This window comes from Sus scrofa, chromosome 4 (genome assembly GCF_000003025.6).
Source record: "Sus scrofa isolate TJ Tabasco breed Duroc chromosome 4, Sscrofa11.1, whole genome shotgun sequence".
Taxonomy (NCBI): domain Eukaryota; kingdom Metazoa; phylum Chordata; class Mammalia; order Artiodactyla; family Suidae; genus Sus; species Sus scrofa.
This window is the reverse complement of record NC_010446.5, coordinates 50,267,811-50,556,168: the sequence shown is the minus strand read 5'-3', so window position 1 is coordinate 50,556,168 and position 288,358 is coordinate 50,267,811. Positions and strand designations below refer to the sequence as shown.

At 37.8% G+C, this 288,358-nt stretch overlaps 3 protein-coding genes, 1 long non-coding RNA gene and 3 pseudogenes across 30 annotated transcripts; 3 read left to right on the top strand and 4 right to left on the bottom strand.

Annotated features, from left to right (window-relative positions):
• On the top strand, window positions 34,013-35,230 carry LOC100524020 (annotated as a pseudogene).
• Window positions 46,855-186,097, top strand: WWP1 (WW domain containing E3 ubiquitin protein ligase 1). 12 transcript variants are annotated; one of them, XM_013996632.2, is made up of 26 exons: window positions 46,855-47,270; window positions 69,706-69,800; window positions 79,019-79,094; window positions 82,839-82,929; window positions 93,376-93,514; window positions 94,164-94,288; window positions 104,482-104,619; window positions 104,714-104,780; window positions 108,284-108,468; window positions 122,396-122,735; window positions 133,363-133,458; window positions 134,796-134,970; window positions 137,048-137,102; window positions 137,467-137,551; window positions 137,684-137,812; window positions 139,298-139,373; window positions 139,476-139,547; window positions 142,976-143,064; window positions 147,700-147,859; window positions 152,648-152,781; window positions 152,870-153,010; window positions 153,599-153,719; window positions 157,951-158,055; window positions 160,442-160,538; window positions 160,948-161,020; window positions 166,751-168,069. In XM_013996632.2, the coding sequence occupies exons 4-26, from the start codon at window positions 82,860-82,862 to the stop codon at window positions 166,848-166,850; spliced, it is 2,772 nt and encodes a 923-aa protein (XP_013852086.1). In that variant the 5' UTR covers window positions 46,855-47,270; window positions 69,706-69,800; window positions 79,019-79,094; window positions 82,839-82,859; the 3' UTR covers window positions 166,851-168,069. The 12 variants fall into 12 exon arrangements, with proteins under 12 accessions (XP_013852086.1, XP_020944800.1, XP_013852087.1 ...); XM_021089141.1 differs by having other exon boundaries at window positions 46,926-47,270; window positions 122,378-122,735; window positions 166,751-168,022; XM_013996633.2 differs by lacking the exon at window positions 166,751-168,069 and adding an exon at window positions 185,661-186,097 and having other exon boundaries at window positions 46,939-47,270; window positions 122,378-122,735.
• On the bottom strand, window positions 78,796-82,093 carry LOC102164107 (annotated as a pseudogene).
• Window positions 169,982-211,283, bottom strand: RMDN1 (regulator of microtubule dynamics 1). Of its 7 annotated transcripts, none has more exons than XM_013996637.2 (10): window positions 211,044-211,281; window positions 199,127-199,244; window positions 193,872-193,968; window positions 191,930-192,089; window positions 185,200-185,289; window positions 180,399-180,454; window positions 178,956-179,043; window positions 177,528-177,558; window positions 173,871-174,004; window positions 169,982-170,524 (listed from the first exon to the last, which is right to left on the bottom strand). In XM_013996637.2, exons 1-10 carry the CDS (start codon window positions 211,170-211,172, stop codon window positions 170,471-170,473), a joined length of 957 nt encoding a protein of 318 aa, XP_013852091.1. In that variant the 5' UTR covers window positions 211,173-211,281; the 3' UTR covers window positions 169,982-170,470. The 7 variants fall into 7 exon arrangements, 5 of the variants coding, with proteins under 5 accessions (XP_013852091.1, XP_005663049.1, XP_013852092.1 ...); XM_005662992.3 differs by having other exon boundaries at window positions 169,982-173,445; window positions 211,044-211,280; XM_013996638.2 differs by lacking the exon at window positions 211,044-211,281 and adding an exon at window positions 210,743-210,876.
• LOC102163988 lies at window positions 194,414-198,038 on the bottom strand (annotated as a pseudogene).
• CPNE3 (copine 3) lies at window positions 210,769-279,839 on the top strand. 10 transcript variants are annotated; one of them, XM_021089154.1, is made up of 18 exons: window positions 220,682-220,965; window positions 230,274-230,384; window positions 232,138-232,225; window positions 238,954-239,091; window positions 239,356-239,535; window positions 241,341-241,415; window positions 242,916-242,987; window positions 246,664-246,747; window positions 249,006-249,095; window positions 254,155-254,253; window positions 257,711-257,797; window positions 259,278-259,337; window positions 259,881-260,014; window positions 266,948-267,002; window positions 267,084-267,135; window positions 271,043-271,176; window positions 272,685-272,921; window positions 276,092-279,839. In XM_021089154.1, exons 4-18 carry the CDS (start codon window positions 238,960-238,962, stop codon window positions 276,200-276,202), a joined length of 1,602 nt encoding a protein of 533 aa, XP_020944813.1. In that variant the 5' UTR covers window positions 220,682-220,965; window positions 230,274-230,384; window positions 232,138-232,225; window positions 238,954-238,959; the 3' UTR covers window positions 276,203-279,839. The 10 variants fall into 10 exon arrangements, with proteins under 10 accessions (XP_020944815.1, XP_020944816.1, XP_020944809.1 ...); XM_021089157.1 differs by lacking the exons at window positions 220,682-220,965; window positions 230,274-230,384 and adding an exon at window positions 210,854-210,952; XM_021089151.1 differs by lacking the exons at window positions 230,274-230,384; window positions 232,138-232,225 and adding an exon at window positions 236,819-237,058.
• Window positions 220,673-223,694, bottom strand: LOC102163680. The gene is made up of 2 exons (XR_302924.3): window positions 221,292-223,694; window positions 220,673-221,029 (listed from the first exon to the last, which is right to left on the bottom strand). It is a non-coding gene; the product is annotated as an uncharacterized LOC102163680 (long non-coding RNA).

Below are 288,358 nucleotides of genomic sequence, written 5' to 3'. Positions count from 1 at the left end.
TGGTCTTATATCTAGGTCTTTAATCCATTGTGAGTTTATTTTTGTGTGTGGTGTGAGGGAGTGTTCTAATTTCATTCTTTTCCATGTGGCTGTCCAGTTTTCCCAGCACCACTTATTGAACAAGCTGTCCTTTCTCCATTGTATATTCTTGCCTTCTTTGTCATAGATGAGTTGGCTGTAGGTGCGTGGGTTGGATTCTGGGCTTTCTATCCTGTTCCACCGATCTATATGTCTGTCTTTGTGCCAGTACCATGCAGTTTTGATGATTGTTGCTTTGTAGTATAGTCTGAAGTCCAGGAGCCTGATTCCTCCAGCTCCATTTTTCTTTTTCAGGATGTTTTTATCTAGTCTGGGTCTTTCGTGCTTCCAAACAAACTTTAAAATATTTTGTTTGAGTTCTGTAAAAAATGTCCTAGGTAATTTGAAAGTGATTTCATTGAATCTGTAGATTGCCTTGGGTAGTATAGTCATTTTGATAATATTAACTCTTCCAATCCACGAGCATGGTATGTCTTTCCATCTGTTTGTGCCATCTTTGATTTCTTTCATCAGTGTCTTATAGTTTTCAGAGTATAGGTCTTTTGTCTCTTTAGGTAGGTTTACTCCTAGGTATTTTATTTTTTTGGATGCAATGGTAAATGGGATTGCTTTCCTTTTCTTTCTGCTCTTTCATTGTTAGTGCATAGAAATGCCATTGATTTCTGTGTATTAATTTTGTATCCTGCAACTTTTCCAAATTCATGGATAAGCTCTAACAGGTTTTTGGTAGAGTCTTTAGGATTCTCTAGGTATAGTAGCATGTCATCTGCAAATAGTGATAGTTTTACTTCTTCCTTTCCAGTTTGGACTCTTTTATTTCTTTTACTTCTCTGATTGCCATGGCTAGGACTTCCAAAATTATGTTGAAGCGTAGTGGTGAGAGCAGATATCCTTGTCTTGTTCCTGACTCAGCAGGAATTCTTTCAGCTTTTCACCATTGAGAATGATGTTAGCTGTGGTTTTGTTATATATGGCCTTTATTATGTTGATATAGGTTCCCACTCTGCCACTTTCTGAAGGGTTTTGATCAGAAATGGGTGTTGGATTTTGTCAAAGGCTTTTTCTTCATCTATCGAGAGTATCATATGGTTTTTATTCTTCAGTTTGTTAATGTGGTGTATCACACTGATGGATTTGTGGATATTGAAGAACCTTTGCATCCCTGGGATAAATCCCACTTGATCATGATATACAATCCTTTTCATGTATTGTTGGATGTGGTTTGCTAGTATTTTGTTGAGGATTTTTGCATCGATGTTCATCCATGAAATTGGCCTATTGTTTTCTTTTTTTTGTGGTATCTTCGTCTGGTTTTGGTATCAGGGTGATGGTGGCCTCATAGAATTAGTTTGGGAGTACCCCTTCCTCTGCAATTTTTTGAAATAGTTTCAGAAGGAGAGGTGTTTAGCTCTTCTCTAAATGTTTGATAAAATTTAAGCCATCTGGTCCTGGACTTTTGTTTGTTGGAAGTTTGTTAATCACAGTTTCAATTTCAGTTCTTGTGATTGGTCCATTCATCTTTTCTATTTCATCTTGGTTTAGTCATGGAAGATTCTATTTTTCTAAGAATTTGTCCATTTCTTCTAGGTTTTCCATTGTATTGGTGTATAGTTGCATATAGTAGTCTCTTATGATCCTTTGTATTTCTGTGATGTCTGTTGTTACTTCTCCTTTTTCATTTCTAATGTTATTGATTTGAGACCTCTCTTTTTCTTGATTAGTCTGGCTATGGGTTTATCAATTTTGTTGATCTTTTCAAAGAACCAGCTTTTCATTTCATTGATCTTTTCTATGGTTTTCTTCAGTTCTATTTCATTGATTTCTGCTGTGATCTTTATGATTTCTTTCCTTCTACTAACTTTAGGTCTTGTCTGTTCTCTCTTGAGCTGCTTTAGATGTAAAGTTAGCTTGTTTATTTGAGCTTTTTCTTGTTTCCTGAGGTGGGCTTGTATTGCTATAAACTTTCCTCTTAGAATGGCTTTTGCTGCATCCCATAGGTTTTGGAGTGTTGTATCTTCATTGTCATTTGCTTCTAGGTATTTTTTAATTTCCTCTTTGATTTCTTCAGTGATCCCATTGGTTGTTTAGCGGCATGTTGTTGTGTCTCCACCTGTTTGTGTTTTTTGCAGTTTTTTTCTTGTTGATGATTTCCAGTCTTATAATGTTGTGGTCGGAAAAGATGCTTGATATGATTTCAATTTTCTTAAAGTTACCTAGGTTGGATTTGTAGCCCAGGATGTGATCAGTCTTGGGGAATATTCCTTGTGCACTTGAGAAGAATATGTATTCTGTCGCATTTGGATGGAATGTCCTATATATATATACCTATTAAGTTCATCTGGTTTAATGCTTCATTCAGGGCCTGTGTTTCCTTATTGATTTTCTGTCTGGTTTATCTGTCCATTGATGTAAGTGGGGTGTTAAAATCCCCACTATGATTGTGTTATTGTCGATTTCTCCTTTTAAGATTGTTAGCAGTTGCCTTATATATTGTGGTGAACCTATGTTGGGTGCATAGATATTTAAAATTGTTATATCTTCTTCTTGGATTGATCCTTTGATCATTATGTAATGAGCTTCTTTGTCCCTTAAAATAGTCTTCATTTTAAAGTCTATTTTGTCTGTTATGAGTATTGCTATTCCAGCTTTCCTTTGATCCCTGTTTGCATGAAACGTTTTCTTCCATCAATTTGTATGTGTCCCTAGAAGTGAAGGCAGCATATATATGGGTCTTGTTTTTGTATCTATTCAGCCAGTCTATGTCTTTTGGTTGGGGCGTTTAGTCCATTAACATTTAAGGTAATTATTGATATGTATGTTATTATTGCCATTTTATTACTTGCTTTGGATTTGTTTTTATTGCTCATTTTTCTTCCCTTCTCTTGTTCTCTCCTCTTCTGGTTTGATGACTGTCTTTAGTGTTGTATTTGACTTGATTTTTCTTTGTTTGTGTATCAATTGTAGATTTTTGGTTTGCAGCTATTCTGAAGTTTCGATGTAAGAGTCTACATGTATATGAGATTGTTTTAAGTTGTTGTTCTCTTAATTGCAAGTGCATCTCCAGTGTCCTGCATTGTGCCCACCCCTTCTCATGATTTCTGATTTTGGTGGTATAATTGTGCATGGATGGTTTCATATCTTTACTGTATATATGCCTTTACTGGTGAGTCTTATATTTGTGGAATTTTTGTCTCCTCTTGCTGTCTTTTCTTTTCTGCCTAGAGAAGCTCCTTTAGCATTTGTTGCAAGGCTGATTTAGTGTTGCTGAATTCTCTTAGCTTTTGCTTATGTGTGAAGCTTTTGATTTCTCCTTCAAATCAGAATGAGAGCCTTGCTGGGTAAGATAATCTTGGGTGGAGGTTTTTTCCTTTCATCACGTTAAGTATATCATGCCACTCCCTTCTGGCCTGCAGAGTTTCTGCTGAAAAATCTGCCAATAACCTTGTTGGGGTTCCCTCATATGTTACTTGTTTCTTTTCCCTAGCTGCTTTCAAGATTTTCTCTTTGTCTTTAATTTTGGTCAGTTTGACTAATATGTATCTTGGTGTATTCCTCCTTGGGTTTATTTTATATGGTACTCGTTGCAATTCCTAGATTTGTTTGAGTAGTTCCTTTCCTGTGTTAGGGAAGTTATTTCAGTTATTGTATTTTGCATCTCTTCTTGTTTAAGTTCTATATCTTGTATCTCTTTGCTCAGTGTTTCCTGTAAGTTACCCATCTTTTCTTCCAGTTTATTTCCAATGTCTTGCATCATCTTCAGCATCAACTGTCTCATTTCTTTTTCCTGGAGGCTGAGAATCTCCTCGTCACTTAGCTGGTTTTCTGGGGTTTTTCCTTTCTCCTTCATCTGAGTTATAGTTCTCTGTCTTTTCATTTTTATAGGTTTTTGGTGTGGGGGCCTTTTTACAGATAATAGAGTTGTAGCCTCTCTTACTTCTGTGGCTGCCCCCCTTGTGCTGTGGTGTCAGCTGTAACTTCTCTTTTTTCATTTCTAATTTTATTGATTTGAACCCTCTGCCTTTTTTTCTTGATGAATTTGGCTAAAGGCCTAGCAATTTTGTTGATCTTTTCAAAGAACCAACTTTGGGTTTCATTGATCTTCTCTATTATTTTCTTTGTCACTATGTTATCAATTTCTGCTTTAATCTTCATTATTTCTTTCCTTTTACTAATTTTGGTGTTTGTCTCCTCTTTTTCTAGATATTTATGTTGTTAAGATTATGTTGTTTATTTGTGGTTTTTCTTCTTTCCTGAGATGAGATTGTACTCTATAAACTTTCCTCTTAGAACTTCTTCTGCTGTGTCCCATAGGTTTTTGATTGTTGTTTCTTCATTGTATTTTGTCTCTAAGTATCTTTTAATTTCCTCTTTGATTTCTTCAATGATCCATTAGTTATTTAGTAGCATATTGTTTGTATTCCAGGGGGTTGTGTTTTGTATTTGCCATTTTTTCTTATAGTTGATTTCTAGTCTCATTGTGGTCAGAGAAAATGCCTTAAATAATTTTAAGCTTTAAAAAATAAACCAAGGCTTTATCTGTGGCCCAAGTTGTGATCTATCCTGGAGAATGTTCAATGTGTCCCTTGCTGCATTGGGATATAAGTTCTATAGATAATTAGTGTTGATTATCACTTAAGGCCAGTGTTTCCTTGTTTATTTCTTTTTTTTTTTTTTTTTTTTGTCTTTTGTTGTTGTTGCTATTTCTTGGGCCGCTCCTGCGGCATATGGAGGTTCCCAGGCTAGGGGTCGAATCGGAGCTGTAGCCACCGGCCTACGCCAGAGCCACAACAACGCGGGATCCGAGCCGCGTCTGCAACCTACACCACAGCTCACGGCAACGCCGGATCGTTAACCCACTGAGCAAGGGCAGGGACCGAACCCGCAACCTCATGGTTCCTAGTCGGATTCGTTAACCACTGCGCCACGACGGGAACTCCCTCCTTGTTTATTTCCTGTCTAAATGATGTGCCCATTGCTGTAAGTATGGTGTTAAAGTCCCCACTATTATTTTTTTACTGTCAGTTTCTCTTTTTATTTACCTTAGTAGTTGCCTTATATATTGTGGTGCTCCTATGTTGGGTGCATATATATTTATAACCATTATATCTTCCTCTTGGTTTGATCCTTTAATCAATATGTAATGTCTTTCCTTGTCTAAGGAAATCTATTTTATTACTAAAATCTATTTTATTCTTATATTGCTTCTCCTGCTTTTCTATAATTTCCATTGCATGTAATATTTTCTTCCATCCCCTCACTTTAAGTCTGTATGTGTCTTTAGATCTGTAGTGGATCTCTTTGTAAGCAGCATATACACAGGTCTTGTCTCTGTATCCATTGGGCTAGTCTATTTCTTTTAGTTGGAGCATTTAATCCATTTATATTCCATATAATTAAGGGATAAGCATGTACTTATTGCCTTTTTCTTAAACATATGTATGTGTGCAGAATTGTTTGTGGTTGCTGGTCTCTTAATTTCAAATGCATTTTTAATGTTCCACATTTGTCCTCTCCCCTCTTCATGCTTGCTAGTTTTGATATTACATTTGTCAGTGGGTGATTTCCTACTTTTATATTTTCTTGCCTTTACCAGTGAGCTTTTTCATTTGTAATATTTTTGTTTCTAATTGTGGGTTTTCCCTTTCTGATTAGAGAAGTTCCTTTAGTAGTTGATGTAGAACTGGTTTGGAGGTGTTGAATTCTCTTAGCTTTTGCTTGTCTGTAAAGCTTTTGATCTCTTTATCAAATCTGAAGGAGAGCTTGGCTGGTTAGAATATTCCTGCTTCTAGGTTCCTCCTCTTCATCACCTCAAATATATCTTGCCACTCACTTCTGGCTTGTAGAGTTTCTGCTGAAAAACAAACTGTTCTCTTTATGGGGGTTCCCTTATATGTGACTAGTTGCTTTTTCCTTGTGGCTTTTAATATTTTTTGCATTTAATTTTTGTCAGTTTGATTAATATGTGTCTTGCTGTGTTTCTTCTTGTGTTTGTTTTGTATGGAATCCTCTGAGCTTCCTCAACTTGAGTGAGTATTTCCTTCCCCATATTATCGAAATTTTTAGCTATAATCTCTTCAGCTATTTTCTCTGGCCCTTTCTCTCTCTCTTCTCCTTCTGGAACCCCTATGATGCCAATGTTGGTATGTTTAATGTTGTCCCAGAGGTCTCTTAGACTCTCCTAAATTTTTTTAATTCTTTTTTCTTTATTCTTTTCTGTGACAGTGATTTCTGCCACTCTGTCTTCCACCTTACTTCTTTGTTCTTCTGCCTCCATTAACCTACTATTGTTTCCTTCTAGAGTGTTTTTCATTTCAGATATTGTGTTATTCATCTTTCTCTTTAAATCCTCTAGCTCATTGTTAAATGTTTCTTTTAAGTTCTCAATCTGTGTCTCCATTCTTTTCCAAGATATTGGATCATATTTACTATCATCATTCTGAATTTTTTCAGGCAGACTGCCTATCTCCTCATCATTTAGTGGGTTTTGTGTGTTTTCGTCTTGTTCCTTTGTCTGAAAGCTACTTCTTTGTTGTCTCAAAATGTCTATGTTTCTGTTTATAGTCTTCTTGACAGTAGGAATGTAGATGCAATAGTAGGTTCCCAGTCCTGGAGTTCTCAGGGGTGTTAGTTCTTCATGTGTACCCAGAGCACATGTTGGGAGCAGTGGTATCACACCTCCTGGAGTTGGCTGGCTTCTGAGATGGGGTCTGTGAGGCAGGTGTCAGTGAGTCACAGTTCACAGGATTACTTTTATAGCACACAGGGGTAACAGTGTCTCCTACAACCCCACCTGCTACCAGGCAGCTTTCAGGACTATTTCCTGTAGCTTGCAATGACAGCAGTGCTTCTGCCACCCCTCCATTTGCCAGGACATTTCTAGAGACTGCTCTCTGTAGCTGTAGGGGCAGGTACCACCATTCTGCTATCATTCTCATTGCTTGGCCACTTTAGGGATCTCTCTCTAAAGCCCAAGTTCTGGGGGATTCTCCCTAACTGTTACTAGCAGACTCTCTGTAGCTGCAAGACATGTGCTTCTGGTGGTTCCCCCCCCGACCTGGCTGCTGGTAGGGGTGCTCTCTGTAGCCTCTGTGGATTGGAATGTGGATTAATGGGACTCTCACAGGTCCTTGGTGTGCAACAAGTGGTGGTGAATGTGGGCCTTCACAGGGCCACTGCCAGTGGCCCTGTGGCTTGTGCTTTTCTCCAGCTAGGCAGCCGATAGCTCTGGTAGAGAGTGTGCACAAGCAGCCTTCTCTTGGCTCTTTTTGGTGCAGATCAGGTGTCACTAGTGTGAGCCTCTTAAGGAGCTTGTGCTTTTCTTGATCAGGCTGTTTACAGCTCCCAAGGGGAATGGTTGCCAGTGGTCCTCTCTCAGCTCTTTTGAAACCAGCACAGCCAGCATAAGACCCTGCAGAGCCACTGGGCAAGCCACTGAGCTTGTGTTTTCCCAGGCAGATTACTGCTCTCATGGGGAATGGGTGCTGCTGGCAGCAGCTATTTTGGCACAGGTCGGGCACCACCGGCAAGCATGGGGGCACCAGCAGGAGTTGGGAGCTCGAGCTATTCCCCTAGGCGGTTACTCCACCTGCTCCAAGGACTCAGCAACTCTGAGGGTGGGGCTGCTTTGCAGCTGTTTCCAGGCAGCCGCTGCAGCCAAGTGGCTCCCCAAGCTAAAGCAGACAGTGTCCTTAGAAAAGTGAGCACAAGAAGGAGGCTATAGAGGTGGATCCCACCCCTTCCTTTCAGCACCCTCCAACAATGGCATCTAGCAGCCCCTAAGCCTGACTGGGTTGCCTCCATTTATACATCCTCAATTGTTGTCACCATATACTCTAGTCCCTCCATGTGGCCACCTGATTTTTTCCCACATAGCCAGCCCTGGCTCCCTTTTTGAGTCTGATCTCTAAGGCCAGAGTTTTAGTTCCTGACACCCACTGGCACCCACATACATTTGCCTGGAGCACTGGCCATTTGTGGAGGACTGTTTCCACTTTAACCGCTTCTCGCTGATTGTCTAGAGTTCCTCCTCCATTTTGGCTGATCTCCTTGCTTGTGGGGGAAATTCCCAGGGTGCAGGATCTTTTCCTCATTCCAGCTCCCTCCTAGGGGTACAGGTCCCATATCGCTTCCCTTTGTATCTTTTTTTTCTTTCCTCTTAATTTTGCCCAATCTAGTTTCATGAAGTTTTTCTTGCTCTATCACAATCCTGAGGTCTTCTGTCAGTTTTTAGAAAATTTGCTGTGTGAATAATTCCACATGTAGATGTATTTTCAGTGTATTTGTGGGTGAACCTCACATCCTACTACTCCACCATCTTCCCTACATCCCCCAGATACTTCAGATATTAAAGGAAGTAAATTCAGAAGGTAATATCAGTCAGTGAGAGACTCTCAACTTCCCTTTTCTCTCACCTTGTCCATCCAGTGAGGGCGTGAGGAAGATGACAGTGGGAGATGAGGGATGATTTCAGTATCCTGACATAGGATCCCACCCCAGTGTCTCCCTCTGGTCCTCAAGACCTCCACTGAGGCAAAGCTTCATTAGTTTCCTCTTCAGGCTTTCAAATTATTGTCTATATTTTACAGTTCACTGCTATTTATCCACAATTAACTGGAAAAGGCTTTTAAATATTCCTTTGTTTTCTAACTCCATATCTGTGTGAGGCTGATTTTTCTTCATAGACTTCAACTAAAATAATATACCATAAAAGATTGAGTGCAGAGTAGATACGAGAATTCATCTCACTATCAAGTCAAACATTAAAGGTATTTGCAAAAATACAAAACAAGAGCATTTCCTTATACTATTTTTTCCTTTGGAAAAAAACAAATACAACATAGATAGCATCTATCTACATTAACATGTGATGAGTTTATTGTTGATATTTTTAAATAAATTAATAACTGGGAATTCCTGCTGTGACACAGTGGGTTAAGGATCCAGCATTACCGCAGCTGTGGCATAGGTCATAGCTGCAGCTTGGATTCCACCCTTGGCCTAGGAACTTTCATATGCCATAGGTGCAGCTGAAAAAGAAATTAATTAATTAATGTTTTTAAATGACTCACTTTTAGCTTATAATACAATAAATGTACATGGATATAACCCACATTAACAAAAGCTCTTTGGAGTCCTCAATAATCTTTAAGAGTTCTTGAGACTAAAAAATCTTAGGAAACACTGATTTGGAGGATAGTAATCAGGATCTCACCCCTTCCATAAAAAAACTGAAGCAAACAGAAGCTTGAGCAGAGGATCCTAGACTTTGAAAATAGTTAGAACGCATCCAGTTGGGTCAGTAGCATCATGACAAGACAGTTTCATGAGCTTGTTGCTGTGTCACCTCAGGACTTTTTCAGTTCTTGCTCATCTCAAGCCCAGTTCTCCAGAATAAAATACTTTATCTTTTCCATAAATTTAACTCTTCTTATGGTTAGTTGGGTTTAATTTCTGTTGACTGCAATCAAATCAGGCTAACAGACACAATGTCTGACAATACTCCTTGATTAGATCCGAGTCTGAAATTATTCACTGATAGTGAAAACTCCATTGTGTCAATGAGTTCCTGCCTACAGAGACAAGCATCTGTGACATCAGGGGATTCACAATAAATAAGGATTTAATTGAAAAATGTTGAAAACTCAGTTCTGTTCTCCCTGGGCTGTTTTAAACAGGAAGCTCACAAGACACCACCACCTCCTTCCTTGATTACATGTGAACAAACCAGTCATTAACAATCTATTTAGCCCTTTACCCCAGAGTTAGGGTGGCTATTACATTTTGTCTTCAAAGTGTGGTACACACATCAGTGGAATAATCTATACAACAAATATGGGTATTTCTGGACATGTCATCAGCCCCTTACAGAGAAATTTAAAATGATTAGCCTAGAGAAATATGGATTAAAAGGCATGACAATTGTTGTCTTCAATTACTTCAATGAAAGATTTATTAGACACCACTAATTTATCACTAATTTGTGAAAGCTACAGACTGTCACAATTTTCTGAAGGTGGAGAATTCCCCATCACTGGGGACATACAAGCTAAGCATGCTATAGACACATAAGCATCCTCCTATTTTTGAGATGCTTTTATTCTAGAACTTTTCTTGTTTGTTATTTAAACAGCTTCCGTGTCTGAATTTGAAACAGATTTTGAGTTACTGCAAGTAATTACGCAACCTACATCATACAAAATAAGTTGAGGCTTAAAGTAAGTAAGTTAATAATAATAATAAAAAAACTCTAAGTATGTATATTATTCGTAGTTGCATAAAAACATAGTAATGCTTTCCCAGGCTTTTAAGAATACCAGGAATTGTTCATAGAATGAAATAAATTATTATAAAATGAAGGTAGTACAAATTTAAAAAGCAGACAGAGCAAATAATCCTCTTAACTTGAAACCAAAACAAGTATTAGGAAAAAGAAGATTTTATTTTCAGTAACTTTTATGAAGAGTGTCATATAGATTTAATAGAGGAAGAAAAGAGGACAAAAAGAATGAATGAGTGGGAGAGGCAGGTTGTAATATATCAAGATATGAAAATGGAATGTCTCCCACACAAAAGGACACCATTTCTGGGTAGATACAGCCTCCACTTGTGGGTAGCAAAGTAAACATGTATTACAGCCCCCGCTAACCTGCAGGTTCTTCAGAAGCAGCCATGTGAATAAAGGCCCTTGATTTTCACTTTTTTAAAAAAAAGTTCAAAGTTCCCTTCATGGCTCAGTGGTTAATAAACCCGACTAGGATCCATGGGGATGCAGGTTGGATCCCTGGCCTCACTCAGTGGGTTAGGGATCTGGCGTTGCCATGAATTGTGATGTAGGTCACAGACATGGCTGGGATCCCTCTGTGCAGTGGCTGTGGCATAGGCCGGCAGCTGTAACTCCGATTTGACCGCTAGCTTGGGAATTTCCATATGCTGCAGGTGTGGCCCTAAAAAAGGAAAAAAAAAAAGTGCTTTTAAAGTATAAGTTCTGTGCAGTTTTAAAAATATACCTGTTACCATATGCTAGACACTATATATCTAGGAATATGTAGACACATGATCTCACTCTTTTAAAAAAAAAAAGTGTATAGAAATTTCACACTGATGGTTTTACAAAGATTTATCTTTATGTAGAATTTGGAGAGAATCTATTTCCAGATGCTTCAGAGAGGGAAGTATTCAGTGGTAATTTTAAATATTAAGTGATTTTTCTTTCAAACTCAATGGAATAAACTGAAAGCACATTCAAGTTAATTATAATAAAAATTATCACAGATAAAAAAGAAAAACATAGATTAAAATATATCTATGAAGGTTTGGTCAAAGCTCAGCAGAAATTTAAGGCTTTCTGGCCAATAGAATAAAAATAGTTTTTTTTAAATGCTATCTCTAGGAGTTCCTGTGGTGGCTCAGTGGTTAACGAATCCGACTAGGAACCATGAGGTTGCAGGTTCGATCCCTGGCCTTGCTCAGTGGGTTAAGGATCCAGCATTGCCATGAGCTGTGGTGCAGGTTGCAGACTCGGCTTGGATCCCGCGTTTCTGTGGCTCTGGCATAGTCTGGCGGGTACAGCTCCAATTCGACCCTTAGCCTGGGAACCTCCATATGCCGCAGGAGCGGCCCCAGAAAAAGACAAAAAGACCAAAACAAATAAATAAATAAATAAAATGCTATCTCTAAAAATCCAGATACAAGAGTTCCCATTGTGGCACAAGAGGATCAGCGACGTCTCTGGAGCATTGAGACACAGGTTCCTCCCCCAGCCTGTCACAGTGGGTTAAGGATCCAGTGTTGCCACAGCTGTGGCTCTGGCATAGGTCGCAACTGTGGCTCAGATCTGATCCCTGGCACGGGAACACCAACCATATGCTGAGGGTGGCCAAAGAGGGGGAAAAAAATTAAAAGAAATCCAGATACATGTTTATGTATCTTCCCATAAAGATATAGGAAACAGAAGATGATTTGGGGGGGGTAAGCTAAAATAAAGTTGTAGCCAGAACTGATTTTCAAAAGTTGTTATAAGTTATTTTTTAAAAGATATTGGTCCAGAAATTAACATTTAAGAGGTAGATTAATTAAGCAATGTCCCTCTTTTGTACCAATGGTAGGAAGGTTAAGCATTCTGCTGATCAAAGTAGAACAAATTTATGAGGGTCTGGTCACTGCAGAGGTTCAGGTTCAATCCCTGGCCTGACACAATGGGTTTAAGGCTCCAGCCTTTCCACTGCTGTGGCTAGGGTTGCAGCTGTGCCTCAGAGTCAGTCCTGGGAATTTCTATGTGCCGCAGGTGCAGCCACAAAAAGAAAAAAAAAAAAAGTAATATCTTCATGTTTATTGTTAATTAGAGTCAGAAAAGATTGACATCAAATGGTATAATTTCAAGCCTGTGAAGGGGTAGGGAATGAAGAGGGAGTTTGGAAACTTGGCCAAAATAATTCTCTTTAAAGTCTGCCAGGAGAAACATAAATCTCTACTCTCACTCTCTACTTGGATTTAGCACTTTGAGGATCCTGCACCAAACTGTGCAGCTTGGAAAAGAAAGTAGGCAGACACTTCTGACGTATAAGTTGAGAAAAGCAAGTGTTCTCCTCAACCCCAAAATATCTCCACCACCAGTCTCAAATGTTGCACCCCATAATTAGATGTGCATTCTTTCTGGGCCTTGAAGGGCTTTTGCATTCTCCTGTCTTTTCCAACTAAAAAATATTCCTGGGCAGAGTAAATCCATCAATTAACACTTTAGAGAGAATTAGTTATTAAATAGGGGAGTGGAAGATCTTAAGCAACACAAAAGAAGAAAAGCACTAAGCAGGGTACACCTGAGACAGATTTCAAACACTTCTCAATTGTCCTGAAGGCTTTGTAAATTTAGGTGCATAACACTGTTAGTAATAATAAATAATGCTAATTGAATACCTTCTAAGTGGCAATGTGCCCACCCCCCTCTCAAGGGTGGCAGATTTGAAATGAACAGTCAAAAATTCTCAGATTCTCCAAAAATGCTTCATTCATTTTGCTTTATTTGCATATGAATTTATCCATAAGAACCTATGTCCACCAATGGAGGAAAAGAATATAAACTTGTTCAATCATAGTAATTCCAGGCACTCCTGATTTTAAAAGAAGTAAATTCAGAATTTAACCTCAGTGGAGATTTTCTATCTCCTCCTTGCTCTCATCATTTTACATCTTATGTGATGTGACTTAAGGATGGACACAACCCAACACCTTCCTGTGGTACACAAGAACTCCACTACAAAAGTAGTTTCTCTACCCTGGTCTTCAGTCTCTCAAGTTATTATAGACATTAGTTTTCCACTTGGAAAGTTAATATAAGCAATACTTTAAAATTCTAGGCTGAGGCCTCCATCTGATATTGCCTTTACTAATGGAAGCCCAGAACAAGCAGGTAAATTCCAGGAAATACCAGCAAGGAAGGAGGTCTCTGTCTATACTGCTCAAGGATTGTTCCATTACACATGCATGATTGCTCTTAAATGTGTCCAAGGTTAAGGGACTAGTGAGTCTGTATCCATGAATCCTTTGTATCTGTACATTTACACAACTGTGGACCATGTGGTATTGAAAAATATCCACGTTTAAGTGGAACCTGCACAGTTCAAACCCATGTAGTACAAGGGTCAACTGTATAATGTTACTCTATTTTGTCCTATGAATATCTACTACAGGTTATCAGCTGTTTGAGAATAGTGTATAAGGAGTTCCCACTATGGAGCAATGGGATCATCTGTGTCTCTGGAGTGCTAGGACACAGGTTTGATCCCTGACCTGGCACAGTGGGTTTAAGGATCTGTCCCAGCTGTGGCTTGGATCTGATGCCTGGCCAGGGAACTCCATATGCTGGGGGCCAGCCAAAAAAAAAAAAAAAAAAAAAAAAAAAAAGAGGGAGAGAGAAAATAGTGTGTCAGACAACTGAGGCTAAGTTGTGGTGTGGCAATGAACAATCTCAACTATTAGTGACTTTAAACATTGGAATACTGGTATCCTGGTGGTCTAGCAGTTAAGGATCCAGCATTTGTCACTGCTGTGGCTCAGATTTGATCCCTGCATGCCTTGGGCATGGCCAAAAATAGATAAATATACATTGGAATTCTAATAAACACTTTACAAGCATCTCTCTGGGAATAAAAGTCTTGATTTGTAGTGCTTGTCAATTTTACTCCACTTTGGCCAATGTGAAGCTACTAACAGGGCATCACCTAATGCAGAATGGGGAGGAGATGAGTACAATCATTTCCCCAAGCCAGTACACACCAACCCTAACACACTACTGGCTGTACAAGAGCAAAATGTATTTCTTGCTTGAGGTATATACCTCCTTGCAGTTCAGCTTTGACTCTGCCTAAGGCTGTCTTCATTCCAGGTTATAGACTTAAAGGGCACCCTCTATTTGGGACAGACTAGTTTGTGGCAGAAGGAAAAGAGAAAGAACGAAGCCATAGGATGACTCCTCTTGGTTCCATTCAGAATTGATGTTAGTCACGACTACTCCCATTTTCTTGGCCACAACAGATCACCGATCAAGACAGACCCATGAAAGAGGGATAGCAAGTATTTTGACACTAATATAATCTACAATAAAGTGGATTGTGTCTTATTTCTCCTTGAATCCACATTGCCCAAGACTGTATTTTGCACAGTGCTATGTCAAACAAAAGTTGGCTAGAGTCTTAATGGTAACATCAGGAGGGTAGGCTGAAATGTTTGTTATAAGTCCAGCTACTATTGATTTGAACTTCATTTTCCCTTTCCCAATTGTTTCCCAGAGGTTTATACAGATTTTCTGTGGAGTGCAGTAGGTTTGACAGTTAAGGCTATGAATGTCTTAGAATTCTAGATTCAAAAAGACACTTGTCAAACACATTCTTTTTGTCTGGCCTTGCTTTAGAATTGTGAATAGATAGAAATATGAAGAAAACAAAGTTCTTGGTCTTATTAAATTTAAAATCTATCAGGAAGACAGTTCCTGTGGTGGCACAGTGGAAACAAATCTGACTAGGAACCATGAGGTTGTGGGTTCACTACCTGGCCTCGTTCAGTGGGTTAAGGATCTGGCGTTGCCATGAGTTGTGGTATAAGTCATATATGCGGCTCAGATCTGGTATTGCTGTGGCTGTGGCATAGGCCAGCAGCTATAGCTCTGATTAAACCCCTAGCCTGGGAACGTCCATATGCCAAGGGTGCAGCCCTAAAAAGCAAAAGAAAAAAATCTATCAGGAGACCTACCATAAATAAATAGACATATAATGAGCCATTCCATGATCACTTTTATAAATAAAAACAGATATTTAAATAATATTTATGAACCCATTTTTATGAACATTTATGATCCCATACCAAGAGTACAAAGGAAGGCTTACCTGTATAATCTTTGTTTAAATTGGTAAAGACTCCATTTAGCAAAGAATAAGAAGTTGCTCAGGTTTCATGACGTATAAATTGTGAATTTGATTATAATAATCTTCCTGCTTATTTTTACTGCTTTGATCACTAATAAACCTTCATTAAATAATATGTAATGTGTTTTCATGAATTTCATGTAGGTTGTGCGTAACTCACATTGTTTCTAGCTTTTAAAATCTGATTCTGCTTTTTTGAAGATTTTCTATTTAACTTTTCTTTTAGATCTTTTTATTTGATGGCTCTATCTTATATTTTTAAATTTCTATCATGCTTTTGGAGTTCCTGTCATGGCGCAGTGCAAACAAATCTGACTAGGAACCATGAGGTTGCGGGTTCAATCCCTGGCCTTTCTCAGTGGATTAAGGATCCTGTGTTGCTGTGGCTGTGGTGTAGGCTGGCAGCGATAGCTCCGATTAGACCCTTAGCCTGGGAACCTCCATATGCCTCAGGTGAGGTCCTAAAAAGCAAAAAAAAAAAATTTCTGTCATGCTTTCAACTTGTCCTTATTCTTAATGATTTAAAGAAATATGTATGTATATGTATATGAAATTGTACTCAATGTACTCATAATTTTAATATATTTTATACCCAAATTAATATAATTATATTATATTATATTATAGTTATAAAATTAGATTTTTCATTCATGTTTTCAAAAGTGTTCTATTTTTTCTAAAATGTTTAGAACCTTCTATTAAATTAAAGGGTAAAATTCATTTATTTAATTTGTTTTTGGTCCTTTTGTCTTTTTAGGGCTGCACCCACAGTATACGGAGGTTTCCAGGCAAGGGGTCAAATCCGAGCTGTACCGCCAGCCTATGCCACAGCCGCAGCAACTCAGGATCTGAGCCACATTTGTGACCTACACCACAGCTCAGAGCAATGCCAGATTAAAGGGTAAAATTCAAATTGTGACTGATGAACATCAAAATTTTAAATTAATATTTTATAAATAAAGCAAACATTTGAATGTTATTTTTAAAAGTTTTAATTAAATCTTATTAAATTTTTGCCAAAGAAAGAAATCTATTTGCAATTTCACATTTTTACCTAATTGCCAATGTAAAGAATTGGTACTCTTTCATATGTTATGTTTAGATCTACTTATATGCAAATTTAAGAGTAAATATAAGTTGTTTAAAAATGTTCCTCATGGAGATCCTACTGTGGCGCAGTTGGTTAAGTATCAGGCATTGCCACAGCTGTGGTGTAGGTCTTGGCTCGGGCTTGGGTTTTATCCCTGGCCCAGGAACTTCCATATGCCACAGGTGCGGCAGAAAAAAAAAACAAAAAAATATTCCTCAGACCCTCTCTGCAATTATTCTTCCTCAGGTCCCACACAATTTTTCTGAACCATGATTCAGAATGGAAAAAAGATTCAGGGCACTACTGGGAAATAGCAATTCATTATGCAAGAATTTTTGGTATTCATGCTATCTGAAAGGATTTGAAGAAGTTAATTGGTTCATCTTTTCTCTTAAGTTCTTCCACTGCCTTTTGAAGTCATGTCATTCTCAGATGTTGGCAACAGCACAATCCACAAATATTCACAGCATTTTAAAGACGCAGGTTAAAAAAAAAAGTGAAAAGACATTTCCCTGGGGCCTGAACAATGTTAGTCACAAAAGTGTATGTTTAGGATGGAGCTGTGCTGTGCCAGTGCTTGAGAAATGGCTCCTGAGTAACAAAAGTTACCTGTGTGTCTTCTAATAAATCTATTTTTGTGCTTTTTGTAATATGCGGGCACCTCTAAAGCATAGAACCATGTAGGGTCTCGTAGGCCACGGTAAAGTGTTTAGGTTTTATTTTAGAAAGTCTTTGGGGAGTTTTGAGCAAAGGTGACCTGATTTTACATCAATTTTAAAATTGTTTTTCTGCATGCAAGGTGAAGAAGGAATTGTAGGAGAGCAAAAATAGAACAGTTTCAAGGCTATTGCAATGGTCAAGTGGAAAATAATGTTTTAGACAACAGGGATAGAATATGTTGACTCCTACCTCCATGTTTCTAAGATTAATTTTCTTCACTTTAAATTGGGGCCGTATTAAAATTGGACTTATATGAAGATTAAATATGGTAATCTATGTAACATTATTCTCATGATAGATAATAAGCATATAATAAATATCAGCCATTAAATTACTTTTAAGACATTGCCTGATAAAATCGCTTTTCCAAAACATCCTCTTACATGCCTCTAAATTTTCACACATTCATATTTTTATTAATTAAAAGCCGATTCAATCCTATTATTTCCCTGTCAAGATCTTCCTATCTTTCGAGACTTTGAAAACCAAAAACCTTTTCAGTCTCAAAGGAATAAAGAAAAAAATGCTGAAAATGGTGGGGGAATGGGTTGGTGTTTGGAGGACAGATCTTACTCTTCACAAGAGATTGCCTGGAGCTCCTACTGTGGCGCAGTGGAAATGAATCTGGCTAGTATCCATGAGGATGCGGGTTCGATCCCTGGCCTCGCTCAGTGGGTTAGGGATCCGGCTTTGCTGTAGCTGTGGTATATAGGTCACAGACCAGCTGCAGCTCAGATCCTATGTTGCTGTGGCACAGACCAGCAGCTATAGCTCTAATTCAATTCCTATGCCTCGAGTGTAACCCTAAAAAGCAAAAAAAAAAAAAAAAAGGTGGCCTATTCCACTGATTACCTGCCAAATCAGAAACTTTTGAGTACTACAGAATACTACTTTACTAGCAATTCATTAATGCATTTTTTTCTTTTCACCTGTACACATGAATAAATTCATAAAAATAAAACTAAAAAAATCTTCTTGCCAAGGGACTAGTGATGATCTTTGCCCAACTGTTTTGTGAACCATGTCACCTCTCTAATGAGAAAATATTTCGCACTGAACTACAGAGACCTCATACTGAATTGGGCTTGTCTATGATACACACCAATAGACTGGAAAATTAGACATAGCCTACAGTATCATTATATGTTTTACAATTAGTTGATTTGTAAATAATTCTCTGTATTGAAAAACTAAATATATTGTTTCACTATCATAGGGCTAAAATTGTCTTTTCAACCAGATGACAAATTATAAAGCCCATGAAATTCTAAAACTCGTCCTTCAGTTCTAACACTTCTATCTTTAATTATGCAGTCCAAATGGGATTGGCCAAATGAAGAGAGTTTATCAAAGAAATTAAACTGAAAGGATAATCAAAATGGTTGCCACAATAGTCATCACTGCTACAGCCATGGCTGAAGAAGAAGGAACTTTTAACTTTGTGAATAATAAAGCAGCTGGCCTTTTTTGGCTAGAAGCTCAATTCAGTTTTGTACGGAAAATACATGAGTCAGAAAGGCACTGAATTCTCAGGCAGAAACACCAAAAAAGTGACCCAGGTGACTGAGAGGATAACTCAGCCTGTAAGATAGACACGTTATCTGCAGAGATGAAAGAAGATACATTTGAAAAGAATTTCCCAGTGGCTTATATTGTTTTATATTGGAATATTTTCAATTTACAATGTTGTGTTAGTTTCAGGTGTACAGTAAAGTGATTCGGTTACACATGCACATCTATCTATTCTTTTCCCATATAGGTTATTACAGAAAATATAGTATAGTTTCCTGCGCTATACAGGAGGTCCTTGTTGATTACCTATTTTATATATAGTGATGTATATATGTTAATCCCAATGCTTTATTCTCTTGTTAAAAGAGATCAGGAAATTCTCTGATAATGAAGACTATTGATCTGTGTTCCATTGCATTTAGTTGCATTAAATGACCCCCCCTTAAAGATATATATATTGTGCCTAACTCTATTTATGCACTAATATTTTTTCATAGATGTCGGTTTTTGTATTTCTTCTACCAGATTGTTAATACTTATTAAAATAAGGAACACCAAGAAAAGTCCTAATAGGGATATGTTTCCATCCTGAACATGTTACATTTGGGAATGCCTATGAGGTAGCAGCCTGCCTTACCACAGGAATAAATATCTGTCGATTGACTCAGCCACTAATAAAAATCTCATTACTGGATTTTAAAGCTAATTATTTCATTCTGCAACTTTACAAAATTCATGATCACTTGTTGCTTTCAAAGGAAGAGATTGTGTTTAAAGCCATCATACAAAGTAGATATCTTCTTAGACTACAAAACTTAACTTTTGTTAACACAATGCTATTTTCACTTGATTACACCCCCTAAGGAAATACGTATTTCCAGAGCGGCAGTGTTCAAGCTAATAAATGCAGTCCCACTACATGTTGAGAAATGCCGGGCCAAGTTTGGACTCATTCAAACAGTCTTCTAAGAATGGAAAAGGAAATTGGGAGGAAGAGAGGCTGAGTCAGCAGGAGGCTCTTTGTTAAAGTAAACACGTGCTGCACTCACACTGAGCCACGTGGCTGCTTTTCAAAAGGCAAAGTAATGAAGAAATTTCAGCTGTTTCCTGAAAATATGGTCACTTACATTTCCCTGGTGGAGAGATGTTTTATTAACTATGAGAACTGAGTTTGTTTATTGGGAAGAAAGGAACAAAATAAGGGGAAAGTGGGAGGTGCTAGATTGTCATGTTGGAATCAGGCTGAAAGAAGAAAATATTTGTGGCTGAGGGCTTGTTCCATGGGAACAAGTAGATACATATTCTTCTCACCAGAAGGGCACAGTCACATTTTTTCATCTTAGAACATTTGCTAAATCAGTTGAAAAGAGAATTTGTGTGTGGATGGGCTGGGAAATCAGTGTCAGTAGTTGACAGCCTATCAGGTTTTCTAGGTATAATAAAAATGCAGACATGTTGGAGTTCCCATTGTGGCTCATTGAGTTAAAAACCTGACTGTATCCAGGAGGATGCAGGTTTAATCCCTGGTCTCACTCAGTAGGTTAAGGATTCAGCATTGGCACAAGCTGTGGCATAGGTCGCAGACGTGTCTTAGATGTGGAGTCGCTGTGGCTGTGGCACAGGCCAGCAGCGGCAGTTCTGATTCGATCTCTAACCTGGGAATTTCCATATGCTACAAGTGTGGCCCTAAAAAGAAAAAGAAAAAAAATGCAGACATTTTAATCCAGGACTGTCAGGATCACCAACACAAGTCCAGGACTATTGTGCAGGCCCTTGGCCCTTGACTGTGTCACTGAGTTCATGGGCTTCTGTTTATTTGTTCAGTAAATATTTACTAAGAACATGCTAACAGCCAAACATTGTTTAAGGTGCTAAGAACACAGTAATGGGGAAAACAAAACCAAAATGAGATTAATGTTTCTGTCCTAAAGGAATTTACATTTCACTGGGGGGAGATAGAAGGTAAGCAAATAAATAAGATCTCCATGAGTACCATGAAGAATCTAAACTAAGGTTATATGATGGAGAGTGACCTTGACACCTCCATCACTGGGGTGTAACCCATCAGAGCCCTTATGGTGATCATGGATTATTCAAATTCCAAGTCTGTGCAGAAGAAGGAACATTCACTCCTCTTGGACAACAGCTCTGAAGGTTCCTGACTGGTCCTTACTTTAGCCGCAGAAGGCTCTTTATATCTAGAAGCAGGAATGATGTCTAGTGGCTCTGAGCTGCTCTGAAATTATAGCCCTCTTTCAGCAGATCCTCTTGACTGAAACAATGACTCCCTCCAAGTGTGCCCAGATTTATGACCTCTTTGGTTATTTTTCTTGACTGACTTAATGTTATTTGCTCTCAGATTCTGTTTAACCTTGAGCCTCACCTCCTTTCTCTACTGCTGTACCTGGACTATCCTGCTTGCTTTCTGCAACAAAGCAAGCTTGCTTAATTCTCTCAGGAGCTGAACACTAGTTGTAACTTGGATGGAACATGCTGCTGACTTGCCCCATGGTGATGACATCCTGGCAGAAACTGGTCTTTGTTTTCCCTGTGCCAGCATCAGGACCTTTGCCAACTGATCCATTCTTACAAATGCTCCAGCAATGCTTTTTAAATTTATACTACCTAGAATATTTTGCCAACTGAAGTTAAGATTTTACACTTTGAGCACTTGATAGTAAAGGATCTGAATGAGATATCAAAGCTTTAATATTGCCAATTTCCCGAGAAAAACTCTACCCATCAGTACCAAAAATGTCAGCTATCTGAAATGTTAGAACCTGGGCACAAGAATTCAAAATAAGGGACAAGAGTTTGACTTTGTAAGCAGTAGTGGTTACTTAGAGCTGTAACATCCAATCTGTGCCCAAATGACTCCAGAGCAAGGCAGAGGGCATGTTCAACTGAAGTTCCTCAGGAGCAGAAACTAAGAGACTTATGAAGTAAGCCCAGCTGAATGAAGGAGAATGAAAAGGAGATAAAGATAGAGAAATGCAGGGAAGGGAAAAGAAGTGCCTGAAGGAAAAATAAAATAAAGTGGTTTGTCTGAAGATCTTTTCAGCATTTATGAGGCAGAGTGGTACTGTCTGCAGTTGGATTATGTGAGATTCCTACCTAGCCTTCAAATAAACTCCTTATTCACCTGGTCTGTTGGAAAAATCTCTCTCTAATCCCCATGTGAATGACTTTATGGTGAGTATCTACATAACTGTTTCCAGGTACCCCAAACTCTTTGGTAGAGCAACCTGACCCCTGGCCTAATAATTCTTGAGTAGGTATTCTCACACTGCCCTTGCTTCATCTACCTGTGTCAATAGGTATACCTCACAGAGTGTTAGCACTTTTGATATTGATGGATAGAGTTTTTCTCTGCCAACCACCAGGCCTATGGTTTAGATATCTTATTCAGGTCACTTTACCACCAAGTGTTCAAAGCATGGTATCTTAATGTTAGATTTTCAGAAAGAGAGTCTCATTGGCCCAACTGAGTTTTGGGTTGTTTTAATATGGATTATCTGTTTAGTTAGCTGTGGTGAACCCCTGGGGTTGAGGACCTTCAGATTCAGTGCTATAAACACGGTAGCCATGGGTGTGGCCAGATGAAAGATTTTCTTAGATAAAGGGCAGGGTAAAGGAGGCAATGATTAATATACAGGACCAGAGAAGCTGTAAAATCCAGTCACCACTCACACCTACCAATGAGGCCATAGTTTCTAGGCCAACAACGATAAAGAATATGGTGTCTCCAACTTATACAAATGTTTGAATTATCCACTGTTAGTGTAGAATGTAGTTCTAAATTTGAGCACTTTGCAAAGGCAAATCAGATTGTAGACATGCTGAAGACAGACATTTTGTAAATCCTGATCTGATACAACTTGTCCAGCTAAGCAAGAACCTAGGAGGTAATGGTGAGAAAGAATGTGAACAAAAAATAATTTATAAGGGGCTAGAAAATGGCAGCAGGCTTCCTTGTACTTGCATATGCTGTTCTTCTCCCTAGAATGACTTTCCTTCCACCATCTCCTTGGCAAAGTCTTATTCATTCTTTAAGATCTAGATCAACCATCATTTTTAGGAAGGCTTTTCCAACATGGTCCACTTTCAGAAAGAAATAGTCTCTTTTTGATCAACCCTGCAACATACACCTTATTTCAACCTTCATTGCAGCAATTCTTACACTAACCTACATGCACTGCTTTACCATACTGTGTCTGCAAGGAGACTTTAATCTCTTGAGGGCAGAAAAAGTGTCTTATTTGACTATATATTTCTGGCATCTAGCTCAGTGCCTGAAACAAAGTTGGTGTTCAAGATGTCTTGACTGAATGAAAGGAAAGGAAGGTATGTTGTTGATCAGGCATGAGTGTAGTCTGAGGATGATTCCAGATAATTGAAGTTTATACTTTCAGCAATCAAAACTTTTTAAAATTTTTTATGAAGACAGAAATCTTTAGAAATTGTCCTACATATTTTTCTGCCTCATTAAACAAAATGAAAACTTACAGGATACTTTCTAATTTATTCATATTCCTTTTTATTAATTTATTATATTAATTTATAACATGATCTTAGGAAAGGTTAGTTCAGGCTCCACCTCTTCCATGAAGCCTTCTCCAACCCTATCCCATCAGACGACAATAGATACCATCTTAACTGCAATCAGAAAAACAAAAGAAATAAAAGGTATCCAAATTGGAAGAGAAGTGGTAAAATTATCTCTCCATGCAGATGTCATGATATTATATATAGAAAATCCTAAGGACTCCACACAAAAACTACTCAAACTGACCAATGAATTCAGCAAAGTAGTAGGATACAAGATTAACATTCAGAAATCAGTTGCATTTATGTATACTAACAATAAAATATTAGAAAAGGAATGTAAAAATACAGTACCTTTTAAAATTGTGCCCCCCAAAATTAAATACCTAGGAATAAACCTGATCAAGGAGGAGAAAGACTTATATACTGAGAACTAAGGAAATTAAAGAGGATTCAAAGAAATGAAAAGATACTCCATGCTCCTGGATTGGAAGAATTAATATCATTAAAATGGCAATATTACCCATAGTAATCTACAGATTCAATGCAATCTCTATTAAATTACCCATGACCTTTTTCACAGAACTACAACAAACAATCCAAAAATTTATATGGAACCATAAAAGACCCAGAATTTCCAAAGCAATCCTGAGGAAAAAACCAAGCAGGAGGCATAACTCTCCCAGACATCAGGCAATATTACAAAGCTACGGTAATCAAGACAGTGTAGTACTGGTTCCAAAAGAGACATACAGACCAATGGAACAGAATAGAGAACCCAGAAATAAACCCATACACCTACAGTCAACTAATCTTTGACAAAGAAGGCAAGAATATAACATAGGAAAAAGACAGTCTCTTCAGCAAGTGATTCTGGGAAAACTGGACAGCCACATATAAATCAATGAAACTGGAAGATACCCTGACACCATGCACAAAAATAAACTCTAAATGGCTTAAAGATTTAAATGTAAGATAAGACACCATAAAACCCTTAGAAGAGAACATAAGCAAAACATTCTCTGGCATCAACCATACAAAAGTTTTCTTAGGTCAATCTCCCAAGGCAACATAAATAAAAGCAAAAATATACAAATGAGACCTAATCAAACAGACAAGCTTTTGAACAGCAAAGGAAACCATAAAAAAAAACCAAAAAGGCGACTTATGGAATGGGAGAAAATAGTTTCAAAAAATGCAACTGACAAGGGTTTAATCTCTAAAATATACAAACAACTTATACAACTGAACAGCAAAAGAACCAACACCCAGTTGAAAAAATGGGCAAAAGACCTGAATAGACATTTCTCCAAAGAATATATACAGATGGCCAACAAGCACATGAAAAAATGCTCAACATCACTAATGATTAAAGAAATGCAAATCATAACAACAATGAGGTACCACCTCACATCAGAGTGGCCATCATTAACAAGTCAACAAACAACAAATGCTGGAGAGGATGTGGAGAAAAGGGATCACTCCTTCACCGTTGGTAGGAATGTAAATTGGTACAAACACTCTGGAAAAATTTGGAGGTACCTCAGAAAACTAAATATAGAACTACCATGTGACATAGCAATCCCACTCTTGGGCATATATCAGGAAAAAAAACTTTCCTTGGAAAAGATACATGCACTCATATGTTCATTGCAGCACTATTCACAATAGCCAAGTCATGGAAACAGATGTCCATCAACAGATGAATGGATTAAGAAGACGTGATATATATACACAATGGAATACTACTCAGCCACAAAAAGAACAAAATAATGGCATTTGCAGCAACATGGATGGAACTAGAGACTCTCATAGTAAGTGAAGTCAAGGCAGAAAAAGAAAGACAAATACCATATGAAATCATTTATATGTAGAATCTAATATATGGCACAAAGAAACTTTCCACAGAAAAGAAACACACGGACTGGAAGAACAGACTTGTGGTTGCCAAGGTGGATGGGAACAAAGTGAGATGACTGAGAGTTTGGGATTAATAGATGCAAACTACTGCATTTGGAGTGGGTAAGCAATTAGATCTTGCTGTATAGCACAGGGAACTATATCTAGTCACTTGTAATGGAACATGATGGAGGATAATGTGAGAAAAAGAATATGTATATATATGTATGACTGGGCCACTTTGCTGTACAGTAGAAATTGTCAGAACACTGTAAACCAACTAATGGAAAAAATAAAAATATTAAAAAAGAATATATATTGAACAGAACATTATAAATCAACTATAATACAAACTTTTTTAAAAAAAAATAGATTTCTATCTTAGAATCCCTTCATATGTTCGTAGAGCCCCTTGTATACTACTTACAAAATGTTATGGAAATTATCTGTCTTGTCACATGATTCTACTCCTTCATCCAGTCACACATGCCCTGTTTTCCCTATTAGACAGTGGCTGGCTCTAGACTGGAGAACACATCATATTTTCACGGCTAGGGCCAAACAGAGAACAATAGGTACCCAACAAATGTTGAACCAAAATGAATAATATATTGTATAAAGAGAGTTTAAAAATGTGTGGAATTGTTGGTCTCCACACTAAATTTTTCCCAGTTTTTTCTGTTTTATAGTATTAAAAGGATTTTACATTGCTTCTTCTTTCTTCCAATATATCACATTACTTTATCAGATTAACTATCTTGAAAAAGCCATCTCTGTCCCTTCCACCAATTCGATGACTTCCAAACTTTTTTTTTTAGAGCCACACCCATAGCATATGAAAGTTCCCAGGCTAGGGGTCAAATGGGAGCTGCAGCCACAGCAACATGGATAAAAGCCATATGTGGGACCTACACTGCAACTCATGGCAATGCCGGCTCCTTAACTCTCTGAGCAAGGCCAGGGGTCGTCGAACTTGGATCCTCACAGACAGTAGTCAGGTCTGATGACCCAATGAACCACAACAGGAAGCTTCCGACTTCCAAACTTTTGATCACCTATCTTGATCAATAGAAAATATTTGAATCCATATCCCTACTAAATGAGGAAGAGTAAATTGTGTATAAATTTTCACACATTTAAAAAATAAATTGCATAATGTATCATTGTACTAATATTTTGTATACATTCATAACCAAAAGCAAAAAATAAAAATTGGAAGAAAGGCTAGATAGCAATGAAATAAATTTTTAAAAACCAATGTGATATTTTATTGAATTTATCAGTAATATAAACTTTTTTGTTCTTACTTGGTGAGATCACCTTAATTTTGGCATATATAATATTTAGTGGTATAATATTTTGAGGGCTTGGGTTCTAAGTTCAACTGATTCAATGTTTAATTTCAACAGCTATCATAGATGAAAAAGATACTTCAAGAACATGTTGATACACAGATATATTCAGAGGAAGACAATGCGAAAAGACACAGGAAGAACACAGGAAGACAAGACAAGCCAAGGAATGACTTCAGCTCCAAGAATCTAGAAGAGAAGCCTGAAACAGATCATTACCCAGCACCTTTAGAGGAAGCAGGGCCTTGCCAACAAATTCTGCCCTCCGGAACTGAAAGACAGTAACTTTATATTGTTCTAAGCCACCCAGGTTGTGGTACTTTGTTATGGCAACCCCAAGAAATAAATACAATATCTTTCAAAATAAGAATATGTTGATACAAATGAACTAAGTATATAATTGTCCTTGGTTATTAAAATGTTATATTCATGTTTCATTTCCAGACACCAATTACGCCAAACTTTTTGTTGAAATTCAGACAGGCAGTTCAGTTCAACTTGATGTAGGCATTGGGTTTAAAAAAAAAAAAGAGAGAGAGAGAGAAAGAATTTAAGGAAAGGATTTAAACTCTTCATTTTGAAGCTATTAAATGGGGTAGAAAATTCTCTTTGAAAAATTTTAAAGTTTGCAAAGATAAGCAATCTTACAGTTGACACACTTGTATCATTTTCAGCCATATTATTACATATTAAAGGAAACATTTCCAAACATCTGTTTTCCAAATATTCTCCAGAATATCAGTTTTCTCCCAGTTTGTTTACTTTCTCAGTCACTGTAAAAATAGTCCCTTTAACTGATATGTAAAAGATAAGTGTGACTGTCTTTAAATGTCTGCTAAATAGCACTCTATTGATAGCCTTTTGTCATCAGTGAAAGGGCAACACCTTTCAGCACTTACATTTTCATATATGAAATACTGTCTTTAAATTCAACAGCTCCTTTAAGTACTTTTCAATGAAATAACCAATGAACTTCTCCTTAATTGCAAACACTATCATTGTTATTCCCTATCTCATTACAAAGTTATATAAATATCTGACATCATTTTAAAGGGTTGTGTTCTTATGAAATTACAGACATCCATACTGATACACTCCTGACTTTGATTCCTCTGATGAAAAACTTGCCTATTGGGAGTTCCCGTTCTGGATCAGAAGTAACAAATCTGACTAGTATCCATGAGGATGTGAGTTCTATCCCTGGCCTCACTCAGTGGGTTAAGGATTCAGCATTGCTGTGAGCTGTGGTGGTTACCGACACAGCTTGGATCCCACATTGCTGTGGCTGTGGTGAGGCCAGCAGCTACAGCTCTGATTTGACCCCTAGCCTGGGAACTTCCATATGCAGCAGGTACAGCCCTAAAAAGCTAAAAAAAATCCTTGCCTATCATTGATGCAGTTAAGAATTCACATAGCAAAAAGTTACTTTAGAATCATTAAAAAAAATTAATTCCATCAAAGCAGTACAACATATTCTTCTCATAAAACATTTTTTTTTTAAATCAACAAGGATTTTCTTACTGCTGAAAATTTATCTTCAGTACATTCTTCCTTTAGTGGCACAAAATTGTGATCCATCATGAATTTTCTTTTTGAAATGCAATCTAGCAAATATAATAAAATGAAAAACAGTAGAAATGCTGATAGAGCCACTCAATTCTAACGCTGCATAAATTTTAATGCTACTTTCTAATACTTTTTTAAGTCTTTAGAAGATGTTTTACGTAACTACCAACACTGCTGAAAAAGGACGACATGTGAGTTTGTGATTTATTGCTTCATGTATTATTTCAGTCTTACTCATGCTGGAAAGAAAATGGCTTTCCAAGGGGTCTTTTTTTTAATAAGTAAACTTCTAAACATTTGTAAAGTTTAGTGAAATTTCATTAAATGCCATATTGAGTAACTCTTGACTTTGAAATCTTCCGAAAAATTTGTAAAATATTGTCCTTATGTTGACATGCTTGATTTTTTAATACCTTGCTAAGCACAAATCTTATAAGGGTCTTTGTTAACAATAATAACAAATTCACATTTCAGATGGTTTCATCATAACTTTGAATCTGGGGGGAGGTGACATTTTGTTAGATCTGATTTAATAATTTGGCTGCCAAAAACCTTATTCACAAAGTGCCACAGCTAAGATTTTCTTTTGTGTCCAACTGTGCTTACATTATTAATTTTATACTCTATCTCTTTCTGAGAACAAACATCCATGGGCTACAGACTGATGGTTCATTGTCAATCCCTTTCATTAAATGTTAGGACTCTTTTCTTTCTTTCTTTCTTTCTTCTTTTTTTTTTTTTTTTTTTTTTTTTTTTTTCCGTCTCTCTTTATGGCTGCACCTGCAACGTATGGAAATTCCTGGGCCAGAGGTTAAATCAGAGCTGCAGCTTCTGGGCTATGCCACAGTCACAGCAACACCAGATCTGAGCTACATCTGAGACCTACGCTGCAGCTTGTGGCAATGCCGCACCCACTGAGTGAGGCCAGGGATCAAACCTGCATCCTCACAGAGAAAACATCAGGTCCTTAACCTGCTGAGTCACAATGGGAACTAATCTTTTCTTTTCTTAAAGTATTTTTTAATTTGAACCTTAGGCATCTTATTATTTCCTCTATTTTAACAGAGTATAATTGACTCACAGTATTGTGTTAGTTTCAGGTGTATAGCAAAGTGAATTTGTTATACAGATATCCATTCTTTTTCAGATTCTTTTCCCATATAAATTATTACAGAATATTGAGTATTAAATTATTTTTAAATAAGTAGAAGTTTCAATATTTTCTTCCCAAACAACTACTATTACCACTACTGAATTGTCTTGTGCTCCCTTGAAATACACACACATCACTTTGGAGCAACTGTTTTACTGTTTGGTTGAAAAAGAAAACCTGCCAAACCTTAGAGAGATTTCCATCCATTTACATCCCAAGACTAGTATGTGCCTACTTTGTACCATCACTTATTTTTTGATGTTAAGCAAATTGAAGGCGTGGCATACTTCTTACTATTCTCTCCTGCTCCTCCTACTACCTAGCACCACACTTTGTCTAGATGTGTATACATATGTTTTCTTGGGCTAAGTTTCTTCAAACATCCCATATGTTATTGTCTTGTCCTGGATTGCAGTTTCTATAAGGAACCAGTTGTTTGGTTCCCCACATCTGCTGCATGACTTATATGAATTTTTAATAAATATTTGTTGACTAAAACTAGATAACCAATCATATTTGGCCAATAGCCTCATATTGTACAGAAACTAAGCCAATAAACTGTGGATCAGGTCTCTAATGGAATGCTGAACAAATGAACTTTAGATGGTACAAATTACCTATACTATTCTCATGAATATTTCATTCAATTAAAAGATGTGTCACCAAGAAAAAAACATGTACAGATTCTCACAAAGAGTACATGTGCTTTTGAGCAACAGGACCAAAATAATAATTAAACAATAAAAGACAAGTTCTTTGAGGAAATATTCATTTATTCTTTCATTTATTCAAGTAATGTTTATAGTGTGCTTTCCATGTGCTACCTATTAATTATAAATGTGGTAGAATAAAACAGAAAGCAGAGAACACAAAGTAAAAACATGAAAAAGTAAACACATTATATAATCATCATACAATAACCTCTATTGAATAGAGGCTTAAAGAAGCTATTACACACTCACACAGAATGATTCACTTTGTTTGTAAACTCAATGTGCTTGTAAATGATTTGTTCAATGTTGGCCTGTTTACTTCCCTGGACTATAAGCTCCAGTGGGGCCCAGGGCAGGTCTGAACTATTACTACTGTTCCCCTTATGTGTATTACAATGCTGGCATGTAATCAAGTATTCAATAAACATGTTGAATGATTAGACAGATGGATATATAGGGAGAAAACACCAAGAGTTGCATATATTATAAAATCCAAAATCAGGATTTGTACTTTAATCTTAGATGGTGCTGTATGCCAACTAGTATCTCAATAATTGAAAGAAGAAATGTAGGGAGAATTATAAAACTGAAGACAAGGGAGTCCCCTGTGATCTAATGGTTAAGAATTGGCGCTTTCACTCTTGTGACCCCAGTTTGATCCTTGATCTGGGAATTGAGATTCAACCCCAAGCCACTGCACTCCATGGCCAAAAAAACTGAAAATGAAGCTATCCTTATGGAAGACAATTTGAGAAAGATAAATTATTCTAGAAAATAAATCTCTATTATGAGTAAATTTAATAGAATACTTTAGCCACTCTCCTGCCATGTTGGGCCGAGTAAGTTCTTTTCCGGTCTGTGTCCTGCGTCCCTTCCTTGCTGTCTCAGAAGAAGAGCAGAACATGGATCCTCCTCTTTTCTGAGTAACCTGCCTGCAGAACATCCCATCACTCCTGCTCTCTGTGCCACGCTTCCTGGGAGGACCCAATATTAGAAAAATTTGCCAACTCTTGGGACTCAGTCAAAAAACACTATGCAGGGAGAAGGGATTAAGATGGCAGAATAGAAGGTCTGGAGCTCAACTTCTCTCCTAAAAACAACAAAATTCACAACTAAAGTCTGAGCAATCTTCACCCAAATGGAGTGGAAACCTTAAAAAAGATAGCCTACTCCAGAAGAAAAAGAGGAGGCCACATCAAGAGGTAGGAGGCATGATTTTGTGATATAAACAACCCCATACCTCCCAGGTGGGAAGCTCCACAGACGGGAAACTAACTGGTTCACAGATACTCACCTACAGGAGTGAGAGTTCTGAGCCACACATCAAACTCTTACGTGTGGGGATCTGACATTGGGAGAAAGACCCCTGGAGCATCTGGCATTGAAGGCCAGTGGGGCTTGTGTGCAGGGAGAAATTCCTGGCTGTAGGTTGGCTTTTTGAAAGCATGGAGTTTCTAAAGACCTTCTGTTGTTTGCACTGCTGCATGCAAATCACCTTAGTCTGCTTCTAACTGTCAGTAAGAATGCTACTTATAAAGAGCAACTTTTCTGATTGAGAATTTTTTTTTGAAAGGCTGGGATGTTGAGAAGGAATCTAAGAAATCTAAGAAAAATCTAAGAAAACCTAAGAAAAAGTTGAGATTCATGTCTAATGTCAAGGAAGAGACCAGCACATGGAATGAGACATGTAAACACAATAGTCCCGAGAGACAATTAAACATATTCTCTTGAAAATTCAGAGGAGCCGTAGGAGGAAGGGAAGGAGATTTGATTTAGTCAGATCCTGATTGGGTGGTTAGAGTCAGTTTTTCTTTAAGTATCAAAAAGTAGACCAACCTCAGCTAGCAACTGAGTTAACTAGTACATGGAGTAATTCAGCCCATGGTTTTTTTGTTTTGCTTTGTTTTGTTTTTAAAGGGGCATTATTAATCAACAGGAAAGGGAACTTATATGAAAGAAAGAGACCACCTTTTCTTGGAGGTTCATCTAGGGAAGAATGGAGTCTTATCTGAGTTTAATCAAGCAGTAATTTGTATGGTCAAAGGATTATCCATTAAGAGTTATACAGCTGGATTTCCTGTTGTGGTGCAGTAGGATAAGAATGTGACTACAACGGCTCTGGTTTCTGTGGAGGCCCAAGTTCGATCTCTGGCCTAGGAACTCCCATGTGCTGTGGGTTCAGTTATTTAAAAAAAAAGTTGGGGAGTTCCCACTGTGGCTCAGCAGGTTAAGAGCCCAACTAGTGTCCATAAAGATGTGGGTTAAATCCCTGCTCTCATTCCAAGTCAAAGATCCGGTATTGCTTCAAGCTGCGGCATAGGTCACAGATATGACTCAGATCTGGCATTGCTGTGGCTATGGAATAGGCCAGCAGCTGCAGCTCTGATTCCACTCCTAGCCTAGGAACTTCCCTATGTCATGGGTAAAGCTCTAAAATAAAGACAAAAAAAAAAAAAAATGTTAACCAGCTTAACACCTACTTTGTGCCAGGCCCTGTCTTAGGCACTGGGGGTATAGCTGTGAACACAATAGACAAATACCTGCTCTCAAAAACTTTGCATTCTAGAAGATAGAGACAGAAATTTTAAAACTGAGTTTTATACCTATACCTCTTAATGATGGGCTATTTTTGGTATGCTGAAAAGTATACTTTGAAAGCAGAGGATATGAATGAAGAGAATTTTCATAGTCAGCAAAATGACATGGAAAACTACCTCAAGGTGACAAAGGAGATTGCCTTGAAAATTATTAAGTAATTAATTCATGTGTTAGAGCAAGGGCTAGCAAACTCATTCTCTAAAGGGAGTAATAATAAATATTTTAGGCTACCATATAGCCTATGTTGCAACAACGCAACCCTGCCACTGTAGTTCCAAAGAAGCCACACATAGTACAAAAACAAATGTGTTTGGCTGCCTTGAGAGAAAACTTTTTTTACAAAAACAGGTGGCAGTCTGCAAGCCATAGTTTACTGATTCTCCCTCTAGAGTCAGGCTGGTTGTATTCAAACCTGGCTTCATCTGTTACTGAACATATGACCTTATACAAATTACCCCAATTCTCTAAGCTTCATATTTCAAAAGAGGAAAATGAAACAATGTGTATGAAAGTATTTTGTCACATTTCCTGGTTCAAAATATCGTAGCCATATTACTAATTTGTATTATGTATTTATAGCCTCTGATAATAAACTTTGTACTTTATAAGTATGTGTGTGTATACATGTGTTTTTATGTGTACATACACAAAAGCATATCCCTGAGACTCATCTAATATCCACTTTCTATATTATTAAAAGAGTATACAAATAATATTGGTTAATGACCACCAAAATGAAGGTGTTAGAGTTTTCATGGTAAAGGGGCTTTGAGCACTAAAATCACTCCACCTTTTGGGATAATTCTACCGGATATGGAGGACCAAAAACTAACATAGATAAAACTACTGGGGCCCCAAAGCATTATTTTAGACAGAATAAATTATGCTTGAGAATTCTGTTGCTGCTGGGGTGGCAATAGAGGAAGATACAATGATACTAAGGTGAAATTAACCGCTTTAGTTGATGAGACAGAAAACAATTTGGGAGGATCACTGGACTTTGTAGAGCAAAGAACTGGAAAGGAGAAAGCAACATGAAGAATGAGATCCTGAATCCTGCATAGGGGTCGCCATGAGACTGATATTGAATATTAAGCAACACGTGCGTAGGGTGAAACTCTTCAAGACTAGACCAAAAAAAGGATCAGGAAGCTATCAAGTGGATGATTCTCAAAGTTCACAAAGAACTTGGAGATGTTTGAGTTCTGGCCAGCCATTTTCTAGGAGCCATATTGAATAATTTACTCTAAATCAGCCTACCAAAACAAGCTTAAAAACAAGACTTAAGAGAATCTAGTTGAGACAAGTATTGAAGTTATCTGCACAGTTCCCAGTCATGCCAACAGTTTTTTTAAGGTTTTTTTCACAAAGGCCTTGAAAGCAGAAGGCCCTCGACTACAAATTCTGAACCAATCAGAGTCCTTGTGACTGGAGCAACTGGTTAAATTGCATATTCATTGCTGTAGTGTATTGGAAATGGATCTGTCTTTGGTAAACACCAGCCTATAATTCTTGAGCTGGTGGATTTCATGCCCATGATGGGCATCCTGGATGGTGTCCTAATGGAACAGCAAGACTGTACCCACCCCCTCCTGAAAGATATCATCACAACAGATAGAAAAGAGATTGCCTTCAAAAGCCTTGATGTGATCATTCTTATGAGCTTCATGCCATAAACGTATTGGATGCAAACAAAAGATTACTCAAAGCAAATATGAAAATCTTCAAGTGCCAGGGTGCAACCTTGGAGAAATATGCGAAGAAGTCAGTTTAAGGTTATTGCGGTGGTCTGATTGTTCCATGTCCATCCCCAAGGAGATTTCCAGTTGTTTGACTCTTTTCGAATCACAGTTGAGCTAAATTTCTTGGTTAAATTTGGTGTTAAACTTGATGTGACTTCTGATGATGTAAAGAGTATCATCATCTGGGAAAACCATTCCTCAACTCAGTATTCATATGTCAACCATGCAGAGGTGAAACCACAAGGAAAGGAAGCTGATATTTATGGAGCTTGAGAATGACAGCTGGCTCAAGGGAGAATTCATCATGGCTGTTCAGCAGCATGGTACTGCTGTCATAAAGGCTTGAAACCTATGCAGTGTCATGTCAGCTGAAAAAGTCATCTGTGACCACATCAGGGACATCTGGTTTTGAATCCTGGAGGGACTGTGTCCATGAGTGTTATCTCTTATGGCAACTTCTACAGTATTCCCAAAGATCAGCAGATAACCTCTTATTCCCAACTCATTCATTCCCTGTTATAATCAAAAACAAGACCTGGAAGGCTGTTTGTTTTATTTGTTTTGTTTTTGGCTTCACTTGGGGCATGTGGAAGTTACCAGGCCAGGGGTCAAACCTGTGCCTCAGCAGTGACCAAAGCCACAGCAGCAGTGACAATGCTGGATCCTTAACCCGCTGAGCCACCAGGGAATTCAAAGACGAGAATGGTTATTGAAGTTCCCCTTATTAATGATTTCTCAGGTGAGAAGATGGATCTTACTGCAAGGAAAATGCCAGAAAGAAAAGAAACTGTGTTTGAATTTCTTTCCTGTGCCAGCCTATACAATAATTTCGATGTTACTAAGTGCCCCAAAGCTGAAGAATATAAATGTCATCTTTTTATTTAGCAAATAATAGTAATGCTATACTTAAATTACTGGTGAAACAACACATTTTAAAGACTGTGTGCTTCTTGGTACAAGTTTGTGACTGTAATATCACCATGCTGTTAGTGATATATTCTAAATAAGATATGTATTCAAATAAAAAAAAAAAAGAATCTAGCCCATTATCAAGTAACTTAGCTAACAGAACAAAGTTAAACAGTTGGCATTCTTTTTTTTTTTTTTTTTTTTTTTTTTTGCCTTTTTGCCTTTTTGCCTTTTCTGGAGCCACTTCCGCGGTATATGGAGGTTCCCAGGTTAGGGATCTAATCCAAGCTGTAGCCACAGGCCTATGCCAGAGCCATAGCAACTCAGGATCCAAGCCGTATCTGCGACCTACACCACAGCTCACGGCAATGCCGGATCCTTAACCCACTGAGCAAGGCCAGGGATCGAACCCGTAACCTCAAGGTTTCTAGTTGGATTCTTTAACCATTGCACTACGACGGGAACTCCCAGTTTGGCATTCTTAAAAAAAAAGATACACAAAATCCAGAACTCAGCCATCTCATAATTAACCATATCCAGCATGCAGAGAGGCATGAACATTTTTTTCCATACCAGCTAAATAATCTGTCAATAGAAACAACCTGGGAAATGATAAAAATGGTGGAGTTAGCAGACAAGAATGAATAAAGAGCTATTATAAATATGTATCAAGTATGTAAAGGAAAATATGAAGATAATGAAGAGGAAAAGAGAAATTTCTTCAAAACACTGAATGTACTTTTCTCTTTCTTTTTTTGTCTTTTTAGGGCCACACCATGACATATGGAGGTTCCCAGGCTAAGGGTCCAATCAGAGCTACAGCTGCCGGCCTATGCCAGAGCCACAGCAATGCAAGATTTGAGCTGCATCTGCTACCTACACCACAGCTCATTGCAACGCTAGATCCTTAACCCACTGAGCGAGGCCAGGGATCGAACCCGCAACCTCATGTTTCCTAGTCAGATTCGTTAGCCACTGAGCCATGACAGGAATACCCCAAATGTATTTTCTAGGGTTGAAAAATGTAATATTTGAAATAGGAAAATTTTTTTTGGCCTATAGAAGTTCCTGGGCCAGGGATTGAATCCGAGCCACAGCTCTAACCTGTGCCACAGCTTTGTCAATGCCAGATCCTTAACCCTCTGAGCAGGAACTCCTGAAATAGGAATTTTACTGGATGGTTATAACAGTAGATTAGATACTACAAATGAAAAAAAGAATCAGTGAAATCAAGATATAACAGCCAAGACTATCCAAAATAAAATGCAGACAGAAAAAAAAAAAAAAAAAACTCTAGAAACAAACTAAAATATCACCACTAACAAAAACAGAGCCTCAGTGGCTTACGGGAAAAATTAAGTAGTAATTATTTAATATATGTTATATATGTTTCATTACAATATGTGTAATTGGAGTCCCAGGAGGAGAGAGTAAGAAGAGGTAGAAAAAAATTTGGAATAAATAACACCCAAAACTTTTCTAAATAAAATAAAACATAAACCCACAATTCAAGAAGTTTATCATATCTTATGCAAAGTAAACACATAGCAAATTACACAAAGATACATAATAATCAAGTTGCTCAAAACCACTGATACAGAAAATACTTTATAAAAAACAATAACATCAAAAGATGTATTATTACAAAAAGTGAAAATAAAAATTATTTCAGTCTTTTCATCAGAAACTATCCAAGCCAGAAGACAAGGCATGACATCTTTAAAGAACTGAAGGAAAAAAGTGGTCAAACTAGAAATTGTTTTCTCTTTTTCCTTTTAAGGCCACACCCACGGCATATAGAGATTCCCAGGCTAGGGGCTGAGTTGGAACTGTAGCTGCAGGCCTACTCCATAGCCACAGCAATGCCAGATCTGTGCCACGTGTGAGACCTGCACCTCAGCTCATTAAAGGAAGCCAGATCCTTTAACCCATTGAGGGAGTCATGGATGCTAAGTCAGATTCATTTCTGCTGAGCCACGATGGGAACTCCCAACTAGAATTTTTTATTCAGCAAAAAAACAAAACAAAACAAAACAAAAAAACGAAGGAGTTCCCACTGTGGAACATTGGGATCAAGCAGTGTCACTGTAGTGCCAGGACACATGTTCAATCCTTGGCCCAGCACAGTGGGTTAAATCTACACTACGGCTGCAGTATAGGTTGCTATTGCAGCTCAGATCTGATCCCTGGCCCCAGAACTCCATGTTCCATGGGGCAGCCAAAAAAGGAAAAAATGAAAAGTTGGAGTTCCCTGATGGCTCATTGGGTTAGGGATCTGGCATTGTCACAGCTGTGGCTCCAGTTACAGCTGTGGCAAGGGTTTGATCCCTGGCCCAGGAACTTCCACATGCTGTGGGTGCAACCAAAAAAGAAATAGAAGGAAAGAAAAAAGAAGTCAGAAGCTTTTGGGGCAAAGAAAATATGAGATACTTACTGCCAGTAGAATTTTACTACAAGAAATATTAAAGGAATTTCTTCAGAATGAAGGAAATTGGAATCAGTTTGTGATTTAGATTCACAAAAAGCAACTAATATCTTTGGAAGTGGTATATAAAAAACTTTATTTTTAAAAATGGTGATTGATCATTTAACACAAAATGCTAATAATATAATATAGAGTCTATGATAGGTACAGAACCTAAAATTATTATGACAAAAATAGCACTACAAAGATGGAGGGAGAAATGGAAGCATACTGCTGTAAATTTCTTTCATGAAACACAAAGTGGTATAATATTATTTGGAGTTAGATTATGTAAATTAAAGATGCATAATATAGACCCTAAGACAACCACTCAAAAACTACTAAGACCTATAGCTAATAAGTCAATAGTGGAGATAAAATGGAACATTAAAAGCTACTTGTCTAATTGAAAGTAAGGAGGAAGAGAGGAAAAAGAAACATGAAGAGATGGTACAAATAGAAAAGAAACTTTAAAAGGTAAATGTAAATCTAATCATGTCAATAATCATTTAATTATTTACTTAAAGGGCAGAGACTGTCCAGACCAGCCAAAACATCAAGGCTCAACTAATGTTGCCTATAAGAAAACTACCTTAAATATGAAGATATTGAATCATTAAAGGAAAAAGATGAAAAAAGGTACCACATAAACACTTATGAATCATAAGAAATCTGAAGCAGATATAGCAACATCAGGAAAAGTCAATTTTAGAAAAAGTAACCCTTAGAGAGATTAAGAGGGAAATTTTGTAATGATGAAGAATACATAACAATCTTAATGTGTAAACACCTAATAACTGACCTACAAAATATATGGATTGACATATGACAATATTGAAAAGATAAAAAGATGCATCCAGATTTATAGATGGAGATTTCTTTACTCCTCTCAGTAACTGATAAAATAAAGTCAGTAAAACTATAGGACTGAACAATACTGTCATTCAGTTTGACCTCGGCATTTACAGAATAATCTTCACTCTCCCAAACAAGAAAATATAAACTACTCCTGCGAAAATGAAAAATTCACCAAGAATGCTAAGGAATAAAACAAGTTTCAATAATTTAAAAAGATAAAAATGATACTCTGACCATAATGGAGTTAAATGAGAAAACAATAACAAAAAGATATCTGGGAAATTCCCAAATATTTGGAAAATGTACAACATATTTCCTAACAACTTATGAGTCAAAGAAAAAAATTACAAAGAACATCAGAAAATATTTAGAACTAAATGAAAATTAGATAAAATAAATCTAAATTTTGGGGATGCAGCTAAATCAGTGCTCAGAAAAAAACTGTGCTCTAAATGTACATACTAGAAAGAAATAAGGTCCTGAGTGAGTGATGTAAGCTTTCGCCTTAATGAGCTTGGAAAAGAAGAGTAAAGTCTCAAATAAGTAGAAATGTGGTAATAATAAAGATAAAAACTGAAATAAGTGAAACAGAGGATGAACGGAAAATAAAATTAATGAAACCAAAGCTTCTTTTTGAAGACACCAATCAACCTTTAACTAAGCTGAACAAACAAAAGAGAAAACATAAAACACTAACTTTAGGAATAAAAAAATGAGACATCAAATGTTAAATGATAATACGGGAATATTATAAATAACTTTAGGCCAATAAATCTTGACAATTTAAATAAAATGGAAAAAAATTTTAACAGACACAAATTTCTCAAAATAGCACAAAAAGAAATGGAAAATTAAATTGTCTTTTATCTATGAACAAAATTAAATTCATAATTTAAACGTTCTCAGAAGATGCCTGCCCTAGATAGCCTCACTCATGAAAGCTTTCATGTAAATCAACACTTCAATAAAAAATAAATTCTAAAAAATTTTAAAAGCTTTCAAATATTTAAGAAATAAATAATAAAAACCTTACACAATTTCTTTCAGAAAATAAAGAGATTCCAAGCTCATTTTATTGGGTCAGATTTAACCTGAAAACAAACCTAGAAAAAGACATTACAAAAAACTACATACCAATATTCCCAATGAACTTGAATTCCTTAATATATTTAAAATTTAGCAAGAAGAATCTAGCAATATATAAACAATATCAAAACAAAGTTGAGTTTATCTCAGGAAGGTAAGGTTGGTTTAATATTTGAAAATTAATCAATTTAATCCATTATCTCAACAATTTAAAATGGAAAAACAAAATAAAACACAAGATTATCTCAATAGATTCCCCTTAAAAGCATTTGACAAATTTTAACATTCATTTGTGATAAAAACTCAGCAAACTAGGAAAGGAAGATGACTTTCTCAATCTGGTAAAGGACATATGCAAAAAGTCTAGGGATAACATATTTGATGGTAAAACACTGAACGATTTCCCTTAAAATCAAGACCAAGGCAAGAAGGTCCTTTCTTACCACTTCTGTTCAGCATTATACTGTGTTTTAACCAGTGGAATAAAATGAGAAAAGTAAATGAAAGCATGCAGAATGTAAAGGAAAAAAATAAACCTCTCTTTATTTACTATTGCAGAAGTATCATTGTGTACATGAAAACTCCCAAGAAATCTACAAATACTACTAGAAGTAATAAATTATTTTGCAAAGTTTCAGCATCCTAGGCAAATATTAAAAAATTAAATGTATTTAAATATACTATCAATGAACCTTTAGAAAATGAAATTAAGAATCCATTTATAGGGGTTTCCGCTGTAGCACAACAGGATCAGTGGCATCTTGGCAGCACCAGGACACAGGTTGGATCCCTGGGTGGCCAGGCACAGTGGGTTAAAAGATCCAGCATAGGTAGCAATTGTGGCTCATATCTGATCCCTTATGATGGTATTAAAACCATTAAATACTTACAGATAAGTATATTTAATATCAGTACTATCAAAATATAAAACATTGCTAGGAGAAATCAGAAGAGACCTAAATAAACTGAGATCCAGACCATATTCACCGATTAGAAGACAACGTTGTTAATGTGTCAATTCTTCCTAAATTGACCTACATATTAAAAATCCCAAACCCCTAGAAGTATTTTTGAAAAAATAAAGATTAAATAGCTAATTCTAAAATTATATGGAAATACAAAGAACCTGAGAGAGTCAAAACCATCTTAAGAAAAATAATAAATTGGTAAGATTTACACTTTAGAAAGTGGTTTCAGCACTTTCTAAAGTTAATCAACAGTGTAATAAAGATAGATTTATGATTAAATGGAATGGATTAAAGAATCTAAAAACAGACATCAAATTTTCACCAAAGTTGACAAAATTAGTTTAGTGGGAAAGAATTTTCTTTTCAATAAGTGGTGTTGAAACAATAGTATATCCATTTAGAAAAAAACAGATATTGACCCTATTCTCATACCTTATGCAAAAATTAATCTGAAATATACTATACACCCAAACTTAAAAGTTAAAACTATAAATTTCAGGAAGAAAATATATAAAAGAAACTTTTTTAGGAGTAGGTAAACTTTCTTAACTATGTCATAAAAAGCTGAGTCACAAAACAAACAGTTGATGATAGACTGAACTTCATAAAAACACAAACTGTTCTTCAAAAAACATTGTTTTAAAAAAGTGAAATGCAAGTTTAACTATTGCTGTGTAAGAAATTTCTCCAAAACCTAGTGACTGAAAACAATAAACAACTATAATTTCTCACAGTTTTTATAGATTAGGAGTATATGAATTGCTCAGCTGGCTGGTTCTGGCTTGGAGTGTCATGTGAGACTGCAGTCATCTGAAGGCTTGACAGAAGCTGGAGGATTCATTTCTAAGAAGACCCACATGGCTATCAAGTTGCTGACAAATGTTTATCAATCCTCTCTGCATGGATTTTTCCAAAGACTTTCTCTAGAGCAAGCAATCCAACAAGGCAGAATTGGAGCTGTGATGTCCTTTATGACCCAGTCTCAGAAGTCACATAACCATCACTTTCACAATTTTCTCTTGGAGAATCTGACACAGGTCACAGGGCAGCTCAGAAGGTGAGGAAACTGTAGCAGAGTATAGACACAAGGAGGCCAGGATCTATAGGATCTATCTTGGAGGCTGACCACCACAGCAAGCCACAATCTGAGAGAAAAGATTCACAACAGATGTATCTGACAAGGGATTGGTATATAGAAAATACAAAATAAACAAAAACAATTCAAAATGGACCAGAAATTTGAGCATGCACTTCACCAAAGAAAACACACAAATGATCCATAATTGCATAAGAAAATGCTCAACCTTATTAGTTATCAGGGAAATAGAAATTAAAACACAAGGATTTACTGCTACACATCCACTAGAATAGCTAAAATCAGAAAGGACTGACATTAACAAGTGTTGGAGAGGAAACAGAACAACTGGAACTCCCATACATTGCTGGTGAAAGTAAAATGGTACAACCACTTTGGAGAGAGTTTGACAATTTCTTATAAAGTTAAATATATACTTACCAAATGACCTAAGAATTCCACTTCTAGGCATTATTTATGCCGAAAAAAAAAATGAAAACATGTCATCACAAAGAACTTAAACACAGTGTTAAATGTTCACCAATAGGACAAATATAAAAAAAGTTTTGACAAATCTATATGATAAAATAATAGCAATTCTAAAAGAAGCGACTAATGGTTTACAAAAGAAGAGAACTGAATTTTTAAAATATGCTGAGCTGAAGAAGCTAGACGCAGAAAGTACTCACTGTTTGATTCCATTTATACCAAATTCTTGAAAGAGTAAAATTATTCTCTAATGACAGAAAGCAGACTAGTGGATACCTAGGACCAGGGTAAAGCAGCCCCCAGCCTGAGCAAAGGATAGGAAACAAGTACATTTGAAAGAGAAATTTTAAGGTGCAGGGAAAACAGACAGCTTAGTACAGGTTTTCTCATCTCCAGCACTATTGCCATTTTGGATCTGAAAATTCTTTGCTGTTGTGGTGTGTGTGTGACTGTGTACACACATGCACACACTGTCCTATGCACTGAAAGATGTTCAGCATTCACTGGATCCACTCACAAGCTGCCAATGGAAACCGCCCCCAGCTCCCTAGTTGTGACAATCGAAAATGTCTCACAACGTTTACAGGTGTTCCCTGGGATACAAGGTAGTCCCCAGGTGAGAACCACTGGGTTAGTGTATTTATTATCCATTGCTGTGTAACAAAATTATCCCTCCCCCGAATGTAGTGGCTTAAAACAATGCACATTTATTATCTCACAGTTACTAGGGTCAGGTATTTGAGAGTGACTTAGTTGGGAGGCCCTCGTTCAAGGTCCCTAATGACGTTGCAGTCAAGATGTCTGCATCATATAAAGTCTAGTTGGGGCTAGCAGATCCACTTCCAAGACGGTGCCATATATATTTGGAGATTGGCAGGATCCTCATATCATTGCTGGTTGTTGACAGGATATTCAGTTTCCTACCATTTGGGCTTCTCTCTCTCTCTCTCTCTTTTTCTTTCTGGCTGCATCCAGGCATGCAGAAGTTCCTGGGGGCCAGGGATCAAACCCATGCCACAGCAGCAACCCAAGTCACAGCAGTGATGATGCCAGATCCTTAACCTGCTGCACCTCCCAGGGAAACTCCCCATTGGGCTTCTAATAAGGCTGCTTGATATGCTTCACAACATGGTAACTGCCTTCCCCAGAGTAGGAGATCTGACAGTATAAAGGAGCCACGATAGCTTTTTAAGACCTACTTTTGGAACCTACACACTGTTACTTCTGCTCTATTTCATCCATTTTGAAATAAGTCACTAACTACAACCCAAATTCATCTGAAAGGGAATTAGACTCCATTTTTTGAAGGGAGGAGTATTGATGAATTTGAGATCGTAGTTTAAAAACATCAAAGTTGGAGAAAAATTCTTTAACAAATGAGCTGGGGGAATATGATAAGCTATTTAGAGAAATAAAAGGTGAATCATCACACAAAAATAAATCTGAAAGAATAAATTATAAAGTGAAATTACCCAGCATGTAGAAAAAAGTAAAAGCAGATAAATGATATATCAGGATGGGAAAGGAATTGTGAAGCAAAAAATAATAGAAGAAAACAAAAATGGAAAAGACCACAATTCTATCTAGGATCAATATCCACATTACATAAAGTGACTTTTTTGTGAATCCCCTAGCAAGAAAATGGACAACAGACCAAACAATAAGATACCATATTTGTCTGAGATGAAAATATACCACGATGACTTCGGCAAAAAGAAGGACAATCACACACTCCCATATGGTGCTGTGGGAAAATTGAGAATAAAAATTGCAAAATCAATAATTTATTGATTTGGAATTCCTGTTGTAGCTAGTGAGTTAAGAACCCAACATAGTGTTTATAATACAGCTGGTTGAATCCCTGGCCTCACTGAAAGCTTTAAGGATCCAGTGTTGCTGCAGTGTGGCTTGGATCCAGCATCGTCATGGCTGCAGTGTAGGCTGACTCCTGCAGGTCCAATTTGACCCCTACCCCTGGAACTTCCATGTGCCACAGATGGGCCATAAAAAGAAAATAAGTAAATAAATAAATAAATAAACAAATACATAAATAAAAATTTAAAAACTTTAAAAAAGTAATTTATTGATGACATGCATGGCATCTTTTTTTTTTCATTTTTCTTTTTCTTTTTTTTTTTTCTTGTTGACTGCACTTGTGGCATGTGGAAGTTCCAGGGCCAGGGATAAAACCGAAGCCTCAACAGCGGCTGAAGCCACTGCACTGACAACATTGGATCCTTAACCCACTGCACCACAAGAGAACTCCCACTTTCTTTTTACTACATCATATGGTAGAATTATACCAATTTTCTGGTTGAAACACAGTTAGATTAAGGCTTTTGGCCAGACCTCATAGTGTGTAGGTGGCAGCCAGATTGATTTATCCAATTGACACAATAGGCACAAGGCCTCAGGCTCGCCATACACTTTGAAGCCTACCAAATGTTTTAATTTCTTTCAAAATCAGAAAGAAAAAAACATGAATGTTTAGGTGGAAGAAAATGTTTTAATGTATAATATAGTATGTTGTCTTTATATCAGTGCAGTAATAAATATAATTTTAAATATTATTTTATGGAGGAAGAGGCCCACGAAAGTAAAAGCTACTAATGGTCCAAGAAAATCTGAATGTGGCCCTGGGTGGCAGAGCTGTATTTTGATCCCAGGCAATTTGACACCTAAGCTTAAGTTCTTCCTAGAAGCTAACTTGTCTACTAGGTTTCAAAAGGGCTAAAACTGCTCACATCTTCGATAATTTTAAGGATATAAATTCAGGTGGTGAGTAAGGACATGGGCAATTGTTATGAAAAGATATTTGTAATAGTGATCATTTGAAACAACAAATATTTAATAATGAAAGCCTGGTGCAACTTAGGGGCCTAGGTCCAAATAGTAGCTTCTGAATGGAACTCAACTTAGAGGGAAACTGAGGATTCAGGAGAGCTAGAAGTGAAAAGAGGCCTGCATGCATTATACATATAGACTGCAGACCTCTGCTGTGTATGAGTAGCTCATGTTTGAGAGTGTACTTGTGAGCATGTTCCTTTTTAAAGATTTTTCATTGTTTCTATAGTTGATTTACAATGTTCTTCAATTTCTGCTGTACAGTAAAATGACCCAGTCATACAAATATACATGTATAGTTTTCTCACATTATCCTCCATCATGTTCCATCACAAGTGATTGGATATAGTTCCCTGTGCTATGCAACAGGATCTCATTGCTTATCCACCCCAAATGCAAAATTTGCATATGTGAGCATGTTCTGGAATTTATTTTTAAAGGAGCCGTGGTGGCTCCGCAGTTAACGAACCTGACTAGCATCCATGAGGCCGAGGGTTTGATCACTGGCCTTGCTCAGTGGGTTAAGGATCTGGTGTTGGTCACAGATGTGGCTCAGATCTGATGTTACTGTGGCTCTGGTGTAGGCCTGCAGCTACACCTCTGACTGGACCCCTAGCCTGGGAACCTCCATATGCCAAAAAAGACCAAAAAAATAAATAAAAATGAAGTTATAAAAAAATTAAAGGAGCTGGACAATAAAAAATGTGAGGGAAAAGTTAGAGGAAACAGTACTCTTCAAAGTAGACAAGATTGAACACAATCGGGACACTCCGAAGAGTTCATCATAAGAGAAGAGACAGAGCATGTGAGCATGAAAGAAGCCTTGAAGATCATGTTAATCTTTGTCTTGAAAGCTCTGATGAGAGGAAGATAAGTCAAGAGAGATTTCTTAGTACACAACTCTTTCAGAGGCTTAGAGAGAGAACTAGAAAGAAGTTTTAAAATGAAGGGAAAGTTTAAGACAGAAAAGAGCTGAAGAGCTGTACCCAACAGGAGGGATGAAGTTAAAGATATGTCAAGGAGGGCCTCACAGGAGGGAGCAAGCAGTAGAGAGCATCTTTTGGAGGGGAGCAGGAACACCCAGTCTCTGAGATAGAGGGAAACTAGTCAGCTTGGTTGTGGATGTAGGTAATTTGGGTGGTTTGGGTGAGGCGGCTGGGCAAAGAATTGTAGAAATCCATGTTGGATGACCTTTATTATATCTCTGAAGTAGAAGACCAGGTCATCTGGTGAGTGATAGGGTCACTACTTATTTTGATTTGCAGGGTGGCCTTTCTTCTAAAAGCCACGCACAGAACCTGGAGCACTTCTCTTCACTCACTGTATATACGGGGATAAAAGACTTTTCTTCATGGGATTGTTGTATGTATGCACTGACACATGTACTTTTTCAGTATTATCACTATACTCTTGTGGGGTTGGGAGAGTGGACGTTTTGGTTACTAGTAAAAGTAGACTGGAAGCCTTCTGGTTGACCGTCTGCTAAATCGAATTGTTCACTCTTAATGACTTTCTAAGTCAAACACTCAGGTAGGTGAAGGAGTATTCATTAACAGTCTCCTTTCGCCGTAAAGCGTTCAAGAAAAGAACGCCAGTGCCCCGAGGACCTTACTGGAAGTCCTGCACAGTTTCGGCCCACGAACCGGAAAGTCAAGTCAGCAGTACACACCTGCGGTTTAGAGAAGCAACTGCCCCAATCTCGGCGGTGGCCCCTCCCCTTCCACAGGTTCAGGCCCTGCCCCTCTCTCCCATTGGCTGGCCCTCCCCCTCCCTCGACCACTCCGAAGACCCGGAGGAGCGGAGTTTTCCAAAGGCATCGTGGGGCGTCCTTGCTGCGCATGCTCGCGGGAAGCCGGATTCTGGGTCCGGAGTTAGAGGCTTTGGGCGGCCGCGGCAGAGCGCGCGGAGCCGGGGCGGCGGGGGAAGCGCGCGCTTAAAGCGTGGCGCCGGCGACGCGAGCACGCGGCGCGCTCCTGAGGAGGGAGGCGTGGGGTCGGCCGGGGGTGGTGCGTGGCCGGGGTGGGGGTGGGGGGAGGGTCGGGTGGCGGCGAGCGCGGCGAGCGGGTTCCAAGTGGCTGCAGGCGGCCTGGGCTGCCGGGGCCAACGCCTGGGTGGCTGCTGCCGCCGCCGCCGCCGCGCTTGCTGCGAGATGGCGATCTTGGGCGCGGAAGGGTGAGGGCGCCGCCGCTGCCGTGGCCGCTGGACCGCCGGGAGCCGACGGCTCCGCGCCGGGTAAGGACGCCGCGGTGCGGCGGGGGCCGGGGGGTGCAGGCGGGGCGGGGCAGGGGCCGGGGGGCGCGGGCCGGGAGCCCCCGCGGCTGTGCCGGCAGCCCCGCACCGGCCGCCCCGGGGCGGGACCCTCCGCGGGGCAGGCTGGGCCCGTCGCGCCGTCTGGGCTGCTGGCTCCAGCCCCGGGGGCCGAGACTTTTCTGGGGTGGGGTCGCCGGTCCTGCCCTGACTTGGTCCTGGCACAGGCCTGAGCTAATGATACTGGAGCGGAGAGAAGTGTTTCCGTGACTCGGCAGCCGCAGTTCTTAGGCTTCCTTCGCCCTCTACCTTCTCTTCCTTTCCCTAACAGCTCTCCAAAAACCTCCGAATATGTGGACTTAACTGCCGGTGCCCTGACTTTCACCGCAATTCCACCGTCCCAAACCAAGGACTCCCCGCCTTAGAACGTCTTTTTCTGATGTGTGTGTGTGTGTGTGTGTGTGTGTGTGTTTAAATCTCTCCGGGTTCTTCACTGACTCTGTAGCTCCCCCAGCACAACCCCCACCTCTACCTTTGTGACCTGGTAGGTCCCAGTGACCTTGCAGTTTTTACTAGTCCTTATCTTATCTGTGACTTGGACCTTTTTTCATCCTTTAAACTTTTTTTTAAAATAAATTTTGTAATTTGCCCCTTGCTTTTAAAACCTTTAAATGACCAGTCTTGTGCATAGCCCTTTCTTTGCTCCATCTGTTCGGAGTTGAGCTTCCTTTGCTCCCGTGATTATATGAAACCTTTATTACCAAAGAAGAGGAGTATCTGTCAATTTGACACTTTTACTCTTCCAGGATAAAGTATTTTCCAGGTTCTTGATGTGCCTTTCTTTTTCTGTTCGACGGGTTTTTATCTTTTTGTGTAGCAAATAAGCTTTAAAAGATGTGTTTCTGCTTTAAAATGCTATTGGTAATAAGCAGTGTAAAAGAACAACATCCAAAGTTATCTTCCCCCACTTTGGTGTTTTTGCCTGAAATACCTAGTGTGCAGTTGTATGCAGGTTTCTGGAAGAGTTCATGCTTAAGTATAAATCCACTTTGCGGGTCCCATTAGGTCTCTGTGTACTATGCAAGCAAAATGGACCTTTTAAAAAGAAAGGCGTTCTTTTATTTAGGTGACTTGTTTTTAGCCATAAGGTAGGTAATAGTTAATATTTTTTAAATTGAAAACTTACTGGCCAAGTGGTGGGAGCTCTTCAAATTGAGAAGTGTAAAGTATATGGGGGAGCAGTTCTGATGTAGTTTATTAACATTTTTAAATGCAAAACTCTTTATATGACCTACAACATAGGGCTTTGAAAAGCGGTAACTAAGGGTTATGTTTTTTGGAAGCTTGCCACGATAGAGGATGTTGCATATAAGGTCTCTGCCCTCAAGAGATAGTAATCTGCCTACCTTCCGAAGGCTGAAATTTCTTCTGCTTTCTTACACGGTTATTAAGCATCTACTGCATGACTGTGATGTATTGGGAATATAAAGATGAGGATGATGACAGTTTCTGCCTTCACAGACTCGTTAGGCAGGTAGGACTATACACAAATGCCTCATTTGTCTTTTAGTATATAGCTGTGTTTCATATGGAATTCAGCTTCAGAGAGGATAGACCTCACATCTCACTCAGCGGGGTGGGATTAGGGTTATCTCATAGCGCTTCTGGTTCCTAAAATCTTTGTTTTGAAGGGTGACTTTAGACTTGATTGGCTAGGAAAGGTAATCCAGGCAGAAAGGAGGGACTAAGAGAGCACAGACTTCATACATTTGAGGAGAGGCAAGTATTTTTTGTATGACGAGTTTGTATCAGTGTAACGGGTGATAAAGCTTGAAGCAAAAATTTGGACCAGTTTATGGATTTCTATTAATGCCAGACTTTTGACCTTGACTGTAGTAAGCAGTGGGGGTTTTACAGATGATTTTTGAGTTGGGAATGAGGACTGATCTGGCAGCAGTGTGTAGTATGATTTGAAGTAGAGAGAACCTGGAGGTAGAAAGACTTCTTGATTGCTGTGGTCATAGCTGTGGGGGGTCTGAACTGTGGCAGTAATAATAGGAATGGAAAGGAGGAGGATAGAGTATACAGAGTTTGATGATGAGAGAGAGAATGAAGGCGGTAAAAATAACTAAGATGCTGCATGACTGTGATGTATTGGGGGGAATATAAAGATGAGAATGATGACAGTTTCTGCCTTCACAGACTTGTTAGGTAGGTAGGGAGTATAGTCATTGGTTGGGAGTATAGTCTTTTTGAGCAACATCCAAGAAGCTTTATTTTCAGCATATGTGTGTTACTTTACAGTAGTACTTCTGAGCCTTTGGGGGAATAGTAATTCTGGGTGAAACTTGATGAAATCTGTGACTTGAAAAATTTCCGTATATGTTTGTGCTTCATGGCTATAATTTTAGGGGAGTCAGTGGACCACCTAAAGCTCATCTGTGGAACCCATGGGCCAGTGGGTTGGGATCAGTGCTCGGAATTACTAGGGGCCTTTTAAAACAATTGAATCTAGGTCGCAGACGCGGCTCGGATCCCGAGTTGCTGTGGCTCTGGCATAGGCCGGTGGCTACAGCTCCGATTCGACCCCTAGCCTGGGAACCTCCATATGCCGCGGGAGCGGCTCAAGAAATGGCAAAAAGACAAAAAATAAATAAATAAATAGAACAATTGAATCTTTAAATGCTTTCATTTACCAATAAGAAGCTCTGCTTGTAGAGACATATTGTGTGTACATCTACAGAAGCTATCTCCTTAGTCGTGTGTTGTGGTTTATAGCTTACAGAGATTTTTGACCAGCTTTTCTCATTTGCTATTGTATTACAGAACAGACTAGCTCAAGAGGTTAAATGATTTGTCCCAAGCATTTCAATTAGCAAGTGGATAAAGTGGAATCAGGAATTGATTGACAATGATGGTTTTCTTCGGTGTGTGAAGGTGCGCAACTGATTTATCAATTAGACGTAGCACTGCCTTTAAGTGACCTCATCTGTAAGGACGGATGATCCCGGGAGGTTCCTTCCAATTCTTAACATTTTGTGATTCTTGGGTTTTAGGTTTTTACTGAACTTTGTATGTTTCTTGTTTTCCATGTGCAGGAGAGCTGGTGAAGCTGAGGGTAAATTGGGCGCAAGGAGAGAAGATGGCAATATTAGAACTATCCAGTTCTCCCTTATTTCCTTTGTATCTCTTTTTGGGTTTGAGGGGTGGAGTTGGAGGAGAAGTGAAATAAACTTTTAAAAACTTTTCTCTATTCTGTCTTGTCTATTCAGGTATTCCCTGCTCAAAAATAGTCCATCTTCATTCAGGAACCCTTTATCAAGGAAAAATTAAAACTTTTGAGAATGATGAAATACAGGAACCTACCTAGTCAGTGAATTTTTTCATTGTATAAAATAGCTGACTCTCCCTATTGTGGTTAAAGCATAATTTAATTAGTAAACACTTGACTTTTTTGCATCTGTAGGATTGTCTTCCTGGTAGGGAATCAGAACAAGCTATTACTTAGTATCTAGAAACTTTGATTCCATTATTATTAGAAAGGCTAGGATCTTTTTTACTTTCTGTAAAAATATGATGTAATTATAACAAGCAGTGGAAAAAACAATAAATTAGCCATAAAAGTGGTTATCGAAGTAACTAGTTACTAATACACCACAGCTTAAGGCAACACCACATCGCCAACCCACTAAGTGAGGCCAGGGATCAAACCCTTTGGATAGTAGTCAGATTCATTTCTACCAAGCCACAGTGGGAACTCCTGAGTTAAACTTCTTTACTGTGGAGGTCTGAACTTGTCTGTTTCCTCATTTGTGTTGAAATGGTGACCTCATTGTAGTGGCCATTGGTAGGTAAATTTGAAATTTTAAAGTATTTATTAGTATTAAAATAATTATTTTCCCATTAAGGAAAAAGCAGAAGGTGATTTCTTATCTGAAAAAATACATTGGTGAAATGTAGGTAATTATTTCCTTTTGAAAATTTGTTGCTTTTAATTTAGCGGTTCTTATAGGTGAGAAACTCCAATAAACTTATAGGTGAAGTTTATTTTCCTTTTATAAAAGCCTTGTTTTATGAAAATTTGTGCTTTTGTAGCATATAAGCCAGTATCTGATTTTCAGAAATGTGTATCATATTTCGTGATTTTTACCAGTACCTAAGAAGCCTTATCGTTTAAAAAAAAAAAAAAAATTATCCTAAAAAGTTTTTAGTGTACATTTTAAATTCACTTTTTTTTTGGAGTATATTTTGTAAAACCATTTGTCAGTTAATTCCTAAGTTATAAGAAAGATCAACATTTATCTTGACATTCCATAAATCCATCACTTGTTCTCAACACTTCCGGGTGCCTCTGCTGCCTGACATACACTGTACTCAGTGCTGGACTAACAGTGCAGTGATGACTGACATGGAACCTGCCCTCTGGGAATGTGTCATTTGGGAGATCCACTAACCTCAGGAAGGGCATAGACTTTATCTTCTGGGATTATAATGAATTTTAATTATTATAATTTTATAACCCTTTTTTTTCTGGGTTTTAAACAAATTAGTCAAAAAGACAGGGAACCGAACGAGCATTGTTTTGGGTTATTGCTGTGTAACAAACCGAAAACTAAGTGACTTAAAACAACCAGGTTTTGTTTTCTTTTCTTCCTCACAGTTTTGCTATCTTATCCTGGGCTGGGCTCATTTGAGCAATTCTGCTGGGGTTGCTGGTGGTCTTGCGGATGAATGGCATTCAGCTGGCAGTTTAGCCAGGTGCTGGTCTTCTCTCTTTCTCTTACTCTTTCTCTTTTATCACATAGTCTTGTTTCAGGGTCACATATCTCCGTGTGGCCATTCCAGAAGGATTGCTGGCTTTACGTGGTGTTAGGGCTTCCAGGAGTGCAAAAACAGAAGCAACCAGGCCTTAAGTCATGTGCTTGGAATCAGCATAGCCTCATTTCTGCTGCATTCTATTGGTTAAAGTAAGTCACAGGTCCTGCCCATATTCAAGAGAAAGGGACTACTGTTAAGTACTAAATTACAGCATTACACCAGATAGCTGTATTACCCCCAAAAGGGGGCTTTGGGAATACTGTTTTGGAAGCTGAGACTTAAGCTGCCTGGTACTTTTAGTACTTTGAGTCTATCTAAAGGAAAGCTGAGTCTAAAGGGCAAATGATAAGCATGTTTGGCTTCTTAATCTGATAGGAATAACCAGCACTGCTTGGGTAGAAAAGAAGAGAAAGTGATGGACCCCTGGGGTTTGAGTCCTGGGATTTGCTGCCATAATGGGGCAGGATTAACTTGATATATTTAAGAGCAAGAAAGTGCAGGACCCAGAGCCCAGGCTGGTCCAAAACAGTGATTTACTCAGTTTCATAAATTGGACCAGACCAGCATCCCAGTCTGTACCTCATGCAGAGAATGAGGAGCTATCGATGAGCTTTTGTGATTAGATATGAGACCTAGGGTGGCAGAGCTTCTTGGCCAGTCACTCTGGCCTTGACTAGTCTTGAGCAGCCTGGTGCCTTACAAGTAGTATTTTCTGTTTGCAGTGTCTGGGAAAAGTTTGGGATAAGCCACCCTTCCTTGAGGAGGAGGAGTCATAATGGAGAGAATATTCTTTGTGGAGATTGGAATGGAAGTTCTGTCGCTTAGGGAAATGCAAAGAATCAGGTAATGCTCATCTTTCCCAGTGACAGGCAGGTTCACTGATTGCTAGCTGGGGTTTTCTCACCTTATCTTCATCACTTATCTTTATCTCACTGTCACTTGATCTTAATTTCAGTGGTATCTTTCTTTTTTTTAAGTTCAAGTTGTATGCTAAGTAATGTTATGGCTAACTATGAAATGAAGAAAGTGCGTATTTCATTGTTACTATATTTAGCTGCTGAGTGGAATAATGAATCTGTGTATTTCATGTAAAGAATTTAGGTGTAGATTTGGAACATTTTTGAATTTTGAATAGACTCAAAAATGGGCCCCTGCCTCCTAGTGCAGATCTCCGCCAATTTCTGAATATAGTAGTTCATTGGCTGTTGTGGGTAGGACTTGATGATTGAATGTACTGAGAGACATGATTTATCTAAATAGGAAAAGCTAGGCCACAAAAAAAGATGTAGATAGAATAATTACCTTAAGGCATTTCTTTATGGCTCTCCTCCCTGCCCTACTTTACACGGATAGTTTAAAAATCTACGAGCATTAACTGAATCATAGGTGTGATAGCTTTTTATTTAAATAAGGAAAATAAGTTCTTTTGATAGCTGTTTAATATACCCATAATAATTGAGTCCTGACTTGAAGTAAGATACCCCTGTTATACATTAGCCCCAACTTGCCAAGAAGAACTACTCTTCTTGTTTAATGTGGGGAGGAGAATTACTCAAATTAATTTGCTCTGTATAAATTGTCATACTTTACCTTAGAAGTAAATAAACTAGATTGTTCTGCTCTTAAGGTTGAAGAATTAGAGGCATTCTGGCATGTGGGTTAAGAGTTGTAGCTTTAAATTCAGGCAGAGCTGATTTTCATTCGTGATGCTTAATAGTAGTGTTGCCTAAGTTTCTTCTTCTGTAAAAGGTAAAGAATATCTTCCTTACTGGATTTTTGTTATGGTTCATTAAAGTAATGTCTGTGAAGCAGAAAGTGTGGTCCCTGGGACATTAGCAGCTCTTACATCATTTTTATTGCTCTTAATTTATTATTATTAACAAGTTGACAATTTAAACAGGTAGTGGGTCCACTTTTCTGGGAGCCAGTCATTTCTCAAGGACAGATGTAATTTAGTTTGGCATGAGCAGAGCTGCATAGCAAGTGTCACCTCTTAACTTGAAAAATAAGTTGCTAAAAGGTTAAGAATGAATCTGAGAAAGATTCTGACTCAACATGACTGACTGGCAGTGTATCAGCTGGTGATGGTTTGACTGTGCAGTCTGAGAACAAGAAATTGTTAACACTGTCACTGGATGAAGTTCAGGGCAGATCAGTGTTTGCTAAAGTGTGGTCCCTGCATCACAGTCATCTGGGATATTGGTTAAACATGTAGATTCTTGAGTCCCTTCCTTGATAGTGGAGTTCAGGCATCTTCCTTTTGAGTAAATACTTCAGATGATTTTGTATTCATTAATTTTAGAACTGCTGGTATAAACTGAACCAGTAATTCGGGGTTCTAGTGTTCTCTGAGGCCATTTTTTAAGCTACAGGGTTCAATAAATACACACTTAAAATGTAAATACAAAGAGAGCTTAGTATCTGAACCTTTCAGTTATTTCAAGAGGCTTAAGATAATTGTTAAGGACTTGACCCAAACAAACTATAGAAACCTGATACATGATGATTACAGCAAGATGCAGACTAGAAAAGTAACTGCAAAAGGCATCCATCAGAATTCCTTGTTCAAAAAATTTCCCACATACATCTTCTCTCTTTTTTTTTTTTTTTTTTTGGCTTTTTTTAGGGTGGCCCCCACAGCATATGGAGGTTCCCAGGCCAGGGGTTGAATCCGAGCAGTTGCTGCTGGGCTATGCCACAGCCACAGCCATGCCAGAACTGAGCTGCGTCTGCAGCCTACATCACAGCTGAAGGCAACACTGGATCCTTAAACCACTGAACAAGGCCAGGGATTGAACCCGCAACCTCATGGTTCCTAGTCGGATCCGTTTCTGCTGTGCCACAACAGGAACTCCTGTATTTCTTTTTAAAAAATGCCTACTGAGGAGTTCCTGTTGTGGTTCAGCAGAAACAAATCTAGCATCCATCGAGGATGCAGGTTTGATTCCTGGCCTCACTCAATGGGTTAAGGATCTGGCAGTGCCTTGAGCTGTGGTGTAGGTAGGTCGCAGATGCTGCTCTGATTTGGCGTTGCTGTGGCTGTGGCATAGGCCAGCGGTTGCAGTTCAGATTCGACCCCTAGCCTGGGAACCTCCATATGCTGGGATGTGGTCCTAAAAAAAAAAAAAGGATAAAAAATTCCTACTGAAATAGTTAGATATTGTGGTTATTTATCTGTTAATCTTACTGCTTTTCAGTTAATTAAAATAAGCTACACTGAAATTGTGATTTTGACTGAAGTGTGTCTTAATTTGGAATTTGTTCTTTTGGGTAGAAGATAGGTTGGATGGCAGCCATAATCTGTCTTTTGTGGGAAAGGCCATTGCTTACTCTAAGCATATTGATTTCAGAAGAAAGTCATGAGGGTTTAAATTTTAAGTCAATCAATCAATCAAAAAAAAAAAAAAAAAACCTCAAAGGTTATTTTCTTTAATTTTTCCTTTGGGCAGTGGTGGGTGGTGACATCCTGCATCTGTGTCATTTTAACCCTCCTCAGTCCCATATCTTGTCATTGGAACAGCAGATCTGTAAGTTGGGGCGGTTCCTGGAAAAAACTTAACCTATGTTTATATCAACCTTATTTTTATCATGTTAGTACATTTTGTGGTAAAAAAAATTCATTCTAAACCCACGATTCTTCCTAAATTTAATTGGAAAGGATTAGTTCACATTTGTTGAGGAGCCTACTGGGTTTTTTTGTCTTCAATGACTACGGCCAGTTCTTTGGGGAGAAAAGCAACAATAAACTCATCTCCTTGTCCTTTGAGCTATGAAATACCTTGTCGATGTTTAGATGTGAATACTGGGAATGGAAAGTATACATCACACTCAGGAATCATTGTTCCATGTTGAATGTTTTGGTAATCATCATTTGTTTGAAACTTCTTTGTGATTTAATTTTCCTGTGAAGCATTGGCTGTTTAAGAGCTTAGACCTTGAAGTAAGACAAACCTAGACTGAGTTCTGGCACTTAATTACTGGCTGAGTGATCTTGGTCAAGGTGACCTTCGATTAAGCCTTAGTTTTATCATATGTAAACTAGGTGTTCATATGTAAAATGGTGATAGTACCTATTCATAGATTTATTACTTGGCTTAAATCTGACACTTAGTATTCAGTAAATATTCAGTAGAATGCATCTATAATACCTTGTTTTTGGTGTCAGATGTGTTTCGGAGTTAATATTTTTCTTTTAATTTTAGGAAGGTAATACACTCAATACTCTGTTATATAAAACCCCAATGGGATGGCACCCTGTACTTTCCTTGGCCAATATTTGATTACGGGTAAATGAGGACAAAAAATAGCCACACATCTGGTCAGATTTTGCTGCGAAATGAGTTCAGTTTTTGCCACTAAATGAATTATGAAGAAACTTTTAAGTTTTTATAGCTTTGGGGGTTTTGGATTTGTGGATTGTGTCCCTGTATTTTAAACTTAAAAAGAATTACGTTATTCTAGGAGTAAATTTTAGCTGTTTATCTCATTTTGGAAAGTTTCTGTGTATTTTGTTCTGTTTTGATTTTTTTTTTTTTTTTGGCCGTGCCCATGGCATGTGGAAATTTCCTATCCAGGGACTGAACCTGTGCCACAGCAGTGACCTGACCCACAGCAGTGACAACAGATCCTTAACCTGCTGCAGCACAGGTGAACTCCTCTGTATTTTGGATTCTAATATTTTCCTCTAAGAATGGGGATATCTAAAAGTTCATACTTAGCAGGCTGCTTTAAAATTCTTGGGAAGAGTATTTATAAATAGTAAATTAACATTGTGTTCTGTTACTTGAATAGCTTTAAAATATTTTAAAATTGTGTATTTACAACAAAGAATTTAGTAGTACTCTACTCCTCTTGAGTGTGCTTAAGTGTAATTTTGATCTGATTCTTACTGCAGATGTGGGGAGTTCGCTTTGTATGATTTTGCAGCATGGCCATGTAATGGAAGTGCCTTTCTTAACCTACTGTTCTCTGTACTGTTGTGGAGTATGGTAGAAAAATATTGGAGTTTCTCTGCCTCAGAGTAATTGAGAGTGTGACTGGAGTGGTGGTGGTGATGGGAAGGTGTTGTTAGGAGATTGGTCACCTTCTATATTCTACTCTAGAAACAATTCTCATTTCCTAGAATTGATTTTAACATTTCTTTTCCCCTTCACAAAACTATGTTGGTGTCTTCATTTTACAGATAAGAAAACTGAGACTTAGGTTAAATATACCCAAATAGTAAAATTGAAGTTTGAACCTTGGTCTCCAACTCTGAAAGCTGTTCTATTACATCACCCAGCATGCTCTTCTCACACTAGAAAATGACACTTTGGAACTGAAGAGTTAGCAAATCTCCATGACTACTTAAATACTGGAAAATTAGAATCCTTTATATATTTGGAAATAAAGGTATATTCTGGGGTGAACATCTGTCTGGGGTGTGATATCCTAGTGACCAATGCAGGGCAGGAGAGTACTGCCCTGGGCAGCAGGCCTGGGTTTGGCCTGACATTAAGAAGCTTTGTGTCCCTGAGTGAGCCTTTTGATCACCTCTCAGCTTTAGCTGTAAGCTTTCATGACTCTGCTTTCTGCTGCTTCATGAGAAACAGCAAATACCATGTATTTGAAAAATACCAAACCTTTAAGATTTTTTTAGTTTGAAGGTAAAAGTCCGATAAGCAAGTATTATTTTATTAAAATACTACACTGTGAGACAAATGACAGATTATTTATGAAAATATTTGTGTCATTTTGAAATGTGAGATGTTACATGACATAGTTAGACATGAAATTTGATCTTTGCAAAATAAGACTGTTATGTTGCCCCGGATGTTTTTCCCAGAATACATGGAAATGATTTATTAAACACAGTCCCAACAGCTTACCTCCTCATTGTTAATGTGCTTATGTTTTTACACACACTGTTTCAGATTATTCGTTCTTTTTCAACCTTCAGGAAAAGCATTTGCAATGACTAGCTTAAAAGCCTCACAAAACCACCTCACCGTGAAGTTGCTTAAGTGATAATAAGAGAATAGGAACATCAGATTGATGCATCATGCTACTTATTTTAAGGCTTGGATTTAGCTCAACATTTCTATTTTCTGTTTTTGTAGTGAAAAGAGTGTAGGCTTTGAGGCCAGACTTGGGTTCAAAATCCTTACTTTCACTAGTTTTGTGACCCTGGGCAATTTACTTAAATTCCTGAAACCTCATTTTACTTACCTGTTAGAAATAATAAGGACTCTGAAGGGTGATTGATAACATTAGAGATAGTTTTTTATTTTATTTTTTTGCAACATGACTGACAAATAATAGGAGCCTAATAAATATATGGTCACTGTGATTCTTACTATTTTTGGAGTCAGAGACCTGACTCAGATTCCAGGTTTAAGATTGACCGAGTTTCTGCGTCACTTAGGCTCCCCATCTAAATGTCGCCAGTCCCAGATAGTTATGCTGTGTCATCTTATCCTTCTGCCCAGGGAGTATTAACACAGTTCTTTTTTCATTTTAACTTCAGTGGATTCTATAAGTTTGGTGCTCAGGTTTTGAGATGCTGTTATTTGAATTCTTTTCCTTAATTGACATTATTCAGCACAAGACTAGGAAACCTGTGTTCCACTGATACTAAGGCTTGGGGGGAATTACCAAATGCAAACATTTTCTACTTGAAAAATTTAGATAATTTGCCACTATAAATATAATATTGTGTATTATAAAAAATTGAGAAGTTATAGCAAATTATAAATGGTTTCATTCTCATTTTGGTGTAGTTTACTTTTGTTGATAGAAATAAATTTTAGTATCAAAATTCTTTTAAAACAGAGAAATAGGAATTATTTTCCTAAATGAAGAATAAAATTAGTCAATGCATGAGTAAAAATGTATTTCTTTTTTTTTTAAATTATTATAACCTGAGGAGAGAAGGGGATGGAGAAGGGAGAGAAGGAAAGATTAGTGTGATTAAAAGACACACTAATTGTGCCAGAGGCCTGTGTTTTTGATTTGTTTTTAAGGGCTATAATTGTTAAGCTTGAAAATTAGAATAGTTGCTGCTAAATTTGTTGAAATATTTTCTTTCTCATTAATGTTTCCTAGCAAATGGAGTACAAACATTTTCGATATTCCTTAGTGGAGGGAAACTATTTCATTTTTTGCAAAATTGGTATAAGGTATTTGATTATATTTTTAAAAGGTGCATTTTATGGAGCAACATCACCATCTTGTGGCCTTGTAGAAAATTGTTGCCAAAGTTATGTTTTTGAAACTACAAGCATAAATTAAGTTGTTCTCTGATAGCTCAATCAGGTTTGTGTTTGGCAGTTCTTACTGTAAATGGGGAATGAGGAGTAGAAAATAAAATGATTTGTACGTTAGGATTGTAACTTTGTAAAATAAATCTGTACTGGAGGAAAATAATGGTATAAAAATGAAAATAGTTGCAAGTTAAGTTGGTGCAAAGACTGGATGGTTGCTTCTCTTTCATGTTTTCATGAACTGTGCAGTATTTTAGGTCAGGCATTTTTAAGCTAGAAAATCTCTATATGTTCTGTCCTCCATTTTTTTATTAATATGATTACCAAGGCCCAGAGAAATGTAGATGCCCTGTCTTACTCAGCCATTTAGTGAGTGAGACTGTTACCTAGAGCAGTGTTTTCTAAGCTGGTGACTCTTATTAGAGGAGTATTTCTTATGTGAAGTTGTATACTTTTTTCATCTTGATGATAATTTCATCAAAATTTCTTTTCTTTCTTTCTTTCTTTCTTTCTTTCTTTCTTTCCTTCTTTCCTTCTTCCTTCCTTCTTTCCTTCCTTCCTTCCTTCCTTCCTTCCTTCCTTCTGCACCCAGGGCATATGGATATTCCTGGGCTGGGGCTTGAACCCTTGCCTCCACAGAGACAATGCTGAATCCTTAATCCACTGTGCCACAGCGGGAGCTCCAAAAGTAAATTTTAAATTTCATTTAAAAGAGCACTGAAAAACTAAATTAGCCTATTTGGTTTTAAGCCTGTGTTTACTCAGTTGTTTTTGAGATTCAAATCATTGATAATAATTATTCATATGTAATAATCTTAATAGTATTAAACATTCCCCTGTGATAGGCTTTTAGGAGGGTGTATTGGATACAGTAGTCATTGGCCAGGATTTGTCCTGTACTGGTGGAATTTACAAGTTTAGAATGTAGTGAGAAAAATAAAGCTATTTTGAAGAACACAAGAGTTTGATATCAGAGTTTCTGGGAAAAGAAAAGACAGCTATAGCTTATTGAGTGTTTCCAGTGTGTTGTCAGGCACCATGCAAAGTGCTTTTGGTACTTTTTCTCAGTGTCAGCCATTTATTTTCGAATTTTGCTTTCAGTTTTGCATATGCACACAAATACGTATTTGTGGAAGTTCTGAAACATTTCTGTGGACACTACAAGTGGTTTGACTCTTATGGGTCTGGTAGGATTTTGTGGCTTGGTCTTGGTGTTATACCACCATTTATAACATTTCTGATGGGAAAATTTATACTGTCTTCTAAGCTGTCATCTTTCCTTCAGACTTTTAGAATCTGATTAATGTATAGTTTGGGAATTAGCTTATGACTTCTAAATGATTTTGAATATTTAGTTAGGGACCGAAAGTGTCCAAGTTTAATGTGTTTTTTTTCTGTTGTTCATATACTTTTGGACATTTGAGTATTTAATAAGACAAATTAATATTTTGAGTAACATATCCTTTACCTTTGTTTTGGACATTTTTGTATTGAGCCATTATTGTGGGCTGTGGAGAAAAAAATCACATTGAAAGGTGGACTTGTACCTGATGCTCAGAATTATCAGAGCGAAGATAGGAAAGGGTAGTGGTTTATCATCCCCACCTGTGTAGGATTTTCTATATAATATTTTAAATTTTCAGTTCTGTGCTATTTAAGTACTCTATTTTTATTTATTTTATTTTATTTGTCTTTTTGTCTTTTTAGGGGTGCACCTGCAGCATATGGAGGTTCCCAGACTAGGGGGGTCTAACCAGAGCTACAGCTGCTGGCCTACACCACAGTCACAGCAAGGCTGGATCTGAGCCGCGTCTGCAACCTACACCACAGCTCGTGGCAATGCTGGATCCTTAACCCACTGAACAAGGCCAAGGATTGAACCTGCAACCTCATGGTTCCTAGTCGGATTTGTTTCCTCTGTGCCACGACGGGAACTCCAAAGTACTCTTTTTTAAAATCTAAACATTCTAACTAGTCTATAGGTTAAATGTATTAATTGTTAATCTTCATTTAACACATTTTTTGTGTGTATAGTAAGGGCTGAGCACTGAGCTAGGGGCTGGAATTATAAAGATGAGTAGTAATAAAGAAATTTATGGTGTAGTGGAAAAGATAAAGAAAAACTTGGTTATAGCTGTGTATGCTTGAACTGAATCTTGAGGGATAGTTAGAAATTAGATAGATGGGCGTGGGAATAACATGTAGGTTGTCACTGGTGCACACATGTGTCTGTGGGAGTCCATCGTCGTCATCCCCCCCCCCCCGCCCCCTCCCGGTGCAGCCAGGTTAAGGAAAACTGGTAGTGGATTGGAAATATTTGTCATTGGTGAGCTTTGGGCAAAGAGCTTTTCTGGAGAATAACAATTATTTTACTTTTTCTGGCATAATTTTAATGAACGAAGATGTCAAGAGAGAATGAATTTGAATGACAAATTTGATGGTAGCTAGGGTATGCCTTTTTCTTTTCTGTAACCTATGCTCTAAACAGCCAGCTCTAACGTGTTTTTGCTTCTAAACCTGAACTATAAAAAATGTGTTGAGGAAAAAAAAAAACAAAACCATACATCTGTGAGGATTGGTGCAGCTTCTCACCTGGGCCCAAGTCTCTGCCCTACCTGCCTCAAATTCCTTACCTACCACATCCCTGCTGAAAGAGGGAGATTTATCTGTGTTTACTGACCATTGTATTCCCAGTGCCTCAAAGAGTACCTCCTCCACTGAGGGAATTGGCAGGTAAAATTCCCTTCACTTTCTTTCCGGACAGTTCAGAGATATCTGCATTCTCATCCACTCTTTTCTCTTTCTAGTCTCAGTGTACGAGTAATTGTCTCTTGCCCTCTGTGTTAAACTTCAACCAATCTCCTGTCTTCTCAGAGGTCTTGTCTTAGTAATCATTGTCCCTTCTGTTAATGTCAGCTTCTTCCTTCCTGAAAGCATGTTCTATTCTCTTCTGTCTTCAAAAACAAACCTAGGTACATCTCCCTTTATGCCTCTATCTCTTTTCCTTCACAGTCAAACATCTGAATCGAGGTTTCTGGCTGTTTATTTATCTTTGAAGCCACTGCCCTCTGGTCCTGCCACTCCATTAAAAATGTTCTTGTTAAAGGCCTGGTAACATGCATGCGGTCCAGTAAACAGTTTTCTCTTTTTATTGATCTTACTGGGGCACTTGGTGAGGTTAGTTAATCCTGTTCTCCTTGAAATTCTTTCTTCAAGTTTTCTTTTGGTTTTCTTCAACCCTGTGCATATAGTCCTTGTCTGCTATTCAGCCTTTCAGGATTGGTGTTCCCTGGCTGCTATCTGACCTTCTGCTAATTGTAGGCTGTATACCTCTCCTGGGTGATTGCATGTACATCCACAGAGCACCTGTCACAGCAGGTGGCTCAGTTCATTCTTAAGCTCTGCTTATGGGATGTTGTGCATACCTTTACCTCCAGCATCTGTCTCTTGACTGAGTTCTGTCTCAGTCCGTCGGTAAATGTTTGGGGAGGGTGAGCCTTGCCTCATTCAGGCTATAGCCTGGATTCTGGGAATAGAATAAGACAGAGTCCCTGTACTTGGAGGTAAGGGGTGGGGTGGGGTTGGAGATGGAAGTAAGAGGATCAAATAAATAAATATTAAAAATTGGGAATTATTAGGAAAGGTAAAAAGGGTGAGGTGGTAGTTGAAGGAGTGAGGCTTTTGCTATGTCTAGGCTGACAGGAGATTCTTTCTGAATGGATCACATTTGAGTTGAGCCCTAAGACTGAGAAGGTAGCCAGGAAGTATCAGATGAAGCAGTAAGCACAGAGGCACAGAGGTCCTTCTGCAGTGCAAGTTGAGCAGGTTGGGGTGGCAGGAATGCCTGTGAGAGAGAAAAGGGAGAGGAGAGAAGTAGGAGAGGTAGGGGCTGCAGATCACATGGGGACATGAGTTTAGATCGATTATAATTAAAATGAGAGAACATTGGAGTGCAAAACAGAGTTATTGGGATGCATCCTGTTTTGGAAAGCTCACTGGACACTGGATGAGGGTGGATGTGGTATTGGGAGTAAGAGTTGGGCTGGGGGGCAGGGCTACCATGTGTTTGTGGTTTAGATGAGAAATCACGAAGCTTGGGGGGTTCCTGTTGTGACTCAGTAGTTAATGAATCCTGCTAGGAACCATGAGGTTTTGGGTTTGATCCCTGGCCTAGCTCAGATCCCACGTTGCTGTGGCTCTGGCATAGGCCAGCGGCTACAGCTTTGATTAGACCCCTAGCCTGGGAAGCTCCATATGCTGCGGGTGCGGCCCTAGAAAAGACAAAAGAAAAAGAAAAAAAGAAATTATGAAGCTTGGAAAAGAGAGTATGTTGGAGATGGTAAAAAGTAACCTCCCTTTCATTTATTCCTGAATCTGATAATCCGCCAGTTATCATAGATTCTGGTATCTCTGCTTCTTTCTCTATTTCAGGCTATTTCTAGTCTAGCCCACTTTCGCGTTACTCTCATAACAACACTGTTAGAGCAGTTTTTCCAAAACAAGTGTGTTCCTTCCCTGCTGAAAATGCACCGTCTCTCCGGCTTTCTTAATGGGTGCAGTTTTTTTTTCTCTTCTACCTTACGATTTCATCTCTTGCAACTCTTTCTCCACACAACTCTTTGAGCAAAACTACTTGTGTATTTGCTGCCCATATTGGTGGTCTCAATTCTCTGAATGCAGAAGGTCTCCACAGTACTTCATTCCTCTCAGTAGGCATCCTCACAATTCTTGTTACCATTCTCTCACAAGCCTTTCCTGACACCTCTTCACCTGTCTCACAAAATCTAATTTAGACGCTTCTCTTCTGTGCTTCTGTAGTATTCTCTGCACATCCCTGTCTGTGAGCTTGAAGTGGCTGATTTCCTTGTCTGTTTGCACTGCTAAATTATAAACTCACTGAGGGCAAAGAACGTATCTTAGATAATTTCGTAATCCTAGCGTTTTAGAAACATGCCTAGTGTATGTACATATATACACTAGGTGATTTAATTCAGAAAAAGTGTTAAAAGAAGTGCCTGATAGTCTAGTTGTTTATTGATCAGCTCTTCTTTGCCCCATAGTAAGTTAATTTTCTTTTACTGGAAGATTAGAGGCTTGAGGATTTCATAGGGAGAACATGGAGACCCAGTCACTGTTTTTTTTTTTTTTTTTTTTAATATTTTATTTATTTATTTATTTATTTATTTTTTTTTGTCTTTTGTCTTTGTTGTTGTTGTTGTTGTTATTGTTGCTATTTCTTGGGCCGCTCCTGCGGCATATGGAGGTTCCCAGGCTAGGGGTTGAATCGGAGCTGTAGCCACCGGCCTACGCCAGAGCCACAGCAACGCGGGATCCGAGCCGCGTCTGCAACCTACACCACAGCTCACGGCAACGCCGGATCATTAACCCACTGAGCAAGGGCAGGGACCGAACCCGCAACCTCATGGTTCCTAGTCGGATTCGTTAACCACTGCGCCATGACGGGAACTCCACCAGTCACTGTTTTTTAAGTGAAATCTTGTCTGACAGTGTAGGGGGTCCAAGAGGGAGTGGGTATGAAGCGGCAAATATTTGATCATGGAAGAGAATGGGAAATATGTCAGTAGAGTGATAGGGGGACGGCAACCAGATTCCACAGGTGGAACTGTGAGTGGGGGGTGACAAAGAAGTTAATTGGTCAAGGCATTTTTTTTTTCTTTTTTTTAAATTGTTCTTGTTTTGTCTTTTTTAAAAAATAATACACAGTCTGTAAAAAAGAAGATGGTATAAATGAGGGGAGGGTGTGTATCTTAGGAGGTGAAAGTTGTGAAGGTACTTGGTCACTTGGGAAAGTAGGAGGGGGTACTTCATTTTTAAAGATTTAATACTAGGTCAGGATTATGTGTAGTCTATTTTTATAAGACTCTCCATCAGAAATTATTTAAAATAAAGTAGGTGGCGTGAGTGTCTCAAAAGGCCTAAGCGTTACATTTTAGAAAGAACCCCAGGAGTTCCCTGGTGGCCTAGGGGTTAAGGAGTCACCATTGTTCCTGCTGTGCTTAAGTTTGATCCCTGGCCCAGGAACCTCTGCATGGCAGGGGCACAACCAAAAAATAAAAAAATAAAAATGAACCTCAGTATTGAGAAAAATTAACTGATAACATTACAATAAATATAGCAAGGCTATATGTATTTTTCTATAAATGGTTTACTTTTCATTGTCTCATATTTAATATTGTTTTTTGTTATATGCTTAATAATTTAGCATTTATATAGTACTTTGTAATTCACAAAGTGCTTATATAATATTAACCTCTCCTAAGATATCTGTTGTTTAGAGAGAGGTTAAGTTACTAGTTCAAGGTCATGTCGATTTATTTATTAAGCATTTGTGTACCAGATAGTTTTCTTAGCAGTTTGTCAATATTAACTCATTCATTTATTCTCCTAATAACCCTCCAGTGTAAGTACTGTTATCTTTCTTATTTTATAGATAGGAAAACTGAGGCACTCTAGGGTAAAGGAGCTTGCTAGTGGTGGAACCAGGATCTGAACCTAGGCAGTCTGGCTACAGAATTTACTCTCTTAACCACTATTATGTTGCCTCTTAGTAAACGTGAGAGCAGAAAATCAAATCCAAATTCAAACTAGACCCTGGTAGATTGTGTTGTTGGAAAAGAAGAGGTAAAAAAAAATTGGAAGATGAGAGAAAACAGAACCAAAAGGCTTGGGGGAAATTAATATATTTACCTCCTCTGGTTGAAAATATGAAATTGGGTGGAGATAGCAGGAGTTGGATATTAATACTGACTTAGGATATTTGGCATTTTGAAGATAAATACATTTTCCTCATTAAAAGCACTTCCTGTGTTCTCCCATAAAGTGGCATGTATTGTGCACTAAAAAGAAGTTTGGATTCACTGAAAGTACAGAAAGATGGAGGAGAGAGAGTTGTGGTTATTAGATACTATGATTAGACAGGCATTTTTGGATGAAAATAACACCGAGACTTCAGTCAGAAGATAAAAAGTACCTGTGGATGCCCATCTTTATTTGTCCTTTGTCTGGTGGATATTGCAGGTGATCTTCAAGTCACTGTTATTATTCCTTTGCACCCAGTAAATTTTCAAGGAGGGTGAAGTTCCTGTTTTGCGTTTAAGCAGATTAATCAGTGAAATTTATACGGACAGATTAGTATGGGCAAGTAAACTTTTAAAGAAATCAGCTAGCTTCTATCCCAGACAATTAAAAGAAGTGTATATCGCATGCTTAGTACCAAGTTTATTTTAAGGGAGAGGAAGACACATAGTGGTTGAGGAAGAAAAGCCCCATGGGAGATAGAATAGGAATTAAAAATCATGTTGAATTGTTAAAATTTGAGATGGTTGTACATAGCCTATTTTCTTGAGACAGGAATGTGAAAGTTTGAAACTTTGAGGTGCTGTGCAGACATAAAGTGTTGCTACTGGGTGCTACTAGGACAAGGAGAGGTTGGGGGCATGAGGGCCCTGAGCTTAAGTGGACAAGTCCGAAGAGAGTGCAGTGGTGGAGATGGCAAGCAGAGTGGTGCCTTCAAGCCCGGGGTGGGGGTGGGGGGTCCTCCTTGCTAATCAGGGGAATGAGAGTGGGCAAGACACAGGCCAGGGAGTTGTTGGCACAGATGTGGAGGGAGCCTGGAGTGAGGGTGATGGTGTGGGGTGGGGGAACAGCAGTTGGATTAAGTGTTCAGAAGCTACTCAGGGAGTTGGAAATGTCTTCAGATCCTTAGGAGACCACAGGGGTAATTATATGGGGAGTTTGGTAAAAGTAAAAAATTCTGAGGAGTTCCTGTTGTGGCTCAGTGGTAATGAACCTTACTGGTATCCATGAGGATGTGGGTTTGATCCTTGGCCTCGCTCAGTGGGTTAAGGATCAGGCGTTGCCGTGAGCTGTGACATAGGTCGCAGATGCGGCTAGGATCTGGCATTGCTGTGGCTGTGGTGTAGGCCGGCAGCTGTAGTTCTGATTTGACCCCTAGCCTGGGACCTTCCATATGCCTCAGGTGCAGCCCTAAAAAGACCAAAAAAACAAAACAAAAAAAAAATCTGAGGTTTGAAAAGCACTGGGTATTGACTAAGTTTTTGCTCCTTGGTTTTCCCCTCTGCCCACGTGTAGTCCCAGTGGTGTGAGATTGAGGCCTAGTGATGAATAGTCCCTATTGAAAGGAAATTGATTTTTTTTTTCCTCTCTGGATATTTAGGTCATATAGAAATTAAAAAATCTGACAGAATTATGCTTTATTGTAACAGGATTCCACTAGGAAAATATCTTTCAGATAACATCAAAAAAGCTGCCTATGCAATCAGAGCCATTATACTATTTACTGAGTTTACCCTTAGTAAAGGATCCCAGCCTGCCCAGGACTGAGAGGTTCCCAAGAAGCAGGGCTCAAAACTTGGATGGTCCTGGGCAAACTCTTGTTTATTGTCCTATTTATAAATTCACACTCTTTGTTTACTGTCCTATTTTATAAATTCACACTCTTGTTTACTGTCCTATTTTATAAATTCATTGAAATGATCAATGATATATTTTCATAAATGATCTCTGTATACAAGTAATATTCCTGTATTGTTTAAAATTAAATCCCTTATTTTGTAGTTTTTGCCTTTATGAAATACTTTTTTTCTGCTTTAGAGTTACTGAATTTTGCATATTTTAGGCAGAGGGAAACTTTGTTCATCTATCTTAATCTTTGCCACATTCATTTCTGTGCTTTGCGCTGTCCTCTAAATGGAGGTTTTCTAACTTTTCACCTTCCACCTTCATTGCACTAAACTTCTCTAGCAACTGGTATACACCATCCTATCTTGTTATTGAGATGTTTCCTGTTAAAACTAAACTGCCAGTATAGAAATGGGGACTTTTTGTGTCCTTGCTATATTCACTTTACAGACAAGGCAATCAATAAGTATGTTTTTTAATTGATCCAGACAGATAGGTGATGATATTTTGCTGGCTTTTCCAATCCTTAATGCTCTGCATAGTATACAAAATGCATAAGATCAATTTTTTTTTTTAATTTTGCTTCTGACTTAAGAGTGACATCTTGAAGTAAGCAGGCAATTAAGATATACTTTGTGCAGTTCCCGTCGTGGCACAGTGGTTAACGAATCCGACTAGGAACCATGAGGTTGCGGGTTCGATCCTGCCCTTGCTCAGTGGGTTAAGGCTCCAGTGTTGCCGTGAGCTGTGGTAGGTTGTAGACGCAGCTCGGATCCTGCGTTGCTGTGGCTCTGGTGTAGGTCGGCAGCAACAGCTCCGATTCGACCCTAGCCTGGGAACCTCCATATGCTGTAGGAGCAGCCCTAGAAAAGGCAAAAAGACAAAAATAATAATAATAATAATAATAATAATAATAAAAATACACCTTGTAAGTGAGGCCTTGATAGGTTTGTAACTTTGGAGGATTGGAAATGTATTTATTATCTCCATTTAGGACTCTCACTCTGTTATTTGCAGTTGAATAATAATGAGCCCTATTCAGCTCTGTGGCTTTGTAAAGGGTTGAACTGAACATAACCAGCTTACATATAACTGGCCATATCTTCTGGACATAGGTTATGACCTAAATTCATTTAGATGAGTAACTAGATCACTTGAAAGTTTTTTAAGACTCAGACTTTGTTTTTTCTTTGCCACACTTGGTTACACAGCTGTTAAGTGGTAGAATTGGAAGGGAAATAAATCCAAGTAGTATGACTGCAGAATTGGCTTTTGAAAACTTTGTGCCATATTGTCTTCCCACAATTTGCTCCTTGTCTTCTGTTCCCTATCCTAGTTATGGCTCCATCATCCACCCAGAGAGTGAAGTGGAAAATTTTAGTTCAGATTGCTTCTTCTTTCCAACCCTCAGCTATCCTGTAATCATCTGCTCAGAGATCTCATATATACGCTGAGCTTTTTTCACCACACTACTAGTGTTCTGGTTCAGATAAACTCATTATTTTAAATCTGGACTCATTGCTGCCAAAGTTATTCTTCTAAAATGCAGTTCTTGTTATTAAAAGCTATCAGTGTCTGTCAGTTACCTTCAGGATAAGCTTTAAACTACTGTTCTTGGTATACTTTGAATGCCATATGAACTGTCCCATAGAGCCCTATACAGTTTAGATTACCCTGTTTGCCTGTTGGCCTCATCACTTTGCATCAGCCTTATAGTCAGTGCTTCATTACTTTCCATAAATCCCTCTTGAAGAATTGCACTTCAAGACAGTTCATTCAAAGGTTGCATTTTCTGTGCACCTTTTCCTAATTCCTGTAGGTTGGATTATCCATGTCTATTTGTGTGTCCCAGATCAGCTATTTGACATTTCACATCTGTTTTAGTAACTGTCACACTGAAACAATTTGTTTGTTTATAGGTTGTCTCCTCACTAGACTATGAGCGCCTTGAAAGAAGGAATCGTGTCTTGCTCATCTTTATATCCCCAGTGTCTAGAACAGTTCCTGGTACAAAGTAAGTGGTTAACAACTTTTTTAAAAACTAAGACTGTATTTAACAGTTAAACTCCATATATGCTGATAGTTAATTACACCTATGCAGACTGAGAAATCTGTTGTCATGAAAAATAATGGCTATAGACTTTTAATACTTTTGGGGGGACAGTGTCCTCATCTATAAGATAGGAATAATACTTCACCTAGTGTTACTGTAATGTACAGATTAAGGACTATATAGATACGGAAGCATTAGCAGATAAATGGATAAAGAAGATGTGCAAATGTACAATAGAATACTACTCAGTCATAGAAAGAATGAAATTTTATTTGCTACAACATGGATGGACTTGAAAGGTATTAGGCTAAGTGAAATAAGTCAGAAAAACAAATACTGTGATAAATATACCACTTATATGTGGAATCTAAAAAATACAAACTAGTGAATATAACTAGAAGAGGACTCACATATATAGAGAATAATCTAGTGGATGGTTACCAGTGGGGAAAGGGGAGGGGGGGCAATATAAGGTTAGGGATTAATTCATGCTATTACCTGTAAAATGAGCTACAGAGATATATTGTGCAATATTTGGAATATAGCCAATATTTTATAATAACTATAAATGCAGTACAACCTTTAAGAATTGCAAATCACTACACTCTACACCTCTTATATAATATTGTACATCAACTATACTTCAATTAAAAAATTATCTCATAAAAAAGAATATATATACTAGTACATTATATGTATTTTAAGGGCCACACAACTTTGCTATTAAATGAAATATGGAAACTAATCATATATTGAAATAGATGATTTTGTTTGCTATGTATCTTCCCTCTTAGGCAAAGTAGTATCATTTTTGAAAGCTCTCTATCATTTGCAGTTTAAATTTGCAGTACTGGTGACTGGAGGCAGGCACTCTTAAGTCTGAGGATTGTTTTATATAGAACAAAGGGAGATATAGTTTAAGGGTGGGAATCCCAGTTTTTAAGCAGTTAGAGTGAACAATCTTTTGCCTAGTTGGCAGTTTCCCAGCCTGCACAGAATTTTACAGTTCTTTTCAAATAACTTATCCTATGCCTTTATTCTCAGCATATTACCTTTCTGTCTAATTGACTAATAAAACCCCTCAATTTTCTTCTAATCTGCCTCCAAATGCATTCATGTCTTCACTTATCCTTAGGTCCCTCATTTACTGTTCAACAGAAGAAGTGTCTTTTTCTTGGAAGACTAATTACATCTGTGTGAGAGCTGTGCCTTTACCATTTCCTTCTCAAGCTACAGACACACTCTCCTAACACTACATTTCATGAATTAGTGATCTGTACTTTTCCTGTATGTACTTCCATGCCTGTTATAATTCTTTACATTTTTAAAAATTCTGTGATTTGAACATTTTAATGCCAAATTATATGTAACATATGGAAGTTAATAATAAAAAGTATTTGGGAACCAACCACTTGACCTAAGAACTAAGACATACAGACACAGTTAAAGAGCTACCTTGAGCACCTCTGTAACCCCATGAAATATCTTTGCCCAACCTTTGAAGTAACTGCTATTCTGAATTTGTTTATGTTTTTTAGATAGTGTTACCACAAATGTATTTCTTTGAGTTTAATAATTGTTATGTTTAAAATCTTTTTAAAGGTTGCATAAATAGTATTTTATTATAGAGAAAAGTCTAATTTACAAATCCTCATACATTTCAAAAAACATGTAATTATCACAAAAGAATAATGGAAAAATCTCAGAATGCATGTTCAAATTTATAACAAAATAATTCATGAAGACAATTTTGGACTGTGTGGATTTTGCTGTAGCACATATAAAATAAAGTTCTTTATTCAGAGTGTAGAAATATAGCAGATATATTTCCATACACTAATGCAGAAGTGTTTCAATTAGACTCATAGCCTTGTCATTTGGTTGCCCTTTGGACGTCAGCAGTTCTTCAGTGGGCTCCATTCACTTTTGTTGATTGTATAAGCTTTTGGGACTCAGGATCCACAGTACCCTCATATTTCTGGATTTCTTTTTCAATCTTGGAATTGTGGCATTTTCAGAAGAAGTGCATAGAAAAAGATGGGATCATGATAACCACCAAAAGAATTCATTTGTCATTAGGAGTTGGAAGCATTTCTTGATGACCTCCGTGTAGAATGTTAAGGCAGGACTTAGGGAAAGGAAGATGTTAATAATCAGAACTCCTGTTTTTTTTTTTTTCATTTACTGTTATGTTTCTAAGATCCATTCATGTTGCTGCCTAAGGCTGTAATTCATTCATTCTCACTACTGTTTAATGTTCCATTATGTGTTAGCCTAATTCCTTTAACCATTTTTCTTCCAGTGGACATTTGAATATTTTTTTTCTTGCTGGGCCGAGAGAATGTGGAAGCTCCTGGGCTGGGGATCGAACCCACGCCATGGCAGCAGTCCAAGCCACTTCAGTGATAATGTCAGATCTTTAACTTGCTGCACCACAAGGAAACTCTTTGTCATTATTGTTGTTGTTATGAAGAATGCTTCTTTTTTTTTTAAACTTCATTGTAATTTATTTGTCCACTCTAATGTTAAGGAACTTTGGGTTGTTTCTAGGTTTTATTATTATTATTATTACTCTTATTTTTATAATGATTTTTTATTTTTTCTATTATAGTTGGTTTAGTGTTTTGTCAGTTTTCTACTGAACAGCAAAGTGACCCAGTCACACATATGTATAATAATAATTTTCCTCAAATTATCCTCCATCATGCTCCATCACAAGTGACTAGATATAGCTCCCAGTGCTATACAGCAGGATCTCATCGCTTATCCATTCCAAAGACAATAGTTTGCATCTCTTAATTCCAGATTCCCAGTCCATCCTACTCCCTCCCCCTCCCAAGAATGCTTCTACTTGGCTCACAAGAACACAAATTTTTGTTATGTGTCTAGAATTGCTTATTGAAGGATATGAAAATGTTCAACTTTTCATAATAATGCCAAATTGTTTTCCAACACTTTTACCAATTTTAACACCTACCAGCAGGATTTTACCAATTTAAACAGCTAATAACTGTGAAAGAGCCACCACTGTTTTACCATTTTTTTTGCCAATATATATGGCACTGTCAAAATTTTTATTTTTTACCATTCTAGTGACTTCAAAAACATTATCTCATGTGCTCTTAACTTGTATTTCTCTGGTGAATAATGAAATTCTACATCTTTTAAAATACTTACTGGCTGAACAAGTTTCCTTGTTTATAAAACTAATATTTAGGATTTTTGCCCATTTGCCTACTGTGTTGTGTTTTTAAAATTTGTTGTAGTTCTTAATATAGTTTAAATATTAATTTTTAATCAGTTTTATGTTTTGTAATTACCTCCCAGTCTGTGGCTTGTCTTTTGGTTTCTTTATGATATTTTATGATAAACAGAAGTTCTCAGTTGCCACATAGTCAAAGTAGATCTTTTTTGTTTGTTTTATTAGTATGCTTGTTTAAGTCTTTCCATTGTGGGAGGACACAAAACAGTAGTTTTCTGCTATGCTATAGTTTCTTTTAAAAGTTTTAAACTTTGCCTTTCACATTAACATCACTAGTCTGTCTTGAATTGATTCTGATTCTGCATATGATGTGAGGTAAAGATTCAGTTTAGTTCTTTCCCAATTGATGATATTAGGACCATTGAATTATCCCTCCTTTCCCACAGAGCTGCATTGCTACATCTGCTACATGAGTATGTCCTTAGATATGTTGATCTGTAAATGGGATGGTTTCTCTAATTTCTCATTCTTATCTGTCATTATTAGTAGATAGAAATGCAGTTTATTTTTGTGTATTCATTTTGTGTCTTGCAACTTTGCAAATTCATTGATGAGCTCTAACAGTTTCTGGTGCTGTCTTTAGGATTTTCTAAGTATAGTATGTCATCCGCAAACAGTGATAGTTTTACTTCTAGTTTTACTTCTTCTTTTCCAACTTGGATTCCTTTTATTTCCTTTTTTTCTCTGATTGCTGTGGCTAGGACTTCCAAAACTATGTTGAATAATAGCAGTGAAAGTGGATATCCCTGCCTTGTTGCTGATCTTAGTAGAAATGTTTTTAGTTTCTCACCACTGAGAATGATGGTAGCTGTAGGTTTTTCATATAAGGTTTTAATTGTGTTGAGGTAGGTTCCCTTTATCCTCATTCTCTGGAGAGTTTTTATCAGAAATTTTATTTGAATTTTGTCAAAAGCCGTTTCTGCATTTTTTTGAGATGATCATGTGGTTTTTATTCTTCAGTTTGTTGATGTGGTGTATCACATTGATAAATTTATGGGTATTGAAGAATCCTTGCATCCCTGGGAGAAATCCTACTTGATTATGGTATATGACCCTTTTAATATATATTTGGATTCAGTTTGCTAGTATTTTGTTGAGGATTTTTGCATATTTGTTCATCAATGATACTGGCCTATAATTTTCTTTTTTTGTGTGCTGTCCTTGTCTGGTTTTGGTATCAAGGTAATGGTGGCCTCATAGAATGAGCTTCGGAGTGTTCTTTTCTCCACTATTTTTTGAAAGAGTTTCAGAAGAATAGGTTTTAACACTTATCTGAATATTTGATAGAATTCACTGTGTAGCCATCAGGTCCTGGACTTTTGTTTTTTGGGAGGTTTTTAATCACATTTTCAATTTTGGTACTTGTGATTGGTCTCTTCATATTTTCAATTTCTTCCTGGTTTAGTCTTGGTAGGTTGTACCTTTGTAAGAATCTGTCCATTTCTTCTAGGTTGTCCATTTTATTGGCATATAGTTGCTTATAATAGTATCTTATGATCCTTCATATTTCTGTCTCTTATGAGCCTTTGTATTTCAGTTGTAAATTCTCCTTTTTCATTTCCATTTTTATTGATTTGAGCCCTCTCCCTTTTTTTCTTGATTAGTCTGGCTAAAGGTTTATCAATTTTGTTGGTCTTTTCAAAGAACTAATTTTGGGTTTCATTGATCATCTCTATTCTTTCTATTTCATTTATTTCTGTCCTGATCTTTATGATTTCTTTCCTCCTGTTAATTTTGGGCTTTGTCTGTTCTTCCTTCTCTAATTGTTTTAGGTATAAAGTCATGTTATTTATTCGAGCTTTTTCTTCTTTCTTGAGGTAAGATTGTATTGGTATAAATTTTCCTATCAGAATTGCTTTTTCTGTGTCCCATAGGTTTTGGGTTGTTGTATCTTCATCATCATTTGTCTCTAGGTATCTTTTGATTTCCTCTTTGATTTCTTCAGTGATCCATTGGTTATTCTGTAGCATATTGTTTAGCTTCCAGAAGTTTGTGTTTTTTGCTGTTTTTTCTCGTAGTTGATTTCTAGTCTCATAGCATTGTGGTCAGAGAAAATATATGGGATAATTTCAACTTTTTAAAAATTTACCAAGGCTTGGTCTGTGGCCCAAATGTGATCTATCCTAGAGAATGTTCCATGTGCACTTGAGAAGAATGTATATTTTGTTGCTTTGGGATGGAATGTTCTATAAATATCAGTTAAATCTATTTAGTCTAGAGTTTGATTTAAGGCCTGTGTTTCCTTGTTGAATCTCTGTCTAGGTGATCTGTCTCTTGATGTAAGTGGGGTGTTAAAGTCGCCCACTACTACTGGGTTGCTTTCAATTTCTCCTTTTATGGCTATCACCAGTTGGCTTATAGATTGAGGTGCTCCTATGTTTGGTGCATATATATTTACAATTCTTAGTTCTTCTTCTTGGATTGATCATTTGATTATTAGGTAGTGTCCTTTGTCTCTTATGATTTTCCTTATCTTAAAGTCTATTTTGTCTGATATGAGTATTGCTACTCCTGCTTTCCTTTGATTAACATTTGCATGTAGTATCTTCTTCCATACTCTCACTTTCAGTCTGTATGTGTCCTGGGGTCTGAAGTGGGTCTCTTGTAAACAACGCATATATGGGTCTTGTTTTTGTATCCATTCAGCCAGTCTGTGTCTTTTGGTTGGAGCATTTAATTCATTTACATTCAGTGTAATTATGGATAAGTATGTATTTATTGCCATTTAGTTAATTGCTTTCAATTGTTGCTTTGGGTATTTTTTTTTTTTTTTCTCCCCTACTTTTGTTGTCTTCTCTTGTTATTTGCTGACTAGATTTAGTGTTGTGTTTGGATTGGTTTTTCTTTTTTATGTGTGTGTCTGTTGTACTTATTATTTTGGTTTGTGGTTCTCTTTTTTTCGAATGCATTAGAGAATAAAATACCTAGGAATATATCTACTTAAAGAGACAAAAGACCTATACTCTGAAAACTAAAATGTTGATGAAAGAAATCAAAGACAACACAGAAAGATGGAAAGATATACCATGCTCTTGGATTGTCAAAATGAGTACACTAAGCAAGGCAATCTACAGATTCAGCTCAACCCCTATCAAATTACCGAAGATATTCTTCACAGAACTAGGACAGAATATTTTAAAATTTGTATGGAATCACAGGAAACCCCGAATAGCCAAAGCAATATTGAAAAAGAAAAACAAAAATGGAGGAATCAAGCTCCTGGATTTTAGACAATACTACAAAGCTTCAGTCATCAAAACAATATTGTACTGACACAAAAACAGGAATATAGAAGTTCCCGTCATGGCTCAGTGGTTAATGAATCTGACTAGGAACCATGAGGTTGCGGGTTCGATCCCTGGCCTTGCTCAGTGGGTTAAGGATCCGGCATCACTGTGAGCTGTGGTGCAAGTCGCAGATGCGGCTCGGATCTGGCATTGCTGTGGCTGTGGTGTAGGCTGACAGCAGCAGCTCCGATTTGACCCCTAGCCTGGCAACCTCCATATGCCGCAGGAGTGGCCCTAGAAAAGGCAAAAAAAAAAAAAAAAAAAAAACCCAAAACAAACAAACAACAAAAAAACAGATATATAGACCAATGGAACAGGGTAGAAAGCCCAGAAATAAACCTGAGTACCTATGGTCAACTAATGGATGACAAAGGACAGAACATACAGTGGAAGAAAGGTAGTCTCTTCAATAAATGGTGTTGGGAAAACTGGAAAGCAACATGTAAAAGAATGAAAGTAGAACACTATCTAACACCATATACAAAAATAAACTCAAAATGGTTTAAAGACCTAAATATAAGGCCAGATACTATAAAACTCCTAGAGGAAAACATAGGCAGAATGCTCTTCGCCATTAATCACAGCAACATCTGGTTTGACCCACCTCCTAGAATAAGGTCAATAAAAACAAAAATAAGCCAAGGGACCTGATCAAACTCAAAAGCTTTTGCACGGCAAAGGAAACCATTAAAGAAAAAAAAACAAAAAGACAAACCACAGAATGGGAGAAAAATCTTTGCCAACAATGCAACAAAAAAGGGCCTAATGTCTAAAATATACAAAGAACTCATGCAGCTCTACAACAAAAAAACAAACAACCCAACTGAAAAATGGGTAGAAGACCTAAATAGACATTTCTCCAAAGAAGACGTACAGATGGTCAACAGGCATGAAAAATGCTCAATGTCACTAATTACTAGAGAAATGAAAATCAAAACTACAATCAGGTACCACCTCACACCAGCCAGAATGGCCTTCATTAACAAGTCAACAAATAATCAATGCTAGAGAGGATGTGGAGAAAAGGCACCCTCCTCCACTGTTGGTGGAAATGTAAATTGGTACAATCACTATGGAAAACAGTATGGAGGTACCTCAGAAAACTAAATATAGAGCTATCATGATCCAGCAGTTCCACTGCTAGGCATATATCCAGACAAAACTTTCATTGAAAAAGATACATACACCCCTGTGTTCATAGCAGCACTATTCACAATAGCCAGGACATGGAAACAACCTAAATGTCCATCAAACAGATGAATGGATTAAGAAGATGTGCATATATACATTGGTGTATTACTCAGCCATAAAAAAAGACAGACTAATGCCATTTGCAGCAACATGGATGGAACTAGAAATTCTCATACTAAGTGAAGTAAGCCAGAATTAAAAAGACAAATAACATATGATATCACTTATTTGTGGAATCTAAAATATGAAACAAGTGATCCTATCTTAAAAAAAAACCCCAAAAAACACAGAAACAGATCGTGGTCAAGGAGAGCCAACTTGGGGTTCCTAGGAGGGAGGCGGGGAGGGAGTGTGATGGATGGGCATTTTGGGGTTTTTTTGTATGCAAACTGTTATATTTGGAATGGATGGGCAATGGGGCCCTATTGTACAGTACAGGGAAATGTGTGTGATTGGGTCACTTTGCTATACAACAGAACTTGACAAAACTTTGTAAATCAACTGTACTTTAATAATAATAAAAAGATGATATGTTGGTCTGTTTGGGGCTCTTTATGTCATTTTATTTACCCTTCATCAGTCTTGCCATGCATTTATTTGTTTTAATGTTTTCTAAGAGCTCTGAATTTCTTAATCCTGTTACATTTTCTTCATTAGTTTCCTTTTTTTTTTTTTTTTTTTTGGCCACACCCATGGCATGTGGAAGTTCCCAGGTCAGGGATCAAACCTGAGCCACAGCAGTGACCATGCTGAATCTTTGACTGCTATGCCACCATAGAATTCCCTGCTTCATCAGTTTCTGTTCTTTATTCTTTCCTTGGAGGCTTTTTTCCTCCCAGGAGATGGCAAGTTTTATTTGTCTTGTCTGGATAGAGATTTGATTTGCTTAGAAATGTTCCAGGGTAGGGAAAAATGAGAAAGTGCAGGTCTATTTTGTGTAATCTTCCCTTCATTTTAATTGTCACTATCGAAATCGACTGGGAGAGCTGCATGTGTATAGCTGGATTCTTCAGGTTTCTTTGGCTTAGATTCACATTTGGAGTCCTTAATCCCTTTTACCATGTTTCCCTTAGCCTTTTTTTTTTTTTTTTTTTTTTTTGTCTTTTTGTCTTTTGTTGTTGTTGTTGCTATTTCTTGGGCCGCTCCCGCGGCATATGGAGGTTCCCAGGCTAGGGGTCAAATCGGAGCTGTAGCCACCGCGTCTACAACCTACACCACGGCTCACGGCAACGCCGGATCGTCAACTCACTGAGCAAGGGCAGGGACTGAACCCGCAACCTCATGGTTCCTAGTCGGATTCGTCAACCACTGCGCCACGACGGGAACTCCCCCTTAGCCTTTTTCAATTAGTCTTTGTTCCCTTCATCTGGGTCATGCTGGAGTTCTCACTTTTGTCTTTTGGGATACTCATCTCATCTGTTTTATTTTCATCTTTCCAGGTTCATCCTTCCTGAGATGGTTGAGCTGGAGTGACTTCCCCCATCACTTGTAGAGGATTGCTGCTCTGTGTTTAAGGTCTGAGATGAAGCAAAAGGATTAGTGCTTGACTTCACCCAAGCATTCTCTTTTGATGGAGGGGCCGGCATTACCATTAGCAGTTGAACAAGTTTGGGAGGCTTAGAAGTTGGAGAGTGACATGACAGTCTTTTGCTTTACCAAGTATTTCATTTTACAGAGACTTCTCACTCTCCTTTACATTCTAGTCTTATTTCTGACAGATGTGGCAAGGTCCCTGTCTGAGATGACTCATTTCCTGTCCTTGACCATCAGTGTTCTTGCAATTCTTTGCTTGGCCAGTTTGGGTGTCTCTTCTGAGGCTGTTTTTCTAGTTTGGTTCATCTAGCTAATACTGTGGTTTCTCCTGTTCCTTCTGTAACTGGTCTTCTACTTGTTCTTTCACTGCTGGGTCAGCAGGCTTTGCTGCTCCAAAGATAGAAGTTGCTTAACTGGACTGGGAGGTACCAGCAGAGGAATCATCTTCCTAAGGAGTGCTCTGAGGCTTTAGATTCATTTGGGGTCTCTGGGAGGGTCCTCTGTCATCACACCTGTAATCATCCTAAAAGCAGTCATCTTTGAAGCTCCATGACGGGGTGTCCTGTTGGTTGGTCTTCAGAGTGGTCCCATTTCCTCTGGGGCCGTCATCTCTGTAGTACCCACTATGACATGCATTTCTGCCACTGTTTATCCTGAAGTCAGAGCTTCTGTCACAGTCCCTGCTACCTTAGTCATGATAGCATTCCTGGCCTCCATAATGATCACGATATTTGCCTTCAAAGCTTTCTTCACCTCTTCTAGGCAGATAGTCAAAATCAAAGCTGTCTGGCAGCACAGTTCCTCCAATCAGGATCTATTTTGTGAAAATTTCTGGTTTTTCTCAGCCAAAAGGATGATTATCCTTGTCTTTATCCTGTGTTAGATAAGCAGTGTCTCCTGGAATTCTCTTACCTAGAGACTCTTTATTGAGGCTCAGGACACTGAGCAGTGACTCCAGGTTTTCAAACTCAGCATAATCAATCAAAACCTTTCAACCTCTCTGGATTACTAGATTCACATGGTAAATGCACTGTACCAGTGTTTAATCCTCTAAAGAATCCTTAATGAAGATTTCTGTCCATTACAGGTTGGGTTCCCAGCAGTGTAGGATGGCAGTTGGGGAAATGACTGTAGTTGATATTGGGGTCCCAAGCAGCCTGTGGAGCAGTGAGCAGGATGCAGTGGTCAGTTGCAGGTGCCTTAAACATTTTGCCGTCATAACTGCACCACGTGGTTGAAACATTCTCCAGACTCTGTCGGTTTTATCAGTCCAGCTAACTGGTCTGGGGACATAGGTGCTTCCTCCACCAGTGTGACCTTCCTCAGCCTGGAAGTCTGTTAAGAAGATAGTCTTCCCAGTTCTTTTTGGCTAAGGTCACTGTGTTGGGCTGGGGAGAAGAACCAAAACTAGACTGTTTTGTTGTTGTTGTTGTTGTTGTTTTAGTAAGCACGCTCGTTTGGAGTTTAATATCTACCTACTAGATTGGATTTGTATCATTTTCTTTGTTATCCTTAATAGTGCACTTTTTCTGCTCTTGTAACTAATTCCACCTTTCTTTTTGTTTATATTTACCTAATATGTCCTTTTCCATATTTTTGCTTTTATACTATCAGTATCTTTATTTTGCAGGTGTTTTCTACCTTACTTTTGAATTTGTTCATATACATTTATTGTGATTACTTCTCTATTTGGATTCTCTTTATGCTTTCTGATAGTCCTGTTTGTTTATGCTTTTTTTTCTTCTTTCTTTCCTCAATCCACCTTTTTTGCAGATTGACTTAGGGTTTTGTTCTTGTTTTTTGGTATTCTCTTCTACTCTTCTAGTTTGGAAAATATTCTCACTTACTTCTAATCTTTTATGATTACCCTTGAAATTCTTCTGGGATACTATATATTTTGAAATTAGAAAGAGAGTTCTTCAACTGTGTTCTTATTTTTCAGAATTATTCTGGCTGTTTTATGTGTTTTGTATTTTCACATAAGTTTTAGAATTTGTTTGTCAATTTCTGTTTTAAAATGGGTTAAGGATCCGGCATTGCCATGAGCTGTGGTATAGGTTGCAGATGCGGCTCGGATCTGGTGTTGCTCTGGCTAAGGCATAGGCTGGCTGCTACTGCTCCAATTAGACCTCTAGCCTGGGAACCTCTATATGCCGTGGGTGTGGCCCTAAAAAAAAAAAATAATAATAATATATTGATAACGGTTCATTAATTATAACAAATGTAGCATACTAATATAAGAAATTAATAGTAGGGGAAACTGAGTGTCAGTTATATGAAGATTTATCTTCACAACTTTTCTGTAAATCTGAAACTATTCTAAAGAGTTTTAACAAGTTCTTTGCAGTTCTTTTTCACATACACAATGCCATTTTCATAGTCTCTTTGCTTGGCCATGTTTTATTTTATCTTTTATTGCTAAAACTAATTTTTAAAAATTTATATTTAGCAATAATATGTAAAATCCATAAAGGGTAAGAAACTTACTTATTAATATTTCTCAATCTTGCCCAGAAAGTTCCACTTTATCTTAATAGATTAGAAGTTTAATCTTAAAATATTTGTCACACATAAGAAAACTGAAGTAGCACTGCTTTGTATTTTATTTAAAAAGTAAAAATTGGGGAGTTCCCGTCATGGCTCAGCAGGTAACCAACCCGCTAGTATCCATGAGGACATGGCCTTGCTCAGTGGGTTGAGGATCCGGCATTGCCATGAGCTGTGGTGTAGGGTCACAGATGTGGCTCAGATCTCGCATTGCCGTGGCTGTGGTGTAGGCTGGCGGCTGTAGCTCTGATTCCACCCCTAGCCTGGGACCCTCCATATGCCACGGTTGCGGCCCTAAAAAAACAGAAGACCAAAAAAAAAATTGAAGGAGAACTTGAAAAATTATAAAAAGAAACATGCAGGATTTACTCTGGAGAGGTCTGAGGAAGGGCTGCAGGCCACAGCCCCAGCTGACGAATGTCAACGGCCACCATGCATTGATTTTCACCTCTTAACATCCAGTATGACAGTGTCCCAGGCACAGCAGCTCTGTACTTTCCTTCTCAGATGGAGCTTGATTCTTTGGAAGGAGTTCTTCAAAGTCTGGATGGAATCCTGACTGCTCAAGGTGTCTTTCCATCTCCATTTTCATTCTTTTCATTCTGTCACCACAGTGTACTGATTGTACACCCAGGTGACAATGTGCTTGATTCCAGGGAAGTAAAGCACAGATGGGGACTGCCCAGGTACTATGTTTAAAAACATGATAAAGCACCAGGTACTATATTTAAAAACGTGATAAAGGGCATTGTAGGGACAGTTGATGAAATTATGGAATGTGGACTATATATTAGATAATACTAGTGTACTAGCTGAGTTCCTGAACTCTATCATTGTGTTGTTATTTAAGAGAATATTTTTATTCTTAGGAGATACACCCTAAAGTATTAAAGGGTAAAGGGCAGCTTACTTAGGTGGTTCAGGTAATAAATAGTGGTTAAATTACATTATACGTAATAATAAACATATATAAAATTATGTATTTGTGTGATCTATAAGTCAAAACATGACCCTGGATTCTTAGTATTGTCATTTATTTGTTGCTCAAGTTGGCCCAGATATGGCCATATTCTCCTGTAATTCTTGTAGTAGTACTAAGTCTTAATTTTAAATGGAGGATAGCTTTGATTATATCAACATGTGATATGTTGAAAATGTTGTTATTAACTTTTTTTGTAGGTTTAAGCTGAATTTTGGGACATGGCCACTGCTTCACCAAGATCTGATACTAGTGATAATCACAGTGGAAGGTTACAGTTACAGGTAACTGGTAAGTTATTTTTATAACAATTTGAGATAGTGGTTCCCTGATGAAACTTTTGTTTTCTTTTTTTTTCTTTATGGCTGCACTCACAGCATATGCAGGTTCCTGGGCCAGGGATTGAATCTGAGCTGCAGCTGCTACCTGTTCCACAGCTGTGGCATTGTGGGATCCTTTAACCCACTGTGCTGAGCCAGGCATTGAATCTCTGCCTCCACAGCAACCTGAGCTGCTGCAGTCAGTTTCTTAACCCACTTCTCCGCAGTGGGAACTCCAAAACTTTCTTTTTAATACCCAGTTCAGCAGATGTGTTTCATAAGTATCTTTTCTTTTAAATTCATACCGTGATGTATTTGTTTCAGTAGGCCTCAAAGTTAGAAATATTCCAAAAGTATTTTATTTTTTTAGTAAGTATTTATTGAACCTGTGCTGGATGCAGAACAGTTATATCTTCTTTAGGGGTAGGAGAATTTGAGTATCAGAATAAACGTTATTGAATTGGTCTTTAAATGATTTTTAGGATGGAGAAGGCTGCTAAAGTACTCTTTTCACTCATTTAAGCCATTTATTCAATCATCGGGCAAATATTTGTTAAGCGGAATTTTAGTTCTCCAGGAATTTACTGTATAGTGTTGAGGCAGGTTTGTTTTGCTTGGATGGTTACTGTCCAAAGTGATCATTAACCAGATGCAGTGAGAACTTAGAGGAAGGTGTCTTAGGTCTGCTTGGGATTGAAGATGCTTATAGATCTAGGAGAACAGGGTAAGAGAAGGACTCACAGAGGGTAACATCAACTCTTGCAGGAGGGATCAGAGTTCATCTCAGATTAGATTGGCAGCTAAAAAGCATTAGAGGGAGAGGGAACAGCATACATAGAAGCATGACAGAGCTTTGGTTAGAGGGCTTCTGATAATTTATTCTCACTAAGTTGGAGTACATGGGCGTAGTCTTTTTGGGTTTGTTTATTTGTTTTTTTCTGACTGTGCCTCAGCAAAAATTTTGATCCAGGAATTGAACATACACCACAGCAGTGACAATGCTGGATCCTTAACCTACTAAGCCACCAGGGAGCTCCATCAAGGAGTGGTCATTAAGCCAGCAGTTTTACTTGTAGTAATTTATCTTGCAGGCATTTATATTATTTATATGTGCATATAAATAATGTCCATATGTAATGTTTATATATAGTTTATATATATAAACATCTGCAAGATAAATTACTAGAAGAGTTTTTAATAGCAAAAAACTTATGGTGGATTTCCAGATAAACAGTGAAATGAAATAATTGAATATGTGTACCAATATGAGCCAAGTTCTAAGATAATATTGTTAAGTGAAAGAGCAAGGTGTAAAATAGTGTGTATAGAACGCAGCCATATGAATGTAAGAAAGGCAGGGTGGTTATATGCAGCTCTATGCTTAGAACATAGAAACAGTACTTGCCTCGAGGCAGGATTGAGGTTAGGATAAAAAGGAGATATACTGTAATTCCCATGGTACTCATTACTGTGAGCTGAGTTGTTTCTAGAAATTTTCAGTGAACAGAGCTAGGAAATATTTATTATCTTAGAAAGCAGGAAACAAATGTTGAGTTCATCCTGATATTTCCCACTCAAAATAATAGCTGTAGTCCCTAAATAACCATTTTCCACTAAAAGGAGAAAAAAAGTTATTTTTACTTTATTTTACTTTGTATCTCTTTTCTCTTAACCTCAGAATTTTAATTCCAAATGACAGTTAACACAGTTCTATCCGTTTTATCCTAACACATGCATACAGAATAGCACTGTTAAAATTAGCAAAAATAACAAGCCCGCTCATTACAGTTTAAGATTTCTTTGTGAGCTTCCCCTCTTTAGGATTTATAGTCAGAATGCCGTGTTTCCAAGTAACTTGAAGTAATTTTCCATTTGTTTATTCCACCAACTGGGTAATCAATTACATTCACTACTTTCAGTTTGTTTTTTATTTAATTTTGTTCTTTTACCATGTAAAGTATTTATACTGTTCTGGAGTCATAAATATTCAATCAAGTTGTTTTTGGAGAAGTCTGGCTACTCTATCCCATCCCTCCCCCTTTTCCCTTGCCCTTTAGGTAAAATTTTTCTTGTTTTGTTTGGTCTTCTTAGGGCCACAATGGGGACTCCCAGGTTAGGGGTCGAATCAGAACTATAGCTGCCAGCCTTCACCACAACCACAGCAACGCCAGATCTGAGCTGCATCTGTGACCGACACCACAGCTGACAGCAACACAGGATCCTTAACCCAGCTGAGGGAGGCCAAGGGTTGATCCTGTGTCCTCATGGATAGTTAGATTTGTTTCCATTGAGCCACTATGGGAAATCCTAGGTAAACATTTTTGTTAGCTTTGGTTTATGCTTCCATTGCTTCTTCCTGAAAATATATGCACAGTATAAGTATTCACATTACTCTTCCTAAAATCCTAGGTATGTTTCTGCACCTTGCTTTTCTTCATTTAATAGTAATATCCTGGAGTTAGCACCATAGCGAGGTATCCATACACCTTTTTATCACTGCACAGTAGTCTATAGACTAGATCCATGAAAGTTAATTCATCTAGCCCTTATTGATGGACATTGGGGTTCCACTCTTGCTATTGCAAATAGTGCTACAATAAAGAGCTTCATGCAAATGTCATTACTTATTTTTGCTCATGTGTCGTTAGGATAGAATCCTAGATTGAGATTGCCGGGTCAGAGAGTAAACACATGTAATAATATAATTTACAGTTGATCCCTGAACCACAGAGGTTAGAAGTGCTTATTCCCGTGCAGTTGAAAATGTGTATAACTTTACAGTCAACTCTTGGTATCCATGGTTCCACATTTGTGGATTCAGCCAACCACTGATCACGTAGTACTGCAGTATGTATTTATTTTAAAAAGTCTGCATTGAAATGGATGCGTGTTGTTGAAACCCCTTTTGTTCAGATGCCAACCGTGTTGCCAAGTTCTCTCCATGGTATCTCTACCATTTCCCTGCTCCCACCAGCTGTCTGAGAGTGCCTGTTTCCTATAGCCTCCTCATAAGATACGTTGTCAGGCATGTTGACAGTTGGTTAAGAAGTGGTATCTTAAGTGTCATTTTAATATCATTTCTCTCATTGTGAGTGAGGTTGAGCCATGTTTAAGGGATATTTGTATTTAGTTTTCTATGAACCATGAACTTTTATATTTTGAACCAATTCTCTGGTGATTCTGATGTGTACTCCACTTAAGAACCACTTCTGGAGTTCCCATCGTGGCGCAGTGGTTAACGAATCCGACTAGGAACCATGAGGTCGCGGGTTCGGTCCCTGCCCTTGCTCAGTGGGTTAACGATCCGGCGTTGCCGTGAGCTGTGGTGTAGGTTGCAGACTTGGCTCGGATCCCGCGTTGCTGTGGCTCTGGCGTAGGCCGGTGGCTACGGCTCCGATTAGACCCCTAGCCTCGGAATCTCCATATGCCGTGGAAGCGGCCCTAGAAAAGGCAAAAAAGACAAAAAAAAAAAAAAAAAGAAAGAAAAAGAAGACCTGAAAAAAAAAAAAAAAAAGAACCACTTCTAAGTGTAATTCCTAATGCTTTTGCTTTTGCTCTGCATAAGTTTACAGCCACATATTTCATTTTCTGTGTTACTTGTGCAGAACCTGTGACCAACATATCTGAGGTGTAATTTTCTTCCTGTTTTCCTGGTCTTTACTACCTATTTATGAGTTTTTAGTTGAAGTAACAAAAAACTGATCTGGCTGATTTGAGCCAAAAGGGAACTTACTGAAAAGCTATCAGGTAGCTAGTAGAATCACCAGAAGTCTAGAAAACTAATTGGAAAATAGATACAGACCAAAGGAGTAGCCAAAATTGTGCCTCCACAGTATTTATGATTTTGAGTATCGGTTACTGTTCTCCTTTGGAATGTAGTGATGTTCTTTGAAAACCGAACTTGCACCTGTGGTAAATGACACCAGCTTTTAGTGCCTTCCTGTTCTCTCTTCTCTTGTCCTTGTCTTTGTCTTCCTTTCATTTTGTTGATCTAGTTTTTTAAATTAAAAAGTGCCATAAAATCCACAATCTTATTGATCTAATAATACTCTGTGGAATAAATATGTATTCCTCTGTTTTACCAGTGAAGAAACTGAGGATCAGATTAAGTGCCTTCCACTAGTAAAAGAAAGCAGCAAAGGTCTCAGGAGTCCAAGTTGCTGCCCTTTTATTAGATAACAGTGACTTCTGTATTGATTTTTCTTTATTTTAAAAATAAAGGTCCTTTCTGCTCTTGCAGTCTGGCAGGTCATGGTCTGTAAGTGAGACAGTACTAGCTTATTATACATTTTTATTATTTCTGTTCTTAACGTATCTCACTCTAATATCTGATTGGCAGCAATAAGTAAGAATAAGAACATTGGTCATGGAAAGCAGGAAAAGTATAAACAAAAATCAAAGAGAAAATGGCCTACTGTAACATAGTACAGCGTTTGCTGTGGAGTAGGGCATGTACTTAAATGTTAATAGCACACAAAGTGCATCATCTTCATTAGTCTAGATTTCAGGCTTTCTACAAGGAAGTGATAGATACAAAGTGTACAAGATGAATAAGATGAAACTTGAGACTGAAAAGCTAATGGGCTGTTATATTCATATTTATAACTTTGTATCTATTGTGTCTTATAATAAACCTTAATAGTTTACTTTTTAAATTAAAAAATGTAATCGAGTATTTCCTTTTTGTGTATGTGTTATATGGGTTTAAATGTATCCTTTTCAAATGCTTCAACATTTATGGAATAGTCTGTCTTTTCCCATTGATTTAAAGTGCCACTGTTAGCATATACCAATTTTTTTTTTTTTTTTTTTTTTTTTTGTCTTTTTGCCATTTCTTGGGCTGCTTCCAAGGCATGTGGAGGTTCCCAGGCTAGGGATCGAATGGGAGCCGTGGCCACCGGCCTACACCAGAGCCATAGCAACGCAGGATCCGAGCCGCGTCTGTAACTTACACCACAGCTCATGCAACACTGGATCCTTAACCCACTGAGCAAGGCCAGGGATCAAACCCGCAACCTCACAGTTCCTAGTCAGATTTGTTAACCACTGAGCCACGACGGGAACTCCTATACTAATATCTTATTTGTTCTTTTCACCTCGCCCTTATATTCACAGTCAGACTATTTAAATTATTTTCATATTACAGTACTTTTTAAAAAATACATTGGGAGGAGTTCCTGTCATGGCTCAGTGGTTAGCGAGTCCAACTAGGAACCACGAGGTTGCGGGTTCGATCCCTGGCCTTGCTCAGTGGGTTAAGGATCTCGCGTTGCCATGAGCTGTGGTATAGGTTGCAGACACGGCTCAGATCCCGAGTTGCTCTTGCTCTGGTGTAGGCCAGTGGCTACGGCTCTGATTCGACCCCTAGCCTGGGAACCTCCATATGCCGCGGGAGTGGCCCAAGGAATGGCAAAAAGACCAAAAAAAAAAAAAATACATTGGGAGAAATCTCTTATTACTTTGCATCCTAAAATATGCTTCACTATTCCTTAATTTTCTTTACATTTATTTGAATTTTAGAGTCTCTCTTCCTTTTCCTCTATCCCCTCCCCCAAATTCCCTTAAAAACCAGTAGTAGTGCTTCTATTTAGATCATTTAAAAATAATTATTAAATTGGAGATAATTTCAGTGTTAAAATGTCCAAATCCAGGAATAATTGTATCATTCGCTTCAAGTCTTATGTTCATCAGTAAAGTTTTATAGTTATTTTTACGTATATGCATTTCTTACAATTATTACTAGATTTTTTGGGGGTGATCCAATTGGGAGTAGGATTGTTAAATTCTCACACACACACATGCAAAGAAGACTCTTTTCTTCTGATAGATTTCCCACATTTATATAATCCTACAGTAAAGGATATTCTGGTATGACACCAAAGAAAACTCATGAAACAGGAAAATAAAATCTATCCTATGCTATTCCACTAATGAGAATTCCAGTTTGAATTTATAAAGTTATCTTTTGATTATTTACAATCAGTATTTTTGTTATTTATATGTACATTTTTGCCAGCATATTATGAATTCCTTGTGAGTTTAAAAATTATCTTTTAAAAATCACTTTCCTTACCCTGACAGCATCAGATATTATTGAAGACTTTGCCAATTAAAAGTACACAATGTATATATTTTTAATATCTCTTCAATTAACTCAGAAGAGTTGATACTATAAAGTTAATAATGATAGTGATAGAGTTATAGTCACTGTTGTTGGGTGCCACACATTCATTGATGATAATAGTACTTGCATGCCTTCACTCACCAATCCTAAGAATCAGATAGTATTTATTCCCCTATTTTTCAGATGAGATGCTTGAGAGTCAGAGAGGTTAATTGACTTAAAGTCAGACATCTAGTAAGGGGCAGAGTTAAAATATAAACCCAGATATTCCAACCCAGTGCTTTTTTTTTTTTTTTAGGATAATTTTTTTAGAGCAGCTTTAGATTCACAGCACAATTGAGAAGACAATTAAGAGATTCCAGATGCCCTATGCCGACACATGCACAGCCTCACCCATTATCAACATCCTCACCAGAGTGCTACGTTCATCACAAGTGATGAACCTACCCATAGTTCAAAGTTTACGTTAGGGTTTATTCTTGGTGTTATGCATTCTGTGGGTTTGGACAGACGTACATGTAGCCAATGTTGTAGTGTTATACAGGGTATTTTCACTGCCCTAAAAGTCCTTTGTGCTCCATCTATTCATCCCTCACCCATCCCATCAATCCCTGGCAAGCTCTGATCTTTTTACTGTCTTCATAGTTTTGCTTTCTCCAAAATGTTACAAGTTGGAATCATGCAAGATATGTAGTTTTTTTTAGATCGGCTTTGTTTTTTTCACTTAGTATTATGTATTTAAATTTTAAATGATTTTTGTACATCACTGTTAATCAACTATACTTCAGTTAAAAAAAGGAAATACTGCATCAGGATGAGGATATAATGTTTCAAATATATGCTTTTCTGTATGTTCATCTTTTATTGCTTATTTTCTTTTAACTCTGTATTTGAAAACTTATAATGAAATTCTGCTGAAGAATTAATATGTGAAGGGAATTTATACTCGATATTATAGAAAAATATTACAATATTGGAAAAGAAAACCATAATATTCTTAAAAACAAGTATTTGTTGGGTGTGTCCTTTGGGCAAGGCCCTGTTGCAGGAGTTAAAAACAAAGATATTCAAAAATATGCCTATGCCTTACTAGACTAACATTCTACAAAGAAGTGAAACATAAAACATATAAAGTGAGATGACAAAAATGAAGTTGCTAATAATATAAAACAAATAAATCTATTGACAAGTAAATTGTCTAACTTAACTAAGTTGAGGACAGATTTTACTTTATTTCAGCTTCTAGGAAATCTCTTCCTTTGTATCGGAACTCTATAGAGGTCTAAAATGGTTTGCACACTACGGACATCTTTTTTTGGGGTAAAACATATTTCCTGAGCAACAGTGTATCAAGGAAAGCTCTATAAGGTTTTAAACTATGTTGAAATGATATTACGCTTTGTGATTTATCAGTCTCCAATTTTTTTTAATCTTAATGTCTCACCTTTTAACCCTCTTTGAAAATCTAAACTTTTAGGAGTATCTCTCCCATTCTTGTATAGTAATTAATATTTATTTGGTGCTTACTATAAACCACACAGTGCTTTAAGTACTTAATTACCTTTAATCCTTTTGTGTGATCACACTAAAAGGATGGGTGCAGTTGGGAATTTAATCACTGAAGTTTACTGTACTGTCTTGACAATTCAGTTAATAGTTCAGTCAGCTAGTAACAGCTATTTTTGATTTTTTGATTGATTATCTGTTGATTGAGTCAGAATAGTAAAGATGGCTGTGTAGTTAGTAAATATTGTATCATTTTGAGTATACTTTCATGTAATCATTCATGTAAGTCATGGGCTTCTCATTAAACTCTTAATAACTCTGATCCTAAAAAAATTTTTTTTTCTCCATGACTTGATAGCTTATTTCTTTTTAGTGCTGAATATTATTTCATTGTTTGGGTATACCACCGTTGTTTATCCACTCACCTACTGAAAGACATCTTCGTTATATTCAAATTTGACAGTTATGTGAATCAAGCTGCTCTGAATATCCAGATGCAGGTTTTTGTGTGGACATAAGTTTTCAACTCCTTTGGGTAAATACCAAGGAGTGCAATTATTGGTAACATTGAAACATATATTGTGCATGTATTACTGGTAAGCCTATGTTCCATTTGTAAGAAATGGTCAAATTGTCTTCCAAAGTGACTGAACCATTTTACATCCCCACCAGCAATGAATGAGAGAGTTCCTGTTGCTCCACATCCTCCCCAACATTTGGTGTGGCCAGTATTCCAAATTTTGACCATTCTAATATGTGTGTGGTAGTATCTTATTGTTGTTTTAGTTTGTCATTTCCCTGATGACAAATAATGTTGAGCTTTTCATTCGTTTACTTGCTATCCATATATCATCTTTGATGAGGTGCTGTTAAGGTCTTTGGCCCATCAGGTTGTTTGTTTTCTTATTGCTGGCTTTTAAGAGTTCTTTGTGTATTTTGGGCAATAGTTCTTTATCAGATGTGTCTTTTGCAAATATTTTCTTCCAGTCTGCGTCTTGACTTTTCATTCTCTTGACATCTTCTTTCACAGTGCAGAAGTTTTGAGTTTTAATGAAGTGCAACTTATTTATTTCATGGACCATGCCTTTGGTGTTGTATCTAAAAAGGCATCCATTGCCATACCCCAAGTCATCTAAGTTTTCTCCTGTGTTATCTTTTAAAAGCTTTATTAGTTTTGTGTTTTGCACTTAGGTCTATGATACATGTTCAGTTAATGTGGAGGTTGTAAGGTCTCTGTTTAGATTTTTCTTTTTTCTTTTTTTTCTTTTTTTTTTTCGCATGTGGATGTCCAGTTGTTTCAGCACTATTTATTGAAAAGACATTGTATGCTTTTGAAACCATCTGATACTACCTTCCCCTTCCTCCAGTATATAAATAAGACCTGCATATACTGAGGAAGTGACTCTTATTTGGAATGAAGAATTTTGTGTAGGAGATCTAAAATCTAATTCTTATGATTAACCCCTATCATCAGGTTTTGATTTTAAAGTTTTTATTTGAAACGGCATATATCTTGTTTTTTTTTGAAACAAGTTTTCCAGAGAAAGCGTTTTGAAAATTGCCAAAGTTTTTATAATTTCAGTTAGGTAGGTTATCAATACTACTTAACAGAGAGGTTAAGAGAGAGGTATTTTGAATCTGAAGACATACCTTTCTCTTGATGCTTGATACAGTTCATTATTAAGTTTAATGGTTGGCAAGGATGAGAAATCAGAACTCTTATGCTCTGCTGGTGAAAATGGTACAGCCACTGTGGAAAATTGTCTGGCAGTCATTCAACAGAGTTACCATGTGACCCTACAATTCCACTCCTAGGTATATGCCATGAGAAGTGAAAACATAGATTCACACAGAAACTTGTGCATGAATGTTTATAGCAGTATTGTACACAATAGCCAAAAAGTGGAAACTACCCAGTGTCTTATCAACTGCCGAATGGATAAATAAAAAGTGGTATGCCCACACAGTGGAATATTATGTGTCAATAAAATGAGTGAAAATACTGATAGATGCTACAACATGGATGAACTTTGAAGGAATGCTAAGTAAAAGAAGCTAGTCACAAAAGCTCATATGTTGTATGAATCCATTTATATGACATGTCCAGAATAGGCAAATCTGTAAAGACAAAGATCAGTAGTAGCCTTGGTCTGGTGGAGAGGAGGTGGAATGGAATACAAGGGTGACTGCTTAATGGTGTGGGGATTCCTGGGAGTTCCCGTCGTGGCGCAGTGGTTAACGAATCCGACTAGGAACCATGAGGTTGCGGGTTCGGTCCCTGCCCTTGCTCAGTGGGTTAACGATCCGGCGTTGCTGTGAGCTGTGGTGTAGATTGCAGACGCGGCTCGGATCCCGCGTTGCTGTGGCTCTGACGTAGGCCGGTGGCTACAGCTCCAATTGGACCCCTAACCTGGGAACCTCCATATGCCGCAGGAGTGACCCAAGAAATGGCAAAAAGACCAAAAAAAAAAAAATGGTGTGGGGATTCCTTTTGGGATAATGAATACGTTTTGAAATTGATTGTGGTAATAGTTGCACAACTCTGTTAATATATTGAAACTATTGAATTGTGCAGTGTAAATGGGTGATTTATATGCTGTGTGAATTATATCTCATTGAAACTTGAAAAAAGTCAAATGGTTCTCAGGCATTAACAATAACCCTTTTGTATTGTTTCTTCGTCTATCAGTGAGAAGAGTTTGAGTTGCACAAGAAGCACAACTCTGTTTTTATTGATTTATACTACTTGTTAAGTATATTCACTAGTGATTATCATGTTTCTGTTAGTTTCTAGTGCCAAACTAAAAAGAAAAAAGAACTGGTTTGGAACAGCAATATATACAGAAGTAGTTGTAGATGGAGAAAGTAAGAAAACAGCAAAATCCAGTAGTTCTTCTAATCCAAAATGGGATGAACAGCTAACTGTGTAAGTATCTGGTTTAAAGAATGTAAAATTTTCCAGAGAGTGTGCTTCTGGGAATGTTTTTCTGGTGGTGGTAGTGTTTTTTGTTTCTTTGTGGGTTTTTTTGGTAGGATGACCTCAAAGTAAGGAATGCTATTTTTTGGTGTGACTAGACAATTTTAAGTGTGAAAAAAATTGGTTGATTTTATTTGCTTTAGAGATGAAGCATAATAATCCTTGCTTTCACTTTATAAACCAATATTTTCCATATAGCCATATTTTCTCTTACTGTCTCATAAAAAGAAATAGAGTGGAAAATTATTTTGCATTTCTGAAGTATAATTTTATAAATTTGTTTATAGTAAAAGTATTATAAAAATGCAGTCAATTGTCTTAAATCTTTAGATATTTGTTGAGGTAGAAATAGTTTATGATGAAGTCTTTTGATGTGAAGACTTTTGATGAATTGCTGGCTTTGGTTTGTTAATTATTTAAAAAATTAATCTGATTATTAAAGTCCTAATGTACTTGAAAGTAAATATTGTTTTCATTTATAATTCAGATAGTTTAATATTTCATATAATATTTTCTCCTCAAACTGAATTCATGGCTTTTTAAAATTATTGAAGTAAATGTACGCACCTATATTTTTGTTACAATTTTACTCTTGCAGAAATGTGACCCCACAGACTACTTTGGAATTTCGAGTTTGGAGTCATCACACTTTAAAAGCAGATGCATTATTAGGAAGAGCAACAATAGATTTGAAACAAGCTCTATTAATACACAATAGAAAATGTAAGTTTTTTGTTATAATCTTTTCTTTAAAAGTTTATTTTAGACACATTGAAAAAATATCCTGAAGCAAAAATAATAGTTTTGTGTTTATAAAGGAGAACTTCATTTATTGCCTGTGATTGCTTTTAAGTTTATAACATAAGGAAATATTAATCCTGGCATTTCTGTATCCAACAAATTTATACAAAATAATCCCAGTCATCTATGAGTATACCCTGTTATCAGTGATCATCTACTTGAAAATCTGAAAAAAAAAATTATTATCTGAATCTACTCTACTCTGTTTTTTGGCCAATAACAATTTTGATTGTACAAAATAAATTATAACTCTTAAATTTCCTTGTTTATTATGTAACGAGCTCATTATTTAAAAATATGGATAATATAGAAAATCATAGAGGAATATAAAAACTATAATGTTTACTGTCCAAGGATAACCACTCCTAATAATTTGATCTCCTTTTCTTGTTCATAGAAAACAAACCAATGCTTTTTTCTTTTTTGTAGCTATAGGTTTATCCTCTTTTTTTTTTTTTTTTTTTCATTTAAGGATATAATATGAGCATAACCATTCTACGGTATTAAATTTTTTAGCCTAGGGATTCTTAAAGTAGTCTAAGTAAGCTTCAGTTATTTCTAAACTTCTGATCATTCATTGTATGCAAAAATTTGGGGGTATATATAGAAATATTTCTAATCCTGACTAGAGAGTTCATTGCTCTTATCAAATTCTCAGAATATTGTGTGATCCAAAGAATATTAAAATCTGGAGTTCTAGTTTATGGATTAACTGATCTCTTGTTATTTGCTATTTAGGCAGTTTCAAATAGTTCATTCAAACCAATACTACTGTAAATCTTTATGTTCATCTTATTTCCTTAGAAATTTTCTTATTTCTAAAAGATGTATTAGGTTAAGAATTAAAAAGCTTATTTTTAAACTAAATCAATTTTTTATAAGTGTTTTGTTTTGTTTTTTGTTTTTTATGCTTTTTAGGGCTATATCTGCAGCATATAGAGGTTCCCAAGCTAGGGGTGTAGTTGGAGCTGCAGCTGCTGGCCTATGCCACAGCCATAGCAGCTCAGAATCCCAGCTGCATTTGCAACCTACACCACCACAACTCATGGCAACACTGGATCCTTAGCCCACTGTGTGAAGCTAGGGATAGAACCCACATCCTCATTGATACTAGTTTGGTTCATTGCTGCTGAGCCACAACAGGAACTCCTGTTTTGTTTTTAACAAAAAAAAATTCCACATATAACTGAAAAATCTGTTTTTGGTGTAATTTTTGGCCATAAGAAGGTATGAGTCAAGAAAATGTAAAAGCCATACTAATTTTTATGTATACTGATTTTTTTTTTAATTTTCTCTTAGGAATTGAAAGTTTAATTCTTTGCTTTGTCATGGCTTTTGGTCATTCATTTCATCTTGGTTACAGAAATAAATAGTAGATCTTAAAAGCGTGTAATACCTTGTTGGGTCTGATGGGACTGGGTTTTTTACTTTTTTCTGGGCTCTATGGCATTATTTCTGTAAAAATATAATAACTCAGTTAACCTATGTTATTTCAGAATTGAATATTTGGTTTCACCTGTTTATCTGCTATTTCTGCCCTGGATTAAGCATATGCATGGGGCCTCTTTTAGTACAATTATCATTTCTCATACTCTCACAACCCAGAGGTGATAATTGCTAATATTTTGATGAATTTTGTCTACATGTATATTTATATAATAATTGGAATCATATTCTGCTTTTTTCTCTTAATGTTCTATCATATGCCTTTCCCGGTATATTTTGGTGGTATTCTTTGAAAGCTAATTTTAGTAGTTTCATAATGTTTTAGCACTTACTGTGTTTTTTAAACCATCCTCCTACTGTTGCCATTTAGATTGTTTCCAATTCTGTTGTATTAGATTGTGCTGAACCTTCATATGAAGATTATAATTGCTTTCTATACAAAGATTATAATATTTATCTGCCAAAATGATCTTGTAGGAAGATTGTAATACTTGGAAATGAAACTCTTTTAAATTGTATAAACTTAAAGTTATTGCTTATGATTTAATTGAGCAGAATATGCTCTGTGGAAAAATAAAGTTTTATAAACATTCACATATAGCTGAAGTGAGTGGCTTCAGAAATTGTAGCAATAGCAGCATCCTGTATACTCTAGGCATTATTTCAACTTGTATCTTCACAAGGTCTTCCCTGTGTGTGTTTCTGTGTCCAAATTTCCTCTTCTTAAAAGGACACTTGTCATATTGGATTAGGGCCACTTAATTACTTTTTTTTTTTTGTCTTTTGTCTTTTTAGGCCACACCCATGGCATATGGAAGTTCCCAGGCTAGGGGTTGAATCAGAGCTGTAGCCACCAGCATACACCACAGCCACAGCAATGTGGGATCCTAGCTGTGTCTGTGACCTACACCACAGCTCACAGCAATGCTGGATTGCTGACCCACTGAGCAAGGCCGGGGATCAAACCCTCATCCTCATAGATGCTAGTCGGGTTTGCCAACCGCAGAGCCACAACTGGAACACCTTAATTACCTTTTTTTTTTTTGTCTTTTGTCTTTTGTTGTTGTTGTTGCTATTTCTTGGGCCGTTCCCGCGGCATATGGAGGTTCCCAGGCTAGGGGTTGAATCGGAGCTGTAGCCACCGGCCTACGCCAGAGCCACAGCAACGCAGGATCCGAGCCAAGTCTGCAACCTACACCACAGCTCACAGCAACGCCGGATCGTTAACCCACTGAGCAAGGGCAGGGACCGAACCCGCAACCTCATGGTTCCTAGTCGGATTCGTTAACCACTGCGCCACGACGGGAACTCCCTTAATTACCTTTTTAAAGATCCTGTTTCCAAATATAGACAGCTTCTGGGGTCCCAGAGGTTAGGACTTAAAATGTATGACAGTGGGATAGGTGTGAGGTGGTGGGGGGAACACAATTCAGCCTACAACAAAAGGAAAGTAAATTAATTTCAAGAAATTAAATCCATGATGATAGAATCATAGTACTTTAAAGGCAGAAGAAACCTTTGAGCATAGATCCCAGGCACTCATTGAGTAAATAACTTAATCTAAATGACTTGCTGAAGAACAGAAGTAATTACAGAGTTTTGGCTAGAGCACAGGTTTTCTTATTCTTAGTTGCTTAATATTGAGTAAAAGTAATAGAAAATTAATATGGTTCTAAAAATACACTCATACTTGGTAAAATCCTTGGGGGCCTTTGATTCAGCCTCTTGGTTTGGCACTTGGACATTGTCTGTCTTCAAATTTATGAGGCTAATTCTTCCTATACTAAGAGGCCTTGACATTTTCTTCTCATAAATTCATGTTTTTATGTATTGCTTATCCTGATATTTTTAGGGTAAGAGCGGAGGATTAATTCATTTGAATAGGTATTTCTTCTGTATTTGAGGATAGTTACTTATTTAGCTTTCGTGGTGAAATATGAGTTGTTACCAGCCATCCATCGCCTTAAATAAAGCCCACACCTAAACTAACATGAAACCATTTTATTATCCCAGTAAAAATCCAACTGCAGCTTACTAGAGAAATGCTTTCACTTTTTCATAAATAAATCCTAGTGATTCTGCAAGTCCTTAGCCTTCATTTGTTTCCTGTAATAAGCCTAGTTGGATGGCATCAAAACCCATGTAGTCCTCTAATACATTGTCTCAGAATGTTGTGGATTTAAGCCTTCATTTGCACCTGAGCCTTTAGTTATGTGTTCAGATCACTTGAACACCATTCTAAATTATGGAAATTATTTAATTGGCTCTGCAGAGATATGTGCTGTCTTTGGCTCTTTTTCTTTATGTCACTAGCACTAGATAGTGTTATCTGAAGTCTTCCGCTCAAACCTACTGTTCTAAAATTGCAGAGGAAAAATCCCTCTATTGTTAAGGATAAACAAAACCAGACACTAACTAAAGTGATAATCACAGATTTTAATCAGTAATATACTCTTGCAATAAGGAAGAGGGTCCAGGTTGGTCTGATCTCAAAACTTAAATTATACAGAGGTAACTGGGCCTTTCAAAGGGAGATCAAGGGAGTAGAGGGGGTGGTGAATGGAAGCCAGATAAATCAGGCCAGGGTCGATCAGTGTAAATGCAAGTAGGCCAGCTTCTCTGCTGGTTTAGAATTCTGTTCTCCTGCAGAGACTGAGACCAAGGCCCTGTCCTTCCTGATAATATTTTGGAGGAACGGCTTTCAGGTCCTTGACACTCCTGAGTAGAAGACACATGTACATCTCAGAGGGAAAGAGGAAGGATCCACCATTAATAATCCACCCTTCTTAATAAATGCTCTTAGAAATGGTGGTTGGGGACATATCAGTGATGTTGTAACAACCAGCAAATTCTTTCAGGGTAGACTAGGGTCATCCTTGAATTGTTAGAACTATATTAGTGTTTACTAAAGTCTCTTAATATTGGAAGGAGTGGGGTAGATGAAATCTTCTGTGCTGAGAGTTTGCAGTTTTTATTTATTTATTTTTGTCTTTTTTAGGGCCACATCTACAGCATATGGAGGTTCCCAGGTTAGGGGTCTAATCAGAGCTCTAGCAGCCGGCCTATACCATAGTGAGAGCAACGTGGGATCCAAGCTGCATCTGTGACCTACACTCACGGCAACTCCAGATCATTAACCCACTGAGCAAGGCCAGGGATCGAACCCACAACTTCATGGTTCCTAATTGGATTCATTTCCGCTGTTCCATGATGGGAGCTCCAGTTTGCAGATTTTAAGGCCAAGTTTGAGGCCTAGTTGAGAAAGATGCCTGAGAGGAGCCTGACTAGAGTTTGGTCAAGGAAAAGATCTTTTTCATTGTATTCTTGGTGAAAAGTCTAAAGGTAGTGCAGCTAATTCCAAGGTTGGCATGAATACAGAACTTTATATTTCAGTTTTGAAACTGACAGAGTCGCTTTAGACACTCCAAAGAGGAGTCACATGGCTGTCTTTCAAATACTGGAAATTACACTGAGGATTTTTCTTTTTTTTTTTTTCTTTTTTTTTTTTTTGATGTAGGTAGCTTTTGTCAAAAAATATATTTTGCAATCCATTAAGATCAAATTGAATTATGTCAAAAATGATTTACAGTGAAAAATTATCTCTTTAAATCACATGGTAGGAAAACACAGTAGTGAAATGTGTTATTTATGATAGAAGACAGAGCATAGTCAAATAATATTAGAAATTTTGCTTTTGGTCTTGTTTACTTAACTAATACGAGTTATTTGTTTAGTTTATTACTAAGTCTTAAGTTCTCTTTTTACAATTCACTTAGTATCAACACAAACTAAGATATTTTAAAGCCAAGTTTTGAACAAGTAATATTTTCAGAACTGGTGGTATAAATGCAGTTCTATCTTTAGAAAGGTTTTTAGCATTGAAATTATTAGGGCAGAGAGAATGACCAGGTTTAAGCCTCTAGCTATGCATAGCTGTCTAGTTGCCTTCCTAAAAAGTTATATGATTTGTACACAAAATGTAGCATATGAGAGTGCCAATTTGGAAATATTTGCCACACTGGTAGATAAATATTTTTCTTATCAAAATATTTCTTTAATTATTAGTAACATCAGATATTGATTGTATTTTATCATTTGTGATTTTCTATAATCTGTGCATTTTTAAAAATTAGGTTGTTCCTTTTTTCCCCTCATTGATTTATAAAAGCACTTACTATTTTTTCCCAGTTAATCATTTCCCTCTTTATTTTTTTATCCTGTTTTGATTTATAGAACTATAACATTATTTCAGTCATTACAGTTTATTCGTTTTTCATTGTTATTATTCTCAAAGAATCCTTTCCAGTCTTTAGTTATCTAATTTTCACCCACATTTACTACTTTATTTTTACTTTAATTTCTTATATAAATTCTGAAATTTATTTTGTTGCATGACAGGAAGTGGGAACTTTGTGAGTTATTACGTATTGACTCATGATGTAATGGAAAGACCTAAGATTCAGAAAACCCGGTTTTTCTTGGGACTGTTACTCACAAGCATTTGTAACCTAATGCACTTGTTGCTTTCTAAATTTCTGTTACAAGCATATCTGTGTGCATGTTGGCCAGCCTCCACAGTGGCCCTTATGCATCCCTACCTTTTGCTGTTTCATACATTTGTGAATTCCCTTCCCACATTGAAGCTTAGATGGCCCGTGTTACAGGTAGGACATGCAGAAGTGATGGTGTATGACCTCTAAGACTTGCTCAGTGAAGATACTTCAACATTTGCCCTGGAAGCTTAGAAACCAGTCACCATTGTGAAGACTTGACAAGCCCTGCAGGTCTCAGGTGGAGAGGAACTGAGGCTTGTTCTCAGCAGACAGCACCTGCTTGTCAGCTGTGTGTAAGAGCTACCTTTTAGGCAGATTTCCCACCCCTCCCAAATTCTTGGCCAACAGAAACCATGACCAATAAGGAGTGGTTATTGTTATTTTAAGTGACTAAATTTTAGGATAGTATGTTACTTAGCAATAGATAATACAGTGTGCAAGCAGTGTTCAAAAATAGCTTCAGAATGCAATTCTGAGCTAAATCTAATTTTGTAAAGTGCCATGAAAACCAAGATTTTTGAAGATCTTTTGTTTTTTGTAGGGACAGAATATGTTTTTAACAAGTCCATGAAGAAAGGATAAATTATCTAGTCATATATGTAGCTTCTTAGAGACTCAGGTTCAGATTGTTCTGTGGTCCAATTAAAACTACGGGGGAATGTCTAGGAGGTAGAGAAAAATCAGCTGCTGCCTTGTAAGCTTCCTCAGGATAACCCTATCTTTATTTTAAATGTTAAGTACCTTCCTTCTGTCAGAGACTGAGAATACATCACTGAATTAGATGAGCAGGATCTCTGCTCTGTTGGAGGCTTCAGTTTAGTTGGGAAGGTGGACCCTCCTCCCCCCAAATTCTGGTGTAAGTCCATTGAAGGAAATCAGTGAAGTAGAGATAGAAAAGAGGTCTACTTTAGGTTGCTCAGACTTTATCCTACTTTGCCAGAGTGCAGTATCTGGCACAGATTAGGCATTCACATATTGAATGGATGAATATGTCTGCTTATACTGAAATAGAATAATACCCTCATATTCTGCCTCCTCACACCCTTCCACACACAGATGATAATTATTTATGTGATAGTCCTCCCAATTGTATGACTCAGAAATGTTATATCCCAGTCTTCCATGTTTAAGATTGTGAAAGGCTAGAGGTTATAAATAACCTTCCATTGCAGAAAAATTAGGTCCTGGATGGGACAAGTTTTTGTGGCATTGATGATTTTGCAAAGAGATAAGGATGGTCTCCAAAGGCTTCCCTTCTTCCAAAAAAAAAAAAAAAAAAAAAAAGTAAAGAAAACCTCATGAACAGAATAGAATAGTGGCTGGTACTAAGCTCAATTTTCAGGATACTGAGCTTTTGGCTGACAGCCAGAGAGGGGAGCTGAGCTTGGACTTCTGTAGTCTAGACTACAGAATTAGAAATAGACCCTGCCCATGCTAAAGCCTTAGTTTATTAACCCTTAGGTTATTATCAGAGAGTGAAGTTGTCATCAAAGGTTATTACAAATTTTAAGAAGCTATCCATGAGCAGAGGTTGGCAAACATTTTCTATAAAGGGCCAAGTGGTAAATATTTAGGCTTTGCAGACCATACTATCTCTATTGCACCAGCTCTTCATGTCTTCCGTTGTAGTGGGAAAGTAGCCATAGGAAGTATGTAAATGAATAACCATGGGCTGTGTTCAAATAAAACCTTATTTACAAAAACTGGTTACGAGCTAGATTTGACCTATGGTCTATATAGTTTGCTGACCCCTGGAATAGAAGGTGGAGTAAAGGATAATGGCTATATGTTTTTGAACACTGATGAAAAATAAATCCATGGATTCATAATACCTGAAGCAAGATGATTAAAAAAAAGTTATGCCTTCATCAGAGTGAAATGCATGATATCAAAGACAAAAAAGTAGCTATAGAGAAAAACAGATCTTTTGCAAAGATTTATAAATTAGATTTGCATAGTCAGCAGTTATAGTAGAGAAGATAGTGGAAAAATATCTTTAAAGAGTTGAGAGAACCGTTATCAGTGTAAAGTTACGTGCCCAACAGATCTTTCAAGGATGGGAATCCAGACATTTACAGGTAAAAAAATGAGAGAATTTACCATGAAGAGACCCACTCTAAAGGGATTTTGAAAGGCTATTCTTATTCTTAATTAATTCTTATTCTACTCAAACAGCTAAATATTGTAAGAACAAATGCTAAACCTCCAAATTTCAGATACTTTTTTTTTGCCTTTTTTGGGGGCTGCACCCACAGCATATGGAAGTTCCCAGGCTAGGGGTCACATCAGAGTTGTAGCTGCTGGCTTGTACCTCCAGCCACAGTTAACACCAGATCCAAGCCACGTCTGCGACTTGCACCATAGCTCACTGCAACGTCAGATCCTTAACCCACTGAGTGAGGTCAGGGATCAAACCCTCTTCCTCATGGATGCTAGTCGGGTTCGTTACCACTGAGCCACAACGGGAACTCCCCTGATACTTTGAATAGAGAAGGGTGACAGAAATGAAATAGAATGGTCAGTATATATTGTTAGCATCTAAAGCTAAAATTCATGCTTTAGTAGGATTTTTTTTTTGTACTTTGATATTTCCTCTAGTTTCTGTAACTGCTTTTATTAATGTTGATTTTGTGAGTGGGAATGAGGTTTATGGTAGTGCAGATGGCTGTGATAAGTATTCTACAAGGTTTTCTTTATTACATAGTTCTTAAATTTTTTGCAAAGGATTGCTGTCTAGCAATTAATGGTTCCATGCTTTTTTGTCATTTCTGTGCTTGCATAATTAGTATGTTTATGTTAGGTATTTGGTAAATGGAAAAAAATCCCAACTTTATTAAATATAGGAAAGACCAAAGTCAAGGACATAATCTGAAAAGAAGTATGTTCCATGATTTTATTTTAATTTAATTTAATTTAATTTTATTTTATTTTATTTTTGTCTTTTTGCCTTTTCTAGGGCCGCACCCTCAGCATATGGAGGTTCCCAGGCTAGGGGTCGAATTGGAGCTGTAGCCGCCGGCCTGCACCAGGGCCACAGCAACGCAGGATCCGAGCCGAGCCTGTAACCTACACCACAGCTCACGGCAATGCCAGATCCTTAACCCACTGAGCAAGGCCACGGATCGAACCTGCAACCTCATGGTTCCTAGTCGGATTCGTCAACCACTGAGCCACGATGGGAACTCCCTGTTCCATGATTTTATAAGTGAACGTCAGATTGAAATATTTGGCCTCTTTTTGGATAATAAAGGAATCACTAATAACTTTTGATATATATATATATATATATATATATATATATTCATTCTGTAGGATAGAAGAGGTTGAAGCAGAGTGACTTAGTTTAAGTAAGAATAAGTATCTTTTTTCTTTTTTTAATTCTTAAATGATTTTTATTTTTTCCATTATAGTTGGTTTATAGTGTTGTGTCAATTTTCTGCTGTACAGCAAAGTGACCCAGTCACAAAGACATATATACTTTCTTCTTCTCACATTATCCTCTATCATGCAAGAATAGATATCTTAATAATAGGGAGAAATATTTGGCCCTTACATGAAAAAGAAATAATAAACTATTACCATTTACTGAGCACTTAACTGTGTGTCAGATGTGGTACCAAGAATTTTCCATATGGTTTTTCATTTGGTCATTATGACAGTCTCTTCAATTTGATGCTCTTGTTGTCTCTGTTTTGTAATGAAGAAACTGAGGCTTTAAGTAGTTTAACTACCTAATTAAAGTACAGCTAGAATTAGGAACCAAATCCCCTAATTCTCCTGCAAAAATTTTGCCTCAACCGTAAGTCTAATGTGGTACCTTGGACCAAAGAATAAGTTCAGGCATTTGTTGAACGTACTGCTATTCATTTGTTCTCTGAGATTTAAACTGTGCAAAGGAGGAATTAAAGATGATAATGAAAGTATGTGGTAGAGGAATTGGAGTTATTCAACTAGATATGAAAGTGACCCTGTTGTAGTATAGAAGGTTCTACTGATAAAAACACAAATCCTTCCACATGTAGCCATCAAACACTGAATTTACATAATTTTGATTTCTAAAATACCTCTCTGTATGTAACAAAACCTTTTACCTTTTTTTTTTAATTTTTTCCTTAGTGGAAAGAGTGAAAGAACAATTAAAACTTTCCTTGGAAACCAAGAACGGTGTAGTGCAAACTGGTGAATTAACAGTAGTGCTTGATGGACTGGTGATTGACCAAGAAAATATAACAAACCGCAACTCATCTCCAACCAGTAAGCTCACTCTATGTGCATTTAAAATTTGAGGGGAAAAAAAAACCCAGCAAGAAGTATATAAAACCTAGTTTCTCTCTTTTTTGTCATTCAGTAGAAATACAGCAAAATGGTGATGCCTTACATGAAAATGGAGAGCCTTCAGCAAGGACAACCACCAGGTAGAATGTTTTATCTTAGTATTCGTGGCAAAGTAATCTAAGATTTCCCATGTTAGAGGTTTAAACTATAACCCTAGTTTAGAGTTTGCCATAGAATTTAAAAGCTTTTTATCTAGGCGTGCTATTTGGTTGAATTCCTTTCAAAGTAGTTTTTTTTTTTTTTAAACAACTTCATTGAGATATAATATATATATTTAAGGATGAAGCATATATTGCAATGGTTTTTAATCTGAGTTGTGTGACCATCACCACTGTCTAATTCTCATCACCCTCAAAAAGAGGGTACCCATGAGCAATCACTCTCCATTCTTCTCTCCTCCCAGCTCCTGGCAGCCACTAAGCTTTCTGTCTCAATGGATTTGCTTGATCTGGCCATTTCCTGTAAATGGTATCATGTAATACTTGACCTTCTGTTACTGGCTGCTTTTTCTTAGCATAAGGTTCATTTGTCAGTACTTTTTTTTTTTCAAAATGACTTTTTAAAATCTGTATTTAGGCATATTGTATCACAGTAAATAGAATCAGATTATGTGGGAAGATGGTTATATTATTGCTGTCTGAATTGGCAGCTTCCTGTAATCACTAGAAGGTAGATGTTGCAAAGATTGTGGTATCCTCTCAGAGATCACCCTGCCATCTCAACAACTCTCATACATTCACATTTGATGGTGATTGATAGACTCTTTCTTTCTTCCTCTTTTCTCTCTCTTTCTTTCTTTCTTTCTCTCTCTCTCTCTCTTTCTTTCTTTCCAACCTTCCTTCCTTCTTCCCTTTTTGTTTATGGCCTTATCTGTGGCATATGGAAGTTCCTGGGCCAGGGATTGAATCTGCTGCAGCTGCAACCTATGTCACATCTGTAGCAGTGCCAGATCCTTTAACCCACTGTGCTAGGCCAGGGATCAAACCTGCACCTCAGCAGTGACCCAAGCAACCACAGTCCGATTATTAACCCATTGAGCCACAGTGGGAACTCCAGCAGAGACTTTCTGTTTGAAATCATTTAAATTAGAATAAAAGCATGTAATAGGTCAAATGTAATGAAATGAACACCTGAAAACATGAAAACATACTGCCGTGAAATTGACTTACTCCTTTTGAAAAAGCATGCTGGTGATATATGTATGACAAAGTGTGACTTTGATTAATCTATAAAGTTACTAATATCATTACTCCTAAATTACTATTATATAATTTTCATAGAGCACTTGAATAGATAAGTATTTCTTCTGAATATATATTTGGCTTAAATAAATATATTTATTTAGCGTCCATATTATAATTTACATTGAGAAAATTGACTGAAACAGTACAACAATTTGGTAGATTAAAATATATTAGCCTGTGTTTGTGTGTGTGTGCATATATATATATATATATATATATATATTTGTTTTTATGAGTTTTGAAATACAATTTTAGTTAAGTAAAGGGGCTTGAATGAATCACTACCAACCTAAAATCTAGTATTGTTTATTACATAGTAACACATTTTGAATCAAAGATTAGTTTTACAAGACCAGGAGAATTTTAGTTGGGTTCTTTTACTTGGATTCTGGGATCACTGGTCCTTGCTGGGTGGCTTGGGGAAGGATGTACAAATCAGAATCACTTGGGAGCTTTTTTCAGACTTTACCTGCCTAAAGTTCCTGAATACATCTCATTCCAAATATATAGGTGATGAGGGAAAAGAGAGTGGCATTCATTCATTTGTTCATATTGAGTGCCTGTTTGATGCCAGACACTAGTCCAAGCACTGAGGATGCTGGTCCTATTCCTGTGACATTTTCATTCTGATGGGATAGAGGTAGATGGTAAACAAGTGAAGAAATAAATCAGCTAATTGGAAGTAGCAATAAGAACTATCAAGTCATTGAAACACAGGACAGAGCGACAGGAATGGAAAAGAGCTTGTTTGAAATAGAAATGTCAAGGCGTCATCAATGAGAAAGTGCAATTTGAGCTAAAATTAAAAGGCCAAAAATATATCATTCATGCAGAGTTTTGAGGGATGAGCATTCCAGCAGAGGAAATAGCAAGAGAATAGACCCAGAGTTTATTTCTAGTCAGTTTATGCTCTGCAGATTTTTCTATCTCTAGAATGTAACATTTAATCTTTTTTTGATACTCTAGTAAGTCATTATAATTTTACTCCCTGTATATAATAACTTGTAACAAACATTTGAAGGATTTTTAGCATGTTTTTCATATACAGTAAACTTGATATACTGTCTGCTGCAAGGTGAACAAGAGGTGAATAAGAGGGAGCTTGGAGAGAAATAGATCAGAGAGAGAGAGAGAGAAGACTGAGATGTGATCTGATTTTTTTTTTTTTTTTTTTTTTTTAATTAAGGCTGCTCTGTGGAGAACAGATGCAGGATGACCTCTGTATTTGGAAAAACTCTCCTGGTCCCTTACATGATACTGCCAAGTTCCCTTTCCGCTGCCAATAAGATTTCAAATGTTTGACTTTGTAGTTGTATATCTATTTTATTTATATTGCAGTTATGTATGCACTATAAATTCTTCTAACCCTGGGATATAATATTTGGCTTTTTCTGATCATCATATTTTCATTATTTTAGTGCTGGTTCTTAATAATTTGTAATCAAGATTTGAAGACTTGGAGTTCCCGTCGTGGCGCAGTGGTTAACGAATCTGACTAGGAACCATGAGGTTGCGGATTCGGTCCCTGGCCTTGCTCAGTGGGTTAACGATCCGGCGTTGCCGTGAGCTGTGGTGTAGGTTGCAGACGCGGCTCGGGCTCGGATCCTGCATTGCTGTGGCTCTGGCGTAGGCCAGTGGCTACAGCTCCGATTGGACCCCTAGCCTGGGAACCTCCATATGCCGCGGGAGCGGCCCAAAGAAATAGCAAAAAGACAAAAAGACAAAAAAAAAAAAAAAAAAAAAAAAAGATTTGAAGACTTGTGCTTATTTTCCAGTATTCATAAAATTCCAATAATTTGGAATTGAATTGTATCAGTTTCATGGCCTTTTTGAAAATACTTTCAGAGCATTTTAAAATAAATACTTCAATGTACATTTATCTGACAGTGTGGATAAACTTAGAACTGAAAGTAATTTAAACTTTAATAAAAGTAATAAAAATGTAAAAAGCAAAAAGTAAAATGTTAAAAGTAATCAAGGGGTTCCTGCTGTGGCATAATGGGTTAAGAATCCAACTGCAGTGGCTCAGGTTGTTGTAGGGGCCTGGGTTCAATCCCCAGGCCCAGTGCAGTGGGTTAAAGGATCTGGCATTGCTGCATCTGCAGCATAGGTTGTGGCTGTGGCTTGGATTCAGTCCCTGGCATGGGAACTCCCATATACCATGGGTGTAGCCATTAAAGTAATCAAAGTATATCTTTTAATCATTGCTCTCTGTACCTGTCATTTTGCTTGAATGTGAAGAACTTGGTAAGTATTTCTTATGAAAATTCTGATGAAAAGTTATTTAATTTACTCAATTTATTAAAATAAGGCTTTTTTTTTTTTTTTTTTTTTTAAAGATCGGCTGCTGAAGGTACTAATGGAATAGATGACCATGTACCTGCAAACACTGTGGTACAAAACTCATGCTGTTCATACATAGTTAATGGAGACAACACACCTTCATCCCCATCTCAGGTTGCTGCCAGACCCAAAAACACACCAGCTCCAAAACCACTCACATCTGAGCCTGCCAGTGATACTGGTAAGTGTGGCTACTTATGATACATTACTTAAATGTGCTTAAAACTGATTAAATTTTATGTACCTATACCTACACTTCTCTTATTGTACGGTCTTTCTTAATCTTCAGTTTTGTGATAGGAATGTAAAGATGCCTGAAATTTTTTCTAATAACATGAACTTTTCTAGATTATTTAGGAAGATATTCCAAAAATATATTCATTTAGAAATAACATATTTCACTAAGCAAGTACTTATATGATAGCTAGAGTTTTAGGCTTTATGCCACACAAAAAAATACTATTTAATTCCTAATATAGAATGTATTTCTAAAAGAACGTTTGGGAATTCATTGCTTTGTTAGTATAGAGGGGCTTTTTCAATATACAAATATTTATTTCTTGGCATGTAACTTAGTAGAGAAATGTACTGAACTAATACAGCTCTCAGAAACTTTTATATTTTCTAAAAGTATTAATTCTATTATAGAAAGACTGCCTAGGGAATAAGTTCTTCTATGAACTCAGCTGTAGAATTCATATTTCATTTATTTTGTTTGAGTTTTATAAATTAACTCAGATTAATTTCTTAAAACTCAAATATCTTAGGACCTGATAAAGATTACTAGCATATGTCTTAGGCTAGAGTTGGAGTCCTGGTCTTTGATTCCAGAGGCTATATTCTTTCCTTTGTCTATTTATAGGAAAGTATTCAAAAGTAGAAACATGTAAAGAAGTAATTTAGAAATTAAATGAAAATAGATGGGTTTTATAGATAAGACTTGTGTATTTATACATGGAACTGACATATGAATGATTTTTTTTTAATTTTAATTTGTTTATTAATACTGTCCTTTTAAAAAAAAAAACATGGACTTAAAGATCCTAGGTACCCACAATAAGTAGACTTTTTAGTCCTTAATTTCAGGTGCCTGGAAAATGAAGAGAAGATAAACACAGATAACCGGGGTGAAATTAGAGAGCCGAATGTATTTATTTTCTGATCCTGGTCTCCTTTCTAGTAAGAACATTTGTTTCAGATTTATTAGCAAAGCAGAAAAGAAAACATCATCTTAAATTATTCAAAATTGTCTCTAAGTTAAGAATCAGACCAGTCAAAACAGCTACTATTCCTGATATTCCTTTTGTGGATCGATATGAAAAGGCACCATATTGTGAACATCCTCAGTAATTCCAAGAAAGTAAATGCGGCATTGAGTTACATAGTGCTCTGACTTCCATCATCTATCCTAAATTAAATATTAAAGTTTCAAAAAACAGTCTGGGAAAGTACCTTTAGGACAGACAAAATTAAATATCACATACAGAGAAACAGTTTATCTGAGTAACAGAGCTCCTCACAGTAAACAGAAATCCAGTGCTTTCTGTCTGTGGATTTTTAGGTTATCAAATATCGTATTTATCCATACCACAACGTGTGCGCGCACACGCACACACACACTAGTTTTCCAGTTATAAAGGTATTTACATTATCAAAGTGTAACTTTCTTGAGAACACACCAAAGAGGTTGAAAAAATGAAAATAACCTTTATGTGACTAGAGTTGATTTGTTATATGGGATTATCATTGGATTCAGAATGGTGGATCCAATTATATTCTTTCTGGAAGTGATTAGTATTAGTACGGCTAATACTTTAGGGTTAGTAATTAGTAGGTAGTAGGGCTAATTATTAAGTTCACTCCTTATTAATGAGAAGTGTAATAATGTTGAATGCTCATTTCAGAAAGGCTTATGCCACCATTCTATTTCATTCTCGTCATCACCTTTCATCTAAAGTCTATGGAATTTGGGGGTTCCACTTGTGGCATAGCAGGTTAAGGATCTGGCATTGTCACTGCAGTAGCTCAGGTTGTTGCTATGGCACAGTTTTGATCCCTGGCCTGGGAACTTCCACATGCTGTGGTTACAATCAAAAAGAAGAAAATAAATAAAGTGTATGGAGTTTGGGGATTTAGCTCTTCTTCCTAGAATATTTTAGCTATTAGAGTTGGAGAAGGACTTACTGACTCCCCCCTTCATTGTAGAATCTCTTACTTCTATTTTACAGCTTTTAAATACATTATAGACTCTCTCTCCTGGGCACAGATTCACTTTCCACATTCTTCGTCTTATTTATCCTTTCCTAAAATTTCAAAGTGAAAATAAAACACACACATGAGGGACTAGAAATGAAGGCTCCATTGTAAACAATTCCCATGGCATTCATAATAATTGCAAAGAAGCCTAAGAGTAACAGTTAACATTTGTGCTACATGTTTTACCCACTGTATATCCATTTACTGACTGAACTCTGAAATAGGTGCTGGTGTATTTTGTCTGGAAGTGACTGAGGCCCAGAGACACCCCAGATAGTAGAGGAGCTGAATTTGGCATCCAGCTTTATGGCTTTCAGCTCTGGTTTCCTGTTCATTTGGATGTGTGTGATTTTTATAGTGCCTTACAGTTGTACTGTTCATCTTTTATACCATGATATGCTTCAAATAATATTCTTTTAATCAGCTTAGTGTTGTGTTTGCATGTTCTCTGATTATTGTTGGTGACATCAGACAGAACAACCCAACTGTCATCGTTCCATTGGCTGGTTTACAGAGACTTCCGGAACCTGCTCTGTTGGTAGCAACCACTTTAACCATTGTCTTATGTATGATTTGTCATTTCTTAGGAGGGGGATGATGAATTCAGGTATCTTTTCAAGGAATGGAGTAATCTCTTTAAGGTGCTGGTATAGAAATGGTATTCTTTTTTTCTAGTCAAGATTTAAAAATCAGTTTTCATTGTTGGAGTGATATATTTTGTGTATTTTGTGTTGGAGTGTGTGACTTTTGTGTATAATGTATTACATACTATAACATATTATTCTAACATACTAAAATCTTTAGAGCCAAAGGTTATATATAGTGGTAAACTCTTACGATGGCAGTATGACTAGGACTGAGTGGATTTATCATGCTTAGTGTGAGTATTCCTACGTTTTGCTGCAGAAATAATATTGGGTTTAATTAATAGTGTATAGCCCCCAATCCTGCTTCATATGAGTGTAATAGAAAATATAAGTGCCATACTGCCTTCCTAAATTCTGTTAAGTTATAAATTCTGGAACGTACTTGGCCCTGAGAGTTTCAGGTAAGGGATTGTGGGCCTCTGCTAAGGAGTTTAAGACAAATGATTTCTTTTACCAGAGACAGTATTGTACCTGAGGGCTTTTGGAGAGGTAGGTGTTTCTTCCACCCCCATTCTTCTGAGTCTTAGGAGGATGAATTTGATAAGTTTAGTTGGTAAATATTGGTACTTATTTTAAGGTAAAATGGAAGGCAGTCATGATTGAAAAGATTAGATTTGGCTTCTAACATGATTAGATTCAAATCTCAGTTCTGCCGCTTAACACTTTAACCACATGACCTTGGACATTTATGTTCTCCATTTATAAGAGACTAGTAATAATGCCTTACAGATTTGTCTTAAAGATTAGTGGGATAATAAATTTAAAACATCTACCATACTCCTAGGACAGTAGTATTTAAGAAAAGTATTCTTTCCTTTTTTTTTTCATTTTTTGAAGTTTTATTGACATAGTTGATTATTTCTGCTCTACAACAAAATGATTCAGTTATACATGTATACTCATCCATTCTCTTTCAGATTCTTTTCCCACACAGATTATCACAGAATACTGGGTAGAGTTCTCTGAGCTATTCAGCAGGTCACCGTTGGTCAATCATTCCACATAACTCATTGTGCATATGCCAATCCTAAACCCCCAGTCCATCCCCCCCTGCACCACCTGCCCCCCTTTGGTAACCATAAGTTTGTTTTCAAAGTCTGTGAGTCTGTTTCTGTTCTGCAAATGAGTTCATTGTATCTTTTTTTTAGATTCCACATCTAAGTGATATCATATGTTTGGCTTTCACTGTCTGAATAACTTCACTTAGTATGATAATCTTTATGTCCATCCATGTTGCTGCAAATGGCATTCATTCTTTTTTTGTGGCTGAGTAATACTGCATTGTATGTATGTACCGTATTTTTATCCATTCCTTTGTCGATGGACATTTAGGTTGCTTCAGTGTAAATAATGCTGCAGTGAACATTGGGGTGCATGTATCTTTTGGAATTATGGTTTTCTCTGGGTAGAGGCCCAGGAGTGGGATTGCTGAATTATATGATAGTTCTAATTTTAGTTTTTTGAGGAACCTCCATACTGTTTTCCATAGTGATTGTACCAATTTAGATTCCAACCAACAGTGTGAGAGGGTTCCCTTTTCTCCATACCCTCTCTAGCATTTGATTGTAGATTTTTTGATGATGGCCATTCTGACTAGTGTAAGGTGGTACTACCTCATAGTAGTTTTGATTAGAATTGCTCCAATAATTAGTGATGTTGAGCATCTTTTCATGTGTGCTTTGGCCAACTGAGTATCTTCTTTGGAGAAATGTTTATTTAGATGTTTTGCCCATTTTTCAATTGGGTTGTTTGTTCTCTGTTGTTGAGTTATATGAATTGTTTGTATATTTTAGAGATTAATCCTTGTCATTTGCTTCATTTGCAAATATTTTCTCCTATTCTGTGGGTTGTCTTTTTGTTTTATGGTTTCATTTGCTGAGCAAAAACTTTTATGTTTAATTAAGTCCCGTTTGTTTATTTTTCTTTTTTCTTTCATTACTCTAGGAAGTGGATTCTGAGGAGACATTGCTGTGGTTTGTGTCATAAAGTGTTTTGTAGTTTCTTGTCTTACATTTAGGTCTTTAATCCTTTTGGAGTTTGCTTTTGTGTATGGTGTTAGAAAGTGTTATAATTTCATTCTTTTGCATGTAGCTGTCCAGTTTTCCTAGCATTGCTTATTGAAGAAACTTCTTTTCTCCATCGTATATTCTTGCTTCTTTTGTCATAGATTTGTTGACCATAGGTGTGTGGGTTTATTTCTGGGATTTCAGTCCTGTTCCATTGATCTATATTTCTGTTTTTGTGCCAGTACCATACTGCTGTGATGACTCTAGCTTTGTGGTATAGTCAGAAGACAGGGTCCTGATTCCTCCACCTCCTAAAAGCTTTCTCAGGATTGCTTTGGCTATTCGAGGTCTTTCATGTTTCCAAACCAATTTAAAGTTTTTTGTTCTAGTTCTGTGAAAAATGCCATTGGTAATTTGATAGGAATTGCATTGAATCTGTAGATTGCCTTGGGTAGTATACTCATCTTGACCATATTGATTCTTCCAATCCAAGAGCAGGGTATCTTTCCATCTGTTTGTGTCATTTTGATTTCTTTCATCAGTGTCATAGTTTTCAGCATACAGATCTTTTTGTCTCTTTAGGTAGGTTAATTCTTAGGTATTTTATTCTTTTTGATGTGATGGTAAATGGGATTGTTTTCCTAATTTCTCTCTTCTGATCTTTCATTGTTAGTATATAGAAATGCAGTCAATTTCTGTGTATTAATTTTGTATCCTGCAGCTTTACCAAATTCATTGATGAGCTCTAACAGTTTTCTGGTAATGCCTTTTGGATTTTCTGTGTATAGTGTCATGTCATCTGCAAACAGTGATGGTTTTACTTCTTGCCTTCCAATTTGGATTCCTAAGAAAAGTATTAAATTTTCTTTCCCACTTTTTCCCCTACCCCTAGCTTCTAGTGGAAATGACTTTTTCTAGTGCCATAATTATTGTTTTATTAATAAAATAAATCAGAACTTAATATGGTTAGTTTTCAGGTAGAACTGATTTCGTAAGTTTATTAGACTATTGCTTGTAGCTCTTTGTTTTGAAATACAGATTCACAGAAAGTTGCCAAGAAATATATAGTGAGGTCCCACTCTCCCTACACCAGCCTCCCCCAGTGTTAACATCCTGTGTAATTACAGTACAGTATCAAAATCAGGAAATTCACATTAGCAAAATCCACATTTCACCAGTTCAACATGACGTGTGTGTGTGTGTTTCTGTGCAGTTTAATCATGTGCAGCTTGTCATAGGTAGCACTTTAATCCAGATAGATAACTGCACCATCTCCAAAGGCTCCCGTCCTCTCTACCTCCTTTAAAGCTATAACCATATTCAGTTTGAATTGATTTTTAAAGAAATTTAGTGTAAAAGTTCCTGTTGTGGCTCAGCAAGTTATGAACCTGACTAGTATCCATGAGAATGCGGGTTTAATCTCTGGCCTTGCTTCCATGATTTGTGCTATAGGTCTCAGATGCATCTTGGATCTTGCGTGGCTGTGGCTGTGGTATAGGCCAGCAGCTGCAGCTGCAATTCAACCCCTGGCCTGGGAACTTCCATAGGCCTCACATGGGGCTCTTAAAATAGAAAAAAAAGAAAAGAAAAAAAAAAAGAAACTTAGTATATATATTCAGGAAGTTTTTCATGTCATGCTTTTAAAAGGGAGTAAAAATGATACTCAGATACTCCAGTATTTCTACTTTTCCTGCTTTACTTGAATGAACTGTTAGAATGAATATAAATGCAGAGTGCCATGAGATGTACATACCATATTTTTTCATGGATAAGGAACCTGTGGTCCCTCCCTTCCTTCCCCTTCTCTTTTGTCTTTTTTGTTAGATTGTTCATTCAGTCATCCTTATATCATTTGTAAACAGGTATTTATTTGCAGCTCCTATAGACTGGATACTGCCTGGTAGCTATGGTACATGTATATCAATCAGAATTTCTCAACTTAGGGAGATCCCATTGTGGCTCAGTGGTAATGAACCCAACTAATATCCGTGATGATGGAAGTTCAATCCATGACCCCTCTCACAGTGTTAATCCAGCATTGTCATGAGCTGTGCTGTAGATTGCAGACATAGCTTGGATCTGGCCTTGCTGTGGCTATGGTGTAGGCCGGCATTTGCACCTCTGAATCAACCCCTAGCCTGGTAATTTCCATATGCCTTGGCTGCGGCCCTAAAAAAAAAAAAAAAAAAAAAAAAAAATTTCTCAGCTTTGGCACTATTGACACTTTGGGCCAGATAACTCTTTGTCATGGGTGGCTGTTCTTGTTTGTTTTAGGATTATAGCAGCATTCCTGTCCTGTACCCACTGAATGGCAGTAACATCTTCCCTTTTCCCTAGTCGTGACAACCAAATGCATCTCCAGATATTGCTAAATGTCTTTGGCGGGGTGGGGGACCAATTTGTCCCCAGGTGAGAACCACTGATATATATGTATATGTAATAGTAATCTCTCCAATCAAATACATGCTCCCAATACCCTCCTAAAAATTTCCCCTGTTATTAACATCTTGCATTGCTGTGGTACATTTGTTACAAATAATGAACCAGTATAAATGCATTATTAGTGAAAGTCCCTGGTTTACATCGAAGTTCCTTCTTGGTGTGTGTAGGTTTTGTGAGATTTGAGAAATGAACATTGCCATGTACCCACCATCGCAGTATCATACAGAATTGTTTCACCACTCTGAAAGTCCATCTCCTTCACCACACTGCTCTTTGTTGTCTCTGTAGTTTAGCCTTTTTCAGAATGTCATGTAGTTGGTATCATGCAGTATATAGCAATTGCACACTAGCTTCTTTCACTTAGAAATGTGCATTAGGGCTCCTCTGTGGTTTTTTTTTTTTTTTTTTTTTTTTTTTTTTTTTTTTGTCTTTTTGCCATTTCTTGGGCTGCTCTCGCGGCATACGGAGGTTCCCAGGCTACGGGTCTAATCGGAGATGTAGCCGCCAGCCTACGCCACAGCCACAGCAACTTGGGATCTGAGCCGTGTCTGCAACCTACACCACAGCTCGCAGCAACGCCTGATCCTCAACCCACTGAGCAAGGCCAGGGATCGAACCTGCAACCTCATGGTTCCTAGTCAGATTTGTTAACCACTGAGCCACGACGGCAACTCCATGCTCTGTGTATTTTCTTGGTGTGATACTTCATTTCTGTTTATTGATAAATAATGTTCCATTGTATGGATATACCCATAGTTTGTATATCCATACACCTGTTGAAGCATCTTGATTGTTTTAGCAGTTAATAGTAAAGCTGATGTAAACATTCATTGTGCAATTTTTGGGGTGGACATAAGCTTTCAACTCAATAGAGTTGAGGACAGTGACAGTGACTACGGAATTATTTGATTGATAAGAGTATGGTTATGTTTATAGGAAACTGCCAAAGTGTTATGCAAAGTGGCTGTATACTCTTTTGCATTACCACCAGCAGTGAATGAGAATTCTTGCTTTGCATCTGTGTCAGTATTTACTTTTTTTTTTTTTTTTTTGTCTTTTTGTTTTTTGAGGGCCACATCCGTGGCATATGGAGGTTCCCAGGCTAGGGGTCTAATCAGAGCTGTAGCTGCCAGTGTATGCCACAGCCACGGCAACGCCAGATCCGAGCTGCATCTTCGACCTACACCACAGCTCACGGCAATGCTGGATCCTTAACCCACTGATCGAGGCCAGGGATCGAACCCACAGCCTCATGGTTCTTAGATTCGTTTCCACTGCACCACAACGGGAACTCTAGTATTTGCATTTTGAGGAGAGTTTATTAATTTTTAAATTTTTTAACTACACTGAATATCCTCATCCAGAGATATCTTATGTTTCTTTCTCTATCCATTCTCTGTGTTTTAAAATGTCTCTTAGGAGTTCCCGTTGTGGCGCAGTGGAAATGTATCTGGCTAGGATCCATGAGGACACAGGTTTGATCCCTGGCCTCACTCAGTGGGTTAAGGATTTGGTGTTGCCATGAGCTGTGGCTGTGGCTCCGATCTGGCATTGATGTGACTGTGATGTCAGCCAGCAGCTGCAGCTCTAATTCGATTCCTAGCCTGGGAACCTCCATATGCTGTTGGTGCAGCCCTGAAAATAAAAAAAAATAAAATGTCTCTTAGGAGTTGCCTGGTGACTCAGCAGATTAAGGATCCTGCACTGTCGCTACTGAGGGTCCGGTTACTGCTGTGGCACAGATTCAGTCCCTGGCCCAAGAACTTTGGCATGTCATGGGCACAGCCAAAAATAAAAGGCAACAAAAATGAAAATAAATAAAAGGTCTCACAGTAATGTTTTTTAGTTTTCTTCAGATAGGCCTTGAGTGTAATCTTGATGTTGAACTTGTGCTGAAATGGTCAAATTAATACTGATTCTAATGGTCAAATTAATACTTTTTCAGTTGAGTCTCTTGTGTGTTTGAAATAAACAGTCACTCTCTAAATGAGTGTTACCATTTTATGTCCAGTATTATTCACTTCTTTCTTAAGGCATTGTCAGATATAATTGGCAGTTGAATTGGAGTGGTGATTGTGATCTTCCTTGTTTTGTTTTTGATGTTAATTTGTTCCTGATCTTGATAGAAGTTCTCCTGATGTTTTACTACTGATATTTCATGCTTATTGTAGGTTTCTGGTGGATGATCTAGATTATTTTTCTTGATTCCTCTTATCAATAGTTTTATCAAGATTTATCAAATACATTTTTGGTTTGTATTGAAAATAACTATGTGGCTTTCATCTTTTAACCTGTTGCCATAGTCAGTTTCCTAAAACAATTTCTTGATATTGAGCCGTCTTTTAATTTATTCAGTTTCAGGTTTAGAGTTATAGTACCCTTGCAGAATAAATTAAGAAACTCCATTTCTCTGTCTCCAGCAGTGTACTGTAACACTTCAGGCAATGTGGGGTTGATCTGTTCATTGAAGGCTTCATAGAACTTTCTCCAGAAACTAACTGAGCCTGGTGACTTTTGGAGGAATAGTATTAGGTCTTTCTTTCATCACCCTTTCTGTTTCTATTTTGATTTTTTTCAATTTATCTTTCTTTTGAGTTGGTGTAGTTAATGTATTTTTGATTTACTGATAAGTTATTCATGGTATTCTTAACACTATTCAAACTTTATTTTCCCTTATAAAACTTGAAAAGGTATATTTCATGGTGTTCTCCAGCTTGGCTGATAAGAAGTCATATAAAGCATTTGTTAAAAATACAGATTCCCAGGAGTTCCCGTCGTGGTGCAGTAGTTAACGAATGCGACTAGGAACCATGAGGTTTCGGGTTCAATCCCTGGCCTTGCTCAGTGAGTTAAGGATCTGGCGTTGCCGTGAGCTGTAGTATGGGTCACAGACGAGGCTCGGATCCCTCGTTGCTGTGGCTCTGGCGTAGGCCAGCGGCTATAGCTCTGATTCGACCCCTAGCCTGGGAAACTCCATATGCCGTGGGAGCGGCCCAAGAAATGGCAAAAAGACAAAAAATACATATACATATATATGTAGATAGATAGATATAGATTCCCAGATTCTTTCCTAGAGATTTCCCCTAGAGAGTCAGTAATTCTAGAATGAAAACTGAGATCTATATTTCTTAGAAGATCTCAAATGATTCTAATCAGGTAAGTTAGGAAATTCTGATCTACCATTTCCCCTTGGCTCTGGAACTGAATGCTAATTAAGCTCAAGTATTACTCTTTCCCAAATCCTTGGATACTTGTTATGTCAAATATTTGATATAATTATTTTCATTGCCATTAATTTCCCTAAATCTGTGATTTCATTATTATTTTTTTGTTTAACTGAATAATTATTTAGTGTTTTGTTTTTTTTTTTGTTTGTTTTTGTCTTTTTTTGCCATTTCTTGGGCCGCTCCCTCGGCATCTGGAGATTCCCAGGCTAGGGGTCTAATCGGAGCTGTAGCCACCGGCCTATGCCAGAGCCACAGCAACGAAGGAGCTGAGCTGCATCTGCCACCTACACCACAGCTCACGGCAACGCCAGATCCTTAACCCACTGAGCAAAGGCAGGGATCGAACCCGCAACCTCATGGTTCCTAGTCGGATTCGTTAACCACTGTGCCACCATGGGAACTCCTATTTAGTTTTTTTTTAATCTTCTAAGCAAAATTGGCTGTTGATGGAAGAGAGCTATCATTTTTATGGACACATAAGCATTAATTTTCTCACCAGTAAAATGGGAATAATGTTGATATCTGCCTCATAGCATTGTTCTATTGAGTATTAAATAAGATAACCCTTAAAAAATGTTTAACAGATTCTGCCAGACTTTTAGTAAACTTTTCAATAAGTTATATTTTGTTTGGTTTATAGTTTTATTAAATTATAGTCAGAATTTGGTCTTCTGATAGTAGAATTGGGATTTTCCTTTGGTCCTTTACATATGAGTTTTTGTAAAAGTTCTTAGATTGTATGGATGGAGGATGGATGACTCAAAACTGCCTCTGTAACTTTGTAATTTACAGCCAGTGTATTAACTATTATTAAATCCTTCATATATGTAATTAATATTTCAACTGATGTTCTTTTCATCTGCATAGTTTTGAGAGAGATATATTCAGTTCTTCCTCTGTGATTTGTCTTTATTTAACATTTATTGTTTTTGTATGCCAGGCAGATTGTAACTGTTGAGAATATAGAAGTGAACAAGTCTGACGAAGTGTACCCTGAACTCAATAAAAAATATATTTTAAAAAATATTTCATAATATGAGAAAGAAAAGTGAAGGTGGGGGAAATATAGCATTAAATGAGGCCTGTACTGCCTTTCTGAAGGTGTGGTTGAGCATGGGCTCTGCATGTTAGAAGAAGCCAGTCATGAGCTGTTCTGAGGCCATGGGAACTGCAAGTGTGCATCCCTAAATAGGAAGGGGTTTGCTCTCTTTAAGGAACAGAAAGAAGACCATAGTGAGAAGCCAGGTGTGGCTGTGGAGCAGACTATGTAGAGTCTGTCATGGGTCATGGGAAAGAGTTTGGGATTTATTCTGGTTGGGATTTATTCTGGTTGTAATGGGTGTGTTCAATTCATGACTGAAAAGATCTATTGTCTGCACTTAAAAGATTACTTTGGCTGCTGTTTGGAAATGGATTGGGGTTGGACAAGAGGAAGCAGGCAGAGCGGTTAGGACGCTGTTGTAGTAAACAAGAAGTGTGGAGCAGCAGGTAGTGGTGCAGATGGAGAGGAGCTGAGAGCACTCACAGTTGAATTATAGGAGAGAAGCTTTTGCCTTGACCAGCTGAAAGGTGTACTTAATAAATAATTTCTTTCTCTGTTTTTGTTTCGGGTGTGCTGTGTTTTAGTATGCATAGTTTATGATTCTTTGTTATTGGACTGGATTGTTGTGTCTCAGATATTCCTCTTTCCCCATTTAGTGTTCTTTTGCTTTGAAAAGACTAATGTGAATCTTTCTCTTTTGGAAATTCATTTCCACATTATTGAAGAGTAAAAGTTAAGTGAGACAATTCACTTTTGAACACGATACAGCAGTGCTGAGCATTATCTAAGAGATATCAGAATTTAGTCTGTGCACATTCTCTTCATATCTCCATGTTAAGTAGCGCTGTAAATATTTTATTTCTCATAATTTGTTATTGATTTTTTTTTTTCTCCCAAAGCCACTCTACCCTGCAGTTGGTATAGAACTTGAGGGGTTCTATTGTTCTTTTGCACTTACTGTTTGATTCCTTTGATACTTATTTTTCTTCTTCCCACCATTTAAATTTTCTTTAAAAATCTTCCTGAAGATTTCATTACTCTTGATAATGTCTCTTCCCCTATTTCAATTAGAACTTTGGTATGTAATTTTCTAATAAGTTTTGTTCAATAATTTATTCTCTTTCCAGTTTTTATTGGACTTACTTTCGTGGTGACACAGAGTTGAAATGGATCAATCACAATTATTTATTTATTTATTTTATCTATCTTTGTCTCTTTTTAGGGCCATACCCGTGGCATATGGAGGTTCCCAGGCTAGCATTCCAACCCGAGCTGTAGCCACTAGCCTACACCAGGGCCACAGCAACTCGGGATCCGAGCCTCATCTGTCACCTACACCACAGGTCACAGCAAGCCAGATCCTTAACCCACTGAGTGAGGCCAGGGATCAAACCTGAGTCTTCATGGATGCCAGTCAGGTTCGTTAACTGCTAAGCCATGATGAGAACTCCAGATCAATCATATTTAAAATGAAAATTTAGAAAAGTATACCTTTGGGAGTTCCCATTGTGGCTCAGCAGTAATGAACCCAACAAGTATCCATGAGGATGAGGGTTTGATCTCTGGCCTTGCTCAGTGGGTCTGGGATCCAGCTTTGCCATTAGCTATGATGTAGGTCGCAGACATGACTCGGATCCCAGGTAGCTGTGACTGTGGTGTAACCTGGCAGCTATAGCTCCGATTTGACCCCTAGCCTGGGAACTTCCATATGCCACAGGTATGGCCCTAAAAAGACAAAAAAAAAGTAAATCATTGGATCCTACTGCTGGGTTATTTCTTTAGAAAGTATAAAATGAGTTTCTGAACCTTTTTGCAATCCCTTTTAGTACTATGTTAAGAATTAGGAGTTCCCGTCGTGGCGCAGTGGTTAACGAATCTGACTAGGAACCACGAGGTTGCGGGTTCGGTCCCTGCCCTTGCTCAGTGGGTTAATGATCTGGCGTTGCCGTGAACTGTGGTGTAGGTTGCAGACGCGGCTCGGATCCTGTGTTGCTGTGCCTCTGGTGTAGGCCAGTGGCTACAGCTCCGATTAGACCCCTAGCCTGGGAACCTCCATATGCCGCAGGAGCGGCCCAAAGAAATAGCAAAAAGACAAAAAAAAAAAAAAAAAAAAAAAAGAATTAATGCCATTTTATATTTCCTACAATTGGTAAGAATTCTTTTGATATTAACTGTATTTGCATACAAAAAGAGAGCTTGAAAGGGGACATTTTAAAGTTTTTATGTAACCCATGCAGGTATGCAGGATTGATTATTTGGAGGAAAAACATTTGTTATCTTCATGTTATCTCCTCTTTATTTAAGTTAGAGTTATTGCTGTATATTTTTTTCTTAAACTTTTATTATTTATACATTCCTCTCTAAAATATAACAAAAACATTATTTGTCTTATTTTTATTTCCATCAGTATCTGATACATTGCTCAGTGTAAATTAGTCTCTGAGTAAATTGCTTTGTCTTTCCTTGATAGATCATTTTCCCTTTTCAGTTAATGGAGATACTTCCTCATCTGCACCCACTGAAAATGCTTCCATCGCCACGGGTACTGCAGTAGGAGCTGAAGAAACCGCCTTGTCTTCAAATTGCACTAGTACAACTCTTGAAGATCCTCCAGTTCAGGAAATACTGACTTCCTCAGAAAACAATGAATGTATTCTTACTAACAGTGCAGCATTTGGATCTGAAGCCAGAAATACATTAGACCCTTCTGCCTCCAGCTCCGGAAGTAGCTCTGCTTTTGAAGCAGCCAAATTAAGACAGCCAGATGGGTGTGTGGAACCTGTCCGGCAGCAGTCTGGAAGTGCCAACACAGAAACTCTGCCATCGGGGTATGTTAATTTTTTTTAAGATGTGTAACTTAGAGTTCCTGCTGTGGCACGGTGGATTAAGAGTCCAACCACAATGGCGTGGGTCATTGCAGAGGTCATGCTCAATCCCTGGCCCGGCGCTGTGGTTGAAAGGAACCTGCATTGCTGCAGCTGCATGGCTCAAATTCATTCCCTCACCTGACTGAGAACTTCCACTGGTGCTGCCATAAAAAAAGAAAAAAAGATATGTGACTTCCTGTCATTTTAAATCTAGATTGGAATCTAATTCATATAATTTGTTTATTTGCTACAAATCTAGTTTTTTTGTTTTTGGTTTTGTTTTGTTTTTTTGTCTTTTAAGGCTGCACCTGCAGCATACGGAAGATCCAGGTCTAATTAGAGCTGCAGCTGCCAGCCTACACCACAGCTCACTGTGATGCCGGATCTTTAACCCACTGAGCAAGGCCAGGGAATTGAACCAGCATCTTCTGGATACTAGTCGGGTTTTTAACCTGCTAAGCCACAAGGGGATCTCCCTATTTTTTAGAACTAAGAATAATTGCTCATCTAGTTATAACATGTGCTGTATTAAGGAAAAAGGAAAAAACCTTATATATTGATTTGCAAGACTCTCTTGGTTTGATCCTTGGTTTGCTTTTAAATAAGAGTGACCCCGACCCTCTACATAATAACCGCAGGTCTCTAGTTTCCTTTATATTGTGTGCTCTCCAGGCCAAACTTGAGAGCAAGTCACAGTCTTTTTTCTCAGTTTACACTGAGTGCTGGAGAGCCACCTAACCCTGCTGAGCAGTGCTGATGCAAACTCAGGTTTTTGTTGCTGCTTGGTGATTCTTAATCTCCTTTAAATTTCCCACTGTAATTATTCATCTTCCTGTGATTTTTGTTTGTTTGTTTGTTTTTGTCTTTTTTTTTTTTTTTTGCTATTTCTTGGGCCGCTCCCACGGCATATGGAGGTTCCCAGGCTAGGGGTCGGGAATCGGAGCTGTAGCCTCTGGCCTATGCCAGAGCCACAGCAACGCGGGATCCGAGCCGCGTCTGCAACCTACACCACAGCTCACGGCAACGCCGGATCGTTAACCCACTGAGCAAGGGCAGGGACCGAACCCGCAACCTCATGGTTCCTAGTCGGATTCGTTAACCACTGCGCCACGACGGGAACTCCCCCTGTGATTTTTTTTTTAAAGAGTATTCTATGTGTATATTCCATTTAATCATCTCTCTCATATTTAGTTAATAGTTTGTTTGTTTTTTTACTCAGTTCTGGTGATGCTAATATTAATGATTCATTGTCTCTACCTTCAAGAACCTTACAAAGGGGCTTAGATTTTTTTTTAATTTTATATCGGGGTATAGTTGATTTACAATGTTGTGTAATTTTCAGGTGTACAACAAAGTGATTCAGGTATACATATATCCATTCTTTGTCAGATTCTTTTCCCATATAGGTTACTACAGAATATTGATTATAGTTCCCTGTGTTATACAGTAGGACCTAGTCACTCAGATTTTTAAACATGTATATAGTACAGTTTGAAAATGATGTGATGAAATCTGGTGTACACAGTGCTGTCACACGCAGCTCACAGCAGGTAGAATGTCTACTCATAGCTGTGGAAACGGCACCTCTAGAGAGGTCTCTACCTTATTGCCCTCATTTTCTCATGACAGTCACTATATGCAGGCCTTTTTTTTTCTGTGCTCTTTACTGGCTCATCTGCTTTTGCCTGTTGCCTAATTACAGTGTCAGCCTTTCGAGTCCTGAGTGTGCTGCCCCTGTTGAATCTTGTACTCTCCCATCACTTAAGCTGTTGAATCTCTATGTCCAGGCAACACCTTTCTCTGAGCTTATTTTTATCTGTTTAATGGAAATCTCCACTGTTTCCTGCAACCATTTTGGGCTGTACAGCATCTTCCCTTCCCTTGCCCACATACCTCATTGACCCTTCGTCTTCTGTCTTCCACAGCTTAGTCATTTATCCTAGTCTCATGTGTCTGCCATTAAGACACTGATAAATAAGCTGTTCTTACTGTTAAGAACCTCATGACATGATGGGAAGTAAAGATAAGAAAATAGTCATCGACTGTACAGTACAATAAAGCTAAATAAGCTAGAGGTAAATTAGGGTTCTCTGGGAGGGAACATACAGTGGGGAGTAACCTACGATAATGAGAACAAAGAATACTTTCCTGGAAGTAATGACCCTTAAGTGGGTTTCTGAAAGAGAAGCGGGCATTAGCAAAGCTGTAATGGAGGCACAAGTGGTGAAAGGTTTCCTTCTCAGTGGAGCTAACTGCATGTATAGATCCTAGCACCCATGAAAATGAGTCAGCTGAACTCAGGAAACGGTGTTTTGTTACAGCTCGAGTTGAACATTTGAGGAAGCATGCTGTGTAGTACTGAAGAGTAAACAGTCCTCTAAAGAATCTCATATACTCCTCAGAGTTTAGGAGTTTTTCTCTGAAAACCATGAATAAACATTAAAGAACTTTAAACAGGAGAATGGCGTATTTGCATTTTAGTAAGATTATTCTAGCAGCGGTGTAGCTAAATTAGGAGTTGAGGCAAACTAGGATATAGAAGCCAGGCTGTTTTATAAATGAGAGACACAAACATTCTCATTTAAAGTGGTAAGTACATAAACTTAATTCTGTGGAACCGAGTAAATGCATGCCTGTCACCACCGTGTGTGATCTTTGCATTTTGTAGAAATCTTGATGGCTGATTTTCAGATTCCAAGTTGCGACCTACTAATAGATTGTGACCAGCCTCGTTCCAGAGGCCTTTCCTGATTCCCTCTGTTGGAATCAGACCCCTCTGCCCTATCCCCTTACCCAGCCATATTTCTTTCTAACCTCCTGTTTTGAAAATTTACAAACATGCAGAAAAATTTAAGAAGTTTTACAATGAACATCCATATATCTATCTACCATTAGACTTTATAATTGACATTTTTATCTGCTTGCTTTATCTTACGTCTTCATATCTCTATTCATTTGATTTTTATTTTTATTTTTTATTTAAATTAAAATTGTTTTTATTTTTTAATAATGATTTTTACTTTTTCTGTTATAGCTGGTTTACAGTGTTCTTTCAGTTTTCTACTGCACAGCAAGGTGACCCAGTCACACATACATGTATACATTGGTTTTTCTCACACTATCATGCTCCATCATAAGTGACTAGATGAAGTTCCCAGCACTATACAGTAGAATATTTGTTTAATTTTTAAATGTAATTTAGTAACTTGCAGATATCAGTACATTTTGCCCCTCAAAACTTTTAACTTGCATATCATTAAGTAGAGTTCAATATTTGTTTAAACATCTCTAGAGTTTACTTAGAAGGAAATGCATAAGTCTTAAGTGTGCTATTTTGATAAATTTTGACAAATGCAAATAACCCAAACCTTTAATAGTCTACTCTTAGACTATTATCGCCACCTCAGAAAGTTTTCTCAAATCCCCTTTCAGTCAATCCCTCCCCCTACTTTTAGAGAGGCAACCACTGTTCCAGTTTTTTCTACATTAGGTCATAGATTAGTAACATAAATGGAATCTGTATGAACTCTTTCAGCTAGGATTCTTTTAAGCAGCATGATCCTATTTGTATTACTTTATAACACAAATCTCCATATGACATATATTTGTATGAGCTCTCCACTGAACTGAAAAGGGGGCTGAATTTTGTCAATTTCCACATTTTTTTGTGCCTAAAACTATGCCTGGCATGCAGCAGGTACTCAATAAATATTTATAAGTGAATTAATGCTTGATTGAATAATTTTGGGTGAATGAGCAATTTGGCAAAAGCTCTGGCATGTAAATGCTTACAAGAAAATTAAAGTAAGATAAGAACTGAGAGGCACCCATTGAATTTAACAATAAAGAAATTATTGATTATTGACCTTTGACAAAGTGGTTTCTGGGAAAAAGAGCTATATTCATACTGCTCCGTGATGGAGTCAGTGGGAAGGCTGGAAGTGTGATGGTAAACCCTTTGAAAGAGTGAGAACTAATGCATAAAACTTTTTCACTGTGAACACACAGGAAAGGAGGAATGTGTGGTAAAAGCAAGAAAAGATACAGACCTGAGGAGTCATTTTTTAGTTTTAAAAAATGGGAGTGACCTGATGGGTGGTTGGTTGCTGATGGGCCGGAGCCAGTAGAGAGATTAGCAAGCAGTACAGGATAGAGGGCTAGGGCCAGCTGTTGGTCGTGGTTTAGCAGAAGGCAAATTTTACCACCTACTCCATTATCTAAGTTTGAAACCAATGGTTATCCAATCAGTAACTAAATCCTGGTTTTTTTTTTTTGTAATATAGTTTACACAATTCTTCCACATTTACTATTTTTAATTAATTATTATTATTATTATTTTTTTGGCCCTTTTCTTAGGCCACTCCTGTGGCATATGGAAGTTCCTAGGCTAGGGGTCTAATCAGAGCTGTAGCCACCAGCTTATGCCAGAGCCACAGCAATGCGGGATCCGAGCTGCGTCTTCAACCTACACCACAGCTCACGGCAATGCTGGATCCTTAACCCACTGAGCAAGGCCAGAGATCAAACCCGCAACCTCATGGTTTCTAGTCGGATTCGTTAACCACTGCGCCACGACGGGAACTCTGATTTTTAATTTATTTATTTTTAAATAAGGTCTTTTGTCAGCAGTCGGTTTTGGAACTTTATATATAATGTCTTAGTGAGCAGGGAGGCTGTGTCTCAGTTCTAGGAAGGGAGAATATTATGTGAAGGTGAGGTGTAACAGTTATATATCAGTACTCATCTCCATGAAATGAAAGAATTCTGTTGGGAAGTCTTATCAGTTAGCCTGGTAATTTGCACCTATTTGAGGGGTATTCATGAATTTCCACTGCAGGGATAATATAGTCCTTGGCCAGTTCCAGTCCATCACTTCTGTAGGGCCCACAGGTACAGCTCTAATGGGTTATCACTGAGTCACCCAGACCAAGCCGGGGTTTCCCCTTTATTCCTTTATCCCACCCTTTCCCCTGCCAGCACCTTCCTTCCTCATTGCTGCCCAAGGTCTGCTCTGGTCACCACCTATACATTTGGGACTCTTTCTTGGCAACTGTCATATCCCAAGAATTAGAATCTTACTCTGGAGATGACAGCTCAGCAAGTTGCCTCCAGCCCCCCACCATGGGTCCTAGAGTCACTGGGGAAGATAGTGAAACTGACCAGGCTTGTCCCTTGAGGATCCAGGAGTTCTTTGTCCCAAAAATGTTGTCAGACGAAGGCAGCTGGGTACATAGCATGTCCACAGCCTGGGCTGCCACAGGGTATGGCATGACAGCAGTTTTTGCTCTTAGTACCTCCCTAATGTTCTTGATTTTGCCTTTTGGCCCCCTAAACCTAAAATATTTACCATTTAGCACTTTATAGGAAAAGTTTGCCTACCCTCTGTCTAGTGACTAGAACATAGAAAATTATAAAGAAGATAGGCAAAAGTAGTTTTGCACATGATAGTGTATGTAGCAAGTGGTTTAGCCTAAGAAAAATAAATTCACTTTGGAGCAAAAATACTAAAATCTGAAAGTGATCCCTTGTTTTGGAAAAATTAGGAATCAATAGCTAGCTTTGTGCTTAGAACCTAAGTACTTACTAAATATTTACTGAATGTTAAATTAGAAATATTTGCAGGTAAATTATGATGAAACTAGAAAATAGCTGCATAATCCATTTTATGGATGATACACTTGATTAATTTTCCCCTAATCTTAAAATTTTTTTCTGATCACAAAACTAATAAGACATGACCAAATAAAGTATTTAAATCATGCAGAAGCATTTGTTAAAGTACCCCTTATAAGCACCGAGAGAGCACCGTCTATAGTCTACACATTATTTCAGCAGCAAATATTTGAGGGCTTTTCTGGGTCAGATATCATTCTGGCATTGGGTGTTCAGAGGGCAAGAGAACCCAAGACTCTGCTGCTGTGGAGCGTGTGTTACACACAGGCCAACCACTGTGGCCTTGCATAGAAATCCTTCTCTGCGATGTCAGATAGCAGTAGAAAGATCAAAGAGATGAAGAGAATAAAGAGCAAGTATGTAAATTACTATTTCTTATAGACTTACAGAATTATTTCAAGAAAATGGGATCACTCTGTGTACATACTGTTTTTCAGTTGCTTTTTAAAACTTGATTGTATTTCCATATTGGTACAAGTAGATTCGCATATTCACCAAATATATAATTAATAAATATTATTAAGCACCTCTTCTGTGGCAGATACTGTGCTATGTTGCTGTTGGTACACTGATGAGCAATAAAGACTGAGACCCAAATTTTGAGAAGCTTTCTGTCTATACATGTAGGTCTACCTTCATTCTTTTGAATGGTTTATTATACTTCCTTGAGTATTAATTATTGCTCTGTAACAAATTACCCTAAAGTTTAGCAGTTTAAAGCAACAAACATAATCTTACGTGGATTGTGTGTAATTATAAGGCTATAGAATCTGGAAGTGGCTTAGCCAGGTGGTTTTATGCAGTGTCACTCATGAGGTTGTAGTCATCTAGGGAATGATTAAATGGAATTGACTTTGCAAATCAAAGAGCCCTGAATTCTGGCCTGTCAGTGGGAAAAGCCATGTCTACACTGTGGGACTTCCAAAAGGCTTGGAAATTGGCAGCATCCAATACCTTTGGAAGTGGCCATGAAGAAGGCCCTATAAACAAGCAAAATTGATTGAAAGCCGTTTTGCGAAATGAATCCCTAATTTCCTTCTTTGTAGCCAGGACTGCTATCCTGCCTAGGGCTTTCTTCTCTGGAGGTTCTCTGCTTTTGGAACACTAGGCACATTTGAGGGTAAGGTACTGTACTACATCAGGAGATGCAAATGAACCTTTATGAAAATAATAAGTGAATACAATTATAAGTGAGTTTCCAAGCCTCTGTCCTTCTTTCCTACCCAAATCCCAGAACATTGGCAACCAGGATTTTACTTTTCCACCCAAGAGACTGGAAATGTCTTCTATCAGAGATTCCCCTACCTCAAAAGAATAAAAATACTGGTATTTATTTGTTCTCCAAGGAAGTAGCCTCGTAATATCACCCTTCAATTAATCCCATAAGCCCCAAGCTGCACCCAAGCACACAGAGCTCCTGGTCAGTTTTTGGTGCCCTTCTTGTTAGACATCGGAGGAAAACCTCTTAATGTAGAAGGTAGAGATCAAAACTAACAATCTAGGAAACGCTCTTGAAGAAAACATGCTTTTAATATTCTCAGAGGGGTAAGAGTAGATGTAACGTATACTAAAAATGAGGTGCTATAAAAAGCTCTTGAAAATCTAATTCAGTGAAAGACTTGGATGATAAAGGTAGATAAATTTCCCAGAGAGTTGAACAAAAAGATAAATCTATGAAGTAAAAGCAATAAAAATAGAAAAATTGGAGGACCAGTTCAGAGGTCTGATAAGAGAAATTCCAGCGAGAGAGAAAATACGGGAAATATTTAATAAAATAACAATACAACAAGCCCCCCACCTTTTACAAACCTGAAGGACATGAATTTCCCTATTAAGGGGCTCACCCAACATGCAGGATAATAAGTGAAAATAAATCTATATTAAGATACCTCATTTTGAAAATTTTAGTATATTGGGGCCAAAGGAAAAAAATCCTAAACATTTCCAGAGATTTTTTTAAAAGGGGGTTGGGGGGATGTGGAGAAGCAGATCTCAAAGTCATCAGAATAGCATTAGATATCTCAGAATCATCAGGAAGCTAGAAGACAATAGGCCAGTACCTTAAATGCTGCTGTAAATGATATCCCACCTAGAATTCTCTATTCAGTCCCACTGTTAGTGTACACACAGAACAAATACATTTTTAGATAGTTGACATCCCATGTATTCTTTCTGAGGAAACAACCAAGACTTGTGTTCCTCAAAAACTAAGTAGTGAAAGTGAATGACATGGGATCCAGGGATTGGGTGTCTGATAGAAGAGTGAACGTGTTTCCAGCAGGGTGAGGAAAGGAAAGCTTGATGGCAGGTGTGACTGATAAAATATCCATTGAGCTTAAATATTTTGAGATGAGATTTATGCAACTGGAAAAGTATTTGGAGTTAAATTTGTAATAACTTGCAAAACATAAGGAAATGGGAGGAAAGAAAAGTTAAATCATGTTCCAGAATTCCTGTCATGGCTCAGTGGTTAAAAAACCCAACTAGTATCCATAAGGATGCAGTTTCAATCACTGACCTTGCTCAGTGGGTTAAGGATCTGGCGTTGCTGTAAGCTGTATATAGGTGGTCAGCTTCAGCTCCGATTCAACCCCTAGCCTGGGAACCTCCATATGCTGTGGGCACGACCCTAAAAAGACAAAAAAAAAAAAAAACATGTTTCATGGCTCAGCTGTCAGGAAGGTTTACACAGTCTTAATAATTACAAGGGAAGGACAGCACGTATATTTGGAATGGCTGGAAGGAGGGTCCAAATTACAGAGTGTGTATGTTGTACATGTGTGTGCAGAAAAGAGGCTTACAGCTTCCTCTTTCATAGTGAGAAATCAGTACATTGTGTCTGAAATTTAATTAGTAGAGTAAACTTGTTAGTAAGAAAAAAGAGGTAAATACTGAAAGAAATGGCTAAGTTGAAAATGTTGCCTTTGGGGAGTAGAAAATTAGGTTAGAGGACAGGGAGAGCTTATTTTTTGTAATGAGCCTCGTAGACTGTATGATTGATTAAACTGTGTGGAAGTACATATAATTATATAACTGTGAATGTATATTAAAGTAGTATGTGAAAGTATAACTGATAAAAATGAAAAGTAGTGAATAGTATTTGTAAAGAAAGGATTTGTAAAGAAACCAGGAAATTATGATGTAGAACAGCAATACAAATTCAAGGATTGATTGTAGGAATTAATACCTAAAAATAGCAAAAGTACCATTATTGGGAAGTTCTTGAAATGTGATTCATTATGTAGGTATTTATTTGTTTTTGGCCATTAAGCTTTCATAAGATCAATATTCCATTGGTATGTGTTCTAGGTATTCTTGAAAAGCCTTTAAAATAAAATTCCATATTTAAATCTTGTCTTCCTATGAATTTTTTAAAATGTAAATGCATGTGAAGTAAATTGAAATTTTAGGTAATTTATTTTTACTGAAATACTTGTGAGGATTATCTAAATTTTTGTACTACAGGATAGCATGAACCAGTGTAGAATTTTATGCTACTGATTTAGTATAGGTAAATCAGTAATAGATAAGTTTAATAGTTTATATGATCCTGAATTAGTTGTGAATTTGGGCATTTTGTTCATTTTTAGTATTTAAGCATGTTATGATTAATGTTTGTTAGATGTGGCTTAAAGAATTATTTTTTGCATGCTGTTTAAAGTATGTGTACACTTTGATGAGGGAATGACTTTAATATGTGTAGGGAAATAATTTAATAATTAACGGCCTCTCAATAAAAAGTCAAATTGGATCCTTGTGATTAAGGAAAAAATTTTCTGTTTATTCTGCTTTCGTTGAAAACAAGAATGTTAAACTCAGAAATACCAGCTTTTTATTTTTTATGTTTAAAATTTTTCTTCTGTACCATTTTAAGGAAAGACTAGGAAGGAAGAAACAGGGGTCACAGGAGAAAAGTGGGGAAAACAAAAGTGAGAGTCTTTGAGAGAGAACAGTAAAGGTAAAATTGGATGCTTGGCAAAGAAGGAGAAATAGATGTGCACAAAAAGAAGACACTGTATGCAGACAAAAGAAAGAATTTTCATGGAGCTGTGTCACTACATGCTTTAAGGCGATTTCTGTTAAAGTCTTTAGAAGTGTACTTTTAAAATTGCAGAGAGACATTTTGTGTGTTGGGTGTAGTATTAGGCTGAAAGCTCCTCTGCCCTTGATTAAATTTGTTTTGTGATGATTTGGAATTATATAAATTAGTAACTTTTTAAAACTTTAGGTATTATTCTGTCTTCCTCTGCTAACTGTACTTACTGAGTTTCTTGTACTGTTAATAAATAGAAAATAATTGGAATTCCCGTCATGGCGTAGTGGTTAACAAATCCAACTAGGAGCCTTGAGGTTGCAGGTTCGATTCCTGGCCTTGCTCAGTGGGTTGAGGATCCAACATTGCTGTGAGCTGTGGTATGGGTCATGGACGCAGCTCAGATCCCGGATCCTGCGTTGCTGTGGCTCTGGTGTAGGCCGGCCGCTACGGCTTTGATTGGACCCCTAGCCTGGGAACCTCCATGTGCCGTGGGAGCAGTCCTGGAGGAGGCAGAGAGAATAAATAAATACAGAGAGAGAATAATTAAGGAGTTCTCTTTTGGCATAGCAGGTTGAGGACCCAGCATTGTCACTGCAGTGCTTGGGTCACTACTATGGCACAAGTTTGATCCCTGGCCCAGGAACTTCCATATGCTGCAGACATGCCCAAAAAAGGAGGGGGGGGGTATTAAGAACTTAAAAAGCAACAGAAAAGAAGAAAAGAAACAATTTTATTTTGTATATATATGTGACATTTTAAAGTAAAATTTACCTGTAATTTTCTGGATTAGATGAAGGAATCATTTTTCAGGTTGTTTTAATTTGTTGTCCTTTATTTTTGCATTTTTATTTTAAAATAACATTTTAAAATTCCCTTTAGGTGGGAACAAAGGAAAGATCCTCATGGTAGAACCTACTATGTGGATCATAACACTCGAACGACCACATGGGAGAGGCCACAGCCTCTGCCTCCAGGGTAATGTAGCATCTTATGCATCTTCAGTTGTGTTTTATACGTATAATTTTTAAAGTTTATTTAATACAATATAAAATGATGCTTTTACTCTTAATGTTACGGTTCTTTGATTTGCTCTTGTGAATAATGAATGTTGAGTATATGAGATACGTTACATTGTATCTCTTTTACTGTTAGTCTGAAGGGTTCCTCAGGAGATGAAGAGATTGTCAAACATGGGCTTGTTTACAGAGGGTAGTTGCAGAATTTTGATCCAGTTTTAGTGCTTGTTGTTTTGTAAGGAATGAAAGGTATATTTAGAACAATTTATATATGTTGTTCTCTATAGATAATGATCTAAACTATGCTGTTGGGTGACATGTAGGAGATATTAGTGTGGTTCAAAATTATAATCTAAAAGATTGGTACAAGTAAGATTGTATTACATTATGGCTAAAATTATAGAGGGTTTTAAATGAAAAAGTTTTTCTATTACATACTAAATAAAGTTTATATTCTGTGCCGTCGTTTAAGGCCATTCACAAACTGTCCTTTCAGATGCGACTTAAGAGTCCACTAATATAAAACGTATTCAAAATCTAGAAGATGCAAGGCAAGGGGTATGTTATTTCTGTGAGATTGGTTGCTGAAAGGATTCTGAAGTCATATAAATTAATGACATAAATTGGTTTAAGGTGAACCAATTGGTTTAAGCCTGGAAGATGGGGAGACTTTTGGCTGGTGGAGAAGGGCGTTCTCTCCTGTGGGAATATTAAAACAAAGGCTTAACAGAATGAAACGTATGACACACTTGAGGCCAGCAAGTAGGTGATCTGGCTCTCATATGGGTCCCTTGAAGACCTTTAGGGAGGTGAGGCTGACATGGTAAATGGGTTCGTTTTTATGCCATGCCAGGGAACAGTAGTAGGTAATGGAGCATGGCTTGATCTGCACTTTAGTTCAGCAGCAGTGTAACATCAAAAGGGTTAAAAAGCCCTAAGAATTGAGTTAAAGTCTTTTTCATGGGCAGGGATGGTTGCTAGGTAAACAGTAAACAGTAAATGTTTATCAAAAAAAAAAAAAAGATAGATTGATAACTCTTCAGTCTATGGCCTCTCTTTTAGATAGTCCTTAGAAATCATGTATAGGAAGAATAGGAAGGTAATTGAACTAAAGCAAATAGCAAGTTGCATGTTCATAATTTTTCTGAAGAATATCAATACTTACATTCTTGTAAACTTGTCTTGGACTTGATTTTTAAATTATTTGAGTGAAGTATGACCTAACTACTTTCTAGTTTCTTTCATTAAATGTTTACTGTTCTTTTCATTTCTCCTCTTGCTTACTTTATTTGGAAGTTGGGAAAGAAGAGTTGATGATCGGGGAAGAGTTTATTATGTGGATCATAACACCAGAACAACAACTTGGCAGCGGCCCACCATGGAGTCTGTCCGTAATTTTGAACAGTGGCAGTCTCAGCGGAACCAATTGCAGGGAGCTATGCAACAGTTCAACCAGCGTTACCTCTATTCGGTAATTAGGAAATTCTGAGATGTTAACACAACTTTTTCCTCCAGGCATTTGCCCTTTTCTACCTTAGTGATTTTTCTTAAATGTTATAGATTGTATTAGAAGGTATTTTTTAGTTGGTCTTTAATAAGTAATTAGCATCTCTAATATACATAAGCACTTTAAATTTTTTTTCTTGAATTCTAGTTTACTAACATACACTCAGGTTTTTGTCTTTATTGAGTTTCACAAATGCAATTCCTTAATAAAATAGTTTTTGCCAGTTTCCAGTCTTCTGCCTTTAGTTATAATTATTTCGTTTGCCTTAAGCAAAACCACTTGCCTTTTGATTTTCCTTAAGGTCAATCTTGCCATATCCCAACTCTTCTGATCCCCATCCCAGATTCTGAGAAACAATGCTTTCATCTGTTTTGGCCGACCAAATATATGTTCTTGAGACTGGGGATAGTTTTGTTCAAAAAAATCCAATGCTGTCTGAAAATTTGCCTAATCGATAATGTATTGCCATAAGCAAACATCCATGAAAATGACAGGTTCGAGGGAACCTTTGTTAAATAGATTTGACCTCAGGAAGCAGAAAATACAAATTTTAAGTCCTGGACATCTCTAGATAGTGTTTTGAGGTAACTTGAAAAACACCAGAGTGTAGAAAGGAATTAGGAAAGATATAAAAAGAACTTAACTCTTTCTTCAGAATCTTGTCTCTGTCTGGCTCATTCAACTCCACTTTCTTCAGAGGTTAAATAATAAGTTCTCATTTGAAGGCTGACCCATTTTCCTGGTTATAGGTGTAGCTAGCAGAGAGGGAGTGGGCCAACTCAGCCTGCACAGCACCACCCACTGTCAGTTGCTGGTTCTTTGGTAACTTGTACAGAAATCTGTAGTAGGGTTCCATCATGTAGCTGTATATAGTACACAGATTACTGTGTGCATTTGTTTTTGGTTGAACTTAATTGTATATGTGAAATCCGTGGGGAAATGGCAGAATTAGAAATAGGGTGTATCAGAAGTATGTTCTTCTGCACATGACAGAACATCCTTAAGCAGACTGAGGTTTAGTTATCTAAACGTAACACCCGGTTAGGGTAAGAGTCAGTAGTGCTGCCAAGCACCCTGGTTCTTTCTGCCCTTTTGCTCCCCAATCCTTGCCATGTGTCCTGTGTCTCTTCTTGATCATATGGAGCTGCTGCCCCCTGGGGGGGCACATCCAGGAAGAAGAAAGAGGAAGGGGAATGAGAAGGAGAGATGGCTTTTTTCTAGCAATCCCTGGCCTTTCTACTTGGAAAGGGATGTCCTCACCAGGGACATCAGCCTGCACCTCATGGGCCAGAATTGGTCGTTCTACCAACTCAATCACCAGGAAAGTTGGGAATAGAGTAGTCTTAGATAGACACATTGATACCTCAAACACAACAGTGATTTTGTTGTATTTGTCATTCTTTAAAAATAGGTGGTACAATGTTTATATTTTCTTTAGAATATATTTCTGGGTTGTAATATGTAAGCATTAATATGTTTTCATGTATGTATAAATACATATAGAAGATACTAAGGTCAAAGTTCATTTGTATAAAGATAATACTGGAGTTTAGTATTTATTTTATGCTTTTTTATTATTACTCAATGAATTTTATTTCATTTATAGTTTTACAACAATCATCACAACCAGATTTTATAGCATTTCCATCCCAAACCCTTATTAATGGGCATTTGTTTTAAAGAGAACTATGATAATTATTCTATTTTTAAACAAATAATGTTGCTTCATTTAAACACTATAATTTTTTATATGGTCTTCTCTCATGTCATTTTATTCCTATAGATTATTATGGAAAGGATAAGAGATTAAAATATTGATGTTGATATATTATTTCATCATTTTAGAAACCTAATAATTTTATCACTTGATTGACCTCTCTTAACTCGTGACATTTTTAGGACTTTGAAATTACTATATTCACATTCCTTTTATCTTATTTTTTAGAGATTTACTGTAACATATGATTCTGCCAAGTACTTGGTTTATGCTTTTATATTAAAATACTTTTTATTTCTCCTCCCAACCCTTTTCTCCAACCAGGCTTCAATGTTAGCTGCAGAAAATGACCCGTATGGGCCTTTGCCTCCAGGCTGGGGTAAGCGAATTTTTTTTTTTTTTTTTTTTGGTCTTTTTGCCTTTTCTAGGGCCGCTTCCATGGCATATGGAGGTTCCTAGGCTAGGGGTCGGGAATCGGAGCCGTGGCCACCGGCCTACACCAGGGCCACAGCAACGCAGGATCCGAGCCGCGTCTGCAACCTTCACCACAGCTCACGGCAACACCGGGACCTTAACCCACTGAGCAAGGCCAGGGATCGAACCCACAACTTCATGGTTCCAAGTCGGATTCGTTAACCACTGCGCCACAATGGGAACTCCAAGCAAATATGGTTTTGGTAAAAGTATCTGAGATGTATATATAGCAAAAAGTTATTAAATGCTATGCTCACTCTGTTTTTTAGAAAAAAGAGTGGATTCAACAGACAGAGTTTACTTTGTGAATCATAACACAAAAACAACCCAGTGGGAGGATCCCAGAACCCAAGGGTACGTATGTACTACAGCCTTTCTTAGGTTATCTTACACATGTCTGAAGATAGAATTGCATTAAAAACCTTGATTCAGATGTTTTTAGCACCTGTAAAATGTTCACCTTATGATTATTGCATTATCTTTTAGCTTACAGAATGAAGAACCCCTGCCAGAAGGCTGGGAAATTAGGTATACCCGGGAAGGGGTTAGGTACTTTGTTGACCATAATACAAGAACAACAACATTCAAAGATCCTCGCAATGGCAAGTCATCTGTGTAAGTGAAGCTCTTATGTGCTGTGTAATGAGGACATAGGTTTCACTTCTAATTTAGCCTCAAGTTTAGCAATAAATTTTATTTTGTGTATCAAGAAAATTTACACAAGTAATACTCTACTATGCCTGTCTTTGCTCTACCTTCTTATAGAATGATTTTGCGGCACATAATTCCTTAGTAAGAACGATAGTAAATATTTACCTAGTGATTACTGTGTGCCAAGGATTCTTCTAAACATTTAGTGTAAATTAGCTCATTTTATCTTCCAACAATTCCTTGAGGTAGATACTGTTATTTTCCAAGTTCAGAAACTGAGGCTTAGGGAGCACAGCTAACTTATGCAAAATTATAGGCAAGTAATGGAAGTGGTTTCAGACCAAAGCAGTCTGTCCGAAGAGTCTGTGCTCTTAACAGGTGCATCATGCTGTTGCAACATCACAGAATGAGATGTTCAAGAAAATTTAATTTTCCAGGTAAAAATAGCTCAATTAAGCATTTGAAAGATCTCTCCTTAACTCCCTTATTACTCTTAGTGTAATGTCCTTGTATCAGTAAGTATGTAGAAATAGCCATAAAAACTTTTTGCAATTCCTACCGTTGCATCTGTCCACCTATCAGTATCTCTCTTCCCTCTTCATCCTGAAGATGAACTATCATCGTTCTTATCAAAGTCCAGTCCTCCCTGTGCTGGTGCACTAGCTCTTCCCCCTCTTTTCCAGTTCACTGTTCCAACAGTGATCGTCTTTATATTCTCCATCTTTCTCTGCTGAATTATTCTCAGCAGCTGTTAATTTCCTTAAATTAAAAGCAAACAGGGAGTTCCCTTCATGCTCAGTGGTTAACGAACCCAACTAGGATCCATGAGGATGGAGGTTCGATCCCTGGCCTTACTCAGTGGGTTAAGGATCTGGCGTTGCTGTGAGCTGTGGTGTAAATCACAGACTTGGCTTGGATCCTGAGTTGCTGTGACAGTGGTGTAGGCCAGCAGCTGCAGCTACGATTCAACCCCTAACCTGGGAACCTCCATATGCTGCATGCATGGCCTAAAAAGCAAAAAAAAAAAAAAAAAAAAAAAAAAGACAGACAAGCAAAACACCATAATTCTTCACCTTATGAATTCATTCAGTGAAAATTCATTTTTATTGCTACACTTTACAAGAAAACTACCTGAAAGAGCCTCTGCCCACCTGGGATTTGAAGTTTTCTTTGAAATAGTCAGTAGTTGACTTTAGTATTTTATTTAACTCACTTTTTTTTTTACAAAAGATCTATCCATACACATGCCCTCCCTCTTCATTTTTATATGTTGTGTGTCCTCATTACTTGAATCTCTGTTGGCCCACTAAATATATCTTTACTTCTCTCCCAGCAAGTAACTTTCCTGTACTCATTTTTTGGACCCTGGTACACTCCAGTCACATACTGAATATTAAATATCCAGCTTTATTATGAATTATTATATAGTTTGTTTTTGTTTTTCTTTAGAACTAAAGGTGGCCCACAGATTGCTTATGAACGCAGCTTTAGGTGGAAACTTGCTCACTTCCGTTATTTGTGCCAGGTACTACGGTGGTAAATAAATCTTATGTTCATAATCATTTAGTTTTATCTTTACACAGTACATGCACTGTAACTTACATTACAATGTTATTTTTCTTTGTAGTCTAATGCACTACCCAGTCATGTAAAGATCAATGTGTCCCGGCAGACATTGTTCGAAGATTCCTTCCAACAGGTAAGAACGATTTTATCAGAATAAAATAGTACAGTTAGCCTCTGTATCTGCAGCTACCACATCCGTGGATTCAGCCAACTGTGGATAGAAACTATTCTGGGGTGGGGACAGACGGGACTCCAGAAAGTTTCTAAAGGCTAAATTTGAATTTGCTGCAGCCAGCAAATTCAGGCATACCTCATTTTCTTGCACTTTGCTTTTATGTCGCTTTTGCAGATAGTGTTTTTTACAGATTGAAAGTTGTGGCAACCTTGTATTGAGCAAGTCTCTTGGCACCGTTTTTCCAGCAGGATGTGCTCACTTGGTGTCCCTGTGTCACATTTTTGTGATTCTTGAATATTTCAGACTTCATTATTAAATTTATATATTGATCTGTGATCAGTAATCTTTGATGTATACTATTGCAAAAAGATTACAACTTTCTCAGATGATGGTTAGCATTTTTTTAAATAATAAAATATCTTTTAATAAAGGTATGTATGTCTTTTTAGACATAATGCTAAACTTAATAGACTACATAGACTTATTAAGACTGTCTAGACTATTAAGTCGAGACTTAATAGACTACAGTATGATATAAATATAACTTCTACTCACACTGGGAAACCACAAAATTCATGTAATTTGATTTATTGTGGTATTCTCTTTATTGTAGTGGTCTGGAACCAAACCTGTAATATCCCCAAGGTATCCCTATGTTTATGTAGTATTTATATTGCATTACTTATTATACATAATTGAGAAATAATTTAAAGTATATGGGAAGATAGGAGTTCCTGTCGTGATTCAGTGGTGGTTGCGGGTTCAATCCCTGGCCTTGCTCAGTGGATTAAGGATCCAGCGTTGCTGTGAGCTGTGGTGTAGGTCGCAGACGCAGCTCAGATCCCATGTTGCTGTGGCTCCGGTGTAGGCCGGTGGCTACAGCTCCAATTAGACCCCTAGCCTGGGAACCTCCATATGCCGCGGGAGCAGCCCTAGAAAAGGCAAAAAGACAAAAAAAAAAAAAAAAAAAAAAAGCGTATGGGAAGATGTACATAGCTTATATTACTTGACTGTCTTTGGATTTTAGTATCTGTGGGGGTGTCCTGGAACCAACCTACCTTGGATATTGAGGGAAGATGTACAACTTGTCTCATTGTATTCTGTATATCCAAAGGGAGTTTTAGAATTTAGAAATTTGAAACCACTCAGAACACAGCTCTATCAATGACTATCATTTACTGTGTGTTCATTATAGTAATAGTCATAATAAATCCTATCATGTGTTGAGTGACTGCCATATGCTCGGCACTGGCATCTTATTTTCTTTTATTTATCTATATAGTCTTTTTATGGTCGCACCCACGGCGTATAATGTTCCCAGGCTAGGGGTAGAATTGGAGCTACAGCTCCCGACCTATACCACAGCCATAGCAATGTGGGATCCGAGCTGTGTCTGTGACCTACACCAAAGCTCACAGCAACACCGGATCCTTAACCTACTGAGCAAGGTCAGGGATCTAACCCGCTTCCTCATGGATGCTGATCGGGTTTGTTACCCTGAGCCCCGATGGGAACTCTGGCACTGGCATCTTAGATATATCATTTCATTTAATACATCCTCTCAGCATCCTTTTGAGATAAACTCCTATCATTATCTCCATTTTACAGGCACAGGTACTTAGGCTGAGAGACAAAATCATTCTACCATGAATTAGATTACTAAAATAAAGCTTAAACAGCTTCTGGAACAAGTTGACACATTTCAACACTTATTTTTCTAAGACTTTGTTAACTCAAGTCATGATAATACTACTAAATTAAAATTATATTGGTATATGTACTATATTCTATTTAAATATTCCTTCAGTAACCCTAGAGTATTAATTCTCACCTCCTCTTGGTTTCTGGTTAAATGTCATTATTGCAAAGAGACAGTATTGGAGTAATCCATTTAAGATGGCTGTCCTCTGCTTACCTCCCCTTTCAGTCCTGTTGTAGCCATTTATGGCACTTTATTCTTACTTGTAACACTTAACACCACTTGACACATTTCATTTATCTCCCGTATTAGAAGGAAGCTCCATGAAATCACAACTATTTTGTATACTGTTGTTATGCACAGTACCTAGAACATTGCTTTGCACATAGCAAGTATTAATAAACATTTGGTGCATGAATAAATGAATGTAATAGGTCTCCTTTTCCTGAGTCATCAGCAGAATATTTAAAGATAAAAAATCAAAATATTGGGAGTTCCATGGTGGTCTAATGGTTAGGATAGAGTGCTTTCACTGCTGAAGCCTGAGTTTAATCCCTGGTGTAGGAACTGGGATCCCACATCAAGCCGCTACATACCACAGCGAAGAAAGGGAAGAAAAAAAAAAGATCAACAACAAAATCAAAATATTGTCTGTTATTTTTTTCTGATAATATCAAGAATTTTTCTTCTCAGTCACCTCCCAAAATATTACAGTAATGAACTAAAATTCTCTACGCAGGTGCACAGAAACTTTTATGTATACAACTCAAAATGAAATAGCAAGTCTCTGAAGTCACCAATGTTCAAATCCTAGCTTCATTTTACCAGCTCTTGGAATTTAGACGAAACGCTTAACATAGCTATTAAGTGTTATCAAAACTATTTTTGGTTGAAATTAACAAATTCTTAGGCTAGTCCCATGCTCTGTTTGAACTTCGCTTTAGTAAGTCCATATCTAAATTCATGGTAGATTTTACTTGCTTTGTCCTTTGACTTGGGGAGAATCATGCTATGTGAGTCTGAGCCCATGGCTATGTGTGACGTAGAGAACTGCCTGCTGGTGAGCTGTGTCCCCACCCAGACCACTCTTAGCTTTGGTTCTGTCATGTGTGGTGAAAGTAATTCATTTTTATCCAGAAGTAAAGCCTATTTACAGATTATAAAAATTTGTTATAGGTATTACTTTAAGATATATTTTTTTATGCTTAGTTTCATCATATAAGTAGTTCTTCATGATTGCTGATGCTAAGGAATGGAATGTGTAGTATAAGCAGGACCCAGAGCAATAGCTTCTGCTTCTCATTGTGTTGCTAGTCAAAACTTCCAAGTCACTTTTTACAAGATTTTGGTACAATTTGGAGAGTGACAGGAGAGGGAATATTTTCTAACCTTAAAAACTTTCTGTCTAAACTGTTCCTCTCTTACTGATAACCCAAAGTAGAACTACCATTTAATATTGAAAGAGGGGAAAGAGATTGTATGAAAGTGAATCAGAGAAAGCTTAGTAGAGTAAGATACATCTTTGCTAGTTTGTGGAACAAATCAATTGCTCTCTCAAGTTAAAAATGTTGTGTAAGATAAGGGAATGTGTAATTTTGAAAATCCAGGTGAAATTTATACTAAATTGTTTTGGGAGAAACTTGTGTTATATGTGAGTGTTCAAATATACACTTTTTGTTTTTAATAGATTATGGCATTAAAACCCTATGACTTGAGGAGGAGATTGTATGTAATATTTAGAGGAGAAGAAGGACTTGATTATGGTGGTCTAGCAAGGTAAAATAAACACATATATGCTTTCAAATAAGTGTATCTCCATTGTATGCAGTGGATATATTCTTGAAAAAATAACTTTTTTTCAATAAAAACCCAGAAATATTTTTAAAAAACTAAAATATTTGCAACAATTTTAGAGGTAACATTACCTTTATTATCATGTTGTTGTTTATGCTGTACATTTTTCTGCATATACAGTTGACCCTTGAAAACATGGGGGTTAGGGATGCCGACCACTACATAGTCAAAAATCTGCATACTGCCATTTTTGCTGCAAAAAAGAGAGTATGGGCTTAACAGATAGAAACTACTATACATACACAAAATAGATAAGCAACAGGGGTCTACCATGTAGCACAGGGAATTCAATACCTTGTAAAAACCTACCATGATATATGATCTGAAAAAAGTAACAATCACTTTACTATACACCTTAACACACTATTGTAAATCAACCATGCTTCAATTAAAAAAAAAAAAAAAAAAAAAAAAACAGAGTTCTCTGGTGGCACAGCAGGTTAAGGGTCTCATGTCACTGCTAGGGCTCAGGTTGTAGCTGTGGCTCAAGTTCGATCCCTGGCCCCAGAACTTCTGTATGCCCTGGGTTCAGCCAAAAAACAAAGCAAAACAAAATGAAACAAAGGAATTGATAACATGAGTCACCCAAGAGCAGGAAGTTGAAACAGTTTAGATAGAATTAGGATTCAAAGCATAGTTCTTTTGATTCCACATCTCTAATTTAAAACAAACTTTTTCCCTCGCTTAGTTAATTTAAAGATTTGTAGAACAGAATACAGGAACTATATTTATTGAAAAAAATCCGCATATAAGGATACCCGCGAAAGTTCAAAAGCATGTTGTTCAAGAGTCAACTGTATGTAATTTTGAAGAAATGTGTATACAACATATTTGCTATATTTTTAAACATTCGATCATACAGTGTGCACAATATAGCAGCTTGATTTTGTTGTTTTGTATATCATGGACATCTGTCCATATCATATGTAGAGCTAATACCAATGGTTGCACAATATTCCATTGTATGGAGATGTCATAATTAATAGATCAGCATGCATATTTTTTGCCATTGTAAGTGTATGTTGGTTTTATATTTGTGTTTTTAATCCAGTCTGAATCCTTTTGAGAAAATAGTTTTCCATATTCACTAAATATGTTGTTAACAGATACTTGTGAAGCAGTATGAATAGAAAATCCTTTTTATTTAATTTTGTCCCTCAATTGCTTTGCCCAAACCTAATTTGATAGCAGTTTATTTTTTAGTAAAACACTTCATCAGATATTTCCAAAGAGTTAAACTTAATAACTTTTTAAACTCATATTTCACATGTACAGAATTATAAAATCACAATTTTAGTATAGCTGACTTTTGAAAAGAGATGTAGGACTGGCACAGCTGGTAGAAGTATATATGTGGCATTATAAGAGTTGGTTGTATTTGTAATCTATCTAAACATTTTTTCAGAAAGGAAACACTGCTTATCACAATGGATGTTCATGTCACATCTATATAATTTGTGTCAATTTCAGGAAAGTTCAGACATTAAAAAGAAAGGTACACCTTAGAAATGAAATATGGTATTAGTTTTGTAGTATCTGACCTTATAACATTCATATTCTTGTCTGAACCTTTTTTTTTTTTTTTTTTTTTTTTTTTTTTTTTTTTTGTCTTTTTGCCATTTCTTGGGCCGCTCCTGCAGCATATGGAGGTTCCCAGGCTAGGGGTCGAATTGGAGCTGTAGCCACCGGCCTGTGCCAGAGCCACAGCAACACGGGATCCGAGCCGCGTCTGCAGCCTACACCACAGCTCACGGCAACGCTGGATCCTTAACCCACTGAGCAAGGGCAGGGATGGAACCCGAAACCTCATGGTTCCTAGTTGGATTCGTTAACCACTGCGCCACAACGGGAACTCCTGAACCATTTTTTACCTCAACTACTTGTGTTTTCTTTTATATCTTGATGGTTTTAATACATATAGTCAGTTACTCCACACCATGATTTTCTTATTCCCAAATTCTTTATTTTGATTTATGTATCAGTTTTGCTTTAATCAGTTCACAGGGGTGATACATTCACACAGTTTTATATGTTTGAGAATGTGTTTTCTGTTGCTTTTGTATTTAAACAACAACTTTACTTGATACAGATTTCTCACACAACACTAGTTTCTCCAGTGCTCTGTCGACATTGCTTCACTATCTTCAAGTATTGAATGGAAGCACTATGAAGTGGGAGGCCAGCTCCTGGCAGGAAACATTTTTCCTCAGGGTACCCACACAGTCCTTTTCATTGAAGTTCACTGATTTCATTGTTGATTGTTTTATATCTTTTTAAAGGAACATATTAAGATCTTCCTTAATTTAAGGGAAATTTTCTTCTATTATGTCTTTGAATATTTTTTCTGTTCCATTTGTTCCATTTTTCTTCAGGAACATCAGTCATGGGTATGTGGAATCTCCTTTGTCTTACATGTCTGTCATCTTTTCTCTGATCATTTTTAATCTTTGTGCTTTTTCATTTTGTTTTGATTTTTCTCAAACCTATCCTCATGTCACTGTTTGCAGTACTGCCCTACGTTTAGCTGCTTCTAATGTGATTTTTTCATTAGCGGTTTTACTGTTTTCTTCTGTAGGCTCTGCTAGCTCATTTGTTGTCTAATAATTTTTTCAGCCTCTTGTAACTCTTTGAGAGTATAGAGAAAGAAATGATGAAAGAAAACTCTTCCACCTCTTGCTAGTTAGAATTTTATTTTCTTTTTTCCTAATATCAGGGTATTGGTTAAATGTCATGTCGTAGTCATTCTTTTTTTTTTCTTTTAAATATGTTCAGTTTTCTTTGGGCTGTTGTTTGCTAAAAGTGATCTGTAGCAACTGAAGATTTTATTTCTATGTGTTTGTGTCTAAACACATTTTTACTAGATTTGTTCAGTCCTCTTCCCTGGGTACATATCTTATTACTTCAGCCTCATCACAGCAGAAAGTTGACTTGGTCCAGCTATTACGTTGGGACTGGATTTTGTTTTATAAATCAGTGTTTTATCATTTCTCAGTTGATTTTGTTTAGGGACACCCTTCTCTACATTTCAGGCAGTTTCCAGGATTGTAGCGTAAACATTTTAGAAGAGCATTTGTAAATAGCCAGCATAGTGATGGTGTCCCCTGTTGTGATTTAAAATTTTTTTTACATTACTTGACAACATTAACAGAAGTCACTAGAATATGCTTAAGAATCAAGCTTTCTGGTTTCTCTTAAAAAACACAGCCCCACCTTCTCACATGGGTTTGGCTGAGTCAGCTGCTTCCCTGTAGGGTAGCATACATATTCTTTTCTGCTTGGTGCCTCCACTGCTGAATTTCTTTAGGACTACGATTATTGCTCAGAAGTAATTCTTCCTTAAGACTGATAATAATTTTTATCAGGGATACAATGAGAGACGGGGGTTGTAGCTAAGTAGAGAATGTGAACCATTGCGGGGAAGGAAGCCCCTTAACTCACTCACTGATCACTGTAGGCATTTGAGTTTGGAACCCTGCATTAGAAGAAACTGCTGTTGAAGAGAGTCTTTTGCAAATTGAGTTTATTTTGTAACGTAAATTATTAATCTCTTATATGTTGGGTTTTATATATTGGACTTTAAAAATGAGGCAAAACAGGTGGTGATAAGCTAGAAAATGCCTATCACATTTAAGGATTTCACCTTTTAAATTTTTAGTTCCAGGGAATTCCAGTCATGTCTCAGTGGTAACAAACCTGACTAGTATACGTGAGGGCGCAGGTTTGATCCTCATTCAGTGGGTTAAGGATCCGGCGTTGCCGTGAGCTGTGGTGTAGGTCCCAGACACAGCTCAGATCCCACTTTGCTGTGGCTGTGGCATAGCCTGGCAGCGGTAGCTCCGATTCAACCCCTAGCCTGGTAACTTCCATAGGCTGCACTCACGGCCCTAAAAAGCAAAAAATTTAAAAAATTTAAAAATAAAATTTTAGTTCCATTTTTTTAATGGATTGCCAATAAAATTAAAACTTTTGTAGTGGCAGTGCTGTGTATCTCAGTATTAGCAAATATTATTAAAACCTACTGTACATAGATCCTAGGATGCATACGAGAGTTAAGGATACAAAAAAACATATAACATGTGACTTTTGTTTTTGAGGAGCTTATGGTCTGGTAGATGCGGCCAGTTAAATGCATAAAAATGAAAAATTTATGAGGTTTTTACCACAAATTAATCAGGGAACAATTCACTGAAATACACTGAAAATTGCTTCAAAAAATTGCTGAGGTAAATGGATCCAAGTTGGACTTGAAAGAAAAAAGTGGGATCCCCATAGACTGAGTTGAAGTTGAGGATTAATTCCCAGATGAAAATAGAGCATAGGAATAAGCATGTTAGACGTATGAAACACCGAGTTTATAGTTTGGCAACATGGGAACTGGCAGGTAGCTTGGAGTGGAGGGCTGCATTGTAAAGAGACTTTTGTGGAGGGCTGAGGAACGGACAGCGGAATTCTTGAAGGCTTTTGAGCTGAGGTATGTTATATGTATGAGTGTGTTTAAGATCTGTTTTTAAATTCATATATGGGTGCTAAAAATAATGTTGACTCATTTTCTTGTAGAGAATGGTTTTTCTTGCTTTCACACGAAGTTTTAAATCCCATGTATTGCTTATTTGAGTATGCTGGAAAGAACAACTACTGTCTACAGATAAATCCAGCATCAACCATCAACCCAGATCATCTTTCATACTTCTGTTTCATTGGTCGCTTTATTGCTATGGTAAGTTCTGACCTTCTGCTATCTATTCATTCATTTTTTATTTACATTTTGCTTATTTCAAAAGTATTTTAAAGAGAGGATTTTAAAAAAATGATACTCATTATTATCCTTGGTTATGTGTGTTTACAAGTTTTGTTATCAAGGAATTTTGCCTAAAGGGTATCAAAATACAGGTTTTTTTGAGTACACGTGTGAAGTCAAGATTATGAAGATTATTGATTGAGCCACTTGGTCTTTAAAAGTCCTGTCATTTAAGCCTAATGATAGTGTGATCACTTCTATAAAAGGAAAATCTGAGTTTATAATAATTAAACTTGGTTGATGCTTTAGGAAATTTTAGAGCTTTCCAGAGCTCTTGTGAAACTGTAGTCTTCTTGAGAAGTGTTTGTATTTATTTATTTGCACTTTATTCATTCACTCAGCAAATATTTGTTGAGCACCTACAATGGCATCATAGTATGAGAAAGATGAAACCATGAAAAAAAAAGGCACAGTCCCTGTTCTCAGGGATCTGAATTCTGTTAGAGGGAGACAAATAGTAAATAAATATATGCTTGGAGTTCCCGGCGTGGCGCAGTGGTTAACGAATCTGACTAGGAACCATGAGGTTGCGGGTTCGGTCCCTGCGCTTGCTCAGTGGGTTACGGATCCGGCGTTGCCGTGAGCTGTGGTGTAGGTTGCAGACGCGGCTCAGATCCTGCGTTGCTGTGGCTCTGGCGTAGGCCAGTGGCTACAGCTCCAATTCGACCCCTAGCCTGGGAACCTCCATATGCCGCAGGAGCGGCCCAAAGAAATAGCAGAAAGACCAAATAAATAAATAAATAAATAAATAAATAAATAAATATATGCTGAGGACAAGGGGGTGTTTTTCTTTCTTTTTTTTTTCTTTTTCTTTTTATTTTATTTATTTATTTATTTATTTATTTATTTATTTTTTGTCTCTTTGCTATTTCTTTGGGCTGCTCCCGCTGCATGTGGAGGTTCCCAGGTTAGGGGTTGAATCGGAGCTGTAGCTGCCAGCCTACGCCAGAGCCACAGCAACGCAGGATCCGAGCCGCGTCTGCAACCTACACCACAGCTCACGGCAACGCCGGATCCGTAACCCACTGAGCAAGGGCAGAGATGGAACCCGCAACCTCACAGTTCCTAGTCGGATTCGTTACCCACTGCGCCACGACGGGAACTCCTGTTTTTCTTTTATATATAGTATAATTAGAGGAGGCCTCTCTGATGGGTAACATATGAACAAAAAAACAAGAAAGCAAGGGGTTGAGTCATGCATATATTTTGAGAACATCATTATAGGCATAGAAACATCAAGAAAAAGGCCTTTAAGTGGAAGTACATCTTTGAAAATATCACGGCTGAGCAGAGTTTCTGAGGGAGCATGTATGGAAGATGAGGTTGAGAGGTACTGTGTGGGATCTTTAGGAAAGTAGCATAATGTGACTTAGATTTTATTAGGCTCAGTTGGCTGCTGTGTAGAAAGAGACTATAAATGAAGTCAAAGGAAAGCGAGAGTAGAAGTGGAAGACCATTTGCAACTGGTGAGAGTTGATAGTGACTTGGACTTGATTGGAAGAGAAGCAGTAGAGGTAGTGAGAAGTGGTTTGGATTCTGGATATATTTTGTAGGTAGAGCTAACAGGGTTTTCTGTCAGTTTAGATGCAAGTTGTGAACAAGAGTCAAGGACAGCACTAAAATGTGTGTCTGGCTGCAGTTGCCATTTCCCACGATGGCAGAGTTGTGGCAAGAGCACATTTGGGGGGGTGGAGAGAATCATGCATTGGGATTTGGTTTGTTTAAGATATCTCCAGTATTCAAGTGGAGATGTGGATTAGGTAGTTGGATACACAAGTCCAGCAGTGAGAGGGTATCTAGGTAAGCCTATGCGATTGTTCAAAGAATAAGTGTGGGAGTTCCCGTCGTGGTGCAGTGGTTAATGAATCCGACTAGGAACCATGAGGTTTCGGGTTCCATCCCTGCCCTTGCTCAGTGGGTTAAGGATCCGGCGTTGCCGTGAGCTGTGGTGTAGGTTGCAGACGAGGCTCAGATCCTGCGTTGCTGTGGCTCTAGCGTAGGCTGGCAGCTACAGCTCCGATTCGACCCCTAGCCTGGGAACCTCCATATGCCGCAGGAGCGGCCCCAGAGATGGCAAAAAGACAAAAAAATAAAAATAAAAAAATGAAGAATAAATGTGGACAGAGAAAAAGTTTAAAGACATCAACAATAAGTTGGGGAAATAGGAGTTCCTGTTGTAGTGCAGAGGAAACGAATCCAACTAGGAACCATTAGGTTGAGGGTTCAACCCCCGGCCTCACTCAGTGAGTAGGTTAAGGAACTGGCATTGCCCTGAGCTGTGGTGTAGGTCACAGATGTAGCTCAGATCATGAGTTGCTGTGGCTGTGGTGTAGGCCAGCAGCTGTAGCTCTGATTCGACCTCTAACCTGGGAACTTCCATATGCTTCAGGTGCGCCCCTAAAAAGCTAAAAATAAAAAGTAAAAGAAATAAGTTGGGGAAGTAAGCAACCAGCAAAAGGGCTGAGGCAGAGGAGGAGGAAGGAGAAACAAATAAGAATGGTTTCCTGAAGAGGAAGAAAGAATTTGAAAGTATGTTTCAAGAAGGAAGAAGTAATCAACTGTGTCAAATGCTGGTAGGCTGAGCAAGATGAGGCCTGAGAAGTAACCCATTTGATTTGGCCAGATGAGTGATATTCAGGAGCAGTGGAATTGAAAGATTGATGGGCATGAAATCAACAGAGTGGAAGGAGAAGTGGAAACAATGAATATAAACAAATCTTTTAAAGAAGTTTGCTGTAAAGGCTCATAGAGAAGTTGGGCATTAACTAGAAGTAGGTATGGAACCAAAAATGGGAGGTAAATAAAATGTTTATATTCTGATAATGATCAAGTAAGAGAAGGAAGAATTTGATGAGGCAAGGAGATAGGGAATATGGAAACAATGCCCTTGAGTGGGGAGCAAGGAGATCTGTCTAGTGTAGATAGGTTAATAGATAGCTTCTCCATAATGGGTATATAGATTCAGATGCTAGTAGTGAGCAGATGTGATGGAATACACAAAATCTCTTACGATACCTCTGTTTCCTCAGTGAAGTAGAAAGCAAGATCAGTTAGCTCAGAGTGAGGAGGTATTGAGGAATGAAATAGTCATCTAGGAGAGTGGGAGACGGAATGAAATTGGGGATATGTGATTCTCAGGCAGCACTACGCTTCCAACCTGAGGCTGCTGGTCGTGAGCCTGCAGCATGGTTGCATGTGCACTTCTGGCACGTCCCACTGCCCAAGCACATGTATGGAGTTGGTTGACAGTTATATTTAGCTAGAGTTTGGTTTTACCAAAAATATAAAAGTATACTGTATTTTTATATACCTTTATACTGGGGAGGCAGCATTTGAAGGTAAATAACGGAGTAATTTTAATGATTGACAATGGAATCTGAACTGAGGGGAAAAATAACTTTGTAAGAGGGCTGAGGGACAGAGGCAAGATCACAGGTTCCATGGGTTTTTTTAGATTTCAGTAGGGTCAGAAATCACTGGTGTTATTACTAAAAGCAGTGAGCTGGAAAATCAGGTGCTGTTTGGAATTGACTTTATGAAGGAATTTTAGTTAGTGCTAATAACAGAATCTAAAGTATGGTGTTGAGAATATTTAGGTAAGTTAAAGACTAATAAGATCATGGGAAGGACCAAAATGCCAGGGTAGAGCAGCATGGGAGTTCCCGTTAGGGCGCAGTGGGTTAAGAATCCAACTGCAGTGGCTCAGGTTGCTCTGGACGTGCAGGTTCAACCCCAGCCCAGCACATTTGGTTAAAGGATCCTGCATTTTTGCAGCCGAGGCTCAGATTCAGTTGCTGGCCCAGGAATTTCCATATGCCAGGGGTGTAGCCATAAAATTTAAAAAAAAGAAAGAATCATGAGCATGATGTTCAAGTCTTCAGAATGATGATGGTCATGTTGGGTTTGGGCTTGAAGGCTAGGGTGGCTTAGAGAGGAGAAATTAGTGATAAGTAACACCCACCCCACTTGCAAGCCTGGTGACATGAAGAGGAGAGAGAAACAGCCACCTACCCCTCTAGAGGGTTTGAGAGGAAGCACAGTGCCCAGAAAAATGCCAAATTTCTGGTAGAGCAAAATAGCACAGGATCTTCAAAGAGAGTTGAGGGTGTGGGGGATTTTGCTAGTGATGGATTTTGCTAGTGCTAGCACATTAGATGGTTTTGAGAGTTTGGGGAGTTGTGAGACGTGAAATCAGATTTTGAGGTAACAAGCAGATTGGTGGTGAGAGTCAAGGGGTGGGGATCTGGGGCCTCTTGTGTTGGCTTTTGTGAATGGGGTTAAAGGCACGATGGGTTTAGTCCTGAAAAATCTCTTAGGAAAAGGCAGCTGTAGGAGAAGAAAGGAGTGGAGAGGGGTCTTTCATTTCTGCATCCAGGGGCGGGGGGCAGGTTGTAATTCATGAAACATATTAGAAACAGTGAGACTTGGTAAAGCTCCTTTATCTTCCTCTTTTATAGTTACTGAAAGGACATGATATAGCTGAGTATTTGATCTCAGTTAAACAGATTCAATTTTAACTCTGTAAAGTGTTTTTCATACTTAGCATATTATATAGTATTTTAGTTGTCATGATTTATGCTGATTACTTAGTAAGTACTATTTTTTGCTTGTAAAACCTCATGATTTCTCTTGCTACCATTATGCTCTGAGTAAGAAATTGGTTGTCTTACCATTTTTTTAAGTAAAGTTTTTTGTTTTTCTTGTCAGGCACTTTTTCATGGAAAGTTTATTGATACCGGTTTCTCCTTACCCTTCTACAAGCGTATGCTAAGTAAAAAACTGACTATTAAGGATTTGGAATCTATCGATACTGAATTTTATAACTCCCTTATCTGGATAAGGTTTGAAGATTTATCTTTCAATAAGGTATTTTCTTGAAACTAGTTTACATATCTTGTTAATTAGTGGCTATATATTTATATCACCTAGAGACAACAACATTGAAGAATGTGGCCTAGAAATGTACTTTTCTGTTGACATGGAGATTTTGGGGAAAGTTACTTCACATGACCTGAAGTTGGGAGGTTCTAATATCCTGGTGACTGAGGAGAACAAAGATGAATATATTGGGTAAGATGATACATCTGATTGATCTTCATTTCTGGAACTGCTAGGGCATGCTAGAACTCTGTCTCTACCCTTACCTTTATCCATGTTCACTCCTTTAGGAAGTTGTTCCATGTTCCTTCCCTCTTTCACTTACCCTTTTTAATCATTTTTCTCTCTACTTAGTTCTCAACCGAACCGATGTTCTTGAAATAAGAGAATAAATGGCCTTCACTTTCCCACCGCCACTTGCTGTATGCATCCTACCTTTGTCCTGGTCAAAAATCAGAGAACATTGGTGCTAAGAAAAGCCTTTCCATTTCCAGATGAGGAGACAGAGGCTCTCTGTTTCAGTAGCAGAGCCATACCTTGACTAGCACTCTGATGCTCACTTCCTGTTCCATCTCACTTTGCCCTTTTCACTTACCTTTTAATAGTTCTCACCACAACCTCTGTTTTGAAACTGTGTTCCCTTATATTCTGTGATCCATTTACAACATAGTGATTTTCTTCACTTTCTCTTTTAACCGTGGTTAAGAAAGGTTTTTCTGTTTTTAAGCCTTTTATGTCACACACAAATTACATATTTTTAAATCCTGTCTTTATTTTCAGCTTAATGACAGAGTGGCGTTTTTCTCGAGGAGTACAAGAACAGACCAAAGCTTTCCTTGATGGTTTCAATGAAGTTGTTCCCCTTCAGTGGCTACAGTACTTTGATGAAAAAGAATTGGAGGTTAGGGTCTTTTATTTTGCTATTATAGGGAATGTTAATTGGGAGGAGGGTTGTTATGCTTTAAAAAAGAATGTTCACACATTTTAAAATCATGTGGCAGAAATCTTCAGTCCTCTTATTCATCCATATGTTTAGGGTGTGTTAAATCCCAGCCTTGGGTAAGGGTCCTAAGTTCTCAAAAATTTGATGATGTCATGGGCACAAAATCATCAATCAGTGCCAGCTGTCAGAGCTCCTAAAGAGTCAGTGCCACCTTATTAATAATTTGGAGAACTTTATGAAATCCTAGTTTAGTAGTGAGTTGCCCCAAAGATTAAATTTTTAAGTCATAAGTTCATAGTGGTCCTAACTCAAATGTATTTAAAATTGTTAGAAATAGGAGTTCCCGTCGTGGCGCAGTGGTTAATGAACCTGACTAGGAACCATGAGGTTGCGGGTTCGGTCCCTGGCCTTGCTCAGTGGGTTAACGATCCGGCGTTGCTGTGAGCTGTGGTGTAGGTTGCAGATGCGGCTCGGATCCCGCGTTGCTGTGGCTCTGGCGTAGGCTGGCAGCTACAGCTCCGGTTGGACCCCTAGCCTGGGAACCTCCACATGCCGCGGGAGCGGCCCAAAGAAGTAGCAAAAAAATAAAATAAAATAAAATAAAATAAAATTGTTAGAAATATATCTAATTTTCTTTTTTTTCTTTTTCTTTCTTTTTTTTTTTTTGGTGATAAAATACACGTAACATAAAATTTACCATCTGGAACCTTTTTAAGTGTACACTTCAGTGATATTAAGTATATTCACATTATTGTGCAACCAATCTCCAGAACTTTTTCATTTTGCAAAACTGAAACTCTATACCAATTAAACACCTCCCTATTTCCTCTTCCTCCCGAGGCCCTGGCAGCTACCATTCTACTTTCTGTTTCTGAGTTTGACTAACTCTTGTTACTTAATATAAGTGAAATCATACAATATTTGACTTATTGTGACCAGCTTGCTTCACTTAGCATAATGTTCTCATGGTTCATCCATTTTGTAGCATATGTAAAATTTTTTTTCCCTTTTTTTTGGCCACGCCCACAGCATGGGACATTCCTAGGTCAGAGTTCGAACCTGCACCACAACGGTGACCCAAGTCACAGCATTGACAACACTGGATCCTTAACCCACTGAGCCACCAGGGAATTCCTTCTTTTCTTTTTAAGATTGAATAACATTCCAATGCATGTACATACCACAGTTTTGTTTATCCATTCACCAATCAGTGAATCTTTGTGTTGCTTCCACCTTCTGGCTGTTGGTGAATAATGCTGCTACGAACATGACTGTACAAATATCTCTTTGAGATCCTGCTTTCATTTCTTTTGGACATATAGCCAGGAGTGGTATTTATGGATCATATAGTAATTCTCTATTTAACTTTTGAGGAACTCTCACACCGTTTCTATAGTGGCTGCACCATTTTACATTCCCACAAAAAGTATACAGGGCTTCTAACTTTTCTACATCTTTGCCTATACTTGTTACTCTCTGTTTTTTGTTTTTTTTTTTTTAAATAGTAGCCAATCTAATAAGTGTGAGGTAGTAGCTCACTATGGTTTAGATTTGTATTTCCCTAATGATTATGTACTGTGAATTCTCGAAGTCTTCTTTCCCCACATAGATTAGAATATAGGCAGGGTGTTGGGACAGTGCTTTGCATTTCCTCTCTGCCTCCTTTGGGAGCAGTATTTTAACTTCAGCTTCCTTGGGTCCTCAGTTTTGTTCATGTAATCAAATGTGCATATGGGAAACTAACATTTTAAATTCTGTACATCAGTATTCCTATGTAGAAATTAGCCTCTTAGAAACTGACATGGGAAGCATATGGAATACAGGACTCTAAGCCTGAATGACATATAGACTATCTAAACCCGATTAACATCTCCTTCTTAATACCTTGCTTACACACATTAGCAGAAACACATTAGTAGAACAAAAGATATTTTTGAGGGTAATATTAATCATTTTTTAAATTGCCAACTTTATTAAGACTGAAGAAAATTAGGCAATTTTGTATTCTCGAAATTCATACACCTAAAATATTCCATGCCCCAAGTTGAGAACTCCTGTTTTAGAGGCCCACTCAGTGAAAGAGTGATATTGTGGCAAGAGCCTGTCATTAAAGCAGAGATGAGACTGAAACAGTAGATCAAGAAAGATATTAATAGGCGGTTACTTCTGTATTACCCTTGGTAGCATTTATAGTCTTCTTACATAGAGCCTTGTGAAATAGTTTGGTTATATGATAATTTTCTTACACATATATGGAGACCAAAACCTTTATTGGTAACTGATTTGCCTTTAGCTCACTGTGTAGAGCTGTGAGGAAATAAAGATTTTTGTTTGTTTTGCTTTGTCTTGGTTTTTATTCCTCTTGTTCTTTTACTCCCATTATCTCTCTTAACCACAAATAATACTATAAGGGATATTCACACCATTATTCACAATATTAGTTATTCATAATCATGCCCATTTTTACAGTTTAAATTCTGTTTTAACCTTAAGAATCTGTAACAGTCATTCTTTTTATAAACTCTCATAAACCCTGGGCAACTTTTCAATTTGATAAAGGACATCAACAAAAAAGATAAATCCTAACATTCGAAATGGTGGTACTTGGGAGTTCCCATCGTGGCTCAGTGGTAACGAACCCGACTAGTATCCATGAAGACGCAGGTTCGATCCCTGGCCTCACTCAGTGGGTTAAGAATCTGGCATTGCTTTGAGCTGTGGTGTATGTTGCAGACTCAGCTTGGATTCTGCATTGCTGTGGCTGTGGTGTAGGCCAGCAACTGTAGCTCTTATTTGACCCCTATCCTGGGAACTTATATATGCCATGAGTGCAGCCCTAAAAAGACATATATACATACACAGTGGTACCTTGACTGTTCCTCATTAAGATTGGGAACAAGGCGAAGATGTCCATGCTCCACTTCTATTCTGCATTGTATCAGATTCCCAAGCCACTGCACATGGAAATCAAATGTATGTTCACACAAAGACTCTTCCATAAATGTTCATCACATCTTTATACATCAAAACCAAAAATTCTAAAGTAACCTAAATGTTCATCAAGTGAATGGATAGGATTTCCCACTGTGGTTCAGTGGGTTAAGGATCCGACTGTAGTGGCTTGGGTATCTGGTTGATCCCAGCCCAGCAACATGGGTTAAGGATCCCATGTTGCTGCAGCTGTGGCGTAGGTCACATCTCCAGCACGGATTCAATCCCTGGTCTGGGAACCGTATATGCTGCAGATACAGCCAAAAAAAACCCCCCAAAACAAGTAAATAGATAAATAAATTGTTGTATATTTATATAATGAAATACCACGCGGCAATATGAAACTGCTGGTACCTGCAATATGGGTGAATCTCATAAACATTTTGCTGAGCGGGAAAAGAAAACGGTTTGGGGGGCGTGTAGTATATCTTAATAGTCTCAAAAAGCCAATCTGTGTTGAAATTGCTGATTACCTAGAACTAAAGATGAGGATGGTGGTTTTAACTGCAAAAAGGACACAGTGGAAATATTATACATCTTGATAGTGATGGTGGTTTCACAGGTGTTTACAGCTATCAAAATGGATCTAACGCTGTACTTAAAATATGCACATTTTATTGTATGTAAATTATAGATCATAGTTGCTTTATGAGAAGTAAATTAAGTATTACACTATTTATTTTATTATGCCCCAAATAGTTTCATCCCATATATAGTAAACTGGGGTGACTTGAAAATTTCACAAATGTAAAATGCTTTATCTGCTGGATAAATGAGTAACAGGAAGTCTGTGTATTTTTAATTAGAAATGGCTAAGGTAGCATAGGTGTAAAAAAAAAAAAAAGAACTGGAGGTATATGTTTGAAATGTATCGATAATTTGGATATCTTACTTGGGATATATTTATAGTAAAAGATACATTCTGTTTTGGCACAGCTAATGTTTTCCTTGAAGAATAGTTACTTTAAATGTTTTCAGTTTAAGTTCAGTAAACATGGGGAAGATAAAGTACCAAAGAATTCTGCATGCTAAATTGCTACACATTTTGCTGAATTTATTACTGTGATCATTATTTGACATACACATGGTTGTTCACAAAATTATGTATGTGCATAGCTGTGCATTAGCAGATTCTAGTCATATGGTTACTCTCTTCACTAAATCTGTGCTGTGACCTGATACCATGCTCCTTTCCCAGGTTATGTTGTGTGGCATGCAGGAGGTTGACTTGGCAGATTGGCAAAGAAACACCGTGTACCGCCATTACACAAGAAATAGCAAGCAGATCATTTGGTTTTGGCAGGTATTTGCTTTTATATTTTTGAAACAAAGTAACTCAAAGTGTTTTCTAATAAAACAGGGGTTTAAAAAGAGTTCATTTTTTAAGTTAAAACTGCTTTGGGACATGATATTTATTAGTCTTTGAATTTTAAATTAGAAGTGGACAGTGTGAACACTTGTTAAAGGATTTTCCATTGATTATTTCCTAAATGAAAGAATAAATAGCCATCTTCTTTAAGTAACAGTGTAATGGTAACAGTTGTAGGTATAACATTTTTTTCTAGCAGTATGAAAGTATAAATTCTACTTACTACTAGAAGTAAATAAGGAAAATAAGGAAGTTTGTTTTTAATGAGAAATTATTTAATTCCTCTAAAGATGATAATATGCCAGAGAACTAGAAAAATCTAGAGAGTAATATCCAAGAATGACTTTCTGTTCTTTCTTCTTTCCCTTCTCTTTCTCTCTCCCCTTCTCTTTTCTTTTTCTCTTTCTTCCTCTCCTTTATTTGTTTGTGTTTGCGTGTTCTTTGAGAATTTAAAATGTCTAGGTCAGAGATACTCTCCACCTAAATTAATTGAAATTCATTTCAACTTAGTAACTAAATATCTGGTTTCCTTGTGCTTTACCTGTTTAACTTTCAGGTGGAAAGCCTAGGATTTTGTATTATTATAGAAAGATTTTTCCAAAAGTTGCATCTTTTCCTAAGGATATGTCATGTGCTTATTACACCATACTCTCAAGAAGTGTGGACACTTCTAGAAATTTATTTTATAGATATACTTCACATATACAAAATGGCACATATCAGAATATTTATTGCAACATTAATGTTACGCTAATGGAGGCTGGAAATGCCTAAATGTCCATTGGGAGGACTAAGTGAATAAATTGTAATATATCCATTCTGTAATTCTATATACCTCATTGTCATTATGTTTCTTAATGCAAATTAACAGAATATTGGAGAGTGATATATTCCAATACAATATTAAGGGGAAAAGGAAGTTGTGTGTATTATTTTGTTGAAAGGAAAATATATGGTCTGTGTAGTCGAAGTATGCTAGTGTCTCAATGCAGTGCAGAGGTACAGGGCACTCTAGCAACAGGAGGAGAGCTGACTCCTGTATGTGGGGTGCTCTTCCCAGTGTGACCTTCTACTGCCCTGAGTTCCACATTGAATGTATCACCTTTTTGTAAAAAATAAACAGAAAGGAGTAACTCCATTTTCAAGCCTAAAACATCAGAATTGCATCAGGTGTCTGTAATCTTTCCTTTTAGGCTCTTTACCAGCTTTATCACTCCTTTTGTTCCCTGACTTTGTTTGGACATTTGTATCGATATACCTGAGGAACTTAAGCATTGGGTCATGCAAATCCAAATGAATAGTATTTTCTAACTTGGGTTTGCAGTAGGGAAAGTAGTGAGGTTTATGCCAGGTCCGGTAATAAGTTCTATTTCCTTGTCTTGATGAAATATGTGCCTCAGCACAATTCTGCACAGAAACATTTTTGGTCATGATCAGCATAGCGTTTTTGTCTTAACATCTTATCCTAAGCTAAAGTTTAGTCCCTGTTTGTAAGATTCATTTCTGCTCTTAGAGTATCCCCCAAGTTCCTTGTCTTTAGGACACTCAGATCAGTTCAGATCGGTATTTCCCATTACCCATTTGTCTTCGCTGTGAAGAGATAGTGAACTACTTATATTTTTAGAATGCATACTTCAGGTTTTCAGGTATGAAGAATAGAGTTGGGAAATGGTGTTTAGTAGAAGAAAACACCACAAATAAGAGTGGCAGTCGGGAAGTGTTCATGAAGTATTTGGTAGCTTACAGGAGAGAACAGTAGTTGGCTCAGGATTAACAGTGGTTTACAGCTCAGCCGGTTTGAGAAGGACAGATTCATCTACCTAGTTCTCCCTTCTCTTATAGGTACAGTGGGGATGCTAATTATAGTACCTACTTCATAATTTTGGTATGAGGGCTAAGTACATAGAAAGCCTAGAACACAGTGCATGGCAGGAGCCCTCCACAGGTGATATCTGTAAAAGTGTAGCCCAGCCACATCTAAGCTACCTTTCAGTGGTCTGACCTTGGACACACGGCAACCTTTCTGGGCCTCCTTTCCTCTCTGTAAGATGGCCGTCATAATAATAGTGGCCAGCATATGGTGTAATTGTAAGGCTTAATTGAAGTAAGATTAATCATCTACTTAGGATCATGCTTAGCCTTAATAAATGATAAATGCTACAACCACTTATCACATGTGTTTTAAACCTACCTTCAGTGTTAAATTTCTTAGTCTTCTAATTTTCTGGAAGAAATTTAAGAATAATTTGTACTATTTCCATTACTGAAAAAAAATCAAGTATTTATTTTATACTAAAGTAAATTCGATTTTGTTACACAGTTTGTGAAAGAGACAGACAATGAAGTAAGAATGCGACTGTTGCAGTTTGTCACTGGAACCTGCCGTTTACCTCTAGGAGGATTTGCTGAGCTCATGGGTAAATGCATTTTCTCTCAAATAATTGTGATAATAATGGTGTTTAGACATTCAGCAGACTTGTACGTAAGGATTACTCTTCTGTGCTCTATGTAGGGCATCTACCAAAAGACATTAACGATTAATATCAAATACATTTCTAAGACAAAAATGAAAGTCTGCTCACATAGCCTGGCTGGCCATTGCTTTGTAAAGGGAGCGAGATTCTGTAGTGATACTTATCTTTCCACTTTGTAATTCTTATTGCTAGATCTCTGCACCAATAAACTTCTCTAGGCAGAAGCAGTGTACACTGTAGTTTATTCTGTATCAGTCATGTTGACTATGTGACATGTTCTATTATTTGACTAGTTGTTAAAACTAAAAAGTTTAAAGGACTAGATAAATTCTGTCTTATTTTCCTGGTTTAGGAAGTAATGGGCCTCAAAAATTTTGCATTGAAAAAGTTGGCAAAGACACCTGGTTACCAAGAAGCCACACGTGGTAAGTTCAAGAATCCTAAATAGGAAGGTGAATGCCAGAGCCTTTTTTAAAAAACAAATATAAGATCCAGTATAATTGCTTATTAATTAAAGTAGTCAGAATTTCAGTTTTGAAAACAGACTGATTAATATAGCATTCTGTAACTAAGCACTTTAGAATGATTGGTTAATATAAATACTTGAGAATCGTTTGATTCAACAAATATTTAAGAATACCCTTTAATAAGATTGAAGTGCTCCCTGCACTTTATGAAGTTTGTGTTCTCTTGGGGAAGGGGGCACAAAAAACAACCAACTATTTGCAAATTCTAGGTGTCTTTCAAAGGAAATCAAGAGGTTTCTATAATAGAGAACACTTGGAGGGAAACTTCCTCTAGACTGGGTGCTCAGGGAGGTTTCTCGTTTAAGTTGGGTTTGGTAAACAGCATGCTGTAGGAAGAAACAGGGGAAATGCATTCTTTGTACAGGGTCGCTTCCAGGGTCCCTTCTTACCTGAAGTTAAGACATCTTTATTCACGGAAATAAGGATGACTTGGTATGAATGGAACTTAATGAATTGTGGTGGTGGGGAGGGATAAAAAGAATATGGAAGTATAGGCAGGGGCTAAATTATGCAGAGCCTTAAAGGTTATTATAAGGAATTTGATTCTAAGGACAATTAGAAGCCTTTGAAGAGTTTTAGATAGCAAATAAAGAGATCTAAGAAAAATCACTCTGGCCACAGAGGAGAGAGAATTGGATCCAAGAGTGAGCACAGGGAGATTACAGAACTGTTATAGTCATCCAGGCAAAAGATGCTATATGTATATGTGGTTCTTTCAGAAGGTCAAAACTATTTTCATATTAAACCAAATTTTTGCCTTTTTTATTCTTTTGTCATTTGCTTTATGGTGCTAAAACAGTGGTGGGTAAAACTGCTGTTGACTTAGCATATGTCAAGGCAGTGGCACCAAACTGCTATCTCTGTACTTTTCAACACTGTACATTTGAAGTTGAAAGAAAAGCCAGGCTTATTGAATGTTGTTCTCAATGAAATAGTAAAAACTTTCATTAACTTCATTAAATCTTGACACTTGAAGTATTTATATGTAGATTTTTAACATTCTGTATGACAAATTGAGAAGTCTGCATAAAGCACTTTGGTGGCAATCTTGAGGGGAAGCTCTTAGGCAGTTGTTTGAGTTAAAAGCTGAACAGCTTACTTTTTTTAAAAAAATGGAATATTCTTTTTACTTGAAGGAAGACAGAAAAACTGTTTATTCAGACTTTTCTTGAAAAGTAATGAATTAAGGGCATCACTTTAAAGAAAACAGCTCACAGCATTTGTTGGCTGATAAAAGTTGAGGTTTCAGGCAAAAATTAGAATTTTGGAAAACTTATATATGAGATTGACAGCTTCCCAAGACTTCTTTTTTTCCCCAATATTTGAAAATTATAACGAGGTGAACCAATGGATGATTATCCATTCAAAGTGCAAAATAAACCAATGATTCTACATAATAGAGTACAAAACATCTTTTTTTGCTTTTTAGGGCTGCACCCATAGCACATGCAAGTTCCCAGGTTAGGGGTCAAATAGGAGCTGCATCTGCTGGCCTTCACCACAGCCACAGCAATGCTGGATCCTTAACCCACTGAGCGAGGCCAGGAATTGAACCCACGTCCTCATGGATACTAGTCGGGTTCGTTACCCCTGAGCCACAGCAGGAACCCCCAAAAGGTTCTTTGACAAGATTCCAAAACCCATGTTATGTGTAACCTTGTCAAGTGTAATATTTTATTAAAGAATAATATCCACAATTTTATCTGCAAAAAATCACATAAGTGATCTCTGTTTTCTAACTACATGTCTTTATGGGGACACTTTTCAGGTACTTAACCCAAAACAATGTAGTGTGACAGAATAAACACACACACATGAGTATCAGAGTATAGATCTCTTCTGTTAAGCCAGACATGATTTGTAAAAATATATTTCAGAGTAAATGATTTTTTTTAATTTGTTTTATTACCTCATAATGTGGTAAATATCAATACAAATAATTCACATAAACAAAAGTTCTTTGGGTTTCTCACTATTTTTAGTTGTGAAAAGGGATCCTATGACCAAAAACACTTGAGAACACCAACTTAAACTGGTCAGTCCGATAGAGGAGAGAATACTGAGATAGGTGATAGAGTTCATAACCAAAGGTGATAGAATTTGGATTCTGAGTATGAGTTAAGGAATTTGCCTTTGATAAAAACATTTCCTTTGTTATAACAGAAGAGGAAGGAAAGTTGGGTGTAAACTCTATATAGATTGTAGATTTTTGTGAAGGGAAAATAGAGTTATTAAGTGTTGTTTTCTCTTTTCTCAAAGTATAAGGTGAGGTCACTGCTTATAACAATGAAGAAGGGAAAAACTTCTAAGGAGAAAGAAAGGGAGAGCTGTCAGGGTAGACAAGTATATACTACAGAAATATGGCTAAGAATCCTGAACAGTATTGGATCTACTAGTTTGTCTAAAGTGACACTAATTGACCTAGTTGTCAGATGTCCCTTGCAGTAATTTTCAGCTATTTGGGTACAAGGAATGAGAAAGTAGAAGGTTGAATTCATTAAGAGTTTGAATAAGTTCCAAAAGGGAGAGGCAGGGATTAAAAAGTATTGCAAGGTAGTGATTATAATAATGGACCGTGACCTCTAAAATAATTATAATGATGGGCTATGGATTAAGTAAAAAGTGAAGATAGGAAGGGTCTGAGAACAAGATAGGATGGTGAGACAGTAATGGGTTAATGGGTTGGCATTTTAAAACAAGTTCAGGAGTTCGGGTCATGGCTCAGTGGTTAACGAATCCGACTAGGAACCATGAGGTTGTGGGTTCGATCCCTGGCCTTGCTCAGTGGGTTAAGGATCTGGCATTGCCATGAGCTGTGGTGTAGGTTGCAGACACAGCTCGGATCCCACATTGCTGTGGCCCTGGTGTAGGCCATGGCTACAGCTCCAATTCGACACCTAGCCTGGGAACCTCCGTATGCCGTGGGAGCAGCCCAAGAAATGACAAAAAGACAAAAAAAAAAAAAAAAAAAAAAAAAGGCAGAAGTTCAAAAGAATGGATGGAACAATCTGAGATGAAGAACAAAGGTAGGGATTTAATTCATATCAGGGGAAACATAATTGATGAGTATTGGGATACACATTTAGATGAAAATAGATGATCCAGGAGTTCCCATCGTGGCGCAGTGGTTAACGAATCCGACTAGGAACCATGAGGTTGCGGGTTTGGTCCCTGCCCTTGCTCAGTGGGTTAACGATCCGGCGTTGCCGTGAGCTGTGGTGTAGGTTGCAGACGCGGCTCCGATCCTGCGTTGCTGTGGCTCTGGCGTAGGCTGGCGGCCACAGCTCCGATTAGACCCCTAGCCTGGGAACCTCCATATGCCGCAGGAGCGGCCCAAGAAATAGCAAAAAGACAAAAAAAAAAAAAAAAAAAAAAAAAAAAAAGGTGATCCAGAAAGACTTGAGTTTTCACTAGTGATTATGCTAAGCAGGGCCATAATCTGTGGTGGACTCGGGGTCTTGATAATTCGTAGATTGGGTCTTTCTGCTCATCATCCCCAGTGCTTTGCTTAGTGAGGTGGAAGCTTTCAGGGCAAGGGTGCCTCAGGCTGTATATGTACTGTTCCCTTGGAGTCCCTGGGAAATGTATTGGTGCCTTCTCTTTTTATATATAATAAAATATTAGTAGCAAATTTTACTCAATGCTGGAACTATAACAAAAGCTAAACTAAAACTTAAAGCAGTGTTCTGATATTCATAGTAAGTGCTCAATGAAAGATGAATAGATTTTAGTATATCTTTGTCCTTTTGTAAACCAGCAGAAAACATAATGGCTAATGTCTTAAAATAGAACCCTGTTTGGGATATTTTTAAGTAATCCATTTCCTTATATATTTCAACTCAACATTAATTAAATGTCTACTCTATGCAAAAATGGATTTGTGTTGGGAGAGTAGAGATGACTCTGCCCTTGTGGGTTTTAGAATCTAACAGAAGAAACTAGCCAGTCATAATGCAGAGTAAAATAAGTGCTAAAATAGAAATAAAAAGGGCTTATGGAGAGGGGAATTATTAAGTCTGTATAACATGTTCGAGGAGAAATCTTGGAGGAAGTCGTAGCATTTGGACTGATAATTAGTAAAATTTTTATAGGCAGAAAAGGATATTCTAGAACACAGGAGAGCCATAAGAGCATGGTCATAGAACAGATAAGTATGTTTAGAACTTTAAATAAGCTGATGGGGGTGCTATTCCAAACAGCATAGGCTTTTTTAAACTGGCGTGTTTTCTTAAAGTACCCCAGGCCGTGATAAAAGGCTAGATAGGTTGTGAAGAATTTTTTTTTTTAAATGGATGAAGGATCAGCACACAGGAAATTCTGATAAGAGATGATGGGAAAATACATACAGAGGAGATACTGGTAGCAGTAGTAATGATCAGGAGGGAAAAGATAGCAGAGATTTAGTAGATAGAATGACAGACTGACAAAGGCAGTGACTGTCGGTATGGGGACTAAGATGTTCTGAAAAGAACATCATTTTAATTGGCTGCCTTGGTTCAAAAGGCTCTTTCTTGATTCTTACATAGGAGTAGAGGGCAAGGGCAAGTAGGAACTGGTAAGAGTGGTAGAAGGGAACTGAATGATCTATAGACACCTTCCACATGAGAAAATAAAAGTACTAAAAGGTTTTCACTTCTCGGAGCTGTTCTCATTAGGCAGAAGTGGGGACAGGACTAACCGCTGTGGTGCAGTGGGTTAAGAATCCGACTGCAGTGGCTCAGGTCATGGTGGAGGCGCAGGTGTGATCCCTGGCCCGACACAGTGGGTTAAAGGATCTGGAGATCCTGCACCTGAGGCTTGGATTCAATCCTTAGCCTAGGAACTTCCATATACTGCCGGTATGGCCATATTGTGGGGACCAAAACCCTGGACTCTAGAATCTCATCCAGCTACTCAGTGCTAAATCTTTAAAAAGTGTTATTCCACACCTTAGTAAATTGTAAAACAATACATTGACATCTTAAGCATTTTTAATATTTTCTGTATTTCATCAGTTAATCCCAACAGGGAACTCTTTGAGTCTGGCAAGACTGTAAGCATATTGTTTTAGAAGTGATTATACATATGATGGGATTATTGGAAAGGAAAATGTATGTATTTGGTTATTGACGGTCTCCATCCTAGAAAGTAAGTTTGATGAGGACAATGACTAGTTTTTCATCACTGTATCATTAGCTCCTGGAAAAATAACTGGTACATAAAAAATTTTCAATAAATAACTGATGAATGAGTTAGTGGGTGAGTGAGTGAAAGACAGACTCTTTAACCCAAGAAAAGTTAGGGAGACTTATGATACAGTGTAACAATAATAGTATTAAAAAGAAGAATTAGTTATTTAAAAATTCCAGTGTTTTTATACGTATTGCTATAATTATTTGTAATTCTAGTTTTCTCTGGGAAACATTAAAATTTTATGGCTAGGTCTTAAATTTGAATAGACTGCTATAAGAAAGTCTGTACATTTAATATTACAATCATTAAGTAAATTGTTAGAATACTTCTAGCAAGATTTTGACATTCTTCCTCTATCCATTTAGTTTTTCAAATGTGCTTTAAAAAATATTGTGTTAGAAATCTTTTCAGTTTGTTTTATTGAAAACGTCTGATTTTGTTTTTGTTTTTGTTCAGTTTTAATCGCTTGGATCTACCACCATATAAGAGTTATGAACAACTAAAGGAAAAACTTCTTTTTGCAATAGAAGAGACAGAGGGATTTGGACAAGAATGAATATGGCTTCTTGTCTTGGAGGAGCTCTTGCATTTAAATACCCCAGCCAAGAAAAATTGCACAGATAGTGTATATAAGCTGTTCATTATGTACAGTGAATTTTCTGAACCTCTCAAAGTATAAATGTTTTCCGTTCTTCCACAGAAATATGCAAAACAGCTCATCCTTTTCTACTTTATTTATTGTTCCCTTGAAGTGACTGACCAGGAAAAAGATCATCCTTAAATTTTCAAGCAAACAAGAGACTTTATTAAAAATAATAAGTATATATCTATATAAGCATTTATGATAGTGGCTCTAGTTTTATAGAGCTCTGAGTGTATTAACATGACAGCCATTCATTCAAAAATAATCTGGATTTGTTTTACCTTGTTTCTGTTATCCAGGGAAAGTACAAATTGCTCCATGTTTTTTCTCCCTTTTGTAACATCTCCTGAAGGTGTTTAGTTGCATGGCTGTTCAGGAAGGTATTAAGGGCTTAGGCCAAATCTTACTTTGAATATGTTAAAAATGCTGCTGGCTTTTTGAAAGACAGGTGCTTGAACCTGTCAATTTGTTTTAAATAAATATAATAGTTGAAAAATTTCCCTCTTTGCTACATCACTAATACTGTTAAATTCATGAATGAAACCATAACTTAAATGAAAGTCGTGTACTAACTAGATCCATTACATTTAGTTTATTCTAGAAATTAGAATTCATTGAGCAGCATAGAGGTTTGTTTACATGTTACTTTGGGATGCTAGGTATTTGTGGGATTAAAGAGAATCAGGCACTTCTGTACTTTAGTTTTAAAATTTGTAATGTTCTTTAAATTCATAATAAATTGATGCAATTTGATACTTAGGAACATATGAAAAGGTAATGTGAACTTTTCTGCTTTTGTGTTCAAAGTTTTGGTTTTATAAAGCCAGATGGATTGAAGACTTAAATAAGCATTCAAACACTCAAATAAGTCTAATGATTCTCTGTTACTGTTTGAATATCTTCATTCCTCTTAAAATCACAAAAATTCTGTGTATCTGAATAAGTATAAAAAAATATTTTGCCCCCGCCCTTTTTACATAGATTATTTTGTCCTAAATAAATAACACTTTGTTTTTCACTATCAAGGGCATTTGCTGAACTGCAAAGATGTATAACAAATTAAAATCTGATGTGAATGATATTAATGCTACTTTAACAAGCTGGGCTTCCTTAATATAAAAATTTAAATTTACATTTGTATCATGATTTCAGTATGCACTGTAAATTTCAATAACTTAGAAATTGTTTTATAACCATGAGAGTGACGTCTTAGAATGTTATCTGTAACATTTCACTAAGTACATACAGAAAATACTAGTATACAGTTTAATTTCCCTAAAAAATAGTTTTTATTTCGCCAAAGTTTTATTTTTCTACATATTATTTTAGATTGTGTTTTGCATTTTTATTCAAAACGCATAGTAAAAATGAAATAAAGTCAGTGATCCACTTGGGTTGAATAACTCCTTTCCCAAATTCTGATTACTGACATTCTAATTATTTTCAAGCCTAAAGAATTGAAAACAAAACAAACTAATGTATAGGGCAGACTATGCAATAGAGGTGACCAGTCTTCAAAAGGGCTACTTATTATACCATGAAAGAACCACTGCTGGATGAATTTTGCCATGACAGAAGTTACCATCATTCAGTAATGTGAGAACACCATGTAGCAGATTTGACTGAAGACAAGAAGCTTTCAGGATACCCATTCCTCTCCTCACTTCAAGTAAGAAATCACTGTACAGTAGATGAAGCTACACAGAGCCTACAGAAAGACCAAACCACCTTTGGAGAACTCATCAGGGCCTTTAGCCTTTCTTGCCAGTTATAGAAATCCAGCTCTATAGGCAGGATTTATTACCTTGATTTATCCACTCAGTGGCAGTGAGAGAAACCTGAAACTTTCTCCCACACCTCTTCCCACATCTGTCCTGTGCAGTGCTGGGCAGAGAGAAATCAGAAGCACAAGGTTCGCTGTACCTCAGCACAGAGGAAATGTGCAACAGAGGGAGCTCAGAGACAGGTTCATGTTGTCACTTCATTTCAGTGACACTCCCGACCACCACTAGTAAACTGAGCCGTCAGTGGATCACAGATGACACAGTTTCATCAATCAGATTAGTTGTCTGTCTTCCAGGGAAAGAAGCGACAAGTAGTGTTTTTAGTTTGTTTTTACTACTTCCAGGACAGTTATAGCTGAAAGGGGTTAATGAAACCTTTTGCCCTCCAGGCTTTTGTTAGCCACCTAATTCCTCTGGTAGTCAAAACTAGATTGGCTGGTCAACAGTATTGCCTGACTGGTGTGTTACATCTGAACTGGGTAAACTCCATGTATTTGATAAGAAAAATAGCTTTGTACTTCCCAAAGTGTGGAAACTCATAACTGCAAATTCTTTATGAGGTTCCTGAGCTGTCACCTGGGGAAATGGTAGTTCTGGGAGCTGTATGGATGCACTGCTACACAGACAACTGATGTAAGGTCATCTGTTGAATGTAAGGAGACATGACATTGATCTGCTGGACCAGCTGTAGTTTCTGTCCTATAGCCTTCTGAGTAAACTGGTGCCAAATGAAGCCTTGTAGGCTTTTGAGTGAATATTTGGTTGAAGCTAAGATCCTTTAGTGGTATTATAGAAGTCAAAACAAATCTTGTAACTGTTGAAATGGGCAGATAGACATTCTCTTGTAACATTCCCCACTCTTCTTAATCCATTGAACTTAAAAGCCAGACTTGAGGTCTACTGAGGATTTAGTCCCTCAAGGGAAAAGCTTAAACCATAACAGAGGAGCCTTTATCTTCCTGAGGCTCCTTTGTACCTAGTGTGTACCTTTCAGTCATAAGATAGAAACAGGTTATTGTTCTAAGAGGGCTGAGCAATGAATTAAATGAATAGGATTATTCATTTAATAAATTACATGGCCTTTGCCAAAGTAATCGACCCCTTCTGTTTTTTCTTCCCAGGCACAATCCAAAAGAGGTTGTACTATGAGTGCCTGCAAAAAAAAAAAAAAAAAGGAAAAAGAAAACCCAAGCCAACAACAAAGTGGCATCTCCCAGATTCTCAATTTTCTCTCTTCAACTCAACCGAGGAGAAACACAATCAGATGATAATGGCATTTTTAAATATTTACTGGTACTCATGGTAAATCCTCTGTACATGTTCTCTAATCCATCAGGTTGTTGGGTTTTTTTTTTCTCCTTGTAATTGTGCTTATTTTAAAAAGTGAATCCAAGAGAAGTCATTTTTTAAAAGTTCACAGTCTGTGATTAAACATTCAGTTAATTTTCTGTTGGGAAAATTTTTGGTAACAAGAAGTTAATTGAGAGCCTTCAAGTTCTTGCAGGATAACAGCCACTTTCCAAATCAGGTTTCTTTTCTCATTCTTAAAAGAAGGAAGGAAACATATCCACTAGAGGCAGTTACAATCACCCATAGCCTGTGTCTGTCATGTTTAGAAGACAACACTACAAAGTTCTTTTTACACATATGTGGAGAATAGGCATCTTAAACTAGCAGTCGGCTTTGAAACACCCAAGGAGAGAGTCAATTGGAGACTGCACCGGAAGAACATAATGGGTCCCAGGGTTCTCACTCTGAGTGGGTAATGCCAAGAACCAGTGTGAGGCCTGCCAAATCAGATTCCTGGGAAGTCAAAGAGGTTGAGAAAGCACACAGTCAGAATCTTGGGAAGGTGCTACATCTTGGAGACGGGAGCTATCTCCTTGTAAAAGGGAAGGAAAATAACAGCTCTGTAGAAGACCCAGCAATCACACTCCTGGACGTTTATCCCAAAGATGAATATTTACGTTGATATTAACTCATACCTAATGTTCTTAACAGCCAAAAATTAGAAACAGCCTAAAATTAGAAACAGCCTAAACGCCCTATGGTAGGTGGTTACATAAACCAGTACAGCCATACAGTGAAATATAATGAACAATAAAAAGGAATGACCTATTGACTAAATTTAGGTGGACCTCAAAGGAGTTATGCTGAATGAAAAAAAGCCAGTCTCAAAAGGTCACATACCGTATGACCTGAACAGATTAGAGATCGTCAGGAGTAGGGATGGTGGCAGGGGAGGTAGATGGGTGTGACTGTAAAGGGAAAGCACTAGGGATTTCTTTGATGGAACAGTTTCTGTGCCTTGATTGTGGTGGCAATTAAAAAATAGACGTGTGGAGTTCCCTTCATGGCGCAGTGGTTAACGAATCCGACTAGGAACCATGAGGTTGCGGGTTCGGTCCCTGCCCTTGCTCAGTGGGTTAACGATCCGGCGTTGCCGTGAGCTGTGGTGTAGATTGCAGACGTGGCTCGGATCCTGCGTTGCTGTGGCTCTGGCGTAGGCTGGTGGCTACAGCTCCGATTCAACCCCTAGCCTGGGAACCTCCATATGCCGCGGGAGCGGCCCAAGAAATAGCAACAACAACAACAAAAAAAGACAAAAAGACAAAAAAAAAAAAAAAAAATAGACGTGTGACAAAATTGTGTATAACACACAAGTGAGAGCACTGAACATCTCCTGGTTTTGATATAGTACTATAGTTACAGGCAAACTGGGAAAAGGATATATAGGACCTATCTCTTATTTTTTTTGGCAACTTCTTATGAATCTATGATTATTTCAAAATTAATTTTCTTTTAAAAATTCAAAGACAGACCCTCCCCTCCATAAAAGTCTTTATTACTGAAAGATACCTCATTTTACAAAAAACATTTGGCAGAGAGTACTACTGACCTAATCTGAACTCCTTACCTCCCATTTTATAACCTGGCATTGCTGGTAAATCCACACACAAAAATCACACTAGGCAGAAAATAATATTCAAAGTTACTCTTAAGGAAAAACTAAAAAGGAGGACATTGAAAATGAAAATGCTCAACAAAAGAAACTAAAATTTTTAACACAATATACTAATATGAATTAAATGTGAATCACTGTACACAGGAAAAAAATCCAAATTAGAAATACAAAATCTCAGAACAGGACAAAAAATGTGAAGATATGAAATGCCTGCTAAGTGAAATCAGGAAAGTTTGAAGAAAAAGACAAAAACGTCTCAGAAGTGAAGACAGACTAAGGAAGAAAATACATAACCAAAAATAAACTAAGGGACATGGAAGACAGAAATGGAAAAAAGCCAAGAAAATGAAACTGAAAGAGGTAAAAAGAAAAATCAAAGTGACAAACATAAAAGGCAAAGATCTAATATACATATAATTAATTGGAGTCCCTGAAATACAATGAAACAGTGTCTTCTCTTAAGTTCGGTCAATAGGCCCTGCTGGAATGAGAGACAAATCTGTAAGATTTTTTTAAAACACTTAAACGCAATGTATGATTCTTGAATTTTTTAAAGTGTGAGATATTTTTGGAATATTTGAGGGTATATGAATATCACTGGTCTGGAGTAGATACTATTAAAGAATTACAATTAGATATTTTTAAAGAATTCTCGTGATAGAGATGTTTTTGTTTAGAAGGATGGCCTTATTCTGAGACAATGCATGCTGAAGAATTTAGGGATGAAATACATGCTGTCTACAATTTCAAGTTTAGAAATACAAGTATATGAATATATACACATATATAGGTAGAACACAGCAAAAGATTAGCAACTGTTGAATGTTATTAGCAATTGATGGGTGTATAGAGTCCAGTATTTTCATTTTTCTTTTTTTTTGAAAACATACATCAACAGAAACAGCACATACCTCACAATATTAAAATGTTTTTCCTTTGAGAAAAATCCACCTACATGTACACTCTCAGATTTCTAAGTGGCATTCAAGCTACTACTTTTTATAAAACTTAAGATTTTGTACTGGTGGCACCCCTAATAAATAGCATTGTCCTATATATTTAAAACATCTTAATTTCCATTTCACCCTTGAGTTCCATGTTCCTTTCACCACATTAGGGAATAGAATTTGGGCTCTGCCTGTGACAAATCTATCCACTTGTAAGACTACCTCACATTTAACAAAAAGAGAAAAAAAAGCAACACTCCATTTTCAGTCCTCTCCTGACTTGAGTTCTTTCCTTACACAGGTTGGCTCCAAGATACATCATTTAACTGCTTTACACCAAGAACCCTCATCATGCTAACCTAACTTTCACTGCACCTTCTCTGCAAGATCTCAACTCTGAATCAGTCCAACTTGAAAATGCACTCCCCCATGCCACCTCTTCCACAAAGCTTTCTTTTCTTGATCTCCTCCCATCATGATATAACCCAATCCTGCTTAGAAATCTCATAGCACTTTGTATTCCTGGTGTCTCAGACACACTATCTCTGCCTCTAAGCCATGGAGATATCTACCACTCTTATAGCAGTTATTTCTTTTGCCTTGTTACTTGTGAAGAAATCTAGAATTTTGTATATTTTGTTAAATGGTCACAACATTAAAAACTGATAAAACATCCATAGAACAGTTAGGGCTAATATATTTATTATCTTTATAATTTGATGAAAAGGTGATGTTTCTTAAATATTTCATGGAAAAATTCCTCAGTTCTTATTACTGAAACCTGTGAGCAACTGAGCAGCTTCTGTCTGTACCTAAAATGGAAGAATATATGTTATAAACAGTACATCATTGAGATCAACTTGTGAAATTTAAGTTTATAATTTCTAAGGGTTTGTAAAAAACCAGAACTGCACATTGTAAGAATAAAATTTCTTAAGAACTCTTAGAGATGAGATTCTTAGAGAATTCTTCCACATTAGTACATATCCCTTGCCTTTTATGTTTTAGAAATCTTACTTGATCTGTTGTATATGTCAGACAAATAATTCTATAATATAGCAAGTAATTCATACATTGGTTGATAGTAACTAAATATTTACCATAATATTTGAAATAAATACTTATTTAACAATATGCATGTTAACAAGTAAGTTTTTTAAAGAGGTTCTTAACTCAAAGTTACTTAATAGTGCCTCATTGGAAACCTATTCACTTTACTTCATTGGAAATGTCTTACCTGTTTATCCTCCTCTGTGTGTGCTGGATAGTCCTTGGCTTTTGTTAGCCAGAAAGCAGCAAGCTTTTTGTTATGTAGCTTCAAATATGTCTTTCCTAAAAGAAGTAAGTTTTTGCTGTAGAAGTTTGGATCCACTGTATAGAAGAAAGAAAAACATTTCTCAGATGAAGTGGTATTGCTCTTATTTTTAAAGGCTTAATTTTTTAGTCTAAATTCTAGTAATATAGTTGTGTGATCAATAAATGATTAGGCTAATTAGAATTCTCTAAAAAACTATAAAATAACTACCGTATCAGTTAGATAGCTATATTACTACCTATATATATAGTACCTTGCTAGGCACTATATTACTTACACACATTTCTCATTTTCACAACAATTTTATGAAGCAGATACTCCATTTAACAGATGGAAAACTCAAGGTCCTGAAAGAACGTAAGCTCCCCCATGAGGACATTTTCTTTCTATAATGTCTTTTGTTCCCTATATCCTAAGTGCCTAGAACTGTACTCAGAATACATTTGCTGAATGAACCTATGAATGAATACATGGGATTCTCACTAACTTCATTAATTCTTTACGCAATTTCCTTCTATCAAGCCAGGACCCTACTATATTCAAAGCATATGTTTTCATGGATATAATTTATGATTCACTCCATTTACTCCTTAACCCAAAATTGTTTTGCTTTAACTTGAACATATTTATGAGATGCCATGTTGATGTGCTTAAGGTCTCCATGGAGTTAAGTAAATTAGTTAATCCATTCATCTACTGACTCAGCATTATTTGCCAAGCAATATGTACTAAACAATGAGGATACAATTTTGAGCAAGCAGACAGGATCCTTATTGTCCCTGAATCCAGTTTCAGACATGTAAATAAATATTCATATTATGGAGTGATAAGGGCATGATGCAGGAAGTAAAAGGTACTAAAACTATAGGAGGAGCCCTATTTTGCGATTAAACATCGAAGTCTCTTTGAGGAAACTGCACTCCCAGATCATATTTATATGATATGTAAAACTACCATCATGAGAGGATATCAACAGAAGGTAGTAACAGATAGCTATAAGACCAGATACTATAAAACTCTTAGAGGAAAACCAAGGCCAAACACTCTGCGACATAAATGACAGCAGCATCTTCTCAGATCCATCCCTTAGAGTAATGACAGTAAAAACAAAAATAAACAAATGGGACTTAATTAAACTTAAAAGTTTCTGCACAGCAAAGGAAACCCTAAACAAAACGAAAAGACAACCCACAGAGTGGGAGAAGATCTTTGCAAATGAATCGACTGACAAGAGTTTAATCTCCAAAATTTATAAACACCTCCTACTGCTTAATACCAAAAAAATAAACAACCCCATCAAAAAATGGGCAGAAGACCTAAACAGATAGTTCTCCAAAGAACACAGACAGATGGCCAAAAAACATATGAAAAGATGTTCAACATCACTCATTCTTAGAGAAATGTAAATCAAAACCACAAGGAGGTCCCACTTTACACCAGCCAGAATGGCCATCATCAAAAAGTCTACAAACAATAAGGGCTGGAGAGGGTGTGGAGAAAAAGGAACCCTAGTACACTGTTGGTGGGATTGTAAATTGGTGTCCCCACTGTGGAAAACAGTATGGAGATGCCTCAGAAAACTAAAAATAGAACTACCGTTTGATCCAGGAATCCCACTCGTAGGCATCTATCCAGAGAAAACCTTGACTCGCAAAGACACGTACTCCAATGTTCATCGCGGCACTATTTTCAATAGCCAAGACATGGAAACAACCTAAATGTCCACTGACAGAGGAGTAGATAAAGAAGGTGTGGGAGTTCCCGTCGTGGTGCAGTGGTTAACGAATCCGACTAGGAACCATGAGGTTGTGGGTTCGGTCTCTGCCCTTGCTCAGTGGGTTGACGATCTGGTGTTGCTGTGAGCTGTGGTGCAGGTTGCAGACGCGGCTCGGATCACGCATTGCTGTGGCTCTGGTGTAGGCTGGTGGGTACGGCTCCGATTAGACCCCTAGCCTGGGAATCTCCATATGCCGTGGGAGCGGCCCAAGAAATAGCAAAAAGACAAAAAAAAAAAAAGAAGGTGTGGTACATATACACAATGGAGTATTACTCATCCATTAAAAGGAACGAGATACTGGCATTTTTAGCAGCATGGATGGACCCAGAAATTATGCTATGGGAAGTCAGCCATATAATGAGACACCAACATCAAATGCTATCACTGGCACATGGAATCTGAAAAAAGGACACAATGAACTTTGCAGATCAGATACTGACTCATGGACTTTGAAAAACTTATGGTTTCCAAAGGAGACAGTTCAGAGGGTGGGGGGATGTACTGGGGTTCTGGGATGGAAATCCTACAAAACTGGATTGTGATGATCATTGCACAACTAAAAAAATTTAAAAAATAAAAAAAATATGCTCAAACACAAACTATTAGAAGAAAATCCCTTGTTGTCACGCAGAAAAAAGAAAAAAAAAATGTGTTTTTTAAATTGCATTGCTATCAGAGTTCTCTTGTGCTGCAGTGTGTTAAAGATCAGTGTTGTCACTGCAGAGGCCTTGTGACAATGCCGTGTCCTTAACCCGCTCTACCACAAGGCAACTCCCTGATTAAGTTTTATAAATATATATTTGCAATGTTTTTTTTTTCTCTTTTTTTTGGTGAATTTGGTAACAAGCTTATGTCCCTTACTTCACTGGTTTGTGCTATTAATACTCGGAAGGATAAATTCAGGATAGGCTGATGTTAGTTTTCTAGTCTGGCTATTTCTTCAAAGTAAGAGTGATAGGAACCTCTTTGTCACAAAAGAATACATCTACAACAGAACAAAAACCAGCCTAGTTTAAAACCAGAAAGAGTTCCCATTTAAATGCCATCTGAAACTTGCTGAGAGTCCATCTTAAAAAAATACTTTTTTTGTAACTATGTAAGGTGATCAGTATTGACTTAATATTAGGATCATTTTGCAATGTATACAAATATAAAATCATTGTTGTACACATGAAGCTAATCAAAGTTATGTCATTTATACTTGTTTTTAAAAATATGAATTTTAAATTAAAATAAATGCCTCTGATTAGCTGTGTGATTTTGAATAAACAGTTACCCTGTCAAAGCCCAACTCAAAAAGAAAGGTTGAATTATATCAAATGAAGGACCATTCTAGAATTGCAGCTCTAAATTTAGTAGCAGCCTATTTCTTACTCAGGTGATCTTTACCAAATAAGGACTTTAAAAATCATTTGAAGAGATCCTGCTATGGCTCAGCTGGTTAAGAACCCAACATAGTGTCCCTGAGAATGCAGACAATCCCTGGCCTCACTCAGTAGGTTAAGGATCCAGTGTTGCTGCAAGTTGCAGCATAAGTCACAGATATGGCTCAGACCCTGCATTGCTGTGGCTGTGGAGTAAGCCTGCAGCTGTAGCTCTAATTCAACCTCTAGCCCAGGAAATTCCATATGCTGCAGGTACAGCTGTAAGAAGAAAAAAACTTTTTTAAATAAAAATCATTTGACAATATCGAACTCAAAAAGTGTATCAGAATAACTTTTGTTTAAAAAAAACCCCTATCATATATGAAGCATTCATATAATCTTAAATATATTTGTATGTGAAATAAAAAAATATGTTACCTTGCTCTGCCCTGTGAAAGTAGCCTAAGGCCTGTTAAAAACACAAAAAGCCCAAACATAATGAAAAGGATTAAAACAGGATCAATATTAAAAAACCGTTTTTTCAAAAGATCTATTTCTGTATTAAATATAGGCCAGGAAGTAAATGAAAACATCTTAAAGTAATGGTCCTCTATTAAAAAAGTCAACTCATCAACAGTGAGTTAACATAGCAAAATTGAACGTAACACTATTAAACCATTAGAGAACAGATTACAATATGTGGACCGTTTGTAGTAATAACTTGATTGCTCCTTAGAATGTGTACCAAACCAGCATCACATGCAGAGAAGAAAACATTATCTTTGCAACTCGGATATTTTGATCTTTCTTTTCTTAAATCATAACAGTAACTACCATAATAACTAGATAAAATCAAAAGCTGTTTACTCAATGATACACAGGTTGTACCAATCAGTTTTCAAAAGTCCTTTATTACTGAAATTCCTATATAAAAGCTTAATGTCAGTCTGAAACTCTGCTAATTCTTCTTGTCTCACTTAAATTGTTTCCATAATGCATTAACTGACAATTGATTTTTTTAGATACATAACTAATCTGTTATGGTAGAGCTGACTGTCTTTTTTTCTTAGAATGCACTCTTTTAAATAACAATAAATATTTCCCAACTGTGTTCTAATTATACAACTAAATGTTCTTTACGTCACTGTAGTTTCCTAAAAAACAGAAAGCTCATTATAGGTATTGGGAAAGCTTTTTCAATTGCTACTTTTTTACTCTGAAAATTCTATGATGAGTAAACCCAAAATACTTGCCCCCAAATCCCTTTCAAATGTTATTTTTAACAGGAAAAGCAAAAGGCCTTGGAAATATGAGAGACTATGAGCCTTTCAAATTTGCTTTAAAAAGATGTTATGGAAGTTCCCTTGTGGCATAGCAGATTAAGGATCCGGCACTGCCACAGCTGCGGCACAGGCTACAACTGTGGCATGGGTTTGACCCCTGGCCCGGAACTTCCATATGCAGCAGGTGCAGCCGAAAAAAAAGTATAATTACTCTTCATATATCAATACAAGCACATGCTTTAATATCCAGGTAAATGATTGTCATTGTAAAAGAATGGGTACCTAAAACATGCTGAGAAACAGTTGTTCTATTTTATGACTTCAATATGGTATAGATTTCAAACAGAAAATGAAGTAGATTTTTAGCCATGGGTTATTTTGGCTGAGAGTATACCAGAATTATCAGCCATTCATCTAAAGAAAAAAAAGAAACACTCACCAGTCATGGATAATAAGTATTAAGCCTTTGTGATAAGATAGTTGCATTGGATCAATAAAAATGTGCTCAAGTCCCTCACTGATCAGCTCTCCAGGTGGCACTGCAATTAAGAAATCAGTACTAACTTAAAAGACATCACACTACCTCCTCATAGGTGGAACTAGGAGGAGCTGCAAACAGCATTTTAGCAATTCTTCTTTGATACCAGGGCATTTCAGCAAATGTGTAACACCTATAGGGAAATAAAATGACATTTACACATTTGAATTGCACCTTCTTAAAAGAGAATAAACATCTTAACAGATATAAAAAGAATCATTTCCTGTTGTATGTTTAAACAGCTTGTATTTTTTACATAATATCTAGTAGGTTAATATTCTTACTGAATTATCTAGATATTGACTTATACTTACTATCAATTAGGGTGCATTTTGTGACTAAGTATAAAGAGTAAGCAATATTTATAATATAGTAATGATAACAGTACATTCACCACTGAGTGCTCACTTTGTGCCAAGTGCTGAGCTAAGTGATTTTCTCATCTACTCCCTACAATAACTAAATGAGATAGAATCATTACCCCTATTTTTTATATAAGAAAAACTAACTCAAAGAAATTTTTTAAAAAGAGACAAGTAACACAACTAAATGATATGCATAAAAATAACAATGGCAACCAACAATTTAAAGTTAACATTTTTGAAAGGGTGAAAAAATTATCATCCAAAACTCTCAACAACTTTCTGAAGTAGAAAAAAGTGTTGGATCTTTGCTTAGGCACTGAACTACCTGAAGAAGAAACTGTACCTCACTCAGGTTTGCTCACCAGCATCTGAATTACTGACTGTCCCTCAATTATCATTGATCTTCAGTAAGTGTTTTGTTAGTTAAATAGATTCTTTATCCTGAAGAATATTTACTTCTCTTTAAGAGTCTGATACAGGACTTTGCACTGTTAGCCCTCTTAGGTGACAATAAATACTGCTCTGCCAAACTACACCCAAAGAAAACAGTGGCAAACATGCTGCAAGAAAGGCTCTCAAGCCAGAAAGTATTTAACACATTGGTATACATTTGTACCAGTAAAATAATGATGTGCTTTAAAGCAAAAGTTACATAAAAATGGAAAGATGTGAAAGTCAGATATATTACTCCTCAGATGAATCAAACTTTTGACACATTTTGAAGATGCAAAGACCCTTTTAGGGCATCCTACTGTACTGCTATAGTTATATTAATCTAATTTTATCTAGTCTGGTAAATACTAGTCTTTCCCAGAAAGGGAATTTAAAGGTCAAAAAAAAAAAAAATTTCAATGCTTTTTTTAGTCTTAGTACATGTTTCTAAATGATCTATGAATAACAATGTTTAGCATGTCCACAATCAAATTTGGTATTTTCTAAATAGTAAACAATAATCAGTACAACTGCTACTTAATATAATGGATTAAACACTCTTGACTGATAAATAATATTTTTAAATATTTCTATTTTGCCTTCTTACATACTACAAAATAAGGTATGGATACATACTATAAAATAAGACCATACTAAATACCTATGAAATATTTATTTGAAGTTTTCTTACCAAATACCCATAAGGTGAATTGAGGTAGCATCTTTAGGGTTCAATTCAATTGCTTTCTAACAAGAAATAAGAAAATGAATCATATTTGTTTATTGAACACTAATATGTACTTTACTATGTTTGCTGTAGAAGGCACAATTCAAGAAAAATTTTGCAACCAGGCATTTCAATTTTTTTTTTTTTTTTTTTTTTTGGTCTTTTTAGGGCAGCACCCACAGCATATACGGAGGTTCCCAGGCTAGGGGTCAAATTGGAGCTACAGCTGCTGGCCTACGCCACAGCCACAGCAATACCAGATCCAAGCCACATCTGTGACCTACACCACAGCTCACGGCAATGCTGGATCCTTAACCCACTGAGCAAGGGCAGAGATGGAACCTGCGTCCTCATGGATACTAGTCAGATCCATTTCCACTGAGCCACGATGGTAACTTTCCATTTCAATTTTTCTACGATATTCAACACCAACTTTCTTTCTCTTGTTTTTTTAATTAAATTTATTTCAGTATATTATTAACAGCTTGTACTAAGGTTACTATTTTATAAGGTTCAGAAACTGATAATACGATTTATCAAGATGAGAGAACACATGAAATCTGTAAATGAATTTAATTTTGAAAATAGTAATAATCTATAACTTTCAATATTTCTTCTAGATTTAAGGAAAAATAAAGTTCTTTTTGACAAATCCTATATGAATATTGAGTAAAAGTATTCTTTTTTTTTTTTTTTGGTCTTTTTTTTTGCCATTTCTTGGGTCACTCCCGTGGCATATGGAGGTTCCCAGACTAGGGGTCAAATCACAGCTGTAGCCACCGGCCTATGCCAGAGCCACAGCAACATGGGATCCAAGCCCAGCTCAAGTCTGACCTACACCACAGCTCACGGCAACACCGGATCCTTAACCCACTGAGCAAGGCCAGAGATCGTACGTACACACAATCTCATGGTTCCTAGTCGGATTCATTAACCACTGAACCATGACGGGAACTCCACAAGTATTCTTTCTTAAAAGAACAAAATATATAATAATTTTAGAAAGTCTCTTCCAGTTTGTAGATTTTAACTTTCCCATCTAAATTTAACAAAGGCAAAATAAATAGTACTTACAGAATTTATTAATAGAATAATTATGTGCAATATAAAATAAACTGGTAAAGTCTCCCTAATTTGTTTACTATGTACAAGTCCTATATAAATTAATGTAAAGCATAAACTACACAATAATTTTAAAGAAATTATCCTTCCTTTTATCCATGATTATGTCGAAAACTGCTAAGGAAATACCACAGATTAATGTTAATCCTATTAAAGATAAAAATTCCTTTTGTAAAAGTAAAGACTTCCTAGCTTATGCTTTTCTATAAACCCACATTTTCACTTTTATTTGATAATGTGAGATACACATTATCAAATATGTGTACCGGTTACCAGAGTAAGCTCTGAAGCCAGACCACCAGGGTTCAAATCACAGCTCAATGACCTCTAAGTTTTTGACCTTGGCAACTTCTATATTCTTTCCATGCCTGCGTTTCCTCTTGTACAGAATCAAGAAAATAGTACACCAACCTTACAGGGTTGTGGTGAAAATTAAATGAGCAAGTGATAGGAGGTGCTTAACACAGTAATCTCCTCTATCACCAGAATCATTATTTTTACTCCCCATAAATGCCAGACACCTTATTATTAACACTGGTTAATGTCAGTAGCAGGAGAGGTAATAGGTAGAGTAAGGCTCACCAGGTATGACTTGGCAGAAATCCTGTTTCAATAATATGAGTAAGAATCAGCGTGTAAAAAGAATCTGACCTAATTTTTACTTTTCTATACATAGTGGTATGATTTATTATACCAAAATATATTTAAAAGTATACACTCGGAGTTCCCGTCGTGGCGCAGTGGTTAACAAATCTGACTAGGAACCATGAGGTTGCGAGTTCGATCCCTGCCCTTGCTCAGTGGATTAAGGATCTGGTGTTTCCATGAGCTGTGGTGTGGGTCGCAGATCTAGCTCGGATCCCACGTTGCTGTGGCTCTGGCGTAGGCTGGCGGCTACAGCTCTGATTAGACCCCTAGCCTGGGAACCTCCATATGCCATGGGAAGCAGCCCTAGAAAAGACAAAAAGACAAAATAAATAAATAAATAAATAAATAAAAGTATACACAATTTATATTCTAAGCAACCTTTCCCAAATTGGAGTTCTACTAGAAAATTAAGCCCTACAGGGAGTTCCCATCATGGCACAGTGGTTAACGAAACCAACTAGGAACCATGAGGTTGCGGGTTCGATCCCTGGCCTTGCTCAGTGGGTTAAGGATCCGGCATTGTCATAAGCTGTGGTATAGGTCGCAGATGTGGCTCGGATCCCGCGCTGCTGTGGCTCTGGCGTGGGCCAGTGGCTAGAGCTCCAATTAGACCCCTAGCCTGGGAACCTCCATATGCCGTGGGAAGCAGCCCTGGAAAAGGCAAAAAGACAAAAAAAAAAAAAAAAAAAAAGAAAGAAAGATAATTAAGCCCTACAAATAATTATGTGAGTAAGTATATTCTCCATTCTATTAAGAATGGTATAGAGCTAGTCCATTTTGATGCAAAGGAGAGAGGTTTATTCATCATATACATATATGGATGACTTAGGGCATTAGAGTTAATTTTCTTTGGGGATGGACTGAAAGGAGCTACTTTCAAGCAAACCTCTTCTTTTATAATTCTGTCATTAGTTTAAGTGTCTTCAATAACAAAGCAAAGAATTTCTTACGACTTTAGATTAATAATGGAATATACTACTGAAATAGAAGTAGTATAATTGATCTTTTGTATGTAAATACTAAACACTGTCATTTTAAAAATATACCTAAGGAGTTCCCGTCGTGGCGCAGTGGTTAATGAATCCGACTAGGAACCATGAGGTTGCGGGTTCGATCCCTGGCCTTGCTCAGTGGGTTAACGATCCGCCGTTGCCGTGAGCTGTGGTGTAGGTTGCAGACGCGGCTCGGATCCTGCGTTGCTGTGGCTCTGGCGTAGGCGGGTGGCTACAGCTCCGATTCAACCCCTAGCCTGGGAACCTCCATATGCCGCGGGAGCGGCCCAAGAAATAGCAACAATAACAACAACAACAACAAAAAAGACAAAAAAAAAAAATAAATAAATAAATAAATTTAAACTACTTAAAAAAAAAATATATATATATATACCTAACACATACATGTTTGAAAATTTACACAAAACATTAGTTATTTTAAAATAGTCTATAGCCTTCACTGTTTCTTGGGGGGGGGGGGGGCACATACCTGTAGCATGTGGAAGTTCACAGGCCAAGGATCAAACCCGAGCGACAGCAGCAACCCAAGCCACTGCAGTGACAATGCCAAATCCTTAACCCACTGTGCCACAAGAGAACTCCTCACTGTTCCTTTAAAGTATACATTAATATACTTTCTGTGATACTTCATTATTCACATTGGAAGTTATTTGTCATGTATTTCTATGTTCCAAGGCACAGAATAATTTGAATAATTTATCTAATGCCACTGAGTAAATTACTGTGTTTCATTGACTCTAAGATAACATAAAAGTTAGGACACATCATTATTTTACGTACCATAGTGGTAGAAAAAAAGTACTGCCAATTTTAAGATACCACTGATTATGTATAATTCAATCTGATTTCAAAGGTCTAAAAATGTGAAAAATGTATATTATTAAATTGAAATATGTTTGTGTGAATATATATATGTGTCTATATATATGTGTGTGTATGTATACACACACACACACACACAATTGATGCCTGAATAAGAAGCTAGGTCTCCTGACTCCCAGTCTAATGATCTTTTCCACTAGTCACTACATTTACTAGGAAATGAGACTATAACCATAAATATGCTCATTTTCATCACTTTCTCTTCCTTTGTATTTTTGAGAAGGTCTATAACATCAAAATAGAAATAAATACACTGGGTTTTCAGCTGCAGGTTTTTTGTTGTTTTTAGACAATGGAATAGAGTGCATGCACACCATGAAATATATAGCTCCTGGAGAAGTTCTGGGACCTAAGGAAGGGCTTACTATAAGTCAGTAAATTAACTTTGGGAAATCATTAACACACCCTAGAGTTCCCTGATGGTACAGTGGGTTATTAGCACTGTCACTCCTGCAACTCAGGTTGCTGCTGTGGTGAGGGTTTGATCCCTGGCTTGGGAATTTCCACATGCCATGGGCGTGCCCCTCCTCCACCCACGCCCCCACCAAAAAAATACACATAGATCGTAATCGTATATATTACTATTGGGAGTGGTATGTCAATTGTACTAGACTGTTAGATGAGACCACACCTCCTGGCACTCAGGACTTTGTATAACCCCCTCTCTGGTCCTGGCCACGTGACTTGTTTAGATTGACAGGTCATTGCCAAGTGAGATGCAAACATGCTCAATAAAATTTTGCACAATGGAACTTTTCCCTTGCAACATTCACTCTCGGAAGCCAGCTCCCATGCTAATAAAGAAGCTTGGGCTAGACTACTAAATGATGAGAAGAAAAGTAAAGAGAAACTGTCATAGAAGAGAGGACATCTTGTACATTCCTGTCCCAGCTGAACTCCAGGTGAATGTGGCCATCTAAATGATCTCAGCCACAAAGAGCAGAAGAGGAGCACCACTGTGCACGGTTAATCCACAGAATTGTAAAAGTAAATTTTCACTGTTTGAGGTCACTAAGTTTTAGGTGGTTTGCTATACAGTAATAGATAAGTGAAGTAGAAATCTATCCAGAAAACTAATGACTTTTAAAATTCATCAGTACCTCAAAATGCTCCTTGATAATGTAGGCATTTGCAATTTTAGCCTTGATTCCTTCATAATCTCCAACATCGCTAATACAGATTGCATACCACTAAAAATAGGAGAAAAAAAGGTGTAAGAATAACAATAATATTCCATTCAATAAAAGGTGAAACTGGATAACTATTTCTCAGTAGTCATTCTCATTCAACAAAAAGCTGAGCACATGTGATACACAACTGTATTAAATATAGTGGAATTAAAAAGAAAAAGTGGACATAGCCCTCAAGGAATTTAAGGATAAAACATGTTTATAAAGAACTGTAATACAAGGCAGAGAGTAGTGAATCTCTAAGAAAGTTACCAACAAATGGGAAGATGATGATTCATATTTATGACATGAATATAATAATTTAATATTTGTTATTTTATTTTCTCATTCTCTTTTCTGGAACTGTTTCTTCCACATCTGCATTGTTATAGTACTAACAGCCACATCTGCCAAACTGTGACCTTGTGCCCATACTCATAGTTGGACAACAAACCCAAACTGAGACAACCTGAGCTTCTTCCCTAAGAACTGGATCAAAATATCCAAGCTGCTATGTAAAGTCACAAGACTTAGCAAAACAAAAAAACTTCACTGAAGATTTGCAGATAAGAGCAAAGAGGAGAGACAATGAAGCCTCAGAGCAATCAAGCCAGTTTTTCCTGAAGCCTAAATGCACTCTGCCTTGGGGTTCTGTGAAGTACAAGTTTCTTATAAACACCCACCCTTTCTTTTTGTTTGAGCTTGTATCTGTGAATTTTTAATAATTATAACTAGAAAAAATTTAAAACTTCTGTTTAAATCCATTCTCCACCAAAATTTTTTGTATCTTGATATTTTTATTGAAAATAAAAAAGTATAACACAAACCCCTCTCTATACACTATGCTTAGTTAATCTCCATTAACAGTCACCTGATTGCCCAAAGTCAGATGACTAGAGGGGACACACAGGGTTTCAAATCTGGTGCTCTGATCTTTTCCCACATATTAGGGCTTTAGAAAAAATCAGCTTCTCTTATGCATTTAACTGTCATCAAAGCAAACCCAGGAGTTTCCTGTCATGGCTCATCGGTAACGAATCCAACTGGAATACATGAGGATGCGGGTTCGATCTCTGGCCTTGCTCAGTGGGTTAAGGATCCAGTGTTGCCGTGAGCTGTGGTGTAGGTCACAGATGCAGCTCAGATCCCATTTTGCTGTGGCTGTGATGTAGGCTGGCGGCTCCAGCTTCAATTCAGCCCCTAGCCTGGGAACTTCCGTATGCCATGGGTGCAGCCCTAAAAAGATGAAACACACACACACACACACACACACACACACACACACACACACACACAAACTTACGAATGAATCCTAAAAATTCTGCTTAGATTGAAATTTAGTGAGGTACAACTGTTAGTGAATGATCACGTTAACAAGAGCTGATGGTCGGAACTGTATCATGGCTGATTTTTATTTCCATAGTTGTACTTTTTTTCAATTTCCAAAATGCCTATTTTCTGTAACAAGTTTACATTATTATTTAAAAAAAAAAACTTTCCTTTTATAACAGATAGATATTCTAGACAAGAAGGGGTAATAGATACTATACTACCTTCTTGCCTGAAACACTAAAATAAACAGACAAAATACAAGAAACAGACTCTCAAGATATCACACATCAAGCAATAATGATACCTGAGAGCCAAGAAACAAATGAGGTGAGCCATATGACTGCCCTGGAGTAACTTCCAGATTGAAGCCCAGGGAGGCAAAATAGGCCAAGGAGTCTCTTTGCTTTGATGAGATGGAACTGGGAGTCTGGGAGAAGCCCAGGTGGTTGAAGTTCACAGAGTAGTGTACTCTGACAGAGAGCTGACCAGAGCTAGAACTCTGAGAACACAGGGTCACCCTTGAGCATTCAGCAGAGTAGAGATTATGGCTTGCATGTAAAGAGACTACCCAAAGCTGGGAAAAGAACCACCAGAAAGGTTTGGAAATATAGAGCTCACACAGAACTAGAAATATCAGTTGTAGGGAAAAAAACGAAAATAAAACACTTTGAGATTAAATGTTACTCTAGTCCTGCTTAACAAAAAAAGACAGGCGAAGAGGAGTTCTCTTGTGGCTCAGTGGGTTAAGGATCTGCATTGTCACTGCAGTGGCACAGGGACAGTGCTGTGGTGCAGGTTCCAACCCTGGCCCTGAACTTTCACAGGTGTGACCAAAAAAGATTTAAAAAAAAAAAAATAGAAGCTACAGAAGGGGAGAAAATATTTGCAAGTCATATATCTAACAAGGAACAAGTCAGAAAATATTCTCTTACAACTCAACAATAGAAAGTCAAGTTCAAAAATGGGCAAAGAATTTAAAGACAATTCTCCAAAGAATTTATACAAATGTCCAATAAGTACATGAAAAGATGCTCAATATCATTAGTCATTAGGAAATCAAAACCATGATGAGATACCACTTCAAACTTGCTAAGACAACTGTAATTTTTTTTTTTTTAGCCGTGCCCGTGGCATGTGGAAATTCTCAGGCCAGGGATCAAACCTGTGCCATAGCAGCAACCCAAGCTGCTGCAGTGACAATGGATGGTGTAATTTTTAAAAATAGATAATAACAAGTCTTAACAAAGATGTGGAAAAATTAGAACCCTTATATACTGCTAGTAAGGCAATAGAAAATGGTATAGCCACTTTGGAAAACAATTTGACAGTTTCTCAAAAAGAATTACATAGAATGACCACATGAACCAGAAATTCCACTATTAGGTATATACTCAAAAGAATTTAAAACAGATAATTTAAACAAATACTTGTGCACGAAATGTTGATAGCTACACTATGAACAATAGCCAAAGGCAGAAATAACTTATATGTCCATCAACTAATGAACAGATAAACAAAATGTGGTATACAGGAGTTCCCGAGTGACCTAGCAGGTTAAGGATCTGGCATTGTCACTGTACGGCTCAGGTTTGATACCTGGTCTGGGAACTGCCACATGCCATAGGCTGCAGCCAAAAAAAAAATGTGGTATACAATGAAGTGTTATTCATTCATAAAAAAAAAATAAAGTACAGATAAATGCTACAATGTGAACGGACTTCAAAAACCATATAAGTGAAAGGTGTCAGACACAAATTATCCTATGTTATGTATGATTCCACTTCTCCAAAACATTCAGAGTAAGAAAAGCCTTAGAGACAGAAAGCAGATGAGTAGTTGTCAGGAGTGAGGAATAAGAGGAAACAGAGGAGTTCCCGTGGTGATGCAGTAGAAACGAAACCAAAGTAGGAACCATAAAGTTGTGGGTTCAATCCCTGGCCTTGCTCAGTGGGTTACAGATCTGGTGTTGCCGTGAGCTGCGGTGTAGGTCACAGATACAGCTCGTATGTGGCGTTGCTGTGGCTGTGGCGTAGGCCAGCAGCTTGTAGCTCCAATTTGACCCCTAGCCTGGGAACCTCCATATGCCACGGGTGCAGCCCTAAAAAAAGCAAAAAAAAAAAAAAAAAAAAGGGACTAGAGAGTGACTATTTAATGGGTACAAGGTTTCCTTTTGGGGTGATGAAAATGTTTTGAAACTAGATAGAGGTAATGGTTGCACAACACTGTAAATGTATAAAATGCCAATAATATAAAAATGCCAAATGTATAAAATGGTTACTTTTAAGTTATGTGAATTTACCTCAATAAAAAAAAAGAGTGGAGGATCCCATTATGGCTCAGCAGATTAAGAACCTGACAAGGTGTCTGTGAAGACGAGGGTTCAACCCTTGGCCTCGCTCAGTGGGTTAAGGACCTGGTGTTGCTGCAAGTTGTGGCACAGGTCGAAGATGCAGCTCGGATCTAGTGATGCTGTGGCTGTGGTGTAGGCATGCATCTGCAGTTCTGATTTGACCCCTAGCATAGGAATCTCCGTATGTCACAGGTGCAGCCATAAAAAGGGGGAAAAAAAAAGAATTAAAAGCAGGTATTCACACAAAAACTTGTATGTAATTGTTTATAGCAGCATTATTCATAATAGCCAAAAAGTGAAAACAACCCAAATGCTCATCAGCTGATAATAAACAAAAATGGTACATGCATACAATGAAAAGTCATTCAGCCATAAGAAGAAATGAAGCACTGCCACATACTTCACATCCATGAACCTTGAAAATGTTAGCTAAGTGAAAGAAGCCAGACACACAAAGGCCACATATTATAGGATTCTATTTACATAAACTGTAAAATAGGCAAATTCATAGAGACAGAAAGTAGCTCGGTGCTTGCCAGAGAACAGGAGCAGATAACTGGGACTAACTGATAATAGGTATGGAGTTTGTGCTGGGGTAATAGAAGTGTTCTGAAATTAGATAGTGGTGAAGGCTGCACAACATAGTTAATGTGCTACAAACCACTCAAGTGTATATATTACAATAGTGAATTTTATATAATGTAAAGAATATAAAATAAGTAAAAATAAAAGAATTATCTCCTCACAAGAGTACATATTAAATATAAAGACACAAGTTAAAAGTGAAAGGACAGAAAAGGATGTAACATGTTAACAATCAAAAGAAATCAGGAGTTCCCATCGTGGCACAGTGAAAACGAATCCGATCAGGAACAATGAGGTTTTGGGTTGGATACCTGGCCTTGCTCAGTGGGTTAAGGATCCAGTGTTGCCATGAGCTGTGGTGTAGGTGATAGACACAGCTCAGATCTGGCATTGCTGTGGCTGTGGCGTAGGCTGGGGTAAAAGCTCAGATTAGATCCCTAGCCTGGGAACCTGCATATGCCACAGGTACGGCCCTAAAAGGACAAAAGACAAAAATAAAATAAAAATAAAATTAAAAAAAAAAACAAAAAACAGGAGTTCCCGTCGTGGCACAGTGGTTAACAAATCCGACTAGGAAACATGAGGTTGTGGCTTCGATCCCTGGCCTTGCTCAGTGGGTTGAAGATCCAGTGTTGCTGTGAGCTGTGGTGTAGGTTGCAGACGCGGCTCGGATCCCGAGTTGCTGTGGCTCTGGCATAGGCTGGTGGCTACAGCTCTGATTTGACCCCAGCCTGGGAATCTCCATATGCCACAGGAGTGGCCCTAGAAAAGGCAAAAAGATAAAAAAAAAAAAAAAAAAAAAAAAAAAAACAGCAAAAGTTGTTACATTAATGTCAAAGTGGGCTATAAGAAGACTATTTCTAGAAATAGAGGATTATTTTACAATGATAGAGATAATGCATCAAGAAAATATAACAATCCTAAATGTTGATATTACTTTCTTTTTTTGCTTTTTAGGGCCATACCCACTGCATATGGAAGTTCCCAGGCTAGGGTTCAAATCGGAGCTGTAGCTGCTGGTTTACACCACAGCCACACAGGATCCAAGCCACAGCTATGACCTACATCACAACTCACATGGCAATACTGGATCATTAACCCACTGAGTGGGGCTAGGGATTGAACCCTCATCCTCATGAATCCTAGTTGGGTTTGTTACCACTGAGCAATGACAGGAACTCCTTCTATTACAAATAAAAGCACTTTACATGGTATAAAAACTAATAAAGCTACAAATAGAAACAAACAAATCTACAATTATACTTGGTGATTTCAACATCCCTGTCAATAATTTATTGAAGTAGACAGAAAATCAGTAAGGATATAGAAGACTTGAACACCACTGTCAACCAACTTGACCTGAATGACATTTATGAGATACGCCCAACAACAGCTGAATATTCTTTCACATGCAAAAGGAACACTTACAAAGATGGACCATATGCTGGGCTATAAAAACAACTCTCAGTAAATTTAAAGGGTTTGTATGTTTTATTCTTAATATGAACAAGTAGTGGTGGTAAGTGGGGGTGGGAGAAGATGGAATAATCCCTTAAAGGGAACATTTGGAAATGCATGCAGCAGAATCTGGTTGTCACAATGACTTGGGGGCTCCACTGAAGACAGTCTAACATGACAGTGAGGTTCTAATCCAAAATACCAATAATGGCCCAGAGCTTCCCCACAGTGTCCACTGAAAAGTGTTATTCTAAACCAGTAAGGAAATCCAGAAACTAGAGGGATTACATGTAAAAAGTTATCTATGTTATATATAGGTCTCAGCTGTCCAGCTGCTATACTCCTACCTCCAGAGAAACCAGAAATATAATGTGAGGAAAATGAGAAAATATTTGTCCAGTGTTTATATGACTAGAAATAAATATATAGGTAATTCATGCAACTACTAACACTTCTGTTTAACCATAAGCTTTCACAGAAGTAATTTATCAAACATATTAATGAAGTTAGAATAAATGTTCAAGAAAAAACTACATTTTTTTGTCTTTTTAGGGCCACATCTGCAGCATATGGAAATTCCCAGGCTAGGGGTTGAATGGGAACTGTAGATGATAGCCTGCACTACAGCCACAGCAAGTGGGATCCGAGCTGCATCTGCAACCCGCACCACAGCTCATGGCAATGCCGATCCTTAACCCATTAAGCAAGGCCAGGGATTGAACCCGCTCCTCATGGATACCAGTTGTTACTGCTAAGCCCCAACGGGAACTTCAAAAAACAACCTCTTTTCGAAAAAAATGTTATAAAAATAAATCTCTTCCCTACTTCTTTAAAATAAAGCAATTTCTTTCCTATGTAAATTAGAGATAATAGACAAATACAGACTAATGTACCTCTCAGTACATGGTATTGGTTTCACTACTGTAAGCATCTCACCTTATGAGCTGCAAAACTTGATTCATTTTTTTCTAGGGCTCTTTTTGCATACTCCAGGGCTTCATACACCAAAAGCTTTTTCTCCTCTTCTGAGGTTCCACTAAGTTGAGCTATATCACGTGATGCCCGTGCCAAACGCCACAGTAACTCTGCATCTTCACTAATTTGAAATAAATATAAAACCACCACCATTTTAGCTCACATTTAAAAACTGTTGAAGGTCACATCACTAATGAATACATATGGTCTTTGAAGTCAGTATATAGCAAGCAACATGATATCAACATCCATTACTCACAATGTTAAGTTTATTATTTTCTTTTGCACAAAAACTTTACTAAAATTTCCCACAAAATATCCATATTTTGTTAATACATAAATATTAACTTACCTATAAAATCTAAAACACTAACTTTTTTAGAAATATCTTTGTATCTGAATTCTCTAAATACTTGCCCTAGAAAATTCTACATACAACTTGAGGCTTGATTTCAGTGGCACTGTGCTTCAGACAACTCACTAACTGGTTCAGAGAGTATAAAATACATATATTTATATACAGGATCATGCTCTATAAAACAAAATGCTGTATCCATAGCTCCAAATTCAGTACCTGGCACCAACAGGTATATGAAAATAATCTGTTAATGAATGAATGATTAAATATAAATGTAATATCTAAATAAATCCTATCTTTGAGTGTGTCATCCATGCCATGATGCCTAGAATATTTAAAGTAAGGGCTTTGGATTTCTTGAAGGTCTGCTACTTAAATATAATTATATCCAATTTGAAATGACTAATAAATAAAATAGAAACCAAGATTAAGAGTTATAAATATTGGAGTTCCCTTGTGGTGCAGTGGGTTAAGGATCTGGCATTGTTACCACAGCGGTTCAGCTCACTGTTATGGCACAAGTGTTGGATCCCTGGCCAAGGAACTTTCACATGCTACAGGAATGGCCAAAAAACAAAAACAAAAACAAAAAAAACAGAGAGAAATATTTCTTTAAAAACTAACCTTAAATTCCTTTTTATTAAATTTCTCTTTAAGCCTACTCTATTATACATTTCTTAACAAAAATGGTATTCATATAAAATTGAACAAAAATAAAGGTAGCAATAGTATAGTTATAATTCAATGAATATGAAATAACTACCTTATAGTTTACTTTTCAAGTAGTTACTGAAATGACTATAAAATGCCTAATCAACTACCTCAGGTTATTGAGGGGACAATGGAAAAGGATATTTAGGATATTTCCATAGATACTTAAGAAGTAAAACTGATGGGCCTTGGGGGGGAAATGACCTGATATTTTCAGTTTAAGAGATGAGGTAGATTAGTGATCTGGAAATGCCATTTAGCCTAATTTGACTTATTTTGTTGGGCTGAATCTCCCTCCACCTCCATCCCCCTCCACCCAATTGAGTGCATATTAATATGCTGAAAAAACATGTAAGCTAATAATAAAAAAATAAAAAGGAGGTATTTTTTGTTCCTTTATGAGACTGTGCGCTACAATGATACACAGATACCATTCAATGGTGGCACAGAATCAACCTGACTCATTTGAATTGAATCTTAAACCAATAAGAAATTAATTTAGAAGAAATGAGAAATATACAATATAGATAAATAAGATAAGCATCTATTCAATGACTACTTTGCCTTCAAAACAAAGTAACAAAATAAAAAGAAAATTTCAACATTCAACTAGAATAAGTAGAGCCATATTTTCTAAATCAATGAGATACATGTAGTGTTTTTGAGTCATTTAACATAAGAAAAAATCATACTATAAATTAAACTCTAAGAAATATTATTTTAAAGTAAAAACTTCGAAAAACTATAAAAATTCCAAGCACCAAAAATATTTTAATTGATTAAAAAAAAAAATTCCAGGAAACTGCAAACCCAAGCCTATCATACATAGCCCACCTTTCCTTGTACTGGGTTAGCAACTGGTAAAGTTTTTCTGTTTCTCCACTTTCATATAAGTAGTCTGCTTGTTCAAGGATTTCTTCAACTCTAGTGACTATAAAAGAAAAAAGGACACAATAAAGGATGTCTTCTCAAGCTAGATGGCAATAATTCTAAGAAACAAATACTTTCATAGAGAAGCAAAATAAATTAGATACAAAAATCGTCTATAAAGATCAGAAATTCTGAAGAATCTAGATGTAAGTGTACTAGAAATAAGTATGAAGCTATCACACACAGTGATTTATGGAAACTATGGAAAATAATTAGAAACATATGGTAATGACTAAATATGATACATTTTAAAAAATGAAAAAGGTAATTTTCTGTGAGAAATTCATGGTACCTAACCCTCCACACAAAGCCTTTGCTGTTACTGCTGATATTAAGTACAAATCCATTGCAGACAATAATAAAATCTACTTACAGCACTGAAAGTTATTTTGCATGAACTGCACCATACTGTTTTTTTTTTTTTTTTTTTTTTTTTTTGTCTTTTGCCATTTGTTGGGCCGCTCCTGCGGCATATGGAGGTTCCCAGGCTAGGGGTCTAATCGGAGCTGTGACACCAGCCTATGCCAGAGCCACAGCAACGCGGGATCCGAGCCGCATCTGCGACCTACACCACAGCTCACGGCAACACCGGATCGTTAACCCACTGAGCAAGGGCAGGGATCGAACCCGCAACCTCATGGTTCCTAGTCGGATTCGTTAACCACTGCGCCACGACGGGAACTCCGTGCACCATACTGTTTTAATGGATGCTATGATCTAACTTACACAGACATTTGTTATGGAAAGAGTCAAATCTGCCATCAAACATTTAGATTAAGCTAACCAACTACACAGAGGAACTGAAACTTTGCTCATAGGCACTATGCTCCAACCAACTCATTAATGAGTTTAGATAGTACAACAAAACCCATAAACCTTATAGACAGTGTAATGCTCTAAAGAAGTTGACTAGTTACTAAAAAAACCAAAACATCTGAATTTCAGATATTCTAATTGTTACCAAGGAACATACACACTTAATTTTGTCTTCTATAAGAGTGCTGTATTACTTAGTCCTATGTATAAGCCAATATTCCGATGTGTTAAGTTTGCTTTAATTAATCACAATGTATTTCAGGTTAAAAAGTTTTTTTCATTGAAATATAGACAGCTGGTATACAGTACTATATTTTAGTATTTATAGGTACACTAAAATTTTATGAAAAATCAAAATCTAGACCAGTAAGAAAAAAAAACCCATAAATTTGACATAACTATGTAAAGTAAGTTAAAATCATCATGTAATTATACTAATTTAAGAAAAATTAAATGACAACAATAAAGAAACTCTAAAATTAAAGATTTTTTTCCTCTTTAATTCTACTTCAGTCTGGTTAGGTGCTATAGTTTAGTAATATTCTCATGGCTAGTTGATTTTTTTAAGTTTGCTTTCATTCTATTTTATATTTTTAACCAGTGGCTGATTCTATATCATTGGGTAATAAAAACCCAAAGATTATTTAAAAAGAGTAGGCAGTAGTCTCATCATTCTTAGTTGATATCTGTGGCAGGCAGAAAAATGGCCTCAGACATGCCCACAACTTAATGTCTGGACCTGTGAAAATGTAAGATTACCTGGACAAAAGGGAATTAAGTTTGTAGATGTAATTAAGGTTGCTGATTAGCTAACCTTAAATAGCTAAAGTATCTTGGATTAGCCAGGTGAGTCCAATATAATCACAATCATCCTTAAAGGTGGAAGTGGAAAGCAGAAGAAAAGCACAGTTGGTATAACAATGGAAATAAGGTTAGATGCAATCACTTGGGAATTCTTAAAAAAAAAAAAAAGTATCATCCAATACCTGGATGCTAAATAAAAAAGTTGGAGGGCTGAATAAACAGGGGAGTAATTCTAATCCATTTCCTTTTTCCGACTTTTATGAATTCAGGTTTATTCAAAAGTTTGATATACAATCCTAAACTACTACCTCTTAATAACTTCAGAATGGTAGTTTTAAACAACTTTAAACAACTTCTAAATTTCCCAAAGTTTTCCTCCACTCTTCTTCAGGAGTCAGCTTTACCTTTATAAGGTCTGCAATACCATTCTCTCCCAGAATACAAGGAACCCTAAGGAATATTTCTTCATTTATTCCCTAAAGGTCCTTACTTATGGTGGAAACTCTTCTAGATTCTTAAAAATGTCTTCTGTTAAATCAGCTACTGATAGGCCAAAGGCCCAATTAATATAACCTTTCCTTTTAACCATTTCATAGCCATAGGTCACTTCTTTGCGGAAGAAAGATCTCAGGATTTTTATCTGTTCCTATACTTGAGTTTAGACCCTGCAGAGGAACACAGAAATGTTAACTCCGCTCCACAAAGGTACAGTTGAGACTCCATGCTTCTTCAAGGATCCGTAGTTTTCAGGGTGGATAGCAAGCCTTTGGCCAATAAAGAAACAAAAATGACTAGAGTTCAGATTATAGCTACTTCCAATAATATGATTTTTGGGAAATGCACTCAACTTTCAAGGTACATAAGTTAAGATATCCACTGGATTGGAAAATACTATCAATTTGAAGTCAGGACTATATCGGGCAATAATGAAAATCATTAATTTAAGATGGGCGTATTTTACCTCACTACATCAAAGTGAGCTTCTCTTTTTCCTGGGCATGTACCAGCTATGACAATTACTAGGCTGGAGTCTGCAGTGGCAAGACAGTCTTTGCTGGAAACAAATCTGGCATTTTCAAGAAAAAGCTGCCATATGGAAGCTCCAGTGTCTCACCGTTCAGTTTGCCTTCATCAGTACCCAAAAAGGGAAGTTCATCACTCCAGCCTTTTAATAAAATGCTGTTAGCACAGGCCATGCCAACCAATGCAGTTCCTTAATGGAGATCTCACTGTGATGAATGGTTTCTTCTGAAGTGAAATTCTTAATAAGTTCACACTTGACAGTAGCCATCTTGGAAATGGGGATCAAGGGGCTGGCCATCCCTGAGCAGAATGTGTGAGCCTGGCTGGGACACAGAGCCATCTCTTCTGGGCAAAGGAGATTTGCTCCTATGGTGCTTACTCCCTGGCTGATCCACAGGACTCGTGCAGCCCATTTCGCTGCCACTCACTTAAGAGGTTGGAGGAAAATGGAGGAAAACCACATCAAAGTTCCTTGAGGTGCAAATTCATAAACAGTTGACGGCTTGACATCCCCTTACCTCTACTACTTTGGCTGTGCAAGGCCGCACATCAGATCATGTAGGCCTCACAAGCCTTAAAATGTTATTTTTAATTTATTAAATATGCAATAATTTTCTGTCATTAGGACACTTCTGAAAAAACCATGATCATTAAGGCTATAAATAATCTTGATTATGCCTTTCAAACTGCAGTATTTTGTTGCTTAGGGGAATACCAAGTCTTTGCACTCATTTCTGTAATGAAATGGTACTAAAGCAGAGTGAAACAAAGTGTGACAGATGCAAAAAGAAATAAGAATTTAAATCTCTGTTCTTGTACACTGAAGAAGTTTAACTTTGTGAGCTTCCATTCAAAAATTAATATAATGGAACATACATAGAAAAATCTTAAAAGTGTAACCTCTGGGCATAGCTCTCAAAGATGCTTTAAAAAAACTACATTGTAATTTAAAAATATGGCTTGTCCTAGCGACTCTTAAGATTTCTGTGAGAGTTAAAGTTATGGTGAAAAGTCTAAAGAACTTTAAAAAGCCAAGTTGTAAATAATCGCCAAATATGTCATTGAACCAGTGACAAAGTCCTCTACTGTGTCTTTCATGAAAATAATACATTATTTAAAAAAAAGTAGCAATTCAAGTATCTACTTTTTGAAAATGTAAAGACAGTCATGGATAAATGAAATCAACAAATAACTAGCAATTTTTAACTAATGTTCTCAAATTCTTCATCTACTAGAATTTTAATACCATCTATTCAAAATCAAATCTCTTCTTTCCTTAATCACCTTCTTAATGTTAACAAGTGGGGACTGGAGAGTTCCCACTGTGGCTCAGTGGTTAACGAACCCGACTAGTACCCATGAGGTCCCGGGTTTGATCCCTGGCCTTGCTCAGTGGGTTAAGGATCCAACATTGCTGTGAGCTATGGTGTAGGTCACAGACGCAACTCGGATCCTAAGCTGTCGTGGCTGTGGTGTAGGCCAGCAGCTACAACTCTGATTTGAACCCTAGCCTGGGAACCTCTGCATGCCAAAGGTGAAGCCCTAAAAAGACAAAAGACAACAAAAAAAAAGTGGGGATTGGGAGTCACTGCTGTGGTTGCAACAGGATCTTGGCAACCTCTCTGCAGCACCGGGACGCAGGTTCTATTCCCAGCTGGCACAATGGGTTAAAGGATCCCGTGCTGCCACAGCTTCAGCACAGATCACAACTACACCTAGCATCTGATCACTGGTCTGAGAACTCCATATGCCACAGGGTGGCCAAAAATAAATAAATAAATAAAAGTAGAAATGGTGAAAAACAAAAAGGATTGTTAACTAATGAATTAAAAGTTTTCCTTTAATAAACTGAAATTTTGGCTCTGTATACATATACAACTGGTTTAACTAAATTTAGTTTTTAAATTATAGCAAGTCTTAACATGTTTACATATCTATAGTATGCTAAATTAAAAATCTGATAGAATTTTTCTATTTTTCAACCAGTTATTTGATATTTAGTACCAAATTACATTCTGTTTTTAAATATTTCTAAAAATATGTCCATCTCAAAGTAACTGGGCCTTTCTTAACTACATCAAGGAAAATGTAACACCTTGAATTAAAGAAAGAAAAGAATTACTGTATCATTATAAAGCAAAGGTTAACAAACTTTTCCATAAAGATCTAGAGAGTAAATATTTTAAGGTTTTGTGGTGCAATATATTGTTTTTCCCCCTCCTACATCCTACAGCCTTTCAGAATTGTGAAAGATACTCTAAACTCAAGGGTCCTGTAAAACTATAGTGTTAGTAGAGTATTTCTCACTGAAGGAACTCTTCCTACTAAAAGACATTTTATACAGAGAGAGAAAATAGAAAAACTAGATTATTATATATATTTATGGATAAACACACATATGCCTATATATATGAGACTGACAAGTAGAGAAAAGCAGAAAATAATCTAGCCTATAGTATGTTATTTGCATTATCTATTCTAACTATAAGTGTTCCTGATGTTTAGCTTAGGCTTACCTTTGGCTGTGGCATGAACCACAGAAGACTGGAAAAGGACTTGATAAGTTTCAAAACCCAAATAAGACAAGGCAGAGATTAAAAGACTTCTTTTGAAAGCTCCCGTGTTTCCCATCACCTTTGGAAAGAATTATAGTCAGTTATCAAACTTAGAAAATTTGAAAAAACTGTTACCCCAAGCAAAACTTAAATCAATTTTCTCGCACCCCAAAAGCAATCAATCCTAAGAATATTGGAAGTTCAAAATTTACTTTATCAAATTCTTCAGTAAAACTATTTTGCATAATTACCTTATAGAGCATATGCTGTTAAGAAAAGATTTTTTTTTTGGCCACGCCCACAGCACGTGGAAGTTCCTGGGCCAGGGACTGAACTCACGCCACAGCAGTGGCCCAAGCCACTGCAGTGACAGTGCTGGATCCCGAACCCGCTGAGCCACAAGAGAACTCCAAGAAAAGACTCCTAACAGCTAGTGGTGGTAACTTATCTAACAATCACAGTTATGGTAAGTGCTGGATTGGAAGGTCTATATTTTATTTAAGGAAGCATGGATACTACAATTCCTTGAAATAAAATAACTATATAATTAATATTAACTTTAAGAACAGACTAATGAAAAATATCAAATATGGTAATTACATATAGAAAATATACATGGCTTTAAATAAACATATCTTCAAATGTGATCCATGAAATGCAGTTTTAAAATAAACAGTGAATAAAATAAAGAGAATATCCAGACAGATTTAGAAATTAATTTTCAGAATTATAGTCAGAATTCTCAAGACCAACGGCAGGAAGTATATAGATATTACTCCAGCAATTCTTCCCTTTTCTCACAACAGTTTTTCTTTTACCACATAACATCAATTTTTTCCTTCCTTTCAATTTATTCCCATCTGTATAAAAACAAGCTGTACTATCTTTGTAAGGTGTAATTGTTCCCTTCTAAAAACAAAACAAAAATCTTCTTTTTGATTTCACATCTCTCTTTAGTCTTTTTTCCAAATTCTCTTTTCAGCAAAATTCTCTCAAAAAGTTGTCCAGGGAGTTCCCATTGTGGTGCAGCGGAGGCACATCCAACTAGGAACCATGAGGTTTCCAGTTCAATCCCTGGCCTTGCTCAATGGGTTAAGGATCCAGTGTTGCTGTGAGCTGTGGTGTAGGCCAGCGGCTGTACCTTCGATTAGACCCCTAGCCTGGGAACCTCCATATGCCACGGGCGTGGCCCTAAAAAGATGAAAAGACAAAAAAGTTGTCTGGAACTCTGTCTCCACTTCCTCTCTTCCCATTCTCTTATGAACTCACACAAATCACACATTTATCTCCAGAGCCCCACTAATGGCATTCTAGTTAAGGCAACCAAGGATGCTTTTTCCTAGTAAACTCTCATCTTACTTGACCCATCAACAGCATTTGCCAGCTGTTCACTCCCTCCTTAAAAAAAAAAAAATAAATGGACATTTAAAGAAAAAATTTTAAATGTCCCTTTATTGAGATATAAGTGACAAAGTTAACTGCATGTACAATGTGTTGACATATATGTAAATCCATAAAACCATCACTACCATCAAGAGGATGAACATAACCATCAATCACCCAAATTTCTTCATACCTTTTTATAATTCATCCAACCCCTTTCCTCAGTACTTGCCGTGTTCTCTGATTCTTGAAACACTCTTCTCTGGGCTTTTGGAATACTACTCTCTTAAATTTACGCCTGTTTCAACAACTGCTCCTTCTCTTTACTGGGGTCTTCATCACCAAAACCTCACTGCCCAGGTGTGTACTGGGCTTAGTCCTAGACCTTCGTTTCTCTATTCCTATCATTTTGGTGACCTTACTTTGTTACATGGCTTTAGATGTCATCAACAAGCCAAAAATTTGCAAATTTAAAAACTCCCAGATGTCCCCTAAACTTCAGAATCATATATCCAGCTGTCCAAACATTTATCTCCTCATGAAATATAACATGCATCTGAAATTTATCAGCCCAAACAGCTATTGTTTCCCTCAAATCCATTCCACTTAATCTTTCCTTTCACAGTAAATGGCAACTCTAATTTTCTAGTTGTTCAGGTTAAAAAAAACAAAACAACACAGGAGTCCCTTCATGGCTCAGCAGGTTAAGGATCTGGTGTTCTCATTGCTGTGGCTTGGGTCACTGCTATGGCCCAGGTTCGATCTTTGGCCCCAGAACCTCTGCATCCAAGGGTAAGGCCAAAAGAAAAACAAAACAAACAAACAAAAAACCTTGGCATCAGTCATTCTCAATTCTTAGTCTCTCACAACCCCCATCTGAACCACTTTTTAGCTTCTCATAAGTATCTAAGGTAGGAATGAGGAATCCAATATATTATAATTTGCTGAGTGCTTTACTTTCTTGAGCATGAAGATTTAAGATACTGCAGACAGGGAGTTCCTGTCATGGCTCAGTAGAAACGAATCAGACTAGCATGAGGATGTGGGTTCAATCCCTGGCCTCAATCACTGGGTTAAGGATCAGGCATTGCCATGAGCTGTGGTGTGGTTGCAGACGTGGCTTGGATCCTGCATTGCTGTGGCTGTGGCTGTAGCCGGCAGATGTAGATCCCATTCAATCCTTAGCCTTGGAACTGCCATATGTCACAAGTGCAGCCCTAAAAAGCAAAAAAAAAAAAGATATTGCAGATAGCTGGATTCAAAACACATCAACAGCAAAGCAGCAAAACTAAATTTGACACAGAAACATTTTTAACACTTAATTTTCTGAATTTATTCATATCTACCAAAGAGAGGGAATGGTGTGGGTATGTGCATATGGTGGTAGTGGTACCTAGAAAAAGAAGAGGAAAAAGACTAAGATTTTTCAGTTAAGTCTCCTAATAATAACCCCAGATCCTTAACCTGCTGTGCCATAAGAGAATTCCAATTATACCAATTTCAAGCTAGAAGCATATGGAAATTCCCAGGCTAAGAGTTGAATAGGAGCTGCAGCTGCCAGCCTACACCACAGCCACAGCAACACCAGATACTTAATTCACTGAGCAAGGCCCGGGATTGAAATCATCCTGATGGATACTAGCGGGATTTGTTACCAGTGAGCCACAACAGAAACTCCCTCAAGCTAGAAGGAATTAAAAAACAAACAAACAAACAAAAAAAAAACCTCATCACTCTATGGAAAGGAATGTGTCACTAACCATCTCCTGGTTTTTTTCTCCTAACTTCCTGCCAGCTCCTCCTCCTCTTAAATTTTGGAATTCCTCTTCCTTTCAATACCCACATCAAAGCTATCGTTTAGGCCCACTAAGTTTACATCATTAATATCCTTTTATTGCATCCACTTACTTAAACTTATTCCCATTTCCATGGCTACCACTAAAGTTCAGACTACCACATATCTCACCTGTCCTACAGCAATGATCTTATTTGATCTCCAGCATCCACTCTAGCCTATATCTACTCTTAAAATTAGACAAGTTATTTTTTAATGGAAATCAGATCATATGAATTCTTCACTTAAAAGGCTTCTATGGTTTTCTATAACCTCTAGAATAAAATAACATTTAACATGGTCTACAAGGTTTTCAGAATCTAGTTGTGGTAGGTAGCCTCTAAAATGGCCCTAAATGGGTCCTGGTTCAAGATGGCAACACTTGATGCTGAACATACTTCCCATAGACACAACAAATCTATAGCTAAACAATTTCCTCTTAAAGAAAACAATTTCCTCTTAAAGAAACCCCAAAACTAGCTAAGTGACTCCTCCACATCAGGCAATGGAGGAAAAATCCATATCAAAACAGGCAGGAGAGACCGACACAAATTTTTCCTATAAACTAACCCTTTCATGTGGAGACACACTACTGGAAGGGAACACACTGATGGATTTAACATGCGTATATAGAACATTCCATCCAAATCAAATGAATATACATTATTTTCAAGTGTACATGGAACATTTTCCAGGACAAATCATGATGTTAGGACACAAAACAAGTATCAATAAATTTAAGAAAATTTAAATCATATCAAGCATGTTTTCCAGCCACAATGGTATGAAACTAGAAATCAGTTATAACAAGAAAACAAGAAAATTCACATTTATGTGAAGATTAAGCAACATGCTACTAACAACCAATACATCAAAGAAGAAATCAAAAGAGAAATTAAAAAAAAAAAAACCTTGGAGTTCCCGTCGTGGCGCAGTGGTTAACGAATCCGACTAGGAACCATGAGGTTGCGGGTTCGGTCCCTGCCCTTGCTCAGAGGGTTAACGATCTGGCGTTGCCGTGAGCTGTGGTGTAGGTTGCAGACGTGGCTCGGATCCCGCGTTGCTGTGGCTCCGGCGTAGGCCGGCAGCTGTAGCCCCATTCAACCCCTAGCCTGGGAACCTCCATATGCCGAGGGAGCGGCCCAAGAAATAGCAACAACAACAACAACAACAAAAAAAGACAAAAAGACAAAAAGACAAAAAAAAAAAAAAAAAAAAAAAAAAAAACCTTGAAAAAACTGAAAACAGCAATACAGAATATCAAACTCTGTAGGGTGTAAGAAAAGCAATTCTAAGAGGGAAGTTCATAGTGACAAATGCCTACATTAAAAAACATGAAAGATCTTCATTAAACTAACTTTATACCTCAAGGAGGAAAGAAAGAGAAGTTCCCATTGTGGTGCAGTGGAAACAAATCCAACTAGTATCCATGAGGATGTGGGTTGGATCCCTGGTCTCGTTTAGTGGGTTAAGGATTCGGCATTGCCATAAGCTCTGGTGTAGGTCACAGACATGGCTCAGATCCTGTGTTGCTTTGGCTGTGGTACTGTGGTATAGGCTGACAGGTGTATTCCAATTCAACCCCTAGCCTGGGAACTTCCATATGCCATGGGTACAGCCCTAAAAAGCAAAAAAAAAAAAAAAAAGAGGCAAGGAGGGAAGGAAGGAAGGAAAAACAAAACCCAAGATTAGTAGAAGGAAGGAAATAAAGATCATAATGGGGAAAAAATGAAACAGAGACAAAAAGGACAATAAAAAAAAAAGATCTGGATTTTGTTTATTTTCCTAACATGAACAAAATAGACCAACACATTTAGCTAACTCACCAAGTAAAAAAGAGAGGACTCAAATAAATAAAATTATAAATGAAATAGGAGACACTACAACTGATACCACAGAAGTACAAAGATCATAAGAGACTACTATGAATAAAAATACACCAACGAATTGAACTACCTAGAAGAAATGGACAACTCCTAAAAACATACAACCTGCCAAAACTGTATCATGAAGAAATAGAGAATCTGAATAGACCAATTACTAGTAAGGCAAGTGAATCAGTAATCAACAGCCTCCCAACAATAAAAAGCCCAGGACTAGATGGATTCACTGGTAAATTCTATCAAACATTTAAAGAATTAATACCAATCCTTCGTAAATTCTTTCAAAAATGTAAGAGGAAAAACTTCCAAACTCATTTTATGAGGCTAGCATAACCCTGATACCAAAGCCAGACAAGAACATTTCAAGAAAAAAAAAAAAGTACAGGTTAATATCCCTGATAAACATAGATGCAAAAATCTTCAACAAAATTAGCAAGTGAAATTTAACAGTACATTAAAAGAATTGTTAAGCCAAAATCAAGTGGGATTTATTTTAAGGAATCAAGGATGACTCAATATCTGAAAATCAACCTGACACACATTAACAAAATGAACACCAAAAATCATATAATCATCTCAATAGATGCAGAAAAAGCATTTCATAAAATTCAATATCTATTTATATTAAAATTCTGAACAAAGTGGGTATAGAGGGAATGTACTTCAACATAATAAAGGCCATAAATGACGAGCCCATAGCTAGTCAAAGGTAAAAAGCTAAAAGCTTTACCTCTAAGATGAGAAAGACAAGAATGCTCTCTTGCCACATTTATTCAGCATAGTCTTAGAAGTCCTAGAAATTCCCGCTGTGGCACAATAGGAGTGATGGTGTCTCGGGAGCACTGCAACACAGGTTTGATCCCGGGCCCTGTGCACTGGGTTAAGGATTCCACATTGCTATAGCTGCAACTTAGGTTGCAAATGCTCTTCAGATCTGATCCCTGGCTTGGGAACTCCATATGCTGAGAGGCAGCCAAAAAAGAAAAAAAGAAAACAAAAAAAAAAAAAAAAAAAAAAAGGAAAAGAAAGAAAAAGTAAGTCCTAGCCAGAGCAATTAGGCAAGAGAGAGGGGAAAAAAAAAAAAGGCATCCAAATTGGAAAAGAAGTAAAACTGTCAGTATCTGCAGATGGATGACATGATAGTATACACAGAAAAACCTAAAGACTCCACCAAAAAACTGTTAGAAATAATAAATGAATTCAGTAAAGTTGCAGGATATAAAATTAAAGTACAAAAATATGTTGTTTTTGTATACTAACGGCAAACTATCAAAAAGAAAAATTAAGAAAACAATCCCATTTACACCAAAAAGAATACCTAAGAATAACTTTAACCAAGGAGATGAAAGACCTGTACATGGAAAACTATACAATGATGAAAGAAACTGAAGAGGATACAATGGAAATATAGTCCTTCCTCCTGGTTTAAAGGAATTAACATTGTTCTTATTTTAAATTTTTTATTTTTTATTATAGTTGATTTTCAATGTTGTGCCAATTTCTGCTCTACAGCAAAGTGACTCAGTCCTACATATGTATACATATCTCTTTTTATATATTATTTTCCATCATGGTCTATCCCAGGAGATTGGATATAGCTCCCTTTGTTATGCAGTAAGACCTCCTTGTCAATCCATTCTAAATGTTATATTTTTCATCTATTAATCCCAAACTCCCAGGCCATCCCACTCCCACTGCCCTACCTTTTTTTTTTTTTTTTTTGTAACAGGAGAACTTACTTACAAAACATAAAACAACTGTATCAATGAGTTTCCATCATGGCTCGGCAGTAACGAACCCAACTAGTATCCATGAGGACGAGGGTTCAATCCCTGGCTTGAATAAGGATCCAGTGTTGCCGTGAGCTGTGGTGTAGGATGCACACGCGGCTCGGATCCTGCGTTGCTGTGGCTCTGGCATAGGTCGGTGGCTACAGCTCCGATTCAACCCCTAGCCTGGGAACCTCCATATGCCACGGGAGTGGCCCAAGAAAATGGCAAAAAGACAAAAAAATAAAAAAAGAAAAAATAATAAAAAAAGAAAAGCTTATTGAAGTATTTACAATGTTGTGATAATTTCTGCTATACAACAAAGTGATTCAGTTACACATACAAACATACATTCTTTTTCAGATTCTTTTCCCATATAGATTATCACAGAATATTGAGTAGAGTTCCCTGTGCTATAAGTAGATGCCTGTTGGCCAGTCATTCCATATAACACATGTGCTTATGCCAATCCCAAAACCCCAATCCATCCCTCCCCTCAACCTGTCCTCTTTAGTAACCATAAATCAATTTTCAAAGTCTGTGAGTCTGTTTCTGTCCTGTAAGTTCATTTGTATCCTTTTTTTTAGATTCTACACATGATGTTTGTCTTTCTCTGTCTGACTTACTTCACTTAGTATGATAATCTCTATGCTAGTATGATAATATCTAGGCGGGACAACGCTGGATGCTTAACCTACTGCACCATAAGAGAACTCCCTGAAAAGACATTTTTCCGAAGATGACATACAGAGGCCAACAAGTACATGAAAATGTACTCAACATCACTAATAACAGGGAAATGCAAATCAAAACCATAATGAAATCTCACCTCACATCTATTAGAATGGCTATTACCAAAAAGACAAGATATAACCAGTGTTGAAGAAGATCTGAGAAAAGGGAACTCTTGTGCACTTTCACTGGGAATGTAAACTGGTGCAGCCACTATGGAAAAGAGTATGGAGGTTCTTCCAAAAATTAAAAATAAAACTTCAATATGACCCACCAACTCCACCTTTGGGTACTTACCCAAAGGAAATGAAAACAATAACTTGAAAAAACATATTCACCTCATGTTGTACTGCAATATTATTTATAATTGCCAAAATACGGAAGCAACATTTCCCAGTGAATGTACAACAAACTGTGATACACACATACACAATGGAATATCTTTCAACCATTAGAAAAAAAGAAGAAATTTTCCATTTGCATAAACAAGCACCTTGAGGGCATTATGCTAATGGGAAATAAATGAGACAGAAAAAGACAAATAGAGTATAATCTCACTTACATGTAGAATCTAAAGAAAATCCAAACTCATAGACAAGAGCTTGGTAGCTGCAGAGACAGGGGAAAGAGGTGGGTGAAATGTGCGAAGGTGGTCAAAAGATACAAACTTCCAGTTGTAAAATAAATACATCCTGGGAATATAATGTACAGCATGGTGACTATGGTTATAATAATACTGTACTATATGTATGAAAGTTGCTAAGAGTAAATCTTAAAAATTCTTGGAGTTCTGTTGTGGCTGAGAAGGTTAAGGATCTGGCATTGTCACTGCAGTGGCTTGGGTTGCTGCTGCCACACAGCTTTAGTCTCTAGCCCCGGAACTTCTGCATGTCATGGGTGGAGCCAAAAATCCAATGGAATTTCACACACACACAAATCTCATCACTAGAAAAAAATGGTTAATTATGTATGGAGGCAGATATTAACTAGACTTTTTTTTTTTTTTTTTTTTTTTTTTTTTTTTTTTTTTTTTGTCTTTCTGCTATTTCTTGGGCCGCTCCCACGGCATATGGAGGTTCCCAGGCTAGGGGTCGAATCGGAGCTGTAGCCACTGGCCTACCTCAGAGCCACAGCAACGCAGGATCTGAGCCACGTCTGCAAACTACACCACAGCTCACAGCAACGCCGGATCATTAACCCACTGTGCAAGGGCAGGGACCGAACCCACAACCTCATGGTTCCCAGTCGGATTCGTTAACCACTGCACCACGACGGGAACTCCGATATTAACTAGACTTATTTTGGTCATCACTTCACAATATAATATATACAAATACAAATACTGTATCATGTCATACACCTGAAATTAATGTCAATTATCTCTCAATTTAAAAATAAATTTTAAAATTATATGGAACAATAAAAGACCCAGAATTGCTGCAGCAATCCTGAGGGAAAAAAAAACAAGCAGAAGGCATGACTTTCACAGACTTATTACAGATTTATTATTCTCACAGACAATATTACAAAGCTACAGTAATCAAAACAGTGTGGTACTGGTACAAAAACAGACATACAAATCAATGGAACAGAATATAGAGCCTAGAAATAAACCCAGACACCTAAGGTCAATTAATCTTCAACAAAGGAGCCAAGAATATAAAACAGGAAAAAGACAGTCACTTCTGGTGGTGCTGGGAAAACTGGGAAGCTGCATGTAGATCAATGAAACTACAACACACCCTCACACCAAGCACAAAAATAAACTCAAAATGGCTTAAAAACTGAAACATAAGTCAAGACACCATAAAACTCCTAGAAGAGAACATAGGCAAAACATTCTCTGACATCAACTGTACAAATGTTTCCTTAGGTCAGTCTCCAAAGGCAATAGAAACAAAAACAAAAATAAACCAATGGGACCTAATCAAACTTACAAGCTTTTGAACAGCAAAGGAAACCATAAGAGAAATGAAAAGAAAACCTACAGAATGGGAGAAAATAGTTGCGAACAATGCAACCAACAAGGGCATCTCCAACATATACAAAATTACCCACACAACTCAACAGCAGGGAAAAACAAAACAAAAACTGAATAATGGGCAGAAGACCTAAATAGACATTTCTCCAAAGAAGATAGACAGATGGCCAGCAGGCACAGGAAAAAATGCTCAACATTACCAATTATTACAGAAAGGCAAATCAAAACTACAATGAGGAGTCCTATGTGGTTCAGCGGGTTAGGAACCTGACCAGTATCCATGAGGATATGGGTCTGATCCCTGCCCTCGCTCAGTGGGTTAAGGATCCAGCAGTGCAGCAAGCTGTGCTGCAGGCTGCAGATGCAGCTTGGATCTGGTGTTGCTGTGGCTGTGGTGTAGGCTGGCAGTTCCAATTCGATCCTTAGCCCAGGAACTTCCACATGCTTTACATGCAGCCCTAAAACGAAAAAAGAAACTACAATGAGGTACCACTTCACACTGGTCAGAATGGCCATCATTAATAAATCCACAAATAACAAGTACTGGAGAAGGTGTGGAGAAAAGGGAACCCTCCTACACTGTTGGTGGGAATGAAACTTGATAAAACCACTATGGAAGACAGTATGAAAGATTCCTCAGAAAACTAATTATAGAACTACCATATGATCCAGTGATCCCACAACTAGGCATATATCCAGACAAAAGTTTCATTCAAAAATATGCACCCCTACGCTCAAAGCAGCACTATTCACAATACCTAAGACATGGAAACAACCTAAATGTCCATTGACAAATGAATGGATTAAAAAGATACGGAACATATATACAATGGAATACTGCTCAGCCATAAAAAAGAATGAAATGCCATTTACAGCAACATGGATGCAAATAAAGATTCTTAAACTAAATGAACTAAGTCAGAAGAGAAAGACAAACACCATGTGATATGCAATTTAAAATATGGCACAAGTGAACATATCTACAGAACAGAAACAGACTCACAGACAAGGAGAACAGACTTGTAACTCTCAAGGGGGAAAGGGGAAGGAGTGGGATGGAGTGGTAGTTTGGGATTAGTAGATGTAAACTATTACATTTAGACTAGATAAGCAATGATGTCCTGCTATATAGCACAGAGAACTATATCCAATCACTTATGACAGAACATGATGGAAAATAATATAAGAAAAAGAATGTGTATATATATATATTGATATATATATAAATCACTGGGTCACTCTGCTGTACATCAGAAATAGAACATTGTAAATCAACTATATTTTAATAAAAAATGTTTAATAAACTGAAAAAAATGGGCCCCAATGAGCCTTGCTTTCTAATATTCACTACCCTTAATTGTAACAGGCTGAACTTACTGACTCCCTTGGAAGAAAGAGAATATGCAGAAGTGAAAATGGAGTATTGGCTATTATTACCTAAATTATATCACATGCACGGATGCTCCATCTCACCTTTCAACCCCCTTTCAGAGATTAAACAAACCAAGGCCTAGGAATAGTCTAACAGACATGCCAGGAGCTCCCCTTGTGACTCATTGGGTTAATAACCCAACACAGTATCCCTGAGGATTCAGGTTCTATCCCTGGCCTTGCTCAGCAAGATAAGGATCTGGCTTTGCCACAGTGCAGTGTAGGTTACAGATGCAACTCAGATCCAGCATTGCTGTGGCTGTGGCATAAACTGGAGGCTGCACCTTCAATTCAACCCCTACTCCTAACCCAGGAATTTCCATATAACACAGGTACCGGAAGTAAAAAAAGAGAAATGCCAAAACTAGGATGACAATCCAACACCCCAACATACTTCCTTAACATTATGCAAATAAAATAAACTCAAACATAATTTTTAAAAGGAAATAATATAAAATCTTTCTGAATCCTAGAAATTTTCAAAAACCAAAACACCACAAACTTTTCAGAGTGCTGTTACTGTATACTGTATACGGCAATCATCAAAAACGAAAATTATCTCACAGGGGTCAAAGACCTTCCCTCCTACTGCTCTCTCCGTATTTGCACAGAAAAGATAAAGAGCAGAGTCTCCGGGTAGATGAGAGAGCTCCTCCTCCTCCGACCCCAGTTTTCAGAGAGGAAAAGGAGCCTTGCGAAAGGGAGAGGACTAGTCCGTCGCTTTCACCGGGGGCGTTCCTGGCACATCTGGCCCAAGTTCCTTCAGTTCCTAAGGTGAGGCCAGGCCACCAAGCCTGAAGAAGGAAGGGGCTGCCGGAGTCCAGCCGGTAGGGGAGGGAAGTGAGAGCCAGGACTGCGAGGGTACCTCAGAGCCGCGGAGTGGCCAAGGAACGCACCGCCCACGGCTGCCAGCAGCACCCGTCGGGAGCCGAAGTGCCCGCGCGGAGCTCCGTCCCAAAGGGAGCGAGCGCCAGAGTCGTAAGGTTAGCGCCATGATCTAAAAACCAGAGGCCTGACCCTTCACCCCCTGGGCTCGCTACCCAGCCGGGCGGAGATAAAGGAGTCACAGTCCTTCCCGAGAAAGCCCCACCGACTTCCGGGGCGGTGCCTCTTTAGCGCAGCAGCTTCCGGTCCACGGGTCTGGCGGGGGAGGGAAATAGACCGATTGGGTGGGACTTAGCGGCCGAGGGGACTGAGGTGGTAAGCGCCCTTCTGGCCGCTGGTTTATTGGCGCTCCTTGTGCAGACTGGGTCTCTTGGTTTTGGCAGGAGAGATCGCCAGAACAGACTTGAAAGCTGGGAAATAGGCCAGAGGATTTACGTATGCAAGAAAATAATGATTTGTTATTCTCTGCTGCCTTCAAAGATGAGCATTTTGGTGTGTTTTTTAGGAAATAATGCTTGGAAGTAGTAAACTGCTCCACCTAAAGAAGGAAATAGAAGAGACTGAGAGACTGGGGGGGGGGGAAGGGGAGTTTCCCAGGGAGGAGAGAGATGCCAGAAATGAACACAGAACCTGAAGCCCATGCTGGTCTAGTAAGAAAGCCTAGGGAGAGGAGGCCTCTGGACAGGAAGTTGACGCCTTGCTATGCTATGGCAAGTGTGAAATAAAACCCTTAGTTTCCCCTCAAAATATTAAGTAAGGTCGATATTACTTCTCACTGGCTTGGAATTGTTGTAGAGGGAATAAACAGGTTTTGAATCCTGCTTCAGAGTTGATGTTGGTGAAAACCCAAGCTGCAAACCTACTATATGGAATATATGGGGAAAAATTATGGGCAGTAAAGGAAGATATTGTTTTTTTAAATTAGGTTGCACTTATATAGTACTTTTAATACTACATAGTGAGTTAACACACACATTTCATTTGAACTTCCCAACTACCTTGTTAAGTAACTGGGGTCCCAAGTTAATAAACTCGTGAACTATAGCTCAAAGAGATTTATTAGCCCAGGACTCATAGCTCATAGGTGTTGGTAGAGTAGAATCCATATCTTCTAACTCCAAGTCCAGTGCTTCTATATGATTTCCTTTATGGTTTATCACAGGATACGGAATATAGTTCCCTGTGCTATACAGTAGGACCTTGTTGTTTATCCATCCTATATATAATAGTTTGTATCTGCTAACCCCAAACTTCCACTCCCAATCCTTCCCTCTCAAGCCACCCCCCAACCTTAGCAACCAGAATTCTATTCTCTATATCTGTAAGTCTCTGTTTCATAGATATGTTTATTTGTGTCATATTTTAGATTCCACATATAAGTGATACCATATGGTATTTGTCTTTCTCTAACTTCACTTACTATAGTAGTCCCTAGGTTCATCTACATTGATGCAAATGGCATAATTTCATTCTTTTTTTTGGCTGGTAATATTCCATTTTGTACATATACTAAATCTTCTTTATCCACTCATCTGTTAGTGGACATTTAGGTTGTGTCCATGTCTTGACTCTTGTAGATAATGCTGCTATGAACATAGGGTGAATGTATATTTTTAAGCTATACTTTTGTCTGGGTATATGTCCATTAGTGAGATTGTTGGACCATATAGAAACTCTGCTTTTAGTTTTTTGAGGGACCTCTGTACTGGTTTCCATAGTGGCTCCACCAATTTACATTCCAATTTACAGTGTAGGAGGATTTCCTTTTCTCCACACTCCCTCCAACCTTTGCTATTTGTAGACTTTTTTTTTTTTTTTGGTCTTTTTAGGGCTGCACTCATGGCATATGGAAGGTTCCAGGCTTGGGTCGAATCAGAGCTGTAGCTGCTGGCCTCCACCACAGCCACAGCAATATGGGATCTGAGCTGCATCTGTGACCTACAGCCCAGCTTATGGCAATGCCAGATCTTTTGGTGGCCAGGGATTAGACCCACGTCTTTCTGGATCCTAGTTGGGTTTGCTAATGCTAAGCCACGATGGGAACTCCTTTTATTGATGGCCATTCTGGCCTGTGCAAGGTAGGACCTCATTGTAGTTTTGATTTGCATTTCTCTAATAATCAGAAATGATGAGCATCTTTTCATGTGCCTATTGACCATCTGTATGTCTTCTTTGGACAAATGTCTAGTTTAGTCTTCTGTCCATTCTTCCATTGGGTTGTTGTTTTTTGTTGTTGTTATTGAGTTGCACCAGCTGTTTGTATATTTTGGAAATTAAGCCCTTATGCGTCACATTGTTTGGACATATTTTCTCCAAGTCCATATTGTCTATTCATTTTGTTTATGGTTTCATTTGCTGTGCCAAAGCTTATGTTTCATTAGGTGCCATTTGTTTATTTTCGCTTTTCTTTCTGTTCCCTACATTTTTTTTTTTACATATTCCACTGATAGCTTTCTCAATATTACCAAATAATATGTTTATACCACTGGATGCATCCATAATCCTGAAACTGATTTTGGGATATTTCAGCCCAAATAAAATTTTAATTAAATTTTTCGCTTTGAAAAACAAATGTAGATCCCTAGAAAAATTGTAGGAAATCCCACAGATCTTTCACCCAGACCCATCCATTATTAAGATTTTGTCACATTTACTTTATCTTTCTTTACATATATTACATATAACATGCATTTTTTTTCTTTTTCTTTTCTTTTCTTTTCTTTTCTTTTTTCTTTTTAGGGCCACATCTGCAGCATGTGGAAGTTCCCAGGCTAGGGGTCAAATCAGAGCTGCAGCTGCTGGCCTACACCACAGCCACAGCAGTGTGGGATCCAAGCCACAGCAGTGTGGGATCCACAGCTCATGGCAATGCTGGATCCTTAACCCAAGGAGCCATGCCAGGCATTGAACCTGTGTCCTCATGGATACTGGTCAGATTTGTGTTCACTGCACTGCAAAGGGAACTCCCGCATGCTTTATTCCTGTTATTATTTTCCATTGTTGAACTTTTTTGAGAGTAGATTACAGAGATCATGACTCTTCATGCCTAGAATCAGAGATATTCTCTTGTGCAGTTCCAGTACAATTTTCAAATTCAGGAAATTGTAATTGTCAGAATACTATTATTTAATAAACATATGTTGCTTATTTCTCTAGTGCTATATAGCAACTATTTTTTTTTCCACCTCTCATCAAATTCTGATTATATGTTGCCTATAATTGTCATGTTTCTTTTGTCTCTTTCAGTCTGTAATATTTCTCTCTCAGCTCCAGGCACACTATCTTTTCTTGTGCCCCAGGGAGCCTCAAAATTTCCTATGTGATATTCTTTCTGTCAAGATTCCTTTCCTTTCACTACCTTGGCGCCCTACTCTTTCCCCCTATTTCGCTCCACTCTTCCTTACCTTGCTAACTCCTATTCCTCTTTCAGCTCTCAGCACAAATGTTACTTCCTTAGAGAAACTTTTCTTGATTCCCTTTAATATGTTTTCATTTCCTTTATGACTCTAAGCATGTTTTATAATTTCATTTTTGTGTTTGTGATTATTTGTCAATCTAGAGTATGTTTTAGAGACACAGTTGATGAGAATTAGTAATGAGTGCCTTCACTGTACTGCAAACTCAAGGTCATGTCCAATTTTTGTCTATTACAGGAACTGACACAATGTTTTCATTCGTTAAACTTTTTTTTTTTTTTTTTTTTAGCTGCACTCCCAATATGCAGACGTTCTCTGGGCCAGGGATCGAACCTCTGCCACAGGGTTCTGAGCTATAACAATGACAGTGCTGGATCCTTTACCTGCTGAGCCACCAGGGAATGCCTTACAGATATTTTTTTTGCTTATCTGTAATATACCTGGATGAATGTGATGACTAATTCCTTCTAGATGTGAATGAATAATTCCTAGTGGAGTATATATTCCAGTTGGGGAAAGATAGTAAGCAAGATCAATGATGTAATATATCATAAAATATATAATAGATGATAAATAAATGCTGAAAAGGAAGATAAAGTAGGAAGGGGTAGAGAGTATATTTCTGTGTAAACATTACAGTTTTAAATAGGATGGTGGCCACGGAAGAACTCACTGGTGGGAAAGAGGGAATGAGCCATGAAGATGTCTGAGGTCGGAGCATATCATGCAGAGGGAAATGGAAGTGCAAAGGGCTGAACAGGGAAGGCAACTGGCATTTTCACTGAATATAAGTCCATTTTAGACGGAATGAGTAAAGAGGAGAGTATTAAGAGATCTGGTCAAAGAGGAGATAGGAACTGAGATAATGCAGGACCTTGTAAGGTCAGCAATTGTAAGGACTTTGTTTTTTGTTTTTGTTTCTCCTTTGTATGATTGTTGTGATAGTCTAATTTACATTTTAGTTAGATCCTTCTGACAGTTTTGAAAATAGTCTGAAAGGGAACTGGTAGGGAAGCAGTTACTAAGATAATACAGTAATCTAGAAAGAAATAATGGTGACTTGGACTAGATTGACTAAATCTAGTCAGAATTCAGATTTTTTTTTTTCTTTTTATAGCTGCACCTGGGCATATGGAAGTTCCCGGGGCAGGGGCTGAATCAGAGCTGTGGCTAAGGCGTATGCCATATCTTGTGGTGATGTAGGATCCTTAATCCACTGAGCAAGGCCAAGGATTGAACCTGTACCCTCACAGAGACAAATCAGGTTCTTAACCCGATGAACCACAGTAGGAATGCCAGAATCCACATGTATTTTGAAGGTTGAGTTGACAGGATTCCTCAACAGACCCAAACAGATGGGGGACAGGGTGTGAGAGAGGCAAAGATGTCGTCAGGTGTTTTGGTCCAGACAACAAGAGGAAGCTGTGCCATTACATGAGATAGAGAAGACTGTGAGAGATACAGACTGTGGGAGAGCTTATTTGTACATTTAAATTTTAAATGCTTCCTAGACATTGGTGGTAGCCAGCCTTCAAGATGGCCCTCAATGATTCCTACCTCTTGAATTTACTTTCACATTAGATAAGGCTGGTCTATTTGACTAAGAGAATACTGCAAAGGTGATGGTGTATGATTTCTCATATACCTAAATCATAAAACTTGTTGAGCTTCTGCCTTAATCTCTTGGATTGTTTTGCCTGCGGAAGCCAGCAACCATGCCATTAGATTACTCAAGCAACCCTACTGAAAGGCCCAGGTTGGAGAGAAATTGAGATCTTCCACCAACAAAGAACACTACTATTACATGTGAATTGGCCACCTTGAAAGTTCTCCAGCCCCATAAGATAACTGCAACCCTGCCTAACATCTGGCTGCAACTCTCATGAGACAGGATGAGCCAGAACCACCCAGCTAAATCACTCTGAAATTCCTGAAACATGGAAGCTATATAATAAATGACTTCTTTAGTGGCTATATATAAATAAGCCACCAAATTTGGTATAATCTATTATGGAGTCTTAGATAACCAATACAAATCTCAAGTAGGGAGTTGGAATCTAGAGTCAGGATTTAGAAGTCTCCTAGCCTTCAGCATATAGATGGATTTCAAAGCTGTAAGGCTCGATGAGGTAACCAAAGATGTAGAGTAGTTCTTGCTGTGGCATAGTGGGTTAAGAATCCAGCTTCAGCAGCTTGGGTCACTGTGGAGGTGTGTGTTCCATCCCCAACCTGGTCCAGTGCACTGGGTTAAAGGGTCTGGTATTGCTATAGCGGTAGGGTACATTGCAGCTGTGGCTGGTATTCAGTCTCTGGCCTGGGAACTTCTATATTGCTGCACCAGCCATAAAAATAGTGAAAAATAAAAATAATGAAAAAAATGAAAAATCATTAATTTTAGCATCCATTTAAATCTCCACCAGGTGTTGAGTCCTAGGCTTCCTTTTTCTTTGTTTCTAGAAACTTGTTATGTCTAACACATAGTAGAAATTCAATACGTGTTAAGTGGGTAAATGAATAAGAACAACAGTAGAATGGAATTTAGACTATAGTTTGAGGAGAATGAATAAGTACATTGAATAACTATGGCTCTGTGTGTTTAAAGGAGAGTTTGCTTATTAGATACTAAAAATACAAAACCATTTCATCGTTTCTACCCCTTATTTATTTATTTCCTTTTGTCTTTTTAGGGCTGAACCCGAGGCATATTGAGGCTCCCAGGCTAGGGGTCCAATCAGAGCTGTAGCTGCCAGCCTATGACAGAGCCACAGCAATGCCAGATCCAAGCTGCGTCTGCAACCTACACCACAGCTCATGGCAATGCCAGATCCGTAACCCACTGAGCAAGGCCAGGGATCGAACACACAACCTCATGGTTCCTAGTCAGATTCGTTTCTGCTGCACCATAATGGGAACTCCTTCTACTCCTTATTTTTTTAAAAAAATTTATTTTTTTTTTCCACTGTACAACATGGGGACCAAGTTACACATACATGTATACATACTTTTTCCTCCCATTGTTGTGTTGCGATGTAAATATCTAGACATAGTTCTCAATGCTACACAACAGGATCTCATTGTAAATCCATTCCAAGAGCAATAGTTTGCATCCATTAACCCCAAGCTCCCAAACCCTCCCACTACCTCCCTCTCCCCATGGCAGCCACAAATCTATTCTCCAAGTCCATGATTTTCTTTTCTATGAAAAGGTTCATTTGTGCTGTATATTAGATTCTAGTTATAAGTGATATCGTATGGTATTTGTCTGTCTCTTTCTGACTTAATTCACTCAGGATGAGAGTCTCTAGTTCCATCCATGTTGCTGCAGATGGCATTATGTTGTTCTTTTTTATAGCTGAGTAGTATTCCATGGTATATATATACCACATCTTCCTAATCCAGTCATCTGTCAATGGACATTTTGGTTGTTTCCATGTCTTGGCTACTGTGAATAGTGCTGCAATGAATGTGCGGGTGCATGTGTTTTTTTAAGGAAAGTTTTGTCTGGATGTATGCCTAAGAGTGGGATTGCTGGGTCATATGGTAGTTCTGTGTATAGTTTTCTAAGGTACCTCCATACTGTTCTCCTAGTGGTTGTACCAGCTTACATTCCCACCAACAGTTCAGGAGGGTTCCCTTTTCTCCACACCCTCTCCAGCACTTGTTATTTGTGGACTTATTAATGATAGCCATTCTGACTGGTGTGAGGTGGTATCCCGTGGTAGTTTTGATTTGCATTTCTCTAAAATCAGGGATATTGAGCATTTTTTCATGTGCTTGTTGGCCGTCTGTATGTCTTCCTTGGATAACGGTCTACTCAGGTCTTTTGCCATTTTTCCGTTGGGTCGTTGGTACTCCTTATTTTAATGAAGATAAAAGTCACGAAATTTAGGTATTGATACTACGTATTCTGGAAATTTCAAAACTTGCAACTAAATTAATAGTGCCTGAGGACCTTTGTTTTTATGTAAAAATCGAATAAAAATTTAAAAGGTTGTTTTTAAAAGCCTTTATTAAAAAAAACTAAAACACTCTCTTTCCTCCCCACTATGTTCCAACCACAAAGGCCTTGTTTCTGTTCCTGCAATTTGCTAAGACAATTCCTGCCTTTGTCCCTGATATCACCCCTCTGCCTTCAGATCTTTGCATGACTGGCTCTTTCCTATTTTTCAGGTCTCACATAAAATATCACCATCTTAGAGAAAACTTTCCTGTCTGAGTAGGTCCCTCTTATCCCCAAGTCCCTTTCTATCACATTACCCTGCATTACTTTTCTCATGATACTGTTGAACAGTAACCAATATCAAGGCTCAAATGAACAAAGAGCTTAATCAATATCAAGGCTCAAATGAACAAAGAGTCTTAAGAATTGCAATTTGGGGAGTTCCCTGGTGGCTCAATGGGTTAAGGATCCCATGTTATCACTGCTTTTGCTCTGGTTACTGCTGTGGCCATGGTTTTTATCTCTGGCCCAGGAACTTCTGTACACTGAGGCTGTGGCAAAAAAAAAAAAAAAAAAAAAAAAAAAAAAAAAAAAAAAAGAATTGCACTTGGGAGACATAGATTTGAGTAAAACCAGGAGAGTGTTTCTGGGAAAAGAGTCAGGGACTTACAAAGCAGTTGTTAAAGTTGTCTGGTAAGAATTAAGGTTAACTCTGATGCAGTAAAGGAGATATTTGTCCTTAATGAATAGCCTATCACAAGCGTCCGATAAGTATCTTGGGTTTCTGGAACATTTAGCAGAAGTTCTAGATGTTCATATTAATTCCATCTGAGTGGAGGTGGGCATAAGTCACACTTCCCCAATGAACTCCTCCTGGCTTCATTTTAGAGAACTCTCTTAACAACACAGACTCTACTTTGATTTTCCTTTCACCATATGTATGGCTAGCTGAAATAATTTTAGTTCATTTTTCGTAACTTATTTGTTTTCTCTTTAGGATAGAAGCTTCTGTCTGTTAGTTTATCAGAAGTCTCTATAAAACAATGCTTGGCACATAATAGGCACCCAGGAGGTAATGAATAAATAAATGAATGAATCCTTGCTTGCATGGATAAAACTATTTTTAAATGTTTACTGTTGCTGTCCATGTGTGTGGATTGGAAAGAAGAATTTTCTGGATTCAAAGCAAGGCGAAGAAAAGACAAGTTTGCTGAGGTGAGAGATATTAATACAGTGGGCCAATTACCTTATAATCAGGGAGAACCCTACAGAGAAAGAAGAGTTTGAGAGACAATGCAAGTGCAGGGGGATGATTTCCTGGTCAACAGGGAGAGCTGACCCTGGCTGAGTGGTCATCTCTATTTTTATAACCCAGGGAGAAAGAAGAGGGCTTGGGATACCCTGCTGATCTGCTGATTGGTTCAGGAAAGAGGGGTCTTATGATACACTTGCTGGTTGGTTGGGACATATAAGGCTTCTATAGGGGTGGCGTGAGGAGTGGGCCACATATCTTTCCTAGTAGAGGGCAGGAAGGAGTAGGCAGGTTGCTCAAGATGAGGGAAGGGCATTAAAATGAGCTGAGTGGGGCAATGGTAAGGGTCTGGTAATTCTTGTCTTGGCCAGAGGCTTTGAGTTCCATCTCCTTGAAGAGGCCTTGAAGCCCAACATTTACTTTGCTTTCTGGGTGGTGGTGGTGGTGGGGGGGGGGTTAAAAGAAAAGTTTGGCTTAAAAAGTTTGTATTTCATTTGTTTCATTTTTTTCTGTCTTCTATAATTAAAATTTGCCCATTTAAAATTTTTGAATGTCAGGTTTGTGGCAAATAATTTTCCCAACGTGTTTGCCTACTGATTTTGTCCCCTTTTTTTGTAGACAGAAGTTCAAATTTCAAGCAAATATAGCAATATTTTCCACAGTAGTTTGTTTAGTCTCAGGCAGCATAAAGTCGCGGTCAATTCCAGCACTTTGAGGTTACTCTGATATCTGTGACTTTGGGCAAATAGACTAATTACTTAGCTATCAAATTTCTAGTTAATCGTATTTTTCTTATTTGTGAAATGAGGATAATGGCACTAAATACGTCACGAAATTGTGAGGATTAAATGAAATTCAGAATATCAAATGACTCGGATGGTGTGCTCATTGAAAGCTCTCTAAGTAAGAACGGTTAGGAGTTAGCATTTCACGACTGTCTTAATGATGCTGAATCTTTCCTGGTTCACGTAGTGGTTTAAATTTTCTCAAATATAAATTTATTTTGGTGCACCAAATAATTTATTTAAACGCCTGGAGTCATCTTGGGGGTTTTGGATAAGCAAGCTATTTCTCCTAAAATAACCTTGAAGAATCAACAGGTAGGGAACACATCAGTGCCTCAGGGCTCCGGGCAGGCCGCGGCCGGGATGGGCGGGGCGGCCTTAGCCTCGCCCCGCCTCGCCCCTCCGCCGGATCCGCCCAGGGTTCTGTGAATACCCGGCTGGCTGGGAGACTCCTCGACTCTGCCTCCTGGTCTCCACTCTGGTGCGACTTCCACTCCTGAGACCGAAAAGTGAGTGCAGACTTCTCTCTGCTTCGGGTCCGATGAGTCAGGGTTCCTACAACTTCCCGGATCCCTTGGGGGAGAAGGAGAGTTTGGATCGCGAGAATACGGCCCCCAGGCTCCACGCGGCTGGGCCCACCCGGCCCTAGCGCTGGAAGTGCATCCTGGACTCCGCGCGGCCGGGAATTAGCCAGGACACGCGAGGCCTCTGGAGCCTCTGGACGTGAGGTCGGCAGCCAGGCCCGGGGTTGGCCAGCGCCTCGGGAAGGAGCCAGAGACCTGGCCTCAGCTTTGGGCTGCGAAGCGCCTCCAGGGCCTTGCGATCGTGCACCTACCTGGGTGGGCGGTGCCTGGGATCCTCCAGCCTCCCCCGGTGGGGTTTCGGGCCTACAGCCCAGGGGAGGGTGACCCGCCCCGCAATCGCTGCTGCGTCTATCCCTGAGAGGGACTGGCGCACGCCCAGCTCTGCGCCGAGCGACTGCGGAGAGAAAAGGGGCGCGCTTCAGAGTAGCCAATGGTTCCAGGGAAAGCTGCTAGGTAGGTGGGGTGGGCAAAGGTAACTCGATTTTGGTGTAAAGCAGGGGGTTGGGAGATGGTGTATCTTAGGGGCTCCGATTCTGGCTCCAGCTTCGAAATTCTTCCGTCTAGTGTTTTGCGCTCACTGCAGCCAGCCGAGTGAAGGAAGTGCGGTTACATCAGTTTTGCGTTGCCGGAACTTATCTCTGGGACACCGAGTAAACCCACCGCGGACGTTGCACTTGATGATGGTCCACAATTTTTCCTAATCCTTCCTTAGTGTTGTCTTTTCGTGGCTACCTCTATAGCTGATAATCAAATAGAAGGACAGGCAGGAATGAGTGTAGCGAGTATTGCAAACACTGCTAGACATTTTTTATATGTTAGCTCATTTAGTGCTCACAACTACCAACTTAAGTGGTATTGCTATTCCGTGTCATACTCGAGGAAACTCAGATTGACTAATTTACCAGATAGCCCAAGTGCTAAGTGGTAGTATTAGGGCTGAAATTCAGGTCTGTGTGATTTCTGAGCACGGACGATATGGTTTAAAGAACATTATTAATCTCTGGGATAAGATGGAAACGTAGGTTTGAAATCTGTACTTTGAAATTTGTTGGCTGTATGACCTTGGGCAGATGACTTAACCTTTTAGGGCCATATGTAGAATGGAGATAAAATACCTCCTATGTCATAAGGTTGTTATGAAGATTAAATAAGATCATTTTTGGAATACACTTAGTGAAGTGTCTGGCACATAGTAGCGAGCTATATATAGCTACATATATCTTGCTGTTGTCATTAATTGGGGACAGCAAACTCCAGCTCTTAGTGCTGCCAGCCAGAGCCACTTGTGTAGGCTTAGAGCATAGACCTACCTAGAGGTAGGGGCAGGTAGAAAAGGATGAAAGAAAGGAGAACTGAGAATAGGTGACATGTGTGATGGCAATATCTCTGGTACCCAGGGCCACTTTTTTGCCTTTGTGAGAACTTTTTATTTTATTTTGCTTTTTAGGGCTGCACCCAAGACATATGGAGGTTCCCAGGCTAGGGGTCTAACTGGAGCTACAGCTGCTGGCCTACACCATAGCCACAGCAACCCTGGATCCTTAACCCACTGAGCGAGACCAGGGGTCAAACCCACAGCCTCATGGTTCCTAGTCATATTCGTTTCTGCTGCGCCACGATGAGAACTCCTGTGAGAACTTTTTAAAGGCAGTTCTTTTTAGCTGATGAATTGGAAAGATTCAACCCACTCTTAGCTAAAAATATATGGAGATAGGAAAGTGTCTGGGACTGGACCATGCTGAAGCTCTCTGCCTGTAAGAGGGAGCCACATTTCAGCACTTCACAGCTCTCAGCACAATGCCTGAACAACCCACAGTCAAGTGTATGGTTCTCTTTCAGGGTTTCTTCTCTCAGATTGAGCTCCTGAAGAAAGGAGAAGGAAAGGCGATTACAGGATGGGGCACACAAAATATTTCTTTGCCTTTTAAGAATTGCTTAATGACTGGACACTTCTCCTAATTTTACCTATAGCTGAGAACACTTTGTAGAGAATGATCTTCATTTCCACATAAATTTAGGCAACCTATGTATTACATACTTTTATATACTCTTTACAATGCTAATCACTATTGCCCCGAGTATTTTCTTTGTAGCATGGGTTCAGATACCCAATTCATACTGTACCCCAGCTCCTGTCAATTCTTGGTATAGCTTTAGATGTAGTGTTCCTTGCCCTCTTTTTTGATTGCTTTGCTTTTTTCCTACTATTGTTAGAGTTTTCTCTTTCAAAACTTCCTTCACTCAGTGATTTATTATGCTAGAAAATATGCTCTGTTATGCTGTTAGCAAAACCAAAAAAAGTATAATGAGAAATATGATTAAATAGCATTTGACCTTCAAAGATTTGTAATTAGCCACCACTGCTCATCAAAAGTGTGATCTTTTAGGTGGGTCTTTTAGCAAGGATTAATACTGCTTTCATTGGTGGCACCCAACAAGTTTGAAGAGTCCAAACTTGGTCATTCCGTTCATGTACCCACTACTACCTTCACCCTATAGCCAAGCTTCCTTCCCACCAATATTTTCCCTTCATTGTCTTTTTATTTATTTTTTGTTTTAAGCACTGCACGCCAGCATATGCAAGTTCCCAGGCTAGGGGTCAAACCAGAGCCGCAGCTGCTGGTCTACGCCACAGCCACAGCAACTCGGGATCTGAGCCGCATCTTCGACCTATACCACAGCTCAGGCAGTGCTAGATCCCTAACCCACTGAGCAGGTCAGGGATTGAACCCTCATTCTCATGGATAGGGTTGAAGGAAGTTGGATTCTTAACCTCCTGCTCTACAATGGGAACTCCCTCCCTTCATGTTCTTAATGTCCAAACAATTAGGTAGAATATTTAGTAGATGATTTATTGAAAGATTAGCTAAGAATAAGATTTAATTAGCACCTAAAAGTAAAGTATCATAGGTTTAACTTAACTACATAAGTTTCTATTATGATAATCAAAAGCAATCATTATATGTAATTTTCATGTATTTATTTAACTCAAGTATAATCAACCTACAATACTATGTTAGTTCTAGGTGCAACAGTGATTTGATATATCTATACATTACATTACAAAATGATCACCACTATGTATACATTTTGATAAGATTATGTTAACTACATTTAAGCCAACTATGTTTGTTTACATGTATTTGAGGAAGCTGAGGTGGGGGAGGGTATGGGATTCTTTTGAAGTGGTTATTTATTCTTTTAATATATAAGAGTTTATGAGCATGCAATCATAATTTTAAAAACATTAAAATTTGTCAATGTAATAGTCAAATTTATCAGCATGAATTAGATACTAACAGTTTCTCCATGAAAACTAAAAGGAAGTACTACATATTTATTTTAGCAAATAATTTTGAAATGTCCTCTTATCAAGTGGATGTATTATGTCTGGTTCCTGTGAAAATTACCAAAGCAACAGTGTGGTTGCAATATGCATCATCATCAGGCTACTTCAGTATTTGGTTTTACCATGCTTCTAGACGTAAAGTGAAAGATAGTACATGTTAAAATAGATATCTGCCACCTTAAGGAGAAACTTGCCTGCTTCCCCACCTTTTTTCTTGGTATTTGGGCTACTTTATACAAATACACAACTTAAATACCTATGACACTCTCTGTGTAAGTCATAAACAGCTATTAGATTTAACTTTTTTTTTTCAGCAGAAAGCAAATATGTAAATTACGTCGTAAGAGCAAAGGGTTTCTTTAGAGATTCTGCATTCCCAGTTCAAGGGAAGAACACCCCTTCAATGATCCATGCAGAAAGCTAACCCAAACCATCCAGCTCTCCAACAAGTCATTTTACCATCAGAGCCTTTATGACACAGCTTCATCTCTCACTGCTTGTTAGATACAATCTAACTTATCCATACCACAAATTTAAGCTTTTTTTCTTTCCTAGAAACACTTAATGGTAAAACCAATGTATAATCTACTTAGGGGTCAGGATTTTTATAAAAAGAAGGGTCATCTAAGAAAGTATTTCTTGGAGTTTCTGTTGTGGCTCAGTGGGTTAAGAACTGCACTAGTATCCATGAGGATGTCAGTTCGATCCCTGGCCTTGCTCAGTGGGTTAAGCATCTTTTGTTGCCACAAGTCATGGTTGCAGATGTAGCTTGGATCCCAAGCGGCTGTGGCAGCTGCAGCACCAATTAGACCCCTAGCCTGGGAACTTCCATATGCTACAGGCGCAGCCCTAAAAACCAAACCAAAGCAAACCAAACCAGTATTTCTTAGAGTTCCTGCTGTGGCACAGTGGGTTCAGAATTGGACTGCAGCGGCTGGGGTTGCTGCAGAGGCAGGGTTTTATTGCGGCCTGGTGCAGTGTAGCTCAGATTCAGTCTCTTTCCCTGGAACTTCCATATGTAGAGGATGCAGCCATAAAAAAACCAACCAAATAAAAAGTATTTCTCAATAGTATTGTCAAAATAAGTTGATAAATATCTAAAAGTGCACCCTACCTTCAATACTTCTTGCTCCCCTTCTGTGCTTTTTTTCTTTTTAGCATATACCGTCACCTGGCATACTATATATTTTTTTATTGTTTATATCTCCACAGTGTAGCCCTATGAGGGCAGGGATATTTGTGTGTTTTGTTCACACCTTAGAACAGTGTCTGACACACAGTAGGTATTCTATAAATATTTGTTGAATGAGTGTTGAGTGAATGAATTATACTATTAAACTGATCATGATTGGGAAGCATAAAGTGGATTGCCAGCTGAAATGTATGTGCTAAACAACCATAAAATGAATACTCTAAAATCAGGAAATGTATAAATATCTCAATAGTGCTTTCTCAACATACAAACTTTTTTTTTCTTTTAATTACCGCATGCATATTAGTTTATTGAATCATCACAGCAAGTATGCCCACCTTACAGATAAGAAAACTAAGGTACAGAGATATAAAGTGTCTAAGGTCTTACAAATGGTGACTCAAGGACTCAAATCTAGGAATTTGGTTGTAAAAGTTCATACTCTTATCTACCATTCTATACTGACAGAGGAATAACGGAAATGATGCGTAAAATTACCTAGAGTACCAAAATATGTCTGTGCTAGTTTATTGAGCTATACGTAATTACACACACACAATTACACACACACAATTATTCTGTGCAGGGAGCTAAGACAAACTGCAGAAATCAAGCATGCATGGGATGTAGTGAACAAAGTGAGAGGCGCCTGGTATTACAGATAGAGTTAGACCACCCATGATCCACCATGTTCTGAGCTACATGATCTTGGGGAAGTTAACCTTTCCGGGTCTATTGGTCATCTTTCAAACAGAGAAAATAAATTTCATTATACAAAGTTTCTGCCAGGGTAAAATATGTGTAAAGTATATATGCATATATAAAATATTTAGCACCATAACAACACATTGGGCCTCTTTAGTGGATGAGAGCCTATAATCTTGCCCCTGATCTTTTTTTTTAATACTCAATGAATTTATTACATTTGTAGTTGTGCAATGATCATCACAATCCAATTTTATAGGATTTCCATCCCACAACCCCAGTGCATTCCCCCACCCGCCAAATTGTCTCCTTTGGAGACCATAAGGTTTTCAAAGTCTGTGAGTCAGTATCTGTTGTGCAAAGTTCATTCTGTCCTTTTTTCAGATTCCACATGTCAGTGATAGCATTTGATGTTGGTGTCTCATTATATGGCTGACTTCACTTAGCATGATAATTTCTATGTTCATCCATGTTGCTAAAAATGCCGGTATTTCGTTCCTTTTAATGGCTGAGTAATATTCCATTGTGTATGTGTACCACATCTTCTTAATCCACTCCTCTGTCAATGGACATTTAGGTTGTTTCCATGTCTTGGCTATTGAAATTAGTGCTGCAATGAACATTGGAGTACATGTGTCTTCATGAGTCATGGTTTTCTCTGGATAGATGCCCAGGAGTGGAATTGCTGGATCAAATGGTAGTTCTTTTTTTAGGTTTCTGAAGAATCTCCATACTGTTTTCCACAGTGGTTGCACCAATTTACATTCCCACCAACAGTGTAATAAGGTTCCTTTATCTCCACACCCTCTCCAGAACTTATTGTTTGTAGACTTTTTGATGATGGCCATCCTGGCTGGTGTAAGGTGGGACCTCATAGTGGTTTTGATTTGCATCTCTAATAATGAGTGATGTTGAACATCTTTTCATGTGTTTTTTGGCCATCTGTATCAACATACAAACTTTTAAGCCTTGTTAGGACAAATGAAGATTTTAGACCTTGTAGTTTTTGCAGCTTTAAGCAGAAGGAATTTTCATGTCATTGCTCACCATGGATTAGAGAGGAACATATAGTGTTAAAATGCGAAACACCTGTCTTGCCCAATTAGATAGTGTAAGTGCCCAGCTAAGAAGTTCCTGTCGTGGCTCAGTGGTTAATGAATCTGACTAGCATCTTTGAGGTCATGGTTTCAATCCCTGACCTTGCTCAGTGGGTTAAGGATCTGGCATTGCTGGGATGTAGGTCACAGACTTGGTTTGTATCTCACGTTGCTGTTGCTGTGGCTGTGGCTGTGGCTGTGGTGTGGGCCATTGGCTACATCTTCGATTGTAGGGCAGATGAGAAGGGCAGGTGAGAAGTTCTGATTGCTGGCCCAACATCTGAGAGTTTTGGCCCAACATTTGAGAGATTGCAAAGGCATGGTGTTCCTAAAATACTCTGAGGGACTTCGGTCTCAGCAGGTTGCTGTGCTTAAATGTAATATTCAACTACATGCTTCACAGCTGGCCAGCAGCTTTACTGGGTCTTTATAATTAGAAAGAAATTTCAATTGAGCATCCTGGAATTTTCTTCTAGGGGATGCAACTCTGACTTTTATCAAGGCAATTTTTGGTAAAAGGTGATTCACTTAGTAGGTAAGGCATGTACCCTGTGGCTAACTTTGCCAACCGCATGTTTCATAAGGTGAGGCAATACTGAGATGTTGTCACTTCTTCTGACTTTTATTAACACTTTACCGATCATACCTATGATGAACCATTCATTTGATAGACTTGAAACTATAATCTGTTACATTTCTAAAATGTATATATAGCAGCCAAAGGATTAGTAAAGCAGTATACCCTGAAATACATGTTAAGTAAGCACTGTAGCCTACTGTGATCTATATCGACCTATATTGAATAGGGCAATATAGCTTAGGAATTTTCTAGAAAAACCAATGAAGGGCCCTTAGTTGATGACTTACTTTATCTTTTTTTTTCTTTTTTCTTTTTTTTTTTTTTAGGGCCTCAGCATATGGAGGTTCTCAGACTAGGGGTCTAATCGGAGCTGTAGCTGCAGACCTACACCACAGCCACAGCAACTTGGGATCCTAGCCGCATCTGTGACCTACACTACAGCTCACAGCAACGCGAGATCCTTAACCCACTGAGCCAGGCCAGGGACTCAAACTGCATCCTCATGGATGCTAGTCAAATTTGTTTCGCTGAGCCACAACGAGAACTCCTGATAACTCACTTTGTAGCAATAAGGACAAGAAAACTACATTTACTTCTTGTATTTAAAGAAAGAGTGGAGGAGTTCCCCTCGTGGCTCAATGGTTAACGAACCTGAACCATGACGTTGCCGATTTGATCCCTGGCCTTGATCAGTGGGTTAAGGATCCAGCGTTGCTGTGAGCTGTGGTGTAGGTTGCAGACGCAGCTCAGATCCCGTGTTGCTGTGTCTCTGGCATAGGCCAGTGGCTGCAGCTCCAATTACACCCCTAGCCTGGGAACCTTCATGTGCCACGGGAGCGGCCCTAGAAAAAGGCGAAAAGACAAAAAAAAAAAAAAAAAAAAAAAAAAAAAAAAGAGAAAGAAAGAGTGGGAATTCTTGCCAGGGCTCAGTGGGTTAAGAATCCAACTGAAGCTCCTTGGGTCAGATGTTCGGGTTCAATCACTGGCCTTGCTCAGTGGGCTAAAGGATCCTTCCTTCCTTCATCTGCAGCATAAGTTTCAGCTGTAGCTCAGATTCAGTCCCTGGCCTGGGAACTTCCATATGCTGTGGGTGTGGCCATTAAAAAAAAAGAAAAAGAGTGATCAACTGTCAACACTTTCCTGTTAACTCCTTCAACTCTGCATGTTTAGGTATCAACAATAGTATCTATTTAGATTTCATTCAGGATAATTGAAGAATATGGAAATTCATTAAAAAATAGTGGAAAAAAAATCCTCTTTTGTTGCTGTGATAGGAGCTGAAAATTTAATAAGGTGAGATTCTGTGGATTGTGGTAAAACTCACTTCCTTATTATGCTGTGTGTACCTAGTAACCTGGGTCCTCTGTTTTGTTTGTCGATGTGCATTATTTTTTCAAATCATCTTGGGGTGGGGAATTGAATAACAATAATAAGATAATCTCAAGTGGGAAAGTATTTGAATATATTTTTTTTTCAGATACAGCTTTTTGATAATGGGAGATGGAGGCTGGGTTTGGAAAATTTTATCCTTTTCCTTTCATTTCTCTCTTTGGGTCTTATAAATTCCCCCCTCCCCTTTAAAATCTTTTTTTTTTTTTCCTACTACTCTTTTAGTACTGTATTCACTGTAATTAAATTAGAGTCATAGAATATTAACTGGAAGAAGCTTTAGAAGTTAAAGTAATTGGCTCAAACTCTTAGATTTAATAATTGAAAAAACAGAGTAGAGAAGCTGCAGGTCTTGCTCATCTGTAGTGTGACTAACAGAACTGCAGTCCAATTTTTCTGACTCCTGAGCCAGTGAATGACCCTTCCTGTTGGTCCCTTTTGCATTTTGAAAAGAAAACATGCCTTTTTCTCTTTTTTTGTGCTCTAGTACTTGACCTAATTCCCTACCCGCATTGCTAATATCCCATGCAGGGATTCTTTTTTTTTAGAAAATGTGGGCATCACTGTTTTCTGAATACTGGACAAGCAGAGTGTCATTTTCTTTTCTTTTTTTTTTTTGTCTTTCTGCCTGTTCTAGTGTCGCTCCCATGGCATATGGAGGTTCTCAGGGTCCAATTGAAGCTCTTGCTGCCAGCCTGCCAGAGCCACAGCAACTGGGGATCCGAGCCACATCTGTGACCCACACCACAGCTAACGGCAACTCCGGATCTTAACCCACTGAGCAAGGCCAGGGATCGAACCCGCAACCCCATGGCTCCCAGTCAGATTCGTTAACCACTGTGCCACGGCGGGAATTCCAGAGTGTCATTTCTTTATCGTAAGTTTTTTCTTTTCCTTTTTTCTTTTTGGCCACCCCTGCAGCCTGTGGAAGTTTTGGGGCCAGATATCACACCTGTGCCACAGCAGCAACCCAACCAGTTTCAGTGACAACACTGGATCCTTAACCCACTTAGCTACAAGGGAGCTCCTGTTGTAAGTTTTTTAATTTCAGCGTCTTGGATATTAAGTGGAGTGTTTTCCTGAGGATTAGTTTTGCTGCCTCAAGATGGTCCAGCAGTGCCCACAGGGAACACTGAGATTCTGTGATCCCCAAGTAGATCTGTGTGTGTGGAGATTCTCTAGCAAGGAGAATGATACTTTCTTAGCCTTATTTATAGTCTAATGGGCCATATTGAAGAGGAACTGCTATGAAATATAAACCTTTCAACTCTTCCCACTCCTTTGGCAAGCTACTATTATTCTGGTTACTTTTGTTTAAGAAAGATAGTAATAGTTATAGTAAAATATTAATCTCGTAATTTTTTTTTTTCATGCTGGATTTGCAGCATGTGGAAGTTCTGGGGCCAAAATTGAGCCTGCTCCACAGCAGTGACAATGCGGGATTTTTAACCTGCTGTGCCACCAGGGAACTTCTAATCTTGTAATTTTTAAGATCCTATTCATTAAGTTGTGTAAATCTGAATATTATATTTGATGCTAACTAAAAGTCATAAGGAAATTAATTAGAGAATATTGCTGTTATATGAAGTAAAGATTAATTAGAGGCCTTAGGGCATTCTGGCATGAGGGCAAAAAAATCCGGGTTCTTGCCCTGGCCTTGCCTCTTTATTAGCTTGTTTCTCTTGGGTAAGTAATTTAACCTTTTTGGAAAAATTCATTTTTTAAAAAATAGACACTATGCATTGTTGTTTTGAAAATTAACAATGTGCTGAAAATCATCAACATATTCTGGGGCAATCCAGATATTTCTATGCTTACTATTATAGTACAGCCTCTGACATATTGACTGCTTACTATATAGTAGTAATCTTTGTCCTGGCTAATTTACTAGGGCTTTTTGTTTTTTGTTTGTTTGTGGTTTTTGTTTTTTGTAAAGAACAGTATTAATATATTATTTGGAAACACTTTGAAAATTAAAAAAAAAATTTTATCCAGATTCTCCAGATTATCCAAATTATTCAGGTATATGGAATTATTAACTATCTTTCCTTTCCCCCTTTCTTCCATTTCTCCCCTCCCCCACCCTCTACCTTAAATTTAAGGGGGGGAAAATCCAGTAGCCAGTAACAACTTAAGTACAAATCCTTTTATTGTGGAATATGGGTTTAATGCTCACTTTCTGAGGATTAAAAACCTCTGAGTCATTTCCTTGCTCTCTATCACCACGCAGTTTTATATTGTCACATATTATTTCTATGTATACACAGATGGCTAGGTATTTTTCTTTTTTCTTTTCCTTTCTTTTGGCATCCCCCCCCCCTGCATTTAGAATGCTTAGAAGATATTTGGTGTTGAACATTTGGATCATCTGCTACACTTATAATGAGCTCCAAGGTCTTCTACTGTTGTATCATGCTTCCCCCCTACAGTCCCCTTTAGCATAGTAGAGGGTATACAGTAACCTCTTAATATATACACCTATTGGTTTGAGTTGGGGCTTCCAAGTAGTATAGCAGCTCTTGGATGTACTGCCATATTACCCTTTTCCCACTTTTTGGAGAGGAATGCCTATCATGGTTCTGAGTCACACGATTTGAGAAATACTGTGTAGGTGTGTCCTGCTGATGTTACTGGGCCACATTCCAGCTGCCCCAAGGTAACCCCAGCTTGCTTTCAGTGGAGGTCATGAAAGATACTCTATGGATAGAAGTTAGTGAGTCATGATATTAGAACCAGGATGAACCTTTGAGATCTTTTTAATATTGCCAATCTTTTCATTTTGTAGCTAAAGACTGAAGTTTCCCACCCAGTTGTTTTAGAGCAAATAATGAATCATTGTCACTGGAAACTGGTCCCCATGAAGTGACTATGCAGTAAGTAACTCAGAAATAAATTAGAGGATTTAGGAAAATTAGCACTTATCTATAGTCAGGCTGACTACTTTGGAAAATTCCTTTTAGGTATAAAAAGATTCTTTTATTATTATTCCAGGAAGCTCTTCATAAATAAGGATAAAAAAAGGTGCTTTGTGTCTTACTTTTTAATAATAAGCCATCAATTCTGAGATAATCAGTTAAAATATTAATTAAACAGTAATTACTACCATTCACAGTGTGTCTAATATATGCTGAGTGTGCTTCTAACCTACGGTTGTCAGAGGTAGCTGTTTGGGCACCCTGGGGCAGATGTAGACAGAGCCATGAATTCTAAGTGTAGTTGATTGGACCAGGGTGCACCTTGGGCAGCTAAGTATGATTTTTTTTTTTTAAATCAGAAGTGATAAAGTCATGATGTAAACTGAAGGAAGATGGCAATGGGAATACCCATTAGGAGATTATTACAGGAGGCAGGTGAGAGCAATGGACCATCTGAAGTAGTTGTGACTGTGATGTATAGAGAAGGTTCTGCACCCCCACAGTGGAGAATTTTAAGGTTGTAGTGGGCAGAATATGCTATACTGAATAGATATAAGGAGTGGGTCTAAGGGAGGATGGGAAGAGAGGAAGCAGACAAGACTTGAAGATTTTGAGCTAAGGCATGGGAATAACCAACCATATGCCTTAAATTTCACACATCAGGCTCCATTTCAAATATTAGCTCTTAATTTTCAGTTCCTTTGAATTATCTGTGTTATGTAATGTTGATCCAGGAAAAGTAGGGTGACTGGGAGAGTGGTTGACCTGCTTAGTATTGCTAGAGGTCATTTGTGCTTAGAAACCAATGATTCTCCAGTAAGTATTCTGCACAGTAGAGAGCTGTTGTCTAATCCTAGGGGTTATTTCAGCCTTTTCTCTCTATCATCCTGTTCTTTGGGGAGTGAAATACACAGAATCACTCTTTAGTTGCACGTGCATTCCCCTGCCTGGCCACTCACCCCAGCCAAATCTCTTATTTTCCATACTAGGTGGTACAAAACATTTATTTTCTTTTATCATAAAAGAATACTCATTGCTGTTTAAAAAATTATATATCCTGTGCTGGATAATTACTTAGAAAGCAAATGAAAAGAACATCTTCATCAATGTGGCTGTTAAGAAGGTTTCAGGGAGTTCTTGTGGCTTAGTGGGTTATGAACCTGACTAGTATCCATGAGGATGCAGGTTTGATCGCTGGCATCACTCAGTGGGTTAAGGATCCAGTATTGCTGTGAGCTGTGGTGTAGGTCACAGACTTCGCTTGGATCCTGAGTTGCTGTGTCTGTGGCATAGGCCAGCAGCTGCAGCTCCGACTGGACCCTTACCCTGGGAACTTCCATATGTCAAGCAACAAACAAACAAAAAACGTTTCAGACCTGAGAGTATGTAATTTCTTTGATTTGCCATTCAGTCATAATGGTTTTCTTAGATAAAAATGATGCTGCAATTAGAGTCATTTTTAGGGGTGGGGTAATGTGCTAATAGAGGAAATTTATGTTCTGGCTGCAGTGCAGTAATGTAATTGTCAGCAATTTACTCAATAATCAGGTGTGCCTGGCATATTGTTTCTGTAGCTCTTGGGTGAACATTGTTAAGGGAAGAAAAAGGTAATGCTCTCTGGAGTTCCCACTGTGGTACAGTGGGTTAAGAATCCAACTGGAACATCTCAGCTAACTGCAGAGGCATGGGTTCGATAGCCAGAGGATCTGGCATTGCCACAGCTGCAGTGCAGGTTGCAGCAGTGGCTGGGATTCAGTCCCTGGCCGGGGAACTTCCATATGCTGCAGGTGTGGCCATTATTATAATTATTAAATTTTTTTTTTTTTTTGTCTCTTTCGGGCGGCACCCATGGCATATGGAAGTTCCCATGCGAGGGGGCGAATCGGAGCTGTAGCTGCCAGCCTACACCACAGCCACAGCAACGCTGGATCCGAGTCACATCTGTGACCTATACCACAGCTCTCAGCAATGCTGGATCCTTAACCCACTGAGCAAGGCCAAAGATCAACCCATGTCCTCATGGATCCTAGTCAGTTTCATTACCCCTGAGCCATGACAGGAACTCTCCCAGCCATTATTTAAAACAAACAAAAAAGTAATGCTTTTCTCATGTGTCTTTGCTATGAGGCTGACTTCTTTACCTGCATTCTCTGTTGAGTTCTCCCCACCCTTGGAAATTTGAAGGCTTTCTAGTTGCTACTAGAGAATTCTTTGTATGTTATTTTGTGAGAGCCTTAGAGGTCCTTCCTCATTCTAAGTCCCTCTACAGGGTACTGCATTATCCATGCAGCTTATGAGACTCTAAACTATCTTATGCAAAAGAAAAAAATTAAACAGCCAGCATTTATTCCATAGATTCTGTGTCAGACATGAAAAGCAAGATGCCTGGCACGTGCCAGATTTGCAGGGTCACTTGTGTTGTCTCCATTTTTATTGATGAGGAAACCTTGGTTCGGAAAGTAGCTTATATGAGGTCACACGGCTAGTGCCAGACACAGGATTCAGCCCAGGTATGCATTACTCCAAATCTGGTTTTGTTACTATTAATGCAGCAGCAATTCAAACAAGGGACTTGATGTGTGTTGAAATAACCAAGGAAACATAGAATGGGATAGTAAGAAATATGAAACGTGGGCTAGGTAGGAGAGGTCCGACCCTGGAGGCAGGTAGTCCTAAAAAGTAATAATAATAATAATGATAGTAGTAATAATAATAAACTTGTACTGTGTTCTAGATACCATTTACATATGTTTATTTACTCCTTACAACATCCCTATGAAATAGGGACAGTTATTATTTTCATTTTGTAGATGAGGAAACCAAGAGGAAACAGAGTATTTAACGTTCCTGCCTAAGGTCACACAAAGTCAGCAGTGGGATCCGGATGAGAACTCAGCAGTCTGATTCCAGAGCCTGTGCCATGGGGCAGTGAAGAGGAAGGGGCAGTCAAGGGAGGAGGTGTTGGAGCTGAACTCAGTAGATATAAAATAGGGAAAGTAATTGTGCATAGGGACATGAGTGAAGGATGTAGTTTTGGGGAGTACCGTATGCCAAGTGGATGCCTGAAGCCTTGAGAGGGGTCAAGGAAGAATTAAAGGTAGACAAAGATTAGGAGGCGACAGAGCCTGAAGAGATGCTCACAATTTCTTGGATGGAAGGAGGAAGAGGTGCTATTCAGAGGCAGAGAAGGGGAGAGTTAGGCATGGAAAATCTAAGGAGAAGAGATTGAAGGTGAGGCCTCAGTGTCAATTTGCCACATTCTGGATGTGCATTAATTCAAAGTCCCTGGACCATTGTATCTGTGCATCTGTGTTTTGTGGTATCTCCCCTTTTCTACCAGTTTATTCTTGCCTCATATCTTTAGCACTTTTTCTTTTTTTATAAATCCAAGTGAAAGGAATGGTGATTGCATTCACACTGTTATTGCAAATGCTGTCTAATATTGTATATATTTCAGAAAATAAATAGCTAATCTTCTGAATTGAATTTGATATGAAGACATGCTCTTTTGGTGAATTCTGTATTTTGTATATTACTTGATGAAGGGACCTTATTTATAATCATGTTAGAGATATCATGTTCTAAATCTCAAAATAAAATTAGATAACATTACAAGAGGCTTGATGCTAGTAACATTTTTTATTTTTATTTTTTGTCTTTTTGCTATTTCTTTGGGCCGCTCTCGCCGCATATGGAGGTTCCCAGGCTAGGGGTTGAATCGGAGCTGTAGCCACCAGCGTACACCAGAGCCACAGCAACGCGGGATTCGAGGCGTGTCTGCAACCTACACCACAGCTCACGGCAATGCGGGATCGTTAACCCACTGAGCAAGGGCAGGGACCAAACCCGCAACCTCATGGTTCCTAGTCAGATTTGTTAACCACTGCGCCACGACGGGAACTCCGCTAGTGACATTTTAAAACAATCCATTTCATCCTGTTATGGCCAATTTGAGAGCTTGCAGTAGCACCTTGTTACCCACTTACTGAGCCCCTGAGCCTGGCTCTCATGACACTAAACTCACCCTTCTTCCTGTCCAGCTTGGTTCTCCCTGACACAAATTCTACCTTCACTTATTCTTTCCTGTCCCTGTGCTGGCTCCCCCTTCACCTGTTTAATTGGGATTCTTCAAAGACTGGGCCGTGTCAGTCTCACAGCACTGTTAATATTGTTAGTTCTCCTCTGTCTGCTTTATTGATTTCTCCTTGACCTTGGTTATCTTTGGTACATGCTTTCAGTACTATGTATTTTACCACAACATCCCTGCATAGGGGACTTAGGAAGCAATTTGGGGATTTGTGAATTTTGTTGCTTATTAGTGAACAATTCTCAGGTGAAGGAACACACATATAGCATGGCTTTTAAAAGGAATTTCTGCCTACTAAGAATATGAAACCTCATTATTCTCAGTTTAATTTAGGAATCTTAAATGCTAGTATTACTTTTGGACACACATTGAGAATTGCTACTGTTTTCTTTTGGTCCTTTCCTTCCCTCCCTCCTTCCTTCCTTCCCTTCCTCCTTCCTTCCTTCCTTTTTTTCTTTTCACAGCCACACCTACAGGAGTCAAATTGGAGCTGCAGCTGCCAGCCTATGGCACAGCAACGGCAACGTGGGATCCAGGCCGAGTCTGTGACCTACATCACAGCTCATGGCAACGCTGGATCCTTAACCCACTGAGTGAGGCCAAGGATCAAATCCACATCCCCATGGATACTAGTCTGGTTCTTAACCCACTGAGCCACAATGAGAACTCCAAGGAATGCTACTGTTTTTAGAGGGTCCATTAGGGTAATTAAGTAGTTTCTATGAAAGGAGTTGTTTTTGTTTGGCTGAACCTATGGCATGTGGAAGTTCCAGGGCCAGGGATCAAACCATGTGATAGCAGTGATCAGAGCTACAGCGGTGACCATGCTGGGTCCTTAACCCACTGAGCCACCAGAGAACAAAATGAGTTGTTTTTTGACATTGCCAATGGGCTCTTGTAATAGTAATCCTTATTATTTCAGACCACCTGATCACACATTTTGAACAGCACAGAGATGAGGGAGTTTGTTACTGTAGTCGCAGAATTTCAGCTAAATCTCCAAGTGGAAGGCAAGGGGCACCAGCTACTCCCCATTCTAAGGATGTTGCCTGCAGCTCTAGGGGAAGAGGTAGCTTTCTATCTCCAGAATCTGCAACCTCTACTTTATTTAGTTTTTAAATTTATATTCTTTTTGGCCACACCTGAGGCAAATGGAAGTTCCCAGGCCAGGAATGTGAGCTGTAGCCGCAACCTATGCCACAGCTGCAGCAATGCTGGATCCTTAACGCACTATGCTGGGCTGGGGATTCAACTGGCAACTCCACAGAGACAAGCTGGATCATTAACCCACTGCACCATGGCAGGAACTCCTCCACTTTGCATTGAACAGCTGGCTAAGTGGACTCTCAGCTGGGGAATGAAATACCTGTTTCCTCTTCTCTTGCAGGTCCTTTCTTTCCCTGGGTTCAGGGAGGAAAACAGCTCACCCTCTACACTGCATCACTTCTCAAGGCCAGCCCCCAACCATTCCACCCTGTTCCCCAGTCCTCTTCATTTACAGATTGGAGGTTGGAGCAAGGACAGTTGTGTGAGAGTTAGGCTAACTCTGGTATTTCTTAGCAAGTCTGGAGGAAAGACAGGTCGTGCCTATTTGCTGGATGCTCTTTGTAGAACAGTGGGTTTGTCAGCCTTGTTTCTACTGGAAATCGTCCAAGGAGGCAATGCCCAGGTTGTACCTTAAATCAATTAGATCAAATCTCTCTGTGTGGGACACCAGCATCAATGGCTTTGAAAGCTTCCCAAGTGTTTCCAGTAAGCAGCCAAGATAGAGAACTATTGCTGGAGAATATGTGGGGATGGGGGTGAGGAGAGGAGGGGAATTTGAAGTCTTTTATTCCACAGGTTTGGGTCTTAGCCAGAATTCCTTGAAATATATAGATACCTCACTCCATATCTTGTAAAATACACAAAAATAAAATTAAGGCTGATGTTTAATTTGTTTTGTTTTGTAGCAGAATGTTATGTTTACCTTTCAGTGAAGGTTCAAGATTATACTTGGGACTTTTTCTGAATGGTAAGATTTATAATGAAGTGAAAAAAAGATTGATATGTCTCATTTGCCATCTTCAAAGCTGCATTTTATTGTCACACAGTAAATGGATTTTTATCCCAGCAAGAGCATCTGCCTGAAGCAATGTTACTGCGATGGGCTAATAAGACATCTGAATCACCAGGAGGCAATATATTCTAGCGAGTTCGTGCTGTTATCCTACTCTGATGATTTGTCTTAAGAATTCAGCTATTTCGGGAGTTCCCATCTTGGCACAGTGGAAATGAATCCCACTAAGAACCAAGAGGTTTCGGGTTCGATCCCTGGCCTCGCTCAGTGGATTAAGTCTCTGGCGTTTATGTGAGCTGTGGTGTAGGTCGAAGAGGCAGCTTGGATCCTGTGTTGCTGTGGTGTAGGCCAGCAGCTGTAGCTCTAATTAGACCCCTAGCCTGGGAACCTCCATATGCTGCTGGTGCAGCCCTAAAAAGATAAAAGACAAAAAAAAAAAAAAAAAAAAGAATTCGGCTATTTCATATTTTATTAGGAATCCATGTTCTTTCTAAAGGCACTATTTCATTGACTTTCTCATTTCCTTGCTTTTTCTCACAGCTCGAGATGGCTGCCCAGTGTGTCACGAAGGTGGAGCTGAATATTTCTTGTGACAATCTTTTGGATAAAGATGTAGGGTCAAAGTCAGACCCTTTATGTGTGCTATTTTTGAATACAAGTGGTCAGCAGTGGTATGAGGTAATATTAAATACTTGTAGGTAAAAAGTAGTCTGCATTGCTCTATTGACAATAGAGATTTTATTAAAAATATGAAAAATAACCATCTCATCTCTTAATGCAGTTTTTTTGGACATGTTTGTCCTTGATTATGGAATTTTTCATACATATATAGAAACTTCTTTGGCTCTCATGCCTGTATTTTGTTACATATAGTAAATAAAGTTGTTAAAATCTAAGTGCACCTTTGATCTGAAGAAACTTTATTTTGGGGGGTGGGTATAGGTTGAGCGCACTGAAAGGATTAAGAATTGCCTGAATCCCAAATTTTCCAAGACATTTATTATTGATTACTACTTTGAAGTGGTTCAGAAATTGAAATTTGGAATTTATGACATCGACAACAAAACTATTGAGCTGAGCGATGATGACTTCTTGGGAGAATTTGAATGTACCCTTGGACAAGTGAGTATAAATAGCATAAATGTTTTGTCTAAATTAGAACCAAAGAATTGGGTGTTTTTGATAAGTGCTAATTAGTTTAATCATTTAAGTTAAAATGAATATGATCATTTTAAGACTTGAATGCATAAGTTAGTATGTTTGCCTTGATCCTATTTGTCACAGGGGGTGTTGAAGGACCAGTGTTTTGGCAAAGCCTATTAATTCTTTCAAGTTAAGGGTGTTTCATTTGACAGTTCAGTAGATAATACCATTACTCTAGCTGCTTGTCTAAGGTTTACAGATTTCAGTACAATGTTGTTCTTTGGTTTAAGTCATAAATGCTACCAAAGTAAAAGCAACCTCTCTGATGTTTTAAATAGCATGCTTAGTGCCTCTGAACTCCTGATGCTACAGCACCATTCCATTACCTGGCTTGCTCTTCCTCTCACCTTAGGAATAAACCAACCCTTCTCTGATGTCCTAGAGTAGTTTAGATCACCCCCTGTGCTCACTTGGTCTATCGCTTCAACCTTAAGACTCACCATTTTATTGTAGTTGCTTAGTTGTCTTTCCAGTATATGACAGGTTTGGTCAGAGCTGGGGTGTGTCTTTGGACTCAACATTGTGCTCCTAGCTTAGAGTTTGACTGCTAAGGAGATGGCCATTTGTAATAGGATGGGGAAGGCTTTAGGATGGAGGAGTCATTTTTTTTCAGTGGGTGACATTTATTCCTCAGGCTTGCCTTTTATGAGTCTGTTTTTTGGTTTTGTTTTATTTTTGTTTTTTTGGCTGCACCTTTGGCATGCAGAAGTTCCTGGGCCAGGGATCGAATCTGCCACAGCAGTGACCTGAGTTACTGTAGGGACAATGCTGAATACTTAACCTGATGAGCCACACGAACTCCATGAATGTTTGTTTGTTTGTTTTTCTTTTTACAGTCGCATCTACAGCATGTGGAAGTTCCTGGGCCAGGGTCAAATCAGAGCCACAGCTGCAGGCCTGTACCACAGCCACGGCAACACTGGATCTGAGCTGCATCTGTGACCTACGCTGCAGCTTGTGGCAAGTGCTGGATCCTTAATCCACTGAGTGAGGCCAGGGATCTAATCTGCATCCTCATGGACACTATGTCAGGTTCTTAACCTGCTGAGCCACAATGGGAACTCCCCATTTTTTGTTTTTTTAGTGTTGAATTTTTTGGAGATCGTAGTATTTTCCTATGTCTCAAGGACAACAGAGCTGGTCAGTTTTCTCAAACTTTGATAAATAATATCAAAGAGAAAATTAGAGAAGTATTTTTTTTTTTGGAAAAAATCACAATATATTTAAAATTATAATAAATTTGAGAACTATATCTGAGAATACCTAGGTCTACTATATTATTTTAATAAAAATATATTTTGTGGGAATTAATATTTTGAAGTTATGTATCAGTTGAAAAATTGAATTCTGTTTATTGAATATCCTGAGGCCCACCTTTTACCTACCGGGGTTTCAGCTCAGTGATTCATATATGTGATGAAAGTCTAGCTCTCTTTTTTCATTACAAAGAAAAAAAATGAAACTTCTAAGTAGTTGATAAAGACACTAGTGGGTGGGGACATTGTATCTGCCAGGATTGGCTCCTTGGAAATCTTTTCCAGTGTGGGTTTTAAATGCGCAGATGAATTTTATAATCTCTAAATCTTTAAGGAATGGACTTCATGTTTCCATTTCTAAAGACTTTAAGTGAACTTTTATACTCATCCCTTTTTTGAAACCATTAGGTTTAGACATTCATATGTTGAAGTGAAATAACTCTTTGCATCACTTTCCAATTTTAACAGATTGTTTCCAGTAAGAAGCTGACTCGACCACTAGTGCTTAAAAACGGCAGACCTGCAGGAAAAGGAAGCATTACGGTAACAACAAGATACTCGTCTTTGCCCGCACAGATCTAGCATAATAGGACATGCTGAAACTGTATATTTCAGCCAAATATTCTACAGCCAAGCCCTATCTTTTGATCCCAAATGTTGCCCTCATCCACCCTTTCCTTATAGTGATCACAAATGGGAACTGTGTGCCAGAAAGAAAGAAAAATGCAGTGAGGAACTCCTTTCTTTCAGTTTTTTAAGTTGCCCATGAGTCCGGTGCCCCTTGGTGATACTTGCCTCTCCTCCATAGAAGTGTAAATTGCCAAGTCAGAAAGAAACTACGTAATAATCTGAAGGGATCAGTGTGGTTCTCTGCAAAGCAAACATGGTCCTCTCAACATGACAGAAATTATTCACAATGGATTTTATTCCAGAATGATTTTGTATTATGACATGGTCATTGAACCTCTCAGCCCTTAACTATTTTTATCTATCTATCTATCTATCTATCTATCTATCTATCTATCTATCTATCTATCTATCTATCTATCCATCTATCTATCTACCTATCTATCTAGTGCTTGCACTCTGCTGTCCTGCCTCCCACCTAGACATTCCATGCTAATTACTGGCCCTAAGCAAAGGAATATATGCATTATCCTGTTTTAGATTTCAAAGTATATAATGGCATGCTTTTAAATATCTTATCTTCTAGAGTTTCTGTCCAGGGAATCACTACCTGAAGAAGTTATCTAACTTTAGCTCTGCCTGAGAATGGAAAGCTGGCTTCCTGAGAAAGCCATGTTTGGGGATTGTTATAATTATCAAACACATTTCTCTGGGCTGCTGTTTTGCAATAGTTTAAATTCCTGAGGCCTAAGAATGTTCAGTCTGTTGAGGTTATTGACTTCTGTGTGTGGTACAGAGAACGTTATCAATAGTTATCATTATTGCTTCTGGAACCATGATAGCCTGGAATTTGTTTTTAAGTGGATTAAGTCTTTCAGTTACCTTGGCTGAAAAATACTGACCTGATATGTGAATTTATAGTGTTCTCTAGGCATGGTTTACTCATACTTCTCAATGTTTGGAGAGCCCTTGTGACTGTTGTGCAGTGTACCAGGGCTTTGGTTTTCCACTGGAATAGGGAAGATTCAGTTTGGGCAACAGCAATTAAAAAGGAAATTTTATAATGCAGATTAGGCATATTTTGAGAAAATAGTTGTTTCACATGCATAAAAGAAATAACGGTGAATCATTTTTTAGGTTTTTATTTTTTCAATTATAGTTGATATACATTGTTCTGTCAATTTCTGCTGTATAGCAAAGTGACACAGTCATACATATATATACATTCTTTTCTCACATTATTCTCCATCATGTTCCAAATCTTTCTTAATGGTACCCATTTTGTTATTTAACATTTTAGAATTCATTTATATTAGTATAGACTTTATATACCACTAGATAATAGAATAAATCAGTACTTCCTGAGTGTATCAGAATTTCCAAAACACTTTCGTTCACTTACTTGTCTACTCATAGATTTCAGCTGAAGAAATAAAGGATAACAGAGTCGTCTTGTTTGAGATGGAAGCAAGAAAACTGGATAATAAGGTAGGTAGGTGATATGGATTTCAACAAGGATATTTAGTTGAGCCTCACATTGATTCCTTTTGAGGAAAATAATGATGCAATTATTATGAACTCTATCATCTAAGTATCACTTGGAATGTGAGTTACTTCCAAATTCTGCTGTGTGTTTGTGTGTGTTTAAGCAGAAGCCATTTTTCATCTCTTTCTGTTATTTGTAATCCCAGTGTTTGTACAGCTTAAAAGAGGAATTAATACAATCATTAATGTTATTGTAAGAGATATTTTAGAGTATAGTTGGATTATTTTAAGGAAAAAAGCAAAAAATTCCATGCTTTATCAGTTACATATTTTCCTCACTCAAAAGTCAGTTTTTTGAAGGGTGAGTACCAGTACATAATAATAAAACAATTTAATATATCGCATGGGAATTTCACCAGAAATGAACCCATGAAGATGCAGGTTTGATTCCTGGCCCTGCTCAGTAGGTTAAGGATCTATTACTGCCACAGGCTGTGATGTAAACTGCAGACGTAGCAAGATCTGGTATTGCTGTGGCTGCAGTGTAGGTCGGCAGCTGTAGCTCTGATTTGACCCTTGCCTGGGAACGTCCATGCTGCACTTGTGGCCCATGTGTATATATGGGTTGGAATGATTCTTTGAGTGATTTTGTTTTGTAATTCTGTAATCTAATCAGTATCTTTAGCATTTGCACATACTGTATAATTCAGTTTGCAAATATCTTAGACTAGTAGCCCATATCTTTTTCTTTTTTGAAAAATTTAAGCACATACAGAAATAGTGATTTTAAAAATTCAGTCTTCCCTTCACCTATCTTCAACAATTTTTAACTCATGACCTATTTTATCTCATCTCTATGCCTATCTACTTTCTCTCCTCCCAGACATCAAATAATTTCATCTGTAAATATTTTGATGTACCTCTAAAGATGCTTTAAAAATGTAATTGATTAATATCTTTTCATTTTTAAAAATCCATAAGTTCTCCCTTTCCTTTTACTTCTTTTTTACTTCCCTCCCTCTCTTGTTCCCTCTTTCACTCCCTCTCCCTTCTGTCCATCTGTCCATCCAGCCATCCAGCCATCTGCCCACGAAATTTTTTCAATAAAGAAACTGACTCATTTGTCCTATAGAAGTTTCTGCACTCTGTATAATGATTGTAGTGTCATTTAACATATTCCTCTCTCCACCTTTGTTTCATTGTTTCTGTTAGCTGGAATTGAATCCAGAGGTATGATCTGAAGGTACTGAATTGATATAACAGTTTTGTAGGTGATGGCACTAATTCCATCAGGGAGCTTATATTGTTGAATTCCGTCTTTTTGGGATATTAGTGGCCATTGATGATAGCCACCTACATATTTTATTAAGGGTCTGTAAAATAGTGATATTCTCATGTTATCATTGCTTCTTCACTTATTAGTGAAACTACTACAGAGCGAAGTATTCTTCATGTTAGGTATTTATTTATTCTGATACAGAGTTTGTCCAGAAAAGTCAAGGTAAAATGTTTGATTTTTTTTGTATTTTTGTTTTTCATAAATAAATTCCTCTAAATGGGAACAATTTTTTTTTTTTTTTTTGGTTATTGCTGTGAATGCTATCGATTAATTCCTATGGATGTTCAAAGTATCCCAACTTTGGCCTATGGGAGGGAACCTCTTTAAGCTTGTTCCTGAGGCCATTTGAGGTAACCCCAGAGGTCTTCAGATTGCTTCCTTGCTCTGCAGCATGACTAATGTTCTAGGTTTATTTTACCTAATTTCTGCCCCAGCTTGGCAGATTAAAAGGAGCCTTTCTACATTTTGTTGGGAATTGGTTTATGAGTCCTCAAAAAAAATTTTCACTATTTGTGACTCAGTTTTAAAAAAAACCCTTAGATTTTTTTTTGTGTGTGCATATACATGTGTGTTTTTATATGTATGTCTGTGTGTGTGTGTAGACATACAAATGGATAGATGTACATGCGTATATCTATATAGATAGATATGTGTGTGTGGATGTGTGTATTTACATTTATATTCCCCGGCCCCAGCCTTTGAGTAAGTATAGCGTAATATATTATGCATCTCCTCCTCTACTATTTCTTTTTTTTTAATTTGTGGCTGCCCCTGCAGCATATGGAAGTTCCTAGGCCAAGGACTGAATCTGAGCTACAGCTCTGACCTATGCTGTAGCTGCGGTGATGCTGGATCCTTTTAACCCACCGTGCTGGGCCAGGGAGGGAACCTGCCCCTCCTCAGGGACCTGAGCTGCTTCAGTTGGATTTTTAACCCACTGCACCATGGCTTTTTAAATTTATCATATCCTAGTGGTCAGAGTCAGGGACTCTTAATTCTTATTTTAGTTCTACTACTGACAGATTAATGAACTTTCAACGAGGTCTGTTTTCTGACCTTCAAAATGGTAATAATGATATTTCACCTTTCTCAAAAGATTAGTTCCAAGATAAGTGAGCAGGGCATGTTAATGTGTTTTTGGAAAGTTAACTTCTCTGTGTATAATGTTGTTCTTAGTTTTATAAGTTGGGGCATAGAGGAGCTTATTACATAACAAGATTTTCTTAGAGATAAGATTAAGTTTTAAAAGTTCTGCATGGTCTTTGTGTTTATATTTTTGATTATAGTTAATGTGTTACTTTCTCAACATTAAACTGATGAGGAGGGAAATAATATTCTTAGTTCTTTTGTAAAAATTATTATCTGAGTTCTTAATTTAATACTAAGATAAATTCAGGACTGAAAAAATTTTCAGTTTAGGAACATATATGTATATATTACTGTGGGATTAACAGATGCTCTTTCAATTTCACAAATGATAAGTAATATATTCTAAGGAATATGGAAATTTCAAAATGAAGATAAACTTAAATGAGAAAATAAAATCATCCCTAATCTCATTCTCTTTGAGTTTTATCTCTTGGAATGATTTGTACATCCTTCCAGAATTTTATCTCCTTGTTTAAGTGTGTGTATTTTTAAAAATATGGTGATAAGCATAGTTTTAAACATTCAGTGTACTTGAGCATTGTACAGGAGTGCTGTGGTTAACTACAGAGGAAATATGGGATGTATTTTGTGTACTTGAAATACTTCTACTTGGCATTCCATATATCTACTTGTGTATGCAAAGAAATGTGTGGGATTGCTGAAAGGGAATTAGATATGGAAGGGTAAGATGTGAATAAAATCAAGACTCAGATCCATCAACTAATTAGATGAATGAACCTGGCAAAGTCATTTAACTCCTCTGAATCTATTTTCTTGCTTTATCTCTCATGGAGTTAGTATGAGTAATGTATGGGATCATATATAAAACTACTCAGTGCTATGTGAATCAATGAACACTGTTAATATGAAAACAAGCTAAGAGCATGTTGTATTGATAGTGGGTCCTACTGATCACTGTATTTTAAGGCAAACATGTTTTTTGAGAAGTTGTGTGATACACAGGATTTTGAGCGTTTATCATGAATACCTTAATAGTTCTCCTAGTAGACTTCAGCAGGTTTGTAAGTTTGTAAGGAGGGTGGTGGGGTTTTTAGTTACTGCTGTATATACTACATATATATCCATACTATGGAATTAGACTTCAGTTACTGCTGACATGTAACATGTGTAAAGTATGGTTTCACATGGTTTAGGGGAATATTTGCTTTTTTTTTTTTTCTCTTATTGTAGGACTTATTTGGAAAGTCAGATCCATACCTGGAATTCCACAAGCAAACATCTGATGGAAATTGGTTAATGGTTCATCGAACAGAGGTGAATAATTTAAATTTGAAATGTAGCATTGAGGTTTCTTTTGGAAGTGTAATAATCAGATTTTTAAAACATTATTTATAAAAATATCAATCAGTTCAGATATGTATAAATGCAAGAGACACAAGATCAACATGCTCAGTTTTTTCTTTTAATGAGAAAGTGCTATTATATTTAATTTTATTTTATTTAAAAATTTTTTTTATTGCTTCTCGGCCTTTTGGCTAAGATCAAGTGTAAAAAATTTTTTATCATAGCTGATTTACAATACTATGCTTAATTTAAAAAACTCTATGAAGTACACTCAAATGTATACCAGGGTATCCTTCTCCTAGATTCACCAACTGGTCATACCTACACACATGCGTGTCTTCTTTCTCTTTCTCACATACGTCTATGGTCTCTTGCAAAACTATCCTAATGTAGGATGCAGACATCATGGCTCTTCACCTTTAAATGCCACAGTTGGTATTTTTCAAGAAAAAGAGTATTCCTCTACACAACTGTGACAGAATTAACATTGATTTACTAACATCATCTCTAATATGTGGTTCCTATTCAGATCCAATTTTCTTGCATATATAATTTTTTTTTAAAACAAATTTTTATGAATTTGGTTTTTTTATGCTAATATGTTTGGTTTTTTCTTTGATTCTTTCAAGGACTTTTTTTTTTTTTTTTTTTTGTCTTGGTCTTTTTAGGGCCACACCCACAGCATATGGAGGTTCCCAGGCTAAGGGTCAAATCGGAGCTGTAGCTGCTGGCCTAAGCTACCAGCCACAGCAATGCGGGATCTGAGCCACATCTGTGACCTACACTACAGCTCACGGCAATGCTGGATCCTTAACCCACTGAGCAAGGCCAGGGATCGAACCCATGTCCTCATGGATTTGTTGGATTTGTTAACCACTGATCCACAACAGGAACTCCATAATATATGTTTTGTTTTGTTTAATACAGGATCCAATCCAAGTCCACATTTTGCATTTGGCTATTATATTCCATATATAGTCCTCTTCTTCCTACCCCCCTTATACCTTCATGCCATGAATCAAGACCAGTACGTCGAACATACTAGATTCTTTTGTTTCGTCACAATGAGATCCAGATCAAACACTTTCATTAAGAGCACTTTATGTGTATTTTCTATCATCAGGGAAAACCCACAGTGCCAGGATACTCAATACTGATGATTCTAATCTGGGCTATTAGGTTAGGCTGGTGACCACAAGATTTTGCCACAATGAAGTCTCTTTTTTTTTCTCTTTGTAATTAATAAGTGATTGTGGCGTGATTCTTTGAGACTGCATGAATAACCAGTTCTCCACTTCACCCTGTGGTTTTTTAGTATCCATTGATGATCCATATCTGAATCAGTTATTATAAGAAGGGTTAGAAAATGGTATTTTTTTTAAATCTTTCGTCCATTGACATTATTTGTAGATACTCTTTTATCTTTCTTTTATTTTTAGTATCATTATACACTCATGGATTATTATAGTATATTCATTGAGTTATAATCTATTACTCTCATTGATTTTTCTGTTCAGATTAATCCACATTTGACTGGGGGGTGCTGCCTCAAATGGTTCATGGGTTCTTCTACATGACCCTCTTAGTCTTTCAGTAGTCTCTTATTTTATGTGGAATTACATTGTCGGTTCACCTTGTACGTACCGTATCCCAAGTCTGGAATGAACTATTTCTTTTATGGAACCCTATTCCTTTAAGAGGGTAGTGGTATTTAGACAGCAGGATATGAGTTCTCATTGCTACTGGGATGTCTGTGCTTTTAGAACTTTTCAATGGAGACAACTAAGAAATACACATATTCGTGTGTATATATGTATTATATATACATATTTACAAATTTTTAATTCGAGTTTAAACTATTTTTCCAATTCAAATCTCATAGGGATAGGTTCTTTCTCTACCTTTCTTATTCCATATTTGAATTTTGTGTCCTACAGTGAAAACGGGTTTCCAACAAAGTCAATAATCTTCTGTAATTTCTAAGTGCACCTTGTAATGGATGGCCATACTTCCCAGTTTTTTTCTTTCCTTACAAGGTATTAGGGGTAGACAATCTCTCACCTTTTTCATATAATATTATCCTAGCTAGGTTTTCATTGACAGAGTTGGGTGGGTAAAGAGGTGAGGGATGAGTGGTGAGTGTGTGGTGGGAATCTAGGAAAGGCAACAACAAAACATTAATGAGTAGAATGTTTTTCTAACTATTCTATGAATCTTAATTTTTATAGGTTATTAAAAACAACTTGAATCCTGTTTGGAGGCCTTTTAAAATCTCTCTTAACTCCCTATGCTATGGAGATATGGATAAAACTATTAAGGTAATTTGGATTTATATATATATATATATATATATATATATATATACATTACACACATAACACTTTTATAAGTTAATTCATAAGGTAGTATCTAAAGATAGTAAAAGATGTAAAGTTGAATTTTATTTACATTTAGGAATAGAATAGAAATGTTTTGGTAAGTATTCAGTCTGAAGGAGCAACATTTTGAGTGATCTTTGAATCTAATGTTTAATTAAACCTTGTGATTTTTATTTCATTCTTCGTTTTTTAAAATAAAGTATTTAGTGTAAGTCTTCCTTCCTTTTAATAAGATTCCACCCTGAGAATAGGAACTTTTGCCTTACGGGTGTCCCTTGCAGATAAAAACAGATGTTACTTTAACTGAGAGCCCAAAGCTTCCTCCTGCCCTTAGCATAGAGCAGGATAGTGGTGGTGTTTTCCATCACTGATTTTTCAGAGTGAAGTATAATCCCCTAAAACATTTACATGTCTTTAGTTTTAGAGTTTTTAGAGGGAAGCAGAGTGGGAACAGGGAGCAGCAGCCGATAGCTAAGAATTTTTTAAAACATGTTTTCAGTTACAGCTGTTTATCAAAATAGACATGTAATTTTAAGGCACTTTTCTACTGGAGTCACTTCTTTAAATATGATTCCAAATAAAAGCCTTTTCTTATGTTCAGATGTCAGCACACTGAAGTGAGTTTTTTGTTTATTTATTTTGGGTAGTTTTTTTGGTAATTAGTTTGTTGAAAGCAGGAAGGCCGATGGCCTGGAACAAGCAAAGGACTTAGGGTTGAATCACAGTTCAAGTCTTGACTTAGGCCTTTAACCAGCTATGGGATCTTGGGCAGGTTATCTAATTTCTTCACTTATGTAATAGAGAAAATAATCTTTATATAACAACTACAACAAAAGCAAGGATTAAATTGATGCAAATCAAAGTTTTATAAACTGTTAAACGCAGTACAGATGCCGTCATTATTGAAAAGTGCTTCATTTCTTAATCCTTAAAATTTTGTCCATAATTTGCAGAGAATTTTAAAAGTCAGTATAAGTATGATTTGTGTGGCATTTCAAATAGCAGTGAAAATCTATGTACAAAATAAATAGTAGAAAAGTAGCTCTACAAATTACTTATTATTATTCTAAATCTAGAACTTTTGCTTTTCACATTAAAAGTAGGAAGTTGAAGATTTATAAGATCTGAGAAACAAAAACGTCTGGGGAAAAAGTACCTAAACCATAACTATTTGATTGTTTGTAGTAATATGTTAACAATGAAACAATGTTTTTTAAACTTTTTTTGCACACAGTGGCATGCTTACAGAGCTATTTTATTATAGTAAGTAAATTGATTTTCTGAGTTTTCTCTGATAAATGTCTTCCATTCTTAAAAGTTTCTCCCTTTGTTTCAACTATTCACAATTTGGTTTGCTACACATCACTGTCTTTATTTCTTTAGTTCTATTTTTTGATATCATATCAGAAAGTCATACATCTGTGATTCTCTTGGTGTTTGGAAATTGCTTAGAGGCATAGTAAAGAGTTATAGAGCAGAGAATAGAGTCAGAATCATTGGTAATTTCTTTGCTGCAGTGTGAATGTGCCACTCTAGCATGTATTACTTTTTTCATAAGATCATGTGAGTAAGAGAAATAATCATGCATGCCTAAATTGAGAATGCCTTAGCGAATGTAGCATTGTGTGATGTGTACGGTCTTCTACATACATATATACATGTGCACAAATGTATATATGCATATATTTCAATTTTACAAAACTGCTGATACTGTTGTTTAAAACAGCCAGTGGCACTAGTTTTTGAATTCTTAAGAATAGAAATTAAATGATACAAATCACTACATTATTTATCTCTCCCTGTACCTGAATGTATGCCAATATTATAAATGTCATATTTTTCTTTAGTATCGAACATTTGCCTTTAATGAGGCAATGGTGAGATTTTCTTATATATTTATTTATTTTATCATTTATTTATATATGTTGTTATATATTTGTTATAGGGAGTTATTAGGAATTGCATTTTAAAAATATTTTGACATTCCCTGAAGTTTCAGGCAGTCTAAATATGAACAGTTTTAGCTCTTTCATAGCTTTGTTTAATTAAAATCTTGGCTTTATCAAAGCTTAATCTTATCTTAGGTATAAATTGGAGTTTCCTGAAGGCAAATCTAAAATGTAGCTTTCTGTTTTCTATAAATGAAAAAAAACTATTAATAAAATTATTAAAGTACTAAAATTGGTTTTTTTTGTTGTTGTTTTGTCTTTTTGTCTTTTCCAGGGCTGTATCCATGGCATATGGAGGTTCCTAGGTTGGGGGTCCAATTGGAGCTGCAGCTGCTAGCCTATGCCAGAGCCACAGCAATGCCAGAGCTGAGCCATGTCTGTGACCTACACCACAGCTCACGGCAATGCCAGATCCTTAACACACTGAGTGAGGCCAGGGATCGAACCCGCAACCTCATAGCTCCTGGTGGGATTCATTAACTGCTGAGCCATGACAGGAACTCCTAAGATTGTTTTTGACTTTATCTTAATTATAGTTCTTCTAGAAAAAATTAAGGTCATTAATTTTCTTTTCTGTCAGATAAAGGACTTTTGATTTAAAAACTGAATCATCAAATACATAAGCAAGAATTAATTGGTCAGAATTGGGTGGTGACAGAAGTGCTGAAAACAAATAAGAACCCTTGAAGTTCCCATTGTGGCTCAGCAGTAATGAATGTAACTAATATCCATATGGATGCAGGTTCAATCCTTGGCCTTGCTTAGTGGGTTGGGGATCTGGCTTTGCCGTAAGCTGTAGTGTAGGTCAGATCCGGCCTTACTGCAGCTGTGGCATAGGCTGGCAGCTACAGCTCCAATTCGATCCCTAGCCTGGGAACTTCCCTATGCCATAGGTATGGCCCTAAAAATACAAAAAAAAAAAAAAAAAAAAATTAAAAAATAAATAAATAAATAAACCCAAACCAAAACACCAAACAAAAACAAATAAGGGAGTTCCCATCATGGCTCAGTGCTTAACAAATCTGACTAGGAACCATGAGGTTGTGGGTTCGATCCCTGGCCTTGCTCAGTGGGTTAAGGATCTGGCATTGCCGTGAGCTGTGGTGTAGGTCACAGACGTGGCTCGGATCCTGCGTTGCTGTGGCTCTGGCATAGGCCAGTAGCTACAGCTCCAATTGGACCCCTAGCCTGGGAACCTCCATATGCTGTGGGAGCAGCCCTAGAAAAGGCAAAAAGACAATAAATAAATAAATAAAGACAAATCAGAACACTGTTACTCAAAATTGCAGTTCTAGACCTTACTTGTTGTTATTAACGGATTGATTTTTAGTTTCCCTGAATAATAACGAAACTCTATAAGTAAGGCATGAAACACTTTCTATTATAATAAGCACCCAATTCACTAGAATTGAGAAGAAAAAAATCACCTTGCTAGGTGAACATATATAAATGATGAGCATTTTACTTCAGTGATTAAGTTCATGAAGGATTATAGCAAGATAGAATATTGGTATAGAATAATGCAGATTTTCAGTTTTTGACTTTTGTTTTGCTTTCTTTTTCTTTATTTGGCCATGCCCATGGCTTGTGGAAGTTTCTGGGCCAGGGTTGAACCTATGCCATAGAAACAACAGTGCCAAATCCTTAACCACTAGGCCACCAGGGAGCTCCTTCCGGCTCTTATTTTAAATCATAGACTCTTGAAGGATTCAAGAGTTTCCTTAGCACAGCTTTACTTTGTTGGTTACCACACAAGATATGTCACCTTAAAGACTATTTAATTCTTCTGCCTCCCTGACAAGCTTCAGTAGGTAATGTGTGTAATGCCCATAATAAATGTTTGCAGAAAAGAAATAACCTTTTTTGAAATTATAAAGCACTATAAAAACATTGTTTATTAAATGATCACAATGAACACTTCTGCTTGCTGAGAGTTCACATTATCTTAATTTTCTCAGCACAATTAAAATTCAGGTATTTTTGTGAATATTTACCCTTTAGCTGCATCTACTATCCTGGTAAAACACCATGTGGAAATCAGACACCTTTAGCTATTTTCTGTGTGCTTTTTAAGAAATAGTGAGTTTTCTTGTGTGTGTGTGTGTGTGTGTGTGTGTGTGTCTTTTTACCTTTTCTAGGACCACTCCCGTGGCATATGGAGGTTCCCAGGCTAGGGGTCTAATTGGAGCTGTGCTTGCCGGCCTACGCCAGAGCCACAGCAACATGGGATCCGAGCCGAGTCTGTGACCTACACCACAGCTCACAGCAATGCCGGATCCTTAACCCACTGAGCAAGGCCAGGGATTGAACTCGCAACCTCGTGGTTCCTAGTCGGATTTGTTAACCATTGCACCACGACGGGAACTCCAAGAAATAGTGAGATTTAATGAGAGCCATAGCTAAGACTAGAATTCACCCTGTCTTACATGGAAATAGAACAATTATAACCCAGTGTGTGTATTTCCTCAAGATTAAGTATTATTTTTCTAGAATTTTCCTTTTTATTGTGGGAGTTGTGACCCTCAGAATGCTGCAAATCTGATTCCATCATATCAGATGGAATAACAGAATTTTAATAGAATTCTAGCCACGCCAGATTGCAGCTTGTGGTACACATTTTCCATAATTCTAAATGATCTAGAATTTAATTACATAGTTTTTAGCTGCTGAGGATACTGACTTCCTTTCTTCCTCCAGACAGATAGTGGGATTTAGCCATTGTAAAATAACAAGGTAAAAAGTGGATGAGAAAAAAGGTCTAATTCCATTTTGATCTTATCAGCACTTGTAAAGGACACATACAGGAACTGGAAACTGCTTAATGTGGAATTTGACTATTATCTGTGTTTCTCTTCAGCCTGTGAGAGTGTTTCAGTATTGTTCCTCTACAAAGTTAGTTCCTATTTCTCCAAGTAGGAGAAACCATATATTAAACATTTTCACTAATTTTAATTAAAAGCGCACCTTTTGGTAAGTCCCATTTATTGCAGCCAGTTCATTTTAACAAAATTACATTGACTTGTATATATTTTTATTATACTTACTTCTAGGTAGAGTGTTATGATTATGACAATGATGGGTCACATGATCTCATTGGAACATTTCAAACCACCATGACAAAACTGAAAGAAGCCTCCAGAAACTCACCTGTAAGTTGCATCACTCTCATTTGCATATACCCCATAGTTAGGCCCTGTATTTATTACTTCATTTTTTTCCCTTGGCATAACAAATAGTTTTCCATCGTTTACTTTATATTATTATGTGATGCTCTGAAATCAGTGGATTTTATTTTTTAGTAATTACATGATCCAAAATTCTTATATATTTTGTAAGAGTCATATTTACATTTATGTTTGGAGATTTGCTTTCTTTTGGCTTCAGACAGTATATATGGTTTGATTGAAAATCCTTCATTTTAAAGATCTGGCATTTCATTTGTCACAATAGTTAGTATCTCTGCTAGACACATACATGGGCTTGAATTGTGTACATTTATTCTCCTTTTGGACATGGTACAAATTGGTTTTTATCATCTGCTTGTGCTCCTTTCTGACTTGTCCTTGCTCAAGGAAAGGATAAAAGCATAGTTATGCTACTTCAAATTACATAATATTAAGCTGCCATCTAATGATACTAATTTGGTTAAGATCATTTGTCTGCCTTAAGTACATTCAGTCTATTAGCAATTATTTCTAAGAGTGTCTCTGAAACTTTCTGTCTCTAAGGCAAAGTGTCTAGAAACCATTCTGGAGTGTTTTATGAATAAAATTTATCAATTGTTTCCCCCTTTTTCCCTGTCTAGTTTGAATAAGTTAATTCTGTTTATAGCTTACTTAGAATAATATGAATTCTTTTCTACCTGCTTAGAGACCTGAATAATGCTCATGTAGGTAGCATTTGCTTTTGAAAATCCAAACATATGTTTTAAGAAGTAAGAGATTACAGTTAAGTAAGAAGGTCTTTTTTACAAAGTCATGTCAGTGAAGTGACCCAAAAAGAAGATACTGATAGTTTTAGATCAAAACTTAATTACTAAGTAAATAAATAAAACTTATTAGCTATTTGATCTAAGTAATTTGGAGAAATGAGTTTTGAATAAACATGGTGTGGCTAGAATTTTCAGTAGATTGTGTAGAGATCTCTAGTCCTGTCCCTATACCCTGGTCACAAACCCCAAGTACTAGAAATAGCAGAAGTGCTTCAGTGAGGTAGAAAAGCCTTTTCCAATCACACCTAAAGGTCTAAATGCAAATATTGAATCAGCTTTGTTTTTTTTGTTTGTTTGTTTGTTTTTGCTTTTTAGAGCTGCACCCAAGGCACATGAAAGTTCCCAAGCTAGGGGTTGAATTAGAGCTATAGCTGCTGACCTACACCACAGCCACAACAATGTGGGATCTGAGCCATGTCTGTGACTTACACCACAGCTCATGTCAATGCCAGATCTGTAAGCCACTGAATGAAGCCAGGGATTGAACCTGCATCCTCATGGATACTAGTCGGGTTCCTTATGGTTGCATGTGGAAATTCCTAGGCCAGAGATCACAATCGAGCCACAGCAGTGACAATGCCAAATCCTTAATAGCTAGGCCACTAGGGAACTCCCTTGAATTGGCTTCGAGTTAACAGTCTGAATTAAAACAACATGGAAAAATAGTGAAAATTTGAACACTTAAAGGAGGCTGCCTAAAAGAACTAAATAGAAGAAATGATCTGGATTGCTGTTTCACTGGTTTCAGTTTTTTGTTATTTTCCAGAATCAGTAAAGGACCTGCTTTTAGAAGATAGTGAGCCAGCAACTAACTGTATAATACTTTACGGGGCATGTAAAATACTCCTAAGTCAAGCTAACTTGATCTTTCTCCCCATGACAGAACGAGCTTTTTTTTTCCTTTACAGCCACACTTGTGGCATATGGAAGTTCCCAATCTAGGGGTCAAATTGGAGCTGCAGCTGCCACCTACACCACAGGCACAGAAATGTTGGTTCTGAGCTGCATCTGCAGCCTATGCTGCAGCTTGTGGCAACACCAGATCCTTAACCAACTGAGTGAGGCCAGGGCTCGAACTTGCATCCTCATGGACGGACACTATGTCAGGTTATTAACCTGCTGAACCTCAATAGGAACTCCAGGAAAAGCCTTTTAATATTGCTGCAGTGACAAGGATTACCCATTCTTGTTTTTCAAAGGCAGGGCATGTCTAATCAGCTCTGTGTTCTAAGCACTTAGAACCATGCCTGCCACCTGGTAGACACTATAAAAATGTGAATAAATGGAGTTCCCGTCGTGGTGTAGTGGTTAACGAATCCGACTAGGAACCATGAGGTTGTAGTTTCGATCCCTGCCCTTGCTCAGTGGGTTAACGATTCGGCGTTGCCGTGAGCTGTGGTGTAGGTTGCAGATGCGGCTCGGATCCAGCATTGCTGTGGCTCTGGTGTAGGCTGGCGGCTACAGCTCTGATTCCACCCCTAGCCTCGGAACCTCCATATGCTGCGGGAGCGGCCCAAGAAATGGCAAAAATAAATAAATAAATAAATAAACTAAAGGACCTACAAAAAAAAATGTGAATAAATGAGGTGAAGTAATGTAACCTTTCACCAATAAGAATTATGTTGAGGGCATTTCTGCATCTCTAATATTGAATAATTAATATACATGAGGGTGACAGACTCTGGCAAGATCCTGAACCATCAAGGAATTTCTTTAACATCACTTTGTTTTGTATCATTGTCTCAAACAATTTTTTTAAATGTTTCTTAGAAAATTAATAAAGACTCTATCTAAAGTATATAAATTGTTTTCTGTTAACCAGAGAGGTGACTTATCCAGAATTCATTGAATATCTCTTATTTTTAGGCAAGACTGAGAATTTTAGGGTATAACTTAGACGTGATTATACCCTAGCTATGGAAAAAAAATAATAAAATGAAACTATTGAGAATAACATTGAGTATGTAACTAAATTGTATGTGGTTGTAGAAGTTTAAGAATATGGATGGAGATCAGAGAAGACTAGAACAGGAGTCGATGTTACAGAGGAGGATGATTGAGCCAAACCTTACAGATGGATAGGTAGAAAGAATGTGGAAAGGAAGATCATCTGTTTGGGAGAAGGAACTATACTGGGGAGAAGATGTAAGATATTAGATCTCTTTCTAATACACATTCCCAATGGAAAGAATATCCTTTGCTGCAAATTTTACCATAGAGTTGGGTTTCATATATTGCTGTTTTCTGATGATTTTTTTTTTCTTTTATAAGCAGCATGTTTTTATCTGAGTAACAGCTAGGAATAATATTTCCTTTATTATTAAAAAAAAAAGATTGTTGATCAAAACCTTTAAGAAAATTATCCATGGAGGCAAAATTTATACTTAGGAAGTATTTTAAAAGGTACACAGTTTTAGAAGTGCCTTTTGGAAATGTCACCAATAAATATTTCACGTTTAATGTACTATGCAGTTGTTTCAGAGTTATATTTTGCAGTAGACCAACATCAGTAGTTTGTTTGATTCCAAGAGGAAAAAAAAGTCATTCATTTAAATTTACATTGGCATTTCTAATATCACTGGTAATAATGAACATTTTGTCTTTTCTTCCTACAGATTGAATTTGAATGCATAAATGAAAAAAAGAAGCAAAAGAAGAAAAGCTATAAGAATTCTGGAATTATCAGCGTGAAACAGTGTGAGGTCAGTTACTCCTGACCACTTATAGTGTAATGAGATCCCATTTTGAGTTCTATCACTTTGGTGTATATCAAACACTTTGTTTGAATAGTTGAAAATTACATGAGCATCTGGACACTTTTTTTTTTCTTTTTTGGCCACATCAGTGGCCTATGGAAGTTCTTGGGCCAGGGATTGAATCTGCTGCTATGACCTACACCACAGCTGACGTGATGCTGAATCTTTAACCCAGTGCACTGGGCTGGGGGTTGTACCTGCACTATCACAGAGACAATGCTAGATCATTAACCCACTATACCACAACAGGAACTCTGACTCTTGGCACCTTTAGGGAAAAGGAAGGCGTAAGAAGTAGTAGAGGAATCTTTCTTTTTAAATTTTTATTTATTTTTGCTTTTTAGGGCAGCACCTGTGACACGTGGATGTTCCCAGGCTAAGGGGTAGAATCAGAGCTACAGTTGTCAACCTATACCACAGCTCGTAGCAACGCCAGATCCCCGGCCCACCGAGCGAGGCCAGGGATCCAACCCACATCCTCAAGGATACTAGTCAGATTCATTTCCACTGCACCACAACTGGAACTTCAAGAAAGCTTTCTTTTGAAAGTAACTTTACTTCCAAGGTTTGACAACTTTGTTTTTGTTTGTTTTTTAGGACTGCATGTGCAGCATGTGAAAGTTCCTAGGCTAGGGGTTGAATTGGAGCTACAGCTTCCAGCCTATACCACAGCCACGGCAGTGTGGGATCTGAGCTGCGTCTGTGATCTACACCACAGCTTGTGGAAATGCAGGATCCTTAACCCACTGAATGGGGCCAGGGATCAAACCTGAATCCTCACAGATACTAGTTGTGTTCATTTCCACTGAGCTGCAGCAGGAACTCCAGTTCTGGTTTGACAACTTTTTAGAAAAGGATAAAGAATATTAAAGTTTTTCATTGTCTTAGGAAGTATGAGGCACCACTGGTATTTTTCCAGCATGTGGAAGTTCCCAGGCCAGGGATCAAACCTGTGTCACAATAGTGACCAGAGCCTCTGCAGTGACAAATGCCTCCTTAACCCACTGAGCGACATGGGAACTCCCATAATTTCAAGATTAGATATTATTATGAAGGGGAAAAATCCAAGGGATTTCTTATAACAAACAAGTGGGAGTTTTTGTTTTTGTTTTTAAACTTGCTTATTATTAAAGCTCTCAATATATTAGACTCTTTTATTAGCTTCTTAAAACATGCAATGAGTGTGTTCCATCTCTACCCATTAATATCGTAATCTTAACATTGCTATATTATCTTTAAGTAAAATCTTAACAGATTCATTACATGTAGGGACAGGGATGCTTTATACTCAAATGCAGAGGTAGTTTCTGCATAATTATATCATGTGTTATTTGGTTTATTAATGCTTAAAAATGTGCCAAGAGAGTGCTTTGCTTCTCTTGTATAGTAGGAGAGTTTTAATTTTAAATTTACTATTTGCTTATAGATTACAGTGGAATGTACATTCCTTGACTATGTCATGGGAGGATGTCAACTGAATTTTACTGTGAGTAACACACTGAATTTTTCAAAGTAGGCAGTAACATGTTGCTTTTTCCCCCCTCCATTTTGCAGTGTTCTTTCCTTCACTGCCAAACTGTGTTGAAATTTACACAATCTATTGAATATAGTCTCCTCAGACAGCATGTCTACGTCCGTGCTAAAGCTTTTGGCCTTGTCGATAAGATCTGTACCTCCTGCAAGAAAGCAGATATGTACAAATCAGTGATTATCCTGCAGTAATTTAAATAATAAAAAAATTAGTCAAACAAACATACAGAAAACAAACCCTATGTCTAAAGTCATAGATGTAATATTTCATGATTTAAGATATCTGGAAAAATAGGAATAGCAGGTTGCTTCATGCTAAGGCTTTAATTGTTTAATTGTCTATAGAAATACCTATAGCCTCAGGCATTTGTTAGGAAAGGGCAATAGTAGGCTCCGGGATGAATATTTGTATTTCAGCATTCAGTGTTTGTCTTCCTGGATATCAAGCCGAGGCATTCTTGCCTTCACTTTAGTAAGGGCTGCAATTGTTATTTGGCAGGTGGGAGTGGACTTCACCGGCTCCAATGGTGACCCAAGGTCTCCCAACTCCCTTCATTACATCAGCCCCAATGGTGTTAATGAGTATTTGACTGCTATCTGGTCTGTGGGACTGGTCATTCAAGATTATGATGCGTGAGTATGATTCCACTGCCCAGAAAGGGCAGTTTCTGTACCATCTGCTGGTACTTTGATGTAGTTAATGGGATAAGGATGGTGGAGAGGAGTAGTTTTCTCTCTAAAATTTCTCTTAGCTTTTCTTTTCTGTTTCTCTCTTGGTGACAGGTTTAGCGTTCCTTTGACCTGTAATTTCTAGCTGTGATCAATTATAGTGTATTCTTTATAGCTTGCTTATTTAACAGCTGACTGAAGTTGGCAGGGCTTTTGTTTCTTTGATCTGGTTTCCTTGGAATTTACTCATTAAGGATATGTTATCTGTGTGGTTGAAGTCCAGATGACATGTTTTGGGAACACTTGCAGACAATATTTCTTAGCATGTCTATTTCCTTGGCAGTCACTGTCAAATTATTTTCTTTCTTCTTCTTTTTTTTTTTTTTCTTTTTGCAGCCTCACCTGTGACATGTAGAAGTCCCCAAGCCTGGGGTCGAATCAGAGCTGCAGCTGAGACCTGTGCCACAGCCATAGCAACATGATATTTGAGCTGCATTTTGTGGCAACACCAGTTTCTTAACCCACTGAGTGAGGCCACAGATTGAACCCAGATCCTCACAGAGACACTGTCGGGTCCTTAACAGGAACTCCCAAATTATTTTCCTTTTTTCCCCTTTTTTCTCTTTTTTGACCTCCCCTCGGCACATGGACTTCCAGGGCCAGGGATGAGATCTCAGCTGCAGTTGTAACCTAAGTCACAACTGCAGAAATGCTAGATCCCCAACCCACTGTGCCAGGCTGGGGATCAAACCTGTGTCACAGCACTCCCAAGATACCACTGATCCTGTTGCACCACAGTGGGAACTCCCCTAATTATTTTCTTAATGGTGACTTTCAGCAAGTTCTGAAGAATAACTTGATGTAATTGCTATAAAATATTTTCAATAGATTCTCAATGGATAGATTTTTTTCTTTTTCACTTTTCAGGGCCACACCTACAGCATATGAAGTTCCCAGGCTAGGGATTGAATCAGAGCTGCAGCTGCCAACCTATGCTGTAGTCACAGCAGTGCAGGATCTGAGCCACATCTCTAATCTACACCACAGTTTAGGCAATGCCAGATCCTTAACCCACTGAGTGAGGCCAGGAATTGAACCTGCATTCTCATGGATACTGGTTAGGTTTATAACCACTGAGCCACAATGGGGAACTCAATGGATAAATTTTGAATAAACTTAAATGGGGCCTGTTGAAGGTTTACTAAACAATATGAAAAAAATCTGCATTAGAGATTTTTTGGGATCTGTCAGGGCACAGTATAAATTTTCACTTGTTTTGACCTATTGTTTTATGATAATGTACACATTGATGGAGCTTTTCATTAATTTGTTATGACATTTAAAGAAAGGAAATTTTCAGGCAAATGGAAAAAAATCTAAAGCAAGGGTGGCAGTTCCAATATCAGCCTAGTAGAATTGAAGGCAAAACTCATTAAATATAATTTAAAAATTACTTTAGCATTTTCCTTGTGATGCAATGGGTTAAGGACCCAGCATTGTCACTGCCAAGGCTTAGGTCATGGCCATGATGCAGGTTTTATCCCCAGCCTGGGAACTTCTCCATGCCACAGGTACAGCTGAAAAAAAATTTATCTGATAGGATACTTTGTTATATAATCCAAAATGAAAATGTAACAGTGGACATGTCTAGTAACAGTATCAAAGTTTTTCACTTGAAAATAGCTAGAAATATAAAAACTTCAAAGTAACACAGTAGTGACAAAGTAATGGGACTCAGATGAAAGTTGAAAATTTACAAGGTTACTTTCTCAGACTGCCTTCTGGAAGTTAAAACTAAAGATTAACAAAAAGAAAATTACCACATGGAAATTAAAAAACAACAAAAAAAACTCTTAAGTAGTTCTTAGATCAAAGAGAAAATCAAAGTGTAGTAACAGACTATTTAGAAATAAAGGGTAATGACAGGAGTTCCCGTGGTGGCGCAGTGGTTAAGGAATCCGACTAGGAACCATGAGGTTGCGGGTTCGGTCCCTGCCCTTGCTCAGTGGGTTAACGATCCGGCATTGCCGTGAGCTGTGGTGTAGGTTGCAGACACGGCTCGGATCCCGCGTTGCTGTGGCTCTGGCGTAGGCCGGTGGCTACAGCTCCGATTCAACCCCTAGCCTGGGAATCTCCATATGCCGCGTGAGCAGCCCAAGAAATAGCAACAACAACAACAAAGACAAAAAAAAAAAAAAAAGAAATAAAGGGTAATGACAGAGTTCCCGTTGCGGTGCAGCAGAAACCAATCCAACTAGGAATCATGAGGTTTCAGGTTTGATCCCTGGCCTCGTTCAGTGGGTTAAGGATCTGGCGTTGCTGTGAGCTGTGGTGTAGGTCACAGACATGGTTCAGATCTCGCATTGCTGTGGCTGTGGCCAGGGCTAAAGCTCTGACAGACCTCTAGCCTGGGAACTTCCATATCCTGTGGTGTGGCCCTAAAAAGTAGAAAAAAAAAAAGAAAGAAAGAAAGAAAGAAATGGTAATGAGAAAACTAAGATTTGTTCCTATCTTTATAGAGGAAAATTTCAGGCCTTATGTGCTTTTATTTTTAAATAAGAACTGAAAATAAATGAACTGGCTTCTCAAGAAAAAAAAAAAAAAAGAAAGAAAGAAATAGGAAGAAAAAATATAGAAGTAGTAGAAGATCCCATGTACATGTTAGCTAATTATATGTTAGGGAAATTTTTAAATACTTTCCATATGATATTCATTTAATCCTCCTTAGCTGTGAGATAGGTGCTGTTATCATCTTCATTGTACAGATGAGAAAACCGAGGCATATGGGGTAAAGTAACTGGTCCAGGGTCACTTAACTGGTGACTGGCAGAAATAGGAATAAACCTGGGCTGTGTGGCTCCAGAGATGGTGCTCTCATGCCCTGTGCTGTACTTCCTCTAAATACAGAATGTAATCCTCAAAGATTTTGAAACCAAATTCATGGTTAAAAAGTGGAAATGTGGTTGGGGGGGAGGGATAAATTAGGGGTTTGGGACTGATATATGCACATTACTATATATAAAATAGATAAATGACCTACTGTATAGCACAGGGGAATCTACTTAATACTGTATAATAAGCTATATGGGAAAAGAATCTGAAAAGGAATGGATATATATACATGTAAAGCTGATTTACTTTGCTGTACACCTGAAACTAACACAACTAAGTCAACTATACTCCAATAAAATTTATTAAAAAAAACCCCACCAAATTAATACATTTGCTGAAGAGATGATTCTTTACAATAAAACTTAGCAAACCTTTGGCAGTACTGACGCCCAAGAAAAAGAGAAAGCGTGTAGAATATTAGTAAAGAGACAGAGACTATAAGCGTAAGTTTTGGGAAAAAAACTTTGCAAATTATATTTTAATGTTCTTTAAAACCTTATGCTATTAACACTGGAAAATCTAGATTAAAGTATGACTTTTTAGAAAGCTGTAAATTGCCAAGTTTTCTTTTTTTTTTTTTTTTTTTTGTCTTTTTGCTATTTCTTTGGGCCGCTCCCACGGCATACGGAGGTTCCCAGGCTAGGGGTCGAATCGGAGCTGTAGCCACTAGCTTACACCAGAGCCACAGCAACTCGGGATCCGAGCCGGGTCTGCAACCTACATCACAGCTCACGGCAATGCCGGATCGTTAACCCACTGAGCAAGGGCAGGGACCGAACCCGCAACCTCATGGTTCCTAGTCGGATTCGTTAACCACTGTGCCAGGACGGGAACTCCAATTGCCAAGTTTTCTGAAGGAGGCAGAGAACCTGAATAGACCAGGAAGTTTCTAAGGAATGGAGTGGCTGGTCAAAGAGCCTCTTAAAGGCACCTGCCAAGACAATTTCATACACAAATTCTAGCAAACCTATCAGGAATAAATTCACACCTAAGAGAATCAAGTGAAAAATATTAGAAAGCAGTGAAAATTCAGAAGGATGGTCAGAAAAAATTTAAAAATTGGGAGTTCCCATGTGGTTCAGCAGAAACAAATCTGACTAGCATCCATGGGGATGCAGGTTCAATCACTAGCCTTGCTCAGTGAGTTAAGGATCTGGTGTTGCCATGAGCTATGGTGCTGGTTGAAGGTGTGACTCAGATCTGGCGTTGCTGTGGCTGTGGTGTAGGCTAGTGACTACAGCTCCAATTCAACTCCTAGCCTGAGGACCTCTATATCCTATAGGTGTGGCCCTAAAAAAAAGACGAAAAATACAAAAACTTTTAAAATATGTAAAAATAAATGAAAAATTGATAGTTTTTCACTGACTAGCAATAATCAGTTGAAGAAATTATAGTGGATAAAAGATCATAATTCAAAATTGTGAAATAAAAATGAGAAATATAGTAAGAAGTCTAGGATCTTTAGTGAGGGAAAATTACAAAATTATACTGAGGGATAAAGAAGGAAACGTGTTTAAATGGAAAGATATGCCCTGATTCTAGATAAGCAGTATCAAAATGATGTAAAATATAACATTCCTCCCTATATTAGTCAATTTAATCAGAATTGCAGTGGAGCTCTGACAAAATCATTTTTAAAATTTTCTGGATGGTAAAATGAACCTGAACAGGCAAGAATATATATATTCTTTGTGTATGCAATATTATATATTAATATATTGTGTATGCAATATTATATATTAATTAAAAGTATGGGAATTCCTGTTGTGGCTCAGCAGGCTACGAACCCAACATAGTGTCCGTGAGGATGTGGGTTCAATCCCTGGCGTCACTCAGTGGGTTAAGGATCTGGCATTGCCTAAGGCACAAGTATGGCTCGGATTCCATGTTTCTGTGGCTGTGGTGTAGGCTGGCAACTGCAGCTGCAATTCGACCTTTAGCCTAGGAACTTCCATATGCTGCAAGTGTGGCCCTAAAAAGTAAAAAAAAAAAAAAGAAGAGTGTATGTGAATTTAGTATATGATAGAGATGGCATTTGAGGGAAAAGGGGTTGTAAAAGCTGTCAAACTAGACAGGACCTGAATTTGGACCTCTGGCCTCATACCTGTGTATGTTAGGATGCCACTCTGCATAGACTATAGACAAAATTGCTTAATTGGATACTCCAGAACAAAGTGGTTTAACAGAGGTTTCTGTCTCTTATGCTGTGTGTCTAGAGATAAGTAGTTCAGGACAGAGAGGGCAGTTCTGCCATTCTTTGCTACCACCCTGGGTCCCAGGCAGCCTCTGTGATTTTCATCCTCTCTAGCCAGTGGGAAGAGGATAGAGGCACTGAGAGTGGGTGTGTTTTCCTTTTTGGGGTGTGGTTAAGAAGTGGCTGACAAATGACTCTACTCACATCTCCAGTCAGAACCTTCCTGACCATTGCCAGCCCAGAGAAGCTAGAGTGGAGCTAGTGTGGTCCTTCATAGCCCAGCACATCCATATGTAAAGAGGGAAAGAATGGATGTTGGTGAAGAGTAGCAGCTTCTGCTTCGAAGCCTACTCCAAGGAATTACAGGTTTAATATCAGAAACAAACTTTGAAAGTCCTAGGAGAAAATATATGTAAATCATTTAAAATATTGCAGTAAGGACAGTCTTTAAGAAAGGCAGAGAAGGCAAAAATCATGAAAGAATGTTTGTGTGTCCACATTCATTAGCATTAATAACTCTAAAAGGGAAGCTATTGTAAACAAAGTTAAAGACAGACTATCAACTGGGGAAATATTGTGACATATATAATAAGTTCTAAATGCTAAAAGAACCATTAAGAATTAATATAAAAAAGAATATCCCTAGTATAAAAATTAGTATATTCATTACAGTGTTTTACATAGCAGGACATTGGGTGTCTATCAGTTAGAGGAGAATATTTATACCGTGGAAAACTTAGCAGCCACTCACACGATGTTATATATTCTGGTCCATGATTATCTCTAAACCGTTGGGGCCAAATATTCATACATTTTGTTGAAGAAATGTGAGAGTTTTATAAGTGTGAAATTTGTACCATGTTTCTGTGGCCAAATGTATGAATATTCACGTTAAGTAGCATAAATAGAGGCTATAAATAATCTCTTGTCAGTTGAGGTCAAGTTTTACTGCCAAATGAGTATTTTTGTAAACGAATGAAAAACTTGTGCTTTTTAAAACTTTATGGTTTTTTCTTCTTTTTATGACTGCATTTGTATCATGTGGAATCGGAGCTGCAGCTGCTAGCCTATGCTACAGCCATAGCAACACTGGATCTGAGCCGCATCTGCGATCTATAGCATGATCCTGGCAACACTAGATCCTTAACCCATTGATTGAGGCCAGGGATCCAACCTGCATCTTCAGGGGTACTATGTCAGGTTCTTAACCCACTGAACTGTGTTGGGAACTCCTTTATGGATGTATTTACACATTTATTTAACTGAAGTGATATATAGCATGTAAGTGAAAAGAGCATGTTATAAAATATTAATGTAAAGTCCATTTTAATAAACATATATAGACACTTTTCTCCTTCAATGCATATAAAAATATTTTGAATGAGAGTTGCCACATGACTAAGTTCTCTCTGGTGGTTATTATGGCTAATCTTTGTTTTATTTTTATATTTTTCTAAGATTTAAACTTTTTAAAAAATAAACTCATGGGAGTTGCTGTTGTGGCTCAGTGGGTTACAAACCCGACTAGTATCCATGAGGACATGGGTTCAATCACTGGCCCCACACAGTGGGTTAAGGATCCAGCATTGTGGGGAGCTGTGGTATTGGTCACAATTGCGGCTTAGATCCCCTGTTGCTGTGGCTGTGGTGTAGGCTAGCAGCTGCAGCTCCAATTTGACCCCTAGCCTGGAAACTTCCATATGACATGGATGAAGCCCTAAAAAATAAAATAAGCTCACACTAGTTTTATTACAAGTAAAGATAAAAGTTGAAAAAAGTGATCTTTTGCTTTTCTCACATTTTCTTTTCAGTGATAAGATGTTTCCAGCTTTTGGTTTTGGAGCTCAGATTCCTCCTCAGTGGCAGGTAAGAGGAATTATCATTGTGAAGCTTTGCCCCCAGCAAAGTCATTCAGACCTCATCAGCCTTTCTTTCATCTTTTGACAGGTTTCACATGAATTTCCAATCAACTTTAATCCATCCAATCCCTACTGTAATGGTAAGTTAAAAATAAACATGAAGATTTTAAATTGAAAGCCTCACTAGTCTTCATTCCTTTTTTTCTCTGTGATTTAAAGCTACTCAAATGCCTTCTCTTTGGGACATAGTGAATTTTCTGTTTTGTAAAGCAGAAGGATTTTATACCAAGTTAGTGGTTCCTGTAGTAGTGATAATAATGCAAATCACTATGATGGTGATGAAAATTGCAGGCTAAATTCTTCTATCTTAAGAGGTTTAATAGAACAAAAGAATTCTCAATCTTGAGGGTAGATCAATAAGAATAATCATATTTTCACATATAAGTTGATTTTAAAATAAACCTTCAGTAAAATGAGTCATTCATTAGACAGATGCTTTTCTCAGATTAGCAGTTAACTTTCTACCAAGAAAATGTGTCCAGCATCAAATTACTTGTTACATAGGGGTCTGTAAGGAGATGGAATGGGCTAAAGGAACAGAGAATTAAGCTCCAAGAGTAGCTTTCCTTTCTATGGAAAGCAGAGATAGACATTTCTTTCATTTCACTTTTCTGTTTATCCCTCAAATATCCCAGTGCCTTTTCTTTTTTACCACAGTGAGCAGTCTACCTAAAATGCCAAATCTCTCACAAAATTGTATAAGGCTGAACAGTTTAGAGGAGGAAAAGAAGTAGGAGCAGGACATAAAATTGTAGACAATAAGCTAATTTTCTGCAAAGGATCCTTTTAAGAATTACAAAATAGATCGATTTCTAACAGAAGAGGGTGTTCTTTTCTTCTCTTTCTAAAAATATTCATAAAGTAGAAGAGCACAGACATTTTGTTGGGAGCAATTTGTATTAGAATTTTCTCCCCTTTTCCAGAAATCTTTCCTCTTACTAATTCAGTGTTCTTTTATCACTTTCAGTGGCTGATTGTGACCTTTTGTATCCCTAGCCATATTGAAACTGCGAATATTTTTCTTTTCAAGAAATGTCCTTCATGCTTGTGATGAAATTGGAACAATTTTTGGAATTTGTTGTTGTGAGATTTTATTTATTTCAAGTAAATATGGATGACATATATCATAAGATCATCCATTTTATGTTGTTTTGTTTTCTTTCTTTTTTTTTTCTTTTTTCTTTTTTGTCTTTTTAGGGCTGCACCCATGGCATATGGAAGTTCCCAGGCTAGAGGTTGAATTGGAGCTACAGCTGCCAGCCTACGCCACAGCGACAGCAACGCTGGATCCAAGCCACGTCTGTGACCTACACCACAGCTCACGGCAATGCCAGATCCTTAACTTACTGAGCAAGGCCAGGGATGAAACCCATGCCCTCATGGGTACTAGTCAGGTTTTTTAACCATTGAGCTACAATGAGAACTCCTGAGATCATTCATTTTAGAAGTTCATTTACCCTATGAGTAATATGAGCCTGTCTTTGTGCTGCCACCAAGCACAAGCTTTTCTGCTTTTGGTTTAGTCTGGAAAAAAGAATCAATTTGATCTTCGACGAGGGATATGCTACACAGAAAAATACAGCCTTATTTTAAGACAAGGAAGGTTAAATCCCCTTTCCTTAATTAATCATTGAACTTTGTTGCCCAGAAAGGACATGTCTCACTTGTTCAAGGCAAAGGAAAGATTTTGCTATAATCCATTTTTAGTTGAGGAATTAAAGGCAATTGATATTTATGAAAAAATTTAATTAAGAATTTTGTATACCTTCAGATTGAAAAGCAAGCTAGATGATAGAAATGGAAGAAAATGTTACTATTGCTGTGGTTATGGTTTCAGTTTTTCTACAGTATGTATCATTATAAGATGATACATCTACTGGGCCCTGCCCAGTCTTCCATTATATAGCACCCAACAGGCCTAAACTGTACCCCATAAATAAATGTTTTAATGTTTCTGCAGCAAAATGTGATAAATAACCTGGAAGTGAATATTTATAATTAGTACAGTCTACCATACCATGCTTAATCTGTGAGTTATTGAATAAACCCTTGACTAGAATTAATTAGTTTATAGCCATCTGGGGAGTTTCCATCATGGTTCAGTGGAAACAAATCTGACTAGGAACCATGAGGTTTCAGGTTTGATCCTTGGCCTCGCTCAGTAGGTTAATGATCTGGTGTTGCCGTGAGCTGTGATGTAGGTCACAGACATGGCTTGGATTTGGCGTTGCCGTGGCTGTGGCGTAGGCCGGCAGCTATAGCCCCATTCAACCCCTAGCCTGGGAACATCTTTATGCCGTGGGTGCAGCCCTAAAAAGAAAAAAAAAAAAAAAGTTTATAGCCATCTAGTATTTTTGTAGAACCTCTGATCATATATACAAACACTATTCCATTTGATCAGTTGCTTTCTACTTTATCAGTAAGATCCTGCTGCTGGCCAATGTTAATATTTTTGTTACTGCTGTACTGACTGCCCACTAGTTACAGCCTCACCTTATGTAAAATCACCTGTAAGTTACCTTCTCAAAGGTTGTCCGTAAGACCACTCATTCCTAATTTCAAAGTGCTTAAGAGTAGTTCTTTGGCACTCTTAAATTATTATTTTTTTTCTTTTTAAAATTTTATTGGTCACTCCACGGCCTAAGGAGTTCCCAGGCCAGGGATCAGATCCAAACCTACACAGTTGCAGCCTACCTTTCAGCTGTGGCAACACCAGATCCTTTAACCTTCTGTGCCTGGCTGGGGATCGAACCTGCGTGCTGGCACTGCAGAGACACTGCAGATCCCATTGCACCACAGCAGGAACTTCACTCTTAAATTATAAGTGAAGAGAGTTGGCCTTGTAAAGCTTTTAAGCCAAGTATATGCTTCTCCTCTTTATTGATCTTTTTTCTCTTGGACATTTTTAAAGCAAGAGACCTGTTTTAGTCTTTTAAGACTTCCTTGATAATCTAAGCAAGAACTGTGAGGAATTTCTGTAGGATTCCTGGCATCTTACTTGCATCCCAGACCCTGTGTTGTATATTAGGGGCAGATTCATCAGCTGAGTTTTAATCAGGAATGCCATTTAACTTTTGATAGGTAATCAACAGTCTTTAAGTCTCAGTAACTTGTGATGACAATAATTTATTTCTAGCTCACTTTACAAATCACTTTGTGCTTGGCTAGATTGCTGCTCTCTTTTTTTTTTTTTCTCATTCTGTATCTCAGGCACTCTGTGGTGTGCTGGTCCCATGGCAGACAGGAAGGGGCAAGGAGATGGCAAAAACAGGCAGTGGTTCTTAAAACATCTGCTTGGACTTGGATGTCATGTACATTCACATGCACTGGACAGAGCTAGTCAGTGGCCCTGCTCAGTCTTCAATTAAATAACACCCAACAGACCTAAACTGTACCCCATAAATAAATGCTTTAATGTTTTTGCAGCAAAATGTGATAAATAACCTGGAAGTGAATATTTATAATTATATTTATAATATCATACCATGCTTAGTCTGTAAATTATTGAGTAAACCCTTGACTAGAATTAACATTAAGTTTATAGCCATCTGGTATTTTTATAGACCCTCTGATTGTATATGCAAACACTTTTTCATTTTATCAGTTACTTTTTCTTACCTCTTCTCATCAGTTGTATGCTGCAGCATCTTTTTCATGGTTCTTTTTCCATCAGAGTTTCATCCCCAAAATATATCAAAATCAAGCAATCCTAGTGTAGAGTAATATTAAATTTGGCTGAGTTGAGAACAGGTGCCCTCTACTGGAAGACAGTAGAATTTATAGTTTTTTTGTGATGGAACATAGTTGTTGAGTTTTGTGACATATACCTAAGGGAACTCCTGAAACTCCATAGCTTTTGGCTATTTAAAGCACTGTATTTGGGTGTATAAATTAAATTAGCCAGTATGGTGAATAATAAATAATTAAATTGCACTTAAGAATTTTTAATCCTCCTTTTCTTCCTTTCTCTTTTTTGTTTTTGTCTAGGAATCCAAGGCATTATAGAGGCATATCGGGCCTGCCTTCCTCAGATAAAACTCTATGGACCAACTAATTTTTCTCCAATCATAAATCATGTGGCTAAGTTTGCTGCTGCAGCCACACAACAACATACGGCTTCTGTAAGTGCCCTATCACTAGGGGGCAGGGAGAATGTGGATTGGTGGTTGCTCCCAGTGCCATTTTTTCTAATTATTTGGTCTTTTGAGATACAAAGATAGGACATGAAGCAATGACACAGTCATCCTTGATTTGGGAGTAACATCTGTTGTTGTTAAATTAGTGATCATTAACAAGACAACACAATATCCTTTATACTCATGAGAAATTTTTCTGTCTTTTGAAATAATTTTCTTAGGTAGGTTCTCAAAAAATTCCACAAAACCTTATGGCCTATCTTTTTGAAATAAACATTAGCAAATTAAGGCTTGAAAGACTTACCACTTCAGTGGCTATTGCAAAACTACTAACTAAAGAGGTTTGAATCAGTCAGTCATTACCGTTGGACCGTGGATACCAAACCTTTTCAGTATCCTCAGAAATAAGGCAGGGATAACTACCTCATGCAATTATTGAAAGAATGAGAGGAGTTCCTCTTGTGGCTCAGCAGGTTAAGAACCTGATTAGTATCCTTTAGGATGTGGGTTTGATCCCTGGCCTCACTCAGTGCGTTAAGGATCCAGCATTGCTGCAAGCTGCTGTATAGGTCACAGATGCTGTTCAAATCCTGCATTGCTCTGGCTGTGGTGTAAGGCAGCAGCTACATTTCCGACTTGAACCCTAGCCTGGGAACTTCCATATGCTGCAGGTGTGGCCCTAAAAAGAAAAAGAAAGACTGAGAGGAGATAACTCTTCTTCTTCTTTTTTTTCTTTTTTTTTTTAGCAGTGCCTGCAGCATGCAGAAGTTCCCAGGCCAAGGATCAAACCCATGCCACAGCAGTGACAATGCCAGTCCTTAACAGATGAGCCACCAGAAAACTCCCAAGATGATTCATAGAAAGTGACAGTGCCTGAGTCAGAGTAAACACTTCAACGCATGTTAGCTCCCACTATAAATCTTATATCCATTCTAGATTTAAATGGTCCAAAAGATGGGGTTACAACTTTATATAATGTTTTACCACTCTTTAAAAAGGTTTATCAGAGATGATAGGATTGAGAGAAAGAGTCCCTCCCTTGAACCATATCTGTTTTTTTAATAAGGTATTTTAGTTTGGTAAACAAATCTACTTCTTTTATATTTGATCTTTTAAGAATAGAGTTGCCACTTGCTCCCTTGATTAATACTTTGACATATTTAATACTTCCATTAAATCAAAGTGTTTATTCCTATGCTAACTGAGGTTTAATCTTTGACATTTAGATGTCTTGTTTCTGTGTATTTATGCTAATCCTCTTCTGTGGTCTTTTGCAGTTTTAATGAACCTGCAGTTTTTGTATCAGTAAATTTCCTTGTTGTCAGAGAATATTAGAATATTTCATATAGATAATATCCTGGGTAGAGACTGGCAAGGGAAATGAGCAAGAAAGAGACTAAATGACTCATCAAGTTGGAAATGTCATTAACCATTGCTTTTGTTGTTGGGGAAGATGGAGCTGCTCATTGGACATAATTGTCTTATTTTGGCAGCAATATTTTGTGCTCTTAATCATTACTGATGGCGTGATCACAGACCTTGATGAGACCAGACAAGCTATTGTTAATGCTGCCAAGCTGCCTATGTCCATCATCATTGTTGGGGTTGGAGGTGCTGACTTTAGTGCCATGGAATTTCTGGATGCCGATGGTGGAAGTCTCCGCTCCCCGTCAGGCGAGGTGGCCATCAGGGACATCGTCCAGTTTGTGCCTTTCAGACAGTTCCAGAACGTGAGTACTGCCCCTTCCTACTTGGGCACTCTAGGGTGCTGCCTTGCCAGTCCATAGCCAAGGTAGTTGAGTAGGTACCTGGGGTTAGAGAATGTGAGCTTTCCATTCCAAGAGCCTTGATTAGATTTGGCAGTTTTGTTTCAGGTTGTATACTTATGTCCCTCTTGTAATTTATAAGATAATTTGTTAAAAATGATGTTATGATTTTTTTTTTTTTTTTTTTTTGCTTTTTAGGGTCACATTGTGGCATATGAAAGTTCCCAGGCCTGTGCTACAGCCACAGCAATGCTAAATCAGAGCCACTTCTGCAGCTTAAACTACAGCTCATGGCAACACCGGATCCTTAACCCACTGAGCGAGGCCAGAGGTCATACCTGTGTCCTCATAGATACTAGTCAGGTTTGTTTATCCTGTGCCACAATGGGAACTCCGTGAATGTTTTAAAATATGTTTTGTCTATTTAACAACAGGAAAACTCGGAGTTCCCGTCGTGGTGCAGTGGTTAACAATCTGACTAGGAACCATGAGGTTGCGGGTTCGGTCCCTGCCCTTGCTCAGTGGGTTGACGATCCGGCGTTGCCGTGAGCTGTGGTGCAGGTTGCAGACGCAGCTCGGATCACGCGTTGCTGTGGCTCTGGTGTAGGCTGGTGGCTACGGCTCCGATTAGACCCCTAGCCTGGGAACCTCCATATGCCGAGGGAGTGGCCCAAGAAATAGCAAAAAGACAAAAAAAAACAAAAAAAAACAAAAAAAAAAAAAACCAGGAAAACTCTATGTAAGTATATGATGAATTTACCTAACTGAAAGTTGATTTGATGAAAATCTCTCAGGAGACTATTTTACCCAGTTTACTCCAATGGTAACATTTTGTAAAACTCTGGTACAGAATCATAGCTAGGATACCAATATTGATGCGATCAAGGTTCAGTATAGCAGGCATCCTCATGGACATTTTCAGTTGTTTCCAGTTTTCATCTATTACACGGAAAGCTGCTATAAACATTTATTTACAGGTTGTTGTGTGAACATAAAGTTTTATTTCTCTGGGATAAATACCCAGAAGTGTAGTTGCTGGGCTGTATGGTTATTGTGGTTTGTTTGTTTGTTTATTTATTTATTTATTTATTTTTGTCTTTTTGCCATTTCTTGGGCCGCTCCCGCAGCATATGGAGGTTCCCAGGCTAGGGGTCGAATTGGAACCATAGCCGCTGGCCTGCACCAGAGCCACAGCAACGCGGGATCCGGGCCACGTCTGCAACCTACACCACAGCTCACGGCAACGCTGGATCCTTAGCCCACTGAGCAAGGCCAGCAATCAAACCCGCAACCTCATGGTTCCTAGTCGGATTTGCTAACCACTGAGCCCCAATGGGAACTCACTTATTTATTTATTTTATTTAGGGTCGCACCCCCAGCAAATGGAAGTTCCCAGGCTAGGGTTTAAATTGGAGCTACAGCTGCCAACCTACACCACATTGACAGCAATGTCAGATCTGAGCTGTGTCTGCAGCCTACACCACAGCTCATGGCAACACCAGATCCTTAACTCATTGAGCAAGGCCAGCGATCAAACCAGCATCTTCTTGGATACTAGTCGGTTTTGTTACTGCTGAGCCACGATGGGAACTCCTGGTTGTTGTGTTTTAATCATTAGAGAAACTGTTGAGGGAGTTCCTGTTGTGGTGCAGTGGCTAACAAATCTGACTAGGAACCATGAGGTTGCAGGTTCGATCCCTGGCTTTGCTCAGTGGGTTAAGTATCTGGCGTTGCCATGAGCTGTGGTGTAGGTCGCAGACTTGGCTGGGATCCCACATTGCTGTGGCTCTGGCATAGGCCGGCGGCTGCAGCTCTGATTCGACCCCTAGCCTGGGAACCTCCATATGCCGCGGGAGCAGCCATAGAAAAGGCAAAATGACAAAACAACAACAACAAAAAAGGAAACTGCTCAACTTTTCCAGCACATTTGTCATTTTACATTCTCACCAGGAAATATATGAGTTGGGCTGGGTTGAGAGGGAAGAGGTGGGTGTATATTAAAAAAGCAGTAATGTTAGGGATCTTTGAAGTGATAAAACAATTCTGTATCTTGATTGTAATGGTAGTTACACAGATCTATCCAGATGACAAAATTACAAAGACCCATACATACACACATACAAATGAGGGCACATAAAACCAGTGAACTCTGAATAAGTTCTGTGAAATGTACCAATGCTGGTTTCCTGGTTTTGCTCTTGTACTGTGTTTATATAAGATGTTACCTTTAGAGGAGACTAGGTGAAAAGTACATGAGACTTCCCTGCACTTTTTTTTTTTGGTCCACACCTGTGGCATATGGATGTTCTCAGGCTAGGGGTCCAATCGGAGCTATAGCCACCGGCCTATACCACAGCCACAGCAATGCTGGATCCTAGCCGAATCTGCGACCTACACCACAGCTCACGGCAATCGCAGATCCTTAACTGAGTGAGGCCAGGGATCAAATCCGCTTCCTAATGGATGCTAGTCGGGTTCGTTAACTGCTGAGCCATGACGGGAACTCTAAGACCTCCCTGTGCTATTTTTGCCACTTCCTGTTAAATCTGTAATTTATGTACAGAATTACAAATCTGTAATATCCAAATAAAAAGTTAAAAAAAAATACCGAGTGAATGAAAGACCCACATTTAAAAGGTAAAGAGCATCTGTGAGGACACAGGTTCCATCCCTGGCTTTGCTCAGTGGGTTAAGAATCTGACGTTGCCATGTGCTGTGGTGTAGGTTGCTGACGTGGCTCGGATCCTGTGCTGCTGTGGCTGTGATGCAGGCTGACAGCTATAGCTCCAATTCGACCCCTTGCCTGGGGAACCTCCATATGCCGCAGGTGCAGCTCTAAAAAGATTAAATAAATAAATAAAATAAAAAAGATCCAAGAAAAAAAATTAAATGCCAAAATGCCAGCACCAAAAAAAGGACTGTATAAATGTTAATAAGCACAATAAAGTGATCCTAAGTGACATTGGTTTCTTAATTTATTCTGTTTCCTGGACTGTTCCTAAGGCAAGATACAAGCCTAGGAATTGGGAATTAACTGCTTTTTCCTGATGGATGAGGCATTCCTAGTCTTTTATCAAAATGCCATTAAACATTTTGTTGCTAATGAAATGGTTGTGAATTTTCTTTTCCACAAGGCTCCAAAAGAAGCGCTTGCTCAGTGTGTGTTGGCGGAGATCCCCCAGCAGGTGGTGGGCTACTTCAACGCATACAAACTCCTTCCTCCCAAGAATCCTGCTGCCAAATGAAAAGAGCCCTGGTTGCCTGAGCAGAATTCAGTGTTGTGTGGAGCAACGGATTTCTCTCTGACCCCAGAAAATGAATCTATCGTTTTACACCCTTTTCACGAACCCCAGCAGTTATGATGCAAACCTCGTTCTCTATGGATTATGTCTGTTTAAAGCATTCTTTTCATGCTTTTTTTAGGAGGAAAGTGCTAAATTAATCTTTGCCCAATCAATTCCGTGATTGCTAGTGATTTACAGTAATTGCAGCGAGGCTGTTTTGATTAGAAACTGGTGTGAGAAAAGCGAATTTTGTAGTGGTGGTTGTTGGACGTTCATATGATAAAAACCAGTATTTTTATACTGGTTTTGAGTGTTTGTCAATAGATAGAATGGAAAATTGTTAGAGTGCTGTGATTTACAGGTTGCTGTACTTTGCTGTAGGCAATATATGTTTTATATAGGCCAGTGTCCATACTTAATGACAGAGCCTCTTAAATCAAGACGATATTGAATTTGTTCCTAGAACTATATTTAGTACTTTTCCATGGGATAAGACTTCACTTGCACCTGAATTTTGCTGCAGTTTAGGCATACACAATTCAAAACAGCATGCATTCTCATAGGACTTCATGAAAAGTACTGAAGAGAATGGAAGGCATAGATTTAATTCTTAAAACTGTACAATCGACAAGGAAAAGGAACCTCATGTAAGTAAGCCATTTTTATTTGCCTTCCTAGATCTTTATTTTCATTGTTGAACATTGTAAATGTGGTCAGATTTTGACCTTTTCATTGACTGTATGTGACACTCAGGACTCTGTGTCAATGATAGGTTGTCCTAGATTCAACATTATTCATTTAGAGTTGTAATGGTTAGGACTGCTTTGTCCAGGAAAACTACAAGGACCAAGCATATAAGGGGAAATTCAGAATTCCACTTCCTTTCTCTTAAAGAAATACCTTGTTAATTAAAAAAGATAATTTTTATACTTTCCTTGCTAAGGTCCCATATATTGATTTTGTACATTGTATAGATTCATTTATTTTTTATTTTTTTATTTTTTGGTCTTTTTTTTTTGTCTTTTTCAGATCCACACCTGCAGCATATGGAGGTTTCCAGGTTAGGGGTCCAATCGGCGCTGTGGCTGCCAGCCTACACCACAGCCACAGCAACACAGGATCTGAGCCTGCAACCTACACCACAACGCCGGATCCTTGACCCACTGAGCAAGGCCAGGGATCAAACCCGTAACCTCATGGATGCTAGTCAGGTTCTTTAACCACCCAGCCACAACGGGAACTCCCTGTATAGATTCATTTGGATAGTCTCTCCTTTTTTTAGTAATATTTTTAGTTTGATTTTTTAAACTCATGATCATGGTTATTAATCAAAATCACATTTTACATTTTAGTAATGATTATTTCCTAAGCCCAGAATATATTATATTGAGCATAAAACCCATTATACCTTAAAAAAAAAAAAAATCCCACTGCTGAATAGGATAGAGTGGACTTTACATGCTTTTTTTTCCGAGCAGAATTTTTTTTTTCTGATTTTTACCCTTTAGAACATAATACTTAGCAAACATTACCTTTTCAGAATAGATTCAGTAACACTTTATTGAGGACCTGTGTGCCAAGTATATGCATATCTGTATATTGGCCAATCATCTTGAACAATTTAACATTGAGAATTACATGTTTGTCCCATACCCTTAAGTGAATGCACCTTGTACCAGGCTGACGAGCCATTCAGTCTTATTGAAAGCTTGCACCACAGCTGGTGTCTCTCATTCCCTGAAAGGTCAGCCATGAACAGCATTTGGCTTCCCAGAAATAGCTGGTGGAGTTCCCGTCATGGCTCGGTGTTTAACGAATCCAGCTAGGAACCATGAGATTGTGGATTTGATCCCTGGCCACACTCAGTGGGTTAAGGATCCTGAGTTGCCTTGAGCTATGGTGTAGGTCACAGACGCGGCTGGGATCCTGCATTGCTGTAACTCTGGTGTAGGCTGGTAGCTACAGCTGCAATGAGACCCCTAGCCTGGGAAACTCCATGTGCCACAGGTGTGGCCCTAGAAAAACGAAAAAAAAAAGAAAAAAAGAAAGAAAGAAATAGCTTGTTACTAAGGGCAGGATCAGAGGGTATCTGCTTGCCATTGTGGCTGCCTAGCCTGGTGAGCAGTTACCATTTTCTCACTTAGCTTTCTGGCCTCTGGATATGTATGGTTAACCTGCAGGTACTTAACTAGTAGTCTGTTATGCTTTATATGGTGTGTCTGTCTCATTAGCTGACAAGTCATTTGACATCAGTTAGGGAAGGAAAAAGCTGATGATTCTTCCAGTAGTTGGGAGACTTTGTTGTCTAAGATGTTCTAATTTCAATTCTCTTTGTGTGCTTGGAAACAGGTATATATGCTGCTCTGGTTTTCAGAATTTTCTTTTATAAACATAAGACTCCTTTAAAGAAGTGATTTACATATATTCTCAGTGTATGGTAAAACAGTAGTAGAGGTTTTTTTGTTTGAAGCTGGGACACTTACCAGAGCCCTACCCACTGGGCCTCCTCCCTCTCCTTACCCAGATCCTGGCAGCACCTGAGTCACCTGCGCAGCACACCTGGGAACCACTGGACTTGAGCATTCATTGTTTTCACTGGCCAAATAACAGTACTTACTTATGTCACCACTGTCAAATTGATTTGGTCTTCATAATTTTTTATTCTGATTTTAACCAGAATTATTCCTTTTTGAAAATTAATTTTGTATTATGCATTCTTGATCTGGTTCATCAGTAGATGCTGTTATTCATAAGAACTGTGATTCCAGCAAATTAGGATAGTTGATACCTTTTTGCAGTTTTGAAAAAAAGCATTTATAATTTCAAAATTATCATTTTATAAAATTCTTACAATTTCAACATTTCACCTCATCACATGCTGATTTAATATTATTTTATATTAATATAGTTATTTTCCTATTGTACTACCATTCATTCAAGTGCCATTCGTTCTTAAAATGCATTTAAAGAAAAAAAACAAACCAAGTTGACTTTCACACTTCATATGAACAGGTATATTACAAATATATATTGGGGTGACAGTACCCTGGACAGATGTAATCTTTCTCACAGCTCCATATACTGAGAAAACAGTTTACCAATTAGCATGGTCATGTCATCTTGTGCTTAGAATTAAAAGTTTTAAGATCATAAAAATTTAAAGTCAGATCAGGGATTTACAACTGTCTACGTTGGTAGTGCCTTTGACAGCCTTTCCAGAGTAAGTTCAGGGTCCCATTCCTGTTTCTGCTTAATTTGACATACTTTGCCTTTTTCATTTTGTAAATTTTCTGGAAAGCCATCTTTAATAAACATCTCCTACTCTCTTCATGTGTGTGGTTGATAGTCAGTGAAGTGGTGCATATGGTAAACCAACATTTTTGTTGAGATTGAGAGAGTTGCTTTTGTGCTTTTGTGGATGTCATACTTGATAATAAGTTACTAATATTTGAGTTAATGTTAAATGTATCTTCCATTTGAATTCCCTTTGGATAAAGTTATTACTTGATGTGATGTAATAGTGCCTTGTTTTCATTTTTATTCTTTCTCTAAATGTTAGCAGTTGAAGTTAGAAATAAAGTATAGTATTTTAAGCAGACTGTATTTCATATTTTACTGAATTAAACACTTTAGGGGGATTTTATTATTTTGCAGGATTATTCATTTAAAAGACATTAAATTCTGGAGTTCCCATTGTGGCAGAACCCAACCAGTATCCATGAGGATGTGGGTTTGATTCCTGGCCTCACTCAGTGGGTTGAAGATCCAGTGTTGCCATGAGCTGTGGGGTAGGTCACAGATGCAGCTCAGATCCCATGTTGCTCTGACAGTGGCATAGGCTGACAGCTGTAGCTTTGATTCAACCCCTAGCCTGGGAACCTCCATATGCCACAGGTGTGGCCCTAAAAAGCAAATAAATAAATAAGTAAATAAATAAATAAATAAATAAAAAACATGGAATGCCTTCAAAATTCTTTTAAGGGTACAGTAGGGGAAATGTTCGAAGCTTAGCTAGAGTGGCGTGAGAATTATGATGCTTACATTTTAACAGTTGTATTAACCAGGAGAGTATATTCACCTCACTTTAAAAAAATTCACTTCTTTATGTTGCAGTCAATTGGCAAGTTTTTTTGGGATACAGTGGTGATCTAGGCAGCCATAGTTGCTGCCTTCATAGAAATAATATACTGAGGGAGAGAAAAAACATTAAGTGGATTCTTGTAGAGACATGAGATCAGTGTGTGATGTAACATATTGGAGGGGGAGACCTGACCATCTGGCTGTCAAGAAGCGCTTTCTCAATAGGATGTGCCATTTAAGCTAAGACCTGAAAGTTCACTGGATGAAGAAAATTTAAAGCATTTACGAAAGTGCCACATCAACAGCAGGTATGGAGTTGAATGTTTTAGAAATGGAAAGAAGTTAAGTTTGCTGGAAAACAAAGTGTGAGAGGGCAAGTGGTAAGAGAAGAGTGGAGAAATGAGGTGGAGTGGTTGCTGGGTTTTACATGCTGTGAGGGCCTTTAGGGCATGCAAGGAAACTCACTCTTAGGCTCAAAGGTAATGAGGTGCTACTGAATGAGACTTAATCAGAGGAATAATTTTTTTTTTTTTTTTTTTTTTTTTTTTTTTAGTAAATATACTTTTTTTCTGGCCATGCTGGTGGCATGCAGAAGTTCCCAGGCCAGAGATCGAACCCCTGCCACAGAAGTCACCAAGCTGGATCCTTAACCCACTGAGCTACAAGAGGTGTGTTTTTCAAAAACTGGAGGGCCTAATATTTTGGAATTTGTAGGTGGGACCCTGTTCCCAAAACTGGTGTGGCTACTATGGCTTTGTTTTGGTGAGGCCCAGATGAGAAGTCGGTGATGGTCACCTTATGCCAGCAATTCAACTGTCGGGTTACATACTTGCTAAGGCTGATTCTAGGTCACCTTGTGAATTCTGGGCTTTTCCTGCCACAACCTCGCCTCCACATCAGATTATCTGTTAGCCACATATTATCAATTCCTTAATGGTTCCAAGACTGAGTCACACCTGATGATGACATGGATCCCCAGGATTGCCAAAACTTTGCTTATAGCAAGATCATCACCCTTGTTATTTGATCCCGGGCATGGCTATGTCTGGACAAATTGTCAGGAAAACTTGGAGTGGATTTCAGTGTCCTTAGAGAATTGTACTTTGTCTTGGTTATTGATTCTCTCTTCTGTAAAAGGAAATGATCAGTGAGGCAAATATTATAAACACAGACATGACTTCTTACAATAGGGAAGGAGAGCCATAAACCTGCACTTTTCACAAGCAGACTTATTACATACCAGGTTTTGTAATAGCACTTGGTTTTCTAAGACTGGACTCAAGAATGTCAGGGGTTGGGGAGCTCTTGAGGGTTCTCAGAGGGAAGACTGAGTGCAAAAACATCTGTCTTTTTTCAACCACTCCTTCCATCCAGTAAAAAGTATGTATTTGTTTTTGAACAAATATTTATTGACAAATTTAGTACTGGCCATCAATATGTGTGGTCAAAATGAGGAAAATTTCTTACTAACCTCAAAGAGCTTATGATCTAGTAGGAAAATGAGACAGTATATACTGCTGAAACAAAGAGAGAATGAGTAAGTGAGGCAGCCCTTTGTGCTTGGAGTGAGACTGCCCCTTCTCATGCCTTCAGTTATCTGTGGTTGTGGATACAGAGGGGAGACCCTGAACACTGCTTCTGGCAAAATGTTCCTCCCTCCCGATTTCCAGCATCCATTGCTTCCCACTGCAGACTTATAACCACCAGGACTGACCTGCCAGTCCTCACAAGAAGATCAGTTATGAACTTTCTCACTCTAATCTCCAAATGGATCCTCTGTATAACCTGTATTCTGACCGCACCCCACACTCCTCTCCAATTCCCCAAGCTCTTTCACTCTGTCCTTGGGAACCGAGTCATGCATTAGCAAAATTCTGATATCAGTGTACTTTCTGACCAATCTCTTCATGTTTTTATTCTAATTAAAATCTGGCTCTCTTGGTGGTTCAGTGGGCTAAGGAACCGACATTGTCTCTGTGAGGATATAGGTTCGATCCCTGGCCTTACTCAGTGGGTTAAGGATCCAATTTTGCCACAAACTGTGGCTTAGGTCACAGATAAGTTTGGATCTGCGTTGCTGTGGCTGTGGCATAGGCCCCAGCTGTGGCACTGAATTTGACTCCTGCACCAGGAACTTCCATATTCTTCAGGTGCAACCATAAAAAGAAAAACAAGCAACCCCCCACTCCCCCGCCGGCTTTCTTGTAACTTGCTTCCTTGAGAACCCTCTCAAGTGGTTATTTTCTCTTCCTCATCTACCACTGGGCTTGGAGGTAGGTTAAGTGTTCCCCTATATTCTCCCTTCTGCCTTCAGATAACTTATCCCTCTTCTTTAAAACAATCAGTTCTCAATATCATATCATGAGACTAGACTAGTCTTTATCCCTTGTTCTAATAATCTTATTCTCTCCCTTTCCTCAGCCCTCACTCTGAAGGTGATACTCTAGACCTTTTCATTATCAAAACTTATCCTTACAAATAACCTCCCTAATCTCAATTTCAAGTGTCCCATCTTCTAAAAATAACCCACTTTCCAACTCACTCCCTCTAGTTCTACAACTCTAACAAATAATTCTCCATCGGTACCGTCAATCCACTATACTTCCCAAGTGATCAATGGCTTTCATGGTGTAGCCCCTCCTGCTCCTTTTCTAGACTTCTTTCCTATTGATCTTTGCCTTGGCCACTCTGTTTCAACTACAGGGGATTTCTTGCTCTTATTCCAGGGTGCCTGGTGTCCTCCTGGCTCAGGGCTCTTGCGCTTGCTCTTCCCCTTCCAGAAGAATCGTTCCTGGTCGCTTGTGAGCCTTGCTCCCTCACCTCCAAGTCCTCTGTCCAGTATCAGCCAGTGAGGCCTTCGCCGATCACCCTATTTACAATTGTACATCTTTCCCCAGGACTTTCTATCACTCTTTCCCGTTTAGGTTTTTAAAAAAATTTGTTCCATGTCCTCTTCACCCACTGGCATGTAAGTTTCAAGAAATCAGGGATTTTTGTTTCTTTTGTTCATACTGTATCCGCAGAACCTGGAAGAGAGCTTGGCATTAAGTAGGCTCTCCCTAATGGACATTGAAAGAGTGAATGAATGAGCTATGCATTAGAGCAATGTAAGGACAGAAGTTAATTTATATGAGAAAATGTTGAAATGTAGAGTCGGAAGATTTTCTTTTAAATGTGGGATGCAGTTGAAACAATGGGGAGATCTAGGAGACTTTTGTGGGAGGTTTGGCATTTCATCTAGGATTTGAGGGTTACAGGGCTTTATAATGTAAAGAAGAGGCACCAGACAAAGAAACTGATGTTGTCCATGGCTTGAAGTCAGAAAGTAGGGTGAACTGGGAACATTATGGTACAGGGAAATGAATATGTGTTTGCAATAACTCTGTTTCATAACTGGATCTCTTTACTCACTTTTACAAATGAGATATCAAAATTCCAACTATATTAATCTTTCACATTCCTATTTTAGTGCAATCTCTGGTTAGTCCCTTTCTGAAGGACAAGCTATATCTGGAAGTTTCCTGTAAAATTTGGAATATAAATATGGTCCTAACATGGCAGACTTGACCGTCATTTTGCTCCATGAAATCTTTGGAAATGTACTTGTTTATTTGAAAAAGTTCTTCTTCAATGGATGTTCCTTTTTTATTTTTATTTTTATTTTTTGCCACACTTTTGGCATGCCAAAATTTCTGGGCCAGGGTTTGAACCTATACCACAGAGCAGTGACCCAGGCCACAACAGTGACAATGCCAGATCCTTAACCACTAAGCCACCAAGGAACTCCAACTAAGTGGATGCTAGTTTTTATCAGGTTTGTCCATTATCTTCATGTTTGAAATACAACGCAGAAATCTTTGTTCCTAGGCTCTGCCATCACACACACACACATCTGCTGGTACAATCCTGGACATAGGATTTTGTTTTGTGTTTTGTATAATGGGGCCATAGAGTAGGAATCTCAAATTTCCTTTCAAGTCTGAGGTTCTGGGATAAACAAAAGAGCTTGATCTTATTTAAAGCTGAGTGCAAGAAACTGCATCACAAGCTGGTTAATAACACTCAGCATGTCCTGTGTGCTGAATTCTGTATTACCTAGGAATGCCATCAGAGAGATTCCTCATAAATTTGTAGCATAATCATTGCGCTCAGCCAGCAGATGACCTCAAGAGCAAAAGGACATCAAGAAGGGCTGTGACATTTCAGGCATGTGTCCCTTTCCTCATCTGAGGCAGTTATTGTCTAGAAATGTCAGGTTGTATTGCTTAATGGTGTACATTTATTTGACCTTTGCACTGTCACTTCCAGTCACAAAAGTTATAGTAGGAAAAATACAGCAGTCATAAAAAGTCATAGAGGAAAGCATCAAATTTTACTACGGTGTATGAATGGGGTACTTAAAACATGAATTTCAAGTATCCTTGGTCTGATTAGGTATAATAAATTCTAGGACAGCATAATGATTAATATTTTCCAAGGATTTAAAAAATTCCTCTTAGGTAGGTAAAAGAATTATTTTAAGTATAGAATGGTCCAAATTGTAGAAAGGATAGACTCTTCTCTTGTTAATGTTCTATGTAGCATTTTTTCCTCTAATGCATATCTGATATGAAACAGAGTATGTTATATATTATTTTTAGGGTTATTTAATACCAGTTAAGCCAAGAAGTTTCGTAGACTCTGGAGAGGGGGCCAAGTTACTCATTTCCTTTAGGCGTACTTGGAGCTCATTCTAACATCATTTGCTATAATTGTATACTTTAAAATTAATTTCAAGTTCAAAGTTCTCTTTCTCTTTTAGATAGAGAGGTTTTATTTATTTTTGATATGATCAGTGCGTAGGGTTGCCAGGTTTAGCAAACAAAAATACAGGATATCCAGTTCAATGTGAATTTACGATAAACAAAAAATCATTTATTTATTTTTTTATAGACTTGTCCTAAATAAGTCATGGGACATACCTATACTAAAATATTCTTCACTAACTGGGTGTCCTGTATTTTATCTGGCAATCTTATCTGGATGATAGATTGCAAAAATGGCCACAATCCTTTGCCTCTATATCCACACCTTTTGCAATGTGACTTTGCAATCTTCCCATTAAGATGTGGATTTTATTTCTCCACCCCTTGCAAATAAGCTGGTCATGTGACTTGGCTAGTAGAATGTGGCAGAAGTAATTATGTGCTAATTCTGAGCCTATACATCAAGAGCGTCGATCACTTCTGCTTTCTCCCTCTTGGAACTCTGTGCAGCCTCCAGGCCCAGCCTAGCATTTTGGAGGATGGGAGACCACATGCATTAGAGACAAGCTGTCCCGTCTGAGACTTACTAGACCAGCATCTCCCAGCCGATCCAGCAACTGACTCCAGAGCATGAATTAGCCCAGCTAAGACCACAAGAGCCACCAGCTGAACCTAGCCCCAAATGGCAAACTACATAGAGAATCATGATTGTTATTTTAAGTCCTTAAGTTTTAGTTAGCAAACTGGAGTTTCCATTGTGGCTCAGCAGGTTAAGGATATAATATTATCTCTGTGAGGATGTGGGTTTGATTCCTGGCCTTGCTCAGTGAGTTAAGGCTCCTATGTTGCCACAAGCTATGGCGTAGGTTGAAGATAGGGCTTGGATCCAGTGTTGCTGTGACTGGTGTAGGCCCCAGTTGCTGCTCTTCAGCAGGAAATTCCATATGCCATGGGTGTTGCTATAAAAAGAAAACAAAACAAAACCAACTTAATACAGCCTGACAATGTAAAGCGGAACTGGGCATTTTTTAAGACTAGAGAACACTCATAGGTTGATCTGAGTTTTGAGGGCTACTGATGAAAGTGATGTAAAAGGTAATTTTATAATAAATTTTCAGAAAGTAACACCTGGTGATGACTTCAAGGAATTAGAGGAAATTGCTTATTGAATTAACACATGGTTCCACAGGGGAAAAAAAATTCACTTCTGTAAAGTGATGACTTAAAAAAAACTTTTTTTTAGTATAGTTGATATACAATGTTCTGTCAATTTCTGCTGTACAATAAACTGATCCAGTTTTATGTATATATATATATTCTTTTTCTTGCATTATCTTCTATCATGTTCCATCAAAGTGATTACATATAGTTCCCTGTGCTGTCCAGCAGGATCTCATTGCTTATCCACTCCAAATACAATAGTTTGCATCTACTAACCCCGAACTCCCAGATTTTGCTTCTTTGACTATTTAATGTTTATAAGGTGTAGGACTTCTGCTGAGTGGCTCCCTACTTGCTTCTGTGCAGATTGTTTAAGGATTCATTCCTTTTAAGAAGCCCATTCTGTATTATATTCTGCATTATACCTTTGGCGACTGATTATTGAGGTGAGATCCAGGGAGGGGGTGGTTGATGGGAATCTCACTTCTCCACTAGCTTGTTTCTAGACACAGTGCAAGCACATAGAACTGAGTTAATCATGCTTCTCAGTTCATGGCACATTATCCTCCTTAGTTGAAACTCTTGATGTTTATTATTTTCTCTCGCATCTATCTGTTCCTATTGCTACTTCCATGTTCCTCTCCCCTCAAAGCCACTCTATCTAATGCATTTAACATAGTTCAACAAAGGACATAGTCCTGGGAAATTTATTCTACAAAATCACACATTGTTAGAAACTTTGTTCTTTGAAATTTTTTTTTTTTTTTTTTGTCTTTTTTAGGGCCGCACCCATGGCATATGGAGGATCCCAGGCTAGGGGTCGAACCAGAGCTGTAGCTGCCAGCCACAGCCACAGCAACACCAGATCTGAGCCACATCTGTGACCTACACCACAGGTCACAGCAATGCCGGATCCTTAATCCACTGAATGAGGCCAGGGATTGAACCTGCAACCTCATGGTTCCTAGTCAGATTCATTTACACTCCTACTCTTTGAAATCCTATCAGTAAGACTAAAACATTCCACTTTTTCCCACCTAAGTCATTCTGACATGAGAAGCAGCCAGGTAGGTATACAGCTTCAGATCAGGGGATTCTGGACACATCTATGTTTAAATTTTTTTTTTAATTTTATTTTAGCAAGCAAAGTCTTTATTACAGGAAGGCAAATACCTCCCAGGGCTGCTGAGAAGGGGGAGAAGAGCCCCCCCCCATTGTCTTATAGGGGTTTTTATCCCTTATAGATGGGGGGGGTACCAATGTGGGATCCAGAAAGATGTGGTTTTCTCCATTGGTCCTTGCCCAATTATCTATATCAGTCCTTGTCCAATAGGGATCTTAGGGGTGGAAATGTCCCATAAGTCTCATGGTTTCTTTGCCTTTTTCTTCCTGTAAACCGAGTCACAGGGGGTTAGGGATTAATGTCCCTCTGGACGTAGGTACACTTCCTATAATAAAAAAAAGGGGATGTTACTCTCTGGAGCTCTCAAGCCACAAATGTTAACCAATAACCATATCAAAGAATGCATCAAAGCCCATGTTCCTACACTGACTACCAGAGTTATTATTCTGCCTCAGTCCCCCCTTCTAGAGTTGGAGACTCTTCAGGGAGAAAGGGTGACGACTGCTCTGACTGCTTCCTTCTGTAAAGGGGCATCATTGGGGGAAAGCAGTTAGGTCTCCCTCATGGGCTGGTTGAATGGGTTTCCATATATTACATTGGGTAACATTTCTATCACCATTTGAAGGTTGAGCGAGAAATACAATTAATTATACAGGGTCTGAACAAAAGGACCAAGATCACAACAATGACTATGGTGAGCAAATATTTCCACCAGGAAGAGGTCAACTAGTTCCAGAGGTCAACCAGTTTGGAGCTGGATTGGACATCTTATGAATCCGCTGCCTGGACATCTTGCAAGGAATCAGACACATTCTTGTGAGTGCTGGTGTGTTGGACAGGATTCTAGACTAGCCCCCAAAAGATGATGCCAGAAAGACATTAGCGGAATCTGGGTTCTTGTTCATGAAGACAAAAAATGAAATTCACAAACACACAGGTAGCAAGCAAGCAAAGTCTTTATTACAGGAAAGCAAATACCTCCCAGGAGAGTTGGAAGCAGGGAGAAGA

What these genes read in the sequence shown, in the direction of transcription:
- WWP1 (XM_005662985.3), top strand. Translation starts at nt 82,860, where the DNA reads ATGGCCACTGCTTCACCAAGATCTGATACTAGTGATAATCACAGTGGA. An exon ending in ACCAGCGTTACCTCTATTCG is followed by an intron (nt 134,971 to 137,047) that starts GTAATTAGGAAA and finishes TTCTCCAACCAG; the next exon opens with GCTTCAATGTTAGCTGCAGA. An exon ending in GCCTTTGCCTCCAGGCTGGG is followed by an intron (nt 137,103 to 137,466) that starts GTAAGCGAATTT and finishes TCTGTTTTTTAG; the next exon opens with AAAAAAGAGTGGATTCAACA.
- RMDN1 (XM_013996637.2), bottom strand. Translation starts at nt 211,172, where the DNA reads ATGGCGCTAACCTTACGACTCTGGCGCTCGCTCCCTTTGGGACGGAGC. An exon ending in GGTTCATGCCACAGCCAAAG is followed by an intron (nt 193,969 to 199,126) that starts GTAAGCCTAAGC and finishes TTTCTTTTATAG; the next exon opens with TCACTAGAGTTGAAGAAATC. An exon ending in CTTTCACAGGGCAGAGCAAG is followed by an intron (nt 174,005 to 177,527) that starts GTAACATATTTT and finishes TCTTCTATACAG; the next exon opens with TGGATCCAAACTTCTACAGC.
- CPNE3 (XM_021089150.1), top strand. Translation starts at nt 219,527, where the DNA reads ATGGATAAAACTATTTTTAAATGTTTACTGTTGCTGTCCATGTGTGTG. An exon ending in GATGTCAACTGAATTTTACT is followed by an intron (nt 259,338 to 259,880) that starts GTGAGTAACACA and finishes GTTATTTGGCAG; the next exon opens with GTGGGAGTGGACTTCACCGG. An exon ending in CACAACAACATACGGCTTCT is followed by an intron (nt 271,177 to 272,684) that starts GTAAGTGCCCTA and finishes TTATTTTGGCAG; the next exon opens with CAATATTTTGTGCTCTTAAT.